Raw genomic sequence first — 288,019 nt, 5'->3', positions numbered from 1 at the left:
AGAAGCAGTGTGGCTCTGGGGAAAGAGCCCGGGGTTTGTAGTCAGAGGTCGTGGGTTCAAATGTCGACTCTGCTAATTCTCAGGTTGACTTTGGGCAGGTCACTTCACTTCTCTGGGCCTCAGTTCCCTCATCTGTAAAATGGGGATGAAGACTGAGCCCCACGTGGGACAACATGATCACCCTGTATCTTCCCCAGCGCTTAGAACAGCGCTTTGCACAAAGTAAGCGCTTAACAAATGCCATTATTGTTATTATTATATTGTTATAATGTACTCTCCCAAGCGCTTAGTACAATTTATTGCACACAGTAAGCACTCAATAAATACGACTCAAAAACTATTGTTATTATTATTCCCAGAAGCAGCATGGCATGATGGATAGAGCCCGGGCCTGGGAGTCAGAAGGACCTGGCTTCATTCAATCAATCAATCAATCGTATTTATTTATTCATTCATTCACTCGTATTTATTGAGTGCTTACTGTGTGCAGAGCACTGTACTAAGCGTTTGGGAAAGTACAAATCGGCAACAGATAGGGGCGGTCCCTACTCAACAACGGATTTACAGTCTAATCCAGTCTAATTAGTCTAATCTAATGCTCCTGAGAAGCAGTGTGGCTCTGGTTAAAGAGACCAGGGTTTGTAGTCACAGGTTGTGGGTTCAAATCTCGGCTCTGCTAATTCTCAGCTGTGACTTTGGGCAAGTCACTTCACTTCTCTGGGCCTCAGTTCCCTCATCTGTAAAATGGGGATGAAGACTGGGAGCCCCCCCCCCCCGCCCCACCCCCGTGGGACAATCTGATCACCTTGTAACTTCCCTAACGCTTTGAACAGTTATTCGTACATAGAACAGTGCTTAATACACGCCGTTATTATTATAATCCTAGCTCCGCCACGTGCCTGCTGTGTGACCTACAGGTCATGGGTTCAAATCCCGGCTCCGCCGCTTGTAAGGTGTGAGACTTCGGGCGAGTCACTTCACTTCTCTGTGCCTCTGTTCCCTCATCTGTAAAATGGGGATGAAGACTGTGAGCCCCACGTGGGACAACCCGATCACCTTGTATCTTCCCCAGTGCTTAGAACATTCATTCATTCATTCAATCCTATTTATTGAGCGCTTACTATGTGCAGAGCACTGTACTAAGCGCTTGGGAAGTACAAGTTGGCAACATCTAGAGATGGTCCCTACCCAACATTCATTCAGTGCTTTGCACAAAGTAAGAGCTTAACAAATGCCATCATTGTTATTATTATATTGTTACACTGTACTCTCCCAAGCGCTTAGTACAGTTTATTGCGCACAGTAAGCACTCAATAAATACAATAAATACGACTGAATAACTATTGTTACTATTATTCCCAGAAGCAGCATGGCGTAATGGATAGAGCCAGGGCCTGGGAGTCAGAAGGACCTGGCTTCATTCAATCAATCAATCAATCAATCAATCAATCAATTGTATATATTTAGTCATTCATTCACTCATATTTATTGAGTGCTTACTGTATGCAGAGCACTGTACTAAGCACTTGGGAAGTACAAATCGGCAACAGATAGGGGCGGTCCCTACTCAACAACGGGCTCACAGTCTAATCCTGTGTAATTAGTCTAATCTAATGCTTCTGAGAAGCAGTGTGGCTCTGGGGAAAGAGCCCAGGGTTTGTAGTCAGAGGTCGTGGGTTCAAATCTTCTCTCTGCCAACTGTCAGCTGTGTGACTTTGGGCAAGTAACTTCACTTTTCTGGGCCTCAGTTCCCTCATCTGTAAAATGGGGATGAAGACTGTGAGTCGTCGTCCCCGCCCCGCCCAAGTGGAACATCCTGATTACCTTGTAACCTCCCTAAGGCTTTGAACAGTTATTTGCACATAGTACAGCGCTTAATAAATGCCATTATTATTATAATCCTGGCCCCACCACGTGTCTGCTGTATGACCTAGAGGTCATGGGTTCAAATCTGCCTCCGCCGCTTGCCAGCTGTGTGACTTTGGGCATTTCACTTCACTTCCCTGGGCCTCAGTTCCCTCCTCTGTAAAATAGGGATGAAGACAGCCCCCTGTGGAACAACTGGATCACCTTGTATCCTCCCCAGCACTTAGAACAGTGCTTTGCACAAAGTAAGCGCTTAACAAATGTCGTTATTGGCATTATTATATTGTTATACTGTACTCTCCCAGGTGCTTAGTACAGTTTATTGCACACAGTAAGCACTCAATAAATACGACTCAATAACTATTGTTATTATTATTCCCAGAAGCAGCATGGCATAATGGATAGAGCCTGGGCCTGGGAGTCAGAAGGACCTGGCTTCATTCAATCAATCAATCAATCGTATTTATTTATTCATTCGTTCACTTGTATTTATTGAGCGCTTACTGTGTGCATAGCACTGTACTAAGCCCTTGGGAAGTACAAATTGGCAACAGATAGGGGCGGTCCCTACTCAACAATGGACTCACAGTCTAATCCTGCCTAATTAGTCTAATTTAATGCTTCTGAGAAGCAGTGTGGCTCTGGGGAAAGAGCCCGGGGTTTGTAGTCAGAGGTCGTGGGTTCAAATCTTCTCTCTGCCAATTGTCAGCTATGTGAGTTTGGGCAAGTCACTTCACTTCTCTGGGCCTCAGTTCTCTCATCTGTAAAACGGGGATGAAGACTGTGAGCCCCGCCATGGGACAACCTGATCACCTTGTAACCTCCCTAATACTTTGAACAGTTATTTGTACATAGAACAGCACTTAATAAATGCCATTATTATTATTATAATCCTGGCCCCACCACGTGTCTGCTGTGTGACCTAGAGGTCATGGGTTCAAATACCGCCTCTGCCGCTTGTCAGCTGTGTAACTTGGGGATGTCACTTCACTTCTCTGGGCCTCAGTTCCCTCCTCTGCAAAATGGGGATGAAGACTGAGCCCCCCGTGGGACAACCGGATCACCTTGTATCCTCCCCAGCGTTTAGAAGAGTACTTTGCACAAAGTAAGCGCTTAACAAATGCAATCATTGTTATTATTATATTGTTACACTGTACTGTCCCAAGCGCTTAGTACAGTTTATTGCACACAGTAAGCACTCAATAAATACGACTGAATAACTTTGTTATTATTATTCCCAGAAGCAGCATGGCATAATGGATAGAGCCCGGGCCTGGGAGTCAGAAGGACCTGGCTTCGTTCAATCAATCAATCAATCAATCGTATTTATTTATTCATTCATTCACTCGTATTTATTGAGCGCTTACTGTGTGCAGAGCACTGTACTAAGCACTTGGGAAGTACAAATCGGCAACAAATCGGGTGGTCCCTACTCAACAACTGGCTCACAGTCTAATCCTGTATAATTAGTCTAATCTAATGCTTCTGAGAAGCAGTGTGGCTCTGGGGAAAGAGCCCGGGGGTTTGTAGTCAGAGGTTGTAGGTTCAAATCTCATCTCTGCCAATTGTCAGCTGTGTGACTTTGGGCATGTCACTTCACTTCCCTGGGCCTCAGTTCCCTCATCTGTAAAATGGAGATGAAGACTGGGAGCCCCGCCCCCCCCCCCCCCCCCCCCCGCCGTGGGACAACCTGATCACCTTGTAACCTCCCTAACGCTTTGAACAGTTATTTGCACATAGTACAGCGCTTAATAAATGCCATTATCATTATAATCCTGGCCCCACCACGGGTCTGCTGTGTGACCTAGAGGTCATGGGTTCAAATCCTGACTCCGCCGCTTGTCAGCTGTGTGACTTTGGGCATGGCACTTCACCTCTCTGGGCCTCAGATCCCTCCTCTGCAAAATGGGGATGAAGACTGAGGCCCCCGTGGGACAACAGGATCACCTTGTATCCTCCCCAGCACTTAGAACAGTGCTTTGCACAAAGTGAGTGCTTAACAAATGCCATTATTATTTTTATTAAACTGTTATACTGTACTCTCCCAAGCGCTTAGAACAGTTTATTGCACACAGTAAGCACTCAATAAATACACCTCAATAACTGTTGTTATTATTATTCCCAGAAGCAGCATGGCATAATGGATAGAGCCCAGGCCTGGGAGTCAGAAGGACCTGGCTTCATTCAATCAATCAATCAATCGTATTTATTTATTCATTCACTCATATTTATTGAATGCTTACTGAGTGAAGAGCACTGTACTAAGCGCTTGGGAAGTACAAATCGGCAACAGATAGGTGCGTTCCCTACTCAACAACGGGCTCACAGTCTAATCCCGTCTAATTAATCTAATCCAATGCTACTAAGAAGCAGTGTGGCTCTGGGGAAAGAGCCCGGGGTTTGTAGTCAGAGGTTGTGGGTTCAAATCTCGGCTCTGCTAATTCTCAGCTGTGACTTTGGGCAAGTCACTTCACTTCTCTGGGCCTCAGTTCCCTCATCTGTAAAATGGGGATGAAGACTGTGAGCCCCCCCCTCCCCCCCACCCGTGGGACAACCAGATCACCTTGTATCCTCCCCAGTGCTTAGAACAGTGCTTTGCACAAAGTAAGCGCTTAACAAATGCCATTATTGTTATTATTATATTGTTATACTGTACTCTCCCAAGCTCTTAGTAGTTTATTGCACACGAACAGCGCTTTGCACAAAGTAAGCGCTTAACAAATGCCGTTATTGTTATTATTATACTGTTATACTGTACTCTCCCAAGCGCTTAGTACAGTTCATTGCACACAGTAAGCACTCAAAAAATACAACTCAATAACTAACATTATTATTATTCCCAGAAGCAGCATTGCATAATGGATAGAGCACGGGCCTGGGAGTCAGAAGGACCTGGCTTCATTCAATCAATCAATCAATCGTATTTATTTATTCATTCATTCACTTGTATTTATTGAGCGCTTATTGTGTGCAGAGCACTGTACTAAGCGTTTGGGAAGTACACATCGGCAACAGATAGGGGCGGTCCCTACTCCACAATGGGCTCAAAGTCTGATCCTGTCTAATTAGTCTAATCTAATGCTTCTGAGAAGCAGTGTGGCTCTGGGGAAAGAGCCTGGGGTTTGTAGTCAGAAGTCATGGGTTCAAATCTCATCTCTGCCAATTGTCAGATGTGTGACTTTGGGCAAGTCAGTTCACTTCCCTGGGCATCAGTTCCCTCATCTATAAAATGGGGATGAAGACCGTGAGCCCCCCATGGGACAACCTGATCACCTTGTAAGCTCCCTAACGCTTTGAACAGTTATTTGCACATAGTACAGCGCTTAATAAATGCCAATATTATTATAATCCTGGCTTCGCCACATGTCTGCAGTGTGACCTAGAAGTCATGGGTTCAAATCCCGGCTCCGCCGCTTGTCAGTTGTGTGACTTTGGGCATGTCACTTCACTTCTCTGGGCCTCAGTTCCCTCCTCTGGAATATGGGGATGAAGACTAAGCCCCCCGTGGGACAACCGGATCACCTTGTATCCTCCTCAGCGCTTAGAACAGTGCTTTGCACAAAGTAAGTGCTTAACAAATGCCACTATTATTATTATTAATAAACTGTTATACTGTACTCTCCCAAGCGCTTAGTACAGTTTATTGTACACAGTAAGCACTCAATAAATATGACTCAATAACTATCGTTACTATTATTCCCAGAAGCAGCATGGCATAATGGATAGAGCCCGGGCCTGGGAGTCAGAAGGACCTGGCTTCATTCAATCAATCAATCAATCGTATATATTTATTCATTCATTCACTCGTATTTATTGAGCGCTTACTGTGTGCAGAGCACTGTACTAAACGCTTGGGAAGTACAAATCAGCAACAGATAGGGGCGGTCCCCACTCAACAAAGGGGTCACAGTCTAATCCCGTCTAATTAGCCTAATCTAATGCTTCTGAGAAGCAGTGTGGCTCTGGGGAAAGAGCCCGGGGTTTGTAGTCAGAGGTCGTGGGTTCAAATGTCATCTCTGCTAATTCTCAGCTGTGGCTTTGGGCAAGTCACTTCACTTCTCTGGGTCTCAGTTCCCTCATCTGTAAAATGGGAATGAAGACTGTGAACCCTTCCCCCGTGGGACAACCTGATCACCTTGTAACCTCCCTAACGCTTTGAACAGTTATTTGTACATAGTACAGCGCTTAATAAATGCCATTATTATTATAATCCTGGCTCCGCCAAGTGTCTGCTGTGTGACCTAGAGGTCATGGGTTCAAATCCCGGCTCCCCCGCTTGTAAGGTGTGAGACTTCGGGCAAGTCACTTCACTTCTCTGTGCCTCTGTTCCCTCATCTGTAAAATGGGGATGAAGACTGTGAGCCCCACGTGGGACAACCTGATCAACTTGTATCTTACCTAGCACTTAGAACATTCATTCATTCATTCAATCGTATTTACTGAGCGCTTACTATGTGAAGAGCACTGTACCAAGCACTTGGGAAGTACAAGTTGGCAACATCTAGAGACGGTCCCTACCCAACATTCATTCAGTGCTTTGCATAAAGTAAGAGCTTAACAAATGCCATCATTCTTATTATTATATTGTTACACTGTACTCTCCAAAGCGCTTAGTACAGTTTATTGCACACAGTAAGCACTCAATAAATACAATAAATACGACTCAATAACTATTGTTATTATTATTCCCAGAAGCAGCATGGCATAATGGATAGAGCCCGGGCCTGGGAGTCAGAAGGACCTGGCTTCGTTCAATCAGTCAATCAATCGTATTTATTTATTCATTCATTCACTCGTATTTATTGAGCGCTTACTGTGTGCAGAGCACTGTACTAAGCGCTTGGGAAGTACAAATGGGCAACAGATAGTTGCGGTCCCTACTCAACAACGGGCTCACAGTCTAATCCCGTCTAATTAGTCTAATCTAATGCTTCTGAGAAGCAGTGTAGCTCTGGGGAAAGAGCCCGGGGTTTGTAGTCAGAGGTTGTAGGTTCAAATCTCATCTCTGCCAATTGTCAGCTGTGTGACTTTGGGCAAATCACTTCATTTCTCTGGGCCTCAGTTCCCTCATCTGTAAAATGGGGATGAAGACTGTGAGCCCCCCATGGGACAACCTGATCACCTTGTAACCTCCCAAATGCTTTGAACAGTTATTTGCACATAGTACAGCGCTTAATAAATGCCATTATTATTATAATGCTGGCCCCACCACGGGTCTGCTGTGTGACCTAGAGGTCATGGGTTCAAATCCTGACTCCGCCGCTTGTCAGCTGTGTGACTTTGGGCATGTCACTTCACTTCTCTGGGCCCCAGTTCCCTACTCTGCAAAATGGGGATGAAGACTGAGCCCCCTGTGGGAAAACCGGATCACCTAGTATCCTCCCCAGTGCTTAGAACAGTGCTTTGCACAAAGTAAGCGCTTAACAAATGCTATCATTGTTATTATTATATTGTTATACTGTACTCTCCCAAACACTTAGTACAGTTTATTGCACACAGTAAGCATTCAATAAATACGACTCAATAACTATCGTTATTATTATTCCCAGAAGCAGCATGGCAGAATGGATAGAGCCCGGGCCTGGGAGTCAGAAGGACCTGGCTTCATTCAATCAACCAATCAATCGTATTTATTTATTCATTCATTCACTTTTATTTATTGAGTGCTTACTGTGTGCAGAGCACTGTACTAAGCGCTTGGGAAGTACAAATCTGCAACAGATAGGGGCAGTCCGTACTCAACAACGGGCTTACAGTCTAATCCCGTCGAATTAATCTAATCTAATGCTACTGAGAAGCAGTGGGGCTCTGGGGAAGGAGCCCGGGATTTGTAGTCAGAGGTTGTGGGTTCAAATCTCGTCTCTGCCAATTGTCAGCTGTGTGACTTTGGGCAAGTCACTTCACTTCTCTGGGCCTCAGTTCCCTCATCTGTAAAATGGGAATGAAGACTGTGAGCCCCCCCACCGTGGGACAACCTGATCACCTTGTAACCTCCCTAAAGCTTTGAACAGTTATTTGTACATAGTACAGCGCTTAATAAATGCCATTATCATTATAATCCTGGCTCTGCCACATCTCTGCTGTGTGACCTAGAGGTCATGGGTTCAAATCCCGCCTCCACAGTTTGTCAGCTGTGTGACTTTGGGCATGTCACTTCACTTCTCTGGGCCTCAGTTCTGTCCTCTGCAAAATGGGGATGAAGACTGAGCCCCCCCCCCGTGGGACAACCTGATCACCTTGTAACCTCCCTAACACTTTGAACAGTTATTTGCATATAGTACAGTGCTTAATAAATGCCATTATCATTACAATCCTGGCCCCACCACGTGTCTGCTGTGTGACCTAGAGGTCATGGGTTCAAATCCTGCCTCTGCCGCTTGTCAGCTGTGTGACTTTGGGCATGTCACTTCACTTCTCTGGGCCTCAGTTCCCTCCTCTGCAAAATGGGGATGAAGACTGAGCCCCCCGTGGGACAACCGGATCACCCTGTATCCTCCCCAGCGCTTAGAACAGTGCTTTGCACTAAATAAGCGCTTAACAAATGCCATTATTGTTATTATTATATTGTTATACTGTACTCTCCCAAGCGCTTAGTACAGTTTATTGCACACAGTAAGCACTCAATAAATACGACTCAATAACTAACATTATTATTATTCCCAGGAGCAGCATGGCAGAATGGATAGAGCCCGGGCCTGGGAGTCAGAAGGACCTGGCTTCATTCATTCATTCAATCAATCAATCGTATTTATTTATTCATTTATTCACTCGTATTTATTGAGCGCTTACGGTGTGCAGAGCACTCTACTAAGCGCTTGGGAAGTACAAATCGGCAACAGATAGGGGCGGTCCCTACTCAACAAGCGGCTCACAGTCTAATCCCGTCTAATTAGTCTAATTTAATGCTTCTGAGAAGCAGTGTAGCTCTGGGGAAAGAGCCCAGGGTTTGTAGTCAGAGGTCGTGGGTTCAAATCTCGTTCTGCTAATTGTCAGCTGTGTGACTTTGGGCAAGTCACTTCACTTCTCTGCACCTCAGTTCCCTCATCTGTAAAATGGGGATGAAGACTGACTGTGAGCCTCCCCCCCAATGGGACCACCTGATCACCTTGTAACCTCCCTAGCACTTTAAACAGTTATTCGTACATAGAACAGTGCTTAATACACGCCGTTATTATTATAATCCTAGCTCCGCCACGTGCCTGCTGTGTGACCTACAGGTCATGGGTTCAAATCCCGGCTCCGCCGCTTGTAAGGTGTGAGACTTCGGGCGAGTCACTTCACTTCTCTGTGCCTCTGTTCCCTCATCTGTAAAATGGGGATGAAGACTGTGAGCCCCACGTGGGACAACCCGATCACCTTGTATCTTCCCCAGTGCTTAGAACATTCATTCATTCATTCAATCCTATTTATTGAGCGCTTACTATGTGCAGAGCACTGTACTAAGCGCTTGGGAAGTACAAGTTGGCAACATCTAGAGATGGTCCCTACCCAACATTCATTCAGTGCTTTGCACAAAGTAAGAGCTTAACAAATGCCATCACTGTTATTATTATATTGTTATACTGTACTCTCCGAAGCGCTTAGTACAGTTTATTGCACACAGTAAGCACTCAATAAATACAATAAATACGACTCAATAACTATTGTTATTGTTATTCCCAGAAGCGGCATGGCATAATGGATAGAGCCCGGGCCTGGGAGTCAGAAGGACCTGGCTTCATTCAATCAATCAATCGTATTTATTTATTCATTCATTCACTTGTATTTATTGAGTGCTTACTGTGTGTAGAGCACTGTACTAAGCGCTTGGGAAGTACAACTCGGCAACAGATAGGGGCGGTCCCAACTCAACAACGGGCTCACAGTCTAATCCCGTCTAATTAGTCTAATGCTTCTGAGAAGGAGTGTGGCTCTGGGGAAAGAGCCCGGGGTTTGTAGTCAGAGGTCGTGGGTTCAAATCTCATCTCTGCCAATTGTCAGCTGTGTAACTTTGGGCAAGTCACTTCACTTCCCTGGGCCTCAGTTCCCTCATCTGTAAAATGGGGATGAAGACTGTGAGCCCCCCAAGGGACAACCTGATCACCTTATAACCTCCCTAACGCTTTGAACAGTTATTTGAACATAGTACAGCGCTTAATAAATGCCATTATTATTATAATCCTGGCTCCCCCACGAGTCTGCTGTGTGACCTAGAGGTCATGGGTTCAAATCCCGACTCCCCCGCTTGTCAGCTGTGTGACTTTGGGCATGTCACTTCACTTCTCGGGGCCTCAGTTCCCTCCTCTGCAAAATGGGGATGAAGACTGAGCCCCCCCATGGGACAAACGGATCACCCTGTATCCCCCCCAGCGCTTAGAACAGCGCTTTGCACAAAGTAAGCGCTTAACACATGCCATTATTGTTATTATTATATTGTTATACTGTACTCTCCCAAGCACTTAGTACAGTTTATTGCACACAGTAAGTATTCAATAAATACGACTCAATAACCATTGTTATTATTATTCCCAGAAGCAGCATGGCATAATGGATAGAGCCCGGGCCTGGGAGTCAGAAGGACCTGGCTTCATTCAATCAATCAACCAATCAATCGTATTTATTTATTTATTCATTCATTCACTCGTATTTATTGAGCGCTTACTGTGTGCAAAGCACTGTACTAAGCGCTTGGGAAGTACAAATCGGCAACTGATAGGGGCGGTCCCCACTCAACAATTGGCTCACAGTCTAATCCCGTGTAATGAGTCTAATGCTTCTGAGAAGCAGTGTGGCTCTGGTGAAGGAGCCCGGCGTTTGTAGTCAGAGGTTGTGGGTTCAAATCTCGTCTCTGCCAATTGTCAGCTGTGTGACTTTGGGCAAGTCGCTTCACTTCCCTGGGCCTCAATTCCCTCATCTGTAAAATGGAGATGAAGACTGGGAGCCCCCGCCTCCCCCACCTTGGGACAGCCTGATCACCTTGTAACCTCCCTAACGCTTTGAACAGTTATTTGCACATAGTACATTGCTTAATAAATGCCATTATCATTATAATTCTGGCCCCACCACGTGTCTGCTGTGTGACCCAGAGGTCATGGGTTCAAATCCCAGCTCCGCCGCTTGTCAGCTGTGTGACTTTGGGCATGTCACTTCACTTCTCTGGGCCTCAGTTCCCTCCTCTGCAAAATGGGGATGAAGACTGAGCCCCCCGTGGGACAACCGGATCACCTTGTATCCTCCCCAGCACTTAGAACAGCACTTTGCACAAAGTAAACGCTTAACAAATGCCATTATTAATATTATTATTATTAAACTGTTACACTGTACTCTCCCAAGCGCTTAGTACAGTTTATTGCACACAGTAAGCACTCAAAAAATACGACTCAATAACTATCGTTATTATTATTCCCAGAAGCAGCATGGCAGAATGGATAGAGCCTGGGCCTGGGAGTCAGAAGGACCTGGCTTCATTCAATCAATCGATCAATCATATTAATTTATTCATTCATTCACTCGTATTTATTGAGTGCCTACTGTGTGCAGAGCATTGTACTAAGCACTTGGGAAGTACAAATCGGCAACAGATAGTTGCGGTCCCTACTCAACAACGGGCTCACAGTCTAATCCCGCCTAATTAATCTAATGCTACTGAGAAGCAGTGTGGCTCTGGGGAAAGAGCCTGGGGTTTGTAGTCAGAGGTCGTGGGTTCCAATCTCAGCTCTGCCAATTCTCAGCTGTGACTTTGGGCAAGTCACTTCACTTCTCTGGGCCTCAGTTCCCTCATCTGTAAAATGGGGGAGAAGACTGGGAGCCCCCGCCCCCCCCCCACCTTGGGACAACCTGATCACCTTGTAACCTCCCTAATGCTTTGAACAGTTATTTGCACATAGTACAGCGCTTAATAAATGTCATTATTAGTATAACCCTGGCTCCGCCACTTGTGTGCTGTGTGACCTAGAGGTCATGGGATCAAATCCCGGCACTGCCGCTTGTCAGCTGTGTGACTTTGGGCATGTCACTTCACTTCTCTGGGCCTCCGTTCCCTTCTCTGGAAAATAGGGATGAAGACAAAGATCCCCGAGGGACAACCGGATCACCTTGTATCCTCCCCAGCACTTAGAACAGCGCTTTGCACAAAGTAAGCACTTAACAAATGCCATCATTGTTATTATATTGTTATACTGTACTCTCCCAAGCGCTTAGTACAGTTTATTGCACACAGTAAGCACTCAATAAATATGACTCAATAACTATCGTTATTATTATTCCCAGAAGCAGTATGGCATCATGGATAGAGCCCGGGCCTGGGAGTCAGAAGGACCTGGCTTCATTCAATCAATCAATTAATCAATCAATCAATCGTATTTACTTATTCATTCATTCACTCGTATTTATTGAGTGCTTACTGTGTGCAGAGCACTGTACTAAGCGCTTGGGAAAGTACAAATTGGCAACAGATAGGGGCGGTCCCTACTCAACAACGGATTTACAGTCTAATTCAGTCTAATTAGTCTAATCTAATGCTACTAGGAAGCAGTGTGGCTCTGGGGAAAGCGCCCGAGGTTTGTAGTCAGAGGTCATGGGTTCAAATGTCATGTCTGCCAATTGTCAGCTGTGTGACTTTGGGCAAATCACTTCACTTCCCTGGGCCTCAGTTCCCTTATCTGTAAAATGGGGATGAAGACTGTGCCACCCGCCACCCCCCGTGGGACAACCTGATCACCTTGTAACCTCCCTAATGCTTTGAACAGTTATTTGCACATAGTACAGTGCTTAATAAATGCCATTATTATTATAATCCTGGCTCTGCCACGTGTCTGCTGTGTGACCTAGGGGTCATAGAATCAAATCCCGGCTCTGCCGCTTGTCAGCTGTGTGACTTTGGGCATGTCCCTTCAGTTCTCTGGGCCTCAGTTCCCTCCTCTGAAAAATGGGGATGAAGACTGAGCCCCCCGTGGGACAACCGGATCACCTTGTATCCTCCCCAGCGCTTAGAACAGTGCTTTGCACAAAGTAAGCGCTTAACAAATGCCATTATTCTTATTATATTTTTATACTGTACTCTCCAAAGCGCTTAGTACAGTTTATTGCACACGACAGCGCTTTGCACAAAGTGCTTAACAAATTTCGTTATTTTTATTATTATACTGTTATACTGTACTCTCCCAATCGCTTAGTACAGTTTATTGCACACAGTAAGCACTCAAAAAATACAACTCAATAACTGTTGTTATTATTATTCCCAGAAGCAGCATGGCATAATGGATAGAGCCCGGGCCTGGGAGTCAGAAGGACCTGGCTTCATTCATTCAATCAATCAATCATATTTATTTATTCATTCATTCACTCGTATGTATTGAGCGCTTACTGTGTGTAGAGCACTGTACTAAGCGCTTGGGAAGTACAAATCGGCAACAGATAGGTGCGTTCCCTACTCAACAACGGGCACACATTCTAATCCCAACTAATTAGTCTAATCTAATGCTACTGAGAAGCAGTGTGGCTCTGGGGAAAGAGCCCGGGGTTTGTAGTCAGAGGTCGTGGGTTCAAATCTCATCTCTGACAATTGTCAGCTGTGACTCCCAGGCCCGGGCTCTATCCATTATGCCATGCCGCTTCTGGGAAGAATAATAATGATGGTTATTGAGTCGTATTTATTGGGTGCTTACTGTGTGCAATAAACTGTACTAAGCGCTTGGGAGAGTACAGTATAACAATATAATAATAACAATGATGGCATTTGTTAAGCGCTTACTTTGTGCAAAGCACTGTTCTAAGCGCTGTTAGCATAATCCTGGCTCTGCCACGAGTCTACTGGGTGACCTAGAGGTCATGGGTTCAAATCCCGCCTCCGCCGCTTGTCAGCTATGTGACTTTGGGCATGTCACTTCACTTCTCTGGGCCTCCGTTCCCTTCTCTGGAAAATAGGGATGAAGACTATACCACCCGTGGGACAACCGGATCACCCTGTATCCTCCCCAGTGCTTAGAACAGTGCTTTGCACAAAGTAAGCGCTTAACAAATGCCATTATTGTTATTATTATATTGTTATACTGTATTCTACCAAGCACTTAGTACAGTTTATTGCACACAGTAAGCACTCAATAAATACGACTCAATAACTAACATTATTATTATTCCCAGGAGCAGCATGGCAGAATGGATAGAGCCCGGGCCTGGGAGTCAGAAGGACCTGGCTTCATTCATTCATTCAATCAATCAATCGTATTTATTTATTCATTTATTCACTCGTATTTATTGAGCGCTTACGGTGTGCAGAGCACTGTACTAAGCACTTGGGAAGTACAAATCGGCAACAGATAGGGGCGGTCCCTACCCAACAACGGGTTTACAGTCTAATCCCGTGTAATGAGTATAATCTAATGCTTCTGAGAAGCAGTGTGGCTCTGGGGAAGGAGCCCGGGGTTTGTAGTCAGAGGTTGTGGGTTCAAATCTCATCTCTGCCAATTGTCAGCTGTGTCACTTTGGGCAAGTCACTTCACTTCCCTGGGCCTCAGTTCCCTCATCTGTAAAATGGGGATGAAGACTGAGCACCCCGTGGGACAACCGGATCACCTTGTATCCTCCCCAGCACTTAGAACAGGGCTTTGCACAAAGTAAGCGCTTAACAAATGCCATTATTATTATTATTAAATTGTTATACTGTACTCTCCCAAGCGCTTAGTACAGTTTATTGCACACAGTAAGCACTCAATAAATACGACTCAATAACTATCGCTATTATTATTCCCAGAAGCAGCATGGCATAATGGATAGAGCCCGGGCCTGGGAGTCAGAAGGACCTGGCTTCATTCAATCAATCGATCAATCATATTAATTTATTCATTCATTCTCTCGTATTTATTGAGCGCTTACTGTGTGCACAGCAGTGTACTAAGCGCTTGGGAAGTACAAATCGGCAACAGATAGTTGCGGTCCCTACTCAACAACGGGCTCACAGTCTAATCCCGCCTAATTAATCTAATGCTACTGAGAAGCAGTGTGGCTCTGGGGAAAGAGCCTGGGGTTTGTAGTCAGAGGTCGTGGGTTCCAATCTCAGCTCTGCCAATTCTCAGCTGTGACTTTGGGCAAGTCACTTCACTTCTCTGGGCCTCAGTTCCCTCATCTGTAAAATGGGGATGAAGACTGGGAGCCCCCGCCCCCCCCCCACCTTGGGACAACCTGATCACCTTGTAACCTCCCTAACGCTTTGAACAGTTATTTCCACATAGTACAGCGCTTAATAAATGTCATTATTAGTATAACCCTGGCTCCGCCACGTGTGTGCTGTGTGACCTAGAGGTCATGGGATCAAATCCCGGCACTGCCGCTTGTCAGCTGTGTGACTTTGGGCATGTCACTTCACTTCTCGGGGCCTCCGTTCCCTCCTCTGGAAAATAGGGATGAAGACTAAGACCCCCGTGGGACAACCGGATCACCTTGTATCCTCCCCAGCGCTTAGAACAGCGCTTTGCACAAAGTAAGCGCTTAACAAATGCCATCATTGTTATTATTATATTGTTATACTGTACTCTCCCAAGCGCTTAGTACAGTTTATTGCACACAGTAAGCACTCAATAAATACGACAATAACTATCGTTATTATTATTCCCAGAAGCAGTATGGCATCATGGATAGAGCCCGGGCCTGGGAGTCAGAAGGACCTGGCTTCATTCAATCAATCAATCAATCAATCAATCGTATTTACTTATTCATTCATTCACTCGTATTTATTGAGTGCTTACTGTGTGTTGAGCACTGTACTAAGCACTTGGGAAAGTACAAATCGGCAACAGATAGGGGCGGTCCCTACTCAACAATGGATTTACAGTCTAATCCAGTCTAATTAGTCTAATCTAATGCTACTAGGAAGCAGTGTGGCTCTGGGGAAAGCGCCCGGGGTTTGTAGTCAGAGGTCGTGGGTTCAAATGTCATGTCTGCCAATTGTCAGATGTGTGACTTTGGGCAAATCACTTCACTTCCCTGGGCCTCAGTTCCCTTATCTGTAAAATGGGGATGAAGACTGTGCCCCCCGCAGCCCCCCCGTGGGACAACCTGATCACCTTGTAATCAATCAATCAATCAATCGTATTTATTGAGCGCTTACTATGTGCAGAGCACTGTACTAAGCGCTTGGGAAGTACAAATTGGCATCACATAGAGACAGTCCCTACCCTACAGTGGGCTCACAGTCTAAAAGGGGGAGACAGAGAACAGAACCAAACATACCAACAAAATAAAATAAGTAGGATAGAAATGTACAAGTAAAATAAATAAATAAATAAATAGAGTAATAAATATGTACAACCATATATCCATATATACAGGTGCTGTGGGGAAGGGAAGGAGGTAAGACGGGGGGATGGAGGGGGGGACGAGGGGGAGAGAAAAGAAGGGGCTCAGTCTGGGAAGGCCTCCTGGAGGAGGTGAGCTCTCAGCAGGGCCTTGAAGGGAGGAAGAGAGCTAGCTTGGCGGATGGGCAGAGGGAGGGCATTCCAGGCCCGGGGGATGACATGGGCCGGGGGTCGATGGCGGGACAGGTGAGAGCGAGGTACAGTGAGGAGATTAGCAGTGGAGGAGCGGAGGGTGCGGGCTGGGCAGTAGAAGGAGAGAAGGGAGGTGAGGTAGGAGGGGGCGAGGTGATGGACAGCCTTGAAGCCCAGGGTGAGGAGTTTCTGCTTGATGCGCAGATTGTCAGATTGTAACCTCCCTAACGCTTTGAACAGTTATTTGCACATAGTACAGCGTTTAATAAATGCCATTATTAGTATAATCCTGGCTTTGCCACGTGTCTGCTGTGTGACCCCCTCCTCCTTCCCTCACCCCCAACGATCTGGCCTCCTACTTCATTAACAAAATTAAATCCATCAGGTCCGACCTCCCCAAAGTCTCTTCCCCCCTTTCTCCAACCCCCCGGCTCTCAACATTCTCTGCTACTCTCCCATCCTTCCCAGCGGTATCCTCAGAGGAACTCTCCTCCCTCCTCTCAAGTGCTACTCCGGCCACCTGTGCTTCTGACCCCATTCCCTCTCATCTTATGAAATCTCTCGCTCCATCCCTTCTCCCCTCCTTAACTTCCATCTTCAACCGCTCACTCTCCACTGGTTCCTTCCCCTCTGCCTTCAAACATGCCCATGTCTCTCCCATCCTAAAAAAACCCTCTCTTGACCCCACCTCACCTTCTAGTTATCGTCCCATATCCCTCCTACCATTCCTTTCCAAACTCCTTGAACGAGTTGTCTACACGCGCTGCCTAGAATTCCTCAACAACAACTCTCTCCTCGACCCCCTCCAGTCTGGCTTCCGTCCCCTTCATTCCACGGAAACTGCGCTCTCAAAGGTCACCAATGACCTCCTGCTTGCCAAATCCAACGGCTCATACTCTGTCCTAATCCTCCTCGACCTCTCAGCTGCCTTTGACACTGTGGACCACCCCCTTCTCCTCAACACGTTATCTGACCTTGGCTTCACAGACTCCGTCCTCTCCTGGTTCTCCTCTTATCTCTCCGGTCGTTCTTTCTCAGTCTCTTTTGCAGGCTCCTCCTCCCCCTCCCATCCTCTTACTGTGGGAGTTCCCCAAGGTTCAGTGCTTGGTCCCCTTCTGTTCTCAATCTACACTCACTCCCTTGGTGACCTCATTCGCTCCCACGGCTTCAACTATCACCTCTACGCGGATGACACCCAGATCTACATCTCTGCCCCTGCTCTCTCCCCCTCCCTCCAGGCTCGCATCTCCTCCTGCCTTCAGGACATCTCCATCTGGATGTCCGCCCGCCACCTAAAGCTCAACATGTCGAAGACTGAGCTCCTTGTCTTCCCTCCCAAACCTTGTCCTCTCCCTGACTTTCCCATCTCTGTTGACGGCACTACCATCCTTCCCGTCTCACAAGCCCGCAACCTTGGTGTCATCCTCGACTCTGCTCTCTCATTCACCCCTCACATCCAAGCCGTCACCAAAACCTGCCGGTCTCAGCTCCGCAACATTGCCAAGATCCGCCCTTTCCTCTCCATCCAAACCGCTACCCTGCTAATTCAAGCTCTCATCCTATCCCGTCTGGACTACTGCACTAGCCTTCTCTCTGATCTCCCATCCTCGTGTCTCTCTCCACTTCAATCCATACTTCATGCTGCTGCCCGGATTATCTTTGTCCAGAAACGCTCTGGACATATCACTCCCCTCCTCAAAAACCTCCAATGGCTACCGATCAATCTGCGCATCAGGCAGAAACTCCTCACCCTGGGCTTCAAGGCTCTCCATCACCTCGCCCCCTCCTACCTCACCTCCCTTCTCTCCTTCTACTGCCCAGCCCGCACCCTCCGCTCCTCCACCACTAATCTCCTCACTGTACCTCGCTCTCGCCTGTCCCGCCATCGACCCCCGGCCCACGTCATCCCCCGGGCCTGGAATGCCCTCCCTCTGCCCATCCGCCAAGCTAGCTCTCTTCCTCCCTTCAAGGCCCTCCTGAGAGCTCACCTCCTCCAGGAGGCCTTCCCAGATTGAGCCCCTTCTTTCCTCTCCCCCTCGTCCCCCTCTCCATCCCCCCGCCTTACCGCCTTCCCCTCCCCACAGCACCTGTATATATGTATATATGGTTGTACATATTTATTACTCTGTTTATTTATTTATTTATTTATTTTACTTGTACATTTCTATCCTACTTATTTTATTTTGTTGGTATGTTTGGTTCTGTTCTCTGTCTCCCCCTTTTAGACTGTGAGCCCACTATCGGGTAGGGACTGTCTCTATGTGATGCCAATTTGTGCTTCCCAAGCGCTTAGTACAGTGCTCTGCACATAGTAAGCGCTCAATAAATACGATTGATTGATTGATTGATTGATTGACCTAGAGGTCATGGGATCAAATCCCGGCTCTGCCGCTTATCAGCTGTGTGATTTTGGGCACGTCACTTCAGTTCTCTGGGCCTCAGTTCCCTCCTCCGAAAAATGGGGAGGAAGACTGAGCCCCCCGTGGGACAACCAGATCACCTTGTATCCTCCCCAGCGCTTGGAAAAGCGCTTTGCACAAAGTAAGCGCTTAACAAATGCCATTATTATTATTATATTGTTATACTGTACTCTCCCAAGCGCTTAGTACAGTTTATTGCACACAGTAAGCACTCAATAAATATGACTCAATAACTATCGTTACTATTATTCCCAGAAGCAGCATGGCATAATGGATAGAGCCTGGGTCTGGGAGTCAGAAGGACCTGGCTTCATTCAATCAATCAATCAATCCTATTTATTTAGTCATTCATTCACTCGTATTTATTGAGCGCTTACTGTGTGCAGAGCACTGTACTAAGTGCTTGGGAAGTACAAATCGGCAACAGATAGGGTGGTCTCTACCCAACAAGGGGCTCACAGTCGAATCCCATCTAACTAGTCTAATCTAATGCTTCTGAGAAGCAGTGTGGCTCTGGGGAAAGAGCCCGGGGTTTGTAGTCAGAGGTCGTGGGTTCAAATTTCGTCTCTGCCAATTGTCAGCTGTGTGACTTTGGGCAAGTCAGTTCACTTCTCTCGGCCTCAGTTCCCTCATCTGTAAAATGGGGATGAAGACTGAGCCCCCCGTGGGACAACCGGATCACCTTGTATCCTTCCCAGCGCTTAGAACAGCGCTTTGCACAAAGTAGGCACTTAACAAATGCCATCATTGTTATTATTATATTGTTATACTGTACTCTCCCAAGCGCTTAGTACAGTTCATTGTCCATGAACAGCGCTTTGCACAAAGTAAGCGCTTAACAGATGCCATCATTGTTATTATTATATTGTCATTCTGTACTCTCCCAAGCGCTTAGTACAGTTTATTGCACACAGTAAGCACTCAATAAATATGACACAATAACTATCGTTATTATTATTCCCAGAAGCAGCATGGCATAATGGATAGAGCCCGGGCCTGGGAGTCAGAAGGACCTGGCTTCATTCAATCAATCAATCGTATTTATTTATTCATTCATTCACTCGTATTTATTGAGTGCTTACTGTGTGCAGAGCACTGTACTAAGCGCTTGGGAAAGTACAAATCGGCAACAGATGGGGCAGTCTCTACTCAACAACGGATTTACAGTCTAATCCAGTCTAATTAGTCTAATCTAATGCTACTAGGAAGCAGTGTGGCTCTGGGGAAAGCACCCGGGGTTTGTAGTCAGAGGTCATGGGTTCAAATCTCATCTCTGCCAATTGTCAGCTGTGTGACTTTGGGCAAATCACTTCACTTCCCTGAGCCTCAGTTCCCTTATCTGTAAAATGGGGATGAAGACTGTGCCCGCCCCCCCCCCCCCCCCGTCCCCCGTGGGACAACCTGATCACCTTGTAACCTCCCTAATGCTTTGAACAATTATTTGAACATAGTATAGCGCTTAATAAATGCCATTATTATTATAATCCTGGCTCCACCACCTGTCTGCTGTGTGACCTAGAGGTCATGGGTTCAAATCATAGCTCCACCGCCTGTCAGCTGTGTGACTTTGGGCATGTCACGTCACTTCTCTGGGCCTCAGTTCCCTCCTCTGCAAAATGGGGATGAAGACTGAGCCCCCCGTGGGACAACCGGATCACCTTGTATCCTCCCCAGTGCTTAGACCAGTGCTTTGCACAAAGTAAACGCTTAACACTTGCTGTTATTGTTATTATTATATTATTATACTGTACTCTCCCAAGCACTTAGTACAGTTTATTGCACACAGTAAGCACTCAATAAATACGACTCAATAACTATTGTTATTATTATTCCCAGAAGCAGCATGGCATAATGGATAGAGCCCGGGCCTGGGAGTCAGAAGGACCTGGCTTCATTCGGTCAATCAATCAATCAATCAATCGTATTTATTTATACATTCATTCATTCACTCGTATTTATTGAGCGCTTACTGTGTTCAGAGCACTGTACTAAGCGCTTGGGCAGTACAAATCGGCAACAGATAGGGGCGGTCCCTACTCAACAACGGGCTTACAGTCTAATTCCGTGTAATGAGTCTAATCTAATGCTTCTGAGAAGCAGTGTGGCTCTGGGGAAGGAGTCCGGGGTATGTAGTCAGAGGTCGTGGGTTCAAATCTCATCTCTGCCAATTGTCAGCTGTGTGACTTTGGGCAAGTCACTTCACTTCCCTGGGCCTCAGTTCCCTCATCTGTAAAATGGAGATGAAGACTGGGAGCCCCTGCCCCCTCCCCCCCGTGGGACAGCCTGATCACCTTGTAACCTCCCTAATCAATCAATCAATCGTATTTATTGAGCGCTTACTGTGTTCAGAGCACTGTACTAAGCACTTGGGAAGTACAAGCTGGCAACATAGAGAGACGGTCCCTACCCAACAGTGCGCTCACAGTCTAGAAGGGGGAGACAGAGAACAAAACCAAACATACTAACAAAATAAAATAAATAGGATAGGTACAAGTAAAATAAATAGAGTAATAAATATGTACAAACATATATACATATATACAGGTGCTGTGGGGAAGGGAAGGAGGTAAGGCGGGGGGATGGAGAGGGGGACGAGGGGGAGAGGAAGGAAGGGGCTCAGTCTGGGAAGGCCTCCTGGAGGAGGTGAGCTCTCAGTAGGGCCTTGAAGGGAGGAGGAGAGCTAGCTTGGCGGATGGGCAGAGGGAGGGCATTCCAGGCCCGGGGGAGGACGTGGGCCGGGGGTTGATGGCGGGACAGGAAGCCTGAGTAGGTGCGAATGAGGTTGTCGTTAATGTAACTTGGTGCTAACAAGGGCCTTTTTCCCGGGATGCGGGGGGGGGGGGGAGTCAGTCAGGACAGGACCGGGAAGGGGGGTTGGGGGGCACTATAAGGAAGCTAAAGCTTTGAATAGTTATTTGCACATAGTACAGCGCTTAATAAATGCCATTATTATTATAATCCTGGCTCCGCCACACCTCTACTGTTTGACCTAGAGGTCATGGGTTCAAATCCCGCCTCCGCCGTTTGTCAGCTGTGTGACTTTGGGCATGTCACTTCACTTCTCTGGGCCTCAGTTCCCTCCTCTGAAAAATGGGGATGAAGACTGAGCCCCCCGTGGGCCAACGGGATCACCTTGTATCTTCCCCAGCACTTAGAACATTGCTTTGCACAAAGTAAGCGCTTAACAAATGCCATTATTATTAAACTGTTATTCTGTACTCTCCCAAGCGCTTAGTACAGTTTATTGCACACAGTAAGCACTCAATAAATACGACTCAATAACTCTTGTTATTATTATTCCCAGAAGCAGCATGGCATAATGGATAGAGCCTGGGCCTGGGAGTCAGAAGGACCTGGCTTCATTCAATCAATCGATCAATCATATTTATTTATTCATTCATTCAGTCGTATTTATTGAGTGCTTACTGTGTGCAGAGCACTGTACTAAGCGCTTGGGAAGTACAAATCGACAACTGATAGGTGCGTTCCCTACTCAACAAAGGGCTCACAGTCTAATCCTGTATAATTAGTCTAATCTAATGCTACTGAGAAGCAGTGTGGCTCTGGGGAAAGAGCCCAGGGTTTGTAGTCAGAGGTTGTGGGTTCAAATCTCGGCTCTGCTAATTCTCAGCTGTGACTTTGGGCAAGTCACTTCACTTCTCTGGGCCTCAATTCCCTCATCTGTAAAATGGGGATGAAGACTGTGAGCCCCCCACCTTGGGACAACCTGATCACCTTGTAACCTCCCTAACGCTTTGAACAGTTATTTGCACATAGTACAGCGCTTAATAAATGCCATTATTAGTATAATCCTGGCTCTGCCACGTGTCTGCTATGTGACCTAGAGGTCATGGAATCAAATCCGCCGCTTGTCAGCTGTGTGACTTTGGGTATGTCACTTCACTTCTCAGGTCCTCAGTTCCCTCCTCTGAAAAATGAGGATGAAGACTGAGCCCCCCGTGGGACAACCAGATCACCTTGTATCCTCCCCAGTGCTTAGAACAGTGCTTTGCACAAAGTAAGCGCTTAACAAATGCCATTATTGTTATTATTATATTGGTATACTGTACTCTCCCAAGCGCTTAGTACAGTTTATTGCACACAAACAGCGCTTTGCACAAAGTAAACCCTTAGAAAATGCCATTACTGTTATTATTATATTGTTATACTGTACTCTCCCAAGCGCTTAGTACAGTTTATTGCACACAGTAAGCACTCAATAAATACGACTCAATAACTATCGTTATTATTATTCCCAGGAGCAGCATGGCATGATGGATAGAGCCCGGGCCTGGGAGTCAGAAGGACCTGGCTTCATTCAATCAATCAACCAATCAATCAATCAGTCAATCGTATTTATTTATTCATTCATTCACTTGTATTTATTGAGCACTTACTGTGTGAAGAGCACTGTACTAAGCGCTTGGGAAGTACACATCAGCAACAGGTAGGGGCGGTCCCTACTCAACAATGGGCTCAAAGTCTGATCCTGTCTAATTAGTCTAATCTAATGCTTCTGAGAAGCAGTGTGGCTCTGGGGAAAGAGCCCGGGGTTTGTAGTCAGAGGTCATGGGTTCAAATCTCGTCTCTGCCAATTGTCAGATGTGTGACTTTGGGCAACTCACTTCACTTCCCTGGGCATCAGTTCCCTCACCTACAAAATGGGGATGAAGACTGTGAGCCCCCCCACCGTGGGACAACCTGATCACCTTGTAACCTCCCTAACACTTTGAAAAGTTATTTGCACACAGTACAGCGCTTAATAAATGCCAATATTATTATAATCCTGGCTCTGCCACGTGTCTGCTGTGTGACCTAGAAGTCATGGGTTCAAATCCCGGCTCCACTGCTTGTCAACTGTGTGACTTTGGGCATGTCACTTCACTTCTCTGTGCCTCAGTTAAGGCCCCCGTGGGACAACCGGATCACCCCGTATCCTCCCCAGCGCTTAGAACAGTGCTTTGCACAAAGTAAGTGCTTAACGAATGCCATTATTATTATTATTAAACTGTTATACTGTACTCTCCCAAACGCTTAGTACAGTTTATTGAACACAGTAAGCACTCAATAAATACGACAATAACTACCATTATTATTATTCCCAGAAGCAGCATGGCATAATGGATAGAGCCCGGGTCTGGGAGTCAGAAGGACCTGACTTCATTCAATCAATCAATCAATCGTATTTATTTATTCATTCATTCACTTGTATTTATTGAGCACTTACTGTGTGCACAGCACTGTACTAAGCGCTTGGGAAGTACAAATCGGCATCAGATAGGGGCGGTCCCTACTCATCAAGGGGCTCACAGTCTAATCCTGTCTAATTAGTCTAACCTAATGCTTCTGAGAAGCAGTGTGGCTCTGGGAACAGAGCCCAGGGTTCGTAGTCAGAGGTCGTGGGTTCAAATCTCAGCTCTGCTATTTCTCAGCTGTGACTTTGGGCAAGTCACTTCACTTCTCTGGGCCTCAGTTCCCTCATCTGTAAAATGGGGATGAAGACTGTGAGCCCCCCCGTGGGACAACCTGATCACCTTGTAACCTCCCTAATGCTTTGAATAGTTATTTGTACATAGTACAGCGCTTAATAAATGCCGTTATTATTATAATACTGGCTCCGCCACGTGTCTGCTGTGTGACCTAAAGGTCATGGGTTCAAATCCCGGCTCTGCCGCTTGTAAGGTGTGAGACTTCGGGCGAGTCACTTCACTTCTCTGTGCCTCTGTTCCCTCATCTGTAAAATGGGGACGAGGACCGTGAGCCCCACGTGGGACAACCTGATCACCTTGTATCTTCCCCAGTGCTTAGAACATTCATTCAATCGTATTTACTGAGCGCTTACTATGTGCAGAGCACTGTACTAAGTGCTTGGGAAGTACAAGTTGGCAACATCTAGAGACGGTCCCTACCCAACATTCATTCAGTGCTTTGCACAAGGTAAGAGCTTAACAAATGCCATCATTGTTATTATTATATTGTTATACTGTACTCTCCCAAGCGCTTAGTACAGTTTATTGCACACAGTAAGCACTCAATCAATACAATACGACTCAATAACTATTGTTATTATTATTCCCAGAAGCAGCATGGCATAATGGATAGAGCCTGGGCCTGGGAGTCAGAAGGACCTGGCTTCATTCATTCGACCAGTCAATCAATCGTATTTATTCATTCATTCACTCGTATTTATTGAGAGCTTACTGTGTGCAGAGCACTGCACTAAGCGCTTGGGAAAGTACAAATCGGCAACAGATGGGGTGGTCCCTACTCAACAACGGGCTCACAGTCTAATCCCGTCTAATTAGTCTAATCTAATGCTTCTGAGAAGCAGTGTGGCTCTGGGGAAAGGGGGTTTGTAGGCAGAGGTTGTGGGTTCAAATCTCGGCTCTGCTAATTCTCAGCTGTGACTTTGGGCAAGTCACTTCACTTCTCTGGGCCTCAGTTCCCTCATCTGTAAAATGGGTATGAATACTGTGAGTCCCCTGTGGGACAACCTGATTACCGTGTAACCTCCCTAACGCTTTAAACAGTTATTTGCACATAGTACAGCGCTTCATAAATGCCATTATTATTATAATCCCGGCTCCACCACGTGTCTGCTGTGTGACCTAGAGGTCATGGGTTCAAATCCCAGCTCCGCAGCTTGTCAGCTGTGTGACTTTGAGCATGTCTATTTATTTATTTATTTTATTTGTACACATTTATTCTAATTAATTTATTTTGTTAATATGTTTTGTTTTGTTCTCCGTCTCCCCCTTCTAGACCGTGAGCCCACCGTTGGGTAGGGACCGTCTCTATACGTTGCCAGCTTGGGCTTCCCAAGCGCTTAGTACAGTGCTCTGCACGTAGTAAGCGCTCAATAAATACGATTGAATGAATGAAATGAATGAATATCACTTCACTTCTCTGGGCCCCAGTCCCCTCCTCTGCAAAATGGGGATGAAGACTCAGCCCCGCCGTGGGACAACCGGATCACCTTGTATCCTCCCCAGCGCCTAGAACAGTGCTTTGCACATAGTAAGCGCTTAATAAATGCCATCATTATTACTATTATTATTATTATTATTATTTACTTCCCCGGGCCTCAGTTCGCTCCTCTGCAACATGGGGCTGTGAGCCGGACCGTTACCGCGTCCGACGCGATCCGCATGGCTTCAACTCGGCGCTCAGTCCAGTGCCCGGCACGTAGTAGACGCCCGTCCCCTCCGGGGACTTAGCGGCCCCCCATTGGCTGGAGGCCGGCGGGGGAGGCGGGGCTCTCCGCCGCTGACTCGCTCCCCATTGGCTGGAGGCGGGAGGGAGAGGCGGGAGTCCCGCCGCCATTGGTCGCTGCAACCGTCGCTCTTCCGCCGTCCCGCCCCCTTCGGCGAGCGCCTTCCCCCAGAGGGACCGTCCCCTCTCGGCCGCGCGGGGGCGCGCTTCCCTCCCTCCCGCTCGGCGCCGGCCCCGCGCCATTCGAAGCAGCGGGGCTCCGCGGAAGGAGCCCGGGGCTTGGGAGTCCGAGGTCATGGGTTCGAATCCCGCCTCCCCCACATGTCTGCTGTGTGATCTTGGGCGAGTCACTTCACTTCTCTGAGCCTCAGGTCCCTCCGCTGGGAAATGGGGATGATGACTGTGACCCCCACGGGGGGACAACTGATCCCCTTGTATCCCCCCCCCACCACCAGCGGTTAGAACAGTGCTTGGCGCATAGTAAGCGCTCAGGCAGTGTGGCTCAGTGGAAAGAGCCCGGTCATGGGTTCGAATCCCGACTCCGCCACTTGTCAGCTCTGTGACCTTGGGTAAGTCTCTGGGCACTTCTCTGGGCCTCAGTTCCCTCATCCGTAAAATGGGGACTAAGACGGTGAGCCCCACGTGGGACAACCTTGATCACCTTGTTCCGCCCCCCGGCCCCAGCGGTTAGAACAGTGCTTGGCACATAGTGAGCGCTTAACAAATGCCATTATTAGTAGTAGTAGCGGTACCTCTCCCGGCCCCGCCCCCCGCTCTGAACCTGGCCCCGCCCCTCGCATCTGGCCCCGCCCACCGCACGGCTCCTGGCCCCGCCCACTGCCCTGAGCCTGGCCCCGCCCCCACAGCCCCCCGCTCCGCTCCAGGCCCCGCCCACCGCCCTGCTCCTGACCCCGCCCCCGATCTGCTCCTGGCCCCGCCCACCGCTCTGACCCCCGGGCCGCCCCTCGCTTCTGGCCCCGCCCACCGCTCTGAGCCTGGCCCCGCCCCCACAGCCCCCCTGCTCTGCTCCAGGCCCCGCCCACGGCTCTGAGCCTGGTCCCGCCCCTCGCTTCTGGCCCCGCCCCCCGCCGTGCTCCCAGCCCCGTCCCTACAGGCCCCGCCCCCAGCTCTGCTACTGGCCCCGCCCCTGCAGGCCCCGCCCCCCTCTGCTCCAGGCCCCTCACACCGCTCGGAGCCCGGCCCCGCCCCTCGCTTCTGGCCCCGCCCACAGCTCTGTTCCTAGCCCCGCCTCCCGCTCTGAACCAGGCCCCGCCCACATGCACCGCCCACCGCTCCGAGCCTGGCCCCGCCCCTCGCTTCTGGCCCCGCCCACAGCTTTGGCCCGCCCACCGTTTCTCCCCCCCACTGCTCCGGCCCTGGCCCCTCCCAGCCCCGCCCACCGCCCGTGGCCCCGCCCACTGCCCTGAGCCTGGCCCCGCCCATCGCTCCTGGCCCCGCCCACCCCTCCGAGCCCGGCCCCGCCCCCTACAGGCCCCGCCCCCCGCTCCGCTCCCGGCCCCGCCCCCCCGGCGGTGCTGAAGGGACAGCTCCCCGCCGGACCCCGCCTTCATTCATTCATTCCTCCCTCCCGTCATTCATTCATTCATTCATATTTATTGAGCGCTTCCTGTGTGCAGAGCACCGCACTAAGCGCTTGGCAGAGTACAAGTCGGCAACAGATGGAGGCGGTCCCCACGCGACAACGGGCTCACAGGCTACAAGGGGGAGGCAAACAACAAAACAAAACACGTGGGCGGGAGTCAAAATCCTCAGAACCAACAGAATTACTGCTAGATGCACAGCCTTCCCTTCCCCACAGCACCTATATATATATGTTTGTACATATTTATTACTCTATTTTACTTGTACATATCTATTCTATTTATTTTATTTTGTTAGTATGTTTGGTTTTGTTCTCTGTCTCCCCCTTTTAGACCGTGAGCCCACTGTTGGGTAGGGACTGTCTCCCTATGTTGCCAACTTGGACTTCCCAAGCGCTTAGTACAGTGCTCTGCACACAGTAAGTGCTCAATAAATACGATTGATGATGATGATGAACAAAATAAATAGAATAGTAAATATGTACAGTAAAAGAGTACTGAATCTGTACAAATATACACAAGTGCTGTGGGGAGGGGAAGGAGGTAATAATAATAATGATGATGGCATTTATTAAGCGCTTACTATGTGCAAAGCACTGTTCTAAGCGCTGGGGAGGTTACAAAGTGATCGGGTTGTCCCACGGGGGGCTCACAGTCTGAAACGCTTACTACAGGGCTCTGCACACAGAAAGCGCTGAATAAACACACTTGAATGAATAATCCCCATTTTACAGATGAGGTAACCGAGGCCCAGAGAAGTTAAGTGACTTGCCCAAAGTCACACAGCTGACAATTGGCGGAGCAGGGATTTGAAACCATGACCTCTGACTCCAAAGCCCGGGCTCTTGCCACTGAGCCACGCTGCTTCTCGTGGCGGGGGGGGGGGGGGAGGGGGAGGAGGAGAGGAAAAAGGGGGCTCAGTCTGGGAAGGCCTCCCGGAGGAGGTGAGCTCTCAGTAGGGCTTTGAAGGGAGGAAGAGAGCTAGCTTGGCGGATGGGCAGAGGGAGGGCATTCCGGGCCAGGGGGTCGACGGTGGGACAGGGACAGGCGAGAACGAGGCACGGTGAGGAGGTTAGCGGCAGAGGAGCGGAGGGTGCGGGCTGGGCTGGAGAAGGAGAGGAAGAAATGAAAAGTGGCTTTTTGTTCTAAATACTGTACATTCTTCTGAGGAAGCAGTGAAACCCATAAAGATGTCTGTTCTGAGTTTATTTCATGCCAAAGCTTTGGTCCAGGTGAATCGCTGCAGAGCTGATGGTCCTGACATGCAGAGTGGAATGACAATTGGGCGAGTATACAAAAATCTCTGAAATAACTGAGGAAAACGATCCTTTTGTCGCGTGATTTTATATTTAATTCAGAGTCTCGTGCATACTGTAGATTACCTCTACGTGGCCTTAGAGGGAAAAACAAGTACATTATTTTAAAAAGATGTTGGTAAAGTAGAAAGGTGTTTGAAAAGAAGTGCAGTATTTGCTTACCAAGGTAACATGGTCTCGTGATTTTTGATTGATTGAACTAAAAATGGCTAATGGGAATAGAATACTTCATTTCTGAAGTATTACCCACCGTGTCATGGACAGATACTAAAGACAAGAAAGTTACGTTGTTGTTGTCTTATGCTGCCGAGTCGTCTCCGACCCCCAAGGATGCCATGGACGCATCTCTCCTAGAACGCCCCACCTCCACCTACAATTGTTCTGGAAGTGGATCCATCCATAGAGTGTTCTCGGTAAAAATCTGGAAGTGGTTTACCGTTGCCTCCTTCCGCACGGGAAACTTGAGTCTCCGTCCTCGACTCTCTCCCGTGCCTCCGCTGCCCAGTGCGGGTGAGATTTGACTTGTAGCAGATTGCCTTCCACTCGCTGGCCACTGCCCAAGCTAGGAATGGAACGGTTGACTCTCCCTCGCTTAGTCCAGACTGGGAGACTCTCCAGGTGCGGCCCTGAGAGGGGAAGAAAATTATACTGATATTCATTATTCATGTTGACTCGTCGCTTCTGAAATGCCCCGTAGCTTTGATGATTCATAAAGATGGCTAAGATTCAGCCGTACTACCAGATTCTGTTCTGCAAACAGCGTTAAAGAAAGTAAATCGAAGGATTATGTCACCCGCAAACATTTTATATGAGCATGTAGTATCTTTACTATCAACAAAGACGTATTAAAGAAAATGAATATATGTATCAATCAGTGATTAGTATCTTTGAGTGTTTTTTCTGTGCAGAGCACTTTGTACTTCCCAAGTCCGACCTGTACTTCCCAAGCGCTTAGTACAGTGCACTGCACACAGTAAGCGCTCAATAAATATGACTGACTGAATGAGAGTACAGTAAATAGGCATGATCCCTGCCCTATCTTACAATCTAGCAGGGTACACGGTCATTAAAATGAATTACAGGTAGGGTAAGGAACTGACTACACAGATGTATACCAAGAGTAATCAATCAATCATATTTATTGAGCGCTTACTGTGTGCAGAGCACCGTACTAAGCGCTTGGGAAGTACAAGTTGGCAACATATTGAGACAGTCCCTACCCAACAGTGGGCTCACAGTCTATAAGGGGATGCGTATGTGCTGCGGACTCCTAAGTGGTTAAGGAGTAAGGACTCAGGTGCAAGAGCAACACAGTAGAGGGGGAAATAGGGTTAGCGGGGAATGTGAAATTAGTCAGGAGTTTTTTTTGAAGAAAATGTAAAATCCTTCTCTCTTAAATCCAGGGCAAGCGGTAACTAATACACACTTTTGTGCCTTCAAGGTAAAATTTCACTATGTCGCGGCTGAAATGTTTCACATTCTGTTAGGGATATATGATAAGTTTGCATCTTGCTAAAACAATGCTCGTTTCCGGGCGGGTTCACTATTCCGAAAAGCCTCATTTCCTTCACGGAGCCACTATTACTGCTGGATCGTGAGACGGAGTGGCAGGTTTGCAAATGGAGACAAGCCGTGCATTGGACACAGCGAGGCTTAGTAAGGAAGCAGCGTGGATTAGTGGAAAGAGCACAGGCTTGGGAGTCGGAGGATTTGGGTTCTAATTCCAGCCCTGCCACTTGTCTGCTCTGTGACCTTGGGCAAGTCACTTAACTTCTCTGTGCTTCAGTTACCTCATCAGTAAAATGAGGATTAAGACTGTGAGCCCCACGTGGGACAACCCAGTTATCTTGTATCTACCCCAGGGCTTAAAACAGTGCTTGGACATAGTAAGTGCTTAACAAATACCATCATCATCATCATCATCATCATCATCATCATCATCGGACCAACCCATTTGTGTACTCAACAATCTATCTCTAAGAGCTAACAGTGCAACAGGGTTTGTTGGTTTTGCTTTGGGCTTTTCAGCCACACTGGTATACTTAGTTAGGGTCTTACCCTCAGTAATGTAATCTACCAAACCACAGGACGTTAGCTGAAAAAACATATGCTATAAAGAAACTGAAATTGGAACATCGGGCAAACTGCTAAAGTTATAGTCTACTCAATCAATCAATCAGTCAATAGTATTTACCTAGGGCTTATTCAGATCATGTTCTGTTGTCATATGGTCTAAAATCCACCATTCTCCAAACTATTCTCTGCTTGGGCCCAAGGAGTATGAATTTCTGATAATTATGGTATTTATTCAGCACTTACTATAAGCCAAGCACTGTACTAACCACTGGGGCAGATATGAGATAATCAGAATGGAGGGGGTCCCGCTTCCATATGGGGCTCAAAGATTAAGTAGGAAGGAGTAGAATTTAATTCCCATTTTACAGTTGAGGAAATAGAGGCAAAGAGAAGTTAAGTGACTTGCCCAAGGTCACCCAGAAGGCAAGTGGCAGAGCTGGGATTAGAAAATATGTGCTCTGAGACTCAGACCTGTGCGCTCTCTACTAGTCCCTACTGCTTCCCAATCTCAGCAATCTCAGTTTATCCTCACACTATACCTGGGAGAGAGGGGCAGAGCTGGGGGGGTTAGCATACCAACTTTACAGCTGGGGAAACTGAGGTCCAGAGAGGCTAAGTGACTTGCCTGAGGTCACACAGTGGACTAGAAGCAGCAGTGGGATTCAAACCAGCACTCTTGACTCCCATGCTGATGAGTTATAAGGAAGGCAAGGGAGCTCCTAGCTCCCTTGCCTTTTTTTTTTGGTAATATCCGTGAGAAGCCTCATGGCTTAGTGGAAAGAGCCCGGGCTTGAGAGTCGGAGGTCGTGGGTTCTAATCCCGGCTCCGCCACTTGTCAACTGTATGACTTTGGGCAAATCACAACTTCTCTGTGGCTCAGTTACCTCATCTGTAAAATGGGGATTAAGACTGTGAACCCCACGTGGGACAACCTGATTACCTTATATCTCCCCCCCAGTGCTTAGAACAGTGTTTGGCACATGGTAACAAATACTATCACTATTATTATTGAGCACTTGTTATGTTCCAGGCACTTTTACTAAACGCTGGGGTACATACAACCTAATCAGGTTGGACACAGTCCACGTCCCACATGGGGTTCACAGTCTTAATCCCCATTTGAAAGATGAGGTAACTTAGGCCCGGAGAAGTGAAGTGACCCCTCCGAGCAGGCCCAGAGAAGTGAAGTGACCCGTCCTAGGTCACGCAGCAGGCAAGGCGGTGAGCCGGGATTAGAACCCAGGACCTTCTGACTCACAGGCCTGGGCTCTATCCACTAGGCCACACTGCTTCCCTCGCCGCCTGAGCCTGGAGAACCCCACCATGAGAAAGCTTTTGCTGTATGCCTTGCTGCTGCCGTCAAAAGGTCCCGATTTGGCGGCTCCATCTTTCCGCTCACCTCCTCGTGCGAGGTGAGGCGGGGCAGACGGGGGAGGCCGAGAGGTCCTCCATTGGCCAAGCGCTTAGTACAGCGCTCTGCAGTGGCCAGAGCGTGAGCCTGGGAGTGAGAAGGTCCTGAGTTCTAATCCCCGCTCCACCACCTGTCTGCTGTCTGTCACATCATAAAGTGGGTGTCTGTGACTGACTCTCAACCAAGTACCCCACATGGCTCAGCCCCCAGATTTCACCTTACGCCCCATTAATGGCCCGCTGCCCTCTTTGATGAGGGAAGTGGGAAGGACATCGGTCCCACCATCTCGGGGAAGGACAGCCGCGTGGACACCTCTAAGAGGAGCCATGCTGCTGTCACCTCTGAAGATCCTTCGGGACCTCCTCCTGTCCCGCTGCTTCCCAAGGTGACGGGCTTGCCACGTTTACCATCCCAAGACGACCGCTGGAGAGGGGATTTCCGTTTCCTGATGTGGTGGCGCTGACATCCTTAGGCTTCTCGAACCATTCCACAGGGCTTCCCGTCAGTCACCACAAACGACCTGGTTCTCATCAGTGTCGTCTCCATGGTGACAGGGAGGCCTGTGCTGCTGTGCCGATGGTAAGGATGCTAGAAGCCAGTAGACTCCACCTTAGGGACGCCTGCCAGGGATTATTGGAAGCGTTCGACCTCCCAACTTGGCTCGTTTCCTGGGTATCCTCCGGGCGGTGGCAATGACTCCGATTTTATTCTCTCACCCTGAGGGTCAAATCCACAGTTACCTACTCCTAGGGGGGCCAAGAAGATGAAGCAAGGACTCAGTCCCCTCACCATCCCAACTGTCTTATAATAATAATGATGGCATTTGTTAAGCGCTTACTATGTGCTTACTATGTGCCAAGCGCTGTTGCCAACTTGTACTTCCCAAGTACTTTGCACAGTGCTCTGCACACAGTAAGCGCTCAATAAATACGATTGATTGATTGGAGGGGTATAAGGTAATCAGGTTGTCCTACGTGGGACTTACAGCCTTAATCCCCATTTTACAGATGAGGTAACTGAAGCATAGAGAAGTTAAGTGACTTGTCCAAAGTCACACAGCTGACAAGTGGCGGAACCGGGATTAGAACCCATGACCTCTGACTCCCAAGCCTGGGCTCTTTCCATTGAGCCACGCTGCAGGACTCAACTAACATATTAACTGACCAGAATAAGATACAGCTTTCCAAGACACTGAATGATAATAGTTATAATAATAATACAAAAAATAGTATTTACTAAGTGCTTCCTATATGCCAAGCACCGTCTTAAGTACTGGGGTAGGTACACGATAAATCACGTCATTTAAGAGTCCCTGTCCCTCATGGGGCTCAGAGTCTAAGAGGGAGGGAGAATAATAATAATAATAATAATAATAATGATAATAATGATGGCATTTGTTAAGCGCTTACTATGTGCAAAGCACAGTTCTAAGCGCTGGGGGGGATGCAAGATGATCAGGTTGTCCCACGTGGGGCTCGCAGTCTTAATCCCCATTTTACAGATGAGGTAACTGAGGCGCAGAGAAGTTAAGTGACTTGCCCAAGGTCACACAGCAGACACGTGGAGGAGCTGGGATCCCCATTTTACAGAGGAGGAAACTGAGCTATGAAGTTAAGGGACCGTGTCCTAGGTCACATAGCAGGTGGCATAGCTAGGACCGGAACTAAAGTCGGTGATTTTTCCATTAAACCATGTTGGTTCTTTTTGAGGGAACCTGAGGAAAAGTTACAGGAAAAGTTACTTGCTAAGAAAAGAGAAAATCAGGACATAGAGACAAGGCCTTACCGCTTGGGAAAATTTTGTGGGAATTTTTAAAGAAGATTTTATGATTCCACGATGCTGAGGCTTCAAAGCCCTACTGTGAGAAGCAGCGTGGCTTAGCGGCAAGAGCCCGGGCTTGGGAGTCAGAGGTTGTGGGTTCTAATTCCGGTTCCGCCAACTGTCTGCTGTGTGACCTTGGGCAAGCCACTTTAACTTCTCTGTGCCTCAGTTCCCTCATCTGTAAAATGGGGACTAAGACTGTGAGCACCTCGAGGGGCAACCTAATTACCTTGTATCTACCCCAGTGCTTAGAACGGTGCTTGGCACATAGCACACTTAACAGATCCTGTAATTATTATTATGATTATTATTACTGAAGGCTCCCGTCCTCTAAAAGGCCTTCCCAGACTAGGCCCCCTCAACTTTTCCTCAGCTCCTCCTCCCCTCCCCATTACCCCAACTCGCTCCCTTTCTCTACCCCCCTCCCCGCCCCACAGCACTTGTGTATATGTCCAGATTTATAATTCTATTATAAATAAATAGAATATAAATAATATTCTATTAGAATAATATATAATATTATTTATAAATATATAAATAATAGAATAAATAAATTCTATTTATTTATATTAATGATGTGTATATATCTATAATTCTATTAATTTGTATTGATGCTATTGATGCCTGTTTACTTGCTTTGATGTCTGCTCCCCCCTCCTAGACCGTAAGACTGTAGTGGGCAGGGATCGCCTCTCTTTATTGCTGAATTGTACTTTCCAAGTGCTTAGTACAGTGCTCAATAAGCGCTCAATAAATACAATCGAATGAATGGATAGTTTTGAAAATTGGAAGTAGAATTAAAAAGACTGTACGTTTGTTTCTGTACAGTTCTCTCCCGCTCAACTCAAGGTAAGACCTGTATTTGTTGATCTTGCGGGAGCACCTAGATATTGGGCTAAATTACACCCTACTTCTTGATTTCGAATTGTTTTGGTGGAAGCCTAAGAAAGATGTTTTAAGCAGGCACACCTTTCCTTGGTCCCCAGGACATTCAGAGTAGAGTATCAAAGAGCTAGGAAGGGGAATTTTACCAATCATTCAATCAATGCTATTTTACTGAAAGCGCTTACTATGTGCAGAACATCTGATCATAGCATTGGCACTAACGAAGAATTAATAGCAAGAACAGGAAAAGGGTGAAAAATCTCCCTCTCCAGCCTCAAACCTTTCCTCCACCCTTCATTTCCCTAATCTTTCCATTTCCTCGGGCTCCAAGAGCCCGGGCTCTTGCCGCTAAGCCAAGTAGGGCTTTGAAGCCTCAGCATCGTGGAATCATAAAATCTTCTTTAAAAATTCCCATAAAATTTTCCCAAGTGGTAAGGCCTTGTCTCTATGTCCTGATTTTCTCTTTTCTTAACAAGTAACTTTTCCTCTGGTTCCCTCAGAAATTGTGAAGGCAATTTCTATTTTATAAAATTAAAAACTCTCACACCGCTAATGCCTACAAAATTTTTACGGCATTTGTTAAACACTTACTATGGGCCAGACACCATACTAAGCTCTGAGTAGATACCAGCTAACTTCACTGTGCCTCTGTTACCTCATCTGTAAAATGGGAATTAAGACTATGAGCCCATGTGGGCCATGGACTGTGTCCAACCTGATTATCCTGTACCTACCCCAGCGCTTAATATAGTGCTGACACATAGTAAGTGCTTAAAGAATACCCTAAAATACACAAAAAACATCTGGCAGAACCTCACTGTGTAGGCTTTGTACATTCAACATTTGACAGTTTGCTTGAATATTCCCACAATATTCTGGAAATTCACATACAATTCTGAGCCATTTTGGTAAAAAGGGGGCATCATATTTGGGTTCAAAAACCAATCCTTTATAGCACTGTTCCTCAGAGAAAATTGGTTCCTACTTAACAACCAATCGACTTAAGATGAAGTTTTCAGGCACCCAAAACAGATGCCAAGGTGCACTTGATGCCCCATGCACTTCACTGGCCCACATTATAACATGATGTGGAGTCGGAGGTCACGGGTTCTAATCCCGGCTCCACCGTTTGTCTGCTGGGTGACCTTGGGCAAGCCACTTAGCTTCTCTGTGCCCCAGTTCCCTCATCTGTAAAATAGGGATTAAGACTGTGAGCCCACGTGGGACGGCCTGATTACCTTGTATCTACCCCAGCATCTTAGAACAGTGCTTGGCATTATAGTAAACGCTTAACAAATACCGTCATTATTATTATGATGATGATGTCATCCCGACTCTGCCACATGTCAGCTGTGTGATCTTGGGCAGGTCACTTAACTTCTCTGGGCCTCAGTTCCCTTATCTGTAAAATGGGGATTAAGACTGTGAGCCCATGTGGGACGGCCTGATTACCTTGTATCTACCTCAGCGCTTAGAACAGTGCTTGGCATATAGTAAATGCTTAACAAATACCGTCATTATTATTATTATGATGTCATCCCGACTGCCACGTGTCAGCTGTGTGACCTTGGGCAAGTCACTTAACTTCTCTGGGCCTCAGTTACCTCATCTGCAAAATGGGGATTAAGACTGTGAGCCCACGTGGGATGGCCTGATTACCTTGTATCTACCTCACCGCTTAGAACAGTGCCTGGCATATAGTAAATGCTTAACAAATACCGTCATTATTATTATTATGATGTCATCCCGACTGCCACGTGTCAGCTGTGTGACCTTGGGCAAGTCACTTAACTTCTCTGGGCCTCAGTTACCTCATCTGCAAAATGGGGGTTAAGACTGTGAGCCCATGTGGGACGGCCTGATTACCTTGTATCTACCTCAGCGCTTAGAACAGTGCTTGGCATATAGTAAATGCTTCACAAATACCGTCATTATTATTATGATGATGTCATCCCGACTCTGCCACATGTCAGCTGTGTGACCTTGGGCAAGTCACTTAACTTCTCTGGGCCTCAGTTACCTCATCTGCAAAATGGGGATTAAGACTGTGAGCCCCACGTGGGACAACCTGATCACCCTGTATCCTCCCCAGCGCTTAGAACAGTGCTTTGCATATAGTGAGCGCTTAACAAATGCCAATTATTATTATAAGGACATCATTTTTGCAGAAGTCTACTTTATTCTACCTGAACCTAGAAAGTTTCTCTGGGGTATTTTGACCTCCTCCAATTGTTCCAGGGCCAATGCATTCCCTTCCCAGAGTCAGAAGAACCTGGGTTCTAATCCCGGCTCCGTCACTCGTCTGCTGTGTGACCTTGAGCAAGTCTTACCTCCTTCCCTTCCCCACAGCACCTGTATATATGTATATATGTTTGTACATATTTATTACTCTATTTATTTATTTATTTTACTTGTACATATCTATTCCATTTATTTTATTTTGTTAGTATGTTTGGTTTTGTTCTCTGTCTCCCCCTTTTAGACTGTGAGCCCACTGTTGGGTAGGGACTGTCTCTATATGTTGCCAATTTGTACTTCCCAAGCGCTTAGTACAGTGCTCTGCACATAGTAAGCGCTCAATAAATACGATTGATGATGATGATGATGAATTATGATTATTATTACCCAACTGAAGCTTGGTACATAGTAAGCACTTAACAAATACCGTTATTATTACTATTACATGGTGGTTATTACCTAATTATGATTATTATTACCCGATGGAAGCTTGGTACGTAGTAAGCACTTAACAAATACCGTTATTATTACTATTACCTGGTGGTTATTACCTAATTATGATTATTATCACCCGATTGAAGCTTGGTACGCAGTAAGCACTTAACAAATACCGTTATTATTACTATTATCTGGTGGTTATTACCTAATTATGATTATTATTACCCGATTGAAGCTTGGCACGTAGTAAGCGCTTAACAAATACCATTCTTCTTCTTATTACCTGGTGGGTATTACCTAATTATGATTATTATTACCCGATGGAAGCTTGGCACATAGTAAGCGCTGAAGAAATATCATTATTATTACCTGATGATCATTATTACCCGATTGGAGCTTGGCACTTAGTAAGCGCTTAACAAATAGCATCATTATTATTATTACCTGGTGATTATTACCTAATTATGATTATTATTACCCGACTGAAGCTTGGTATGTAGTAAGCGCTTAACAGATACCACTATTATTACTATTATCTGGTGGTTATTACCTAACTATGATTATTATTACCCGACTGAAGCTTGGTACGTAGTAAGTGCTTAACAGATACCATTATTATTACTATTATCTGGTGGTTATTACCTAACTATGATTATTATTACCAGATTGAAGCTTGGCACGTAGTAAGCGCTTAACAAATACCGTTCTTCTTCTTATTACCTGGTGGTTATGACCTAATTATGATGATTATTACCCGATTGAAGCTTGGTACGTAGTAAGCGCTTAGCAGATACCGTTATTATTACTATTATCTTGTGGTTATGACCTAATTATGATTATTATTACCAGATTGAAGCTTGGCACGTAGTAAGCGCTTAACAAATACCGTTCTTCTTCTTATTACCTGGTGGTTATGACCTATTTATGATGATTATTACCCGATGGAAGCTTGGCACGTAGTAAGCGCTGAAGAAGTATCATTATTATTACCTGATGATCATTATTACCTGATTGGAGCTTGGCACTTAGTAAGCACTTAACAAATAGCATCATTATTATTATTACCTGATTGAAGCTTGGTACGTAGTAAGCGCTTAGCAGATACCGTTATTATTACTATTACCTGGTGGTTATTACCTAATTATGATTATTATTACCCGATTGAAGCTTGGTACATAGTAAGTGCTTAACAAATACCGTTATTATTATTATTATTACCTGGTGGTTATTTCCTAATTATGATCATTATTACCTGATTGAAGCTTGGTACGTAGTAAGCGCTTAACAAATACCGTTATTATTACTATTATCTGGTGGTTATTACCTAATTATGATGATTATTACCCGATGGAAGCTTGGCACGTAGTAAGCGCTTAAGAAATACCGTTATTATTACTATTATCTGGTGGTTATGACCTAATTATGATTATTATTACCCGATTGAAGCTTGGCACGTAGTAAGCACTTAAATACCATTCTTCTTCTTATTACCTGGTGGTTATTACCTAATTACGATTATTATTACCCAACTGAAGCTTGGTACGTAGTAAGTGCTTAAGAAATACTGTTATTATTACTATTACCTGGTGGTTATTACCTAATTATGATTATTATTACCAGATTGAAGCTTGGCACGTAGTAAGCGCTTAACAAATACCGTTCTTCTTCTTATTACCTGGTGGTTATGACCTAATTATGATTATCACCCGATTGAAGCTTGGTACGTAGTAAGCGCTTAACAGATACCGCTATTATTACTATTATCTGGTGGTTATGACCTAATTATGATTATTATTACCCGACTGAAGCTTGGTATGTAGTAAGCGCTTAACAAATACCGTTCTTCTTCTTATTACCTGGTGGTTATGACCTAATTATGATTATTATTACCCGATGGAAGCTTGGTACGTAGTAAGCGCTTAACGAATACCATGCTACCTAATACCTAATACCTAATAAATGCCATTCTACCTACCTAAATACCTAATAACCAGGTTATTAGGTAATAACCTGGTGGTTATGACCTAATTATGATGAACTATTACCCGATGGAAGCTTGGCACGTAGTAAGCGCTTAGCAAATCCCGTTACTCTTATGATTACCCGATCGAGCGCTTAGTGCAGTGCTCTGCACATAGTAAGCGCTCAATAAATACGACTGATTGATTGTTACGGCCTAATCATTACGCTGATCATCAATCGTATTTATTGAGCGCTTCCTATGTGCAGAGCACTGTACTAAGCGCTGATTATCGCCCGACTGCAGCTTGGCCCGCAGTCAGCGCTGAACAAATCCCCTCCTTATTGTACTTACTGCAACTTGTCCTTCCCAAGCGCTTAGCACAGTGCTCTGCCCACAGTAAGCGCCCAATAAATACGACTGATTGACTGATCAATCGCAGCAGCGTAGAAGAGAAGCAGCGTGGCTCGGTGGAAAGAGAGTCCGAGGTCATGGGTTCAAATCCCGACTCCGCCACTAGTCAGCTGTGTGACTTTGGGCAAGTCACTTCACTTCTCTGGGCCTCAGCTCCCTCATCTGTAAAATGGGGATGAAGACAGCGAGCCCCACGGGGGACAACCTGATCACCCTGTAAACTCCCCTGCGCTTAGAACAGCGCTTGGCACATAGTAAGCGCTTAATAAATGCCATTATTATTATTATTATTATTATTATTATTATTTATTATTACCTGATTGAAGCCGGGGCAGGTGGAAGCAGAAAGACGTATGGAATCCCTGGGATACAAGGCGCTCCACGCACTTCCATCGTCGGGAATGATTAGGGATGCTGGAAGAGGCGGGCGTTGCCCCGGGCAACGCGGATGCTCTGAGGGAAAGGGGGGAAAAAAGGACGCGGCCCCTTTAAAGAGACGGTCCCCTCCCACCCGCCCGCTCGCTCGCCCGCCTCAGCGCGCACGCGCGCCCCCCTCAGGGAGTCACGTGGCGCAGAGCAACGGCCCCCCCCGAGGAGCTAAGTTTGTCGGCGGCGGCGGGCGCGACCATCAGGGCCAGCCCGCAGGGGGGGCCGGGGCAGAGGGAGCCCGGTGGATCCCCGGCTCGGCCGCGACGTCCGCCCTCGGCTTCCCCGTGAAGTGTCTCGGGACTTATTGGGTCTTCCCCTTCCAGGGCCTGCAAGGAGCCGCCGGGCGGGGGAGGGCAGAAGGGCCGGACCAACCGCGCCCCCCCCCGCCGCGGCCGGACCGCGTGGAACCGTCTGGCGCGCGGCCGCTCGGGGGCCGCCCGCGCGCTCCAAATCTCGCGCCGTCTCGCGAGAGGATAAGTTGAGGGGAACATGGCGACGTCTAATCTGCTAAAGGTAAGGGACGGCCGACCGCCTTTCTCCCTCAACTCCTCCTCCTTCTTCTTCTCCTTCTTTTCCTTCTTCTCCTTCCTTTCCTCCCCGTTGGCGTCCCAGGGCTCCTGCTCGGACACATCAGGGCGGGGGGGATGGGGCTGCTGTTCCTGAGGGGGCCCGGCTTCTTCTTCTTCTTCATCATCATCATCATCGTCGTCGTCGTCATGGTGGTATTTGTGAGGCGCTGACTAGGTGCCAGATGTGCCAAGCGCTGGGGGAGACACAAGAGAATAATAACAAGGACTTCTAGACTGTGAGCCCACTGTTGGGTAGGGACTGTCTCTAGATGTTGCCAATGTGCATTGTAAATGCAAGTAAAATAAATACATATTTATTTATTACTTTATTTATTTATTTATTTTACCTGTACATATCTATTCTCTTTATTTTATTTTGTTGGTGTGTTTGGTTTTGTTCTCTGTCTCCCCCTTTTAGACTGTGAGCCCACTGTTGGGTAGGGACTGTCTCTATATCTTGCCAATGTGTATTGTAAATACAAGTAAAATAAATACATATTTATTTATTACTTTATTTATTTATTTATTTTACCTGTACATATCTATTCTCTTTATTTTATTTTGTTGGTGTGTTTGGTTTTGTTCTCTGTCTACCCCTTTTAGACTGTGAGCCCACTGTTGGGTAGGGACTGTCTCTAGATGTTGCCAATGTGTATTGTAAATACAAGTAAAATAAATACATATTTATTTATTACTCTATTTATTTATTTATTTTACCTGTACATATCTATTCTCTTTATTTTATTTTGTTAGTGTGTTTGGTTTTGTTCTCTGTCTCCCCCTTTTAGACTGTGAGCCCACTGTTGGGTAGGGACTGTCTCTATATGTTGCCAATGTGTATTGTAAATACAAGTAAAATAAATACATATTTATTTATTACTCTATTTATTTATTTATTTATTTATTTACTTTACCTGTACATATCTATTCTCTTTATTTTATTTTGTTGGTGTGTTTGGTTTTGTTCTCTGTCTCCCCCTTTTAGACTGTGAGCCCACTGTTGGGTAGGGACTGTCTCTAGATGTTGCCAATGTGTATTGTAAATACAAGTAAAATAAATACATATTTATTTATTACTCTATTTATTTATTTATTTACTTTACCTGTATATATCTATTCTCTTTATTTTATTTTGTTAGTGTGTTTGGTTTTGTTCTCTGTCTCCCCCTTTTAGACTGTGAGCCCACTGTTGGGTAGGGACTGTCTCTAGATGTTGCCAATGTGTATTGTAAATACAAGTAAAATAAATACATATTTATTTATTACTTTATTTATTTATTTATTTTACCTGTACATATCTATTCTCTTTATTTTATTTTGTTAGTGTGTTTGGTTTTGTTCTCTGTCTCCCCCTTTTAGACTGTGAGCCCACTGTTGGGTAGGGACTGTCTCTAGATGTTGCCAATGTGTATTGTAAATACAAGTAAAATAAATACATATTTATTTATTACTCTATTTATTTATTTATTTATTTACTTTACCTGTACATATCTATTCTCTTTATTTTATTTTGTTAGTGTGTTTGGTTTTGTTCTCTGTCTCCCCCTTTTAGACTGTGAGCCCACTGTTGGGTAGGGACTGTCTCTATATGTTGCCAATGTGCATTGTAAATACAAGTAAAATAAATACATATTTATTTATTACTTTATTTATTTATTTATTTTACCTGTACATATCTATTCTCTTTATTTTATTTTGTTAGTGTGTTTGGTTTTGTTCTCTGTCTCCCCCTTTTAGACTGTGAGCCCACTGTTGGGTAGGGACTGTCTCTAGATGTTGCCAATGTGTATTGTAAATACAAGTAAAATAAATACATATTTATTTATTACTTTATTTATTTATTTATTTTACCTGTACATATCTATTCTCTTTATTTTATTTTGTTAGTGTGTTTGGTTTTGTTCTCTGTCTCCCCCTTTTAGACTGTGAGCCCACTGTTGGGTAGGGACTGTCTCTATATGTTGCCAATGTGTATTGTAAATACAAGTAAAATAAATACATATTTATTTATTACTCTATTTATTTATTTATTTACTTTACCTGTACATATCTATTCTATTTATTTTATTTTGTTAGTGTGTTTGGTTTTGTTCCCTGTCTCCCCCTTTTAGACTGTGAGCCCACTGTTGGGTAGGGACTGTCTCTAGATGTTGCCAATGTGTATTGTAAGTACAAGTAAAATAAATACATATTTATTTATTACTTTATTTATTTATTTTACCTGTACATATCTATTCTCTTTATTTTATTTTGTTAGTGTGTTTGGTTTTGTTCTCTGTCTCCCCCTTTTAGACTGAGCCCACTGTTGGGTAGGGACTGTCTCTAGATGTTGCCAATGTGTATTGTAAATACAAGTAAAATAAATACATATTTATTTATTACTCTATTTATTTATTTATTTATTTATTTTACCTGTACATATCTATTCTCCTTATTTTATTTTGTTAGTGTGTTTGGTTTTGTTCTCTGTCTCCCCCTTTTAGACTGTGAGCCCACTGTTGGGTAGGGACTGTCTCTAGATGTTGCCAATGTGTATTGTAAATACAAGTAAAATAAATACATATTTATTTATTACTCTATTTATTTATTTATTTATTTACTTTACCTGTACATATCTATTCTCTTTATTTTATTTTGTTAGTGTGTTTGGTTTTGTTCTCTGTCTCCCCCTTTTAGACTGTGAGCCCACTGTTGGGTAGGGACTGTCTCTATATGTTGCCAATGTGTATTGTAAATACAAGTAAAATAAATACATATCTATTTATTACTCTATTTATTTATTTATTTATTTTACCTGTACATATCTATTCTACTTATTTTATTTTGTTAGTGTGTTTGGTTTTGTTCTCTGTCTCCCCCTTTTAGACTGTGAGCCCACTGTTGGGTAGGGACTGTCTCTAGATGTTGCCAATGTGTATTGTAAATACAAGTAAAATAAATACATATTTATTTATTACTCTATTTATTTATTTATTTATTTACTTTACCTGTACATATCTATTCTCTTTATTTTATTTTGTTAGTGTGTTTGGTTTTGTTCTCTGTCTCCCCCTTTTAGACTGTGAGCCCACTGTTGGGTAGGGACTGTCTCTAGATGTTGCCAACGTGTACTTCCCAAGCGCTTAGTCCAGTGCTCTGCACACAGTAAGCGCTCAATAAATACGATTGATGATGATGAGGATGACTTACCTCCTTCCCTTCCCCACAGCACCTGGATCTATCAATCAATCAATCGTATTTATTGAGCGCTTACTGTGTGCAGAGCGCTGTGCTAAGCGCTTGGGAAGTGAGAGACGGGCCCTACCCACCAGTGGGCTCACAGTCTAGAAGGGGGAGGCAGAGAACAAGACCGCACGTATTAACAAAATAGAATAAATAGAATAGAATGTAAATAGAATATAAATAGAGTATATAATAATAGTAATAGTAATGGTATTTATTAAGAATAAATAGAATAGAATGTAAATAGAATATAAGTAAATAGAATATATTATAATAATAATAATGGTATTTATTAAGAATAAATAGAAGAATAAGTAGAATATAAATAGAATATAAGTAAATAGAATAAATAATAATAATAATGGTATTTATTAAGAATAAATAGAATATAAATAGAATATAAGTAAATAGAATATGTAATAATAATAATAATGGTATTTATTAAGCGCTTACTACATGCCAAGCACTGTTCTAAGCGCTGGGGAGGTTCCAAGGTGATCAGGTTGTCCCACGCGAGCCCGCTGTTGGGTAGGGGCCGTCTCTATGTGTACTTCCCAAGCGCTTAGTACAGTGCTCTGCACACAGTAAGCGCTCAATAAATACGATTGATTGTTATGTCTGTACATATTTATTACCCTATTTATTTATTTTACTTGTACATATCTATTCTATTTTGTTTTGTTCTCCGTCTCCCCCTTTTAGACTGTGAGCCCACTGTTGGGTAGGGACCGTCTCTATATGTTGCCAACGTGTGCTTCCCAAGTGCTTAGTACAGTGCTCTGCACACAGTAAGCGCTCAATAAATACGATTGATTGATATGTCTGTACATATTTATTACTCTATGTATTTATTTATTTTACTTGCACATATCTATTCTACTTATTTTATTTTGTTAGTCTGGTTTTGTTCTCTGTCTCCCCCTTTTAGACTGTGAGCCCACCGTTGGGTAGGGACCGTCTCTATGTGTTGCCGACTTGGACTTCCCAAGCGCCTAGTACAGTGCTGTGCACACAGTAAGCTCTCAATAAATACGATTGATTGATGTGTCTGTACATATTTACTACCCTATTTATTTATTTTACTTGTACATATCTATTCTATTTATTTTATTTTGTTAGTCTGTTTGGTTTTGTTCTCTGTCTCCCCCTTTTATACTGTTAGCCCACTGTTGGGTAGGGACCGTCTCTATGTGTTGCCGACTTGGATTTCCCAAGTGCCTAGGACGGTGCTCTGCACACAGTAAGCGCTCAATAAATACGATTGATTGATTGATATGTCTGTACATATTTATTACCCTATTTATTTATTTTACTTGTACATATTTATTTTATTTATTTTGTTAGTCTGGTTTTGTTCTCTGTCTCTCCTTTTAAGACTGTGAGCCCACTGTTGGGTAGGGACCGTGTCTATATGTTGCCATCTTGTACTTCCCAAGCGCTTAGGACAGTGCTCTGCACACAGTAAGCGCTCAATAAATACGATTGATTAAGCGCTTACTATGTGCCAAGCACTGTTCTAAGCGCGGGATAGATACAAGGTAGTCGTCATAATAATGGCGATGGTATTTGCTAAGCGCCTTCTATGTGCCAAGCACTGTTCTAAGCGCTGGGGAGATACAAGGTAGTCATCATCATAATAATGGTGATGGTACTTGTTAAGCACCTTCTATGTGCCAAGCACTGTTCCAAGCACTGGGGAGATACAAGGTAATCATCGTCATAATAATGGTAATGGTATTTGTTAAGCGCCTTCTATGTGCCAAGCACTATTCTAAGCGTTGGGGAGATACAAGGTAATCATCATCATAATAGTGATGGTATCTGTTAAGCGCCTTCTATGTGCCAAGCACTGTTCTAAACGCTGGGGAGGTACAAGGTGATCATCATAGTAATGATAGTGATGGTATTTGTTAAGCGCCTTCTATGTGCCAAGCACTGTTCTAAACGCTGGGGAGCTACAGGGTAGTCATCATCATCATAATAATGGTGGTGGTATTTGTTAAGCGCCTTCTATGTGCCAAGCACTGTTCTAAGCGCTGGGGAGATACAAGGTAGTCGTCATAATAATGGCGATGGTACTCGTTAAGCACCTTCTATGTGCCAAGCACTGTTCTAAGCGCTGGGGAGATACAAGGTAATCATCGTCATAATAATGGTGATGGTATTTGTTAAGCGCCTTCTATGTGCCAAGCACTGTTCTAAACGCTGGGGAGATACAAGGTAATCATCATCATAATAATAGTGATGGTATTTGTTAAGCGCCTTCTATGTGCCAAGCACCGTTCTAAGCGCTGGGGGAGATACAAGGGAATAATAATAATAATAATGATGGTATTTGTTAAGTGCTTACTATGTGCCAAGCACTTTTCCAAGCGCTGGGGGAGACACAAGAGAATAATAACAGTGATAGTGTTAGGCACTTACTATGTGCCAAGCACTGTTCTAAGCACTGGGGAGATACAAGGTAATCATCATAATAATGGTGATGGTATTTAAGCGCCTCCTATGTGCCAAGCACTGTTCTAAACACTGGGGAGATACAAGCTAATCATCATCATCATAATAGCGATAGTATTTGTTAAGCACCTTCTATGTGCCAAGCGCTGTTCTAAACGCTGGGGAGATACAAGGTAATCATCATCATAATAATGGTGATGGTATTTGTTAAGCGCCTTCTATGTGCCAAGCACTGTTCTAAGCACTGGGGGAAATACAAGGTAATAATAATAGTAATAATGGTGGTGTTAAGCGCTTACTATGTGCCAAGCACTGTTCTAAGCACTGGGGGAGATACAAGGTAATAGTAATAATGATAATGATGGTGTTTGTTAAGCGCTTACTATGTGCTAAGCACTGTTCTAAGCACAGGGGAGATACAGGGTAGCATAATAATGATAGCAATGGTATTTGTTAAGCGCCTTCTATGTGCCAAGCACTGTTCTAAGCGCTGGGGGAGATACGAGGTAATAATGATAGTAATAATGATGGTGTTTAAGTGCTTACTATGTGACAAGCACTTTTCTAAGCACTGGGGGAGATACAAGGTAATGATAATAATAATAACGATGGTGTTTAAGTGCTTACTATGTGCCAAGCACTGTTCTAAACTCTGGGGAGATACAAGGTAATCGTAATAATAATAATAATGATGGTATTTGTTAAGCGCCTTCTATGTGCCAAGCACTGTTCTAAGCGCTGGGGGAGATACAAGGTGGTAATAATAATGGTATTTGTTAAGCACTTACTGTGTGCCAAGCACTGTTCTAAGCTGCTGGGGGAGATACAAGGTAATAATAATAATAATGATGGTATTTGTTAAGCGCTTACTATGTGCCAAGCACTGTTCTAAGTGCGGGGGGAGATACAAGGTAATATAATAATAATAGTAATAATAATTATGATGGTATTTGTTAAGCGCTTACTATGTGCCAAGCACTGTTGTAAGCACTGGGGGAGATACAAGGTGGTAATAATAATGGTATTTGTTAAGCACTTACTATGTGCCAAGCACTGTTCTAAGCTGCTGGGGGAGATACAGTGTAGTAATAATAATAATAATAATAATGATGATGGTATTTGTTAAGCACTTCCTGTGTGCCAAGCACTGTTCTAAGCGCTGGGGGAGATACAAGGTAATATAATAATAATAATAATAATAATAATGGTATTTGTTAAGCGCTTGCTATGTGCCAAGCACTGTTCTAAGCGCTGGGGGGGATACACGACTGAGCCCCCTTTTTCCTCTCCTCCTCCCCATCCCCCCCCACCCTACCTCCTTCCCCTCCCCACAGCACTTGTATATATGTTTGTACAGATTTATTACTCTATTTTACTTGTACATATTTACTGTTCTATTTATTTTGTTAATGATGTGCATTTAGCTTTAATTCTGTTTGTTCTGATGACTTGACACCTGTCCACATGTTTTGTTTTGTTGTCTGTCTCCCCCTTCTAGACTGTGAGCCCATTGTTGGGTAGGGACCTTCTGTGTATGTTTCCGACTTGTACTTCCCCAGCGCTTAGTACAGTGCTCTGCTCACAGGAAGCGCTCAATAAATACGATTGAATGAATGAGTGAATACGAGATAAGCAGTGTGTCTCAGTGGAAAGAACCCGGGCTTTGGAGTCAGAGGTCGTGGGTTCAAATCCCGGCTCTGCCAATTGTCAGCCATGTGACTTTGGGTAAGTCACTTCACTTCTCAGTGCCTCAGTTCCCTCATCTGTAAAATGGGGTTTAAGACTGTGAGCCCCCAGTGGGACAACCTGATCACCTTGTAACTTCCCCAGCGCTTAGAACGGTATGTTGCACATAGTAAGCACTTAATAAATGCCATCATTATTATTATTATTATTATAATCAGATTGTCCCACATGGGGCTCACAGTCTTCATCCCCATTTGGCAGATGAGGGAACTGAGGCACAGAGAAGTGAAGTGACTTGCCCGCAGTCACACAGCAGATATGTGTCGTCGTCATCGTAATAATCACAGCAATCATTCGGGTATTGGTGAGGCGCTTATTGGGGGCTGGCCACTGGAGTAATAATAGTAATAATTCGGGTATTTGTGAAGCGCCTACTGGGTGCCGGCCACTGTAATATTAATAACAATCAATGTGGTATTTGGGAAGCGTTTCCTGGGTGCCGGGCACTGTAATAATAATAATAATGATAGTGTGTGTTAAGCGCTTACCAAGTATTTGTGAGCCCCCCCCGTGGGACAACCTAAACACTCTGTAACCTCCCCAGCACTTAGAACAGTGCTTTGCACATAGTAAGCGCTTAATAAATGCCATTATTATTATTATTATTATTGCTATGTGCCAAGCACTGGGGTAGATTCAAGGTAATCAGGTTGTCCTCCGTGGGGCTCACAGGCTTCACCCCCATTTTCCAGATGAGGTCACTGAGGGCCAGAGAAGTGAAGTGACTTGCCCAGGGTCACCCAGCAGACGAGTGGCGGAGGCGGGATTAGAACCCACAACCTCTGACTCCCAAGCCTGGGCTCTTGCCGCTAAGCCCCCCTTCTAGACGGGAGCCCGTTGTTGGGTAGGGACCATCTCTGTATGTTGCCAGTTTGTACTTCCCAAGCGCTTAGTACAGTGCTCTGCACACAGTAAGTGCTCAATAAATATGACTGGGTGACTGAATGAATATAAGGGGTGGCTACAGACAAATAGTGTTGGTCGCAGTCCCTGTCCCCCATGGGGCTTATATCCCTAATTTCCAGACGAGGTCCCTGAGGCCCAGAGAAGTGAAGGGATTTGCCCAAGGTCCCCCAGCAGACAAGTGGCAGAGCCGGGATTAGAACCCATGACCTTCCGACTCTCAGGCCCGGGCTCTAGCCACTCCTCCGCCTTGCCGCCTCTCCCCACCCCTGCCCGAGTTTGGCTTTCGGGTCCCCATTTCACGGCCCCGACCCCAGCTCGTTACTTTAGAGGTCCTCCTCTTTCCATTTTCTTTTTTCTAACCACCTTTAGGCAGGTACAGTATTCACTTTCCAAATCTCCTTTTTCTGGGGTGGGAGCGGAGGGGCGACCAGCGGCAGGTCTCGCCGTGGAGTTAGCTAATTTAGGTTTATGATGATGGGGGTTGAAACTTTTTAATTTTGTAATTCGTGGTAACTCCCATCTGTTGCTACCTATCTCAAAATTATGGTATACCCAGCATAATGGAAGCAGCGTGGCTCAGTGGAAAGAGCCCGGGCTTTGGAGTCAGAGGTCATGGGTTCAAATCCCGGCTCCGCCACACGTTTGCTGTGTGACCTTGGGCAAGTCACTTAACTTTTCTGAGCCTCAGTTACCTCATCTGTAAAATGGGGATTAAGACTGTGAGCCCCATGTGGGACAACCTGATCACCTTGTATGCCCCCACATCGCTTAGAACAGTGCTTTGCACATAGTAAGCGCTTAACAAATGCCATCATCATCATCATCATAATGACTAATTGGTTAAAACTAGCAGCAAGATTTCTTTTATCACAACATTCAGTATTCACATTTTGTCATCAACCTGCATAGGTGACTGTTTCCTTGTTCTCCAATTTAAAATTTGTGGTCATAGTCAGTATTCTACCTGTTGACCATTAATGAAACTTTATCCTTCAACTGGTGTTTTTTTTTAGGGAAGTAGATTAGGCCAATGTTATATCAAGTCACCATTACATTCATTCATACATTCAATCGTATTTATCGAGCGCTTACTGTGTGCAGAGCACTGTACTAAGCACTTAGAAAGTACAATTCAGCAACAGATAGAGACAATCCCTATCCAACAACACTTACTGTAGTTTAGATCCCCCTGATGTAATTATCATCATGCAGAGAATGGGAAGGACACAGTTTGAACTGTAAAAAGATGCTCCATGGTCATCAAAACTTGAATTACTTTTTAGGTGGAGATTATTTACTTTTAGAGTAAGTACTTCAGTGTCCCGAAGATCTTTTCTAACGCACGTCAGATCTTTTCAAAAGGTGTAATATGAAAGTTTGCAAGAGTGGAAAACGAGGGTTGAAGTTCAAAGTTTTTCTAGAGGTGAACAACTCCATGTTGTAGTTTTAATTTGGTAGTATTTTCTGTCTTCGATCAAAGGCCTTTAAATTCTGGGATGTCATAGCAAAAGAGTTCAGTAAATTGATCAGTCTTCTATCTAATTGAATAAATATTTGAAGGATTTGAGGGAAAGCAAGACAGATCTTATTTGTGTTCTGGAAAGGATGCCAGATCGGCATCAGTCTCCCTAGTAACATGGGGTTTTGGTAGGAATGGGAAAGAAGTCACGGTAAGTGACATTTGAGTTTAGAGGATATGTCATAGCAAAGCTTCAGTTTTCCAAACTAATGGCACAGGGGAGGACCAGGACAGACAGTCAAGGATGCAGATAATTCATAGTCACAAAAATCACCTCTGACAGACGTGCATACAAACACATGTGTATGTGTATGAACATGGTCATCTCATATATCAGCACAGTCTACCTGGAGCTCGCAAGTTATCTATGCCTTTTAAGCCTATATCTTTCTAAGAAATATTGAGTTTTCTTTTCCTCTGTGATTTTTCTTTGCCTGTCAGTAGCCTCAGGAAACTCACAAAGGCAGCGTTCCTAGTGAAAGAAGAATGGGCCTGGGAGTCGAGTTCTTCTGTAGGACCTTGGGCAAATCATTTACCTTCTCAGAGCCTCAGTTTCCTCATGTGTAAAATGGGGATGAAATAGATTATTAATGCCCTGTGGGACAGGGACCATGTCTGATCTGATAGCCTTGAAGCTACCCCAGGCTTAGATAGTAAGAGTTCAATTATAAATGGCAGGATTGTTATTTTTTTTAAATCACCGAGTGGTGCTGTCCTCTGGAGGGAAAGTCTTTAGTAAATACCCGATTGACTGCAAAGAGAAGGCGGGGAGTGACAGTTCTTGATAGGTTTAGCCTTCCTGTATTTTGCTGGGTGAAAATGGGCTCAGTGATTTGCCGGCCTGCCCTGTCCCCACACTCTCTGTAATAGATGTTTTTCTCAGCTTCGTGTTTGATGTGGACAGCTGAGCCCTGAGGGAGATAGATTGGTGGTAAAAATGCACCGCATTCCATAGTCATAAAACCTCAGACAAGGGTTATGCTGCGGTCACTTTGGCTGTAAATGGGTTTTGTTAGAAAATTCCTGACTGCCCTTTGCAGAGGTACTACATCCTTGCCTGTTTCCTCACTTGTTGCATCCACCATCCCAGTGGGAAGATAACTGACAGGGATGAGAGAGAGTGAGTAGGGCTACAGAAACCATCTTCACAAAGGATAATTCCTTCGTAATGTTCTCGGTCCCAAAGTCTGCCGGACTGGACCGAGGCTCATCTCTTGTTTACGCTGGGCTGTTTCTGATGGTGGTGGTGTCATTCATTCAGTCGCTGGGGTGTGAGGGTTTACTCTGTGCAGAACACTATAGTAAGCACTTTGGAGAGTTCAGTACAACAGAGTTGGTAGACACGTTCCCTGCCCACTAGGAGCTTTTCTCCAGAGGATAAGAGGCCCGATGAATCACAGCTGATGTCATAATTCACAAACGGTGTGGTCCTGGTATTGTTTTATGTTGTTGTATGTCTGACTAGAGAAGTGGGATAGTCATCAATGAACAATTCAATATTGATAGTATTAGGCGCTTTCTTTGTGCCAAGAACTGTGCTAGGTGTGGAGTAGATAGGACTGGACCCAGTCCCTATAGTATTTTATCCCTATTTTGCACATGAGGAAACTGAGGCTCAGAGAAGGTAAGTGATTCATTCCAGGTCGTACAGCGGGGATGTGGCAGAGCTGGGGCCAGAACTGAATGCCGTGCTCTTTCCTCTAGGGCACGCTGGGTCTTCATTATTGACAAGCACACGGTAATTGGGAGAGCACAAGAGTAGATAATAACTACAAATGGATATGTCAGTAAGCACAGCAAGCAAAATCTTAAGGGTTACCAGATCAGCATGGCCTAGTGGCCAGGCCACAGGCCTGGGAGTCCAACTGGTCATAGCTTCTAATCCCAGCTCTGCCACTTGTCTGCTGTGTGACCTGGGGTGAGTCACTTCACTTCTCTGTGCCTCAATCCCCTCACCTGTAAAACGGGGGTGAAGACTGCGAACCCCATGCGGGACAAGGGACTGCGTCCAATCTTCTTTGCCTGTATCATCCCCAGCACTTAGTCCAGTGCCTGGCACATAGTAAGCACATCACCGAGACCACCATTATTGTTATTAGAACATGCTGAGTTAGCTGGAAGGACCGCTTGGCTAGGAAGGTAAGAGAGCGTAATCGGAAGACACCTCATGAAGGTAAGGGGCGGGACGGGAATGACACAATTAATCTGTTCGAGGTAGGAAAAGTAAAAGTGAGGAGATGGAAGAAGAGAAGGGCACGAACTCAACTGTAGTGGAAGAATAGAGGACAGTTAAGGTGAGGGAGCTAGCTGGAGGAGAGCCTTGATGCCAGTAGTTGAGAATTTTTGTTATTTGCAAGAGGGAATGAGGACCCTTTGGAGACTAATGGAGAGGAGAGGGGTGGGATTCCAGAAAAACAATTATGTGGTTAGATTGAAGGGGGAGAGGCCCAGGTATCCATCTGGGAGATGTATACCAGGCATTGGTGTTGAGTGGAAAGGGCAGAGCCAGAAGATGTTGAGGAAGTCGTGGCAGGATTTCGAATGAGTGGAGAGTAAATGGAAAAAGAGGAGGCATGGATTGCCTTCTTGCAAGCTTGTGGCACAGGGAAGGTGGCGGTGTGGGTGACAGGTTAAAAAAAGGTAGGGCTCGGAGTCAGCAGAGAAGGGAAGATGAATTCAGTTTTAAATATTCTAAGGTCAAGGTACTGTTGGGTGTCCAAGTAGAGATGAAGCCAAGAGGCGAGCAAGTGCAATGTGCTAGTTGGAGCCAAGTGCTCTGGTGAGCTCCCTGTTTAGATGAGTGCAGTGGGGAAAGAGAAGAGGACTGGAATTGAGTCTCCAGGGTAACGAGAGGAGCCTGCCTACAAAGGACATTTATTTTCTGATCCTTTAAGCATCCTGTTGCCCCGTCCGAGACAGAATATTCGGCTGGATTGGATGCCAGAGAGCCATCGTCAGTTCGAGTACTTGGGTGAGCTCATGGTGGAGCTTTAAGGGGGTGTGGTGTTCAGGGACGGAGCTTTTAGGAAGTGGGTTCCAAGGTTGGAATTCCTCCCCGGACTCTAGTGGGAAACTCAGAAAATTCACGGCTGACCCCTGCATCTGGTTAAGGTCAGTCTTAATTCCCATTTTACAGATGAGGTAGCTGAGGCACAGAGAAGTTAAATGACTTGCCCAAAGTCACACAGCTGACAGTTGGCGGAGCTGGGAATTGAACCCATGACCTCCGACTCCAAAGCCCATGCTCTTTCCACTGAGCCAGGCTGCTTCTCATTAACAAATTAACTGCCTCATTGTGGCTAGAAAGTAATCCACTGGGAATTAATTAGATTGTAATCTTGTGGGTAAGGATCATGCCCTCTGAGTCTGTTGTTCTTTCCCGAGTGTTTAACAGTGTTGTGCACACAGTGGGTGCTTGATAAGTACTGTTGACTGATTGAAGTATGGATGATTTAGATTAGTAGTTACACTGTTTTTCCACAATCAAGTTTAGCTGTTTTCTCAAAATTCCCTTTCTCATTCTTTCTCTTCACCTTCTTTCTGGCTTTTCTTTATTACCCTTCTCTCCACCCTTCCTCTTGCCTTCCTATGACATCTTTTTAAACTTCCTCTCCTTCAGAGAATGTAAGTAGCAGAGAAAAATGTCCTGCTTTCCTGAAGTCCAAATGCCATCTTTAATTATTGTAATAATCATTTTTTTGTATTGAGTGCTTACTGTGTGTACAGCGCCATAATAAACACTTGGAGTGTACAATATAATATAGTTACTACAAGACCACAGAGTAGTAATAAGGCCAGTGAAAATCTTTCTTTTGGATTCAGTCTGATTTCCAGTGATAGTTATTTTGCAGCTGAAGACTTTTGCCTGGAAACAAAAGACTGCCAGTTTGAGTCTAAGCATTGTTTATCCTGAGGTTTTATGGACTAGAATAAAGACATTGAAGTTTTCCTTTTCTGATCTATGCTGCAGCAATAACAGAACAATTTAATTACTGTTTTTATTAATAATAAACAACCTAACTTTGTAAATATTTTAATTATAACGATGGCATAAAATTGGGTGACTAATAGAGACCAAATTCATTTTCATAACTCGATACATATAATTAAGCCAGTCTCCCTTGCACCTGGATATCTTAAAATAAATTAGGGAATACAGAAAGTATCAACTGAAGTAAGTGTAAAGGAAACATTGAAGATGATTTCCTGTTCAGCTAGTAATTATAAAGGAAGTTGCTTTTAAATGACCGTATTGTAAGAAAAAGTGATTTGTCAATGAATTGGGCTTCAGACCATTTTGACGTTCAGGTAGTATCCTGTTCCACTGTCGAGTCCTTGAACTCCACCTTGAGGAAATCAGGCAGTGAGGAAAGATCGCACAGCACTGGGATTATGTTTACTCCCACTAAGGAGGAGGTGGATGGCTTGGATCTGGCATTTGGTCAGGGTTTCTGATCTTTTTTGGTCCCATGTTCCAGGTTCAGTGCCCTTTAGAGCTCTTAAACTTGTGCTAGGATGAGCATTCCTCAACCCCTCTCAATGTGTTAAATAACCCTCCTTGATATTCTCTTGTTGACACACATGTAATGATTTATTTGCTTTCCAGATTGTTGTCTTCCCAATTCTAAGTGAAGCTTTCCTCCCGAAACTTGGAAATAGTCAATCAGTGTCAGTGTCTTTTCTATTGAGCGCTTACTGTGTGCAGAACAATGTGCCAAAGTGCTTGGGAAAATACAGTATAACAGAGTTGGTAGACATGTTCCCTGCTACAGCGAGCTTACGAATTTAGAGGAGACACTACCATTTCCCATTTTCCAAGATTTACCTTAAAATGCTTTTTTACCACTTCCAGAGCTCTCTTCTGTCTAATGTCAGCTTTTCCTCCAGAACATCTTTAAAATCTATTCCATTCTTTTTGTCTTTATAGCAGAAGACATTGAGCCCCATGATCCAGTCCCCCGGTTTGCTTTGAATGGTATTTGTTAAGCGCTTACTATGTGCCCGACGTACTGAACTCTGGGGTAGATTCAAGGTTATAAGACTCGATTCCAGGTGGGACTTAAATTCTTAATCCTCATTTTACAGATGAGGTAACCAAGGCCCACAGAATCTAAGTGACTTTGTCCAAAGTCATCCAGCAGACAAACGGCAGAGCTGGGTTTAGAACCCAGGTCCTTTGACTCTCAGGCCTGTATGCTTTCTTAGCCATTTTTCTGCCCAACTCCCCTTATTTGACTTTTTCCCTTGAATCATTACAGAAGACTAAAACCGAAATACTTCTCTTTGCTGCTTTGACTGGTAGCAGTCACCATATTACCTGTCCTTTCAATGTACAGGCGTACTCCATCGAATAGCATTATATAGCCCATAAAAATGCTGATGGATCATAAATGGCTGTACTGCGGGGTATGCTTTCCTGTAGTCTTACGTGGTCCCAGTTGGAATTTCATTCATTCAGTTGTATTTACTGAGTGCTTACTGTGTGCAGAGCGCTGTACTAAGCATTTGGAAAGTACAATTCGGCAACAAATCCTACCCAACAGCGGGCTCACAGTCTATACCGAGGGAGACAACAAAACAAAATAGGCATCAGTAGCATACATTGGGGTGCGGGGAGTGGTTTTTTAAAGTGGAGAGGAAGGGTGTGAGATCTGATCAGTGGGATAGATGTTTGAAAGACACTCACACCCACTGTAGAAATTGCTGGTATCTTCAAGAACAGCCAGAGAGTTAGGAACCAAAACGAGTGCAATAGGGAAATGTCAATCCATCAATCAGTTGTATTTCTTGAGCATATACTGTGTGCTGTGTAACCCTGGACAAGTCAATTAACTTCTCTGTGCCTCAGTTTCCTCACCTGTAAAATGGATTTTAAATACATGTTCTCGCTCCCCCTTAGACCGTGAGGCAGGGACTGTAATCTGATTATTCCGTCCATTCTAGAACCTCTGGAACTTATGACCATCCCACTTCATACAATATAAAAAAGGCTAAAAAAAAGTTAATAGTGATGATGATGATGATAAATGATAAAAATTAATGGTTTCCTAGGACTTGGGGAAGAGGATTTTGGGGGTTGAATTAGAGCAAGTAGCTTTTGTGTGATGGTTTTCGGACCTGTAGAGATGGTCTTGTACAAACAATTATTAGTTTGGTAAGAAAGTGGGGGGCTGTGTTCTTTGATTTGTGCTTCGATTTGTACAGTAGAACACCTGGAAATTTGAATGAGTGGTTAAACAGCCTTGTGCCTGTATTTCTGATAGACTAGCAAAGGTCTTTGAAGAGCGTCAGTGGCATTTTAGCTTTTCTCTGACTCTTTCTGTGCCCCGGCCCGGTGCTTGCATCTTGGCCGTTTTGTGTAGCCTTTTGTCCTTTCTGGTATAATCTCTCTCCTCCCTTCTTGACTTGCTTCTTCTGAGTTTCTCTGTGTTCCTTATTTCTTTTCTCTTTCCTCTCCCTCTCTCCCTTTATCTGCTCCTTAAGCACTCCTCTGCTAGTTTTTCTCCGTCTGAAGCTGATTCAAATATCTCTTCCTGCCTCCTTTTGTTCCCCTCTCCTGGAACCTCTCTTCTTTTTTTCATTTTATTAACGGTATTTGGTAAGCGCTTACTATGTGCCAGGCACTCTTCTAAGTTCTGGGGTAGATACAAGGTAATCAGTTAGGCGCAGTCCATGCCCCACATAAGGCTCTCAGTCTTAATCCCCATTTTACAGATGAGGTAAATGAGGCACAGAGAAGTGAAGTGACACTTGCCCACCGTCACCCAGCGTGGCGGAGCCAGGATTAGAACCCAGGTTCTTCTATTTCCAATGCCTCTGTTCTCTCCACTAGGCCACACTGCTTCTTCCCCTGCCCTTCTGTTTGTCCTTCTCTGTTTTCTGCTTCATCCTGTCTTTTCTCTCTTCCTGTCCCTTTTTTCCTTCCTTTCTGCCACTGTCAGTTCCTCCTGTCTCCCACTCGACTTCTGAGCTGCTTTTCAAGGACTTGCTCCCTCAAATTCTGGCATCCTGTGAACGGACAGTGGCTGTTTTTGGTGTAGACACTAGTGACTGCATCTAGCCGAGGCTCCACTACTACTGGGTTCCAGTTTCTTGCTGTTTGAAGCTGCGTTAGTAACTCCCTCCCTCTCCCCGCCACCTGCCTCCTCCCTGACCCCATAAATGTGCAGCTTAGAGGCTGTGCCCAGATTTCTTGGACAGAAACTGAAAGCTATTATTATTCGAGCTAGGTTTTGTGCTTTTAGTTGCAGGGGTCATCAATCCTTACTAAATGGAGCTCTCTTAGCTCCTATCCTATGGAGTGCATTACTTTTCGGTGTTATTTTTCTCATGCCAAAAATGTCGTTGGTCGTCGTTGAAACACATTCTCGTTCCAAGCGGCTTTTTAATAGGATTAATTTTACGTGAAGTGCTTTATTTTCTTGGACATGTGTGCATCTCCTTTTTAAAACATATTTTTAAAGTGTTTGAATTTCAGCCAGGGTGGCAAAATCTGCCTTCCTCTGCATGTAGCTACTTTTTTTTAGTCATGTGAAATGAAACTCATTGGGAGTGTTGTTTCTCAGTTATTTAGTGCCCCAAAGTTTTGACGTTTTGAGATGAGTCCAAAATCATACCCACTTGACACAAGCATATTAATTACAAAAATACTGAGGACATTAATATAGCATTATCTCCACCACCACTCTGCCCTTTCCGCACATCACAGTATAGTCCAGTTAACATTGTAGTGTCACCATTTGACATTTCAGATCCCTCTTCTGTGGCACAGGGTTTTTTCATTGCCTACTGAAAAAATGAGTAGCTTCTATCTTTTAACAGGCATATGTTTCTTATCTGTTCTGAAAAGAAAAAGTTAAAGCAATCAAGGAATAAACAAATATATACAAAACATTTTTTTACCATTTTGGGATTCATTTTGTTTCACTTTGAACTCCAGATTTCTTGAGGCTTCTTTCTGTTCTTTAATTATTTTGGCTATAACTTTGCTAAAAACATTTTTTCTTCAGTGTGCTAACCCTCCTTTTCTCTATTTCACTTGATGTTTTTGTAAGGTAATACCTTATTTGGGCTCAAACTTTCTCCATATGGTGTTTGATTAAATCAGGAAAACTCAGAATTAAAATCAGTCAATCATATCTGAGTGCTTACTGTGTGCACAGCACTGAACAAAGTGCTTGGGAGACTGTAACACAACAGTATAACAGATACAAACCCAGTGCTTAGAACAGTGCCTTGCACATAGTAAGTGCTTAACAAATGCCATCATTATTATTATACATTCCCTGCCCACAATGAGTTTACGGTCTAGAGGGGGAGAAACACATTAATATAAATAAATTACAGATATGTGCTGGGGGAGCATGGGCGTAGGAGTGGGAGAAGAGGAAATGAGGGAAGGTCTCTTGGAGGAGCTGTGCCTTCAATAAGGCTTCGAAGAGGGGGAGAGTCATTGTTGGTTTTGAAGCGGGAGGGATTATAGGCCACAGGTAGGATGTGGGGAGAGGTCGGCAGTGAGATAGATGAGGTCAAGGTACAGGTATAACGACTAGATTGGCATTAGAGGAGGAAAAGTGTGCAGGTATAGTAGGAGATTAGCCGGGTGAAGTAGGAGGGGCTGAGGTGATTGAGTGCTTTAAAGCTGATGGTAAGGAGTTTCTGTGTGAGGCAGAGGTGGATGCACACTGGAGGTTCTTGAGGAGTGAGGAAACATGGACTGAATATTATTATAGAAAAATGAAATATGGACTGGAGTGGGGAGAGGCAGGGAGGTCAGCAAGGAAGCTGATTCAGTAATCAAGGCGGGATAGGATAAATGCCGGGATTTATGTGGCAGCAGCTTGGATGGAGAGGAAAGGGCAGATTTTAGCCATGTTGTGAAGGTTGAACCCACATTATTTAGTGGTAGATTGAATATGTTGGTTGAATGAGAGAGGAGTCAAGAATAACACCAAGGCTGTGGACTTGTGAGACAGGAAGGGTGGTGGTGCCGTCTACAGTGTTGGGAAGGTCAAGGGGAGGACAGGGTTTGGGTGGGAAGATAAAGAAATTTTTTTTTAGACATAGTTTTCAGGTGACGGGAGAATATCCAAGTAGGGATGTCTTGAAGGCAGGCGGAAATGCGAAACTGCAGAGAGGGAGAGAGATCAAGCCTGTAGACGTAGATGTGGGAATCATCTGCATAGAGGTGGTTGCACATAAGTATATCACAGCATATAGGTATACATCTGTAACTTATTTATGTATATCCATGTGTGTCTCCCCCTCTAGACTGTGAGCTTGTTGTGGGCAGGGAATGTGTCAGTTGTATTATACTCTCCCAAGCACTTAGTACAGTGCTTTGCATACAGTAAGCACTCAATAAATACGATTGAATGAAAGTTGAAACCATGTGAGCAAATGATTTCTCCAAGGGAGTGGGTGTAGATGGAGAATAGAAGGGGACCAAAACTGAACCTTGAGAGACACCCAAAGTTAGGGGGTGGGAGACAGAGGCGGAGCCCACGAAGGAGACTGAGAATGAGCAGCCCAAGAGATAAGGAGATCAGGAGAGGGCAGTCAGCGAAGCCAAGGCTGGATAATGTTTCCAGGAGAATGGGGCGGTCGACAATGTCAAAGGCAGCTGAGAGATTGAGGATTAGGATGAAGTAGAGGCCATTTGATTTGGCATGAAGGAGATCGTTTGTGACCTTTGAAAGGGAATGGCCTCTTCCTAGCCCAAAGCACACCTGTAGCCTCTAGACTCAGTAGCAGGGGGAGTGAAATTCTGAGGGCCTTACTTACCTAGGCGGATACAGATTTTTACCCTCACAGTATAGTAGCTCTGAAGCGCTGCCTTGGGAATAGAATAGGTAGAAGGTGGAGTGTGGTATTAAGAACTGTTAAAACCAGGTGGGTTGGGACGTTTGGAGGTGTTTGAAGAGCCACCCTCCCACCCCAGTGGGAAGAAAGAATCAGTTGGCCATCCCTGACACTCTGGCTGGGCTGCAAAAATTGAGGCTGAGGCCCCTGTTGCACGCTTGAAGCTCTGCCCAAGTGGGGAATCTCCAGAAGAGGGCACCTACCTCAGTCTTCATAATAATAATAATAATAATAATAATAATAATAACATTTATTAAGTGCTTACTATGTGCAACGTACCGTTCTAAGTGCTGGGGAGGTTACAAGGTGATCAGGTTGTCCCACGGGGGGCTCACAGTCTTAATTCCCATTTTACAGATGAGGTAACTAAGGCACAGAGAAGTGAAGTGACTTGCCCAAAGTCACACAGCTGACATTTGGCAGAGCCGGGACTTGAACCCACGACCTCTGACTCCAAAGCCCGGGCTCTTTCCACTGAGCCACGCCGCTTCCATGACCGGGGGTGTTGGGGTCGTGAAGGGTGATGCTTCAGTCCCCTCTCTTCCCCCATCTCCTTTTAGGTGCTAGCTTCTGTTGATTGATTGACTGATTGATTTTGTGATCACTGTGAAGTCACACCCAACTACTAAAGTCAGAAGGGACAGAAAATGGAGTTGCCTGGAATTTCTGCTGCTTGGGTCAGACCATCAGAGGGAGAGTGGCTATGAAATTCATTGCGAGCCTTCCATGTGCTTCCCAAATGCTCCTTCTTCATTCCCCACTCGAGACTGTAAGCTCATTGTGGGCAGGGAATGTGACTGTTTACTGTTGCGTCATGCTCCCCCAAGTACAGTGCTCTGCACACGGTAAGCGCTCAATAAATACGATTGAATTGAATGAATGAATTCCCACTCCCACAGAAACACATTTCTTCACACAGGGCCCTGCCAGTAGATTTTGTGATCTAAACCTATTCCATCATACAACCTCATCCTCTGTCAACATGGTGTGGTGTGGGGGGGCTGGAAGAAAAAACAAATGAGAAGCTGGACGCAAGCTTCCTCCAAGCTCCTAACAATTCTGCGGAGAGGAATGTGTCCCAGCCTGGGGATATTCTGTTGGGACTGAAAGAATAGGAGTAGAATTCCGCTTTGGTCCCTTGAACAGGATGAAACTGCCAAAAAGAATTGTGTTTTACTCTTTCAGAGAAAGCAGGCAATCTTAAATTTTGAACCTGGGTTGAAAAGACCAAACCAAGAAACAGCTTGTCTTAATTGACTTAGATTCGATCTTACTTGACCTGCATGTAAATTAAGCTGCTCTTTCTTGCTCTATTTTTGTCAAGAATAAAGGTTCACTTCAGTTTGAAGACAAATGGGATTTCATGCGCCCCATTGTTCTGAAGCTTCTACGCCAGGAATCTGTCACTAAACAGCAGTGGTTTGATCTGTTTTCGTAAGTACTCTTCTAATTCTAATTTTGGGAAATGAAAATTCTTCCATGGAATTGTTTAGGTAGAAATTTAAGTGTTCACAGATGTAGAGAAATGATGGACTTACCCATTAAAACTAAGTATAAAGAAAACTCAGGTCAGGTTCTAGTAGAAGTAGTAACAGTATTTACTAAACGCTTACTCTGTGCAGAGCATTGTACTAAGTGTTGGGAGAAAATACACAGGTGGGAATTAAACATAGTCCGTGTCCCTTGTGGGGCTGACAATCTAGCCTCCCATTACTGCTGTGCGAAATATTTTAACAACTTTTTACGTAACTAATATGATAGCATAGCTTCTAGAAATAAATATATTGCTTTTCCCCTATGTGGTTATACACGCAGTTGTTTGGGAGAAAAACGCAAACACATTTTAAGGGGAGTAATGCTTGATTCAGATAATTCAGAGGCTTCTATCTTTCTAAGCACTTACCTACCTTGTGGCTTTTTAAAAAAAAAAATTGTCTCCTGACCTTGTGTCATGAAGTATTTTCATTTTTTGTGGATTCTACATAACTGTTCAAACATTGACAGATTTCATTGCCAATATGACTTCTATTTTGGGAATAGTGTTTCTGTAACTTGACAGTATTTCCTGTGTTAGTATAGTTAGCTCCGGGAGTTTATTTAAATTTGGTAACGTGTGTGTGTGTGTGTGTGTGTTTTGTTTTTTTTTTTTTTTCCCTAGGGACGTCCATGCAGTTTGCCTGTGGGATGATAAAGGCCCAGCAAAAATTCATCAGGCTTTGAAAGAAGACATCCTCGATTTTATTAAACAAGCACAAGCAGTGAGTTCTCCTCCTTTAGTTTTATAGCCTGCTTAGAAATTAAGGTGTGAACGTTTCAAGCACTTTCTGAATTTTTCAAAGGAGTTTTGAAAGTACATATCAGTAAACTCGGAATTTTTCCAGCTCAGCCTCCAGCCCAAATGACATATCCGATTCTCAGGATGGGGCTTGGTTCAGACATTCAGCTGCCCTGAAATTGGGCCCAAATAGCCACCTCCCGCATCCTACATGGTGCCGTGACATCACACTGTTCTCAAAGCAAAATCACCTGCGACCTTTTGCAGAAGAGCGTTTCTCTTCCTCCACTTTGCTGCAGGCCCTCAACTCAACTCCGAGACCCTGATTTAAACTCTGCTAATGGATCACTCCTTGTCTACTATGTCTAGAGAAGCAGCGTGGCTCCGTGGAAAGAGCTCGGGCTTGGGAGTCAGAGGTCATGGTTCTAATCCCGGCTCCCCCAAGTGTCTGCTGTGTGACCTTGGGCAAGTCACTTAACTTCTCTGAGCCTCAGTTACCTCATCTGTAAAATGGGGATTAAGACTGTGAACCCCCCGTGGGACAACGTGATCACCTTGTACCCTCCCCAGCGCTTAGAACAGTGCTTCGCACATAGTAAGTGCTCAACAAATGTCATTATTATTATTATTACTGCCACCTTTGAGAGAAACCACACAGTTGCTATCTTAAAAGGGCAGTTATGTGGCCAGTTTGAAACTACGTAGCCCCACCCCCCCAACTGGGCAGTGCCCTGAAGCAATAGCTTATCTAATAATAATAATAATTAATAATAATTGTGGTATATGTTAAGCACTTAATATGTGCCAAGCACTGTAGCAAGTGCTGGGGTAGATAGAAGATAATCAGGACCCTATAGGGCTCACATTCTAACTTAGGAGGGAGCACAGGTATTGAATACCCATTTTTCACATGAGGGAACAGACATAGAGAAGTTATGTGACTTGCCCAAGGTCACACAGCAGGCATGTGGCAGAGCTAGGATTAGAACCCAGGCCCATGCTTTTTTCCACTAGGCCACATTACTTCCCTATTTTACTTAATCTGAAGCTCACGAGTGGAGCCAAGCTGAAAAATTTCCAGACTCCCCTAAGAGATTCTTGGAAGTCCTTAGTGATTAATAATTACGATATTAAGAGCTTCGTATATGGCAAGCACCGCTCAAGCACTGGGCTTGATACCAGTTGACCAGATTAGATTCAGTGTCTGTCTCAACTGGGGCTCCCAGTCTAAGTAGGAGGGAGCAGGTATTTAATCCCCGTTTTACAGATGAGGAAACTGAGACCATTTCCTTGACTGGGTGTCTCGTTGTCCAGGACTCACTTCACAGGGAGTGGGCATAATAGACCTGTAGCAGATCTGAAGGGGGTGTCACTGTGTGTGGTAGGGAGTGAGCGTCAGAGTTGGGTGGTGGCACATCTGAACTGAAAATCGCCCGACTTCCACTGCACAGGGAACCCTGCTCCACGCTGCAATTCTCGCAGTAAAGCCTGTGTTAGAGTGGTTTGCTAGTTATACTGCCATTCCCCAGAGAGGCGGAGCATCGAAAACACTCCAACAGCAGCACATTCTGGTTCAAACACCTTTATTCTCTAGACCGTAAGTTCTTGGCGGCCAGAAAACCTGTCAACCAACTCCGTAATAATAATAATAATAATGATGGCATTTATTAAGCGCTTACGGTGTGCAAAGCACTGTTCTAAGCGCTGGGGAGGTTACAAGGTGATCAGGTTGTCTCGCAGGGGGCTCACAGTCTTCATCCCCATTTTCCAGATGAGGGAACTGAGGCCCAGAGAAGTGAAGCGACTTGCCCGGAGTCACACAGCTGACAAGTGGTGGAGCTGGGATTTGAACCCACGACCTCTGACTCCAAAGCCCGGGCTCTTTCCACTGAGCCACGCTGCCCCGTACTCTCCCAAGGTTTATTCTCGCTCCCTTCCGGAAGGTCTCAACGCATATTCTCGGGTCCAGGGCGTGGAGCGTGTGTCACCTTCAAATCCGGGCTTTTAATTCTTTGTCCATTTACCCACTTCCTTCCCTAACTGACACAGTAGGGCCCTCAGCTTTCCCCCAGCAAGTCACACTGACGCGATTCCTCCGAGGACTTAAATGTTTGTCTCCCCCCAGACTGTAAGATTGTTATGGGCTGGGAATGTGTCCGTTTACTGTTGTATTGTGCTCTCCCAAGCGCTTTAATATAGTGCGTGCTCAATACAGTTGACTAACCTACTGACTTCCACTGGTTGCTAGGTCAGTAAGCCAGTCAGTGGTCCCTGCTGTCAGAGTCCACTGCTCCTCCGAACCACCGTCTTGGGCTCGCTGTCACGTTTGGCCGTGGTCCAGGACGCGGGCGGAGGTGAGGCGCTGGAGTCGAATCCAGTCCTGACTCCAGAGCGTTAGGGGTCAGAGCCCGGCGATCACCGCGACGGGGCTGGGCAACCAGGATGTTGGGTGTAGGCGGAGAATGGAGTGTATCCATGGGAGACACCGTAGCCATAAAGCGTTTTGCGCTTCGTCGGTTGCTCCAAAAACATCATCACTAACCATCTTTAAAGCCCATTTTATCGAGCGTTTCCAAATGTTTTCAGTCAGGTTGTTCATTTCTTGGCTGCTGAGATGTATTCGTATTCGATTTGGGGTGTTCTGATTTTCAGAGAGTCCTGAGCCATCAAGATGATACAGCTTTGCTAAAAGCGTATATTGTAGAGTGGCGAAAATTCTTTACGCAGTGTGATATTTTGCCCAAGCCGTTCTGTCAACTAGAGATCACTTTAATGGGCAAACAAGGCAGTAACAAGAAATCGAACGTAGAAGACAGTATTGTTAGAAAGGTAAGTAAAGTGGATTTATTGCTTGCTTAATATCGTTTGGAATGGGTATTCCGTTTGGAAGGAAACTAAACTTCTAGGCTATATCATCTACTTAAAATTGATATTTGTCTTGTACTGGTGCAGTTCTCTTCCCTCACCAGCTCTATCCTGTGTATTGCACAGATTTGCTCTTCACCTCCTTCTTTTCCCCTCTTCCTTTTTCTCATATGCCCAAGTAACTTGCCTATTTTATGAGCAGTAGTTTTTCCCGGCCTCTACCTCTTAGTCCATTCTGATCTTTCTCCTATTTCTGGGATGCCTCTCTTTCTTCCTGAAATACCACTCCATTTGCTTTCTGCTGAGTACCTTCCTGTATGCTGAGCCACTTTTTCATCTTCTTAATAATAATAATAATTGTATTTGTTAAGCGGTTTCTATATTCCAGGCACTGTACTAAGCGTGGGGGGTGGATGCAAGCAGTTGGGTTGGACACAGTCCCCGTCCCACATGGGGCTCAGTCTCAATCCCCATCAGGCAGGCGAGGTAACTGAGGCACAGAGAAGTGAAGTGACTTGCCCAGGGTCACACAGCAGACAAGTGGCAAAGCCAGGATTAGAACCCATGACCTTCTGACTCCAAGGCCTGTGGTCTCTTCACTACGCCATGTGTCTGCTCTTTAATTGCATCAACCATTCTTTTTGCTTCTCTTCTCATGCAGAAATAGCTGCTTTCCTCAGACTTCCACTGGACTTCCTCTTCCCCCATCCACACATGATGCTTCCCACCTTATCATTTTCACCCTTAACCTAACAGATGAGTTTCTTTAAAACTTTCTAATGAGCTTGCTTCCATCTTCAATTCTGTGGTCTTTTTTTCTCTTCACCCTTTCTGTCAACTTTGACCCTCCAATCCGACATAGTGAGCACTTACTGTGTGCAGGGCACTGTACTGAACACTTGAGAGTACAGTACAGTTGAAGACAACTTTTAAAATAGTGTTTTAGTGTGGCCGCGCCTTTCAAAATTTGGGGAATAATAGGGACAGTTTGATCTGATTGTTATTGTATCAACCCCAGAATGTGGCCCAGTGTTTGGCACATGGTAAGCACTTAACAAATGCCACAGTCTTTTTTTTTTAATATTGTTTCTTTTAAATGAAAGGCTCCTGGGTAAATGAGAACATAGTATAATAGATGGAGTGAATTTTTTGAAGAAAACACTTATCTTGATGATTTTGTTAATGGACACACCAAAAATGATTGAATGACCTCATTTGAAAATCATGCCAGTTTAATATCCCCCTCATTCTCCAATCCCTCCCTGTTTTCTTGGCTATGTTTCTCTCCCCTCTCCTCCCCTCTTCCTAGTGTGTGATTCCTCCTTAGCATTTCTTCTGGAAAGGTTTCTTTTCTTATTGCTTACTAACTCATCTTCCAGAGAGGTTCTGATGAGAGAAGAGGATCAAAGCATGTGTGGCCTTGGGCGAGCCACTTCACTTCTCTGTGCCTCAGTTACCTCATCCGTAAAATGGGGATGAAGACTGTGAGCCCTATGCGGGACAGGGAATGTGTCCAGCCCATTTTGCTTGTATCCACCCTAGCGCTCAGTGCAGTGCCTGGTACAGAGTAAGCACTTAACCAATACCATAATTACCATTATTTACTATTATTATTACTTTCTGAGTGCTCTAAGTCTGTACCCTGACTTTTAAATTCACATATGTGCATGCAATTACAGTGGTGAATTTTGTACTTCATTTTTGAAGGCTAATAGCCATGAAGCAGTTTAGCCTGATGGAAAGAGCAGGTCCTAGGACTCAGGGGGCTTGTGTTTCAGTCCCGACTCTGCCACTTGCCTGCCGTGACGTTGGACAAGTCACCTACATCTCTGGGTCTGTTTCCTCATCTGAAAAATAGGAATTCAGTACCTGTTCTCTCTCTTAATTAGACATTAAATCCCAGGTTGGAAGGAGGGACAGTGTCAAACCCAATTGTATTGAATCTACCCCAGTGCGTAGTGCAGTGCTTGGTACATGGAAGCACTTAACAAGTATTAAAAAAAAATAGTAATATTTTTATCAGGCTTTTGCTTTAGCCACACTTTTTTTTGAGTCCGGAATGCTTCAGAGGCCACATACGTGGATCTATTTTCATCCCATGTTAAAAATGGAAAAAGACTACAGCGTACCTGCCATCTATGATAACTGACTCAGGAGTAATTAAGAATTGAGCAAGGAACCTTATAGTTGTTAGACAGGAAAGGCAAATATCACTGTTTTTAGCATGCTCTGTATTATGTTCTTAGTTTAATCAGAGCTGATTTGTGAAGTTGACTTCCAAAATTATTAAGACGCTGGTGAAACCTTGGAAAAATATTCCAAACATTATAGACTTGAAGTGGACCTAAACAATGACTGATTGTTAAATAATTCCTTGATTTGCCTTTTGGAAATTTTCACTAATTTCTATTACTTTGCTGCGGTGCAGTGCCCATTTATCCTTGATATCTTTGCTTTCTTTTTGTTGTTGTGTTTGTTTTTTGTTTTTTGTTTTTTTTTTTTTTGTTACGTAGCTCATGCTAGATACGTGGAATGAGTCAATCTTTTCAAATATAAAGAATAGACTCCAGGACAGTGCAATGAAGCTGGTCCATGCTGAAAGATTAGGAGAAGCTTTTGATTCTCAGCTGGTGATCGGAGTAAGAGAATCATATGGTATGTTTTAAACTGTATGGTTTTGACAGTGTCCTTTTCAGTTTAGACACAGAGAGAGTGTGAGATTTTGCACAAGAGTATTATCGCAGGTAATGTCGAAATTATTCTCCAGCGTCCTCGTGGTGCTGGAACAGTGGTTCTGCTTCTCGATGTGACTCTGGTGCCCTGGGAAATCACCTGAATTTTGCTGGTGGCCACCAACAAAATAGAGGAGAATAAATATTCCCACATAATTTCAGATTGAAGGATTTTGTCCATTTCCTTGTATACCTTGAACTTAAAAACAGTGGCCATTGTCAGGCTAACTTTAAAAAGATGTGGCCCTAAAAGATAATGGCCTACTGGCTGACAGAGAGCCCAAGGCACGATATCCTTTAAGAAACGGCGTGTCTCAGTGGAAAGAGCACAGGCTTGGGAGTGAAAGGTCATGGGTTCTAATCCTGCCTCTGCCACTTGTCAGCTGTGTGACTTTGGGCAAGTCACTTAACTTCTCTGTGCCTCAGTTCCCTCATCTGTATAATGGGGATTAAGACTGGGAGCCCCATGTGGGACAACCTGATTACCTTGTATCTCCCCCAGCGCTTAGAACAGTGCTTGGCACATAGTAAGTGCTTATCAAATGCCATCATTATTATTATTATTATTTCAGAGACTTTGTCAGAGCTCTGATGGAGTTTGTGATCTCTGAATTTGCATTTATAATTCTCAGTTCTTCCTCACTGCTGGTCATCTGAATCTCCTTTTTAAGTATCAGTATTCAATGAACGCAGAGTAGAGGAGGCCACAGAATGCCATGTGGAACAATTCATTAATAAGATTTTTTAAGCCCCCCACCCCCTTTTTAGTTTGGGACTCACAGGCTTCATAGCATTCAGAATTTAGAATGCATCTAAAAGCTGTTTTGGTTCATGAGTACAGCAACAATTTTATTTTTGTTTTTCAGTTAACCTTTGTTCTAATCCTGAAGATAAGCTTCAAATTTATCGGGATAATTTTGAAAAAGCGTATCTGGATTCGACAGAGAGATTTTACAGAACACAAGCGCCTTCTTATTTGCAACAAAACGGTGTACAGAACTATATGAAATATGTAAGTCAAAATATGAGGTGTAAAGTATTTGAGGGTTTTTTTTCTTGCACTGGTTCTTAAAACGATTTTCATTTTGCTTCTGGACAGGCAGATGCTAAATTAAAAGAAGAAGAAAAGAGAGCATTACGATATTTAGAAACAAGGCGGGAATGTAACTCTGTTGAAGCAGTAAGTATTTTTGTATTTGTATTATTAGTTGGTTTCCTTAAAGTGGTGTGGTATGCTAGATGTTTTATTATTTTGTGTTCTGTAGAACAACGTAATCACAAGAAATAGGTTTCCTTTTTACCAACTCTTTAAGTACTACTTTATAATCCTAGGAAAATTTCCCAAAATACTCTGGAATGGTGATTTAAAGTATTTATGATCCAGAAACCTTAAGTGCTCAATACTTTTGTCTTCCTTTTAAAATAACTGACTTGAAATGGTCTTTTTTTCCCACTTGAGTTCAGTTGTAGCTGAAGCAGTTTTAGTTTAATTTGATTTAGGCACAGGAATTTTGGGAAATTACATCTATCAATTTTTGGTTTAGCTCTAATTGAATTGAACTTGAACTTCTAAGTAAAGATCCAGTTTCATTTTAAGAACAACATGCTTAGTTGGGTTTTTCCCTTTGGTTCAACTCCTCATCATCGCTAGAAAAATGCCTGATCATGGGAACCATTTGCAGTTAGAACCCTATGGCTATGTATACATAGGAAAAGTAAAATGGAGACTTGAATATTTATTGATGACCCCCCCACCCCCCCAAAAAAAAACCCCTGCCACCAAAAAAAAGGTTTTGACTGCTTGGAGGAGGCAGTTGTTCAACTCTGTTTCACTGTACTATTGAATTTGAAGTAATTAATGCAGGCTCAAGAAATGAAATAAAAGCTCTCCTTGGAAATTTGGCAGTATTTCCTGTACCTGTTGTATAAAAGAAATTCTAGGACTACATAATTCCAGGACTGGGGGGCTCACAGTCTTCATCCCCATTTTACAGATGAGGTAACTGAGGCCCAGAGAAGTGAAGTGACTTGCCCAAAGTCACTTAGCAGACAAGTGATTAGAACCCAGGTCCTTCTGACTTACAGGCCTGTGCTCTATCCACTAGGCCATGCTGCTTCTCTCATTCATTGGTTTACTAAAGAGCAATTCTGTTTTCAGTCCCCTGACAGACTTTAACAAGATTTTTGTTCAGTCTAAAGTGTATACTTTCCTTGCTTTTCTTTGAATGCTCTCTTCGAAAATATCTCAGTCATTGGTATATATTGAGTGCTTACTGTGTGCATTGACCTTTACCAAGCCCTTGCGGCGCTTAGCACAGTGCCGGTGCTTAGGACAGCACTTGGCACATAGTAAGCGCTTAACAAATACCATCATTATTGTAAAAGAGTCACAGATCTGGTCCCCGGACCTACGATCTAGTGGGGGAGACAGACATTAAAATGAATGACCATATCTAACTTCTTTCTCGTATTATAATTGTAGCTTAGGTCCTTTCCGTTCTCAGAGGAGTGAAAAGGTCCTGCCCTGTAGACGGAGAGGTTGATATTGTTCTTTGTCAATTTCCAAGAAACGGTGGAGCACTGTAAAGGCTCATCCAGGGGAAAGAGTGTGAGCCTGGGTGTCAGGTGACCGTAGCTCGAGTCCCAATTCTGTTACCTGCCTCAATCAAGTCACTTAATTCTGAGCTTCAGTTTCCTCCGATGTAAAGCGGGGGGGAAATAATGCCTATCCTTCCCTAGTAATAATAGTATTTATTGTGTGCTGTGGGAAGAGCACTGTACTAAGCGCTGGCAAATAATAGGTGGGAATTAGACAAAGTCCCTGTCCGTTGAGGGGCCCACCATCCAACATTATAAGCTGGGAAAAAGGGCTGTAATGAAGCACATCATAGACGTGCTGTGAAGCCAGAATGAGATATGAAAACTTGGGAAAAAGAACAACTACAAATATAGGTATTATTATTGCTATTACACCTTGATTGCTGGGGCTCTATGTTGGCATTTTGGCCCCAGAGAAATGGTAAGTATATTGTCAAGAGATTAATCTGGTATCAATAGATTCCTCCTCTAGACTGTAAGCTCCTGTGGGCAAGGAACTTGCCTATCATCTCTGCTGTATTATTTTCTCCCAAGCACCTAGTAGAGTGCTCAGCATAGTAAATGGTCAATGCATCCCTTTGGTTGAATAGGAGGACCTGTGGCAATGCAGTGAGAGATGCACAGTTAAAAAGATTCCTGACAGACCAAACTCTATCTATCCGCAGATTAATCCATCCATCCATTAACAGTAGTTAATTGATCTGGGTTAGGGGAGAGTTGTTTTTTGTTAAGGGAAGAAGCAGGCAGTGGGATGTTTCTATTAGCTCTTTATTGGAAGACCTCCTTGGTCCAAGTAAGGACCAGGGACTCAAAGCACAAAAGTCACCATCGGACAAAGAGCGTAGTGATGTGAACAGTGCTTTACACGCAGTGAGCACTCAATAAATACAACTCATTGAATGAATTTAAGGATTTCCCATGCATAGTTAATCTGGATTCAGACAGCCTCGATTTTAAAAAGATTCGAAGGGGACAATTTGGGGGCTACACTCAAAGGAGAGGTGGAAGCGAGGAGAAAGGGTTGGAAGCAGGACAATGTTAAAAGAATAAGTCCCGGGCCCTGGTACCAGCTTGAAGGATTTCAAAGTGGATGCCTTTTCTTCCTGGTTCCTGGGTACATGCGCACCCAGCCTCTCTTTTCCCTCACTTTCCCCCCTTTTCCTTCACTCTGTTCTTTTCTGCTTTTCCCTCACGCTCCTCTTTTCTGCTTTTCCCTCGCTCTCCTCTTTTCTGCTTTTCCCTCACGCTCTCCTCTTTTCTGCTTTTCCCTCACGCTCTCCTCTTTTCTGCTTTTCCCTCACTCTCTCCTGTTTTCTGCTTTTCCCTCACTCTCTCCTCTTTTCTGCTTTTCCCTCGCTCTCCTCTTTTCTGCTCTTCCCTCGCTCTCCTCTTTTCTGCTCTTCCCTCGCTCTCCTCTTTTCTGCTCTTCCCTCGCTCTGCTCTTTTCTGCTCTTCCCTCGCTCTCCCCTTTTCTGCTTTTCCCTCGCTCTCTCCTCTTTTCTGTTTTCCCTGCACTCTCTCCTCTTTTCTGCTTTCCCCTCACTCTCTCCTCTTTTCTGCTTTCCCCTCACTCTCTCCTCTTTTCTGCTTTCCCCTCACTCCCTCCTCTTTTCTGCTTTCCTTTCACTTTCTTCTCTCTCCTCCCCCATTCTCTTCACTCTGAGAAGTGAAGTCTTTCCAGTCTTTTCAGATCCCCTCACCCTCTCCTTGTGCAGCTTCTCTTCTGGTGTTAAGGAGGGCAGAGAACTTCCCTGAGGTTATCCCTGCAGACTTTGCAGGACTGGGAGGAGGGGAAGGAGTAGGATCCTGGGCCAAAGAACATGATCTTCAGCCTTCCTCCTTCCCTAGCTGGGGGGAAAGGAGAAATCGTGGGCCTGGGGCTTGGGCCGGCTGAAGAGGTGCTGAGCAGATGGGAGCAACCAAGGTGGGTGGGAATTCCCTTCCCTCTGGCTGATGTGAAGAGCAGAAAGCCCTTTCCTGGACAGCTCGGGGTGAGGATTGCCCAGTAAAAGCAGTGTGAATCATGGCCCCGGGAGACATCAAGGCAGGAGAGTTATTGCTGGGACAGGTGCTCCTGGGGCAGCTACCTGTTGCTGACTTCCTCTTCAGCCTCTCCCTCAATCAGTGATATTTATTGAGCGCTTAGTGTGTGCAGAGCACTGCACTAAGTGCTTGGGAGAGTTCGATAACCCTTTATATTTGTCTTTCTCTCTTCCTTTTCTCCTCTTCCCTCCTTCATCCCTTCTTCTTTTCCCTTCCTTCCTCATTCTCCCCCTTCTGTCCTTGCCCTTCTCCTTGCTTGCCCTTCACTCTGGCAGCAACAGCAGTTGCTATGAAGCAGCTACAATGCAGTATGAAGTAATGATGTCACATGTCAGCCAGACAGTCATAAATCGTAGGGCTCTTTGCACACCAACTGCTCCCTGTAAGGGTTTTCTAATTCGTGACCAGAGTTCTCCCGAGGAAGAGATGTTACAGTTGAGGTCTGTTGACATCAGGGCAGTTCAGTGTACTGAACACTGAGATAAAGCATCAGAACAGTTTTGTCACATACTTTTAAAGGAGTTCTGTTGGCTTGGATAGTTCGTAAGTTTATCCACTTTGGTTTTTTCAGAAGTGACAGCACCCCGAAATCATGATCTGTTGTGGAGCATTTACTTTCAGAGAACCCAGGTTTGCTGAATCTCAACTTTTGAGGATGCTTGGTTTTTCACAGTTCCTGAGAAGAGATTTGTTTTGACTTGTGAGATGGCATAGGCTGTGTAATCCTTATAACGAGCTCATTTTTAATGTGTTTCAGCTAATGGAATGTTGCGTAAATGCTCTGGTGACATCCTTTAAAGAGACGATTTTAGCAGAGTGCCAAGGCATGATCAAACGAAATGAAACAGAAAGTAAGTGAAAAGTCAAAGAAGACTCATAATCTCAGGTGCCAGCACCTTAGACATAAATCAGTTGCTTCATCACTTGCATTATATAGGTTTCTGGATTCCATACCGAAATGAAAAGGTTTTGAAAAAATCTAAAACATCAGTCACAGATTTGCCTCATATTAATCAGATTACAAGAAAAAAATTGGCCTTAAAGTCTCCTGTAATCCTTTGGCATAATCTTCTAATCTGCAAGTTCAGAAATGGAAAATTTTGTAGTGTATTTGTCAGTCTGGGTGCAACTTTTCATCTCAGAACAGGCCTGATTATCCAGTCTGATGCATGGCTAACTCCAGTGAGACCTTATTTTGCATTTAACCGTATTTTTCTGGGTTGCAGGGTGACCATTGAACTATATCGTATAGGGACATTTTAAACCAATTTTTCAACCATAAACTACTGTATAAAAACAACCGTGTAATTTAAACTCCTTTTTGAATTTGGTCTCTTGCTGAATTGTTTCCTCAGGCTTTTTGTAAAAATGTTTTAGAATTCCTTATATTTTTAAATTATTTTTGGTGTGAAATAAAACCCAAATCCATGTAACAGATCCTTTTTTTAAAAAAAAAGTCCACATTGCATTACACACGGCAAATTTGATGATAGTCCATGCTGCATTGATTAGAAAATAGATCTGTAAAATAAAGCCCAAGAACAGAGGCATAAGCACATTCGTAACATTTAAAATGTCCCTAGCTTCCATAGTGTTTTACTGGTTGATTCTTATAAACATTTTCACTTCTCTGTACTGCTTTTTCTCCCTTCAAAAGAGGTATGCTATATTTCTACTTATAGGGCTGTTTGAAGCACTGTGAATCTACTCCTTTTTAGTTAAAAAATATTTTGAGCTTCTTTGAGAAACATTTTGTAGGTTTCTAGGTATTTAAAGATCCTGGAATAGATTTACCAAGTGACATATAATCTTATTATGGGTAGCTCTTCAGAAGATGCCGGGTGAATGCATTCTTTCCAGTGGATGACTGAGTTTCATGCCTTTATTCTTTCTTTAGAGCTGCATTTAATGTTTTCACTGATGGACAAAGTTCCCAATGGAATAGAGCCAATGTTAAAAGACTTAGAGGAACATATTGTTAGTGCTGGCCTAGCAGATATGGTAGCAGCTGCTGAAACTATTACTACTGTAAGTTCCCCAAAATGAAGTTAATATTAAAAAATGGCAGTCTAGTAACATTATTATGTAAAATAAACATCAGTAATGTTATTACTCAAATATTATTTCCTAAATGTATTTTCTTTATAACACTTAAAGACTACTTTTGTTTTTATTTGGAAACAAAATTGTTTTGATTTAAAGAAATTTTCACTGACGTATTTAAGCCTATGTATTTTGCTTATTCATACATTCAAATCTAATGACTTAGATGAATCTTTTTATTGAGAAAAAATCTAACTATAATATGTTTCATTACTAGGATTCTGAGAAGTATGTAGAACAATTACTTACACTATTTAATCGATTTAGTAAACTTGTTAAAGAGGCATTTCAAGATGATCCACGTTTTCTGACTGCAAGAGATAAGGTATATATTTTTTCTCTTATTTGGCTAAATGACATAATCTCCCTGCTTAATAAAACAACTGGTATCATTTTGATAAGTAACGTTAGCTGTCAGAAAATCTAGAAACCCAGGATGGTGGCTGATTAAAATTCCACGATGGAACTGATTGGAAATAGTATCCATTGGAATCATATGTATCGGAAAAATGGAATTTCTGTATAAAATAGTCATGTAATTACTGTAGATTAATATTTTCCTATGCTTGGCAAAGTTTGATGGCATTGGACAGCAGTGTCCCAGATATTTTATGTAGATTCATTCATTCATTCAATCGTATTTATTGAGCGCTTACTGTGTGCAGAGTACTGTACTGTTCCCAAATACTGTACTAGGTGCTTGGGAAGTGCAAGTTGGCAACATATAGATCATATGTAGATCGTATGTTCAGTTTGTATTAAAATGATGACTGGAAGTATTCAAGTTATTGCCCATCCTTTCTGTTTTATTTTGGTATTGTATATTATATTCCCATTGCTCACCTTGATAAGCAGTAGTATTTATTGCATGCCCACTGGTTCGATGCCAGGCACTAAGTGCTTGGGAAGAACAAAACAAAGAAGTGACACATTCTCTTCCCATTGGGAGCATAACTCTAATGAGAGACCCCAACAAAAAATATTTACAAATAGTCAGTATAAAGAACTGAATAAGTGTATATATGAAAATGCCAACGAGGTGTAAATCAATTCAGAAGTGATAGAGATGACCGAAGGGATTTATACGACTTGGGATGCTGGGATTTGGACTGTCAGATTTAAGGAGAGAGGGACTTCCAAGTGAGGAAATCCACAGTTAGCAGCTTAGTTGGGGAGGAACAGAGTGTGAGTTAAGGAACAGTGGGCGAAGAAAGTAGAAAGGTAAAGTGAGGCAAGCTAATGGAGAGCTCAGAAACCAATTGTGGGGCATTTTTAGTTGATGTGGAGGGTCACAGGAAGCCAGTGGCCAGGAGAGATGTGGGCTGAGTGACGTCTCAAGAAGGTAAATGGAGCAGCAGCCTCTAGTATAGATCGGCGGAGACAGGCTGAGTCCTCTAGACTGTAAGCTCATTGTGGGCAGGGAGTGCATCTGTTTGTTGTCATATTGCACTCTCCCAAGCGCTTAGTTCAGTGCTCTGCACACAGTAAGCGCTCAGTTAATGAGATTGAGTGATCGACTGACAGACCAAAAGACCGGCGAGGGGGCTGCTGTCATAATTTGGCTGGTATATGACCAGAGTTTGTACCAGGGAGGTAGGTGATCCCCAGCTGTTTTTGAAACCTTAAGCCTGTCACCCCAGGTGGCTCCAAAGGTCTGTTGGAGACCTGTATATATGTTTACACGTATTTATTACTCTATTTATTTTACTTGTACATATTTATTCTATTTATTTTATTTTGTTAATATGTTTTGTTTTGTTCTTGTCTCCCCCTTCTAGACTGTGAGCCCACTGTTGGGTAGGGACCGTCTCTATATGTTGCCAACTTGTACTTCCCAAGCGCTTAGTACAGTGCTCTGCACACAGTAAGTGCTCAATAAATACAACTGATTGATTGATTGGAGAGCCTTGCCTTTTGGCCCTTCTCCAGCTCCTTTAGGACTAGAATATCAAAATTCTCAGACCCTTCTCCAGCTCCTTTAATACTAGAATATCCAAATTTCCCAGACCTTCTAATTGCACTAGGCTTGGAGGGAGTGGATAGTGGCTTCCCTCTTCTTTTACTCAAGTTACAAGCTGAACTTTCCCTTGAACTGTATCAATCTGCACATGTTTGGAGGGGAGCTAGGACTTTCCAAGAGTTCTGAATTTTAACATCACTTCAGATCAGGTTCTGGGGAACTTTTGTAAACTATGCCAATGGACCTTTTAAATCCTATTCCACCTTTTTGATTTATGGTCTTAGTTTTGAAAGAAACATTCTCTATTTACTGTCTATAATCTCAGTGTTGGAAAGTTTTGTCATATCCCATGTTTTAAACTTTTGTTTCCAGGCCTATAAAGCAGTTGTGAATGATGCCACAATATTTAAACTTGAGTTGCCACTGAAGCAGAAAGGGTAAGACATTTTAGTGAGGTAAACTGCATTCTGTCCAGATTGTTTTGACTTTTAGGTAGTGCCCCAATCCCTGAGCAAAGAAAATACTGAACCCTGAAAATTGCCTTCTGTAAACTTAGCCACTTGGACTGTTTGAGAACCTAAGATCACAGAATGGTTGATCTTGTGAAAAAGGAGGAAAATGTAATACGGCTTTCACGAAGCCTTCTCTAAGTGAGAGGTGACTCCTATCTAAACCCATAATTCTCATTACTTCTTTCACTACTCCACGAAATCACTGAATTTTTCTAGTGTAACTTGCCTTGTTTATATACTCAAATTTTTGGTTTGAACCAATGTACAGTAAAATGGTTTGGGGTGGGTTTTTTTTTTTTTTCATTTTTATGCATCCTTTTCAGTCAATCCATGTGAAATTGACTTCATCAGTAAACATGCAGGGAGCAGCAAACTCACCTTGTATTGCTCATTTTTCAGCATGTAGCTGAAAAATAAGGGTGAAGAGGTGTAGGGAAGACAGAGGTAAATTGGGATCTCGCCACTGCTGCTGTTGCTCCTCCCTTCCCACCTCTCTTTTCACCTGCATCCATCGCTACAGGCATTCTCAGAGCCCTGGAGTGTGACGGTGGCCAGGCTGGACCAGAACGCTCTCTCTGGCCTTCGTCAGCGAGGCATGATTACTCAGGATCTAGAAGAGTCCCTTGTCTCTGGCTAGAACTGGAAACTCACAACTGCAGTGGGAGGGATAGCGGCTAGGCCGCTGAGCAGGGACGCTTATAAAGGCCCTCACGCCTTCTAAACTCGGGATGCTGCCCAACATTCCTGCACAGTCCTAGCAAGAGCCACAGCAAACATTCCCCTGCCTATACAAATAGAGGGTCACTGTGGCTCTTGGAGAGTGTGGCAAGCCAGAGGAGCTGGGCATGCCCAAGGTGTGACTATGTAGATGGCTTCAGATCGCTTGGGAGAACAACCGTTTTATGCTCCCGATCATTTTGCCAGGAACCATTCTCTCGGTTTTTGGATCATCCCTCCCTTGAGATTGCTGTTTTGGGACGTATTTCAGTAAAGAGTGAGATGAGATTGTTTACTCAGTCATTGATTTTCTTAGTCTGTTTGGCTAGCAGGGCAGAAGTCAGTTTTTCTATGGTCCACTTAGGTAAATCCATGCAAATGGTATTCTCTGAATGCCTGTGAATGGATTGCTCAATTTGCATCAACTTTTTTTATTTTGCATTTAGGGTGGGTTTAAAAACACAACCCGAGTCAAAGTGCCCTGAGCTACTTGCCAATTACTGTGACATGTTGCTAAGAAAAACACCACTAAGCAAGAAACTGACCTCTGAGGAAATCGAAGCAAAGCTTAAAGAAGTGGTATGTGCATTTCTCTGAACTTTTAATTTCTCATGTAGTTTATTTTGAAGCATTTCCAATGCCTGACATTATCTGCTAACATTCATAAAGAGTTCACAGCCGACTTTAACTATAAATGCTACTTCAACCTTCAGTGAGAGCTGGATAATAATTGTGGTATTTGTTAAGCACTTACTGTGTGCCAAATACTGTGCTCACCAATGGGGTATCTGCAGTACAAGCTGGTCAGGCACAGTCCTTGTGCCACATGGGTTCACAGTCTAAAGGGAAAGGAGAACAGGCATTTATTTATTCTTCATTTTATGTGTGAGGAAACTGAAGCACAGAAAAGTAATTTGCCCAAGGTCACACCACAGGCAGGTGCTGAGATTAGGAATTGGGTTTCCCGAGTCCCAATCCCGTGCCCTTTCCAGTAGGGCAAGTTAATTTTTTCCTTTTGAGTTTGCAGGGCAGTGAGAGTATGAAGTCATTTTTATTCTGCTTTCTCCCTATCTTGGTTCTTCCTACTGTGGCCTGTTCTCCTCTGGCTTCAATGGAGAAAGGAAAAGGTAGTGATACTGAGAAGCAGAGTTAGAGGATAGTAAGAGAGGGCTCCCTGAAGAGAAGTTTTTTAGGGTGAGGAATAAGCTGCAGATAACTACCTTCACCGTCACTTCACTTCATTTGGCCTTGCCGCTATCAACGTGTTGCCGGAAAGTGGTCCGGTGGAGAAAAATAAGACGTAGGCCAGAAAAGACACAAGAACAGGGATAGACAGTGGTGGATTAAGATGGTGAAAGAATCAAGGAAGGGGGTAACAGAGCTAGAGGAGGAAGAATTATGGCTTTCTGCTTCAGACATGAGGAACTTTTATTTGGAATTTTAGAAAAGTGCTTTTCACTCCCTAGTTGTGTAAGTCCAAATCGAATGTATCAATTTTTGAAATGGAAGGCTAATATTGATTATTTTTTAAGTGCCCAATTTTGAAGTACCACTGCTTGAGATGCGTTTAATGCCGTGGGGACCCTTTTAATTGGGCCAACCTTTAGCTGCAAATGATAACAGGTATTTTTAAAGGGGAATAAGGAGACATACAGAGAACTAAATGAGAAAACTGAAGAAATATATCGATGCTGAAAAGTGTCTGTTTTCCCCACACAGCTACTGGTACTTAAATATGTGCAAAACAAAGACGTATTCATGCGCTATCACAAAGCTCATTTAACAAGACGACTGATATTAGACATCTCTGCCGATAGCGAAATTGAAGAAAATATGGTGGAGTGGCTAAGAGTGAGTACCAAAATCCCTTCTTCAGTTTTTTTTCCATTTCTGGTATGTGGTGTATTGTGTGAGAACATAGTAAATAACTAACTGAAGGGCTCAATCACATGATGAGTTGAGGGGAACAGAGTGGAATTTGTGGAGATAGAGTAACAGGAGAGTTGGCTGAAGAGAGCCAGCAGTAGGAAGGGCAGGAGAGGCCAATTCATTCTCTCTTTCTCTTTTTCTCTCTTTTTCTCTTGTTCTCTCTTTCTCTTTTTCTCTCTCTTCCTCTCTCTCTCCCCCCCACCCCTCTCCTCTCCTCTCCTTTTTTTCTCTCTCCTCTCTTTTTCCTCTCTTTCCTTTCTCTCCCCCCACCCTTTCCCCCTTTTTCTCTCTCCTTCCCACTTCTCTCTATCTCCTCCCCTCCTCTGTCTTTCCCCTTCTCTTCTCTTTCTCTCCCTCTCCTTGGACAAAATTTAATCTTGAAGGTGTCTTCAAAGGGAATGAGACTATAAAAAAAATTCAACTGCACCATAGGAAAAAGTCAGCAGGCTGATAAATAATAATGATTATGGTATTTAAATGCTTACTATGTGTAAAGCACTGTACTAAGCACTGGGGTTCCAGGTCTAATTAGGAGGGAGAATGGGTATTTAATCCCCATTCTACAGATGCGGAAACTGGAGTACATAGAAGTTACATAATGATGGTGGTATTTAAGCACTTCCTGTAAACTAAGCATTGGGATTGAAACAAAATAATCAATTTAGACAGTGGTCCCTGCCCCACTTAGGGCTCACAGTCTAAGTACGAGAGAGAACAGGTATTGAATTTCTGTTTTACGATGAGGAAACTGAGGCACAGAGAAGTTAAGTGACTTGCCCAAAGTTTCAGAGCGGGCAAGTGGTAGAGTCAGGTTTAGAATCCAGCTCATATGACTCCCTCCAACTCCCAGGCCCGTGATCTGTCTTTCTTCTAGGCCAGCTATACTGTTTCCCTGATCCTCAGGGAATTCAGGTCCTCTGATCATTTTAAACTTCTGTTTCCAGAACTGTGTTTTTGTGTGGGTATGTGTTATGTATGTGAGAGAGATTTTTTTTTTTCCTGTCACCATAGGAAGTAGGTATGCCTGCCGACTATGTAAATAAACTTGCAAGGATGTTCCAGGACATTAAAGTGTCTGAAGATTTGAACCAAGCTTTTAAGGAAATGCACAAAAATAATAAGTTGGCATTACCAGGTACTGTTTTGTTTTTTATTGACGGAAAGAAGAATTAATATGCCGAAGCATCGATAGTTAATTTCGTCATTAAGTATACCAAAATTCGTATGTATACTTCCACAGTTGTCTACTCTACAAGAGGCTTGTGTAAATCAAAGTTCACTTGCTTTCTGATTCCCTCTTTTCTCAAGCGGATTCGGTGAATATTAAAATACTCAATGCTGGTGCCTGGTCCAGAAGTTCCGAGAAAGTATTTGTATCGCTTCCCACCGAGCTGGAAGATTTGATCCCTGAGGTGGAAGAATTTTACAAAAAAAATCACAGTGGCAGAAAACTGCACTGGCACCATCTCATGTCAAATGGAATTGTAAGTAGATTTAAAGTTAAATTTCCATTAAACACAATTTCTGTATGCCTCAATTTTTCCTCTTTGAAAACATCTTGATTTTTCGCTCGACTATTTCCAGATAACATTTAAGAATGAAGTTGGTCAATACGATTTGGAGGTAACAACGTTTCAGCTGGCCGTGTTATTTGCCTGGAACCAAAGACCCAGAGAGAAGATCAGCTTTGAAAATCTTAAACTTGCAACAGAACTCCCCGATGCAGAACTTAGAAGGACTTTATGGGTATTGTTTTCTTTGTCAAAAATACCTTAACTTCCACGGAGTGAACTTGACATTTATCTCATTTTTAATGTTTTAACCTGGTTAGACTTAGCAAAGGTGGCCTCACCTGAACATATGGCCAAGGAAATGTTGAAAACATACTCAAATAGTAAAATCGGGAGTCCTTTTCCAAGGACCTTTTAGGAAAGCAATTCCCTTCCTTGTTGAAAGCCTATGGAGTCAAAAATTTCTCCCTTCTATCTTATAATAAAAATAATAACAGTAATGGCATTTGTTAAGCGCTTACTATGTGCCAAGCACTGTTCTAAGCACTGGGGGGTAACAAGGTAACCAGGTTGTCGCACGTGGGGCTCACAGTCTTCATCCCCATGTTACAGATGAGGTAACTGAGGCACAGGGAAATTAAGGGACTTGCCCAAAGTCACCCAGCTGACAAGTGGCAGAGCCGGGATTCGAACCCATGACCTCTGACTCCCAAACGCGGGCTCTTTCCACTGCGCTACGCTGTTTCTCTATTGCTGAGGTGTAAGCCAGGGTGCTTTTTGGCTTCCGTTGCCTTGACTTTCAGTGGAGAGAGAGATGACTAGTTTTGTCCTGGCGACTGGGCTTCCTAGCATCTTTTTTTCCTATATTTGTAATTATCTTTTGATCTCATAGAAGATGTTAGTGACAGGGAAATTGACATATAGGTAGAGGTGTGTGTGTGTGTGTGTGTGTGTGTGTGTGTGTGTGTGTGTGTGTGTGTGAGAATTAGGAACACGTACTGCACACATGAAGACTAGCCTTTATCCAACTATCAAGTGCTTAGTACAGTGCTCTGCACACAGTAAGCGCTCAATAAATACGATTGATTGATTGATTGATCAAGTCTGCAGTACTTCCGTGTTTTTGCCTCCTCACCTACTGATTCTTATAAAACACCTGCTTAAACGTTTGATTGCAGGCTGCCAGACTGGTCAATCTGCACCATTTTTTTCTAAAATGGTATTTGAATGTTCCCTGTGTATCCAACATTGTTCTAAGTGCAGGGATGGATACAAGTTAAGCGGGTTGGGCACAGTTCCGATCCCGCATCAGGAGAAGGGGTATTTCATCCCCATTTTCAGTTGAAGAAACCGAGGCCCAGAGAAGTGAAGTGACTTGCTCAAGGTCATACAGCAAGCAGTTGGCAGAGCCAGGATTAGAACCCAGGTCCTTTGACTTCCAGGACCGTGCTCTTTCCACTAACACTCTTTCTCAGTTGACTCGGTTTTTAAGGGAGGTACAGCAGAACGTGAGGATTTGTTTCTTTGTGTCATTAAAGTGTTTCCTCTACTGTCCTTGCTTTTGGTTTCCCAATTTCAGCTCCTACTCCACAGTTGTCCTCCGTTCTCTTCTCCCGTACCTCCTGGGGCAGCCTCAGTGCTAGGAGACTGACTTCATTCTAGGCCTTTAGCGGTCTGGAAGCCTGTCTTGCCATTTAATGCTGAACGTAATCCTCGAGTGATCATGATAGAATTTTTTTTTTTTTTATGGTATCCATGCCAGGCATTGTACTAAGCCGGGAGAAGTACCCAGGGCCTCCTGACTCCCAATAATAATAATAATAATGGCATTTGTTAAGCGCTTACTATGTGCAAAGCACTGTACCGAGTGCTGGGGAGATTACAAGGAGATCAGGTTGTCCCACGGGGGGCTCACAGTCTTAATCCCCATTTTACAGATGAGGGAACTGAGTCCCAGAGAAGTGAAGTGACTTGCCCAAAGTCACACAGCTGACAGTTGGCAGAGCCGGGATTCGAACCCATGACCCCTGACTCCGAAGCCCGGGCTCTTTCCACTGAGCCACGCTGCTTCTCTAGCCCGTATTCTGTCCACTAAACCAAGGTGAAGTGCTTCAGAGGTCATTGCTCCCATGCCACTCTAGCCTGCAGCCAAATTGGGATTCTGGAAACAGTCCATCAGAGATGTACTTCAGTTCCCAATTCAGAACTGAATTGGATTCAGTTGAATTGGATTGAATTCAAGATCCTCCGGCTAAGATCTTGCCCGCAGAGGAGGGAAAAATAATGAGATGTTTTAACTGCCGCAGTCGTGATCTTTCTTCACAAAAGTGTCTTCTTATTATTAGTTTTTTAACAGTATTTGTTAAGCGCTTACTATGTGCCAGGCATTTTTTATAAGCATCGGGGTAGATACAAAGAAGTCAGTAAATGTCGCACGTGGGGCTCACGATCTCATTCCCCGTTTCACAGATGAGGTGACAGAGGCACAGGGAAGTGAAGTGACTTGCCCAAGGTCACACAGCAGAGAAGTGGCGGAGCCAGGTTCTTCTGACTCTCAGGCCTGTGCTCTATCCAGTAGACCCCACTGCTTCCCGATTTGTGATGCCACGTAATATCTAGGATGAGGATACCAACTAAATAATAATAATAATAATAATGGCATTTATTAAGCGCTTACTATGTGCAAAGCACTGTTCTAAGCGCTGGGGAGGGTGCAAGGTGATAAGGCTGTCCCACGGGGGGATCACATTCTTCATCCCCATTTTACAGATGAGGAAACTGGGGCCCAGAGAAGTTAAGTGACTGCCCAAAGTCACACAGCTGACAAGTGGCAGAGCCGGGATTCGAACCCGTGACCCCTGACTCCAAAGCCCGGGCTCTTTCCACTGAGCCACGCTGCTTCTAAAAATAGTGACTTCTGTGCAAAATTGGGATAGAGTGCTTAGTCCGGTGCTGCCCACAAATGCCCAATAAATAGTACTGATTGATAGAAGTTTTTAGTGGACACTAGTGAAATGAAAAACAAATACTAGGTCTTGAATTATGGTAACTAGCCTTGGAATGTGTTTGAGAAATCTGTATTGTGTATTAACCAACTCTTTTGAAAAAGCATCACTCGTATGTTTTTTTATAAATCACAGTTCTTAAAAATTACTTGATATTTCAAATGAAGGTTTGAACAGTTTTTCCTTTTAAGTAGCTTCTACTCATCATAATATTTTTAGTAGTCTTTAAATGAGCCTAACCTTTCCCTTTCCTTATAGTCTCTTGTAGCTTTTCCAAAGCTGAAACGACAAGTTTTATTATACGAACCTCAAGTCAACTCACCCAAAGATTTTACGGAAGGAACGTTGTTCTGTGTTAATCAAGAATTCAGTTTAATGTAAGCCTTTATCTTACGTGTTGTAAAACTTGAAAAAAAAATTCAGTACTTATTTCTTGTGTAAGAATTTCTTCATATTATCCCAGGTGTTTTCAGCATCGTAGGCATATGTGAAATGGACATCATTTTCTCCTCCTAGCAAATTCTACGAGGAGATTGAAGTAATTATTTTCCTTGGTGATCCCTTTGGGATCCATTAAAGTAAAAGGTCTCAGGGTCTTTCCCGGGCTGGCCCCGGCCAACCTCCTGAACCCCGAAAGGATGATTTGGGCCTTTTTGAAGCCCAACATGGGTCTCCTTAACCCTGGTTTTGGAGTTTTCGAGTTAGAAAACGTAGTTGCGGTTGACTGGGGCTCTCCTAGGCATGTGCAGCTATTATTGGTAGACAAGCAGCATGGCCTAGTGGCTAGACCACAGGCTTGGGAATCAGAAGGTCATGGGTTCTAATCCTACTCCACCACTTGTCTGCTGTGTGACTTTGGGCAAGTGATTCACTTCTCTGTGCCTCAGTTCCCTCATCGGGGAATGGGGAATGAGACTGTGAGCCCTAGGTGGGGCAGGGACTGCATCCAACCCGATGATCTACCCCAGCGCTTAGAACAGTGTCTGGCACATAATAAATACCATAGTTATTAATTATTGTTATTACTAACATTTGTCGTGCACCTGCTTTGGTGTAGCACTGTACTAAGTACTTGGTAATGCGCAAGGAAGAAATAAATTGAAGCGGGTCCCCGATCACAAGGAACTTACAAGTAGGTGGGGAAACTAACATTAAAACTAATAGATAAGATGCTACAGTCCCTTTTTCCTCTCTCCCACTTCTCCCTACAGCCCCCAATCCAATAAGAGAACAATCTTCAATGCTCTAAAAATTTTCTAAGGAAGTACTTTACTCCAGGGGAGGAGTTGGGCGGCATTCCTTAGAGGAAGGGCCAAGTCCCTGAAACTCCTAATGACCCCACCCTGATCACGAATGGCTCATGTCATACTATAATAATGGCATTTATTATTTTTTATTATTAACGATCTATATGTATTCCTTACTAATGGGGTTAATGGAATTAAGCCCTTATTATGTGCTGGAGTGGTAGAGACAAGCTAATCAGGTTGGACACAGTCCATATCGCACATGGAGGCTCACTGGCTTAATCCCCATTTTATCTCGATTGGTAACTGAGGCACAGAGAGGTTGTTACTTGCCCAGGGTCACAGAGCAGACAAGCGGCAGAGTCAGGATTAGACTCCAGTTCCCTGTCACCCCCAGGGCTGTAATCTATCCACTGGTCCCTGCTGCTTCTCAGTTTCTCAGGTTATCGGTTTGGACACACGGAGCTCACAGTGTAAGTGTGTGGGGGAACAGATATCAGATCCCCATTTTACATCGAAGGAAACTGAGGCTCAGAGAAAGTAAATGACTTGTCCGAGGTCACCCACAGCCGAGCAGCAGAGCTGGGATTAGAATCCAGATCCTCCGGTTCTCAGGCCCTGCTCTTTCCACTAGGCCACGGTGCTTCTTGCTCTCTCCGCTCATCTACCCTCTGCTTTAGCAGGTAGGTGGGGAGACCGAGGTTAATGCCACTGTCCGATCAGTGAATCACTGGTATTTATCGAGTGCCTACTGTGTGCAGAGCATTGTACTAAGCGTTTGAGAGAGTCCAGTTCACTGTTCCCTGCCCTCAGTGAGCTTAAAGTCTAGAAGGAGCTAGACTTAAATCTTTCAGTCACGAGTGTTTAATTGAATACTGAGGTATCCTGTGTGCCGAGCCCTGGATTTAGCACCGGGCGGGGGGATACGGTATGATTTGTAGACGTGATTCCCTGCCCTCAAGTTTACAATCCAGTGGGTGAAACAGACAGTAAAATAGACTACAGATTGGAGGGCGAGGTAGAATGTAAAGATATGTACAGAGTATTATGGTGGAGTGTATGTCCAAGCGTTTAGGCAACACAGTAATAGAGAATGCTCCGGAGAGCTGAGACCAAGGCCCCCAGATAGCCTGGCTCTGTGACTGCTTGGACTCCACTAGATTGTAAGCTTCTTGAGAGTGGGGATCGTGTCTTCCAACTCTGTGGTACTCGCTCAGTCAGTCAATCAATGATACTTAATGAGCATTTACCGTACGCAGAGCACTGTACTAAAGTGCTTAATACAGTGTGCTCTTCATACAGTTCGTGCTCAAATGCCACCGACTGATGGGTTGATACAACTCCCGGCTCACGTTCCTAAGGAACCCCCGGAAACAGTGCTCAGAAGGATGCACGTCTCAGCCTCATTTCTCTCGCCTAGGCTCAGCATGGCCAAGTGGATAGAGCACGGGCTCGGGAGTCAGAAGGACCAGGGTTCTAATCCTGGCCCCACCCCTAGTGTGACCTTGGGCAAGTCACTTCACTTCTGTGCCTCAGTTACCTCAGCTGTGAAATGGGGATGAAGACTGTGAGCCCCATGTGAGACAGGGACTGTGTCCAACAGGACAACCTTGTATCTACCCCGGAGCTGAGTACAGTGGCTGGCACATAGTAAGCGCTCAACAAATGCCATTTAAAAAAAAAAATAGCTCAGAACCAAACCTGGTTGCATTGGCCGAGGACCAGATTCGGCCCTGGATCGTGGATTTATGCCCCAAGCAAAGCTCCAGAAGTCAGCGTACTATAGAGCCTGTGATAAAAGAGAGTTTGTTTCGGGCTTCTCGTTTAAATTTAGTTTGTTCACTTGATTAAATGTGGAAGACGTTCAAATTCTTTTATCTCCACTTTGTTGACAAGTGGATAGTGCATTTTTTTTAACTTATTATTTGCCTTTCTGACGTATGTCTTGGCTTATTTGTAGAGGATATCATGGGAAAAGCTCTTGGGTGACTGCTATGAATAAACATTTTGAAAATGGGAATTAACATTCGTTTCAAAAATGATCTTGTATGTGCCTTTTAAAGTCATCCTGATATAAAGCTTATAGTGTTTTTTATCTTCTTTATATGTGTATAACTTGCAGAAAAAATGCAAAAGTTCAGAAAAGGGGTAAGATCAACTTGATCGGGCGGTTGCAACTCACCACAGAAAGAATGAGAGAAGAGGAGAATGAAGGAATAGTTCAATTAAGAATATTAAGAACCCAGGTATGTCATCGGTTTAAAGCTTTGCTATTTCCCCTAACTCCTAGCCAAAAATCTCCATGAAATCTTCCTGAACTAAGGAAGACTGGAGTTTTGAAATTCAGACCCAGTCCAAGTTCTTTGGAGAAGAATAGACTCCCACACAGCAGCTACTTCAGCGATGGCACATCTGTCTCGGAGCTGAAGAGCACTTTTAGGTACCTGTCAAATTCATTCCTGTCAATGGCCTGCTTACCTGATTTTATAGATGGAAAGGTGCTGTCTTGTTGGAACGAGGAGTCGGGGGAGGAAAGGGAGGGATGGAGAGAGGGAAGGATTACCTGGCCCCAGCAGTGACCCGGGAGAGGGAACTCCTGAGCATGAGTCTCGCTAATCCCCGGCTTCTTCATCCTCTGAATCCTGGCTTGGGAGCGGAGGAATCAGAGGCCATTCCCATTTCCTTGCCCCAGGCAGAAGCGGGGATTTGGATGAGCAGAACTATGGGCCCCTTCGTGTCCAACTGAAGCTGAGGTAGAGAGGAATAGGTGCTAAAGGATTGAAGTCACCCATCCAGGGCAGGTGTGTGCACACACATTATAACGTCGGAGCTGTGTTTCTAAGGCCTGCTGGTCTTAGAAACCTGTATATATGTTTGTACATATTTATTACTCTATTTTACCTGTACATATCTATTCTATTTTATTTTGTTAGTATGTTTGGTTTTGTTCTCTGTCTCCCGCCTTTTAGACTGTGAGCGCACTGTTGGGTAGGGACTGTCTCTATATGTTGCCAACTTGTACTTCCCAAGAGCTTAGTACAGTGCTCTGCACACAGTAAGCGCTCAGTAAATACGATTGATTGATTGATTGTGAGCCGGGCGCAGTGTATAACTCTCAGGGGTGTCATTTTTTCCCAGCACTCAGTGCAGTGCTTTGCACACAGGAAGCATTTAGTAAGTACCATCACTTCCACCCCCCATCGAATAGCCGAGTGCCCGTGCAGGCCGTCTTTGCCATCTGGGGGAGTGGGCCCCACTGGTTGGCCGTGTGGTGAATTTGAATGCTCTTGGGCATAGGCTGACCGACGCCAGACAACGATAATAAACTGGACTGACTTGGGGATGCAATATTTACTAGACTATTTTGATCTAAGGGGAAGTGGAAAAAAGATTTCCAGTTGTAAGGAGCATACCCGCCCTCTACACAACTTGTATTTGTGAACCTTCGTCCCGGGTAGATCACTTAAGTACGCTGATAACGTCGTTTTCATTTCGGATGGCTGATCAGACTGCTTTATCGCCACTGGGGGTAAAAAAATGGAATTATACAGTCCTTTGTATAATCCTCTCGCACCCTTTAAGCATTTAGTGTCCATCTCACCGTCAGCCACCCAGGACTTCTGGACATACCTGTAAATTATTTTTTTACCACGTCTCCCTCTCTAGACGGTAAACTTGTTGTGGGCAGGGAATGCTCACAGTTGTATTCTCCCAGGCACGTAGGACAGTGCTCTGGTACACAGTGAGTGCTCAGTAGATACCACTGGCTGACTGCTTGAACCCTTTTAAGCGCTCATTCTTTTTTGCTTTTTCTAGGAAGCTATCATCCAAATAATGAAAATGAGAAAGAAAATTACTAATGCTCAGCTTCAGACTGAACTGGTAGAAATTTTGAAAAATATGTTCTTGCCACAGAAGAAAATGATAAAAGAGCAAATCGAATGGCTTATAGAGCACAAATATATCAGAAGAGATGAGTCAGATATCAACACCTTCATATACATGGCATAACTTTGAAGACTGTGGAAAATGTTGAGAACCCAAATTGATGAGTACTTGGACAGACAGATACCACAGTTTGTGCCGGAGAAAGACTCCTTTGGACTTTCATTACATCAATATTAAAATCCCTGCCTTACCTGACAACAGAACTGTTTTTTGCCAATCTCATCATCTAGCATGATGGCATTTCCTTCATGTTGCACATTTTTAACAGCATGCCGTTTTGTGGGGAAATTTGCATTCATGAAGAGCCCATTGTAAGCTTTTTAAAGTAGATCTGATTTACACCCACTAGGAGGAACAACAATTTGGGAGGGATTGTTGGGGATTTTTTTTTTGTGTTTTCTTTTTTTAAAAAAAAAAAATAAAACAGTACTTGCACAAGGAAAGATCTTTAAATATTCATGCACTGAGGAACTGCTGTTAGTTTTATTAAAAACTGCAATTAGAACTAGAATTAGCACTTTCAGTTTGTTTTGATCAACAGAGTAATGTACTGTCTACCTTTTGGTGAGCTGTAATGTCTTAACATTGGTGGAGACAGGTACATCCCAGTTGAGAAGTTTTGTATTTGTTACAGTAACAACTTGTTGGCTCAAGCAGTGCTTCAATATAGTAACTGGATTTTAATAATGACACACAAACGATGTAAAATATTTCCAACTAGCCGGAAATCAATGTTTTATTTGTTTGCTGTAAGTGGTATGGATACGTAGGATCGTAACTGGCCAAATAACTTAACCGTCCCTTTTGTTGAAGCTTTCTTAAGTACTGCTTCGTTATTCAGTTGTTTTTTTTTTAAAGACTTGCTTAGGTGGCAGGGTTGGCTGTAGCAAAAAGAACAATTATTAGGTGTATTCTGTAGCACATTCAATGTTCGTGCTCCAGATTTTCACAGAGATACCTAAAAATCTAAATGCATTGAAAATAATGCTTACCTTCCCAAGCGAAAACGCCACATGTTTTTAAGGTGATCCCTCTCATGTTAGTTTTCATTCTACAGTGGGGTTAGTGGTATTTGGAGCCATTAGGTTTGAAGATTGATTATCCAAGACCCCTGCCCTCTCCCCCACCAAAGTCAATTTTTTTTTTTAATGGATGCCATTTTGAAGTGGGAAAGGTAAAAGCTTGAAAAGAGACCTGCAGAAGCATAGGAAAAATTGTTTCAACTTTAGTGTGAGCAGCGAACATGCCGAATATGTATAAGTACACCTTTTAAAACATTCAGATAACCTGTTACCTTGGTCCTTTTAGTCAACACAAAGGAGCAGCTTCAGTAAGTACTGTGCTAGTTTGGGCTGAGGATGTGAGTGACAGAGAGAAATTTAAGTCCCCACGGGGGCAAGAAAATTCAAGCTCGATATTTTTTCTTTATTGGTGCGATTTTCAAGTAGTAATAGTATTACGGATGGTATTTATTGAGCGCCTACTGGGTATGATGCACTTTATTAAGCGCTTCAGAAAGTACAACCCAAAAGGCACTTAAAATCTCCGGCATTGTACTGATTTGCACGTACTGTGGGATGTAATACGCGAACGAAAAATGTTCCAAAACGATACGGTTTTTGAAGAAGGGGTTAGAAAATGGCATGGCTCTGCACAATCGATTGAGAAAGGGACAGTATTATATTTTGAGGCTAAGCAGGCAGCAGTGGCTCCTAGGGAGACAGAGGGCCAAGAAGCTTTTTCAGTCACCTGCTCAAAGAAAGGGAAATACAGTCAAGCAGTCGAAAACGTGATTCATTTTTGTGCTAGATATGTACCTGGTTGTGATGTGCAGTGGCAACTGGAAACTTTGCTTAAACCTATAAAGCATTGCAATTTCACCTTTAAGGTAGCACGGAAGAGTCCACGAGATTAGCCCTAGAATGTTGTTCTGAATCAAACTCTAATTTGTGCTCAATTTTTTTTCCTAGCCATAAAAATGCCAACAATGGAGAAAATTGGAAATTTAGAATAATAAACTGCCAACATACTGGAGACCTTTTTGTACGTATTTGGTATCTTCCTTTGAGTTGTAAGGCTGGAATCTGAAACAAGTAAGGTAAATTGGAGTAGACCGTTTTAAATGCTGAAGGCATTTCTACCACGAAGTCTTTAGCACAATTTTTATATTTTAATATTTTCTGTCATTTTAACTGAAGATTGAAGGCCACTGTTGTGTTAGCCCATCTGGGCAAGCTCCATTACTCTAAGCCCAGAGCAAAGTTTATATTAAATTTTGTGAAATTTGATTTTATAGTTGGTTATTTGTATTTTTCACCTATAAACAGCAAATACTGTAAAAATGATAGTTTCCTTTGTTTCCCCAGTATGTCCAACATTTCATAGCCAACAGTTTATCCAAAAAACCATCAAAAATGTTTATGGAAACCACTATGTTTGACAAGGTGCCTGTGACATAGTTACAATTTCTTGTGGAAACGAGCTATATTTAAACAAACCTGAAAAAAATTACACCAGCAGTTTGCTAAAGATGCAGAATACCGTTTCAACATTACTTCATCCGGTCAGTTTCACCAATATGCACTTAAGTGATTTCTTGGCAGAGGCAGATATTGGAGAGAAAAATGTTACCTGAAGGAAGATGCTAGGCAGATGGGGAGAGAGAGAGGAGGAAAAAAAAAGGTTCTTTACTTGCAATATGGCAACAATGCACTTTTGAGGCTAAAATATTAGCTTTGAATATCTCCAAAGACCTAGCTTAAAGAGGTGCTGCACCTGAAATTATAAACTTTTGTTGCCACACACGATGCCAGAGTGAATGGTTGCGGAGTAATATTTGCCAAGTCAAAATACAAGGCAAATTGTGAATCACATTTCTAGTGAGTTTTCAGTCAATAAAAAGGTTAAATCTTTTCTGTCCCAATAATTTAACAAAGACTTGAATTTTTAATTCTGAAGTCTTCCATTTTGTGCGTTCCACTGGCGGTGTCCCTGGTTTCTGTTTAATTCGTTATCTCTTGCACTTGTTTTGAGCATAAAGGTTAAAATTTCAAAAATGAAACATAAGTCCACTTTATTTTCACCTTAAATGGAACGAGAAGTACCTGGGTGATCAGAAAGCATTTCTACTCTATTTGCATTAGGACACCATTGGTCTTCTAAAACGCAAATTTTAACAGTTCAATTGGGCAAAAGATTCGCTAGTTTTACAGAAAGATTGCTATCTTAAACTGAAACTGCGTTTTCTATTTTCACGTGAACGATCGGGATGCTCTCTTTGTAAATTCTTCCAAGGTCATATTTGTGAAATCGACAGTACGGTGTATCTGATAGGAAAGCTTTCCTATCAGACACACTGTATGTAGTCTGGAGTGTTGGACAAACCTGAGTTCCTAGGATGTAATCTAGCTAAGTCTGGTATTTACAGTTTTGAATGTGTGCCACCTCATACCGAGATGAGAATGCTGTTGGAATGGTAACAGTTTCTGTATGGCGGTCCAGCCGAACTATTTTGATGTACTGCTTCATTTTTGAATTTTATTTTTTAAGTTGTATAATTTATTTTCTTGCAAAATAAAAATGTAATATAAAAAAGACTATTCCTCTTATCCAAGAAGTTTTGGTGCCCTCCTATGAAACACTTTTTAAAACCTGAATAAAAGTTCTTGTGATAGGTATGTTGTTATATCATGTACACACTCTGTCTCTCTCTCTGTCTCTCTGTCTTTCTCTCTCTCTTCTTTGACTAGACATTCCACTTAACATTGCCCCAGAAAACCACACTAATTTGGTAACATTGAACCCTCCAGGTGTGAATTCCCCAGTCTTCACTCCTTCGCCTTCATCCATTGTCTTGTCCTTACAGTAGTCTTATAGTAATCGTAATGATGGTATTCATTAAACACTATGTAGCAAGAACTATGTTAAGCACTGCAGTTAGTGCAAGGTAATCACGTTGAATACAGTTTCTTGTCTTACATGGGGCTCACAGTCTTAGTAGGGTGAACAGTCCAGCGCTTAGGACAATGCTTGGCATATAGGAAGCACTTAGATACCATAATTATTATTATAGGGCAATCTCCTGTCTCTTGGGCCACTGTTCTTTGGCTCGCTGGGGCAATCTCCTGTCTCTTGGGCCACTGTTCTTTGACTTGCTTACCCCATCCCCTCTGAAGGGAGAGCACTTGCTCCCAGTATTCTTCCCACCCACTTCCTCCACTCACATGCTGACTCCTCCTCCTCTGCTTTCAAGTCCGCTCAAATCTCTCTTTTTTTTAAAAGGGTCATCTCCGAATCTCCCCACTCCCATTTTTGTTCAAACTCTCTGGGTCGGCTGCATGTACCGTCCTCCCTCTCTTTCCTCTTCCTCCTCCTCCAGCTCCCTTCTTATCCCACCGCAATCTGGTTTTCGCTCCATTGAGGCAGTATGGACTCTCCAAGGTCGCCAATGACGTCCAATTTGCTGAATGTCAAGGGTTTTACTGTAGAACAGGCCCGGGCCTAGGCTCCTTGAACAACATGGGTGGCGTTCTCACCCAAGAGAGAGGGAGGCTCCCCCAAGCCCCTGCCCTTCGCTCGTGAGAAGCAACGTGGTCTAGCGGACAGAGCACGGGTTTGGGGTTCAGAGGATGTGGGTCCTAATCCTGGCTCCGCCACACGTCTGCTGTGTGACCTTGGGCAAGTCACTTCTCTATGCCTCAGTTACCTCATCTGTAAAATGGCGATTAAGACTGTGAGCCTCATGTGTCCAACTTGATTAGCTTGTATCTATCCCAGCACTTAGTGCCTGGTATGTAAGTACCACAATTATTATAATAATTATTCTAATCCTCTATGGACCTGTGACATGGTTGATTTCTCCCTTTGTCTACAAGGACTTCTCTTCTGGTTTTGACACAGTTCTGGTTCTTCTTCCTCATTGGCTCTCAGATGCTTTCACTGGTTCTTTTTATGCCTTTAGTCCCTTCTACGGGTGCCCCTCAAAGCTCTGTTCCGAATTCCCTACTCTTCCCACTGGTCCATGTCCCACACGTGGCTCGGTCTTAATCCTCATTTTACAGATGAGGTGATCGAGACCCAGAGAAGTTAAGTAACTTGTCCAAGGATACACAGGAGATAAGTGACAAAATCAGCATTAGAACTCAGGTCCTTCTGAATCCCAAGCCTGTTCTCTATCCACCAGACTACACTTCTTTAATTTGGGGAATCAAAGCAGCGGACAGGATTGCTGAAAAGTTAACAGTGTGGCTCTGTGGAAAGAGCCCGGGCTTTGGAGTAAGAGGTCATGGGTTCAAATTCCAGCTCCGCCACTTGTCAGCTGTGTGACTTTGGGCAAGTCACACAACTTCTCTGGACCTCTGTTACCTCAGGCCCAGAGAATGGTGTTATTTGTTAAGGGCTTCCAGGCACTTAACAAATGCCATTATTATTATTATTATCATCATCATTATCAGATTGTACCACGTGGGGCTCACAGTCTTCATCCCCATTTTATAGAGGAGGGAACTGAGGCCCAGAGAATTACAGTAGTAATAACTACGGTATTTGTTAAGCGCTTACTATGTGCAAAGCACTGTTCTAAGCGCTGGGGAGGTTACAAGGTGATGAGGTTGTCCCGTGGGGGTCTCCCAATCTTCATGGAGAAGCAGCGTGGCTCAGTGGAAAGAGGACGGGCTTTGGAGTCAGAGGTCAGGGGTTCAAATCCTGGCTCCGCCAATTGTCAGCCATGTGACTTTGGGCCAGTCACTTCTCTGGGCCTCAGTTGCCTCATCTGTAAAATGGGGATTAAGACTGTGAGCCCCTCGTGGGACAACCTGATCACCTTGTAACCTCCCCAGTGCTTAGGACAGTGCTTTGCACATAGTAAGCACTTAGTAAATGCCATTATTATTATTATTATCCCCATTTTCCAGATGAGGCCCAGAGAAGTGAAGTGACTTGCCCAAAGTCACCCAGCTGACAGTTGGAGGAGCCGGGATTAGAACCCATGACCTCTGACTCCCAAGCCCGGGCTCTTTCCACTGAGCCACTGCTGCTTCTGCACCCCATAATCCCTCACTACATAGCCGGTGGTGTTGGCTGTAGCAAGATGACCTCTTCTAAACTGTGAGCCCGCTGTTGGGTAGGGACCGTCTCTATATGTTGCCAACTTCTACCTCCCAAGCACTTAGTACAGTGCTCTGCACACAGTAAGCGCTCAATAAATACGATTGAATGAATGAATATGTATATATGTTTGTACATATTTATTACTCTATTTTACTTGCACATATTTATTCTATTTATTTTCTTTTGTTAATATGTTTTGATTTGTTGTCTGTCTCCCCCTTCTAGACTGTGAGCCCACTGTTGCGTAGGGACTGTCTCTATATGTTTCCAACTTGTACTTCCCAAGCGCTTAGTACAATGAATGAATATGTATATATGTTTGCACATATTTATTATTCAATTTTACTTGTACATATTTATTCTATTTATTTTATTTTGTTAATATGTTTTGTTTTGTTGTCTGTCTCCCCCTTCTAGACTGTAAGACCGCTGTTGGGTTGGGACTGTATATGTTGCTAACTTGTACTTCCCAAGTGCTTAGTCCAGTGCTCTGCACACAGTAAGCGCTCAATAAATATGATTGAATGAATGCATAAGTATATATGTTTGTACATATTTATTACTCTATTTTACTTGTACATATTCTATTTATTTTATTTTGTTAATATGTTTTGTTGTCTGTCTCCCCCTTCTAGACTGTGACCCCACTGTTGAGGAGGGACCGTCTCTATATATTGCCAACTTGGACTTCCCAAGCGCTTAGTCCGGTGCTCTGCACCCAGTAAGCGCTCAATAAATGCGATTGAATGAATGAATATGTATATATGTTTGTACATATTTAGTACTCTATTTTACTTGTACATATTCTATTTATTTTATTTTGTTAATATGTTTTGTTTTGTTGTTTGTCTCCCCATACTAGACTGTGACCCCACTGTTGAGGAGAGACCGTCTCTATATGTTGCCAACTTGGACTTCCCAAGCGCTTAGTCCAGTGCTCCGCACCCAGTAAGCACTCAATAAATGCGATTGAATGAATGAATATGTATATATGTTTGTACATATTTAGTACTCTATTTTACTTGTACATATTCTATTTATTTTATTTTGTTAATATGTTTTGTTTTGTTGTTTGTCTCCCCATACTAGACTGTGAGCCCGCTGTTGGGGAGGGACCGTCTCTAGATAGTGCCAACTTGGACTTCCCAAGCGCTTAGTCCAGTGCTCCGCACATAGTAAGCGCTCAATAAATACGATTGAATGAATGCATATGTATATATGTTTGTACATATTTATGACTCTATTTTACTTGTCCATATTCTATTTTATTTCGTTGATCTGTTTTGTTGTCTGTCTCCCCCTTCTAGACTGTGAGCCCACTGTTGGGGAGGGACCGTCTCTAGATGTTGCCAACTTGGACTTCCGAAGCGCTTAGTCCAGTGCTCCGCACCTAGTAAGCGCTCAATAAATACGATTGAATGAATGAATGAATCAATCGTACTTATTGAGCGCTTACTGTGTGAATGAATGTATGAATGAATGAATGAATAGCAGGCCTGAGGGAGGTGAGGCGGGCCGACCCCTTCCCTCAGGCGCGCGCCGACGGAGTGACGTCACCGACCCGCCCCCCCCGGCGGCCAGCCAATGGCCTGAGGCGAAGCGGGTTCTCGCCACCCTATTGGCGGAGGCGCTAGGGGGAGGTGGCGGACGGAGACGAACCGGTTGGTGGGGCTGCGTTTTCCCGCTCCCGCGGTGCGCATGCGCGCGGCCGTCGTCGTCGTCGTCGTCGTCGTCGTCGTCGTGTGGGCTGACAGGACTGGGGCGAGCCATGGCGGCCGTGCGCTGTGGAGGAGGAGGAGGAGGAGGAGTCGTCCTGTCGCTGTCCCGGCGCCTGCTGCGGGTGAGGGCCGCGCCTCCACCCCGAGGGACCCGCCATGGGGACCGAATGGCCCCTCATCCCGGCCCGCAGGAGCGGAACGGGGGGCCCGGGGGGAAACTGAGGGGCTCCGCTCCTTTCCCCCTCGGGGTGTGAGGGGCCACGCCCATCTCCCTCCCTGCGGCCTCCTCCACGCCCAGGGGGAAAGGAGCGGGGCTTTACCACAGTGCTCTGCACACAGTAAGCGCTCAATAATAACACTAATGATGGCGTTTATTAAGCGCTTACCATGTGCCAAGCACTGTTCTAAGCGCTGGGGAGGTTCCAAGGTGATCAGGTTGTCCCACAGGGGGCTCACAGTCTTCATCCCCATTTTACAGATGAGGTAACTGAGGCCCAGAGGATAATAATAATAATAATGATGGCATTTATTAAGCGCTTGCTATGTGCTAAGCACTGTTCTAAGAGCTGGGCACAGTCTTCATCTCCATTTTACAGATGAGGTAACTCAGGCCCAGAGGATAATAATAATAATACTAATGATGGCGTTTATTAAGCGCTTACTATGTGCCAAGCACTGTTCTAAGCGCCGGGGAGGTTCCAAGGTGATCAGGTTGACCCACGGTGGGGTCACAGTCTCCATTTTACAGATGAGGTAACTCAGGCCCAGAGGATAATAATAATAATGGCATTTATTAAGCGCTTGCTATGTGCAAAGCACTGTTCTAAGCCCTGGGGAGGATACAAGGTGATCAGGTTGTCCCACGGGGGGCTCACAGTCTTCATCCCCATTTTGCAGATGAGGTAACTCAGGCCCAGAGGATAATAATAATGATCACACAGTAAGCGCTCAGTAAATACGATTGATTGATTGTTTAATAATAATAATGGCATTTATTAAGCGCTTGCTATGTGCCAAGCACTGTTCTAAGCACTAGGGAAGGTTCCAAGGTGATCAGGTTGTTCCACGGGGGGCTCACAGTCTTCATCTCCATTTTACAGATGAGGGAACTGAGGCCCAGAGAATAATAATAATAATGGCATTTATTAAGCACTTACTATGTGCCAAGCACTGTTCTAAGCACTGGGGATGTTCCAAGGTGATCAGGTTGTCCCACAGGGGGCTCACAGTGTTCATCCCCATTTTACAGATGAGGTAACTCAGGCCCAGAGAATAATAATAATAATGGCATTTATTAAGCACTTACTATGTGCCAAGCACTGTTCTAAGTGCCAGGGAGGTTCCAAGGTGATCAGGTTGTCCCACGGCGGGCTCACAGTCTTCATCCCCATTTTACAGATGAGGTAACTCAGGCCCAGAGAATAATAATAATAATAATAGTGGTATTTATTAAGCGCTTACTATGTGCAAAGCACTGTTCTAAGTGCCGGGGAGGTTCCAAGGTGATCAGGTTGACCCACGGTGGGGTCACAGTCTCCATTTTACAGATGAGGTAGCTCAGGCCCAGAGGATAATAATAATAATGGCATTTATTAAGCGCTTGCTATGTGCAAAGCACCGTTCTAAGCCCTGGGGAGGATACAAGGTGATCAAGTTGTCCCACGGGGGGCTCACAGTCTTCATCCCCATTTTACAGATGAGGTAACTCAGGCCCAGAGGATAATAATAATGATCACACAGTAAGCGCTCAGTAAATACGGTTGATTGATTGTTTAATAATAATAATGGCATTTATTAAGCGCTTGCTATGTGCCAAGCACTGTTCTAAGCGCTGGGGAGGTTCCAAGGTGATCAGGTTGTCCCACGGGGGGTTCACAGTCTTCATCTCCATTTTACAGATGAGGTAACTCAGGCCCAGAGAATAGTAATAATAATCACACAGTAAGCACTCAATAAATACGATTGATTGTTTAATAATAATAATGGCATTTATTAAGCACTTACTATGTGCCAAGCACTGTTCTAAGCGCCGGGGAGGCTCACAGTCTTCATCCCCATTTTACAGATGAGGTAACTGAGGCCCAGAGAATAATAATACTAATGATGGCATTTATTAAAAGCTTATTATGTGCCAAGCACTGTTCTAAGCGCTGGGGAGGTTCCAAGGTGATCAGGTTGACCCACGGGGGGGGCTCACAGTCTTCATCCCCATTTTACAGATGAGGTAACTCAGGCCCAGAGAATAATAATAATAATAATGGCATTTATTAAGCGCTTACTATGTGCCAAGCACTGTTCTAAGCGCCGGGGAGGTTCCAAGGTGATCAGGTTGTCCCACGGGGGGCTCACAGTCTTCATCCCCATTTTACAGATGAGGTAACTCAGGCCCAGAGAATAATAATAATAATCACAGAGTAAGCGCTCAGTAAATACGATTGATTGATTGTTTAATAATAATAATGGCATTTATTAAGCGCTTACTATGTCCCAAGCCCTGTTCTAAGCGCTGGGGAAGGTTCCAAGGTGATCAGGTTGTCCCACGGGGGGCTCACAGTCTTCATCTCCATTTTACAGATGAGGGAACTCAGGCCCAGAGAATAATAATACTAATGATGGCATTTATTCAAAGCTTACTATGTGCCAAGCACTGTTCTAAGCGCTGGGGTGGTTCCAAGGTGATCAGGTTGACCCACGGGGGGGCTCACAGTCTTCATCCCCATTTTACAGATGAGGTAACTCAGGCCCAGAGGACAATAATAATAATGGCATTTATTAAGCGCTTGCTATGTGCCAAGCACTGTTCTAAGTGCCAGGGAGGTTCTAAGGTGATCAGGTTGTCCCACAGGGGGCTCACTGTCTTCATCCCCATTTTACAGATGAGGTAACTGAGGCCCAGAGAATAATAATAATAATAATAATGGTGGTATTGATTAAGCACTTACTATGTGCAAAGCACTGTTCTAAGTGCCGGGGAGGTTCCAAGGTGATCAGGTTGTCCCACGGGGGGGCTCACAGTCTTAGTCCCCATTTTACAGATGAGGTAACTGAATCACAGAGAAGTTAAGTGACTTGCCCAAAGTCACACAGCTGACAATTCCATGAGATGGTGAGGATAACAACAATAATAATAATAATAATGGCATTTATTAAGCGCTTACTATGTGCAAAGCACTGTTCTAAGCAGTGGGGAGGTTCCAAGGTGATCAGGTTGTCCCACAGGGGGCTCACAGTCTTCATCTCCATTTTAGAGATGAGGTAACTCAGGCCCAGAGAATAATAATAATAATAATAATGGCATTTATTAAGCGCTTACTATGTGCAAAGCACTGTTCTAAGCGCTGGGGAGGTTCCAAGGTGATCAGGTTGTCCCACGGGAGGCTCACAGTCTTAGTCCCCATTTTACAGATGAGGTAACTGAATCACAGAGAAGTTAAGTGACTTGCCCAAAGTCACACAGCTGACAATTCCGTGAGATGGTGAGGATAACAATAATAATAATAACAATGGCATTTATTAAGCGCTTACTATGTGCCAAGCACTGTTCTAAGCGCTGGGGATGTTCCAAGGTGATCAGGTTGTCCCACGGGGGGCTCACAGTCTTCATCTCCATTTTACAGATGAGGTAACTCAGGCCCAGAGAATAATAAAAATAATGGCATTTATTAAGCACTTACTATGTGCCAAGTACTGTTCTAAGCGCCGGGGACGTTCCAAGGTGTTCAGGTTGTCCCACGGGGGGGCTCACAGTCTTCATCCCCATTTTACAGATGCGGGAACTCAGGCCCAGAGAATAATACTAATAATAGTGGCATTTATTAAGTGCTTACTATGTGCAAAGCACTGTTCTAAGTGCTGGGGAGGTTCCAAGGTGATCAGGTTGTCCCACGGGGGGCTCACAGTCTTCATCGCCATTTTCCAGGTGAGTGGGGAGTCCGATCAAATCGTAGTTTTTCTGCTGGAAAGTGATAGGTGGTATTCAATCAGTTGTGTTTATTGAGCACTTACAGCAAAGAGCACTGTATTAAGTGCTAGGGAGAGTACAATACAAGAGAGTTGATAGAAACTATCCGTCCTAAAAGATCTTATTTTTGTCACTTGGTGGTGATGAATGAATGGATGTGAAAGGTCAGGCTCTCCTTTTTTTTTCCCATGAAGCCTTAGTTTAGAAACAAAATTCTCTTACCATTAAAATCTGCACAGATTTGCCAGTCCCTCCCACCCCAAAACTCACCATATCCATCTACCCAATGCGTTCCACCCAGTTGCACCCACATTCCCTGTTTAAGATGGCTTTTTGGCTGTGTGAATCTAATTTTTTATTACCTTCGTTGATAGTTATCCAGCGTTTTGGGGCTCTGTGCCCTCCTCTGCCTGCAGCTATGGTGACTGGAATTTAGGATTTGCTCTCAGGCTCCCTAGAATGAGGGGGAAATAAGACTTGAAGCTGGAAAAACCCCAAATGGTGGGTGTGTTGACAAGGGTAATCAGGACAGATTCTGGTGATGAAATACTTATTTGACTCCAGGAACACATGCCCTACCCACTGTGGGTAGGGACTGTCTCTATATGTTGCCAATTTGTACTTCCCAAGCGCTTAGTACAGTGCTCTGCACATAGTAAGCGCTCAATAAATACGATTGATGATGATGATGATGCCCTGTCCTCATGAGTCTTTCCCCACTAGTGCATGATCATCACTGAGGATTAGATTTAGCCTAGACTTCAGAGGAATCCTTGCAAAAACACCTTATTTAATAGTTTCCTCCAAAAGAGGAAACAATTAAACAATCGACAGACAGGAAACCGAGACCGTCTTTACCGGAAATTGCCAGATAATTCAAGCCTAACAAATATATTGTGCTCTGATTATTTCTGGATATTTCAAGCACTTTCTGCCTCTGTCTGAAAAAAGATACATTTTGTAGATTTCACTTATCTGGATGATTTACTTGGTTAAACTGTATCTGCCGTTCGCCTGATCCCTTGACCTGCAGGGTCGCCACAGTAGGAACACTGGAATCGGCTCATATTGTGAGGCAGTTAGGGCATAGGATGCCAATTAATCAATCAATCAATCGTATTTATTGAGCGCTTACTGTATGTCCTGGAAAACACTGCAAGCTGAGTGACTTTTGAGTGAGAAGGAGAAGCCCTGCCTGGCAGAGTTGAGAGTACAGTGTATTTAAGCGAGAATACATGAAAGATCTGGGAATTGCTATCGAAGGTTAACAAAATATTTAACCGCTCTCGCCTTGCCAATGAAAGTAGCCAGGTGAAGCACTTAGCTCTAGCTCCCTTTGCCACCGGGACTTCAGGGCCTAATCAGATATGGAGATCTGTCTGTTCCCCTGAAACAGTGTCCTAGACTCCCCAAGCCATGGGGGTACTGACTCCTTAACATCTGCCTTCGTGTCTTATTGATTTACTAATTCATCCTTATTTTTTAGTCCAACCTCCGAGTCCCAGTTGGTTTCATTTAATGGAAGGCCAAATTCTCCATCGGACCATATCAGATTTAGTTGTGGAACACTTTTATGGTCTCGGATTGCCAACAATTATCTCTTTGTATAGTGGTTTTGACCATATCATTCTTTGAAGTCACTGCCCCAAAAAGGAAGAAACTTAAGACAACCGAGGAATTTTACCACTTCTAGGACTTTTTTTCCCCTTATAGTTAACATAGTTGAGGAAATTTATGTTGGCTGAGTAGCGTAATCTCAATCTGTAAATTCAGTTATAATGTATCATTTTCTCTAATATGTATTTTCCTGGCTGAGTAGATTTTTTTTTTTGATCTGGCTTCCAACAAAATTATATTGTTGTCCTTACCTTAATTAATGACTAACTACAATGGAAAAAGTAAAAATTTTAAGTTTTTTTTAAGAAAAATCTTTCTGTGGATTTTCATAATCTTTTATGCAAAACTATAAAAACTTTATTTTCTTGTATATAAAAAAAGAAACGCCGTGTTGGCCAACACAATTTGGTCTAGAAATATGGGACATAGTTCAGCAGTGTTGACTATGATAGTAGTCTAGAGGCCAAAGTTCAGAAGACTAGTAGGTTATTTTAAATAATCAAGGTTTGTCAACATTGCCACTTAAGCATTGTACACTTTCACCATTAGTTGCATAACTATGTAGGTGAGGGGTGAATGTCTCATATTTTTCTGAAATGTACTTTGATGAGTGGCTTTTTTATTGTGCATTGTAACCTTCCTAATTTCTCACCACAGGTCTTGACATATGCACACCGGCATTATACATCGCAAAGCACCTTGAATGTAAGTGTAAAATTCCAAGTTAAAGCACATAATTTACAATTACACTCTATAAGGGCTAATTAAAACTTTATAAAATCGTTGGAGTAGGTAATTTCCGCGTCAGTAGGTATATTTTGTAGACATTCTAAGAATCTCTAGCCAATCAAGAATTGGATCGAATGTCAAATGGATTTTTTAAATTTTTAAACTCCGAGATTTATAGATTAGGTTGTATCACTACTGTGGTGTCAGGTGTTTCGTATAGCCAGGTAAATAATAGGTGGTTATTTACAATTCTTTGAAAAACGCTTGTTTTTTAGAACATTACTTTTGTTCTTTAAGCATTCTGGAAGAAAATATTTTAGATAACTTTTTTTCAAAATCTGGTCTTTACACTAGGAAGTGGTCATAGTAAGCGCCTCAAGGACACCGATCGGCTCTTTTCTAGGATGCCTATCCTCACTTCCAGCTACTAAACTTGGCTCCATTGCGATTCAAGGAGCAATTGAAAAAGCAGGTGGGTAGTTTTCCTTTTCATTTTTTGTTCCAGGAGCTGTTATAGCAATTATATTGTCTTTAATCAGGAAATATTGGTTATAGCGTGGCTATTAAGAACTTGGTTGTACACTGATCTTAGAGTCCGATCACTAGTGATGTTTGGAGGTGCATTCCTTTGGGGTTTCTGAAGTAACGAGTTTAAAGAGGCCTAAGGCCTCGGTAAACATTGAGTCAAATTAGAAAGAAAGGCAAAGATACCAAACTAACATTTGTCTTGATGATTAGAACTAACATAAACAAAGAACCTGTTCTGTGGGCAAAATCCTGTGGTCAGTAGCAACAAATGTATGATGACAGATTGTCAGTAGGGAGATTGCGAGACTTTTCATTTAAAATGGCAATTTTTGAAAATGGTTAGCATACCCAGGGTGTTTTAGCTTAATATTGAGCACATGGTTTATTTGGAAAATTTGAGTGTAGGAAAGGAAAGCTGAGATGTTGGCAAACCATTTGTATCCTTCTGAGGAATCTTTTTTTCTGCCTAGTGCTATCATCTGGGAGAATGGTGTGAGAAGATCTTTAACTCTCTGGTACACATAATTACTTCTTACTTGTTGCCTGACCATCCCAACTGAGTCATTATCATTATCACTTACTGTGTGCAGAGCAATGTACTAAAACCTCTCAGGAAAGTTCAGTGAAACAGAGTTGATGCGATCCCTGCCCACAAAGTACTCCCAGTACAGAGGGTCACTGTCTAATTTGATTTCTCAAGAAAGGCCCTGTTAAGAAGAGGTTGTTTTGCCTAGCAGGCCTTGGATTGAAGCATAAATATATATTCTTGCAGGAAAAGATGAGTTCACTATGTTTCGCATAGCAGTCTTTCAGTTTTTTGGATAGATATAGGAGGTGGGTTTTAGCTGACTTAGCATCCACATCCCTTGCTACAACTCCTACCACAGTAGTGTATCGGGGATGTTTCAAATACTTAGACCAGGGTGGTGAGAAAGACGCAGATTCGGAACATGTCGAGGAGGAAAAATTGTCAGGATTTAGCAAGACACTAAATCTGAGTGTTGAAAGAGATGAAGGAGACAAGGATAATACCAAGGTTGCAGGCTTCCAAGACAGGGACAATGGTGAAATTGACTTTGGGAGGATAGGTGGGAGAGTGGATTGGGGAGGGAAGATGAGTCTAATTATAGAAATAATGAATTTAAGGTATCCACGTGGAGATAATGAGGTGACGAGGGGTCAAGGCTAGTGAGATAGATTTGGGAGTCATCTTTTAGAGGTCATAGCTTAAGCCTTGGCAGTGTATGAGCCCTCCAACAGAACGATTGTAATCTGAGCAGAGTAGGGGGATCCAGAATAGCTTTGAAGGTCTTCCCACACTATTAGGGGGTAAGGGGTATAGGAGTCAGTGAAGAAAAAGACCAAAAAGGAATGGCTAGAGCTGTAGAAGAGGACCAAGAGAGAACTTTGTGTCAACAGGCTGTCCAGCTGTGGTTTTATCAGCAAAAGAGAGTTATCAAAGAAGGAAAAAATAGAGCAGAGCTGATTAGATTCAACTAGGAGAAGGTCATTGGTGATCTTGGAGTGTGAAATCCCAATGGAGTGAAGGGTGGGGACCAAGTTATAGTGCATCCAAGAAGCCAGTTGGAGGAGAGAAAGTAGAGGTAGCGGGTATAAAACCCATCCAGGAATTTGGATAAGGATGGGGCCGTAGCTAGAGTATGCAGAGGGATCCAGGGGAAGACTGTTTTTGAACAGAGGGGAGGCGAGCATGTTTGAGGGTACAGAAGAAGGCGTCTTCAGAGAAGAGTGAGTGTTTGAAAGTGGCTGTTGGGAGACACAGAGGGTAGGAGCAGATGTTTTTATAAGGAGAGGGGATGGGGTCAGAGGAATTGGATAGAGAAGATGATAAATTTTAAAAGCAGGCGTGAGCCCTCCTCTTGGAAGCTGGGTAAATGAATGGGTAAATGACTTTGTTCTCAGCCTATGCCAGAATGTGTTTTCACTATAGGTTTTGTAATAAACTGGTCGAATTAGGAAAGGTTCTTCCAACAACAATTCAGCTTTCTGGAGTCAGTGTGATGTGATGTTCGGTTGTGCCCAGGGTTTCAGTGTTGGGACAAGGAGAGAGTACTGCATTATAGTACTTGCTACATTATATGCAGTCTCTGGGTCGTAGAAGAATTTGGGGTATGAAATTCCTAAGAACTGCGGCGCCTTGGGTTTCCAAATAATGATCAATAGACTTGAAAACAAAAGTTAAAAGCATTAATAAATAGACCTTCTATTTTATACTCCTGGGAGCTTTATTTGAACAGAAAAATTGTCCTCAAGGACCACCAGTAAGTATTAACTGAACTGAATGCAATATTGACAATTGGTGATTGATCCCGACTGCCATTTTAGGGATACCAAAAGAAGAAGTGAAAGAAGCTTATATGGGAAATGTCATCCAAGGAGGACAAGGACAAGCCCCAACCAGGCAAGCGGTGCTGGGTGCAGGTATCGCTAGTACTTGGTTATTACTGCGGGACTTGCGATAAGATAATCTACCGTGTAAATGATGATATGTAATAGCGTTTGCATCAGAAACGTTGCCGGTAGGCTAATGTGATCTGTGCTCTCCTAATAAAATTAGTAATTGAGGGAGACGTTGGGGTGTGGGTAGATTTTTAAATCCTCTTTGAAGATGGCCTTTGAATACAATCACTATCTGGGGTCTGATATGTTTGGAAAATGTACATGTGTAGGTTTGACAACTACTTAGGTTTTTGGAGTGAAGATGGAAAAAGTAACTAAGTTGTTAAGGAGAGTGTCTTGATTGCTTCTGTCCTAGGTTTACCAATTGGTACCCCTTGCACTACTGTCAACAAAGTTTGTGCTTCAGGAATGAAATCTATTATGATGGCATCTCAGAATCTTATGTGTGGACACCAGGTGAGGGGAATGAGTTTCTTTTAGCAGTGAATACCGTGTTAATCATAGGATTTTAAAAAATGACCTAAATGTGTGTACAAAGTTTAAATTGTTTCATTAAAAAAAAAAAAAAAAGGCAGCCTGACTTTGTAGCCAAAACCACAGTGGTATTGCATCAGATTCCATCTGACTGGATAGGCCAGCCCAAATGAAACTCTTGGGCAAGGAGGAGAAAATCATTATGGTGCACTATGTCTGCTCTTACTCAGATGGACTATATTTTTCCTGAAGGTTTCGTCAGTTCATCTTGAATTGGGGTCTCAAGATCCAATACGTGTGTCTTTACTACATGTTTTGCATAAAATCGTATCGGGGAATGTTATTTCCATGATGCATGTCTATCTGAATATGATGTGATGTTGGAAGAAATGGATGTATGTGACATCAAGGTTTCACTATTCTAGGGTTTTTCAAGAGAACTGACTGTGGATAGGATTTTATATTGTGGTATCTGTCCAGCATTTTGTGTCAAGTGCTGTACTAAGCACTGGGGACGATACAAGATAATCAGATCAGACACGGTCCCTTTCCCACATGGGGCTCAGAGTCTAACTTCCTTACTGTGGTTGAAATCAGGTATCTTTTTTCACTCGTACAGGCCAGTGAGGTTTCAGTCCTCTCACTTCTTCTGAATGAAAGGGTTTACATTTGTATTTTTAATTTTTGTTTTCATATTGTTACGGTTTCTCTGCTTCTGTTTTTTTTTTGGGTGGGAGGGGGGAGAGTAGTGATTGAGAGGAATTAATTTGCCTGCAGCCATTATGTACATTTACTTGCGGTGTTTTTTGGTTGTGCAGGATGTGATGATTGCGGGTGGCATGGAGAGCATGTCTAATGTTCCGTATGTCATGAGCAGAGGATCCACACCTTACGGAGGAGTAAAACTTGAAGATTTGATTGTGAAAGATGGATTAACTGATGTCTACAACAAAATTCACATGGTAAATGCTGACGTTAATGGGGGCGAGGGACATGTAGATCATCAGAAGGTTGGTAACGGACTTCAGTTTCTGTGTAGGAAAACAGTGCTCTAGCCTAAGACGTTAGTACATGGTTATACATTATGGTATAGAAGAACAAGCCTTCGTACTTTTTGTTTCAGGGCAGTGCACTTGAAGAAAACGTGTTTCTCTGTAACAAAATGATATGAGCCTAGGAAATTTGGGGGACATTACTGAGTGCAGAATTGAAAACTGTACTAGAGGAACAGGAGGTTCGTGTCGAGCGAGCGACCTGGGTATGCGACGCTTTTCTTGGTACAGGTGGTCGCAGCCGAGTTGCAGGTCGGGTGATTAGTGTTTCTACTCAGGTACGTTTGGGTGGCGTACAGAAGAGACAGCAGTGATAACTTGCCGTTTTGCAGATAAATTCAAATCCCAGTCCTCTAAAACTTAACGAAAACAGAAAGAAAGCAAATGGACTATGTATCCTGGGTGGAAACTTTAAAAATTGAGAGGACATAATAGTTCTGCAGCCTGGGAATGTTATTATTTCAAATTTGGGCTGGGCGGAAAGTTAGACCATTTTATTCCCCACGTGTAGGGCTCTATCTTGAGCAATTGTGAGTGTACCTTTAACGTTTTGTTATGATACCTGAGGAAATAAGATGAGCTCTTTTCTTTCAAAATAATTTTTATTAGGGTAACTGTGCGGAAAACACCGCTAAGAAGCTTAATATTTCCCGAGAAGAACAGGATGCTTATGCCATAAGCTCTTACACAAGGAGCAAAGCAGCATGGGAAGCAGGAACCTTTAAAGATGAAATTGTTCCTGTCACTATAACCCAAAAAGGTAAAAGCGTAATCTATTGCAAATCTGTCTTTAAGGGTAGATGCCATTTGAGATTTCCATCCAATTTGATCCCAGGAATGAGATATTAGGATTAACGTTGGAAAAAAGATTTGCTAATTGAGTGGATTTATTTTCCAATTCATTGTTATGCTAATAATTCTTTTATATCTTAACTAATAAATACATTGGTACTTTTAGCTTATTTAGTCACTCTTGTTGAAATTTTTCTGATATAATAATAATAATAATGATGGCATTTGTTAAGCGCTTACTATGTGCAAAGCACTGTTCCAAGCGCTGGGGGGATACAGGGTGATCAGGTTGTCCCACGTGGAGCTCACAGTTGTAATCCCCATTTTACAGATGAGGCAACTGAGGCTCAGAGAAGTGAAGTGATTTGCCCAAGGTCACACAGCAGACATGTGGCGGAGCCGGGATTCGAACCCATGACCTCGGACTCCAAAGCCCGGGCTCTTTCCATTGAGCCATGCTGCTTCTCGATGTGTGACCTTTATTTGAGGAAAGAGATGGGCTTGTGACCTTTAACTTTTGTTTTAAGATGTTATATATAAATGAATGAAATGTACCTAATTTCACATAACTGAACTACCCAACTCCAATAAAGTCAAAATGTAATCGAAGTACATTATTCAAAGTTGATTCATTCAATCGTATTTATTGAGCACTTTCTGTGCACAGAGCACTGTACTAAGCACTTGGGAAGTACAAGCCTGCAACATATAGAGACAGTCCCTACCCAACAGCGGGTTCACAGTCTAGAATTTGATGTCATTTGTGGTAGACATTCAGTGTAATTTTACATTTAAAATGCAAATTCAGTTATTAAACTTTTGCAGAACATTATCACAACGTAAACCTGGTAACCAAAATTAGTTGAATTCAGGCATCTTTGTAAATTAGAATAAGTTACAGGATGTACTGTTAGGTGGGGATTTCCGGTAGGTCGAAGAACACGATATTTCTTGTTTTGTTTATGTAATCGTCATTTATAGGAAAACCAGATGTGGTTGTGAAAGAGGATGAAGAATATAAACGTGTTGATTTTACCAAGGTTCCAACACTGAAAACTGTTTTCCAAAAAGAAAATGGTAAGTATTTTTTTTTTAAATTAAGCATCTTATTTCAAATTTATTTCTATGAATTGAATACCTCAGCTGCAAGTTGGCTCCTGAGGCAATTGTCTCCCTCCCCTTTGGCAGTCAGCCCTGAAGCAGTGGTGTGTTGGTGACCCTCTTGGACCAATATCCTGATGATACAGAACATCTAACTTTCTTCCCCCTTCAGATAACCCATCGGGAACCAGTCCTGCATGAATATGTCTAAATCTGTCTTGAATCCATTGCTGGCAGATCTTCCTAAAGTAACAAATTCCATGTGTTGGTTTAAAAAAGCCTTTTCTCTTATTTGTCTTCATTCAATCATATTTACTGAGCGCTTACTGTGTGCAGAGCACTCAAGCTTTAATAGGTGACTTCTGCTTGTGGGATTTGGTGGACAACAGTGCTATGTTGGACCTGTCCCTGTGCTTCTTAATTTTTTTAAAAAAATCTTTTTTTTTTTTGAGTTTCGTCTCATGGAAACTGCTTCCTTTCTCTCATCATCTTAGCTGTCCTTCTTGGTCCCTCTTTCAGCTCTTGTGTCCTTTTCGTGATAGAATTACCTGAACATGATGCAGAATCCCAGCCCATAGTTTTATATACTATTAAACTTACTCTTTTGTCTTCTTCCTAGAGTCTTAACTGCCAACGCCAGGAATGTTACTGGCCTTCTTGGTTGTTGGCACACCTTGGGCTATTTGATTAAGGGAACCATCAACAGTGACTCCAAGATCTTTCTTTAGTCAGGATAAAGATCAGAGAAATGACGCATCCTGATTAATCATCCTGTCCTGCCCAGTTTAGTTCACAACTCCCGGTTGTAGCTCTCATTTATCTTTCCCTTGTACTTTTACACTTTTCCATTTGGTAAAGTAGCCTTTCATCCCTACCCTTTGCTTTATCTATTAGGCAGCTGCTAATCCCCTGATCAGTTGGTTTTGGGGGTGGATCCTTGTCAAAAGCCTTTTGAAAATCTAAGTATAGAGTAACAACTATGACGATGGAATGTTTCCCCTTGCAGATCATCTTGACTAGTCTTTGGTGGCCACTGGGGAGGGTATATTGCCTCTCTCCACTGATGTCTCAGGGCTTTTAGGGTTTTTTTTTTTGTTTTTTTATGGTTTTTGTTAAGCGCTTACCATGTTCCAGGCCCTGTACTAAGCATTGGGTAGGTGGAAAGTAAAAGACCTGCCACTGAGGCAGAACTCCATCTTAGATCCATTGACTCTGTCAACACACCCTTTAGTTCAAATTTTTTAGGCAGCAGTGAGCTGCTCGAGGAGGGCACATACCGTTGGGATACTTCCTGCCCCAGCTGCTGACTTTGACTGTTGGGTGAGATAAGGAAAGGATAAAAATATGGAGTATCCTAAGACTTGCTTACCTCTAAGAGCTCCCCTGCTTACTTCTCTTAGCAGGGGAGAGGAGACCTTAAGGGAAGCACTCTGTGTTCTTTCTCCATTCTGCAGTTGCTGAAATCAAGACTTCACTTGCTTCTTGATCAAACAAGAGTTGGAGTCTGTTTACTTCCACAGGTAGATACACGTTAATCAGGTTGGACACAGTCCTTGTCCCAAGTGGGACTCACAGTCTCAATCCCCATTTTTCAGATGAGGTCACAGAGGTAGAGAGAAGTACAGTGACCTGCCCGTGGTCACCTGGCAGACAAGTGGTGGAGCGGGACTTTTAAATTCTCTGGCTTCCAAGCCTGTACTCTTTCCACGGGCCTTACAGTTTCCTTCCAAATAAGGTTTCCTTTGAATTAAAGCATGCAGGCACACCTTGCTATTCTGATACAATGCCAAGTGAGGTGTTTTTCCTTCAACAGCTCTGAAGAAGGAAGGTTAACATTTACTCTGATCAGCAAACAGTCTTCTACTGAGTGGTACGGTTTTCTGTGTTGCAGGGCTCTTCTGTGATTATACAGAGCTTCTTACCTATACTTTCTGCTCCGACTCAGACTGGAATTTCAAAGTTCTGACTGCGTTGTTCCCCGTTTTTCCCCTCTTTCCCCTTAACGGTCTTAGCAAAGAATCACAGAAGGTTATCGGGGCAGGGCTTTCCCTTAGAAATCACATACCCTTTCCCCACTCAACACTTGCTGGTGTTAATAATGCTACCGATCTGCCAGGCGTAGCCATGAGGTTCATGGTCTGTGCTTCCCAGAATCATCTCAGAGTCCTGCTGAGTATGTGACAGATTCACACTCTAGTCAGAAGTTTGGGAACTTCCTCACTTAATTTCTTCAGAATTCTCACATGGTATTGCCCAGCTTATTATTTTTTTTCCTCCTTACTTTTTCCTCATGGATCTGGTGTAAAACACGAGTGGCTACCACAATCCAGTCAAATTCCTAGAACTACTACCCACATTGCGATGGAACCTTATTAATAACAAGAAGCAAAAAACTCATTGATCAGTTGCCAGCCTCCTCTTGAATCCTGTTTTATGCCAACGCTGATTCCTTAGAGTTTTCTGCTTTTGATATATTTGAAGAAATTTATATTAACTGGCAGCTCTTGCAAAGTGTTGCTTCTAGTCCTTTTAGGCGCACGGATTTTCTCTCTGCCTCAGTTGGGCTGTACGGCTTTGTCCATTTTTGCAGGTCTTTACCGACTCTTTTGCCAATTCACCTTGTGTGGTTATTATTGGCCTGCCTGTTTTAATTCAGGCTTCCGATCCAGGAGCTTGGAACAATCGGTAGGCTGCAGTGGTCCTTCTTGGGAGGCTATTTCATCGGCTCTCTTGGATATTGAAGAAGCATATTCATTCAAACGGATCATCTTAGCAACCGTGCTTACCCTCACATGAGGCGGGATCCCTGATAGTTGAGGATTATTGCTTCTTAATATCTGGCTCCAAGGGCATTCCCCTCCACCCCTGGGGAGAGGGGAAAGGGAGACCTGTCTCCCTCCACCGCTCTGCTGAGGTAGCGGAGAGTAGGATCACCTAGGCTGTGGACCCATGGGCTGGAAACCCATGGCTCTGTTATCAGGCCGAGGGGGAGGAGAGCAGGGCAAAGCATAGCACTGTCACTCATTCTTGAGCACAAATGGAGCTATTTAAGAGCCAACTTGCACACGTAGGCGCCAAACGAAGGAAGGGGCGTATTCCATTTGGAGTGGGGTAAACCTCCGGACCGCTGAGTCTCAGCCGGCCGACGCGATATCGAACTTTCATTTCTCTCAGGAACCGTAACTGCCGCCAATGCAAGCACCCTGAATGATGGAGCAGCTGCTGTGGTTCTTATGACTGCAGAAGCAGCCAGGAGGCTTAATGTCAAGCCCCTGGCAAGAATAGCAGGTAAGAAACATCCTGGGCATGCTAATTCCACCGCCAGTATTGGTATAGAATCCCCAGATCTTTCCAAACTCCTCACAGAGGTGGTCTAGTTTACAGTGCTGTCACAGGACTGAAAAGAGGAAGATTGGAAGGGCCCGTGATTTGATCCTTTCCCCCCCCAATTCCTGTCAGGGCTTTGGTGGTCTTCCAAGGAGTCCTCCTGGGCAGGAGACACCGAGCTGAGTAGGCTAAGCAGTACAGCATTTTGTTAGTATGTTTGGTTTTGTTCTCTGTCTCCCCCTTTTAGACTGTGAGCCCACTGTTGGGTAGGGCCTGTCTCTATATGTTGCCAATTTGTACTTCCCAAGCGCTTAGTACAGTGCTCTGCACATAGTAAGCGCTCAATAAATACGATTGATGATGATGATGATACAGCAGCCCTGAAGTGAATGTCTGTATCTGAAGTCATCACTTTCTCCAATCGGTCCATTGTATTTGTTAAGCGCTTACTATGTGCCAAGTACTGTTTGGGGTAGATACGAGGTATTCACGTTGTCCCCCGTGGGGCTCACAGTCTTAATCCCCATTTTACAGATGAGGGAACTGAGGCACAGAGAAGTTAAGTGACTTGCCCGAGGTCGCACAGCAGACAGTAGGCAGAGCTGGGGTTAGGACCCATGACCTCTGACTCCCAAGCCGGGCTCTTTCCACTAAGCCACGCTGCTTCTTGTACTTTACTAAGCACATGGGAGAGTACGATACACTAGAGGTGGCAGACGCATTCCTTGCCCACAGGGAGTTTATAGCCTAGAAGAAGTTTTATAGCCTAGAAGGAGAAGTTTTGCAGGTTAGTGTTAGCCCTGGTTTACCAGATTCTTGAGCATTAAAGTTTATGAGCCAATACCTGTGGGGTACCAGGCAGAGTTTAACAGGAGCAGGAGACATTCCCAAACCTCAAGGAGCTTCAGTTTGGGGGCTGACAACATTCCAGCCTTTCATTTCTGAGATTAATGACAGGAAGAGGAGGGCAGCCAGCCATGACTCTACCCCCAGGCTATAGGTGCCTGGACACGAAGCGGTCAAATGGTCATTAAACCCTGGTCAAATGGTCATTAAACCCTTCTCAGTCTTCTCCTGTCTGATCAGTACTTTCATTCATTGGGTATAGGCTGATGGGTGAACCCTGCCCCCCTTTTTTTTGTTTTCTTAACCCCAGCTAAATTGGACCAGCATGCCAGTACCCTCCGGCCAGACACAGGTCAGCCATCAGTCACGGCCCTGACCCACACTGTGGCTAGCCCTCGAACAGGAGGAGACTTTCTTTATGGGTTTGGGTTGGTGGCTTGAGAGTAAAGGGGCATACATAGCAGGGGGTGGCAGAACAGCAGAGAGGGGAGAGGAAGGGTGCAGTGCCATCCTGGACCTTATCACGGCATTCTTCAGGTGGCAATTGTGGCCTCATTTTTCACCGACGCATATTTGCTTTCTGCAGCTACTTGGGAAGCCCAGCACAAAGAGGCCGGGGGTTAGGGCTGGGCATCTAATCCCAGCTCCGCTGCTTGTCTGCTCTGAAACTTGGGCAAGTCACTTAACTCCTCACACTCTTTCCCTTCCTGCAGAATGGAGATTAAATACCCATTCCCCATCTCTGTTTCTGCCCGCCTAATCTTGCACCCAGCTCGATGTTTAATATAGTGTTTGGCATCTAAGCACTTAACCACAATTATCATTGTTATTAGTACCCAACGTTTAGAGGTGCAAGTATCTAACCCGAGACTCATCTGAGATCTTTCATAATTTTAAGTAAAAGTACGTAATCTTGTTGGCTTTAGAATATGGGTGAAGAGTTTATTAGTGTTAGTCTACTGTACACTCCCAAGTGTTTACTACACTGCTGTGTACCCAGTAAGTTCTCCAATTCCATTAATTTTAACAGCTCTCCCCAAGGGAAAAAAAAAACTACAAAACTTAAGTGATCCCTCTGAAAGGATCCAACTCTCAGACACCCAATATTTGTAAGGTAAAGAGCCAGGATTGCAGGGAGCATTCACTAAATTCATTTTCACTTTTAGCATTTGCAGATGCTGCCGTGGCACCGATTGACTTTCCGATTGCGCCAGCTTATGCTGTCCCAAAGGTAAGAACAACGGGGAGGGCCTTTTCAAAAGACAAGTACATTGCTAATTGGAGGTAATGCACTGAAAAGCTCCCTCCTCCCCCAATCTAACTTGGTAGGACTGGGCAAGGCATCTTCACCAATCCGGTTGTGAAGTGGAAGAGTTGCCATCCATCCGTTTCACACAGGCTAGGTTTAAGAGGGAGATTCGACTTTGCCGAAGAACGTGTGTCCGATGCTCTTAGCCCTTCCCTTAACCCCTAGAGGTTAAGGTATATTGGGAATGGCATAATCCTCAATGATTGTTAAGTTAAAACAAGTTAGGAACAATTCACAAACAACCCTACAATAGGGAGTGGATTGAAGAGGTTAATTTAGTGGTTTTTAAAGTATTCAAGGCTGGAGTGTTTCCTGTGATGCTGGATTTCCTTTAAGCGGGTTAGATCTCATACTTTACAGTACTTGCCCCACTTCCAAATCTGGGCCATTATTTGGGAAGACCAAAAGCCATAACCATCCATGGCTTTTATTTGCTCATGCCACCTCACCGTCTGCTTTTCTGAGTACGATGGGCCCATCTCACATGGACATTTGCATTAATCACCGGTGCCTGGCTAGCAGTAGCTCAATTTCGGGACTAAAATATCCCTGGAACTCACTCTGGAAAATGGACACTGCCGTCATCCGTTATTTGTTCTCTGATTAGAGGCACTCCTACTTGTTAAAGAGGAGCCCTGCAAAATGCTTACGTTCTTTATCCTGTTCTATTTTTAAAGTCACCTGAAGCATCGCCCAAACGAGTAACAAAACCACAACCTCAGAACCAAGATTATCTTTTCATCCCCGGCCATGCAAACCCTAGTTCTCGCATTTTTTTTAACCCCCCAGGCAAGCTGGCAGGGTCAGTATTAGAAATGTATTTGTTGTGTTTTTTAAATATTAAGCCACTAACTGATCCAACTTGAAAAACAACCTTATGGAGGTTAAGATGTTAATCTCAAGGCATTGCATTGAAAAAGTGAGTAGGAAGGCCTCTCGCTGTCTTTGAAATCCTCTTAAAACTGCTAACCTTTTCCCAAGTTATCTATGCGATAGGTGAAGGGGCTAATTCTTAATCGTACTTCAAGAGGCTTACAATTTTCAGTCATTAAAGGACCACAGATCCACACGTATAGCATTTAATTTGCAACTAGCCCCAATCTAGTTCTGTCCTACCCTAATTCTGGTCACTGGTGCTGTTATAAGCAAAGTCATCATCTGGAAGACCTCTTGGAGACATTCACTTGGCTCAATCGTTTCAGTTGCCTCCAACTTGACAATTGGAATCACGCATTAATGAGAAGCAATTGATTGTAGGGCAGGATACAAATGTTTCTCAGGGTGACTTATTTTAAGGACCTAATTTTGACTGTGAAACAGAGGCCATAGGGTGAGCGGGTGAGAGATGAGACATATGCTTAAGACAAGGGTATTACTTTACAGTTGCTAAAATAATCATCAGTAGTATTTATTGAGCGCTTACTATGTGCAGAGCACTGTACTAAGCACTTGGGAAGTACAAATTGGCAACATATAGAGACAGTCCCTACCCAACAGTGGGCTCACAGTCTAAAATGAGTTGAACAGAGTATAAGAGTATAAGAGACGCTCAGGGCAGCCATACTTAACTTTGCACTTCAAACACTGAGTCCAATTTGAAATCCCCAGAGAAGCATCCTGGCCTAGTGGGTAGAAAACGGGCCTGGCAGCCAGAAGGACCTGGGTTCTAATCCCAGTTCCTCCACCTGTCTGTGCCTCAGTTACTTCATCTGTAAAATGGGGATTAAGACTGTGAGTCCTGCGTGGGACAGGGACTGTATCCAAACTGACTAGCTTGTGTCTACCCCAGCGCTTAGTATAGTGCTTGACACATACCATTAAAAACAAACAAAAAAAAAACCTGCCGGCAAATGAATTGTAGCCAGCAGTGTAAACCTACCCACCAAGCCAAATGCTAACTTGTTCCGGATGAAAAATGAGAACGGTATTTCTGACTTTGCCGTTTTCAGAGATTCGACCCTAACAACCCTGTTCTGTATCTAGATTCTTAAAGATGCAGGTTTGAAAAAGGAAGACATTACCATGTGGGAAGTAAATGAAGCCTTCAGTTTAGTTGCTCTAGCAAATATTAAGATGCTGGAAATTGATCCCCAGAAAGTGAACATCAACGGAGGAGCTGTGTCATTGGGACACCCAATTGGGTAGGTAAAAGACTCACGTTCTGTAACTTAAGCGCGCCCGAGTCCGTAGCCTTCAGACAAAAGCTACAGGAAGGTGCCGTGTGAGTGTTTTTTAAAAGCACAGAGTGTTTCTCCCCTGTTGCCAGGTAATTATGTTCCTCTTGAGTGTTTAGAAATACTCTTTAAAAGGCATCGACTCCGCAAAACTCAACACTTTTCTTAATTTCTAATTGTAGAATGTCGGGAGCAAGACTGGTGGTTCACATGGCCCACGCGTTGAAGAAAGGACAATACGGTCTCGCGGGAATTTGCAATGGTGGAGGAGGCGCTTCGGCAATACTGATTCAGAAGCTGTAGGTTGGGTGGCGATTCAAGCCTTCAATTTATACGATCAGAACGGTCTGACGTGCTCTGCTTAAGGGTCTGATAAGGACACAAGCTAGGTTATTTTATCCTTTAAATCCAGTTAAGCAGCCTTCATTTGGCATTTAATAATACTCAGTGGTTTTTTTTTTAACAGAAAACAAATCATTAAGGCTTTCTGCTGATTGTGTAGGGTGTGAATAAACTCGTAATTTGACTTATTTGAAGACGACAACTTCCTTTCTAAACCTGCAGCTGGTTGAGGAAAGGCCCTTGCCCTGTCTGGCTGGAAGCCGGAGGAGTTGGGATGTCTATCCTGGGGAAGGGAGGGCAAAGAACAAAACCTGTGAAGATGAGGCTGAATATTCAAAATGAAGTTGCTGTTCCTTTTTTTTCTTCCCCTTGGGCAAAACTCAATCAACATTCGGTCTTGAGAAAGCTAGCGGGAAGGAGGGCAGTTAATTTAGAAGGCAAGCAAGACCCTCCTCACCCCTTCCCTAAGCAAAATCATTGCTCAGGAGTTGTTTTAAAGCACTTAATGTAGAAAATAGTTCTGAGTCCTGTCTAACTCTTAAGGGCATTCACCACTTTGGGAAACTGAACCGGGATTTCGTCTCGTAGATTCTAATTTACACTAGGCACCTGACATCCACCCCAAGCCACAGCAAGAAAGGCACTTACCTATGTGATGAAAAAGGGAAGATGAGCCATAGCAACTGCCACAAATTCACATTAGTATCCCTGTGACATATTCATGACCAGAGGAACTACTTTGAATCTCAAAGTTTTAGCCTTATAAGTAGCTACTACAAGGAAACATTACTTTTGACAGCAAGGATATGAATTGTCTTGCACATGAGTTCTTGTGACGACCGGATGATTGCTTGTTCAGCACGTGAATTAGATGTCGGGGAACAGGGGTGCAAAAGCAGGTAGTAGTTAAATAGCAGATAATTTGTTTCCCAGATTTCTAAAGGAGTTATAATGTTGAAGGCAGACCACTGGGAAAGGCTTCACACTTCAGAAATTAACCAAAATATTTATTCAAACCTAACTGCAAGGTGTTACTGAATGAGAAATATATATATTTATATATATAAGCTGCTGCATATTTGGTTTAGAACAAATCCTCATATACCACTTCAACACTGCCACACTATACAGATTTCTTACAAGAAGGTAAAATGGTATGCAGTTAGTTGCAGAAATGAAAGAACACGTGTAAAAAAAAAAAAGGGAAAAGCAGTGCCAGTGACAAGTTCTCAAACGGTGTACCCCTCTGAGATTTTAGAGAAAATGGGGCCTGGGGCAAATTTAAGGCTTGGGCAGTAAAATCACTTTCAGGATAAAGTGAAATGAAAGCCCTAAATAGAGTCCATTTTATGCCACAAAGACTTTGAGGCATAATAAATCAGATTTTTTTTTCTCCTGGAGTCTTTTTGTTCTGGACCTGGTTTGGGCTCCTCAACCCGATAGGGCTTCATGCTTGGAAAGAACAGGTAAGTGATCTCTCATCCACCCTTCTCTTTAGCGTCTTGGAACGGCAGCCACAACACCTTCATTACTGTGGAAGTTTTGACGGACCTAGCGGAGCCAGTTTTGGGGAAAACATTAAAATTCAAAAGCAAAAACAGATTCCCATTTTTAGATTTTATCATTTAGAGGGATGTGGTTCTCTAGAAGAAAATAGTAGTAAATCTTCCCCTAACTCTCAATAATGGGGTAGCATTATATAGTCTCAACACTTATTAAAAAGGCCTTGTTGAATTAGTGCAATTTCAAAAATCCCACTTTCCCACCCCCACACGCATGCAGGAAAAATATGTACACATTTAGGAAAGAACAACAAAAACATCAATGTTTCTATGGCTTGGCAGTCACCATTCAGGATTGTGTAGAAACCTTCAACACCTAATATCCCCACCCCGGATTTAAACACTTATTTTAAACATTTTAAACATGTTCCTGTATCTAGTGGATCACAAGGCCTTTCTGATTGCTCCACCGGCTGGTTTTCCCCCCCTTTAATTACAAGTTTAACCTTTACTGGGGTGAGCAGGGTACAGACTGCGAAAAATTAGAGAAGCAGTGTGGCCTAGTGGAAAGAGCACAGGCCTGGGAAGCAGAAGACCTGGGTTCTAACCTTGACGCGGCCACTTGTCTGCTGTGTGACCTCAGATAAGTTACTTAACTTTGCTGTGCTCAGGCTTCCACGTCTGTAAAAAGGGAATTAAATCCTACTCTCACCTACTTAGCCGGTGAGCCCCATGTGAGACGGATTCTGTCCAACCTGCTTATCTTGTATCTATCCCAGTGCTTAGAACAGTGCTTGGCACAAAGCCAGCCCTTAACAAGTACCATTAAAAAATAAAAAATAACTTTCCCCCAGGACACTGTAACCTATTAGCAAACCACCACCAGTTAAGAGGTTTATCTGTATTACGGCTGGATTTTTTTAAATGGTTACTGGCTCTCTTAAATGGTTTTTTCTTCAGAATTTCTGACTTTATCAGCAAAATCGTCCCCCCGAACCCCACAGAATGATGATCAAAACTTCTCTAGATAAGTAGATCCAGAAGTCGGCAGGAACAGCAGGCAATTCCAAACGTAGGCCGTTAAGAATATTTGGTTGACTGCAACTCAATTTCGGTACCATTCACACTATATTTACAAGACGCAATTGTCATAGCTGTACATTTTGCAAATAATGGCTTTACACTTCTGCAAGTGCTTTTTTCCAAAATAAAAATAGACTAAATCAATTCTATTTACAAACTAGCAAGCTGCTTTGGAAACAGCTTAGTGGGGCTATAAAGTGAAACTTCAGTGCACTGAAAGTGCATTTCACACTTCAGGATTCTGTTCATTTCCTTTTCCCTAGCACAACGGTCTCTGGTTTTAAATAGTTACAGTTCTCGGGACTGAGTTCGGCGTTCTTATTCGTCGTAATGCAAAGATAGCAAAAACTTGTCCACATCCATTCCGGCTGGAAAGGAATTTGGTAGCTTCTTTTTCTGTCAAGAAACAACAACAGCAAAGAAGCCACGTTAATTAAACGTCCTTAATAGGTCCCCACGCATTTGGTTTACCTTGCGGTTTCCCCAGTGCTTAGCCCAATGTGAAGCGCATAGTAAACGCTTAGTAAATACCACCTAGCAGCGCCAACAAGTCGAAACCACAATAGGAGTCTGCTGGGAGATGACAGTAATCTGCTAATCAGCCCAGCCTATGTCTGTCAGTGGAGGGATGAAGACTTCTCTGAAGCGGAAGGTGGTGACACTAAGAGGAAGACTCCAAAATTATTATTATCATTAATAATAATAATTCTGGTACTTGTTAAGCGCTATGTGTTAAGCAGCGTTCTAAACATTGTGGTATATACAGCTTAATTACGGTGGACACAGTTTCTGTCCCCCGTGGGGCTCACGCTCTTAATCCCCATTTTACAGATGAGGTAACAGACCCAGAGAATCAATCAATCGTATTTATTGAGCGCTTACCGTGTGCAGAGCACTGGACTAAGCGCTTGGGAAGTACAAGTTGGCAACGTATAGAGACAGTCCCTACCCAACAGCAGGCTCAGTGTCAGGCCCAAGGTCACACAACAGACATGTGGTGGAGCCGGGATTAGAACCCAGGTCCCCTTCTGACTCCCAAACCCGTGCCCTAACTCCTGAATCACGCCGCTTCTCCAGTGAGAAGCGAGAATTTTTCCGAGTCCACGAATAAATACAAAAACACCAAAAGCGTGCAAAGCCTGTCAGTCCCATTCCACTCTTTTCAGCCACCCGTGCCCCCACAGATTAGGTTTGCTGTCAAAAGAATCTCTGAACTCGTTTTTAGCATCAGTCTGCCTTCTTTCTAGAACCTTCTATTAAAGTATCTGTGCCTTTACACCAACCATTTATTGGTGAACACAGAGTATTTAATGCACAAGAATTTTAACGCTCATTTGGTGGTAAATAATTGCATTCTAATTTAGATGGAGCAGCGTTCTGCAACATCACTCAAGCCTTCGTTTGGGAAAATCTAAAGACTTCCTTCTTCAAATCCCACATAAGCTCCAAGACACTGATGGGTTAGAACCCATATCACTGCACAACTCAGGATCCATATTCTAAATTTTGCCCAACGGTGACTCCCTCGGTGACTTTCTGCATCAATTCCTCCATTTACACACAACGCCACGGGATTACGGGAGAACATCCGAAAAGGCCAGAACGCAGCCCGACGCCTTGTTCTCCGCAAGGGTGGAAATCCGTAGCGACGGCCGCGAGAAGCAGCAACGGGCGTCGAGAAAGTAGGAAGGCAGAGAGGTGAGGATCAAAGGAAGGGAAGGTGCAACCGGGTGGCGGGAACAGGGGCACGGAAGGAGGGAGGAAGGGGGAGGACTCGGAAGGCCACAGGGAGAGAAACTGGAGGGCAGAGGAGGATTCTAGGGGATGGGTGTTGGAGGAGAGGGGTAAGAGAGGCAGTTTTGGAGGAACTGGGTTGGAGGCGGTGGTGGTGACAGAAACAGACCAGAGGGGTTGAAAAGGGTGTGGAAGAGGCGGAGATTGGGAGAGGAAATGAGATGAGCGCTTAGTACGGTGCTCTGCACACAGTAAGCGCTCAATAAATACGACTGATGATGAGATGAGGCCCTCGGGGAGTTGTGGTGCGAAAAAGGAACAGACCTAGAAGGGGGAGATAACGAAGAAGTCTGGGAAAGAGAGAATTCACAGGGATGAGAAAAATACAACCCAAGTGAAGAAAAGGGAGATCCCAGACGGGGTGTAAAGAAGGCCTGCTGGTGGTGGGCGGGGAGGAGAGAACGGTGGAATAAAGGAAGGGGCAAGGTGGGGAGAGACAAACTGGGCAGGGGATGTGTCTACCAACTCTTTTATACTGTACTCTCCCCCAGGCGTGTGGCACAGGTGCTCTGCACACAGTGAAGTGCTCGATAAATACGACTGATTTTATCTCGGCCGCTCGGCGACCCCCCCACTCCGCCCCCAAGTGACATCAGGGTCCGAAACGGGGGCGGTTTTGAGGAGCGGAAGCGGGTGACGTATTTTGGGGGTGGGGGTTTGGACTTCCATGACGAAGGCCGGCCAGCAGAGCCCCTCTGCAGACTTAGTTTGAGCCCCAGCCCTCCAGGGGCAGGGGGGAAGGAGGAGGGCACAGCTTGGGGTGCCCCCGGCCCTGCCCCTCTAGCCAATCCCCACCTGGCTGATGAGCGAACCCATCAGGGCCCTCTGCTGCACTGCCACTTTGCGCTGAATTACCGGACGGCTTGAGCCTACGACACAGAATCTCCTAACTCATCTGCAAACCGCCCTTCTTGTCCTCGGGAGGTGAACGTGAATAATAATAATAATAATAATGATGGCATTTATTAAGCGCTTACTATGTGCAAAGCACTGTTTGAAGCGCTGGGGAGGTTCCAAGGTGATCAGGTTGTCCCACGGGGGGCTCACGGTCTTAATCCCCATTTTACAGACGAGGTCACTGAGGCCCAGAGAAGTTAAGTGACTTGCCCAAAGTCACCCAGCTGACAACTGGTGGAGCCGGGATTTGAACCCATGACCTCTGGCTCCAAAGCGACCGATACCAAACGTGGGCCCCGGAGGACCACCACTCTGAAAGAGGAAGGGCACGGTCGCGAGACTGTAAGCTGGTGGCGGGCAGGGAACGCGTCCGTTACGCTGACGTGTGGTTGTCTCCCAAGCGCTCAGCAGGGCGACCCGCACAGAGTGACCGCTCAAATTACCTCGCCCGACCGACACTGAAGGATCCGGGCACCTTACCTTCATTTTCTTCTTCTTCACCGGCGTCGTGGAGCTCTGAAGATTTTTCCCGGGAGGACGGGAATTCCTCTCCCGCTCCTCCAGGTCTTCCAGTTTCCTTTTTTTAGCCGTCCCCCGGGAAGAGCGAAACTGCTGGGTGTTGTCCTTGAGAGGGGTGGTGCCGCCAGTCCTCGCGATGGCAGCCCGGGAGAGGATCATCAGGGTGTGGGCGGCCATGTTGACGCTGTTCTCGCTGCCCGTTTCGCTGGCCGGGCTGCAGGCGGGCAGGTCCGGGGTGGCGGGCGGGATCATGACCTTGGGCGTGCCGCCGCCGCTCTCTTCGCCGGGACCGCGCCGGCCGCTCGGAGTCCTGCCGCCGTCCGCGGCCTCGTCGGCGGGCTTTTCCCCCGGGGTCCGGGGCCCGGGGAGCTCCCCGTTCTCCCCCGGCCGGCCGCCCACCGGGCTGGGCCACTGCCCGTCCCGCGGCGCCTCCCCAGCGGGTTTGGACGGAGGGTGGGCCGAGCCGGCGTTCTTCCCGCCGGCGGGCGGCCCGGGCTTCTTGGCCGGCTCCGGCCCCCCGGCCGCGGCTTTCTCCCCCCGCGGGCCGCCCGTCTGCTGCCCGTTGGACAGCTTGGGGGCCTCCTGGTTCTTCGGTCTCTCCACGTCCCGCCGCAGTTCGTTCTCCTTATTGGCCGTCGTCTTGTGGAAGGAGTCGGGCGGGAGTCCCGCGAGCGAAGCCTTCTTCTCCGGCTGGGCTTCTTTCCCGGCCGCGCCCCTCGCGCCGGCCGAGTCGGCTTTAGGCGCCGCTTTGGGCGCCAGAGGCTTCTCTCTCTCCTTCCTGCCGGCGTTCCCGGGAGGGGCTCTGCCGGGAGCCGCGGCCGGCGGATCCGGGGGGCCGGGGGGCCCTTCGCTCCTCTCCCTGCTCTGGGACGGCGCTCGGCCCCGAGGGCCCGGCGGGCTCCCCCCCGGGGCGGTCCCGGCGCCGTCGAAGCAAAGGACGCGTCGGTGACTTTGGTTCTGTTTGGCGGCCGGAGCCGGGCCGTCGGGCGGGGGCGGGACCGTGCCGTCCTCCGCTTTCCTTCCGGGTTCGGCGCCCCAGCTCTTGTCGGAAATCCCGCTTCTGCAGAGAGCGAGGGAAAAATATTTCAACCGAGCCAAATCACTTCGTGCTCCAAAACGTACGGCACGCCCATTCTGCTCACCTTTGGGCACGGAAACCGGGCGGCCGGCTCGAAGAATCTCCCAGAACGGATGTTAGCTTCCCAGGAACTGGAATGAAAGTAAAAGAAATGGAAACGCTTGGAAGTTGATGACCCCCGTGCCCCGGAGCGGATAGAGCCAGAAGCTCAGAAGGTCACGGGTTCTAATCCCGGCTCTGCCACTTGTCTGCTGTGTGACTTTGTGAAGTCACTTCTCTTCTCTGGGCCTCAGTTCCCTCATCTGTAAAATGGGGATTGAGACTGTGAACACCACGAGGTACAGAGACTGTGTTCGACCCAATTTGCTTGTATACATCCCAGGGCTTAGTACAGTGCCTGGCACTGTACTACTAGGGATCAGTCAATCAATCAATCGTATTTATTGAGCGCTTACTGTGTGCAGAGCACTGTACTAAGCGTTTGGGAAGTACAAATTGGCAACATATAGAGACAGTCCCTACCCAACAGTGGGCTCACAGTCTAAAAGGGGGAGACAGAGAACAAAACCAAACATACTAACAAAATAAAATAAATAGAATAGATATGTAGATATATAGATATCGGGAGGAGAGAGAGAAGGAAGTTGCATGGAAGGAGAATGGAAGACGGCACCAAGGGACTGTGAGCTCCTTGTGGGCAGGGATCAGTTTTACATTGTACTTTCCCAAGTGCATTGTAGGGTGCTCTACACACAGTAAGCATTCAACAGATATCATTCAGTGACTGATTGATTAAAAGGGTTAGGAACAACATGAAGGTGGACAGAGAGAGAGAGAGAGAGAGACAAACACACACACCCTGAGATATCACGAAAGAAAAGACTGTAGGTGCAGCTTAGGGAAAGAAAATACGTTTATACAATCATTAACGGGATTCCAGGAAAATGGAGTCAGATGTCCATGGAAAAAAAATCACGTACCGGTATTGGGCTTGTGCCTTCCTCCTTGGTTCTTCTGAGATTTCGGAGGGAGAGGGAGTTTAGGTACACTTCTGTTGCACAGAGGAGCAGCTATGGGCATATGCAAGACCTGCGGAGGGAGGAGGGGAAAGGCATCTAATTCCACCCACTCCGAAGAGTTCCTCCGCCTCATTTTACAGCCCCGCCGAACCCCCAGGACGCTTTACCTGTCGGGGAGGGGCCGGAAAGGTATTTCCGCTCTGTCCCACTACGGATACGGGGATCATGCCCACCATTCCCTGAAGAACAGGTTGGACTGGAGACGCAATTATGATAGCGGACCCTAAAACGGAAATTTCCACAAGAAATACAGAACCTTTAGTGAGAACAAATGCGGTCTTAATCATGCCTTCCATGTTACTTCTGCTGACCGCTGCTTCCACTTCAGCTCTTGCAACCTACCTTCCACTTGGAAGCAAACTGAGGATGGCCAAAGTTCAATGGATCTGAACGACATAAAGAGGCATGCTGGAGGACGGGTATTGTGTCTACCAACTCTAGTAAGTTGGACTCTCCCAAGAACTCAGTACAATGCTCTGCATCATCTTTAATGGTACTTCCTGAGCCCTTACTGTGTGCAGAGCACTGTAGTAAGCGCTTGAGAAGCAGCGTGATTTAATGGCAAGAGCCCAGGCTTGGGAGTCAGAGGTCATGGGTTCTAATCCCGGCTCTGCCACTTAGCAGCTGTTTGCCTTTGGAAGTCACTGAACTTTTAGACTGTGAGCCCACTCTTTTAGACCGTGAGCCCACTCTTTCAGACTGTGAGCCCACTGTTGGGTAGGGACTGTCTCTATATGTTGCCAATTTGTACTTCCCAAGCGCTTAGTACGGTGCTCTGCACATAGTAAGCGCTCAATAAATATGACTGATGATGATGATGAACTTCTCTGGGCCTCGGTTATCTCATCTGTAAAATGGGGATTCAGATCGTGAGCCCCACGTGGGATAACCTGATTGCCTTCTCTCCTCTTGCTTGCCTTCTGACCACTATTAGTACAGTGCTCTGCACATAGTAAGCGCTCAATAAATACGACTGATGATGATGATGAACTTCTCTGGGCCTCGGTTATCTCATCTGTAAAACGGGGATTAAGATCGTGAGCCCCACGTGGGATAACCTGATTGCCTTCTCTCCTCTTGCTTGCCTTCTGACCACCATCGAGTGGCCCCGACTCAGGATATAAACAGGGAAGAATGGAGATTTAAAAAAAAAAAAAATCAACTCATCTGAGTTGCCTTATTAGCAATCAGTTAATTGTATTTATTGAGCGCTTACTGTGCGCAGAGCACGGTAGTAAACGCCGGGGAGAGTACAAAAGAACAATATAAAAGACACATTCCCTGCCCACAATGAGCTTACACTATAGACGGAGAGAATAATGGTAATAATGGTATTTGTTAAGCACTTACTATGTGCCAAGCACTGTTCTAAGTGTTGGGGTGGATACAAGGTCATCGGGTTGTCCCATGTGGGGCTCACAGTCTTAATCCCCATTTTCCAGATAAGGGAACTGAGGCATAGAGAAGATGAGTGGCTTGCCCAAATTCGGGCAGTAGACAAGTGGCGGAGCCGGGATTAGAACCCACGACCTCTGACTCCCAAGGCCGGGCTCTTTCACTAAACCACGCTGAAGGTGACACTGCTGGCTCGGAGGAGGTGCGGAGTGTTACCTGTGCTTTTTAAAAAAATCGAGATACCCTGCCTCACGTTAGAAGCGGCGTGGCTCTGTGGAAAGAGCCCGGGCTTGGGAGTCAGAGGTCATGGGTTCTAATCCCAGCTCCGCCGCTTGTCAGCTGTGTGACCCTGGGCAAGGCACTTCACTTCTCTGGGCCTGTTACCTCACCTGAAAAATGGGGATGAAGGCTGTGAGCCTCACGTGGGACAACCTGATTACCTTGTATCTGCCCCAGTGCTTAGAACAGTGTTTGGCACATAGTAAGCGCTTAACAAATACCACCATTATTATTATTTTTTAATCAAAGTTTCAGTCCCGCCATTGAAAAGAACAGACACACTGCAGACCAAGAGCTGCTCCGGAAGGCAAGCGGACGCGCAAACGGGCGGTTACCTTGCGAAAAGTTGGGGGAGACGGCCTGGTTCATGGCATACACGCCGCCCGATCTCGGGGGGGTCTGTAACGGCTGCGGAGGGGGCGGCTGGGAGGCCAGCGGAGCCGAGCCGCCGGGCAAGACGACCACATTGGACTGAGCTGCGGCGGTTCCCAGGGCGGACGGATCGGTCACGCAGGTGGCTATCAGGATGTTACTTGAGCGGGCAAAAGCGGCGCCGGTGGGCGGCATCAGCTGGATGAACCCCCCGTCTTTGGACGCGCCGGGGGGCACGGCGGCCGCCAACAGGCCGCCCTCTTCGTCCTGCGCGTTGCCTCCCGTCGAGTCCTGGGGTTTGAGCCCCACCAGGCTCCGCTCGACTGAGGCCGGGTTCTCGCCCTCGGCCACGACGGCGGCGCCTGGGGCCCCTCCGGGAGCCGGGCCCTCGGCTGCCTCGGGATGCGGGACTGCTGGCGACTTGGACGGAGAGGACAGGATTATGGTGGGCAGGTTTTCTCCGCTGATGCTGGAAACCGCGTTGTTCAGTTCCGTGTCCGCCGAAACGAACGGGTCATCGCTGATGATGATCTTGAGAGATACTATGCTCGATGGGTCCACCACCTCAGACCCATCGCGGCAAGAAACCCCACCACCGCTCTGCGAGTCAGGATTGGGCTCTCCCGTTGATTCCGAAGGTTTCTCGGCAGCGGGCATTCCTTCGATCTCTCGACACCCGCCGCCGCTTTCCCCCGGAGAGAGGAAACCGGCCCCCGCCTCTTGAACCGAAGCTAGAGCTTCCTGTGACTCCATGATGGCTTTTTCCGAGCTTGGCGATCCAGGCGACAGAGTCGCGTTCTCGACGGCCCGGGGGAGGCCAGAAGACGCCCCGGAAGACGGCTGCTCCTCAGAGGTAGCTGACTCTCTCAGCTCCAGCTCTATCTTCCGTTGGCCCGGAATGGCTAAAAGAGTACTTTCAACAGAAACGGGTAAGGCCTCGCCCCGCTCCGAAGAGCCGTTCGGGCAACCCGCCCGCTGGGCCGGAGCCGCGGACAAGACACTGAGAGTTTCCATTTGATCCCGTTCGATTTCATTTACCGTCGGTGACTTGGAACCGGGGAAAGTAGTCTCCAGTCTCGCCGCGTCACCCGGGCTCCCATTTCTGGATGGTTTTTCAGTCAATAAACCATTCTGCGATAAGCGGAGAGCCCTTAACCGAACGTCTGTTGCGTTCCCGTCGTTTGCGATCCCTCCGCCGGGTAAAACCAAAGGCACGGAAGGAGGCCCCGACGCATCGGACTGTAGTCCCGGAACGTCTGGAGCGCCGGGAGGCGACGAGGCCTTTTCACTTTCGACGGCCATCTGGTTTCCGAACAATTCCACACAAGGCTCGTTATACTCGGGACCGGAGTCTGGTCTCTGCGTGGAGTCATTCAGAGGAGGCACGGGATCAAAGGTGATCGACAGGCCGCATCTCTGGTCTAGAGCTGAAAGGCAGGAGGAGGCGGCTTTGAAGGCCTCTTCTTTTTGGATGCTCGAGTCCAGAGGGACAGGCTGCCCCTGGGTTCCCGGCCGAAGACGGTCATCACTGCTGCCGTTTTTCAAGGCACACGACGCTTCTCCAGGTTGATACTCTGGGCAGAATCGGGGCTCTCCAGAATGGTTACCTGTAAAAACAACACCTTTGCTTAAGGACGGCAACAGGTTAAAGAGATGTACTTTCATTCATTCATTCATTCAATCGTATTTATTGAGCGCTTACTGTGTGCACAGCACTGTACTAAGCTCTTGGGAAGTACATGTTGGCAACATATAGAGACGGTCCCTACCCATCAGCGGGCTCACAGTCTAGAAGGGGGAGACAGACAACAAAACATATAAACAAAATAAAATAAGATAATTCTATTTATTCTGACAGTTTTGACACCTGTCTCCATAATAATAATAATAATAATAATAATAAATGATGGCATTTGTTAAGTGCTTATTATGTGCAAAGCACTGTTCTAAGTGCTGGGGAGGTATTAAGGTGATCAGATTGTCCCATGAGGGGTTCACAGGCTTAATCCCCATTTTACAGATGAGGTAACTGAGGCACGGAGAAGTTAAATGACTTGCCCAAAGTCACACAGTTGACAACTGGCGGAGCTGGGATTTGAACCCATGGCCTATTTATTTATTACTCTATTTATTTAGCTTGTACATATCTATTCTATTTATTTTATTTTGTTAGTATGTTTGGTTTTGTTCTGTCTCCCCTTTTAGACTGTGAGCCTACTGTTGGGTAGGGACCGTCTCCACATGTTGCTGATTTGTACTTCCCAAGCGCTTAGTACAGTGCTGTGCACACAGTAAGCGCTCAATAAATACGATTGAAGAAGAAGAAGAAGTAGAATATGTACAAATTCTGTATTGAAGGTACTAAGAAACGGAAGGTGCCCTTGTAAATAAAAGTATCCATATAAAGTATCCATACAAACTGAAATTAGTAGTGCAGTCCCAGTGGGCTGAAATTATTCTGTTGCACATCATTTGGACTATATCAATCCAACGTTCTAGGAAGAAATGAATACATCTAGAACCACTGTACTGTTCCATAGTGAGAAAGCTTTCCATACAAAACGGAGTGGTTGACAGCTGGCTTCAATAGTGGGTGGTTTTGGGCCTTTCTCCTTCATTGTCATGTTGAGCCTTGTCTACTGTTGGGTCCTTAGGGGACAACACCACTTTTCCATTCATTCAGTTGTATTTATTGAGTGCTTACTATGTGCAGAGCACTATATTAAGCACTTAGGAGAATACAATGCAATAATAAACTGACGTGCCCTGCCCCTATCTCCCCTGGAGATGGACAGTCCCATGCCAGGGCCAGTGGGAGGGACTCTTCCCACCTTAGCAGGGGGATAATTGAGTCATCAGCTTCCCGATGTACTTGCCCGATGAAGCGTCTGTAGAGTGAAGACAAGACAAATTTCTGCGTTCTCCTCCCACGATAACCTTGACAACATTGCTCCTCATTGGTTTTTATCTGAAAAGCAAGGTCTGAGGGCCCTTTTCTGCTCGTCTTTTGTAAACTAAAGACACAGATTTTAAAAATACCTATCTGGAGAGTATCTGAGAAGCAGCGTGGCTTAGCGGGCAGAACACAGGCCTAGGAGTCAGAAGCCCCTGGGTTCTGATCCTGGTTCCACCACCTGTCCGCTGTGTGACCGTGGGCACGTCACTTCACTTCTCTGTGCCTCAGTTACCTCATCTGTAAAATGGGGATTGAGACTGTGAGCCCCATGAGGGACACGGACTGTGTCCAACCTGACGATCTTATATCTACCCAGGACTTAGTATGCACTTAAATGCCATGGGAAAAAAAAAAAATTAAGGACTTTGCTTAACAGCAGTCATTACTCAACACTCCACAAAAACGAAAGGGAACCGTGGACTTATATAATACATTCAATATACTACCACGCAGAATTATATCTGAGGGCCCATCATCATAAAATTAATAATGATAATGATGGCATTTGTTAAGTAACAAGCCCTGTTCTAAGCGCTAGGATAGATGCAAGCTAATCAGGTTGGACACGGTCCCTGTCCCACACGGGGCTCACAGTTTTAATCCCCATTTTACAGCTGAGGTAACTGAGGCACAGGGAGGTTGAGCGACCTGCCAGAGGTCACACAGCAGGCAACTAGCAGAGTCAGGGTTAGAACCCAGATCCCGACTCCCAGGCCGGTGCTTTATCTGCTAGAACACATTGCCCCAAATGAGATGTCAACCCAGAAGTGCGGAGGGCTCAGTCTGTGCAAAGGGCGTATTATTTTAGAGGCCACATGACATTTTAAGCTCCTTGTGGCTCAGTGGAAAGAGGACGGGCTTGGGAGTCAGAGGTCATGGGTTCAAATCCCGGCTCCGCCACTTGTCCGCTGTGTGACTGCGGGCAAGTCACTTAACTTCTCTGGGCCTCAGTTACCTCTTCTGTAAAATGGGGATGAAGACGGTGAGCCCCCGCCGTGGGACAACCTGATCACCTTGTATCCTCCCCAGCGCTTAGAACAGTGCTCTGCGCATAGTAAGCGCTTAACGAATGCCATCATTATTATCGAGGAGTATGTCTTTTGCTTCTGTTGTACTTCACAATCTAATGTGGAAGACAAATCAGGATGACAAGTTTACAGTTTGGTAAGAGTGGCAGGGCATTAATAAAAATCCTGGCCATAAGTAATTATTACAGAAGGTGAAACCCGAATGCTGAGGTGACTGACAGGATTGTATGATAGTTCGTTTCCTCTAAAACTAACCCACCCCTTCCCCTCCACCACCAAAACCGAAAAAACCTCTCTAGTCAGTTTTTCACCTCCTCCCAGAAACGATTCGCTAAGATATTAATTCAGATTCCTTTTTCTATTCTGGAATAAAATGGTGGACTCTCTTTTAAAGGCTTCCAATGAAAATTCCTGTTGAAATTGTAAACGACAGAAATCCTTTTCAAACGGCAAGACGCGGACAAGGCATCAGAGTTTCCTGCCCTTTAGCGGGTGACCTTAAAGATGAGGGTTGGTGAGGTGAGATCTGGAGGGAGAAGAACATTTCCTTCAACTTTACGGCAATGTCCTCCACTTGTGGCCAAAAGGCTATTTCTCGGGGAAGTCGATGGCAGAAATCAGCCATCCAATGTTCCTTAATTAGCACACAAATTTCTGAATTAAATACACATCCTGCTTTGGGTCACTGAAAAGGACGGTAAGAGCTGGGGACTGAGTTTAATCGAATGCTCACCGGTCTCTTCGGTTTCAAAGGAGCCTTCCACCACTATGGCAGTTTCGTCTGCTAAGAGAATACTACTGCCAGGACCTGGTGACAGAGTTTTATTATTCTTGGTTTTACCTGTTGCAAGACAATTAGAAGGCAGATTTAACCATTCGATCTTTCTTATTAAACAAAATTACACGCGAGCTATAGAAATGACCGGAAGGAAGAGTAAAATGCCGCTGATATTAGAATCGTAGAAAAACCAATGACCAATGTTTGATGGTCACAAAAAACAAGGTTTAATACTACTTCTACTAATAATGATAATTGTGGTATCTGTTGCATGCTTACTCCGTGCCAATCAGTCGTATTTACTGAGTGCTTATTGTGTGCACAGCACTGTACTAAGCGCTTGGGAGAGAACAATACACCAGAGTTGGTGGTTCCCTGCCTACGAAGAGCTTACGGTCTAGAAGGGAGACAGACGTTAATACGAACAAATTACGGATCTGTACATAAGTGCTGTGGGGCTGAGGGAGGGGTGAATAAAGGGAGCAAATTCAAGTGCAAGGATGATGTAAAAGGGAGCGGGAGAAGAGGAAATGAGGACTTAGTTGGGGAAGGCCTCTTGGAGGAGATTTCTGTGCCGTCGAGTGATCGGCTGTCGGATACGAAGAGGGAGAACATTCCAGGCCACAGGCAGGATGTGGGCGCAAGAGATAAGATTGAGGTAAAGCACCGCTGACAGGCGGTAAGAAGTTTCTGTTTGATGTGGAGGTGGATGGGCAACCGCTGCAAATTCTTGAGCAGTGGGGAAACGTGGACTGAACGTTTTAGTAGAAAATTGATCTGGAGAGCAGAATGAGGTATGGACTGGAGTGGGGAGAGGCAAGGAGGGCGGCAGAGAGGCTGATGCAGTCATCAAAGCGAGATAGGATTAACGCAGGTGGCGGTTTGGATGTTGTGAAGGTTGAACCGACAGAATTTAATGATAGACTTACTATGTGGGTCGAATGAGAGAGAGCAGTCAAGGATAACGCCAAGGCGATAGGCTTGGGAGACAGGGAGGATTGTGATGCTGTCTACTGTGACAGGAAAGTCGGAAAGGATGGGGTTTGGGTGAGCATATGTAGAGTTCTGCTTCGGACAGGTTAAGTTTTAGGTGTCGGCGGGGCTGCAGGGAAGGAGAAAGATCAGGCCAGGAGATGTAGATTTGGGAATCATCCGCATAGAGACAGCAGTTGAAGCCATGCCACGCACTGTACTAAGAACCGGGGGGGGGGCTACGACATAATTAGGTTGAACAGCCTCTGTCCCGCATGGGACTCACAACTTAAATAGCAGGGAGAACAGGTACTGGTTGTTCATTTCAGAGATACGGAAGCTGCAGCCCAGAGAAGCTATGTAACTTGCCCCAGGTCACACAGCATGTGAGTGGCAGATCGGGGCCTAGATCCCAGGTCCGCTAACTCTCAGGCCCCTGCTCTTTCCACCAGGTCACCTGAGTTCTTTGGTTATCTTCTCTCACTCGGCCCCTGGTGCCATCTTTCCCGAAAGGTGGACTGCTGGGGAATACCGGGAACTGATCCCAGGTTTGGAAATTGGCTCTGCCCACCCCGAAGGGCCTAACCTGGGCAGCACCCGCCCAGAGAGATCCAGAAGTAATCAGTCAATCAAGGATATTTGATAATTCAGCACTGTGAAGCCCACGGGGGACATGGACTGTGTCCAACCTGATTATCTTGAAGCTACTCCAGCGCTTAGTACAGTCCCAGGCACAAAGTAAGGGCTTAACAGATACCATTTAAAAATATATATATTTTTTTGAAAGATAGATTCCAGTTGCTCTGTCAGATTGCTTTCAAACTACTGATCTGCTTGATCCTGCCAAAATACTCACGGCCACAATGAGGTATCACAACCCGAGTAATGCCAAAAGTCAGCAAAGATTTCCTTCCACAGCCAAAGCACTTGGAAGTAAAAAGTTACCACCAAAGTGACTAAATAGTGTCCAAGAAAAACCGGGAACTTACTCCAGATTCTCAGGAATGCAATTAGGGTCTAAAAAGATGACAAAAATTGCCACTTTGGGGAAGACAGTAACGGCTATGGATATCTCTAGTCTTTTCAATCGAACCTCAGCTCTCACTCAGAGAAATAATTCAACTGCCAGAAGTTCTGTACTTGCCATAATCAAATAGATCATAGAGGTCTTGAAATGCAGGGTCTGACTCTGTATGCTCCAAGATGTCCCTTATGGCTTCTTCCGACATATGGATTTCACTCTGCGAAAGGAAGTCGAAAGTCAAACACGCCTCGTTTACCATAATGCGGTACTAAGTGAGAAATGCCAATATACAGTGAATGTTCCATTTCAATTTTCTTCTCAAAAAACACAGTTCATCTCGCGAGGACCGAAAAGTGAAAGTATGAAACCAACTGAGAGGAGTCTACTAAAAATAACCAGAGTGTACTCAGATGGCCTATAACGTGGTAATCGTGTTCAGGAAGGAACCTCCACATTGTTGAGCTATTGTGTTACAAGGTCACACCTTGACCAGTGCTATCCTCATGAGCATAACCAATTCTTCAAATGCTACATCTACTTCATGCACCACGGGTAAGCGTGTTTCCTAGAAAGAAGTTCTATCTAAATTATGTAATGGGAACTGGCTGTATATAATTTTAAATCAGTGCTATCAGAAAACATGACGGTGACTGCTGGGTTCAGAGGCATCTTGGTCCCTCTCTCTTACAGACTGAGTTTAGTTCTGCTCGGCATCTTCTTTTAAATTAAAAAAAATGTTCTTTTTTAAATCCACCAGTACATCTACTTGCCCCACTGGCTATTTGCCTGACCTTGCCACCCTCTGTTTCAACGTTTACCATGGGAAGAGGTAATTGGGCCCTGGGGAAGTGCAGAAGAAGAGCGAAACACTAAACATGTGGAATCAAGTCAATGGACCTCGATGTGCAGCCTGAAAAGAGGCAGCAGAACCGTCCCAGAAAGGAGCATCCACAGGCAGCCAAACAAGTACCGTTTTTTAAGGTTGTTTTCAGCTCAATTCTGCTTTCCCCTTTACACACACACACACACACACACACACACACACACACACACCCACCCAAAAAACAAACACCACTGATCCAAACAAAACCCAAAACTGACTATGATTAAAAAAAAAATAGCCATTCTCCCTCCTATTTGAGACTGTGAATCCCTTGCAGGGCAGGGACTGTGTCTGACCCAATTAGCGTGTATCTATCCCAGTGCTTTAGACAGTGTTTGACACACAGTAAGTGCTTAACAAATACCGTAAGAAAAAAAGGAGAGGCAAAAATTACAGGACACGTTTATGGTCCAAGTTTTTTAAATATTTTAGAAATGAATTTTGCTTACACAAATACAATTTTAAAAGAGTGTCTAGTACTCACCTATTGGTAAACACCAACGATTTTTTTTTAATGGTATTTGTTAAGCACTTAGTCTCAGGCACTCTACTAAGCACTGTGGTAGACACAAGATAATTGGGTTGGACACAGTCCGTGTCCCACTTGGGGCTCGCAATCAATCCCCATTTTACAGATGAGGGAACTGAAGCCCAGAAGTGAAATGACTTGCTCAAGGTCACACAGCAGACAAGTGGCCACGCTGGCATTAGAACCCAGGTCCTTCAGACTTCCAGGCCTGTGATCTATTCCACTAGGCCACGCTGCTTCTCCATCCGCCCCGCGCCACGGCCAGCCTCAAAAACCTGGCTACTGGAAGTAGCCACTGACCACTGAAAGTAGCTCTATTATCGTGGGGAATCCTTTAAGAGATCTACACGCAACTCTGTCAGGCTCTGCAGAATCGGCTCTGATAGGACAGACGAGCCTTACGGCTAAGGAAATCTCACACCGTGGTTTCCTTCCGTACTATCCTGTCTCCCCTCACCCCTTTCCCATCCAAGGACCTCACGAGGAGCTGAGGTTGTGGTGGGATGACGGCGGGAGGAGAGAGAAGGGAGCAGGTGGGTCGGACCAAGCCGGCGCCTCACCAATCTACCTGAAATCCCAGGATTTCATCTATCGAGGCCTCTTGTTCCGTCGGGCTGTTATCCGTCTGTTTGGGTGCTTGGGTGATACTTCCATCGCTGAAACAGAGGGAGATATTTAGGGCGGATCTCAAAGCTGGGGCAAAATGCCGCCGGACGGTTCCAATCAAGATTTTACCTTATCAAGAATTTGTTGATATTTTCTGCAAGCTTTTCCTGAAGGGATTTGTTGCTCAGTATTTTCTCTCTGGCATTTTCAATGACCATTTGCTGCGGAAGAAAAACGATTAAGCTGGTAATTAACAGTTCAAATAGAAGAAAGTTTTAAGTCACCTCAAGAGGTAAATGACTACCTCAATACTTTTCAGGGAGACAAAAATGAAAAAAAGCATGGAAGCTGCGTGGCCTAGTGGAAAGGACACTCGAGGAAATTTCCAGCAGTGGTTCTAAAGGACACAATAACCTATATTCCAAATGAAAATAATTTGGGCCACCAGTAGTATGAATTGAACAACTCCTGAACTTCCCGTGAAGCACCTTACTACGCATTTGGGCTACGACAATAATAATGATAATAATAATAGTGATGGCATTTGTTAAGCGCTTACTATGTGCAAAGCACTGTTCTAAGCGCTGGGACAATCAAAGAGATACGTTCCCCCCTTCTCGAGGAACTCACAATCTAACGGGGAAGACAGACAGAGAAGTTATTTATGGTTAGTATTCTCAGCGCGGCTGAACGGGAAGTTGTTCGAGTTTGTCAAGATGAAATAGCCAAGTAATTGAATGCACATATGAGAATCCAAGTTTAATTATACATAACTGCTGAGTACTTATTGAGAGCTCAGAGTGTGAAGTGTACTGAGCACTTGGGGGAAGCACAGTCCAACAGAGTCACATAAAATATGTGACCATCACGGGTGGGTACGGGGAACTATTCTGTGAAAACTTCCTGAAGAAGATGGGATTTTAACAGAGTTGTGGTTTTGGCAGGTTTAGAGGAGGAAGGAATTTCGGGGTGGTGGAACCACAGGAGGAAGGGGAGAACGGTCAAAGGGTGCAGCGAGGAACAGATACAACATGAGCTTCAGAGGAACGCAGAGAGCAAGACAGGGAGGAGCAGGTAGAGAGGTTATTTAGGACAAGAAGAGTTGGTGGAGTTTCACTGGATGTGGAGGGAAATGGGAAGACATTGAAGGCCTTTGGGGAGTGGAATGAGGGTGGGCCAAGTGTTTGGAAGGGAGGATGATTCACATACAGCATGCAAAATAGATTGGAAGAGAAGAGTCTGGCGGCAGGGAAAGCAGCAAGAAGACTGGTACAGTAGTCTAACTGGGCTAGGGCATGAGTTTTGTCCAGTGTGGTAATTGGGTGGAAAGGAAAGGAGATGAATAATGATTGTGGTGCTTTTTAATTTACTCTGTGCCAAGTACTGTACTAAGATTTGCAGGGCAGAAATCAAAATAACCAGGTGGGACACAGTCCCTATCCCACACGGGGCTCACAATCTGGGGAGAGGGGAAGGACAGGCAGTTCTTCATCTCCATGTTACAGGTGAGGAAACTGAGGAACAGATAAATGATTTTTTTTATGGCATCTGTTAGTCGTTTACTGTGTGTCAAACACTGCTCTAAACGCTGGGTTAGTTACATCAGACAGTCCCTGCCCCACATGGGGTTCACAGTCTAAGTAGGAGGAAGAACAGGAATTTAATCCCCATTTTACAGTTGAGCATGCAGAGGCACAGAGGTTATGTGACCTGCCCAAGGTCACACAGCAAGCGGAGCCGGGATTAGAGCCTAGGTTCTCGGTCTCCCAGGCCCACGCTCTTTTCACTAGGTCGTGCTGTTTCTCAGAGCCGAGAAATGGGAAGAACCGGTAAGATTTAGCAGTTGAAGGAAGGTGAAAACTGAAGGACGCCGAGAAGTCAACCACGCCACCAAAGTAGAGGGCTTTAGTGACCGAAGACTGTAATATCGTTGTAAGCTCCTTGTGGGCAGGGATCATGTCTACCAACTCTCTTGTACTGTGCTTCCCCCGAGTGCTCAGTACACTTCACACTCGGAGCTCTCAATAAGTACCACTGCCTGATTGAGGGAGGATGGTGGCGCATTATTGCCAGACACATGAAAGTTAGGAGAAAGCATTTAAGAGGGGACCAAGTAGTTCAAGTTTTGAGTTTGAAATGGCGGAGGGATGTCCTAGTGGAGAGGACCTGGAGGCAAGGATAAATGCAGGATTTTTTTACATCAGATGAGGGGTGGAAGTGGATCTGGGAGCCATTCACGAAGAGGTGGTACCTAAAGTCCTTGTCAGCTTCACGACTGGGGTTAAAGCTCAAATTATCCTATCCCAAGATGATAGCTGTTTGGATGGAAAAGAAGGGGTGGGTCTGAGAAACCGTATTTAGCGAAAGACTGAATGCAGCAATAAGTAATGCCTCTAATCCCTCTTTATTTGGTAAGAATGCAGAGCAGCAAAGAATATTAACAGGGATTACGTCCTCTTACAGTGACTAGCACGTTTTTGATAGTGCCAGAGGCAACTAGAATTGTGCTTTGCATCCAATAGGTGCTCAACAAGTACTTAATGAGGTCAATAATTAAAACTGATTTTCTCTATTATTCTAGTCTTGATTGTACCCTTAAAGGAAAAATCATCGACAGGCTTTTCATTTTTGTTTTTAAGAGTTCACTTACTTTTTCTACTGTAAACGTATTGGAGTCCTGAAAATTTCGAATAGTCGAATGAGGTCCAGACAACACAATGCTTTTCCTCTGGGATTCGCTGAAACATTTCAGAGAGAGATTTGTCTTTTAGTGATGAGGCGTTCCAAAGTGCATGAAATAGCAAAGTCACAGTTGGTGGTGTAAATGATAAAACAGCCGTGAAAATGGGCTCTGGCGCTGTGGGAGTCAAAAACGAGAACCGGGGACGAGACAGAAACCATCTTCTTTAAAGGGAGAGTAAAGATATGGGATATGGGGTCCAAATCTGAAGACAAAGTCTGGGTATTTAGTGCTGCAGGCTTTAGAGATAGAGATCAGGATTTCATACTAGCTAGCAGGGAGAGCATCAGCAGTGATTTGCCAGGGTCGCGGAGGGCATGGCGATTTTTACGACGCCACTCCAAAGACAGCCAACGACTGGGTGGCACTTGCCTGAGAGTGTGGGTACTTTATTTGAGGGGTAAAGAATTAGAAACAGCTTATTTTCCAAAGCAGTCTTTTTTACCTTTTCCGTCTTCCGGGAGACAGCAGACTGGCGTTAATTTTCCGGTCTTGGGGTCCAGGAACTACAATTTGTAGAGATTCTCCGGCTTGGAAGGGGCGAAGATAAAAATATTAAAGGAGTGTGGTATAACATTTTTAAGATCCTAAGAGAACAGAGTAGCTAGGTAAACAACTTGAGCTCTTCGGAAGAAGAACGGAACTCCAAAATACATAATTATTCTATCTTCTGCCGTAGTGGAGGGCTGCAGAGATGAAAGAACAGCGAGCACAACAACAATAATGATAATATAACTGAGATTAATAATGGCATGTGTTGCCCACTTACTCTGTGATGAGCGGGGTAGTAAGTAATGGGGTAGAAACAAGATGATGAGGTCAGACACAGCCCCTGTCCCACATGGGGCCCCCACTCTAAATAAATAGCAGAGGTATGTATTAAGCATTTACTCTGAGTGGGCTTTGTACTAAGCGCTGGGAAAGAATATACGGGTGGAAATCGGACTACGTCCCTGGCCCTTGAGGTTCTCGCCATCTAAGACGGGGAAGGAAGAAAAAGTATTTCATCCTCATTTTACAGAAGAGGAATCTGAGGCCCAGAGATTAAGTGATTTGGCCAAGCCATATAGAAGGCAAGTGGCAGAACCAGGAGTAGAATCCAGGTCTCCTGACTCTTGGGCCCGGGCTCTTTCCACTAGGTCATGCTGCTTCCCAACTAAATCTCATTTCCTATCTCAGTCTCTGCTCATTCATTCAATTGTATTTATTGAGCGTTTACTGTGTGCAGAGCACTGTACTAAGCGCTAAAGCTCCCCCATCTTCATCCCTGTTCATGGCCTTCCCACTGGCTACAATTCCCCTCGCTATTTATTTTACTTGTACATATCTATCCTATTTATTTTATTTTGTTAGTATGTTTGGTTTTGTTCTCTGTCTCCCCCTTTTAGACTGTGAGCCCACTGTTGGGTAGGGACTGTCTCTATATGTTGCCAATTTGTACTTCCCAAGTGCTTAGTACAGTGCTCTGCACATAGTAAGCGCTCAATAAATACAATTGATGATGATGATGATGGCCAATCTGCTAGACCGCATCCCTTGCTAGCTCCCCAAGTTTCCGGCAGCTCAGAGCTGCTGGGGGGAAATTCAGAAACCAAACTTCTCCCACTCCAACTTTCCCTTCCCTTCTATACAACTTCGCCCTCTTTTGCTCTAAAATTCCCCCTCCCTAGATTGCCAAACCCCACTACCAACTATCCCAAATCATCAACCAACCTGATTTGCGTGTATTCAGTCCAGCGCTTAGTACAGTGCCTGGCACATAGTAAGCGCTTAACAAATACCATTATTATTATCAACTACCTCCTGAAGCCCCCAAAGCTCCTCCCTCTGCTCTCATAACCTCACTGGTTCTTTTACTGGCAAAATAGAAAATCTGGTTTCAGCTTGGTTTTTCCTCATCCTCTAATTCTAGAGCTGGTACCTCAAAATCCTGTTACAGTCATGACTCGCTAGAATTTGTTTCCTGGGCAACCAGTCTAATCCCAGCATACGCTTCTTGTCCTAATCCCAGTTATTTCCTTTGCTACCCTTACTCCGTATTGGAATTTATAATGGGAATGGAACTTTAGCCTGCATGCAAATAAAAATAGCCACATATTTTGCTTTTAAAACTTTATTGAAGAGATTCTCACTGCAACTAGCGCCCAGCTTTATTTAGAAGACAAAATATTTACCAAAATGCACAAATTATTTTAGAAAACGGTGTCAACAAAATGTGTTGATCTATATAAAATCTGCATATCCCTAACTGTATCTGGCATGCTCAAAACAGCTTCACATACCCCACTCCAGGAGAACTCAAGATGGCTCCTGCTGTAATTAAATCCTTCACTCTTATTTTCTTTAAAACCACAGTAAGATGTTCGTTGGGTCTGTTCATTTCAATGACTACTCCATTTATGACAGAACGTCCTGGAACCTCAATCTTGTTATAGTATCATGCACAGCCTGGTCCTTGAGAACAACCCTTGGCATGCGAGCTCTGAGGAAACACTTGTTATTATACTCTCCCACCCTATTCATCTCTTGGTCACTTGGTTCTTGAGATAAATAGGTTCTATTCTATTTCATAAATAGGTTCTATTCTATTTCTTTCAACAAGATGCACAGAATCAGAGCAAAATAGAAACGTTTGTTCCAGCAACTTGCCTTCAGATACAAAATAATAAAACTATCCTTGACGGAGAGTTGCCTACTCTTTCCTTCGAGCTAACCAACGATAGAGATTTCACAAACCCTCAGCCGCTAAAGCCCATTTTTCACCCTGATAGTAATGAAGCTCTTCCTGAGGATCAGAGGGAAAAATCTCCCTTGCTTTATTTAAACTAGTTTCGTCCCCTTAAGAACTGTCTGCATAACTGAAGACACTGTCATCCACAGCCTTCTCTTATTTAAGCCAACAACCTCAATTCCTCTAACTGTTTCTCCCAAAATGTATCGTCCAACGCTTTCATCATCTACGTCAATCTGTCTCTGGACTCTTTTCCCATTTTCTACAGCATTAAAAAAAAAAAAATGACCCAAACTGGACACTTAAAGTAATAAGTCTGTTTTGTTGGCCAAATTGAATCTTGCTGGCTTCTCTCCATAAGCCTCTTCTTGATGCCAACCTGAGACTTTGTCTTAAATGGCCCCGTATTTTTGCTAGTGCTTACGACGTCTGCTTTGTACGCCGTGCTTTATTTTCAATCTTGCAGGTCGCAGCCCCGAAAAGCTACCGTTCCTGATAAAAGCTCTAGTCGTATCACAGCTAGGCCATTCTATCTCCCTCCTTGGTCTCCCTGCCTTTCCCCGCTCCAACCTTCAACACATGCTGCTGTAGGAATCATCTTGAAATGTCATTCAAAACATCCCTCTGCTCTTCAAACCCTTCCGGCAGCGCCCGGGATCCCTGTACATCAAGCAGAAATTCCTTACAACTGGTTTCCAGGCGCTCAACCTGCTTCTCCTCAGCTTGCTTTCTTTGTACTTCCAGAGTTAACATCTGACGGTACCTCACTCCTGATTATAACCATTAATCTACACCCTGCTTACCTGACTGCTGTGGATGTTTTTCCGTGGCCCGTGTAAACTCTCTGGGGTCAGGGAACATATCCCTCTGTTTTGGGCTAGTGGGTGCTCAATAAATGCCACGTCCCCTACCACGCAGTCAACGAGGACGCAAACACAAAAACAGCACCCTCTTTTTCTGTGCACAATTCAGCTGACACTGTGGCAAATGTCACCACCGAGGGCATCTTAAGAGTACAGAGATCAACGTGGGATGCACAATTTTAACTTACTGCTTATACTGCTGTCCTGAGAATGGTTGACAAACACAAAACTTTGTCTCAGCTGTGGTGCCGTCTGAGTAGATTGTCTGATAACTTGCGTTGTTGCCAAGTGGGAAGAAGCGTGCGGTACTCCCTGGGGAGCGATGGGCAACGATTCGGAACTCGAAGAGGCCGCCTGAGACGCAATCTTCCTCTGCCGCTTGATTTCTGCGATTCCACTTCGTGTACGGGCTGCAGAAAACGGAAAGTAGGAAAATGAGGCTCACCTTTAATGATGACTCCGAAATAGGTACAAGATATCCTCCCACTACGTTTTGTACGGCATTTGTTAAGCCCCTGCATCCTCTCCCTGCATAAGAATATACCTACTCAATCCCTAACAGGAAATGAGCAAGCATACGCAAATTAAAATAAGAGTTCTGTACCATTATTTTAGTTTACCATGCCTACCTCTTTGATTAGCAGCAAATCCGGCAGAAGTCTGCATGCTCCTATAGAATAAAACAATCAACGTGAAATGTTTATTTCACAGTCAAACCTAGTTTTCACATGGGTTCAAAAATGACAGTCGGAGAAGGAATCAACCACACATTTTCGGTGAGAGGAACTGGGCATCACTTGGGGGCAAAGAGTTGACTTGGCGGTCAATTTTAAGTCACAAATTTTACTGCAATCCAAGTCAGCGGACTACAATGAGCCTGATTTTGGCCTGGGGGAAAAAAAAATGAAAACTACAAAAATTATAGTCTTTTTCAGGTGGTTTCAAGACCAGTATTAACCACAGCTCTTCACCCCACTACAAATGTCAGTTTCATGTCACTTGGTAAGAATTATGTTCACTTTAACTACAACTGTTCCCATTTGTATTTAGATTTATGTGCATCCTTATTAATGATATAATAATGATGGTATTTGTTCATTCATTTATTCAATCGTATTTATTGAGCACTTACTGTGTGCAGAGCACTGTACTAAGCACTTGGGAAGTAAAAGTCAGCAACGTATGGAGACTACCCAATAATGGGCTCACAGTCTAGTGCTTACTATGTGCCAAGCACTGTTCTAAGTACTGGGGGAGATACAAGGGGATCAGGTTGTTCCACGTAGGGCTCACAGTCTTAACCCCCATTTTCCAGATGAGGTAACCGAGGCCCACAGAAGTTAAGTGACTTGCCCAAAGTCACACAGCTGACAAGTGGCAGAGGCGGGATTAGAACCCACGACTTTTGACTCCCAAGCCCGGGCTCTTTCCACTAAGCCACGCTGCTAATTATTACCTGACTTGAGAAAGTGTGTAGTCTTTTTATCAACCAGTATTAAGCACAGCTCTACACCCCACTACTAATGTCACATGGTAAGAATTAGGTTAAATTTAACTCCAATTGTTCCCATTTGTATTTAGATTTAGGGAATTCTTAAGCACATTTTGACCGCGTGCATCCTTATTACCTGATCTGAGAAAGCGTATAGTCTAGTTTCTTCCACAGAGATGACATCATTGCTGGAACTTCATTTGTTGTTTCTAAAACACCGAGAAAACAACTGCCACTTTAACCTGTAGTGGAAAACTTAAATCTGAATTGACAATCACGGACACACAAATCAAGAAGGCAAACTTCTATAACCCCTTTCTCCAAAACACAAATCAAGAAGGCAAACTTCTATAACCCCTTTCTCCAAACAGCAACATTACTTAAGTTGGGAAATTAAGAAAAGAAATCGTCTCGCTGCAGGATAGAAAAAGCCACAGTAAATTTACAACGGCTCCAGGTACTGGCTACCCTCCTCCCCAGAGAAATTTAAATATCCTTCGATCAGTAAAACCCCTTTGTAAGTTTCCTACACACCATCATGTCAGTTCCATTTTAATAATTCACTGCAAATAGTTTCAAACTTCAAGGACACAACTCACCCGAGGTCCTCAAACAGAGTTCCAGGACAAGGCTTCTCCCTCAGCACTTGGTGGCTAGAGGGGGGTGTGTGTTAAATCAATCAATCAATCAATCGTATTTATTGAGCGCTAACTGTGTGCAGAGCACTGTACTAAGCGCTTGGGAAGTACAAGTTGGCAACATATAGAGACAGTCCCTACCCAACAGTGGGATCACAGTCTAAAAGGGAGTCTTTTGGCCTAGAGCTCTCCGGGAATTGTAGTCTCGGGCAGGGTGTAGGAGCGTGGCAATTTGGAGCTACGCTAAACGTCTCGGCTCCAAACCCCAGAAGTTTGGGGTGTGTTCGAAAACCAAGTTAGAGAAGGGGTCCCGAAACCCTGCTGGGTCACCTGGGCCCCTGAGACGCCCAGCCCGGCTGCTCCGTGGCATTTCCCCCTCTGATCCGGAGAGATGGTTGGACTTTGCCTCTAGATTCCAGGCAAATGCCCCTAAAACTTCCAAGGTGATGTGTATTTCATTATTAATTGCCTCTAGGGATATGCCACTTCCTCCCAGGGTAGCTTAGTCTCCCTAATGATCAATTTTCGGTAGCTAGATTCCTGTAACTGAGGGGTCAGTAAGTCATGCTAGTTGCTCAAAGATCCTGGAATTATGCTGGGGTAATTCCCTTGTATCAAATTCACGCTTTTCTTTGCCCAAAAACCCATGAACCAAGAGAATAAGTATTATATGGCTGCACCCTGGAACATTTCTTTGAAAACTACCACTTTGGAAACTAGAGGACACCTCCTAATAAACAATTAGGATGTAAGTTTCAGTACAGCGGTTTTATTATTATTTTTCTAACCCCGATGGTGAACACTTTCCAACTATCAGGTTTCACTGTAACGACTGCAACTAGCTCAGGGACTATGGTAGGTTCCCTTCCAGTGCTTAGTGCAATGCTCTGCACACAGTAAGCACTTAATAAATACTATTACTAAAGACACATGGATTACATTGTTGTGTCAACTAGATCTTTGGCAAGGTATAGAATTAAGAGTTCAGATGACGTTATAGTTTAGGCTTCAGAAGTCGGCGCTCCATCAGCATTGCTAACCTCAACTTGAAGAAACCCCTCTTCAGAAATCTACGTCCTACTCACTCTGCTGCCCAGCATATCAACTTGGAAAAATCCAGCCCGTTCCTAACATCTGGCCGACCAGGACTAAGGTTCTTCTCTGATTAAGCTTGCTTCCGTTCTAATTGAGCCTTGTAGAGTAACTATGCAGGTACTTCCTTGAAAGGATTTAAAATTCTCGCGGCATCAAGACATATGAAATAAACGCCGTTAAGCCAAAACTCAAATCTGAACTTCAACTCCTACCTTTCGCTTTCATGGCTACGTACTCGTTCAGAATTGTCGTCAAGTTTTTTCCAAAGAGGGACTGCAAGGGAAAAAAAAAACGGAAATGAACGTCACAGGACCGGCAGAACCGGTCTCTCGGCTCTGGACCGTTCACCTGGTAGCGTTATCCTTCGTTCGGAAGACGAGGCTACCAACAGTGAGCATCGCTCAGATGCCAGAGGTCAACAGGAGAAAGATACTGCCCTGCCAGCAATCAATCAATCATATTTATTGAGCGCTTACTGTGTGCAGAGCACTGTACTAAGCGCTTGGGAATTACAAGTTGGCAATATATAGAGACAGTCCCTACCCAACAGTGGGCTCACAGTCTAAACTCCAGCAGCAGGACAAGAGCTGGAGTTAATTCTGCTGGAGTGATTATAGTCTGTCTGTGCCCAGTTACCAATACTATCAGGAGGAACAGAAGCTCTTTGAGATTGCACCAGCAATTAATGGCATTGATTGAGTGCTTATTATGCACAGAGTACTGTTTTAAGTGTTCAGGAGAGTTCGCTGCCACAGAGTTGGTAGATATAGTTCCCTGCCCACAACAGGCTTACAGTCTAGTGGGGGAGGCAATCATTACCACGCTTATAGAGACGAACGGCAAACAACCCCATGCCCTCACCCATCTGGCAGGACATCGTCGAGTTTGATACTCAGATGGGTTTGTTGCGGTTTAGAGGGAAGGTGAAGAGAATGGAGTTTTCCATTTTCTTTTGGAAACCAAGGGAAAAGCAAGAACAGAAAAACAAATAAAATAACAAAGACAGATTTTTTTTTTTTTTTTTGAAGTTGGCGCTTGCACAAGGAGCTAGACCGGAGCTGGAAGACAGCATGAGCATCAGAGCAGGTAAGGGCAGTGGAACATCACCCGATTTTTGCTTCCGAGGAGATCTGAAGGTCTGATCCCAGCGATCATCTGACCACGAGACCAGCCCATCAGCTTCGATGGGGAGGAACTGCTCCCAAAGGAGGAGGAACCAGATCCCATCTTCCCCCGGCCTCGCCCAGCACTGTAATGGAGCCTCCAAAGGAGACAGGTAATAAAAATGGTATTTGTCATGTGTGCCAAGCAATGTTCTAAACACCGGGGTAGATGCTAGGTAACCAGGTTGGACAGAGTCCCTGTCCTACGGTGGCTAACAGTCTTAATCCCCACTTTACAGATGAGGTAACAGGCGCAGAGAAGTGAAGTGACTTGTCCGAGGTCACACAGCACACAAGTGGCAGAGCCAGTATTGGCTACCTAACCCTACGTCTCAATACACTCATCTGCAACTAGAAGCACTACAAAAAGGTTAAGGGGGGGGGGAGTTAAAAAGGAGTTCTTTTTTTGATGACTAACAGTGGATTTCATTCATCCATATTATTTCTGTCTTCAGTTACTCTGTGTTGACTCTATGCCTTAATCTAGTTGACACTGATCGAATTCCCTACGAAGGACAAAATAAGAATGAGAAAATACCAATAAAAGAGGGAATATATGTAATATTTATCGACCTCTCTGGTGGGAAGGTGCAATTTGAATCCATTTTTAAAAAATATGTTATAGGACCTGACATTCTTTACATTGACAACACCTCAAAGCAAAGCAAAGTTCACGTTTTTAACTTCTGATAAAGTGCGTTGAAGAGTTTATTCCAATGGAATACTATATTCTGATAAAGTGCATTGAAGAGTTTATTCCAATGGAATACTGTATTCCTAGACCAAGGGACAAAAATCACATTTTAAATTCTACACACATTTTGAATTACTTACACATATTCCACCACACTACAGTCCTCAAAAACAGGGATAATATCATGACTGGCTGAAATCACAGAGTACATTTCCTCACAGACTTAAAAGGCTTAAATTGGGCTCAGTTCCCAAGGCTCTGGAAAAATATGATTTCCCTCCACGCGCAATATGGACAAAAGAAAGAAATGACACATTCTCTGCCCAAAAGAGCTTATATTCTAATATATTACTACTGAAAGAGCACCCAAATCAGTCACATCAAATTTGAAATGATATAGAATTGGAAATTATAAAAAAAACTGTGAGATGCAGAGGCAAAGCTGAAAAACAACAATAGGCTCTAATACCTCCAAAGCCCTCCTCCAAAATAAAAAACGCATACCTACAATCTAAAGGATGGTTTCAGCGTGAGTGAAGCGTGGAGAGGATTCCTGGGCTTATAAATGCTGTTATATTTGTCTTCTCCATCACAGTATTTGCTCCTTATGGGAAAGGAGCCCGTTGCTTGCTTGTTTGGTCCTTCCCAAGTGCTTAGCACAATGCATCCCTCATAGTGGGTGCTCAATAAATGCTATTACTAGTACTGACCACATATCAACTCACTGTGGGCAGGGAATGTGAACGTTTACTGTTATACTGTACCCTCCCAAGGGCTTAGCACAGTGCTCTGCACACAGTAAGCGCTCAATCAATATGACTGACTGATGTCAACTGTATTAATAATAATAATAACAATGATGGTATTTGTTAAGCGGTTACTATGTGCAAAGCGCTGTTCTAAGCGCTGGGGAGGTTACAAGGCGATCAGGCTGTCCCACGGGGGGCTCACAGTTTTAATCCCCATGTTACAGATGAGGTAACTGAGGCACAGAGAAGCTAAGTGACTTGCCCAAAGTCACACAGCTGACAGGTGGCGGAGCCGGAATTTGAACCCATGACCTCTGACTCCGAAGCCCGGGCTCTTTCCACTGAGCCACCTCATCGGCAATACTTTCAGTTGGGACACTTTAAGGCATTTAAGGACAATTAGGTACACAACACATACAAACGCATACAAGGGCGCAAAACACAATTAAGCATCCTTCTAAAAAGGGCTTTTCAAAAAGCAAAAAAAAAAAAACCACTCGGTTTTGGATGTGTCTGGGGAGAGGTAGCACACTCACCAATAAACAGGCGGGAATAAAACCTTCGTCCGTACAGTGTTCCGCATATTCTTTCAAATCCGAGCTTTCCAAGATGAATGCTTGGCAAGTGGAGATGAGGTTTTCTTGCTGTAAATAGCCTGAATCAGAGAAAGCACATTTTATACATCTCGGTTGTGCTCCCGCCCGTTGTTCTGTGGGCAAGTCGCAGTTAAATTAAAATAAAAATTTTAATTTTAATAGAAATAAGGACGCACTATTCATAGAAAAGCTGAAGATGATGTGATAACCGCACAACTTATACAAAAGCTCTGCCGGGTTATTTTTAGTGTCTAGACCTTTCGTACAAACCATCCCGTGGCTATTTGAGACTCTTTGGAAAACATTTCAACTCTGTATGCTCTTCTGGGACCACGGGGTTTCATTTTAAGTTTAGGGGTGTTCTACAGAGTAAGTGCACCAATCATCATCATCATCAATCGTATTTACTGAGCACCAATCGACACTGTTGTCCACCCCCTTTTCCTAGAAACGACATCCAACCTCGGCTTCACCGATACTGTTCTCTTCTGGTTCTCCGAGTTTTTTTTCTCTCTCTCCCTCCCTCTCCCTGCTCATTCTCAGTCTCCTTTGTGGGCTCCTCCTCTTCCTTCCACCCCCTAACCGTGGGAGTCCCTCGAGGCTCAGTTCTGGGTCCCCTTCTATTCGCCATCTCCACCCACTCCCTTGGAGAACTCATTCACGCCCCTGGTTTCAACTACCATCTCTATGGGAAGCAGCGTGGCTCGGTGGAAAGAGCCCGGGCTTTGGAGTCAGAGGCCATGGGTTCAAATCCCAGCTCTGCCAATTGTCAGCTGTGTGACCTTGGGCAAGTCACTGAGCTTCTCTGTGCCTCAGTGACCTCATCTGTAAAATGGGGATTAAGACTGTGAGTCCCACACGGGACAATCTGATCACCTTGTATCCTCCCCAGCGCTTAGAACAGTGCTTTGCACATAGTAAGCGCTTAACAAATGCCATTATTATTATTATTATTATGGGGATGATTACCAAAGCTTCACCTCCAGCCCTGACCTCTCTCCTCTGCAGTGCCATATTTCTTCCCGCCGTCAGAATATCTACAATCGGATGTCCCCACTGACACCTCAAATTTAACACATCCAAACGCCTCATATTCCCATCCAAACCCTAACGTCTCATATTCCCATCATCATCATCATCAATCGTATTTATTGAGCACTTACTATGTGCAGAGCACTGTACTAAGCGCTTGGGAAGTACAAATTGGCAACATATAGAGACAGTCCCTACCCAACAGTGGGCTCACAGTCTAAAAGGGGGAGACAGAACAAAACCAAACATACCAACAAAATAAAACAAATAGGATAGATATGTACAAGTAAAATAAATAAATAGAGTAATAAATATGTACAACCATATATACATATATACAGGTGCTGTGGGGAAGGGAAGGAGGTAAAATGGGGGGATGACAATCATTCATTCACTCAGTCTTATGTATTGAGCGCTTACTGTGGGCAGAGCACCGTACTAAGCGCATGGAAAGTAAAACAGTAATTATGGTATTTTAATTAAGCAATGTGGTATGGTATTAAGTAATTATGGAGAAGCAGCGTGGTTCCCATCCAAACCCTGTCCCGCCTCTGCCTTTCCCATCACTGTAGACAGCACCATCACCGCCCCTGTCTCACAAGCCCACAAACTTGGCTTAATCCTTGACTCATCTCTCTCATTTAACCCATATATTCAATCTACCACCAAATCCTGTCGGCTCACCCTTCACAACACTGCTTGATTAATACTACTACTAATAATAATGGCATTTATTAAGCACTTACTATGTGCCAAGCACTGTGGTGGTTAAAGGGGATCAGGTTGTCCCACGTGGGGCTCACAGTCTTCACCCCCGTTTTACAGACGAGGGAACTGAGGCCCAGAGAAGTGAAGCGACTTGCCCACAGCCACACAGCCAACAATTGGCGGAGCCGGGATTTGAACCCATGACCTCTGACTCCAAAGCCCGGGATCTTTCCACTGAGTCACGCTGCTTCTCCGATTAATGTGCTAGCAGTCTGGACGGAGGCGAAAGGGTAGATTTTAGCACTGATCCTACCCTGCCGTGATTATGGCATCAGCCTCCTCATTGACTGCCCTGCCTCTTGTCTCTTCCCAGTCCATTCCGTACTTCGCTATGCTGCCTGGATCATTTTTCTACAAAAACGTTCAGTCCAAGTTTCCCCACTGCTCAAGAACCTCCACCTCTGCAGTGAACAGAAACTCCTTACCTCCACACCTCCTCCAAGAGGCCTTCCCTGACTGACCCTCATTTCCTCTTCTCCCGCTCCCTTCTGCACTGCCCTGATTTGCTCCTTTTCATCCCTCCCCCATTCCCACAGGATTTATGTACATAGCTGTCTTATCCCTCTCTCTCTCTCAAACTCATTGTGGGAAGAGAACACACTTACCAACTATTATATTGTACTCTTCCAACCACTCAATACAGTGCTCTGCACATAGTAAGCACTCAATAAACACGACCGATGGATCGATTGGGAGAGTACAATATAAGAGCTGGCAAACATGTTTCCTGCCAACCCAGACCTTTTCATACTTCACATCAAGGTTTACCTAAGACATACGTGCAATTTCATTTTTACGAGTCCTCATTAAAAAGAAAACTGGTGTTTTTCAATCTGAAGTGTTTAACGAGGAATACATTGGGAGGGGTGGATAGTTTCAGACACTTACAGAAAGGAGGTGGTTGGGAAGAGAATATGAAGGCAAAATCCAGACTTGGCCCAAACCGGGGCAGAGAGACATGGCATAAATCAGGCTGCCCAAATGATGACGTGGGAAAACCTCAGCCATGAGAAAAATGCATCTTACTGCCCAAAGATATGGGAATATTTTGAATTTTAAAAAATGGAATAAAAGGCGTCTCCTTGGGACTGAGGGGATGGCTAGAAAGAACTTGTAGAGAAAGGCTCAACTCCTCTTGGGAAATGGAACAATAACGGGCAATGAAAGTACTAACGAACAAAGAGTTCAGTCATCTGCCTCAGATTTGGAAGAGACCTTCATTTACGGTAAACCACAGTTGCCAGGGACTAGAGATAGCTAGTTTTTACGGCATAAAAATATCACCATGGCTGTCTTGCTCTTAAAGACGAACCCTAAGCCTCTAGAAAGCAAGAGAGGAAATTCCTCAGGAAAAGCCTTGCCTCTTCCCTTTTGCCTGAACCACAGCTGAGAGAATTGGCCAATTTTCCAGGATGTTCTGATTGCAAGGACGGTTTAGCTAGACGTTACAGTTTTTCCTTTACTGTGTGTTTTAACAGCGAGGATTTATGTTGTATTGTGTCTCATTCAACTAACCCATCTCACTACTAGTTGTGATTTTCTTCTTATTCTTGCCCTTGAAACACTAAAATGTTGAGCAATGATTACTGGGTCTAATTTCTCACTGGATTCCAGTTTGCAAACGCATTCCGGAAGTACTGAAATTTTAGAAATGGCTTAAAGGAAGCTGTTTCCAGCGTATAAAATGGTGAAGACAGACACAGTGGGCCTAAATGTAACTCCTCATGACAGGAGGAGGATAATTAAGGGGACTCTGAGAATAGAAAACAGACATGGGACAAAGTAAACAATGGGCTTAAACTTGAGAAGGCAGGTGGGGAATAAAGCCTTACAGCTGCTATCTGCAAAAAAGCAGAAAAGCTGGAAGGATTAAGTGGTAACTGTCCAGATGATGGCTGACCAGGGCTCAGGCTCGGTGGGATAGAAGAAAAGGGAAGAAACAACAGGTCAGAGGCCACAAAAGCACAATTTAGCAACTGTTTATCCACTCTAGTGCTAAACACTGGATGGTAAAGAATCTTAAATGGGTTTTGCAGTTTATCGTATAGTAACCCTCCCCCCAAAACCCCCCAAAAACCATCACCTAATTTGGTGAATTTTGGCTGCTTCTTGCGTTTACTGTTTTGCTTCCAAGGCAAAAAAAAAACCCCAATCACTATATAAAGCAAAACTACTTTATACATAAATGTTAAGGCAACTGATCGGGAAGGAGGGGAATTTTTTGCAGGGTTCCAGGGGACGGAGGGGTGGATTTTGGTGGGGTGGGGGCTCCAGAGAGGCAGGCAAAAAAACAACGTGAGCAACAGGTCAGAGATGGGAGATATGAGGAAGCTCTGCCTGATCAGATTATCTTGAATTTACCCCTGCTAGGGACCGAGTAATCACTTAACTGCCATAATTAAAAACTAAAAAGGCTTGCTTGGGAGGAGTAAAGAGCAATCGATCCGTCTGGTATTTACTGAATGCGGGGCACTGTACTACGTGCTTGGGAGAGTACGGTACAATAGAGGAACTGGGATGTAGCTAGCAAAGAGCTAGATGAGGTGAGACGTGGCCGACTGGAGAATCTTAAAGCTAGCGTGTAAGAATACGATGATGATGATGATGATGATAAACAGGCAGCAAATGATAAACGGTCACGGGTGGCTACAGAGCCAGATGCAAGCACCCTTTTCTGAATACCATCTGATCTGTTTTGCATTTCTTTATTTATAAGCTGCTGCTTTTATCACTTAAACCCCCCCATCTTACCTCCTTCCCTTCCCCACAGCACCTGTATATGTTTGTACATATTTATTACTCTATTTATTTATTTATTTTACTTGTCCATATCTATTCTATTTATTTTATTTTGTTAGTATGTTTGATTTTGTTCTCTGTCTCCCCCTTTTAGACTGTGAGCCCACTGTTGGGTAGGGACTGTCTCTATATGTTGCCGACTTGTACTTCCCAAGCACTTAGTACAGTGCTCTGCACACAGTAAGCGCTCAATAAATACGATTGATTGATTGATTATAATTCCTCCGATGTTGGTGACATGACTAGTATTTAAGCACGGGTGTGCCAAGCGCTGTGAGCGATTACATGTTTACAAAACTGGGCAGGGCCGCTGGTTCTCAAGGGACCGCAGTCTAAGGCTTCAGGGCGAAAGGGAATCGGAGGAGAACCGAGAAGGAAGGAAAAAAGAAATTCAGCGATAAGAACACACAATTAACTGAGAGAGGAGGACAGGGGTGAGTACAAAAATAAAGCAAAATACAAGCCACCGGGCGCCGAAGCCAGAGGAGCAGAGTTTCAGGCTTCCCGTGGCTTCAGAGTCCAACTGGCCCAGTCACAGCCACTGTATCCACTCTGGCTAGGGCCTTCCTGGCATTCCACGTTTCTGGGAGGTGGCACATGCCGTCCTTCCCGCCGGGATGATCCGCGGACGGGAATGGGGACAACAGGCCACTGGCACAATAGCTCGGCTACCTGGTGGATCGCAAGGCTCAGGTGCGCGCTAAGGCTGCTCCTCTGGATTAAGCCCCGTCTACCGCCTCTAGGCTTGCTGAAGCATTTTAAATACCCGGTGCTGCATTCGCGGAGAAACCGAGGATTCGATTTCCTCCTGTTGATCCCATCTAGGGTGCATTACGTAGGGCCTTGGAAGTTCATTTGGCATTTAGGAGAAATTTCATTTCTGGACTATCGAGAGGTGTCACACTAGAAAAAGAGGCCTGTGGGTGGGCGAGTGTGACACTGAAAGATAAAACTAGGAGCCACAGCCTTGAGACACACAGACGCTCCTTTGTACAGTCGTATTCACTGCGTGCAGCAACTAGCACCGTTTTCTTTTTTTGTCTACTTTTACCACAGTCTTCTCAGAGTTTTGGCTCAAAAAGAACCTCTTCTTTCTTAACTAAAAGAACCTCTTCTTTCTTAACTGCAACACACGGATCAGCACGGAGCACTGCGACCAACTGCCTTCTGGCTTTCACTTGCTATGCCATATCGTCTGAGGTTTCACTTTATTGCCATCCCTAAAACAGTTCCTCGATTCTTTTGGTTTTTGACACCCAACTTCAGCTCACCATTGTTTAGGTATCTGATTGTCTGACATCTCGGTTTGCCCCTTCCTGCTGAATAAAGGCCTCCAAGTGACCACGATGGAATTATTCAAGAAGTCGGATGTGGTGTCCATGGTGCAGCTTCCCACAGGATAATAATTACGGTTTTCCCTCTTGATTGGATTTAGCGTGGACTGTATGTACAGAAGTCAGGACCAGATAATGCTCAACCACTTCCACATCTACTGAGCACAAAATGTCATCACCGGGTAACTCACCAACAAAATCCTACCAAGTGAACTATTCTAAGGATGTTTCTTTGCTCAACTACCAGTAAAAAAGCAACAACTATCTGCAGTTGGAGTAGAGCCCACTGGGAATCAACTCGGTTGGGAATTGTCACAGACTCCAAGTATTTGAATCAGGTAGTGGTCAAATCAATCAATCGTATTTATTGAGCGCTTACTGTGTGCAGAGCACTGTACTAAGCAATTGGGAAGTCAAAGTCAGGGTTAATGGTTAAACTGGAGAGGTCAAAGGTTTGCACAGGTCATTTCAAATATGATATAATATAAAAGTGTAATTACTAACCAGCAGAAATACAACTATAAAATCAGGACTGAATGATTTTAGTGCTCTGCACACAGTGAGCACTCAATAATAATGATGATGGCATTAGTTAAGCGCTTACTATGTGCCAAGCACCGTCCTAAGCGCTTGTGAAGGACAACTCGGCAACAGATAGAGACGGTTCCTACCCAACAACTGGCTCACGGTCTAGAAGGGGGAGACACACAACAAAACCCAACATCGTTCATTCGATCGTATTTATTGAGCGCTTCTTGTGTGCAGAGCACTGTACTAAGCGCTTGGGAAGTCCAACTCGGCAACTTATAGAGACGGTCCCTCCCCAACAACGGGCTCACGGTCTAGAAGGGGGAGACAGACGACAAAACAAGTAGACAGGAGCCTAAATCATCAGAATAAATAGAATTAAAGCTCTATGCACAGCCTTAATAAAACAGGGGCTGCGCCCAACCGGATTGGCCCTGCCCCGGCGCTTAGTACAAGGTTTGGCACCCGGTAGGTGTCCAATAAATACGATCCAATGAATGAATGAACAAGCGGATGATTGTCTCTCTCTGCAGAGTGGCTCCGTGGCCAGAGCCCGGGCTTGGGAGTCAGAGGTCGTGGGTTCTAATCCCGCCACCGCCACTTGTCGGCTGTGGGACTTTGGGCGAGTCACTCCACTTCTCTGGGCCTCAGTTACCTCATCTGGAAAAATGGGGATGAAGACTGTGAGCCCCACGTGGGCCATCCTGATCACCTTGTGTCTACTCCGGCGCTTAGAACAGTGCTTTGCACATAGTAAGGGCTTAAGAAATACCATTATTATTGTTATTACGGCTCAGTAGAAAGAGCACGGGCTGTGGAGTTGGTTGATGTTGGGTCACGGGTTCTAATCCCGGCCTCGCCACTTGTCAGCTGGGTGACTTTGGGAGAGTCACTTCACTGGGCCTCAGTTCCCTCCTCTGGAAAATGGGGATGAGGACTGTGAGCCCCCGCCCCGTGGGACAACCTGATGCCCTTGTATCTACCCCAGTGCTTAGAACAGTGCTTGGCACATAGTAAGTGCTTAACAAATGCCATCATTATTATTATTTGCACATAGTAAGTGCTTAATAAATACCATGATTATTATTTCCATATAGTAAGTGCTTAATGAATGCCATTATTATTTGCATATGGTAAGTGCTTAATGAATGTCATTACTATTTGCATATAGTAAGTGCTTATAAATGCATTATTGTTTGCATATAGTAAGCACATTATTATTTGTATATGGTAAGTGCTTAACGAATGTCATTACTATTTGCATATAGTAAGTGCTTATAAATGCATTATAGTTTGCATATAGTAAGCACTTAATAAATGCCATTATTATTTGCATATGGTAAGCGTTTAATGAATGCCATTACTATTTGCATATAGTAAGCACTTATAAATGCCATTATTATTATTATTTGCATACAGTAAGTGCTTGATAAATGCCATTATTATTATTATTTGCATATGGTAAGTGCTTAATAAATGCCATTATTATTATTATTTGCTTATAGTAAGCGTTTAATAAATGCTATTATCATTATTATTATTTGCATATAGTAATTGCTTAATAAATGCCATTATTATTGTTATTAGCATATAGTAAGTGCTTAATAAATGCCATTGTCATTACTATTATTTGCATATAGTAAGTGCTTAATAAATATCATCATTATTATTTGCATACAGTAAGCACTTCATAAATGTCATTATTATTATTTGCATACAGTAAGCGCTTAATAAATGTCACTGTTATTATTATTTGCATACAGTAAGTGCTTAATAAATACCATCATTCTTATTTGCATACAGTAAGTGCTTAATAAATACCATCATTCTTATTTGCATACAGTAAGCACTTAATAAGTATCATCATTCTTATTTCAATCGTATTTGTTGAGCGCTTACTGTGTGCAGATCACTGTACTAGGCGCTTGGGAAGTACAAGTTGGCAACATATAGAGACAGCCCCTACCCAACAGTGGGCTCACAGTCTAGAAAACACATAGTAAGCAGTTAATAAATGCCGGTATTATTATTATTATTTTCATATAGTAAGCCCTTAGTAAATGTCATCATTATTATTTGCATCTAGTAAGCGCTTAATAAATGCCAGTAGTGTTATTATTTGCATACAGCAAATGCTTAATAAATGCCATTATTATTGTTATTAGCATATAGTAAGCGCTTAATGAATGCCGTTATCATGATTGTTATCTGCATCTAGTAAGCGCTTAATAAATGCCAGTACTGTTATTATTTGCATCTAGTAAGCGCTTAGTAAATGTCATTATTATCATTTGCACATAGCAAGCACTTAACAAGTGCCATCATTATTGTTATTAGCATATTGTAAGCACTTAATGAATGCCATTATCATGACTTATTTGCATCTAGTAAGTGCTTAATAAATGCCAGTACTGTTATTATGTGCATCTAGTAAGCGCTTAGTAAATGTCATTATTATCATTTGCACATAGCAAGCGCTTAACAAGTGCCATCATTATTGTTATTAGCATATAGTAAGCGCTTAATGAATGCCGTTATCATGATTGTTATTTGCATCTACTAAGCGCTTAATAAATGTCATTATAATCATTTGCACATAGCAAGCGCTTAACAAGTGCCATCATTACTATTAGCATATAGTAAGCGCTTAATGAATGCCATTATCATGATTGTTATTTGCATCTACTAAGCGCTTAATAAATGCCAGTACTGTTATTATTTGCATCTAGTAAGCGCTTAGTAAATGTCATTATTATCATTTGCACATAGCAAGCGCTTAACAAATGCCATCATTATTGTTATGAGCATATTGTAAGCGCTTAATGAATGCCGTTATCATGATTGTTACCTGTATCTAGTAAGCGCTTAATAAATGCCAGTACTGTTATTATTTGCATCTAGTAAGCGCTTTGCAAATGTCATTATCATCATTTGCACATAGCAAGCGCTTAACAAGTGCCATCATTATTGTTATTAGCATATAGTAAGCGCTTAATGAATGCCATTATCATGATTGTTATCTACATCTAGTAAGCGCTTAATAAATGCCAGCACTGTTATTATTTGCATCTAGTAAGCGCTTAGTAAATGTCATTATTATCATTTGCACATAGCAAGCGCTTAACAAGTGCCATCATTATTGTTATTAGCATATAGTAAGCGCTTAATGAATGCCGTTATCATGATTGTTATCTGCATCTAGTAAGCGCTTAATAAATGCCAGTACTGTTATTATGTGCATCTAGTAAGCGCTTAGTAAAATTATCATTTGCACATAGCAAGCGCTTAACAAGTGCCAACGTTATTGTTATGAGCATATTGTAAGCGCTTAATGAATGCCGTTATCATGATTATCTGCATCTAGTAAGCGCTTAATAAATGCCAGTACTGTTATTATGTGCATATAGTAAGCGCTCAGTAAATGTCATTATTATCATTTGCACATAGCAAGCGCTTAACAAACGCCATCATTATTGTTATTAGCATATTGTAAGCACTTAATGAATGCCATTATCATGACTTATTTGCATCTAGTAAGCGCTTAATAAATGCCAGTACTGTTATTATGTGCATATAGTAAGCGCTCAGTAAATGTCATTATTATCATTTGCACATAGCAAGCGCTTAGCAAGTGCCATCATTATTGTTATGAGCATATTGTAAGCGCTTAATGAATGCCGTTATCATGATTGTTATCTGCATCTAGTAAGCGCTTAATAAATGCCAGTACTGTTATTATTTGCATATAGTAAGCGCTTAGTAAATGTCATTATTATTTGCACATAGCAAGCGCTTAACAAGTGCCATCATTATTGTTATTAGCATATTGTAAGCGCTTAATGAATGCCGTTATCATGATTGTTATCCGCATCTAGTAAGCGCTTAATAACGACCATCCGTAGTGTTATTATTAGAGAAGCAGCGCGGCTCAGTGGAAAGAGCCCGGGCTTTGGAGTCAGAGGTCATGGGTTCAAATCCCGGCTCCGCCAATTGTCAGCTGTGTGACTCTGGGCAAGTCACTTCACTTCTCTGGGCCTCAGTTCCCTCATCTGTAAAATGGGGGTGAAGACTGTGAGCCCCCCGTGGGACAGCCTGATCACCTTGGAACCTCCCCAGCGCTTAGAACAGTGCTTTGCACATAGTAAGCGCTTAATAAATGCTATTATTATTATTTATTATTATTATTGTTGTTAAGAAAAGCCGTACGGCGCTATGGGAGGGGCTGGCCGGAAGGGGGCGCTGCGGGCGCTGAAGGCGGGGCTGGCCGCCAGGGGGCGCTGAGGGCGCTGCAGGCGGGGCTGGCCGCAAGGGGGCGCTGAGGGCGCTGCAGGCGGGGCTGGCCGCAAGGGGGCGCTGCGGGCGGGCGGACTGGAGGGCGCGGCTGGGCTCGACTCGGTCCCCCCCCCCCCGGTCCCCCGCCGCTCACCCAGCACCAGGCGGGCCACGTCGGACGGCAGCAGCATGATGGCACCGGGGGCCGAGGATCAGGCTCCACAACGGCATCGCCCGACGCCTGAGGAGGAGGACGAGGACCGAAGAGGAGGGAGGCCGCCCCGTCCCTCCCGGGCCTCCGCCGTCCAATAGGCGGCCCGCACGGAGAAAGGCGCCGAACGTCGTCACTTCCGCCCCCGGCTTCGGGGAGGGCGGAGCCTGCGCACGGCGTCGCCGCGGGGCCGCCGATGGACGGCCTGGGTGCGGGCGCGCATGCGCGGCGGCGTTAACCACCCGCCCCCCGCCCGACCTGCGTGTGGGTGGGTGGGGGTGCGCGGGCGCGCATGCGCCGCGGCGTTACCCCACCCTCCCCCGCCCGAACTGTGGGTGGGGGCGCGCATGCGCGGCGGCGCTACCCCGCCCGACCTGTGGGTGCGGGTGTGAGCGCGTGCCGCGCGGGGGCGGGAGGGAGTGTGTCCAGGTGCGCATGCGCGACGCGGGGACCGGAAACGGAAATGAGGCGGCGCGAGGGGGGAGGTGCCAGCCGTCGTCGTCGCCTCAGCGACCCTGGGGGAGGGTAAGTGTCCTCCGGGCCCCGCCCCTTCTCCGCTGGCGGGGGGCGGGGGGGCCTTCGCCGAGTAATAATATTAATAATAATAGTAATTAGGGCTTTTATTAAGCGCTTATTATGTGCCAAGCACTGTTCCAAGCGCTAGGGAGGTTACGAGGTGATCGGGTTGCCCCACGTGGGGCTCCCAGTCTTCATCCCCATTTTACAGGTGAGGGAACTGAGGCCCAGAGAAGTTCAGTGGCCCGCCCAGGGTCACACAGCAGCGCACCTCTTCATCCCCGTTTAACCGATCAGGGAACTGAGGCCCAGAGAAGTTATATGGCCCGCCCAGGGTCACACAGCAGCTCACATCTTCATCCCCTTTTTACCGATGAGGGAACTGAGGCTCTGAGAAGATGGTAAGAATTAGTAATAATAATAGTGGTATCAATAATGATGACATTTGCTAAGTGCTTACTGTGTGCAAAGCACTGTTCTAAGCGCTGGCGAGGTTACAAGGTGATCAGGTTGCCCCACGTGGGGCTCCCAGTCTTCATCCCCATTTTACAGGTGAGGGAACTGAGGCCCAGAGAAGTTAAATGAATCGCCCAGAGTCACACAGCAGCGCACCTCTTCATCCCCGTTTTACCGATGAGGGAACTGAGGCCCAGAGAAGTTAAATGGCCCGCCCAGGGTCACACAGCGGCTCACCTCTTCATCCCCGTTTTACCGATGAGGGAACTGAGGCCCAGAGAAGTTAAGTGGCCCGCCCAGGGTCACACAGCGGCTCGCATTTTCATCCCCGTTTTACCGACGAGGGAACTGAGGCCCTGAGAAGATAGTAAGAATTAGTAATAACAATAGTGGTATTAATAATGATGACATTTGCTAAGCGCTTACTGTGTGCAAAGCACTGTTCTAAGCGCTGGGGGAGATACAAGGTGATCAGGTTGCCCCACGTGGGGCTCCCGGTCTTCATCCCTGTTTTACCGATGAGGGAACTGAGGCCCAGAGAAGTTAAATGGCCCGTCCAGGGTCACACAGCAGCTCACATCTCCATCCCCGTTTTACCGATGAGGGAGCTGAGGCACAGAGAAGTTAAATGGGTCGCCCAGGGTCACACAGCAGCGCACCTCTTCATCCCCGTTTTACCGATGAGGGATCTGAGGCCCTGAGAAGTTAGTAATAAGAATTAATACTAATAATAGTGCTATTAATAATGATGACATTTGCTAAGCGCTTACTGTGTGCAAAGCACTGTTCTAAGCGCTGGCGAGGTTACAAGGTGATCGGGTTGCCCCACGTGGGGCTCCCAGTCTTCATCCCCATTTTACAGGTGAGGGAACTGAGGCCCAGAGAAGTTAAATGGCTCGCCCAGGGTCACACAGCGGCTCACATCCTCATCCCCGTTTTACCGATGAGGGAACTGAGGCACAGAGAAGTTAAATGGGTCGCCCAGGGTCACACAGCGGCTCACCTCTTCATCCCCGTTTTACCGATGAGGGAACTGAGGCCCAGAGAAGTTAAATGGCTCGCCCAGGGTCACACAGCAGCTCACATCTTCATCCCCTTTTTACCGATGAGGGAACTGAGGCTCTGAGAAGATAGTAAGAATTAGTAATAACAATAGTGGTATTAATAATGATGACATTTGCTAAGTGCTTACTGTGTGCAAAGCACTGTTCTAAGCGCTGGCGAGGTTACAAGGTGATCAGGTTGCCCCACGTGGGGCTCCCAGTCTTCATCCCCATTTTACCGATGAGGGAACTGAGGCCCAGAGAAGTTAAATGAATCGCCCAGAGTCACACAGCAGCGCACCTCTTCATCCCCGTTTTACCGATGAGGGAATTGAGGCCCAGAGAAGTTAAATGGCCCGCCCAGGGTCACACAGCGGCTCACATCTTCATCCCCGTTTAACCGATGAGGGAACTGAGGCCCAGAGAAGTTAAATGGCTCGCCCAGGGTCACACAGTGGCTCACATCTTCATCCCCGTTTTACCGATGAGGGACCTGAGGCCCTGAGAAGTTAGTAATAAGAATTAATACTAATAATAGTGGTATTAATAATGATGATATTTGCTAAGCGCTTACTGTGTGCAAAGCACTGTTCTAAGCGCTGGGGGAGATACAAGGTGATCAGGTTGCCCCACGTGGGGCTCCCAGTCTTCATTCCCATTTTACAGATGAGGGAACTGAGGCCCAGAGAAGTTAAATGGCTCTCCCAGGGTCACACAGCGGCTCACATCTTCATCCCCGTTTTACCGATGAGGGAACTGAGGCCCTGAGAAGTTAGTAACAAGAATTAATAATAACAATAGTAGTATTAATAATGATGACATTTGCTAAGCGCTTACTGTGTGCAAAGCACTGTTCTAAGCACTGGGGGAGATACAAGGTGATCAGGTTGCCCCACGTGGTGCTCTCAGTCTTCATCCCCATTTTACAGATGAGGGAACTGAGGCACAGAGAACTTAGTAATAAGAATTAATAATAATAATATTGATATTAATGATAATAATGATGGCATTTGCTAGGCGCTTATTATGTGTTAAGCGCTGGGGTAGATACAAGGTGATCAGGTTGCCCCACGTGGGGCTCCCAGTCTTCATACCCAGTTTACAGATGAGGGAACTGAGGCACAGAGAACTTAGTAATAAGAATTAATAATAATAATATTGGTATTAATTATAATAATGATGGCATTTGCTAGGCGCTTACTGTGTGTTAAGCGCTGGAGTAGATACAAGGTGATCAGGTTGCCCCACGTGGGGCTCACATCTTAATTCCCATTTTACCGATGAAGGAACTGAGGCCCAGAGAAGTTAGGAATAAGAATTAATAATGATAAATTTGGTATTAATGATGATGATGGCATTTGCTAAGCGCTTACTATGTGTTAAGCGCTGTTCTAAGCGCTGGGGTAGATACAAGGTCATCGGATTCATTCATTCATTGAATCGTATTTATTGAGCGCTTACTGGGTGCAGAGCACTGTACTAAGCGTTTGGGAAGTACAAGTTGGCAACATATAGAGATGGTCCCTACCCAACAATGGGCTCACAGTCTAGAAGGGGGAGACAAGACAACAAAACAACACATATTAAAATAAATAGAATAAACCTGGACAAATAAAATAGAGTAATAAATGTGTACAAACATATATACATATATACAGCTGCTGTGGGAAGGGGAAGGAGGTAAGGCGGGGGGAGGGAGAGAGAGGAGGGGGAGCCCCACGTGGGGCTCCCAGTCTTCATCCCCATTTTACAGATGAGGGAACTGAGGCACAGAGAAGTTAATAATAAGAATTAATAATGATAATATTGGTATTAATGATAATGATGGTGGCATTTGCTAAGCTCTTACTGTGTGTTAAGTGCTGTTCTAAGCTCTGGGGGAGATGCAACATCATCAGGCTGCCCCACATGGGGCTCCCAGTCTTCATCCCCATTTTACAGATGAGGGAATTGAGGCACAGAGAAGTTTGTAATAAGAATTAATAATAATAATATTGTTATTAATGGTAATAATGGTGGCATTTGCTAGGTGCTTACTGTGTGTTAAGCGCTGGGGTAGATACAAGGTGATCAGGTTGCCCCACGTGGGGCTCCCAGTCTTCATCCCCATTTTACAGATGAGGGAACTGAGGCACAGGGAAGTTAGTAATAAGAATTAATAATAATAATATTGGTATTAATGATAATGGTGATGGCATTTGCTATGTGCTTACTATATGTTAAGCACCGTTCTAAGCGCTGGGGTAGATACAAGGCGATCAGGTTGCCCCACGTGGGGCTCCCAGTATTCATCCCCGTTTTACCGATGAGGGAACTGAGGCACAGAGAAGTTAGTAATAAGAATTAATAATAATAATATTGGTATTAATGATAATGATGATGGCATTTGCTATGTGCTTACTATGTGTTAAGCACCATTCTAAGCGCTGGGGTAGATACAAGGCGATCAGGTTGCCCCACGTGGGGCTCACATCTTAATCCCCATCTTACAGATGAGGGAACTGAGGCCCAGAGAAGTTAGTAGTAAGAATTAATAATAATAATATTGGTATTAATGATAATAACAATGGCATTTGCTAAGCACTTACTATGTGTTAAGCACCGTTCTAAGCGCTGGGGTAGATACAAGGCGATCAGGTTGCCCCACGTGGGGCTCACATCTTAATCCCCATCTTACAGATGAGGGAACTGAGGCCCAGAGAAGTTAGTAGTAAGAATTAATAGTAATGATATTGGTATTAATCACGATAATGACATTTGCTAAGTGCTTACTGTGTGCAAAGCACTGGACTGAGTCCCCAGACTGAGCCCCCTCCTTCCTCTCCCCCTCCTCCCCCTCGCCCTGAAATGAGTATATTCCTGAGGAGGAAGAGGAGACGGGTCAGAGCGCAACGAAATAGTAGAGGCAAATTCTCCCTGGGGGGGTGGTGAGCTGATTTCTTGAAAGTTTCCTGAGTGACTGTTGTTTGCAGCACTTTGGAGCGGGCGATGTGAGAGACGCCCGTCTCAAGCGCTCTCACATTTCTTTTTCTTCCCATCTCCTTCCCTCCTCCTCCTCCAGACTAATGAAATCGACACAAAGTAGGAATTCAAGAAATATTCTTGAGGGCATCCAGAGTCTTCATTGCTTGTTCCCGTTTCGTTTTTGTGGACTTGAAGTGCTCGCTACACGCCAGGCGCTGTACTGAACGCCAGGGTGGATGCAGTGAGGTCAGGCAGAGGCCCTGTCCCCCACGGGGCTCCCAGCCGTACCCCCCCATTTTACAGAGGAGGGAGCGGAGATCCAGAGAAGTGAAGTGACTTGCCCGAGGACCCGTAGCAGGTAAGCAATAAGCAGATGTTGTTGTGAGCGCTGAGAAATCGTCATGACCGAACTCCTTAAAATCAGCCTATTTCCTGAGAGCTTGCGTAAATCTGTAAAGTCAGCTATTTACTGAGCGCGCCTGAATCCGTAAGATCCTCCTGTTTGCTGACCGCTTTCGGAAAGCGTCCTATTTACTGAGCGCTCGTAAATCCCTAAAACCGTAATGACTGCGCACTTTCGGAACTTTTTAAAATCAGCCCATTTACCGAGCGGTCTCGTAAATCCCGAAAATCAGCCTGTTTGCTGGACGCTTTCATAAATCCGTCAAATCGTCCTGTTTACTGAGCGCTCTCGTAAATGTTTTGTTGTCTGTCTCCCCCTTCTAGACGGTGAGCCCGTTGTTGGGTAGGGACCGTCTCTATATGTTGCCGACTTGTACTTCCCAAGCGCTTAGTACAGTGCTCTGCACACAGTAAGCGCTCAATAAATGTGATTGAGTGAATGAATAAGGGGCGGAGCCGGGATAAAACCCAGGCCCACTGATTCCCAGGCCCGGGTTCTTTCCACTCGGCCCCGCTGCTTCTCTACTCCCATGTCGATCATCAACAGTGACATCTTTTAGAGTTCTCCGTTCAACACAGTACAACCCTTGTCATGCTTTTGAAAAAAAGTATTGGCCTGATAATAATAATCTTCTTTTTTTTCTTATTCACAGATTGTATACTGAAAACTTGAATCATGAGTCTTGCACTCAATGACCTGCTTCTTTGCTGCCGTCAACTCGAAAATGACAGAGCCACAGAACGGAGGGTGAGTTATTTCAGCGTATCCTCGCGTGAAGCGTCTGAAGGATAATCAGTTTAGTCTATCCTAGTGCGACACGCGGGTGCGTATAATAAACCCCAGTTTGAATGTGTTTTCAGAAAGAAGTTGAGAAATTCAAGCGGCTGATTCGTGATCGTCTCACAGTCCAGTGCCTGGATCGGAATTCTGATTCCAGACAAGGAAAACAGTTGAATTGGGATGCCATTTTTAGGTAGTATATTTTAACTTCTTTTGTTGGTTTCTGTTCTGCATCTTCCAAGTGCTTAATACAGTGCTCTGACTGAGGCCCTTCCTTCCTCTTCCCCTTCCCCTCGTCCCCCTCTCCATCCCCCCCATCTTACCTCCTTCCCTTCCCCACAGCACCTGTATATATGTATATATGGTTGTACATATTTCTCTCTTTATTTATTTATTTATTTTACTTGTACATATCTATTCTATTTATTTTATTTTGTTAGTATGTTTAGTTTTGTTCTCTTTCTCCCCCTTTTAGACTGTGAGCCCACTGTTGGGTAGGGACTGTATATGTTGCCAATTTGTACTTCCCAAGCGCTTAGTACAGTGCTGTGCACATAGTAAGCGCTCAATAAATACGATTGATGATGATGATGCTCTGCACACAGTAAGCACTCATTACCTGGGGCAGTGATTTTTAGAGGAAACGTTGCCGTAGCTCTTTTTGTGACTGAAGCATTTTGAAGCCTCCCTGCCCTGCTCTCTACTTTTCTCCACTCTTTCTGCTCAATTTCTCCCAACTAGGCTTCCTCCTTCTCTAATATTTCCCCCAAGTGCTTAATACAGTGGTCTGCAATCAATCAATCAATCAATCATATTTATTGAGCGCTTACTGTGTGCAGAGCACTGTACTAAGCACTTGGGAAGTCCAAGTTGGCAACATATAGAGACAGTCCCTACCCAACAGTGGGCTCACAGTCGAAAAGGGGGAGACGGAGGACAAAACCAAACATACTAACAAAATAAAATAAATAGAATAGATATGTACAAGTAAAATAAATATGTACAAACATATATACAGGTCTGCACACAGTAATCAGTCAGTGTACCATATAATAGAGTTGGTTCCCTGTCCACAATGAGTTTACGTTCTAGAGGGGGAGACGGAGAACAAAACCAAACATACTAACAAAAAATAAATAGAATAGATATGTACAAGTAAAATGAATAAATAGAGTAATAAATATGTACAAACATATATACAGGTCTGCACACAGTAATCAGTCAGTGTACCATATAATAGAGTTGGTTCCCTGTCCACAATGAGTTTACGTTCTAGAGGGGGAGACGGAGAACAAAACCAAACATACTAACAAAATAAAATAAATAGAATAGATATGTACAAGTAAAATAAATAAATAGAGTAATAAATATGGACAAACATATGTACAGGTCTGCACACAGTAATCAGTCAGTGTACCATATAATAGAGTTGGTTCCCTGGCCACAATGAGTTTACGTTCTAGAGGAGGAGACGGACATTAATATAAAATCGTAGATGTAGTAATATATTATATGGTAGTATATGTAAGTAGAAAGTATATGTAAATAGTAATCGTGATCATTGTGATATTTGTTAAAGCAAGTACTGTGTACCAAGCTCGAATAGACACAAGATCATCATCAATCGTATTTATTGAGCGCTTACTGTGTGCAGAGCACTGTAGTAAGCGCTTGGGAAGTACAAGTACAAGATGATCAGGTCTGACATTCATTCATTCTTTCAGTCGTACTTATTGAACGCTATGTGCAAAGCACTGTACTAAGCGCTTGGAAAGTGCAATTCGGCAACAGATAGAGGCAATCCCTATCCAACAACAGGCTGACAGGCTAGAAGGAGGGAGAGCAGGTATTGAATCTTGATTTTGCAGACGAGGAAACTGAGGTCCAGAACAATTTAGTGACTGGCCCAAGATCACACAGCAGGCCAGTGGCAGAGCTGTGATTAGAAGCCCAAATCCCCTGACTTCGAAGCCCGTGCTCTTTCTTACAAGGCCGCACCGTTTCTTCCCGACCAACCTATTTATTTATTACTCTATTTATTTATTTATTTATTTATTTATTTATTTATTTATTTATTTATTTGCTTACTTATTTATTTTACTTGTACATATCTATTCTATTTATTTTATTTTGTCAGTATGTTTGGTTTTGTTCTCTGTCTCCCCCTTCTAGACTGTGAGCCCACTGTTGGGTAGGGACTGTCTCTATATGTTGCCAACTTGTACTTCCCAAGCACTTAGTACAGTGCTCTGCACACAGTAAGCGCTCAATAAATACGATTGATGATGATGATGATGATGATGACCGACCTTTCTGCAGTTTGCAGTCCCCAATGCCTCCTTCCCTCGCCGTCCCCACCCTGCACCAGGAAAGCCTGGGGAAGCAGTGTTGCCTAGTGGATAGAGCATGTGCCTGGGAGTCAGGACCTGAGTTCTAATCCTGGCTCTGCCACTTGTCTGCTGTGTGACCTTGGGCAAGTCCCTTCGCTTAGAGAAGCAGCGTGACTCAGTGGAAAGAGCACGAGCTTTGGAGCCGGGGTCGTGGGTTCAAATCCCGGCTCCGCCAGTTGTCAGCTGTTTGACTTTGGGCAAGTCACTTAACTTCTCTGGGCCTCAGTTACCTCATCTGTAAAATGGGGATTAAAACTGTGAGCCCCCCGTGGGACAACCTGATCACCTTGTAACGTCTCCAGTGCTTAGAACAGTGCTTTGCACATAGTAAGCGCTTAATAAATGCCATTATTATTATTATTCACTTCACTTTACTGGGCCTCAGTGACCATATCTGTAAAATGGGGATTGAGACTGTGAACCCTGTGTGGGACAGAGATTGTGTCCAACCTGATACCTTGTATCTACCCAGCGCTTAGTATAGTGTCTGGCACATAATAAGCGCTTAATGAATACCATTTAAAAAAAACCACTTCACTTGTAATTCTGGTTTCACCAGTTGTCTGCTGTGTCACATCTTATTTTTGCCTCAGTTTCCTCATCTGCAAAATGGGGATTAAATACCTGTGCTTCTTCCTACTTAGAATGTGAGTCCCATGTGGGACCTGTTGATCTTGTACTTACCCCAGCACTTAGTACAGTGCTTGACACATAGTAAGCTCCTAGCAAATATCACAATCATCATTGTTATTATTATCCTCATTATTACGCCTCTGGCTTTGAGGAGTCTGTGAAAAGAACTAATACACACCCAGATCCTTTTGTTGATATCTGTTTAATTTGTTCGTATTTTATTAGGGGTACATGTTTATATGGATCATGTTCTCAACTGTAACTGTTGAGTTTTTAATCATTTTACATTTAAAGTCCTTTTTTTGGTTCTTGGAAATGCATTAATATGCTTTACCTGATTTCTTATGGGCAGTTGAATTTCACCTAGCACTCATTCACTTAATATTATTTTCGTGGAGCCAATTTAAGAGTGCTAGTCAAGTTTTGCAAGAGTGAAAGATCACCTGTGTTTCACGGGGCTGATAAATGATCGATAAAGGAATCATCTCCGTTGTTGGGTAAGGACCGTCTCGGCGACATATAGAGACGGTCCCTACCCAACAACGGAGATGATTAAGCGCTCAGTAAATACGATTGAATGAATGAATGAATCCAGAATGCGTAGTTCAGTGATGTGCCTCTGAAAATAGTTTTGAATTCTTGCAGGTTTTTACAAAAGTATATCCAGAAAGAAACAGAATGTCTTAGGACTGCCAAACCCAATGTATCTTCCTCAACACAAGCCACCCGACAGAAAAAGATGCAAGAAATCAGCAGTTTGGTCAAGTACTTCATCAGATGTGCAAATAAAAGTTAGTAATCATATTATGACCGTCTAAAGAATGGCTGAATTCATTACGACAGGAAGTCGTCGACTTCCAACATTTCGAGTTGACGAGTGGTTCTTACATTTCCAAATTTCAATCAGTCAGTGATATTTCTTGTGTGATGACTGTGTACAGAGCACTGTAATAAGCGCTTGGAGTGGACACTAAAGTAGAGTTGGTTGACACAATCCCTGCCCTTAGGAGGCCTAACATCCTCAACTCCGCAGCACTTTTATCCATATTTATAAATTATAAATTAAATATGATAAATGATTTATTTATATCAATGCCTAGCTCCCCTCTAGACCGTAAGCTCATTGCGAGCAGGGCACACATCTGCTAAACGTTGCATTGTACTCTCCCAAGTGCTTAATACAGTGCTCTGCACATAGTAAAAAAATCAGAAAATATGATTGATGATGATGAGTTCTAATCCTGGCTCTGTTGTCTGCTGTGTGACCTTGGGCAAGTCGCTTCACTTCTCTGGGCCTCAGTTACCTCATCTGTAAAATGGGGATTGAGACTGTGAGCCCTAAGTGGGACAGGGATTGTGTCCAACCCGATTTGCTTGTATCCACCCCAGCGCTTAGTACAGTGCCTGGCTCATAGCGCTTAACAAATACCGCAATCATTGTTATTATCATTATTATTATTATTCTGTTTCAGGTTTATACCTGTCATCTCTACTGCCCAAACTCCAGGGGCCTGGGCAATGGATGGTTTGTTTTCTTTATACTAGCTCCTCATGCTTGATTTTTTTCATTCCTTTCTTCAAAGGAGCCCCCAGGTTAAAATGTCAAGAACTCCTAAATTACGTCATGGATACAATAAAGGATTCGTCCAATAGTGCTGTATACGGAGCGGACTGTAGCACTATTCTGCTCAAGGAGATTCTTTCTGTGAGGAAATATTGGTGTGAAATTTCAGCTCCTCAGTGGGCAGGTAAGCGGGGTTTCATCAGGCTGTTCCTAAAGGATCTGTATAAGAAGCAGAAAGACATCGGTATAAGCCTTCTAATTGAGGGCACGAATTTTGCCCTTGGCAAAATTCCTCAGAAGAAAATGATTCCCGCATTTTCCCAACGTTTGAGTGACTTTGCGGTGTGCCGCATACCATGGCCCAGCCCCAGTAGTGGTGTATATAATCAGTCACCTGTCACTCCTTAAGGAAGACTCCATCGCTCGTGAAATACATTTGCAAACTAAATAACAGTTACTAGAAAGTGCCGATTCTCCCCTTCAAATAGTAAAGCGGTAATGCTGCTTTTTTTGCTCTTATAACCTGTTACTCATTTTGAAATTCGTTACAGAATTATCGACCCTCTACTTCAGATTGTACCTCAAACCGTCCAAAGATATTAACAGAGTTGTGGTGGCCAGAATAATTCATACGGTGACCAGAGGATGCTGTTCCCAGACTGATGGATTAAATTCCAAGCTTTTTGACTTATTTTCCAGAGCCATGCAGTGCGCAAGGTAATCTCTAGAATGGTTTTTACCCTCTTAAATGATCAGCTGCAGGTAACAGGATGGTACTTTGCGGCGGAGGTAACCAAATGTATCCCCAAACTCGAAAATGTAGAGACGGCATAGTGTGAATTCTCTGTACATACCTTCGGTAAGCGTCTCTCCCTATTCTTGAGAGGAAGGGAAACTTAATGCCTGACCTTGTCTGCTTCACAAAAAATGGCATAAGGATAAAATGGGGTAATATGTGAAAAAACACTCAGGTAATGCAAAGTAGAATCACTAGCGTTAGAACGGCACAGAATGGGACCGTTTTTTGACAGCAGTTTTAAATGAGAAAAATAGGGTTAGCTATCATTCCGCCATTCAGTCGTATTTATTGAGCACCTTCTGTGTTCAAAGCAGTGTACCAAGCTCACGGCTTTGTGGTCAGATCCCTTTCACGCAGAGGCAGTCACTGCATTTTTCCTTTATGGTTCCCCCAACCTGAGGTTCCGTGGTTCACCTCTTTCAGAGTGTAAATTGAATTGCGTATCTGCCCCCAAAGTGATTTTACTTTCAAACAGAGCATATTGGTTGGCTTCTGTTGCAGGCAGGAGAAGAGCTTTGCGGGTATGAATTATATTCTAGCAGCTCTTAATATCTTCCTCAAAATCTTTGCGGTGAACTCTCGCTTGCGGATTTGCAAATTGGGAGAAGAAATCCTGCCAGTCGTGCTTTATATCTGGACTCAAAACAGGCCAAATGATTCCCTGAAGGAAATAATTATGGAGTTATTTCAACTGCAAGTTCATATCCATCATCCCAAAGGAGCCAAAACCCAGGAAAAAGGTATTCAGGAATCATTTCCTGTCAGTCTCCACTTTAAATTTTAGCAGTTGTGGAAAGCATTAGCTCTAATAGGCAACATTGTTTCCTGTCAGGATGTAAACGTTTCTCTGAACCATTGGCAATATTCCTGGCTGCCACCAAATTTGGGTGGATTGTGCAGCCTTGGGTGTTAAATTCACAACTTTAAACAGATGCCAAAAAATCCAATTACAACTTTCCTTCAAATATCCCTATTTAAATTTCAATCAATCGGTAGTTCTTACTCTGTGAAGAGCAGTGTACTGAGCGCTTAGGAGCGTACAGTGCCACAGAATGTGCATTTCCTTCCCCCAAGGAGCTTACAGGTTAGAGGGGAAGCCAGATTTTAATAAATTGTGACAGATATTTATGGACATCTCCATAATCACTATATATATATAGAAAGGGTTGGTTTTGTGACTATCTACTGATTTCAAATTTATATATGTACCAAATGGCTTTATGACCATCAGCCATTTTGAGGCCTTCATTGAAAATGCGTACATTTTAGATGTCAGGAATAGAACCCAATCTAAACTGCTGTTTATGTTTTTGCAAAAATCAGGTGCTTGCGATTCATCCAAATGGCAGAGTATCTTGTACAACTTGTACGATTTGTTGGTTAGTGAGATAAGTCAAATAGGAAGCCGAGGAAAGTATTCTTCTGGATCTCGCAACATTGCTGTGAAAGAGAACCTGATTGAATTAATGGCAGATATTTGTCACCAGGTAATAGCATGCGGTGTTCATTGGAATTATTATGCTCTTATCGTCCTGGGTCACAAGAGGAAAAATTGGGCATGCAGAGGTGAGGAATGTCAGAGGCCTTTGCCTGTACGTCCCTAGACTTTAGAAGGGGTATTCCGTAGTGCATAACTGTCACTTGATTCTTCCAAGCGACCTTGGGCCACATTTGATGACAAAGACTGAGTTGGATGACGCGCTGGTCTGGTCCAGCGTTTGCCTTCTGTTGTCCTTAACCGGAGGTATGCTATGAAACGAGCCGCAGTTATCTTTCCTTCTTTCTCAGGGAGAAAAGACTGACTCATTAATCAGCACTCAATCAGTGGCACTTACTGAGCGCCTACCATGTGCAGAGCACGGCATTAAGTGCTTGGGGGACTTAGTATATATATATAATATATATATATATATATATATATATATAATATATATATATATAATATATAAGCAGACACATTCCCTGCCCACAACGAGGGTACAGTCTAAAACAAGACCTTATTCGCTTCAACGTTTCCTTGTGAAACTTCTACTTGGCTGAAGCCAAGGACCTGTAAAGTAATGTGAACCCCAGAAAAATGTTTATCGATCGTACAGTCACAGTTTTGCCCTAGCAGATAGAGCATGGGCCTGGCAATCAGAAGGACCTGGGTTCTAATCCCAGCTCTGCCACTTGTCTGCTGCGTGACCTTGGGCAAGTCACTTAACTTCTCTGTTCTTCTGTTACCTCAGCTGTAAAATGAGGATTAATGCTGTGAGCACCACGTGGGATGTGGACTGTGTCCAAACTGATAAACTGTAATTCCCCAAGCACTTAGAGCAGTGCTTGGCACATCGTTCTAAGTGCTTAACAAATACTATTATTATTATCATCATTATTATTGTCATTCAATAATAATTCAATTCAGTGGAAGACAGTGCTATTTCACTATTAACTTATATTCACAATTTCAAACCAGTCAAATTTATTGAGTGCCAACTCCGTGGAGAGCACTGTTCTAAGTGCTTGGGAGACTACAATAGAACAGAGTTACATACATTTCCTGCCCAAAGAAGCTTATAGTGTAGATTTTTTTCCAAATAAAAATCTGTTTTGATATTTTGGAGTGTTCAAATGCTATTTTCAGGATAGTCATGTACTTGGCATAGTTTTTTACTATAGTTTTTTTTCTTTAAGCCCAAAGATTTGGTTTTCTTTCCATTAGAGAAAAATCGTTTTTTTTTCCTCTTTTTGACCATAAAATTGTTTTTCCAAGGGAAAATTGCTTAACAGAGAAGGCTATTGCTACACGTAAACTAGCACTCAATTAAAATGTTGGTTTAGTGAAAAAAGTGATGAACAAAGTAGTTTCTCATAGGAAATAATGTGAAGTGCATTCGGCCAAGCATTATAAATATGTCAAAAAAGTGATAAAATATGGTTATATGATCAAATAGCAGTCAGTACATACCAACGTGAAAGACTTTGTGTATCCTTCTTAGTTTTCAAAGCAACATCTTGCACGCCTGATTTTGCAAAATGGCACTTTGTGCAAACACACTAGAAATGTCATTTTCTAAGTGGTTCTACCATTATATCTGTTAAATTGAACTGGGCAGTAATCACTCTATCAGTCAGAATACTTCACATGGAGGGCAAGGTTTACTTAAGCCAAAGTAAACTTTGCTGCCTTCCTGATAGTAATGCCATTATTCCAATTCAGTAATGCTGTAATACAAGAGTCCTGGTTGTCATAGAGATTGCTGTATTTTACTTGTGCATTTTGTTTGTTTTCAAAGGTCTTTAATGAAGATACCAGAGTCCTGGAGATTTCTCAGCCCTGTGCTACAAATTCGAAAGAATTTTCCAATGGTGGCACACCATGTAAAAGAAGAAAGATAGAACTAAGCTGGGAAGTAATTAAAGATCACCTTCAGAAAGCCCAGAATGATTTTGATCTTGTGCCTTGGTAAAATTCCTGAACTTTTTTCATGTATTCCTAGAAGATTTTAATCTGAATTGAAGATTCAATGTACTGTATTTAGTGGACAAAATATACTTAATCAATCAATCAATCGTATTTATTGAGCGCTTACTGTGTCTAAAAGGGGGAGACAGAGAACAAAACCAAACATACTAAGAAAATAAAATAAATAGATATGTAAATAAATAGAATAGATATGTAGTACTTCTAGACTGTGAGCCCACTGTTGGGTAGGGACTGTCTCTATATGTTGCCAACTTGTACTTCCCAAGCGCTTAGTACAGTGCTCTGCACACAGTAAGTGCTCAATAAATACGATTGATTGATTGATTGGTGCCAGCTAATGAAGTCCTTGGTTGTGGTGTGGCCCTGAGCTTGAAAACAGCTTTTAAGTCAATCTTTTTTTTTTTTTTTAACCCCCAAGGTTACAGATTGCAGCCAAATTAATAGCAAAATATCCTTCCAGCCTACCTGCCTGTGAGCTAGCTCCTTTACTGATGATCCTCCACCAGCTGTTACCTCAGCGACGTGGAGAACGCACACCGTACGTGCTGAGGTGTCTGATAGAAGTCGCCGCGTGTCAAGGGAAGAAACCAACCCTGGAAAGCTCGCAAACGGCAGATCTGCAGAAACTCTGGATCAAAATTTGGTCCATTACCTTTCGCAGCATCAGCTCTCAAGAAATAGAAACCGAAAGCTTTGGCTTACTTGGAACCATAATTCGAGGCGGCTTGATTGAAACCGACCGAGAACTCTGGAAAATATTTACAGGATCTGCCTGCAGGCCCTCGTGGTAAGAAAAGAGTGAAGCAAAGAACTTATTTCGCTATCTAATAGCGGTAGTTTTATTTTCCGGCAGTCAATCAGTGGTATTTACCGAGCGCTTGTTGTGTGCAGAACACTGTACTAAGTGCTTAGGGTACAAGTGAGTTGGTGACACGTTCCCGCCCAGAACGAGCTTACAGCTTATTTATCCCGGGATAAATATTGTGGTGCTCTACACGGGGCTTGAAAAAGGGTTTCCTTCTGAAAGAATCTGCATTTGTTGGAGAAAAATTTGGATTCCCAATGAGAAGCAGCATGGCCTTCTGGAAAGAGCACAGGCCTGGAAATCAGAAGGACTTAGGTTCTAGTCCCGGCTCTGCCACTTGTCTGCTGTGTGACCTTGGGCAAGTCACGTCACTTCTCGGGGCCTTTTACCTCATCTATAAAGTGGGGATTGGAACTGTGAGACCCACAAGGGATAGGGACGGCGTCCAACCCGATTATCTTCCCGCACCCCTCTGCTTAGTACAGAGCCTGGCACATAATAGGCGCTTAACAAATACCATAAAAAAGGAGACTATGGCCCTCAGAGAGACTTTAACATTTTTTTCCAATGGTTTTATACCTGTTTTACCAAACCTGGAATTCACTAACCTTCACTCAAATAGCAGTCAGACAATCCTCCAATTTTCTGTGCCACTTTGAACCGGGGCATCATTCTCATTTGCATTACCCTGTCATTTTTGCCTTAGAGACCCTGATTTAGGCCGTTTCAGCTGTCGCCGTAGATAATGGGGTCAGAACCAAGAAACACCTACTATTAATTTTGGTTACCAATGTGTCGCTTTTCTTTACTACTTTACTTTTTAAATGTAGTCCAAGACTGGTCCTCATTACCTGTCATTTCTTCTGTTGAAGTCCTGCAGTATCCTGTCTGACATTAGCTCTGAGTACTTGCGGGGTTCCAGAAGCGGTGAAAGTAGGAATGGAGCAGAGCGCTTGTGAAGTAAATAGAAGTTACACATTAAAAGAGGCAATAATGAAGTGGCTACTGTGTCATCCATTGGAGAATGAAATGGAGGAAAGTGCAGAGCTTCCTCCAGTTCTCTGCAGGTAATTTCTTTTCTTTTCTTTTTTTTTTTTTTTAAGGATACTTGGGACCTTCCCTGATGATGCCTGAGAAAATTCCATTGATTTTTAGGTGTTTCCTAAGATGCATATAATGGAACCCCTGTTAATGATGTAATTTTATGTACTTGTATCTGTCATTTTATATATTTGTACTGATGTCTGTCTTCCCCCCTCTAGACTGCAAGCTCATTTTGGTCAGGGAATGTGACTGCTTATTGTTGAATTATACTCTCCCAAGTACTTAGAACAGTGCACTGCACACAGTAAGTGCTCAATAAATGCACTTGAATGAATGAATGAATAATATAATAATAATGATGGTATTTGTTAAGCGCTTACTATGTTCTAAGCACTGGGGTGGTTGGACACAGCCCCTTGTCCCACTTGGGTTTTGCAGTTTCAGTCCCCATTTTCCAGATGTGGTAACTGAAGCCCAGAGGTCACACAGCAGACAAGTGGCGGAGCTGGATTAGAACCCATGACCTTCTGCCTCCTAAACCCGGGCTCTAGCCACTAAGCCATGCTACTTCTACAGCCTCATGTTTCTACTTTGTAGTTTTTCTCTTTCATGTCTTCACCCATTTAGCCAGATAGAGCATTCTCAATTAGCGGGCAAGTCTTGGTAGTGTCCTGGCTTTCACTTCAGGTAGCACTTTTGGTGAGAGTTTGTGATTTAAATTAAATTGAGAAGCATCGTGGCCGAGTGGATAGAGCACGGGCTTGGAAGTCCGAAGGACCTGGGTTCTAATCCCGGCTCCGTCACTTGTCTGCTGTGAAATCTTGGGCAAGTCACTTCACTTCCCTGGGCCCTCTGTAAAATGGGGATTAAGCCTGCGAGCCCCATGTGAGACATGGACTTTATTCAATCTCATTTGCTTTCATCTGCTTCAGCGCTTAGTACAGTGCCTGGCACATAGTAAGTACATTCATTCAATCGTATTTATTGAGCGCTTACTGTGTGCAGAGCACTGTACTAAGCGCTTGGGAAGTACAAGTCGGCAACATATAGAGACGTTTCCTACCCAGCAGCGAGCTCACGGTCTAGAAGTCACACTCCAAATACCATAAAAAAAAAAAGATCAACACTTGGTATTTTTTAAGTCCTCTCCTCACCATCAGTAGAAGCAGTGTGGCATAGGGAAAGAGCTCAGCTCGGGAGTTAGAGGTCGTGGGTTCTAATCCCAGCCCCGCCTCTTGTCTGCTGTGTGACTTGGGGCAAGTCTCAATGACCTCATCTGTAAAATGGGGATTAAGGCAGTGAGGCCCTCGTGGGACAACCTGATTACCAGCTATCTACCCCAGCACTTAGAACAGTGCTTGGCATGAAGTAAGCACTTAATAAATACCATAGTTATTGTTATTATATGACAAACAGATGAAGATCTAGGGATCGGAGTACATCCTGATCGGGGAATTCTGTTCTTCCTATCGCCCGCCTTCCCGTCAGCTCTCCCAGTCTCTTGGGGCTTTGTAGGAGTGGGTGGGACAGTGAGGTATTGGGGGAAGAAGAAGCCACCATGGCAGATTCTCATCCCTGCAAGCCACTGTCACTTTGGAGCTGCGTGAACAGGGTGCAGAATATGTGCAGAAAGATGCACGTGGTGCATTTACCCAAAGTGGGTCTTCCCAACACGTTGCTGGAGTGGCACCAATGGCGTTTTTCTCCCCACTGCTAAAACAGAAACGGTCCTTAGAAATCGGCCGCAGAAACCGCCGAAATTGAGTCATTTGAAAGTCTTTACCAGCTGTTCAATGAAATGGGCACCTTTCCTTTTCTTTCTCAGTGACTTCCCTCATCTAGTTCTGGAGAAAATCCTCGTGAGCCTCACTATGAAGAATTGTAAAGCCGCAATGGAGTTTTTCCAGAAGGTTCCTCAGTGGTACGTTCATTTTAGGAGCTTATATGTTGTTGTTAATAATAATAATAATAGCATTTATTAAGTGCTTCCTATGTGCAATACGCTGTTCTCAGCACTGGGGAGGTTACAAGGTGATCAGGTTGTCCCACGGGGGGCTCAGTCTTAATCCCCATTTTACAGATGAGGTCACTGAGGCCCAGAGACGTTAAGTGACTTGCCCAGAGTTACCCAGCTGACAGTTGGCGGAGCCGGGATTTGAACCCATGACCTCTGACTCCAAAGCCCGGGCTCTTTTCCACTGAGCCACACTGCTTCTCGCTGTTGTTGGAAACAGAATCGTAGTAGCAAAGGTATTGTGGACAGCAAACTAATAGTCATAGTCGGTAATAGAAATTATTTGGTTAAAATGCCTACCCATGTGAAGAACTGTCTCGTACACACTTTTGTTGAGTCTCAAATTTTTCGTCAGCCTTACCCAATCCCTCCTTAGTGTCATAACATTAGATGACAGTGGAGGAGCTGATAAAGTTAAGCATGCACACCCTAAGTTCAGTTCCCATCCTGAGAAGCAGTGTGGCTTAGTGGTCAGAGCATGGGGCTGGGGGTCAGAAGGACCTGGGTTCTAATCCCAGCCCTGCCACATCTGCTGTGTGACCTTGGGCAAGTCCCTTCACTTCTCTGGGTCTCAATTGCCTCATCTGTAAAATGGGGATTAAGAGTGTGAGCCCCATGTGGGACAGGGACTCTGTCCAACCTACCCCACCACTTAGAACAGTGCTTGGCACATAGTAGGCGTTTAACAAGTACCATGATTAATTAGGTTGCCTTCAGTTTGTATTAAAACGTTGACTAGCGCACAGTCGGGTTTCTTACGGGGCCTACCTTTTTCTTTCAGGCTTGGGCCTGTATGTAATACTAATTTATACTGCAGTGCTAAAGGATTTTTAAGAGAAAAATCCCAATTAAGTAGGAAGCTGCCTTCAGGAAAATCTAGTAGAGTAGACTTTGAACTACTTTACTTCTCTCTACATCTTCATAACTCACTGTTTAATCCACCTTCTCTATGAAGTCTGTCCAAAGCGGATGGGAAATTATCCCACGTTGTAAGTATAATATTCCCAAATGAGGGTCATAGGAATGAAAAAAAATCATAAGATGTTCATGTAGTTATTCTGGTAGTACTAATGCCTAACGTAGTGTAGGGTCTTGAGATGTATTAAATCTATGAGAATTCTGTTCAGTATGTTTGCCAAATGTGATGTTTTTGCAAATATAGTAGGCGTTTAACAAGTACCATGATTAATTAGGTACTGAGAGTTGCCTTCAGTTTGTATTAAAATGTTGACTAGCCCACAGTCTGGTTTCTTACGGGGCCTACCTTTTTCTTTCAGGCTTGGGCCTGTATGTAATACTGATTTATACTGCAGTGCTAAAGGATTTTTAAGAGAAAAATCCCAATTAAGTAGGAAGCTGCCTTCAGGAAAATCTAGTAGAGTAGACTTTGAACTACTTTACTTCCCTCTACATCTTCATAACTCACTGTTTAATCCACCTTCTCTATGAAGTCTGTTAAAAGCAGATGGGAAATTATCCCACGTTGTAAGTATAATATTCCCAAATGAGGGTCATAGGAATGAAAAAAAATCATAAGATGTTCATGTAGTTATTCTGGTAGTACTAATGCCTAACATAGTGTAGGGTCTTGAGATGTATTAAATCTATGAGAATTCTGTTCAGTATGTTTGCCAAATGTGATGTTTTTGCAAATATAGTAGGCGTTTAACAAGTACCATGATTAATTAGGTACTGAGAGTTGCCTTCAGTTTGTATTAAAATGTTGACTAGCCCACAGTCTGGTTTCTTACGGGGCCTACCTTTTTCTTTCAGGCTTGGGCCTGTATGTAATACTAATTTATACTGCAGTGCTAAAGGATTTTTAAGAGAAAAATCCCAATTAAGTAGGAAGCTGCCTTCAGGAAAATCTAGTAGAGTAGACTTTGAACTACTTTACTTCTCTCTACATCTTCATAACTCACTGTTTAATCCACCTTCTCTATGAAGTCTGTTCAAAGCGGATGGGAAATTATCCCATGTTGTAAGTATAATATTCCCAAATGAGGGTCATAGGAATGAAAAAAAATCATAAAAAGATGTTCACGTAGTTATTCTGGTAGTACTAGTGCCTAACATAGTGTAGAGTCTTGAGATGTACCATTCAGTATGTTTGCCAAATGTGATGTTTTGGCAAATATAACAGATGGCAGGAAATGTCTGTGAAGTGAATTTTTTGAAGTGCTGATAAATATTTCTTGGTCTTTACCTCTGGAAATGAAAGGATACCATACTTTTCCTCAGTTATTATAAACGGAATGATCAGTTCTTGAATAATTCAGATTGCATCTTAGAATTGTAACACTTTTTTTTTTTGTTATGCATCACTGGTTTAAGATGTCCATATAATAAGGATCTCCTCATTTTTTCTTAAAGTAAGCAGCACCTGAAAGGCAGAGGAGAGACTACTTTTTCTGAAACTGAAGAACTGTACCTTCAAACAACCTTCGATCAGATGGATTTTTGTACCAGCATCATGAAGAATGTTCCAGAGGAAACCCAAACCAATGCAGGTCTTTCTGTCAACCAGAATCTGCGAGAAACGCTAGAACACTGTCTCCTTGGAATAGCGGAACAGCTTCTAAGTGGTTACTCCTCAGAGGTTGGTTTTAAATCAGTACCTAAACCTGCATCTGTGTATTTTTATCAAGAAATGCTTCTTTTCTGGACCAGGATGTCCTATTTATAATTTACTCTATACTCTCCCTTAAACAAACTCAGTTTATAATTTATTTTCAGATTTTCCATAAAAACTGCTGAACAATTGTGAATTTATTACACTCCAGGAGTTTTTGATAGCCACTGAAATAATGCTATTTTGTGTCATTCTCTCCTGACCCAAAGCACGACTTTTTTTGATTTGCTAGAACAGTGCTTTGCGGGTAAAGTTTTGATACATTTAATTCCTTGTTGGCGCTCTTGAATATAAAACCAGAGTCTGTGAAACCAATAAAAGTCTGAAATACAATAATTCTGGTACTTGTTAAGCGCTTACTATGTGTCAAGCACTGTTCCTAACTGGGGTAAATCCAAGTTAATCAGGTTGGACACAGTCCCTGTCTCTCATGGGGCGCTCAGTCCCAATCCCCCATTTTCCAGGTGAGGTAACTGAGGCTCAGAGAAGCGAAGTGACTTGCCCGTGGTCACGCAGCAGACGAGTGGCAGAGCCGAGATTCAAACCCATGGCCTTTTGTCTCCCAGGCTTGTGCTTATAAAACCAGAGCCTGTGAAACCAATGAAACTATGTTCCGACTGGGAAAATAGTCACTCCTTTAAGGCTTCCCGGTGAGTTGAAACTGGATCCTGTTCTTAACTATTCCAAACAGATGATCATCAGGGAAGCAGCGTGCCTGAGTAGATCATTGTGGATAGAGCACAGGTCTGGGAATCAGAAGGACCTGGGTTCTAACCCCGGCTCTGCCATTTGTCTGCTGTGTGACCTGTTTGAGCAAGTTACTTCATTTTTCTGGGCCTCAGTTACCTCATCTGTAAAATGGGGATTCAGATTGTGAGCCTCGTATGGGACAGGGTTGGTCTCCAACCTGATTATTTTGTACCTACTCCAGTGCTTAGGACAGTGCTTGGCACATACGAGGTGCTTAAGTACTGTAATTATTATTATTATTATTATTATTCAAATCACAGGAAAGGAAGTCTGAAGCTTTTTATGTTTATTAAAATGGCGTTCAGGGAAAAATGTTCAAGTGATTTTCTAGGTCACAGGAATGATTTTTGAAAAACCACAAAGTCAAGCTCCACGAGAGTGCACCTCTTTTCACCCTGCATACAGTAAGCCCTCTGGAAATACCATTGATTGACTGAGTGCTGCCTCTTTCCTGGCAACCCACTTTGTTCTCAGCTACTTGATAAAATCAAGAATTTGCCAGGCCTTAGTCCTGGCCATTGTCACGTCAGAAAAAGGCTGTAAAAATTATTCTGCATCATCATTTTCATTGAAAAAAAAATAAATCAGCACTGAAACCATCGTTCTCAATCCCAGAAAAGAATACAAAGGATAGGAATCCAGGGAGCATATTGTTTTACCACAAACTGCATTATCTAACTTTGGATTGCACTGTGTACACTGTATTTATACGTGTGTTTGCTTGTTTTTTTCCAGACGACAACTTCAGAAACTCTTGTTCGATGTTCCCGGCTCTTGGTGGGTGTCCTAGGTTGCTATTGCTATGCCGGTGCATTTGCCGAAGAAGCGGCGTTTACCTCAGAGTTGTTCCAGAAAGCCAAGGTAGAAGAATATTTGAACTGTTGGAAACATCAAATCTAATGGGGAACTCAACTTCTGGAAAATTCTAATGCTTTTAAGGCGTGCTGTATGTAGGAAGCACTGACCTAAGTCCTGCTTAATTCAGGATGAACTATGTCACAAGTGACCTATTTTTGTGAGAAAGTTGAAGGTATTTAAAGGGGAAAATACTTTAAATGGAGAAAGAGAGTAGGGAATAAAGTCACCTAAAAATATAATTTTGTATTTTATTTTCATTCATTCATTCAGTCGTATGTATTGAGCGCTTACTGTGTGCACAGCACTGTACTTAGCGCTTGGGAAGTACAAGTCGGTAACGTATAGAGACGGTCCCTACCCAACAACGGGCTCACAGTCTAGGAGGGGGAGACAGACAACAAAACAAAACATGTAGACAGGTGTCAAAATCGTCAGAACAAATAGAATTAAAGCTATATGCAAAGCTGTATTTATTTCCAAATAAAATCGTAATATTTAGTATTGCCTCTGGGCTATCGATTTTATTTTTCTAGTTAACCAGAGGCCAAGAACTGTTTAACTGTTACATAAGGCGAATTTGTTTATATCATCATTTTTCCCTGGGAAGGCACCAACCTCACAAGTATCCCTATCCTATTTTTCTGCCCGAGTCCTGAGAGAGTCCATGAATTGGACGAGAGGGCTGGGCTATGTATTTTTTTCCTTTTCGTTACCTCCCTTATTTGGTAGAAGAGTATAAAAGCTTGTCATGGTCATTGGTTTTCCTTTTCAGCTAGCAAATACAGTTATAGGAGCAGTCATCTTCATTGCAAAAACGTGTTGCATTAGGTTGAAAAAATCCTCCCCCATGCTGTAGAATTATTCCTGAAAGGGTTTCTGCGTTGGACTTGTTCCTTTTCTGTTTATGCAGTCGTTAATGCAGTGTGCTGGAGAAAGCATCGCTTTTTTTAAAAGTAAGGTAAATGAAGATTCTAGGATCGCTCCTCTGAGGACTATGATACTGCTGTGCACAAACTGCTTGTGTAACTGCACCAAGGTAGGATATTTAGATTTCTGTCTTGTTTGCTCATCTTGGAAGTTAGGGACAAGATTTGTATTGCTTTCCTATTCTGTTTCCTTTTTATTTCCTATTATTTCCCCAGTTTCAGTTGAAACTTCAATATGAAATTCAGCTCCCAAATTTGAAGCTTGATAGAATGGAAATAAATATCTTCTCTCTTTATAACTTTATAGCTTGTCTAATATGGCAGCACCGTACAGATCAATTAGTGGCATGTATCGATCAGTCAGTGGTATTTATTGAACACTTAGCGTGGAAGTAGGACACAAATACCAGCTCGATCCAGATAAATGCTGTTGGCAATTTTATTGGAAGATAGCTCCCAAAAGCAGCTGAAACTGGCCCGTTTATTCATAGGAAAGAGAGTTTGGTGCTGTGTGATAAATCATTTATATTGATTAAAGCTGCGATTTCAAGGCCAGCGCTATGTTACGGTGTTTTGCAAATATATCTACCGTGCTGAAATTGATTTTATGTTAAAATGTTGCTTTCTATCACATGAGAATATTGATACCCAGTCAGCGCTGCAATTTTTTGTTCCGAATAGGGATCCCAACCGCCTGAGGAAAGCTGTGGTTTGGTTCGGGTGGAAGGCTGTGGCCATCTTCTCTGTGGTTCATGGTGCTACATTCTCAAAAACCACAAATAGGACTGTTGGGATCATTATTTTTAAAGTGACTTGAGTTCTGTGGAGAGAGATTCTGTATAGCTGAGGAAAATGATAATTTGTTTAAAAGGGGTTTCTGGACAAAAGGGTCAAAATACTAATATTGTGGCAAGATGCCTTACCCGTAATATTGCGCTCTGAGACATATTCTTGATTTTGTGGCAAGTACCATTTAAAAACTAAGAAGGGAAAGGATGCTATAATTCACCTATCATTCTTTTTTCTAGAACAACCCAAATAAGATGGTATCGGGCTTTTTTTTACGTTTATTAACATCCAAGCTGATGAATGACATGGCTGACATCTGTAAAAATCTAGTAAGTATGATTCTGAGTATTCTTTTGGTTTTAAAACAAATGAGAAATTAAAGGTAATGTATATTCATTATGAAAACCACACCATTGACATTTTCCTTGAGCTCATATTTTGCATTTTTTCCTGGAAGCAGGCAATCATTTACTGCTTTTCTAACATGTTTGGAAGCTGCTGTTTCTTAACTTCCCTTCCTCATCCCCAATAAAGGTTCTTTGGCTGACTAACTTCTTAAAATCCGTCCCACAGCATTTTGTGCCCTTTCCCTCCTGTCCTCTGGAGCTGAAATGGAAACAGCTGTTGTGTCATTGTGCACTTTGGGTGCTTAAAGTCTCCTTTCATCTCCCTCTTTTTCCAGCGCCACCCCCCCCCCCCCAAAAAAAACCCAACCAAAACTAAAAATCCCTTTCATTCAACCTTTCCTCACAGGTTTTATTTTCTAGTCTATTTTTTTATTGCTTTAATCTAGGGCCTCTCTGGATTTTCCATACTTTGCTCAAACCATAATCTCATCTATAGTTATTAAGTGTATCACTTGCAGAACACTCTATCAGGCCTCGGGGAACATGGAATTAAACTAGAATATTCGGTCCCTGTCCTTGAGGAGGTTTCTATTTAATAGTCTTGGAGCCTAAAATTGTACGCTGGAGTAGTGCTGAGCCCATTGGGAAGATTATCTCACAGCTACTGCATTTTATACTTCTGTTTATGTACCAGTATCATATTTCCCTTTTAAACTCAGCACTGCATTGCAGATTTATTTTTAGCGTAGGCTGCACAGTAACTTCTCTCTCTCAGTTCTCACCAAAGTTGAATTTTTACCTTTTTGGGGGGTGAAAGTTGTAGTCTGTCTTACAGCGAATTATCCATAGGGTACTTTTGAGTCTCAAATTCTGCATTTTAGCGAGGTCATTTCTAATTACATCACCTATCCATTTAGCTTGTGGTTGTGGCTAATTTAAAAGGCTTTTCATTGTTGTGTCATTTAAACCATCGTTAAAAATATTAAATAATACCAGATCCAGACCAAACCCTTTGGTATAGCCCTTCATTCATTTAGTAGTATTTATTGAGCGCTTACTGTGTGTAAAATACCTATTTATTGAGCGCTTACTGTGTGTAAAATACCACTTGATTTGTGTCCTAGGCTTATACTGAACTGAAACTGTTCTCTGAGTATTGCAACTCCTTGTTGTAAAATTTAAACATTTTACAAAACAGGAATCATATAAAATCCTTCTGAAGATACCCGCAAATTGAATAGGGAGTAGTCTAGAGACAGGATACTAGGTTCTCCTGAGAAACACTTGCTTCATGACAGTCTAGTAGACAAGTGGATGTATAAAGTCCCCTGGGATGAACAGTACTCAAACCTTGAATAAATTAAAGGCAATCATGAATAATATTTGTGTCTGGCACATAGTAAGTGCTTTATAAATACTATGATAATCATATTGTCTTCATCTAGAATATTGGAAAAGAGTTTCAAATTTAACACAATTCAAAGGCTGGGAAAGATAAATAGACGGGAGGTTGAAGCAGCGTAGCTCAACGGAAAGAGCATGGGCTTTGGAGTCGGAGGTCATGGGTTCAAGTCCCAGATCCACCAATTGTCAGCTGTGTGACTTTGGGCAAGTCACTTAACTTCTCTGTGCCTCAGTTACCTCATCCGTAAAACGGGGATTAAGACTGTGAGCCCCCCGTGGGACAACCTGATCACCTTGTAACCTCCCCAGCACTTAGAACAGTGCTTTGCACATAGCGCTTAATAAATGCCATTATTATTATTCATTCATTCATTCAATCGTATTTATTGAGCGCTTACTGTGTGCAGAGCACTGTACTAAGTGCTTGGGAAGTCCAAGTTGGCAACATATAGAGTCGGTCCCTACCCAGCAACGGGCTCACAGTCTAGGAGGGGGAGACGGACAATGAAACAAAGTATGTTAACAAGATAAAATAAATAGAATAGTAAAATATCTGATGACCTTGAATGTCCCCAGTGCCCAGGCACACAGTATGAGCTTCCGTTCGATTACAGTTATTAATAATAATGATGGTATTTGTGAAATGCTTACTATGTGCCAAGAAAATGGTGTAGGGATCATAGCCATTAAAGTGAATGAATCAGCAATATATTGCTGTTATTAAAAAGCCAACATGGTAGTGGGCCATATCAATGGGAGTATTACAAGCAAGAATCAAGAAATAACCCCCTCTATTACACATCAACCATTATTAATTAAAGTGCTTTGCACATAGTAAGCGCTTAACAAAAGCCATTATTATTATTAATAACCAGTCCCTTTTTGGTGGTTTGGGGTGCCCCATTACCATCACCTCTCTTCTAAAAGAATCTGTAGAAATTGGAGCGATCCAAAGAAGAGCAGAAAAAATGGTTAAAGTTTTGGAAAATACGCCCTCTGCGAAGAGATGAAAGGAGTAAGGGTTTTTTAACCTACAGAAGAGGTCTTCCTTTATTTGAGTTACCGATGTCTGCCACAAAACTTGTGTTAAAAACTTTTCAAATAAAAGTGTTCCCTTTTTTTGCCTTCTTTTCTAACCCTCCTCTTGTTGTGACAGCCTTTAGTCTTTGCTTGTACTCTTTCTGCTCTTAGATTCCTTACTTTCCCCTCATTTCTCCCTAAATTTTCCCATGGCTTCCTTATTTGTTGATCTTGCTTCTTATTGCCGTCCCAATCCTAGTGCGTTTAATATGTTTCCTTTAAATAGTTTGATCTCGTTGATCTTGCTTGTTATTGATGTCCCGATCTAGTGCATTTAATATTTGTTTCCTTTAAAGGTTTTTTTTTTCTTTAAAAGCCTCATTTTACTCTTTTTGGATGACCCCCTGGATGGCCTTGAAAGTCTTCTGACCATCCTACTCCCTTTTGATGATACAATAAAATCTCCTGCCCTTTTCTACATCCTCTTGGCCCCTAAATCTACCTCACTAACCCCAACGTCTCGTCTGCTGTGTATTTCTACCATCCCCTGCTTGCAGGGCGTCTCCATATGAATGTTATGCTGGCACCTCGAACTCAACTTGCCTTATCCTAAGCTTTTCATCTTCCAGATGAAGCCTACTCCTCTTTCACCGTCCCATCTCTATCAGTAGCACCGCTGTTTTCCTTGCCCCTGAAACTTGCTACCTTCGTGTCATCCTTGTCTCCTCCCGGTCCTGCCTGCAGCTGTTAGATCCCTGCCATTTCCTCCTCCTTTAAATTTCCCACCTCTGCCCCTTCCTCACCGTCACAAAGAGCGAACACCCTTGTCCTTGGTGTTTCCAAATCATGCTTAGACCCTATCGACCTCACTGGTCTGGCTGCCTCCAGCCGCTCCCCATTTCAGTCTATAAAGTCTGCTGCCCAGATCGTCTTTCCAAAAGGTTACTTGACACCCATTTCTCCACTCCTCCCATTTCCCCTTGCATCCAGTAAAAATTTCTCAGATTTCAAGCCCCTCCACCAGCTCTCCCCATCTTAAATATCAGCCCTCTTCATCTTTGACTTCCTTGTTTGCACTCCTCATCTTTTCCCAAGCTCATCTCCTACCTGAACTTCATGTTCAACTCTCCTACCCCCAACCCCTTGCTCAGATCGGTCCCCCACCCTCCAATCCACCAGACCGTTGCTCTCCCCATCTTTAAAGCCCCCCTGAAATCCCACCTTCCACCAAAATTCCCCGATCAATTCATAGGACCCCAAAGTGCATAAACTTAGCATCCATCCTTAGCACTTACATATTTTATTTCTGTTCTTAGTACTTAGGTCTTTATGAGTATTCAGTTATAAATTCAACCAATTCATCTTGACATATTCATGGTACAAACTTGTATTTTTTTTTTATCTTCCTGCCCCCACTATTTGATTGTAAGTCTCTTGAGCTTTGCACGTAGTAAGCACGAGGACAGGAAATGTATGTCTTGCTGTTGTTCTAAGCTCCCAGTAAATTCCACTGACTCGTGCTTGTTTCTGTTCTTCAAAGGCATCTTTTATTAAAAGATTAAGCGAAGTTGGGGAAGTAGAACTAATAGAAGATGAAATTGATGAGAATATAATGGAGGTGGGGGATCAGTCATCCATGGACCTTTTTGATGATCCCGATGTCTCTGATATTAATGATGCTAATGAAGCGGGAGATGTACAAAATGTAATTGGTAGGTGAAGATTAATGTTTGGGTGTTTTTTTCATGTATACTATGAATGAGAGTTACTCTATTTTACTTGTACATATCTATTCTATTTATTTTGTTAGTATGTTTGGTTTTGTTCTCTGTCTCCCCCTTTTAGACTGTGAGCCCACTGTTGAGTAGGGACTGTCTCTATATGTTGCCAACTTGTACTTCCCAAGTGCTTAATACAGTGCTCTGCACACAGTAAGTGCTCAATAAATACGATTGATGATGATGATGATGATGAGAGGCTGAGAGTGAATAATTTTCTTTAAGAAATAAAACTTTTATTTTAATATAAATCTTTCTCAGCCCGTCATACACTGGAGTTCCCTCTTCTAAATTATTTTTTTTGTGGTACTTGTTAGGTGCTTACTATGAGTTGAGCACTATTCTAAGTGCTGGGATAGATACAAGTTTATCAGGTTGGGCAGTCCCTTTTTCAGAGGTGGCTCACAGTCTGGTCATCCTTTGAATTTGAATAAGCTTGGAATTGGTAGATTTTGAAAGAACCAAAGATCCATCATTTATTCTATTTTTAGGTATGTTTCTCTTAGTATCACCATATACGCCGCCAACTATTCTGGGATTTTAGCTAATGGGAGAATATTTCCTCCATTAAAATGTACCTGCAGCCTCAACCTGCTGAACTGTAAACTCCTTGAGGACAGGGATCACGTCTTCTAAATTTGTTGCACGATTTCAAGCGCTTACTGTACATAAAAACAATGTCGGTATTTGTTAAGCGCTTACAATGTGCCAAGCACAGTTCTGAGCGCTGGGGTAGATACAGGGTAATCGGGTTGTCCCACGTGGGGCTCACAGTCTTAATCCCCATTTTACAGATGAAGGAACTGAGGCATGGAGAAGTGAAGTGACTTGCCCCAAGTCACACAGCTGACACGTGAGGGAGCCGGGATTAGAGCCCATGACCTCTGACTCCCAAGCCTGGGCTCTTACCACTGAGCCACACTGCGATAATGCTAGTAACTGTGGTGTTTGTGAAGCATTTACTGTGCGGTACTAAGCGCTGAGGTAGATACAAGCAAATCAGGTTGGACCCAATCTCAATCGCCATTTTCCAGATGAGGTAACTGAGGCCCAGAGAAGTGAAGTGACTTGTCCAAGGTCACACAGCAGACACGTGGCAGAGCCCGGGATTAGAACCCAAGACCCAAGCTCGTGCTCTATCCACTATCCCATCCTGCTTTTCTTAGGCATTCCGTTAAATACTGCTGGATGATCGCAGATGTTCTTTTCAGGTGCCTTGAGCCCTCTGGCTGAAGAACATCTGACAAAGCAAGATTTACTTCTCCTGGATATGCTGAAATTTTTGTGCATGTGTGTAACTACAGCCCAGAACTATACAGTATCTTTTAGAGTAACTGACATACGGAGAAAACTGTTAATGTTAATTGACACGAGTACACTTGACACATCTAAATCCCTTCACCTTCACATGGTAAGTAAGGACTTTTGGGAAACTCCTCGGTGTCTCTTTATGTCGCTTTATTGTCGGGACTGCTGTTCGGTGGTGGATGGTAGACTGGTTCGTTTTGTGGAAATAGATACGGAATCCTTCCGTTATTTGAAATCGCCTCCTTGAGAAATAATCCGCGGGGTGATCTTAAATTGCACCATTGCTTTTAACTCACCTTGGCCGATCCTGAACCATTGGGCAGGGTCTTCTTGTCACCTAGTGCTTTCCCCAGGTGTTTACATTGATATATACGTAGTGCCTGGGAGGTGACATGTAGACACGGACCCCGTTTCATGTAGCTCCCGTTAATTGTGCAATTCCACGTCGTTGAGTCGGGGATTGGATTTGGCGCCTTCCTCTTGCTGCTTTCCTTTGACGAAAAGGGAGGTCCCAAAACGCTAAGGATATCATGGCAAATAATGTGATCTATACAGACATCCAGAACTGTCCTCGTACAGACGCTCGCTCTATATCGGCAACAAACCTGTAAGCGTAACTCATCTGTTTCCTTGTACGTTAGTATTTGCTGCTTTTAAAAGAACTCTCGGTTGAAGAATGTCCACTCCCCATGGAAGACGTTGTTGAACTTCTTAAACCCCTTTCGTAAGGAACCATATTTTTTTCAATCTATTTTAATTTGAAAGCCGGTTGCCATCTGTGGTGCCGATTTACAGTTTTTTTCACTTTTTTCTCCCATCCCAGCAATGTGTGTTCTCTGTATCGTCGAGACCAAGAAGTTTGTGCAGCAGTTTTGAAGCCCCTTCTTCCGATAGTTGCCAATCTTGGACAGACCAGTGCAGATCTTGAAAACACCAGGGAAGCCCGCGGACAGTTCCTAACCGTGATTGGGGCATTTTGGTAGGCGTTACCTGTTTGTTGATTGCCTATGTTTTGAGACTGTAACTCTACAACTGCAAAGGGAAGCCATTTATTATTATTATTAATCATAATAATGATAGTTCATTCATTCAGTAGTGTTTATTGGGTGTTTTCTGTGTGCAGAGCGCTGTACTAAGCACTTGGAAAGTACAGTTCAGCAACAGAGACAATCCCTACCGAACAACGGGTTCACAGTCTAGAAGCGGGGAGACAGACATTAAAACAAGTAAACAGGAAGTAAATAATAATAATGGTGATGGTATTTGTTAAGCGCTTACTATGAGCCAAGCACCGTCCTAAGCGCTGGGGGAGATAGCCAGGTAGCTAACAAGGTAGCCAGGTTGCCCCAGGTGGGGCTCAGTCGTAATCCCCATTTTCCAGTTGAGGTAACTGAGGCATAGAGAAGTGAAGTGGCTTGCCCAAGGTCACACAGCATACAAGTGGCGAAGCCGGGATTAGAATCCTTGTCCTCTGACTCCCAAGCCCGGGTTCTTTCCACTAAGCCATGCTGAAAGCAGAGGAAGATTCCCTTGTGTGTTTCTCTCCTTATTCATTTGAAATGCTTTTATATAAATTTCCGTTGAAAAAATCGAGAGCACTGCACTGGAAGAAAAATAGCTCAAGCGTGCTTTTTCACCGATCCATCTTTCAATTTAGACTGTAAGCACCCCTCTAGAATAGAAGTTCATTGTAGGCAGGGTACATGTCTACCATCTCTATTGTATTGTAGTGTCCCACGTGCCCAGTAAGCACTCAAATATCGATTGATTAGTTGTTTTGAGAATTTTTTTTTCCCAGCTAAATAGCAGCAACCATTTTGCCTGTGCAGTGGCCAAAAAATGGCCTAATTTTCCACAATTGATATTTCTGTCCTCCCAATCTCTTCCATAGTGGGGCCCCAGTGTATTTAAAGTGTAATCTCTGGAATTTCTATTTCCGAGACTGCTGAGAGGCAGTGGGGCTTAGTGGAAAGAGCCCACCCTTGGGAGCCAGAGGACGTGGGTTCTAATCCCAGCCCTGCCACTTGTCTGCTGTGTGACCTTGGGCAAGTCACTTAGCTTCTCTGTGCCTCAGTTACCTCATCTGAAAAACGGGGATTAAGACTGTGAGCTCCCTGTGGATACCTTGTATCTACCCCAGCGCTTAGAACAGTGCTTGGCACATAGCGCTTAACAAATATCCTATTAGTAATACTTATTATTATTTTCATGGCTGAGTGACAGGGAAGATTGGCAGGTAGTTCACGTCCCAATTTCCATCTGGTGGGGCTTAAAAGTTTCCAAATCTATAGAGTTCCTGCAACTCCGTTGTTTATTTCACCCCAGGCTCGAGAATAACTTCCACTTCCCACATTTTGAACCTGTACCAGGGTTGTACTTAAACCACCAAGCACTGTTAACCCACCTCCAGATGTCAGGATCGCTATCATTTATGCGTTAGCACAGGAATGGGGCCAAGCCACTCGGAGCAGGTTGGGCGAAACATGTTTTCATCCCTGAGAAAATGGGCAAAGATGAATGAGGTCCTCTGTAAGAGCAAGCCTTTTCTCAGTTCTATTAGCCCAAGTGTATTTTTTCTAAAGGAAAGACTTAACAGTTTTCAGAGAGTGCATACAGTAGGAAGTCACTTCTTCAAACGATGGTTGTATAAATCAGCTGACCACGGCAAGGCTGGTAGGGATAAATGAAAGAAGTGTTCAAGAGGCCAAACACAATTTGGTGTGTAAGTGATGTAAATTGGGTTTGGTCTGTTCGCTTCTCTAAATTTCCAGTGAGCCGAACTTGATTTGGTTCCATTTGGGTCATATAATATTTATTATAGTGTGTTAAAGGAACTCCTTTTCATTTCCATTAGGCAACTGAAGACTTTGGGATAAGTCAGGAAATCATTGTTGGCATAAAGGAAAATCTCATTTGACTGGGAAAGATTATTTAGTGACAACCAAGAAGTTGTACAAATTACCATTAAAAATCCTTCAATCTAGATCATTTTTCCAACTTTGTTCTTGTCTAATGCTAAAATTATTTTTTTTGTTGTTTTAGGCACCTCACAAAGGAAGGGAAATGCACATCTCTCGTAAGAGTGGCGCTACTAAACTGCTTAAAAACCCTGCTTGAGGTGAGTTGTGTATTTCAGTGTTATCGTTGCACTCGGAGATTGTGCTCAAGTACTGCTAAAACATTTCCACTGATTAATTTATTTTCTTTCAAGTGTATATGCTGTACTAATGGAACCCAAATATTTAACTTTGAATTGTTTGGTGATATTTTTTTTTCTTTTTAAAGGCCGATCCTTATTCAGAGTGGGCTGTTCTCAGTGTAATGGGTAAAGACTTATCCGTGACTGAAGTTTTTCCCCAGTTTCTTGCTGATAGCCACCATCAAGTTCGCATGCTTGCTGCCAAGTCAATAAACAGGTAAGGCATAATATTTGTAAAGTTTGTGGATCCTACCTGTGTAGTGAGAAATGAGTCAGTCAAGCAGTGGTATTTATTGAGCACTTTCTAAGTGCAGAGCATTGTACTAAGTGCTTGGGAGAGTACAACAGAATTGGTAGACACATTTGCTGCCCATAACGAGATTAAGATGAGAGAACTAAGTAAGTGCAGTACTAGCCACACGAGAAGTAAAAGAATTTCAAGTTTGAGCTCCATCTTGCAAATTCCAAAGACTCCTACCTCATCCAAATCCTCCTCAACCTTTCTGCTGCCCTTGACACTTCTTCTGGAAGCATTATCCAACTTTGGCTTCACCGACATCGTCCCCTCCTGCTTCTCCTATCTGACCGCTTCTTTTCAATCTCTTTCATTGACTCTTCCACTGCCACCTCCTCTCTTAACTGTAAGAAACCCTCAAGGTTCAGTCCTGTGCCCCCTTCTATTTTCCATGTACACCCACTCCCTCGGAGAACTCATTCAGTCCCATAGCTTCAATTACCATAATAATAATGATGGTATTTGTTAAGTGCTTACTACGTGCCAAGCATTGTTCGGAGCTCTGGGGTAGATACAGGGTAATCCGGTTGTCCCATGTGGGGCTCACAGTCTTAATCCCCATTTTACAGATGAGGTAACTGAGGCACAGAGAAGTGAAGTGACTTGCCCAGAGTTTAGGATTAGGAAAGCTTTTCAAATGAATATATTCATTCATTCAGTCGTATTTATTGAGCGCTTACTGTGTGTAGAGCACTGTACTAATTCGGCAACAGATAAAGACAATCCCTACCCAACAATGGGCTCACAGTCTAGAAGGGGGGACAGACAACAAAACAAGTAGACAGGCGTCAATACCATCAAAATAGATAAATAGAATTGTAGATCTATACACATCATTAATAAAGTAAATAGAACACTCTAGCAACCAGATTAGGACTTGAGTCTGGAAAGACGAAGACTTAGAGGAGATTTCTCTGAAGCCTGCAGAATTACTAAGTTTGATAGAATTATAGATCTATACACATCATTAATAAAATCAATACAACATTCTAGCAACCAGATTAGGACGTGAATCTGGAAAGACGAAGACTTAGAGGAGATTTCTCTGAAGCCTGCAAAATTATTAAGTTTGTGGGCAGTTTGACTACAGAATGGTCATTCCTTAAACCCTATAACAATAGAACTGGTAAACATTCAATGAAGCCTGAAGGTGGTAGAATTGAAACAAGCCAAAGATATTTTTTTTTTTAATGAAGTAGTAAGCATTTGAGATTCATTGCCATAGAAGTTTGCAGGGACAGAAAATATCAACAAGCTCATGAAGGGTTTGGATACATTCATGGACTAATGATCCATAATGAAATACCAGAGGGATATTTTTTCTAGCCCTTTGTAAACAAGGTGGGATCGTAGGAAGTTTTCTTATTGAGATTGATGGCCATAAAGTGTTACTGAATCCAGATTTGCCTCCTTGGCCGAGAAAGGCATCCAAATCCGATGGTTTGATTTTACTTTTTAGGAGCGTGTTCATCTAGGGTGCAGTGGGCACCAAATGAATGGGGAAGTTAACACACGATTGAAATAGATGACAGTCAGAGTATAGAAATCTGTGTGTGGAAGTACATGGCAGAAAGAGGAATTAGTTACCTCTCCAGGGTATAAATAGAGGGATGGAGTGGGGAATAGTTGGAGACTAGGGAAGTGTGGTAAGTTTGGAGTGACTTATTCAAGTCACACAAGCAAGTGATATTGCAGGTGATACTTAGGATGAAGGGAATCAACTACAGGGTCTTCAGGCCATCCTGAACATAATATTAATAGTAATAATAATTATGGTATTAGTTAAGCGCTTACTACGTGCCAAACACTGTTCGAAGCTCTGGGATAGTTACAAGGTAGGCTGGACCCAGACCCTGTCCCACATGAGGCTCCCAGTCTCCATCCCCATTTTACAGATGAGGTAACTGAAACCCAGAGAAGTTAAGTGACTTGCCCAGGCCACACAGATGACAAGCGGCGGAGCCGGGATTAGAACCCACGATCTCTGACTCCCAAGCCACTAGGCCATTCTGTTTCCCCCTGTCATTGTGCCCCCACTTCATTAAGAATGCATGATTGCTCTACTGTATTGTTAGAGGATTAGGGAATGTTCAATTTATAGCACGGTCCTTTTTGGAAGAAACAACTGGTACATGTTCGTGGGACCCTGGGTGGGACCCCGTGAATTTTTCCTTAAAATGGAGTTTGGTGAAAGCACAGGCTCAGTGTTTTGAGATCACTGGGTGTGCTTAAACTGTCTTGTCGCTGCTTTAGGTTATTCCAGGATCTTCGAAAAACAAATTCTTCTGGGCCATCGAAAGCGCTTCCCTTGAAGTTCCAGCAGACTGCTTTTGAAAATGCGTACCTGAAAGTTCAAGAAGGAATGAAAGAAATGGTAATCTTGGAATTCATTAAACTTGCTCATTTCTGGGTGGGACTCAGAATCTAATTCATTTGCAGTGGGATGGCAAATAATATCACTTGATATTAAACAACTTAGTATTTATGCAGCGTACTGTATAATGATAGGTATCTGAAGGGCTGAACAGAATGGGCAGAAGTTATCCAGATGGATATTTTTTTTTTCTGCCCACTCAAGACGTCAGTCCTATTTTCCTGCCCACAAAAGGGACCTTCTCGGTCTGCGGGGAGCTTACTGTCACAGTCAATATGATATTTTTAAAAAAAGTAAGATAATTCTCTTTTGACCCTGTTAATGCCACTTCGATCATTAAGCCCGAATAACTAATAATTTTTAGTTTCACTTCCCATGGTGACGGCGATTCATTTTTGTGTAACTTCAATCAATCAATCAATCGTATTTATTGAGCGCTTACTGTGTGCAGAGCACTGTACTAAGTGCTTGGGAAGTTCAAGTTGGCAACATATAGAGACAGTCCCTACCCAACAGTGGGCTCACAGTCTAAAAGGGGGAGACAGAGAACAAAACCAAACATACTAACAAAATAAATAGAATAGATATGTACAGGTAAAATAAATAAATAGAGTAATAAATATGTACAAACATATATACATATATACAGGAGCTGTGGGGAAGGGAAGGAGGTAAGATGGGGGGATGGAGAGGGGGAGCACCAGTTTTCCATCGTGTGCTTGTCATCTCCTGTCCCCTGAACTTTCAGAAACAAATCACATCTCTCCACCATAGGAAAAAAACTGTCGCCCCATTTGTTTTAAGATTCATTTCAGACTTTGATGAGGATTTTGAAGAGTCTTGCAAAAAAATCTTGCATCGTAACTGCCGACATTGCTAATATAAATGGCATTTAATGGATAAACTTCTATTAAGTGGAATGTTTTCTTTTTCACAAAGAAAGTAAATTTTTAGACTTAGTGGAATATTAATTGGTACTGTTGAGCACATAAAGAGTTGCGGCACATTATCAAGGGAGAATCGTAGACTAAGAAATTCTCCTTTTTAGACCACACTTTGTGCGTTTTAGGTTTGTTTGAACTTTTGTGATACCTGGAAGTCTTTTTCCTTTGTGCTCACCCGTGTATATCCCCTCTGTACCGCGCTTGAGTTCTAATGTAGAAGAGGATTTCATTTCTGGCTGCGTTTGTTAAATGTGCTGAATTTTCTCCCAGAGCAGCAGTTTCTAAGCTCCCAAACTCTCACCCTCGATGAGACCTTTATGACTGCTTAAGGAAGACGCCATCTCAGGTTAATCCTTCTTTCTGTAGCAGTGCAAAATATTCGACGGTGAGCCCCGTGTGGGGCAGGGACTGTGTCCAACTTTTATCTCCCCCAGTAAATCGGGTTGGTTGGAGTCCCTGTCCTGCATGGGGCTCCCAGTCTTCATTCCCATTTTACAGAGGAGGGTAACTGAGGCACAGAGAAGTGAAGCGACGTGCCCGGTGTCACTCAGCCGAGGAATGGCAGAGCTGTAACCATTACGCCACACTGCTTCTCTACTGCTACATCTACTAATAATCGGTGATATTCCAGAAGTCTGCTTCCGAACACCATTAGCCGATTGGTAACGTTCAAAGGATGTGCTTACCGTGATCTGCCATATTGAAAGCATTCTTTGGTTTCTCCCGATAAAGCCTCCTGGTGCCGTTTGTCCCGAGGAGCTCCAGGATGAGCGTTGTAATCGGAAAGCCGCCTTACTGACACTGATAGCCATGATTTTATACTGTAGCCCCGTATGTGAGAAACAGGCTCTATTTGCCATGTGCCAGTCTGTGAAAGAAAACGGACTAGACCCGCAGCTTATAAAAAAGGTAAGTGATAAGTGGAATTCCTTTTTAAATATAAAGTGCAAGTATGCCAGAACATCTTTTTTTAAAATGGGTCAGTTTTTGGTACTATCAGTATACAGTTAATTTTAATTTTCTATTTTCATTATAATATTTTGGGTAAAGATGACTAATTAAAGTAGAGGCTTTCTAGTTCACGGTATAAGGCATGATTAAAGTGTTAACATTTGCATAGTGTTGCTATTATTTTCAACAATGTAAACTATTAAAAAAAGCAAGCTTGAATATAGTAGAAATTCTCATTTCATATAGCTGTTGTAAATTTGAATGCATAGACTTTCTCATGAGCAATTCAACAAGTGATAGTCTTTCCAATACGCCACCTAAGATGTATTATCTCTGACCGCTCTTTTAAAATATGGCTTATTTTTGGATTGCCCAGGTTTTGGAGAGAGTGTCTGAAAGTTTTGGGTATCAGCGTTTAGAAGACTTCATGACTTCTCATTTAGACTATCTGGTGATGGAGTGGCTGAAATTACAAGATACCGGCTACAGTTTATCATCTTTTCCTTTCATTTTATTAAACTACAAAAATCTTGAGGAGTTCTACAGGTATATTTTTAATTTTTTTTTAATAAAATCTGAGTTGCCTAGGTCGTGTGAGGTTCAAAATCATTTTCCTTTGGTTAATGGATCCTAGTTTAATAGCCTGTAAGCTCCTCATGGGCAGGAAACATGTCTACCAACTCTGCTATATTGTACAAGTTATTCCCCAATTCACTGTAGGCTTTTTGAGGGCAGTAATTTTGCTTTTTCTCTGGATCCAATTGGAACAGAGTTGTCGAGACACAAAGGGCACTTTCAAAGTAATGTTGGCATCTCCCTTAACTCTTCTGTATTTGTTTCCCCATTTGTAAAATATGGTCAGCTTATTTCTTATGAAATACTGACTTTGAACGTTAAATTGTCGTGAGATTTTTGGAAGGCCATCTTTTGTAATCCTTTATTTGTATTTGATCATTTGCAGGTCTTGTTATGAGGTTTTAATTCCCCATCTTGTAATTAGAAGTCAGTTTGATGATGTGAAGTCTATTGCCGATGAGATTCAAAAGGATTGGAAAAGTCTCCTGACAGATTGCTTTCCCAAGATCCTCGTAAACATTCTCCCCTATTTTGTCTACGAAGACGTGGGAGACCCGGACATATCACAAAAAAGAGCTGTAGCTTCTAAAGTCTACGATATGCTTAAAGATGAAAACTTCTTAGGAAAACAGGTGTGGTTAGATTTTTGCCCACGTGTGTTTGTGTGTAAATAATCCATTTAACATTCAGAGAGCCAGGTTACTTTGCAGCTTTTGCACAGACTCCTAATATAATTTTAAATTCTGTTAAGGGTAGCTCAAGGAATGCATGGAAGGAATTTGGCTTGCCTCTCCTTGCTCCCCTTTCTTTCCTAAATGATATCATCAACCACTTACTCTGTGATGGCTCCTTCCCCTCCCCAAGTTTGTCTCCCCTGTGCTGATAAAAATCTTGTTTCTGCACTGTCCAATCTTACGCCATCTCCCTGCTCCCATTCCCCACCAGACTCCATGAACTGCTGCCACCACTTCCTCATCTCCAAGTCCAACCTGGAGCTCCTGCAGTCTGGTTTCCACCGCCATCCTGCCACTGTGATCGCCCTCTCCTCTCTCATTCTAAACTGGCCTCCTCCTTTTCAAAACTAATGGTCGCTCACTAATCTTCCCCTGACCTCTTTGAAAGAGTCGATCACTCCGTTCTGTTTTTCCTAACGTAATTCCCTTTCGATTCTCCTACTTCAGTGCCTGCTTCTTTTGCTACACTCTCACTGGTTCCTCTTCTGCCTCTTGCCCCTCTGCCTCTTGCCCCTTCACTGGGGTTTTTTACTCTGTTGGGGGTTTCTTACTCTTCACAGTTTACACTCCCTCTCTCGGGGAGCTCATCTGCTCCTATGGTTTCAGCTACCACTTCTGGGTGGATGACACCTACATCTCTCTCACTAGTCCCAATCTTTCACCTCCTCTGCAACCTTGCATGTCCTTTAAAATTCCTGACATCCCCTCATGAGTCTTCCTCTAGCACCTTCGATTCGCTGCGTCAAACTTGTGTTCTCTCTCAGATACTCTCTTCTGCCTAACCATCACCATCCTCTCCGCCTCCATCACCCACCATCTTCTAGTCATTTGGGTTTTTCTGCCACATTTTCCCGATCTGCGGATCTGCCTCTTCTTCTCCAACATTAAATGACTACCGTCATTGTCCAGGTGCTTGTCACATGTCAGCCTGCTCGCTGGCCTTTACCCTCTACAGTCCAAACTTCATTCGGCCACTGGATCTTTTTTATAAAGCGTAGTTCAGCCCCGTTCCTCAAAGGTATTCAATTGTTACCCGCGCCTCTTTTCATCCAGCAGATCATTGTCCCACTCTACACCTCAGCTCGCCTTCTGTTTCTCAAAAGCTAACCGTTTCATTGTGCCTCATTCTCAACTCTCCCTATTCCGATTCCTTGCTCACCTCCTCCCTCCCTTCCTCTTCAGAACCACCCAAACCACTCTCCTGAAATTCTACCTCCTTTAAGGAGACTTTCTGTAGCTCATTTTTGTTCTCCGCCAATCATATCCTCCTAATTACTGTCAGTCAATTAATGGCATTTATTGAGCACTTACTATGTGCAGAGCACTCGTAGACTTAGGCGTGATCCCTGCCCCCAGGGAGATTGCATTCTAGTGGGAGAGAAAGATGCTGAAATAAAGGAGTAAGTAGGAGGAAGCGAAGTAGCAATATAAAGATACGTACATAAGTGCTATGCGGGGAGGGGGTGAAGTGTTTGTGTGGCATGGAATTGTTGAAGTAGCAGTTGGGAGCTGGAGTTATTGAGTGGACAAATGAGAGATGGATCAGGGGTTAGTAATTTATGCATCCTTGGTTATTTAGAGCCCTGGAGACTTATATACTGTACTATTTAAGCACTGGCATATTCCCAAACTCCTCTTTTCATCCACTGCTTCCTCTATATTAAAATTATTTTGTGCAGCCTCCTTTGTTAGACTGTCAGGGAACCCTGAAAATGCTCTCAAGACTCAATACAGTGCTCAGCAACAATACTATTATTTGGCTATCTTACACTAGAATTCAAATACTGTAAGCCAAGCCAAGAAAAAGAAAAGGTCTGTGGGTAACATTGTATAAAAGCAATTGAAAGACTGATCGCCTCGTTTCTTAGGACTCAAAACATCGACGTCTTCCTTTTATGTCCTAGCAGATTGACCATTTACTTAACAGCAACTTGCCTGAGATCGTGGTGGAGCTGTTGATGACGTTACACGAGCCAGCTGGCACAGAAATGGGTCAAAGCACCAGCCTTTCTCAGTTTTCAGGGTATGAGAATTTCAAACCCCCACATTAATCTCTTTGATTCTTTCAAAATCGCCTTCAATTTTGTTAACGTTGGGTAATATAATGAATCACTAGTGCCGGGTGTGGTTGTTTTGAATATACCAGTACGGACTGGGAAAGTTATTGGGATTATTCAACTTTAGTCCATTGATTTTATTTTGTAGCAATTTGAAATGATTGAAAAAATTGTGTATTTCTGATGCTTATTTTCCCTTTGTCCAGTCAGTATCTGGGGGGATAGAGTTCACTACTTCACCACAGGTACTTTTACCTTAAAAAATGATCGCTGCAATATTCTTTACCATTCTTTTAGTGACCTGGATCCTGCTCCTAACCCTCCTCATTTTCCGTCTCATGTGATCAAAGCCACTCTGACTTATATCAGCAATTGCCATAAAACCAAGTTATCAAGCATTTTATCCATTCTGTCAAAAACTCCTGTAAGTATAACCTACCAGGGAAACAGCTGGAGACAGTGTTTCCTCTCTGTTAGAAATTCAAGCACTGTTGAGTTAAATGTTTGAAAGAAGTCTAAATATGAAAAAGATGTAAGAATGGAAAGGTTATGGAAAGGGTATTTAGGGGGACTAAATGCCTTTAGTAGAATATAGTGAAGCTATACAGTCACATAAACCATCCCACTTAGTTTTGTGTCTTTATATTTTGGCTGTGAATTCCAAAGAGAGTATAGTTGCATAATTTGTCACCCTGCACACAATTTTTGAAATATTTTTATTGTTTATTAGAAGGTCAGAATTGAAGTGACAAAACATTTGGAGCTAGATTGCTAAAGGACTTTATTTTAAGGTTTGATGAAAAAAAATCTTGTCTTTGGTATGACATCCATCAATCTGTATCTTGATTCTTTTGCAGATATAGACTCGAGTAATTTTTGCGTTGCAGTATCTGATTGTGGAGGATTTTGTTTAATGTACATATTCATTTTCCAGGAGTCTTTTCAGAAAATCCTCTTTGCCATTTGCAAACAAGCAGCAGAAACCAATAACATTTATAAAAAACACAGAATTCTTAAAATATATCATCTGTTTGTGGGCCTGTTACTTAAAGAGATAAAAAGTGGCTTAGGAGGAGCGTGGGCTTTTGTTCTGCGAGATGTAATTTATACCCTGATCCATCATCTCAACAATAGGTAGGAGTTTCGATCATAGTTGGCTAATGTTTTAACAGTGCATCTTCATCCACCCTTCCCTCTTGTCGTGAGTGTTTATGTACTGATATATGTATGTTTGTACATATTTATTACTTTATTTATTTTACTTGTACATATCTATTCTATTTATTTTATTTTGTTAATATGTTTGGCTTTGTTCTCTGTCTCCCCCTTCTAGACTGTGAGCCCACTGTTGGGTAGGGACTGTCTCTATATGTTGCCAACTTGTACTTCCCAAGCGCTTAGTACAGTGCTCTGCACACAGTAAGCGCTCAATAAATACGATTGATTGATTGATAGTTACTCTCCCAGGACTTTTGGAACTTGTGTTATGATTGCTGAATCTTTTGAGCTGCCTTGATAAGTATCTCTGACAGTTTTACAGATCAGATTTTAAGACGTTTCAACAGGGGTTTAATAATGGGTCTAGTAATACATTTTAAGTCTTAGATTAGCCAGGACAGTCTGAGCCTGAGAAATATATACTCTACTATTTAAGCACTGGCATATTCCCAAACTCCTCTTTTCATCCACTACTTCCTCTATATTTAAATTATTTTGTGCAGCCTCCTTTGTTAGACTGTCAGGGAATCCTGAAAATGCTCTCAAGACTCACTACAGTGCTCAGCAACAATACTATTGATTATTTGGCTATCTTACATTAGATTACATTTCTCCACAATGTGTGTTTTTTTGTGTGAATTAGGTCTTCCCGTTTCACGGACGCCTCATCACGCAGTTTCTGTCTTTGCTGTGACCTGCTAAATTGTGTTTGCCGAGCAACAGTGACTTACTGTAAGGACGCCTTGGAAAGCCACCTTCACGTTATTGTCGGCACCCTCATACCTCTAGTGGGTGGCCAGTTGGAAGTTCAGGAGCAGGTACATTTTTTTAGGTTCAGTTAAAAACATCACCCGAAGATGAACAACCGATCATAAGGAGCCGTGTGTCACAAGGGTATGCTTGTTTAGAGATAATGCACACAATTGGGAAATGATTTTGAGTTCGAGTTTTTTTAAACTTGGGATCAAATAGTACAGTTTGCATTTGATTTGGGGGTTTTTTTCTTCTTTCAATCTCGGGGATTGAAGTCTTCAGTCTTTGGGATCCCCGGAAGAGAATGGGGAGATACAACGCCGGTGCCACTGCCCCCCAGGTGGAGACAACGGAGGAAGATGCTGATAGGGAAGCGTAGTGTGAAATAGTAATAATGATAGTATTTGTTAAGCACTTACTGTGTGCCAAGCACTGTTCTAAGTTACGATAGATACAAGGTAATCAGGTTGTCTGACTTGGGGGGTCACAGTCTTAATCCCCAGTTTACAGATGAGGAAACTGAGGCACAGAGAATAATAATAATAATGATGGTATTTGTTAAGCGCTTACTATGTGCAAAGCACTGTTCTAAGCACTGGGGGGATACAAGGTGATCGGGTTGTCCCACATGGGGCTCCGTCTTCACCCCCAGTTTACAGATGAGGGAACTGAGGCCCAGAGAAGCAAAGCGACTTGCCCGCAGTCACACAGCTGACAATAATAATAATAATAATGATGGTATTTGTTAAGTGCTTACTATGTGCTAGGCACTCTTCTAAGCGCTGGGGGGATAGAAGGTGATCGGGTTGTCCCACATGGGGCTCAGTCTTCATCCCCATTTTAAAGATGAGGGAACTGAGGCCCAGAGAAGCAAAGCGACTTGCCCACAGCCGACAGTGAGTTAAGTGACTTGCCCAAAGTCACACAGCTGACAAGTGGCAGAGCTGGAATTAGAACCCACAACCTCTGACTCTGGAGCCCGTGCTCTTTCCGCTAAGCCACGCTGCTTCTGTTGTCAGCGTGGCTCTCCTCTGCCCTCATTTCATTTACTCCGTCTCTCCCCTCCAAAGCCTTACTGAAGGCACACCTCTTCCGAGAGGCCTTCCCCGATTTAGCTCTCCTTTCCGCTTCCCCCACTCCCTTCTGCGTCGCCCTGATGAGCTCCCTTTATTCATCCCGCCTCCCAGCCCCACAGCACTTAGGTATGTATCTGTAATTTATTTATTTCTATTAATGGTCTTTCTCCCCCTCCGGATCGTTAAGGTCATTGTGGGCAGGGAATGTGTCGTGTTTTTCATTGTACGCTCCCAAGCACTTAGTACAGTGCTCTGCACACAGAAAGTGCTCAGTAAATGCAATTGAATGAATTTCCATGCTGTGGGTAGGTGAGAATGTGGATGGCGTCTTGTCCCCACCCAAACCCATCTTCTAACCAGAGCTTTGTTCTTGCTTTATTAGGCTGTTCTCGTAGGCCTCTAATTAAGACTCTGGTTTACTCCATTTTCAATTTCGTTGTATTTTCAGGTCTTGGGCTTATTGAAGTATCTGGTAATAGATAACAAGGATAACGAACACCTGTACCAAACAATTAGGCTTTTGGATCCTTTTCCCGACAGCGCAGTCTTTAAGGACTTGCGACTGACTCAGCAGAAGATCAAGTACAGTAGGGGACCGTTTTCACTTTTGGAGGTAAAGAAGTTCAGCTTTAAAGTGTATTGTACATAAACAGTTTTGAAGTCTGATTGAGCTAGGGGTGGTAAAGAAATTCAGCTTTAAAGTGTATTGTACATAAACAGTTTTGAAGTCGGATTGAGCTAGGGGTGGTAAAGAAATTCAGCTTTAAAGTGTATTGTACATAAACAGTTTTGAAGTGGGATTGAGTTAGGGGTGGTGTTTTCTTAAATTAGTTCACTTCTTTTTAACTGCCTGCAGAGATTTTTAATAGCCTTCAGAAGGCCGGAGTAACCTGTGGGGAATCCTAGTTCCTGCCTCCCTCCAGAGTTCAAAGAGTATCCCATTCTTTTAAAATCAGTTTTCTAGTTGAGACTAACTTTTCGAAAGCTATTATAGCACCACATCCCTTCCATGTGTACAGTATCACGTCATTCACTTAGCACCTGCAGGTTTTCTTTCTGACCTTTTGAGGGATATCAAGAAAGTAGAATGTGTTATTACGGTTAGAGAGCTAAACCTAAGTGGGGGTTCCAAGCCATGAATAAAATTGTATCCTTTAGAATAAAGGATTTTTGGTCAAATGCCATACTTATCTCCATTTCCCTGGAGCCGCGAGATAAATATGGAAACGTTAACATATAAATCCATCACCAACCATTCCACTAAGGAAATACTTTTCCTATCTCCCACTCAGCACTTATGCTGTCAAAGCCACCTGCCGTGCTTCTGTACATTTTAATTTACGTATTATTCTCCCCCCCTTGTGAATTATTTGGAGCCTGCCTTTCCTTTCAGATTGTAAATTCGTAGAGGGTGGAGATCATGTCTTCATGTATTTTACTCTCCCAAGCCCTTAGTTCAGTGCTTTGCGTGCAGTGTTCATTTAATAAATACTGTCGATTGATTCAGATGAAAATGGAAAAGTGATCCGTAACAAAGACTGCACAGTGGTTTTTTGGAATTGCAGAAAGTAGAAAGTAGACATGCCACGAGACGTTATTTTTTATGCTGCCATGAAGAGTTGTTTCAGTAATGATCGGTGTAACATGGGGTTTTAATTGATTGTTTCTCTCTCTTTCCTCTCCTTTGTTATTGTCAAATACACTGCTTTTGGCAGCTCATCTTCTGGGCAAATAAAATCCTCCTATTTTGAAAATTGTTTTTATAGTATCTTTTGTTTTTAGACACCTTATAATTTAATCTATTTATGTATATGTGCCTGCCAACTCTGCTGTACTGTACTCTCCAAAGTGCATAGTACAGTGCTCTTGCACACAGTAAGGGCTCAATAAATACCATTATTGATTGTTGGTTGATGTATATGTGTTGATGTACATTACGTTAAAAAAAATTCGATCTCCCCTTTCTAGGAAATTAACCACTTCTTGTCGGTAAGTGTCTGTGATTCACTGCCGTTGACTAGGCTTGAAGGATTAAATGATCTTCGAAAAAAATTGGAACAACATAAGGATCAGATGAAGGACCTTATTAAAGAGTCTCAGGGTATCCATTTTAGATGACATTTTATTTCTTTTGTTTTCACTGTGCTGACGGTGTGGCGGAAAGTCTTGCATGGGATAACTTCTTTGTACGATAATAAGCAAAGCCAAAATTTAAATATTTTGCGTAATTTGCACGGCTCCAGATGAGAGCGGTACAAAGAGATGGCTGCAGGTTTCTCTAGAAGCCTCCATCCATGCCAAGTCTGGGGAGATGATGAGGCTAGAAAGAGCTAGACTGTAAGCTCACTGTGGGCAGGGAGTGCCTGTTCTTTGTATTTTTGTACTCTCCCAAGCGCTTAGTACAGTGCTTTGCGCATGGTAAGCGCTTAATAAATACGATTGAACGGTCGAATGAGAGTGACAAGGAGAGGAATTGAAGTGCTGCAAGGAGGAACTTGGACAATGGAAGAATGGAGTGGGAGACTGGAATGGGGAGAAGACAAGGAGTGGAATTTAGTACTAACTATTCCACTACTAACAAAATAAAATAAATGGAATAGATATGTACAAGTAAAATAAATACATAAATAGAGTAATAAATATGTACAAACATATATACATATATACAGGTGCTGTGGGGAAGGGAAGGAGGTAAGATGGGATGGAGAGGAAGGAAGGGGCTCAGTCTGGGAAGGCCTTCTGGGAAGGGAAAACCATTACAATTTTGCCGAAATGAAAAACTGCACCATTTTCATAAACTCTGTACCACTAATCATCGTGTTTCACGTTTAAACTTGCTAAGAAAACTTTTCTTGCATACTGCAGTATGAGTAACCTAAAAAAGGACCAGCGTTATATGGCATAAACCGTTCCTATTTTGCTAGTCACTAAATTCAGCGTGGGGATTAAAAGAAGCTCAGAATAGTTACCGGATCCTATGTATTCCGGAGTCGAAAGCCTGGGTTTCTTTTGTAAATGTCTTCCTGTTGATTTCCGTCCATTTATTGCTTGTGTATATGCACACGTATTCTAAATTACCATAATAATCTGTGATGTTAATATAAATCTTTTTCTCTGTAATGCTAGAAAACCCGTATGGTGGTGTTATGGTGAAGCTTGTTGGGAGTTTGCTGCAGCTAGCCAAGATGGGGGTAAACCACACTGGTGAAAGACAAGTTTTAGGTAAGTACTTCAACACTGTGAATGTCTGTGGCATTCACCATCTCCATTTCCTAGACTTACTACGTTAGGTAATTTAGAGTTTTATATTGCATTTTGCTTAATTGTCCACTTCATATAACCCTTTGAAGTAGATTTTTATTGTTATTGCTATTACTAGTATTCATATTTGCCCCATCCTCCCGCCAGCACTTACATACATGTCTTTAAATTTTGCATTGCTGTTTATTTGCGTATTTGCAAATGCTACATTATTGGAAGAAACTGCTTATATGAGTGCATTTACAACAGATGACTAGCGCAGTGTGAGTTTTTCTGAGTGTGGGGTTTTGCAAAAACACAACATGCACAGTATGCTCCCTATAGACTGTAAGCTCCTTCTGGGCAGGAACATGTCTGCTGACATGTATTTACATCTATATTATTTATATTAATACTTATATTCATTATAATTATTTATATTAATTTATGTCTCTTGTAGTTTATAAACTTGTAGGCAGGGAGTGTGTTTACCAACTCTGTTGTACTCTTCCAATGCTTAGTCCAGCGCTCTGCACCAAGTAAGCGCTCGGGAAACATTGTTTACATGATTGATGATGATGCTAATTTTGCATAAGCACATATAACTTGTGAAGCCCTGGGAAGACTGTAAGCTCGTTGTGGGCAGGGAATGTGTCGATCTGTTGTTGTACTGTATTTTCCCAAGCGCTTAATAGAGCCCTGCACGCAGTAAATACTCAGTAAATACGAGCGAATGAGAAACAGGAAGAAATCAGTTCTTCCTGGTCCCTTGGAACTCTGCAATTCCCTGAAAATTTAATTGTGTTCCACTTAAGGTGTGCCGCAAGTGGAAACACCACATGCTGAACCCTTCTTAAGCCTTCACCTGTATATATGTATATATGTTTGTACATATTTATTACTCTATTTATTTATGTATTTTACTTGTACATATCTATTCTATTTATTTTATTTTGTTAATATGTTTGGTTTTGTTCTCTGTCTCCCCCTTCTAGACTGTGAGCCCACTGTCTAGAGAGTGGAGAGTTCCCTAATTCCTAAAATACATTCAAGCCAAAATGCCAGGGAGAACACGTGTTATAGCAGAACTGAGTGTCAGTCATTTATTCAGCTATTTCACCCTGACGTATCTGTACTTACTTGCTGCTACATCCTCCTGTTCGTATTATTTGAAAATAATATGTGTCTGCCTGTCTCCCCCATTAGATTGAGGGCAGGGAATGTCGGTTTTGCCTCTTTTGAACTCTCCTAAATTCTTGGTTCAGTGCTCTTCACCTTGCAGGTGCTCTAGAAATACAACTGGATAATTAAAATATATGAAAGTGCTTTGAGCTCCAAGGAAGAAGGCCACTATGAGGTTGAGTTGTTGTTAATTGTGAATGTTTACTGCCTTGGTTAAACTTTCCATTTAAATATATGTGTCTTTTGGGTCCGAAAAATGAGGCTCGGTCTGAAGGAGAGAAAATAAGCACTCAACAGATAACACTTTCTGCTTCAAACTAAATGAGGACATTTTCAGTGGGCAGTGTACTGTTTTTTTAGGATATTCTCCCTGACAGAAGTACAGATTTTTCCTGTCATAGAAATCCAGCTGTTTCCTGTCTTATGGAATATAGAAAAGCCGAATTATATTTCCCGTGCTAGGGGAAAATGCTGCTGTTATTCTGTAGAATGACTGGATTAATGTCAAAGACACAAAAATGAATTTTGCTTTTCTAGAGGCTGTCGGAAGCTGCTTGGGAGAAGTGGGTCCTATGGATTTCTCCACCATAGCTCTCCAGCATAGAAAAGATGCATCTTATTCTAAAGCACTTGATTTATTTGAAAATAAAGAACTTCAATGGGCTTTCGTGATGTTGACTCTTCTAAATAACACTCTGGTAGAAGACAGGTGAGTTACAGCAATCTCTTTGAGTATAGGGAGTATATATTTGCGTATATATATACACATTTGTCTGTTAAACCAACACTGTTGCCAGCATTATTTGGGAAATAAATCCACAATCCTTTTCAGCCTGTAAGGGAGAGATATTAAAATGCCCTAATGTCTCACTGCTTCCAGGTTCAAATTAGTCACAGTTTTATTAGGTCAATAATATTTCACAGGGCTCTTCCAATGCAAAAATAAAAGGCCCTTCCAACTCTGTTGTTAAAGCCATTGAACAGCCCCTCACCCTAAAGATCTGGAGAGAGTAGGAGAGTACAAGGGATTTTAGAAATAAGTGTGGTGGTTGTAATCACAGTTAGGGGTGGATTTTAGGTTGTGTTGTATCACCAGCATTCTCAATTCACATTTATTTGTTGCTGCATATGCGCATGTGAAGTAAAATCTTTCTCCTCAGCTGGCATCAAGGGCACCTCTTTGAACTTCAGTCTGGTGGCAGTGCCATATTTTGCCAGAGTGCCCAAAGGATTGTTGATGTCTAATACCGAGGCCTACTAAGAAATGGGATTGATGAGAAACAACCAAAAGTTAACACCAAAAAGTTCCCTGAGAACACACTGGCAACTCTAGCAGTTCAGATTGTTTTGTGAGGCACAGGAAAATGGGGATTATTCCGCAGACCCAGGAAATCATCTCTCATAGAACATGTACATTGCTGAGGAAATGCACCCAAGCTTTACTGTGAGAGCTATGTTCAAACCCCTAAGGAAATGGCTCTAGGAAAACTATTCTATTGTGCCTGAAACCAAAAGTATCACTTACAATGCAGTTGATAACCATCTTGCTGGAGCTGAGATGTGCTTACTACAAAGATGATGTTTCCAAGGCCTGAAAACTGTCATCCGGCTGCCTGCAGATAGATAGTCCTTCAAATTCAGGGAAGGGGAGAAGCACTAAGAGAACTTTAAAGTCAAATTAAAAAAAAAAAATGAAAATGCAAAATAAATCCTACATCTTGGGAAACCTGGCTCCAGGATCTGCAACCCCAGGAGACGCTAGCTCTGAAATCTCAAGCCACCAAAGAGGGCAGAAAAAAATGTGGAACTAGCTTTTTTCCATGCTAATGTTTCTCTGAATTGCACCAATTGCATCTTCTGGGGCTTAGACTTATACAAATGGATATTTGGCCTAGTTGGGAATGGTGATTTTTGTCCATAGCATATTGATGATGCTGATAAAACAAGATGATAGTGATTTCAAAGGGTGGCCTGAAAAGTTATTTCTTATTGCTGTTATCTTTAAATTTCATTACTCTGGGAACCTAGAAAGCAGATTGTATGGGAAGCTGAGGAGTTACAGCAAACCCTGTTCCACAGTTAATGGCCTTATGCTTTCATAGGCTTTTTGTTCATATAACAGATTTGTATGACTGCAAATTGCCTGTCCAGGAATTTTCCAGAAATGCATGTTTATACTGTATTTTCTGAGCAATTTGTGTGTATAATATATGTTGAGGAGTAAAGTAGATGTTATAAGTCGTGTGGTTGTGTTTTCATTTCAGCGTCAGTGTACGATCAGCCGCCGTCGCCTGTTTAAAGAATATTTTGGCCACAAAAACGGGACATGAGTTTTGGGAGGTTTACAAGAATACGGCTGACCCTATGCTAATGTATCTACAACCTTTCAGAGCATCCAGGAAAAGGGTAAATGGCTTCTTTTTTTCTACACATGGGAATGCAAACGAACTTTGTTGGTTTGAATTCAAAGATAGGGCAATATCTCTGATATTAAATTTAGCCTTTCAGTCAGCTCACTATTTCTCCAGTGCCCCCTACCCAACTCTGTTTAGCTACAGGGCTAGGGCCCTTGTGAAGCCCAGTTGGACTGTTTTAAGTAGCACACCTCTGATGAATTGCTGTCCAGGCCTGGGAGAACTGGTGAGTTCTTTTTTTGAACAGCCAAGACGGGCTATAGACTATCTCTGTGTGGTATTGTCTGACTCGCCCTTACTAGCCCTGTTTCCCAACTGGTTGGCCACCGTCGCGAGACACCTCTGTTGGGCAAGCAAGTCCTTATTTCCATGACCAAACCCTGCTTCTGGGTTTTAGTCCTGGCTCTTGCAAGAAGGAGAAAGTCTGCTAAGGCTGAGCCATCTTGGCTGAAGCTTTCTGACTGAAGAACCACTTGGGTCCCCCCATGAGGTAGCAGAAATTTTGCCCAGTGGAAATTTGAAAGATAGCTAATGATAATTATGGTACTTGTTAAACACTTACTGTGTGCTAAGCACTGTTCTAAGTGCTGGGGTAGATACAAGTTAATCAGGTCGGACAAAGTCCCTGGCTCAAATCATCATCAATCGTATTTATTGAGCGCTTTCTATGTGCAGAGCACTGTACTAAGTGCTTGGGAAGTACAAATTGGCAACATATAGAGACAGTCCCTACCCAACAGTGGGCTCACAGTCTAAAAGAGTGGGCTTATCCCCATTTTGTAGATGAGGGAACTGAGGCGCAGAGAAGTGAAGTGACTTCCCCAGGGTCACACAGCAGACATGTGGCGGAGCCAGGATTAGAACCCAGGTCCTTCTTGACACCCAGGCCAATGCTGTATCCACTAAACCACGTCGCTTCTCAGGCTAGTGAAGGCGACAAAGACCTCAGGAGCACCCAAGTTACGGCACTGCATCCGCCCTATGTTCCGGTCACTGCCTGTCAAGATATTAAAAAAAAAAAACTTGGAATATACCTGTAATGTCCCTGCCTGCCTACATTCTCTTTGGACTCTTGTCTTTCCATTGGGAATGTTTCTGGAAGGAACGACGGAGCGCCAGGGATGCTGTGCAAATCGCTATAACGACCATCGGTTCCTTCCCGCAGGATTTTGGTGCCAAAGTCTGAGAACCAAAGTTCATCCCTTTGTTTTGTTCTCCATCTCCCCCTTCTAGACTGTGAGCCCACTGTTGGGTAGGGACCGTCTCTATATGTTGCCAAATTGGACTTCCCAAGCGCTTAGTACAGTGCTCTGCACACAGTAAGCACTCAATAAATACGATTGATTGATCCTTCATTCCGAAAAGAAGACTCCATCGTCACCATATCCATAACTGATTAATTCATCCCAGTTCCTTTGGGCCGTGAGTAGGAGCAAATAAACATCTGGATTTTTTTTTTTTTTACCTGCTAGTTTTTGGAAGTACCCAGAATCGAAAGGGAGAATCCTTGGGAAAGCCTAGATGATTTAAGCTTGTGGATTCCTCAAAATGGAAATCACGAACATTGGATCAGAGTGCTTACCTGCACTCTCTTGGACAGCGGAGGAGTAACGAGCGAAGTTCTTCAGTTATTAAAGCCAATGTGTGAAGTGAGTGGTGTCTAATACCGTCGTCAAAACTCTTCCTTTATTTCCCTCTCTATCCATTACCTTTTCCTCTGTTGGCTCTCTTTTGAAGTAATTCCCTTACTTCAGTGGTCTCCTACTGAATGCCTCTGGGTTCATAGGTTTATATAGGATTTTATTCCAAATTATGCAGCTCTGTGTTCTTTATAACATATATAGAGAGAGAGCCTCTCCTGGGAGTGGTTCTGAATTTATTAAATCCTTAGCAGTGAGGGAAAAAAGCCCCAGTAGCATGTATTGAGTACCCACTTATGGTTAGTATTGTTTTTAGTGGTATTTGCTAAACGTTTATACTATGTCAAACACTGTTCTAAGCACTGGGACAGTTACAAGTTAATTAGGTTGCATGTAATTCCTGTCCCATAGTCTAGGTAGGAGGGAGTTGGATTTAATCCCCATTTTACAGGTGGAGAAACCTGAGGTCCAGAGAAGTTCAGTGACTTGCCCAAGGTCACACAGCAAGCCCTGGGAAGAACCAGGATTAGAAACCAGGTCCTCTGACCCCGAGGCCTGTGCTTTTTCCACTTGGAGAAGTATTGGAGAAGTACAGAAGTACAGAATAGTGAAGAGGCATGTTCCCTGCCCACAAGGAGCTTACCTTCTAATGGGAGAAGACAAGCATGTAGAGCATTCGTATAGATACCTGCAGATTTGTATGTTTGAATGCTAAGGGGGATGTGTGTGAATAAAAGTTCAGAAAAGTGTGAGACTTAGATAAGGCGATGAATATAGCTCAGGGTGCTGGAATTGAGGTAGGGAGTGTCCTAGTGACAATACTGATTTCCAGGCATGTTTTAATACCATTTATTATTTCGTGCCTTGCGCTTGCATTAGAATTTTTTCGCTTCTCCGCTTTCCCAAGCTAACAACATATATCCCGTTAGTCATTTATACGGGCCACAAGCCAGTAGCAAAGATTGAGAATGTTAGGCAAGAAATGTTATTTTCCCCTGACCTTTGTATGTTTGTGTATTCTAGGTGAAAACAGACTTCTGTCAGAATGTGTTACCCTACTTGATTCATGACATTTTGCTGCAAGATGCAAATAAATCGTGGCGAAATCTCTTGTCTACACATATCCAAGGATTCTTTACTCATTTTTTCAAATATTCCACGCAGTCTAGCCGATCAGCCACCCCTGCAAATTTAGATTCAGGTACTGATAAGTTCTGTGTGAGTTTTCAGGGAATTATTGCAATTAGAGTAATGGTATTTGAGTTCCTAATTGGGTTTGGTGCAGTGTATGTAGCGTGGGCTTCCAAAGTACAGAACAAAGAATTTCCACTTTCTCTGCCTACAAGGTGTTTCTCCGCCGAGGAGGGAGACCAAATTCAAATACATTGCAAATAGAGTAATTATTGAACCTACAGTTGAACAGACATATATGTACGAGAATGTGGAGCATGTATATAATAAATAGATGCTTAAATTCTAGAATTGGCTGGTGGGTTTATCAATAGTGGTATTTCATCAGCAGCATCATCAATCGTATTTATTGAGCGCTTACTGTGTGCAGAGCACTGTACTAAGCGCTTGGGAAGTACAAGTTGGCAACACATAGAGACAGTCCCTACCCAACAGTGGGCTCACAGTCTAAAAGGGGGAGACAGAGAACAAAACCAAACATACTAACAAAATAAAATAAATAGAATAGATATGTACAAGTAAAATAAATAAATAAATAGAGTAACAAATATGTACAAACATATATACAGGTATTTATTGAGTGCTAGCCGTGTGCAGAGCACTAGTAAAGCACTAAGCGTGGTGGCAATTCACTGAGGTTACTAGGATTATAAAATTGATGAATTCACTTTTATTATGATAGCTGGCTATACGCCCATTCATTTTCCGTCATTAGTAAAATGTACTTCAAATAGCATTTTCAAAGTTCATTTGAGCGGAACTACTATCGAAGTGTGATCACTAGCAACTTCATTATTATATGGCATTGATTCCTACTCAACATGGCTCAAGTGTTCTTGCTCAAGGAAAACAAGTATTTCTCATTTTATCCACAGTAATAACATTTAATGTGAGTAATATGGAATGCATTTACCTAACTAGGTCAATTTCATCAACAAATTAAAGAACAAAAATGACGCGGTCCGTTAGCTACCGAGAACCCTTTTGTAACAAAACGGTTCTGTGCCTCTTCTCTCCTTCCGCTGTCCTAATAGAAGTGAAATATGCACGCAGCTCCCTTATTGATTTTAAGTGGCTGCAAAGTGACAATTCAGGGAGTGTCTTTTTCCCAGCAGATCTCGGAGAGGGTAGGTTTGCACTCTCCCAGACCCAAAGGGAAGAGTTAAGCTGAAAATTTTTCACTTGAAATTTACGTCTGATAAAAAATAAAAGAAAGCCCATAGATCGTATTTTGCTTCCAGAACCAGAACTCCTGGTCCGAGCGCGCTTGGATAAAAAATCTCGGCGGACAATGCTTGCTATTGTGGACTACATGAGAAGACAGAGGCGGTAATTTGGGGTTTTGGGGTTTTTTTTCTTTGCCTTGCTGTGTTTTAAATGCTCTGGTTTGGAACAGTGGCATAATTTTTAGCTTCTCCGAAGATTGTCCTCCTTTGTCCTTCTTTAAGATTGATGGGTCTGCCCTTTAGATACCTCACTCTGCTTGGGTTTTCGAACTGAGGGAGGCTACTGCTTTTGTTTTCTGATATCTAATCACAGGGGAAGAGAGTTTCCTTGCTCAGGAAGGGGCTTGGAATAGGAGATGGGAGCAAAATTAAAAAATAAAACTTATTATTATTTTTTTAATCAAGGTGCTTCGCTTTACTCCTACATTAACCATTTCTTTGGTCCCGCTAAGGAAGTTTTATCCTTAGAGGGGAGTCTCCAGTTCAGTTGGGTGAAGGAGTATTTCTAAGTATTATAATAAAATGATCCACTCTCATTAAGTTTCTATAGTAAGCTCTTCAAATTGTTAATGATTCTCTGCTGAGCTATGACTTGGATATTTCAAACTGTTGTATTTCAGGTGAGCTCTACAGTCCAGAGGATTTGGGAGTATGAAATGTGCCATTGTTGGCATTATAATTGGTAATGCAAGTTGTTTAGAGGCCAACAGAAGTTGTTCAGAGGCTAATCACAGACGTCTACCTAGCTAGCTGGATCTCTACCCAGAGGGCCTATCACTGTAATAATGGATTATCTTTATGTGGGTGTTCAAGAAATGGTCCAGTGACTCCCACTTAATTTTTCCTCAGACCTCATTCAAGGACAGCGTTCGACGACACTTCCTGGCTGGAGTTGAATTATCTTGAGGTGGCCATGGTGGCCCAGTCGTGTGCAGCTCACTTCACGGCGTTACTCTACGCAGAAATCTACGCTGATAAGAAAAACTTGGATGACCAGCAGAAAAGGTAGAGGAATTTAGAATTTGGGGTTCTCCACACCTCTTCTAAAGCAGGCTTAATTTACGTCAGTGAAATGGATAGCATTGCAACATATACATATATATTTCACAATTCTATTCATTATATATGTATATATGTTTGTACATATTTTTTTACTCTATTTAATTTATTTGTACATATCTATTCTATTTTATTTTGTTAGTATGTTTGGTTTTGTTCTCTGTCTCCCCCTTTTAGACTGTGAGCCCACTGTTGGGTAGGGACTGTCTCTATATGTTGCCAATTTGTACTTCCCAAACGCTTAGTACAGTGCTCTGCACATAGTAAGCGATCAATAAATACGATTGATGGTGATTTTATATATATACACATACATATATATGTATATGTATGTGTATATATATATATATATATATATATATGTAAATAAATCGTATGTGTGTGAAAGGACGGGAGATTGCTTCAATTTTCAAATAGAAATTTTTCTGTTTGCAAAAACTAGACAGAAAGGCATGTTGCCTTGGAGAATGGAGAATTCTTGACTTTAGTTGTGATGTGGCATCATTAGCTAAGTTTAAAGTCCCACTGAAGCAATCAACCATTTGTATTGAGCACTTAGCGTGTGCAGAGCACTGTACTAAGTACTTGGAAGAGTACAGTTGGTCAACACATTCCCTACCTATAAAAAGCTTACAATCTAGAGGAGAAGGTTGCAGGCTGGCTTGTAGTAAGAAGTCTGAGAGGTAAAGTAGGAAGGATTTGAGTACTCTAGAGTCAGCGGTGAGGAGTTTCTATGTGATGCGGAGGTGGATGGGCATCCACTGGAGGTTCTTGAGGAGTGGGGAAACTTAGATTGAATGGTTTTGTGGAAGAGCGATCCAGGCAGCAGAGTGAAATATGGACTGAAGAGGGGAGATACAAGAGGCAGGAAGGATGAGGCAGTAATCAAGATGGGATAGAAGAGGTGCCCGGATCAACGTGGAAGCAGTTTGGATGGAGAGGAAAGAGCGCATTTCAGTGGTGTTCCCGAAGTTGAACCGACAGGATTTAGTGGCAGATTGAATATGTGGGTTGAATGAGAGAGATGAGTCAGGGATAATGCAATGGTTACGGGTTTGTGAGACAGGGAGGATGGCGGGGCCGTCTACGGGGATGGGAAAGTCAGGGAGGGCAGGGTTTGGGCGGGAAGCTTTGGACTTGTTTTGGACGTGTTACGTTTGAGAAGTCGGCGGGAATCCAGGTAGAAGCAGCGTGGCTCAGTGGAAAGAGCATGGGCTTTGGAGTCAGAGGTCACGGGTTCGAATCCCAACTCCGCCACATGTCTGCTGTGTGATCTTGGGCAAGTCACTTAACTTCTCTGGGCCTCAGTTTCCTCATCTGTAAAATGGGGATTAAGACTGTGAGCCCCACATGGGACAACCTGATCACCCTGTCTCCTCCCCAGCGCTTAGAACAGTGCTTTGCACATAGTAAGCGCTTAACAAATGCCAATTGTTATTATTATTATTTCCATAACGCTTTAAAATGAAGTGAAGTTTTCTCTCAGTTCATCCTCATCATCTCAGTACGTGAATAGTTGAGAGAAGCAACCTGGTTTAGCGGCAAGAGCACGTGCTTGGGAGTCAGAAGACATTGGTTCTAATCCCGGCCCCGCCTTTTGTCTGCTGTGTGACCTTGGGCAAGCCACTTAACTTCTCTGTGCCTCGGCTACCTCATCCGTAAAATGGGGATTAAGACTGTGAGCCCCACGTGGGACAACCTGATCACCTTGGTTCTACCCCAGCACTTAGAACAGTGCTTTGCACATAGTAAGTGCTTAACAAATACCATAATTATTATTATTATTATTGAATTAGCTGGAGAGGCAAAGTGTTTATGGCCTTTCTGACCCATCATCTTTTCTTGATTCCACATTTGGCAATTTTTCCAAGGTTTAGCTTCTTGTTCTTCAAATGTGGATGTTACTCAAGACTGTAAGTTCGTTGTGGGCAGGGAATATGTCCACTTATTGTTATACTGTGCTCTCCCAAGCACTTAGTAGAGAGCTCTGCACACAATAAGGGCTCAATAAATACAATTGAATTGAATACTAATACATCTTTAGCTTTTCGGTCTTGGACCGTTAACCAGTTGACAAAGACTTTGTCATAAATACATCAAGGGCAGGAAGCATGTACTTTTCTTGATGTGGTGTGAATGCATGGTTCAGTATCGGAGCATAACAGAGAAGTTTGGTATGTAAATTGTTTTATAATCAAATTGTCTAGCTTAATATTGGCTATCAAAGATTTAATTAGGTTTCTACAGCACTCAAAGCACAGGGTCTTGTTCTGTCAAAAGATCGCGTATTTCATAGAACATGAGGCAAAAAATTAACCCCTCTCCGAGGTGTGTTCCCTTGTACTAAACAGCTTTCTTTCTCTTTTTTTAAAAGAACTGCTTTCCCCGCGAGCCGAAGTCCAATGTTTGAAGAAGGAAGCCAAAATACCACGATTTCCAGTTTGAGTGAGAAAAGTAGAGAAGAAACTGGAATAAGTTTACAGGTGAAACAGCCTAACCTGATTCCTAATATGAAGCAATGAGCATGGGATAAAGTTAGATTTTACGCCCTGTGTGGAATAGTGGACTGTTGGATCATCATCATCGTCATCAATCGTATTTATTGAGCGCTTACTGTGTGCAGAGCACTGTACTAAGCGCTTGGGAAGTACCAGTTGGCAACATATAGAGACAGTCCCTACCCCAGCACCTAGTAAGAACCATAATTATGAGGAGTAACTAGAGGAGAGGAAGACCACACACGAGATACTCGACGTGAGTTTCAGTATGTAATTTTGCTAAAGCGAGAGGGAAAGGCAGAACGATTAGCCCGGTTGGGCGGATGTGGTAGACACCCAGCTCCAATTCTTCATGGGGTCATGTGCTTATATAACCCCATATTAAGAAAAACGAATGTTGTAGCTGGTGCCCCATACTTGACACTGCTCCCAGGCCCCCAGACAATTCTTCCAGTACCATTGTGCTTTGTCGGTAGAATGCCCTCCAATCCTGCCGTCACATTCAATCCGAAACACACACGTTGTGAAAAACTTGTGTCCTGGCAGAACTGAGGGCAGAGTGATTAATTCCTAACACTGGAACTCACAACTTAGAGGCTGCCAACACCCTCTTAACTGGTACAACCGCAACATTTTCTCTGCTATGACAAGTTGGCATAAGGAATATTTTCCTGAATTGTTTCAACTTTTCTATTGGGATTTCACCTGTAATGTGGGAATTTGTCCAGATAGCTGTCTACCTACACGTAGCCTATACACATATCATTGTGCAATTTTGGTTCCTGATTTCTGAATGGAATTTCCGTGTCTGTTTTCTTGCCGTTTTGTGGTGTGATGTGTTAGGATCTCCTCATGGAAATATATAGAAGTATAGGAGAGCCTGATAGCCTTTATGGCTGTGGTGGAGGGAAGATGTTGCAGCCCCTGGCAAGGTAAACCTTTCTGATATTTTTAACGTTACTTCTAACCTCTACGAAAGATATCCCATGTGCCGTCCCCTTTTTCTGTGTTTAAGTTGCTAATTAGTCTCATCTTTTACGTCCTTTAAGAGTTCAGTCGTAAACAGTGCATGAATGAGCAATGGTCCTGATTTAAGATTGGCTTGACTTGCTCCAATTTATAGTTTGTTATTTAGGATTAGTCAGTAATCCCGATGACCAGTGTTAATCTTATGGGTGAGCATCCTCTTGGACTTTTCATATGGCACCAGCTCCGTGAGCTCAGGCGTGGGGAGGAAAGAGTTCTTGTCTCCTTCTCCGAGTAATCTCAGTCCCTTATGTTTATGCTTTCCTTCTCCAAACACTTTCAGATGTTTTCAAGAGAAGTAGAATAATGGCCAAACTTTCCTTTCCAATTCTGTCCCTTCCAAGGCTCCGATGATTCCCGTTTCCTTCCCCCTGTACCCTTGCTGAGACAAGACTGCTTTCAAAATCTACCCCGCCATCTAGACCCCTGACCTTTTCACCTTCTAAAATCATTAATCAAACTCCCCTGACTACTTTTTCACCTCTCACGCCCTAATGGTTCCTTCCCCTCTGCCTTCAAACTCCCCCAAGTGTCCCCTTTCCTAAAAAAGCGGGCAAAAAACTTACCTTGACCACCTTGCTCCACCAAGCTTTGGTCCCGTCTCCCTCCCCCGACTCTTATCCAAACTCCTCGGACAGGTTCTCTGCCTCCGTTTCCTCATCAATTGTATTTATTGAGCGCTTACTGTGTGCAGAGCACTGTACTAAGCGCTTTCCTCTCCTCAGACTCCCTTGACGACCCCGTACCATCCATTTTCTGAAGCCCTCTTCACTTCACTGAAACGGCCTGCTCCAGGATTACCAGTGACACTAATCCTCCTTTACCCTTTTGGCTACTATCTACACCGTGGGCCATACTCTCGGTTTTGCCGCCGTGGCTCTCTCTCTGTTCTCCTCTGTCTCCCCCTGAGAGGAAGGATTGTGAGAGATCAGTTACCTTTATAATAAATACAATTAGGAGCCAATTAGACAAGGCCACAACCGACTACAGTTATATAAACGTACACACAGGTATTCAACGATTAAAGCGGTGGGGTCAGGTGAGATGGGGAAAGAGTGAGACCGACCAGGGGCCTCGGAATAACCCGATTTGAGGACGTACCTTCATCATCATCATCAATCGTATTTATTGAGCGCTTACTGTGTGCAGAGCACTGTACTAAGTGCTTGGGAAGTACAAATTGGCAACATATAGAGACAGTCCCTACCCAACAGTGGGCTCACAGTCTAAAAGGGGGAGACAGAGAACAAAACCAAACATACTAACAAAATAAAATAAATAGAATAGATATGTACAAATAAAATAAATAAATAAATAGAGTTAAAAATATGTACAAACATATATATAATATATATATATACCTTGTCGACAGAAGACTGTCGGAGCGTTTTCCCAAGAGGCTGTTGTTGGTGGGCCGTGGCACTGCATTGTGAATTGGTTGCTCTCCTAAAATAAATTGTTTTTAAATCATAGGATAAGAACTTATGAGCATGAGGCAATGTGGGGAAAAGCTCTCGTAACGTACGATCTCGAGACAACGCTCTCCCCATGTACCCGCCAGGCAGGAATAATAGAGGTGAATTTCTGTTGCTTCTCTCTTTCTCTCTCTCTCTCTCTCTCTCGCTGTGTGTCTCTCTCATCAAGCTGTCACCAACAGACTGTTGTGCTCTTTATGGCTTCTCTACGTCACTAGGCCGTGACGCTTACAATTCCGTCATCTACGCATTCAATAGCTGCCAACAGCGGGAACAAGAGTATTTAAAAAATTGGAATGTGTGTTTTGAAAGTAACTTTTATATCACCTCTTCCACTGGGCTAATCTCTGTCCACTTCCTTCTCGTTCTCCCCCGCCACACAGGCCCTACAGAATTCTGGACTGTGCCATACACTCTCTACATACTTAAAGGGGTTGGACAATGAAAATGCAGAGTGGTGTGCCCAACTCCACGAGCTTCGTTGTCAGGCAGCTTGGAGGAACATGCAGTGGGATCTCTCTATCCCCAGCAAGTAAGAAACTCCCCGGTTTTTGCCCCACAAATTCAGGCATTGGATGATAGCCTGCTTTTTGGTGTGTGGGGAAAGCCAATTATAACGTTCTTCGGATTGTTCTGACAGAACTTTTAAGTACATAGACCCAAAACCGGTAAGAAGCAACGAAACGGGGCTTGCATTCCCTTCCTCTTCTTGACTGTAATCAATGAAGAAAAGGTAGAGTTAATAAACTGAATTTAGGATGTGCCATGAAAGTCAGCACTTGAATGCTGTTAGTCTGGGAGGCGAAGGGCAACCAAAAGAAGGAATTATGTTAAAATGCATCCTCTTCCCCTCTCCCTAGCCATCGAAGCCTAGACACTTAAATTTGATGTACTTTTTTTTCCCCTTTAATGGTATTTATTAGGCACTTACTGTGTGCCAGGCACTGTTCTAAGAGCCGGGGAAGATCCAAGTCTTATCAGGCTGGTCACAGTCCCTGTTTCACATCGGACTCACAGTCTCAATCCCCATTTTACAGATGAGGTGAGGCCCAGAGAAGTGAAATGACTTGCCCAAGGTCTCACAGCAGACAAGTGGCAGAGTCCGGATTAGAACCCATGACCTTCGGCCTCCCAGGCCCGGTCTCTATTAGGCCATGCTGCTTCAGTGGCTTCAGTTGCTCTCAGGGAGCATAAAAATAATTTTCCTTTTTTTTACTCCTGGGAATATTGTGTTTACTTTTCAGGTATTTCAGGTAATTAATTGTGCCCTCCGGCAAAATTTTGTCAGAATTTGGTTGAAATTTTGATTCTGTCCTCAGGTTGGCAAACTAAAAACTGATCGAAGAGAACAAAATGCACATACTGACTGAGAAATCATAGTCCTTTCTGTGTTTGGCCACCAAATACCATAGAGGATATGTGAGCCCTTCTTCTAGACCGTGATCCCGTTGTTGGATAGGGACCGTCTCTATATGTGGCCGACTTGTACTTCCCAAGCGCTTAGTACGGTGCTCTGCACACAGCAAGCGCTCAATAAATATGACAATGAATGAATGTGGGACCTGTGATCAGAAATCCTAACAATTAAATAATAGTCTTGGGCAATTTAATTCGAAGGATATTAAGTTTACGCAATCAATGAGTCGTATTTACGGAGCACTCGCTGTGTGCAGAGCACTGCATTAAGCACTTGTCTGGCTTATGCCATCGAGTCGACTTTGACCCATAGCGATGCCATGGACACATCCACCTCCACCTGCAGTCGTTCTGGTAGTGGATCCACAGAGTTTTCCTGGTAAAAAATCTGGAAGCGGTTTTCCATTGCCTCCTTCCGCACGGGAAACTCGAGTCTCCGCCCTCGGCTCTGTCCCGTGCCGCTGCTGCCCAGCCCGGGTGAGATTTGACTTGTAGCAGATTGCCTTCCACGCCAGGAATGGAATGGATAGGCCTCTGATGGACTCGCCTGTAGTCGAGACTGTTAGGGTACCGGCAACTTTCTAAGCGCAACCCCGAGAGGAGATTAAGCACTTGGGCAAGTATAATACAGCAGAGTTGGTAGACACTCCTTGACCAGCTCACAGTCTCGAGGGGGCCGGGTAATTGAGTGCTTTAAACAGCATAACAATATTTTACTGGCAGATAGAATTTTGCTGCAGGATTCCCTAAGGTGTTATAAATGCAAATTAACCCCTCTCTTTTTTTCTTTTCAAAAATCTTAAGAAAGGAGATAGAAGAACCTGGCTACCATGAATCTCTGTACCAGGCTTTGCAGTCTCTAAGGGATAATGAGTTCTCCGCCTTCTCGCAAACCCTCAAGTATGCCAGGTAAGAAGGAAATGCCTGCATTCTCTTTTCTTATATTTCCTGTTTCCTGTTGGATCCTGTTGAGCAAAAGAGAATCGATGGCGAACCGGGATCCCTGGGTTCGTAGGGGCCAGGGAAGTGCAGTAGTGTCTTCCAGTGATCATTGTGCATGACTACATTTTGTAAATTAATCGAGGAAGACATTCTGTGTGATGGAAGTCCTTTGATCTCAGTTTGTTTACGATGTTTCTCTCCAGCTAGGCCCCAAGATATATTGGGGAGTCTTCTATTGCTATTGAAATTATTTCACATACGGGCCTTGCATCTTAAAACGGGATTTTTAAAAAGCACTGGACATTTTTCTGCTCTATGACCAGGGTGAAGGAGGTGGAAGAGTTGTGTAAAGGGAGCCTGGAATCCGTATATTCCCTCTACCCCGCACTCAGTAGATTGCAGGCTATTGGAGAGTTGGAAAAAATCGGACAACTTTTTCTCAGGTATGTCCAGATCCATTTGACATCTTTCAAAAGTATCCAAAATGCATAGTATTACCATCTCCTTGTAATGGATTTTTATGTTAGATTACTTCTAATATACCTAATATAAAATTACTTCTGACATACGTACCGTTACCGTTAGCTCAGTGTGGACAGGGGATGTGTCTGCCAACTCTGTTATATTGTACTCTCCCAACATCTTAGCACAGTGCTCTGCACACAGTGCGCATTCAATAAGTATAGTTGCTTTCATCAGTTGTATTTATGGAGCACTTACCATGTGCTTTTGGAAGAGTCCAGTACAGCAGTGTTAGCAATCACATTCCCTGCCCACAACAAGCTCACAGTCTAGAGGAGGAGACAAATATTAAATAAATAAATGACGGATACGTACGTAGGTTCTGTGGGGCTGAGGGAGAGGTGAATACCGTCTTGCAAGGCAGGAAGGATGGTAGTGCTGTCGACAGTGATGGGGAAATTATGGGGAGGACAGGGTTTGGGCGGGAAGATAGAGAGTTGTGTTTCGGACATGTTACAGTTGGAGGGGAGAGGAGGACATCCAAAGAGAGGTGTCTTGAAGGCAGAGGAAATGTGAGACCGGCACAGGGGAGTTTTGACTTGTAGCATATGGCCTTCCACTCACTAGCCACTGGCCAAGCTAGGAATGGGATGGACAGGCCTCTGCTTGACTCTCCCTCACGTAGCCGGGACTGGTAGAGGACTGGAAACGCTCCAGGTGCCACCCTGAGAGAGGAGCACTTTTGTACACATCCATAATTTCTTATAATGTCTGTCTCCTCCCCCTCTTGTGGGCAGGGAATGTGTCTACCAACTTGGTCGTGTCATACTCTCCCAAGCGCTTAGTAATTAATAATGGTATTTGTTAGGCTCTTCCTATGTGCAAAGCACTGTTCTAAGGTTTGCACATAGTAAGCGCCTAACGAATACCATTATTAATTACTAAGTACTTAGTACTTAGTACAGCACTCAGCACCAGTGATTGATTGGTTGATCGATTACCATAGGTGGGAGGCTTGACTCTTTTAAGGCCAGTCGATCATCTAGGCCATTCTGTTTTATTTGGGGCGCGTCGCTCGAGATCTCACGGACTCTGTGGTTTCAGATCTGACCCCGATAAACGGCTCTCCGAAGTGTATTTGAAGTGGCAGAGACAGTCCCAACTCCTCAAGGACAGTGACTTTGGTTTTCAGGAGCCCATCATGGCTCTGCGAACAGTCATCCTGGAGATCCTGATAGAAAAGGAAACGGAGCATTCCCAGAGAGAATGTGTTAAGGGCATTCTCACAAAACATCTAGTGGAACTCTCCACGCTGGCGCGGACTGCCAGGAACACCCAGGTAATTTTTTTAGCATTTTTTTAAGATACCTCTTTGCCACTTCATTTCTCAGTTATGACCCGTTTCGTCTTAGTTCTTGAGAAAGCCTTTCAAGCTATCCTAAAATTGTGGGAATCACTAACTCCTAGAACAATACTCTTTTTAGGTGCTCTCCAGTCACCTTGATCCAGGTCCTGGTGTTATCTAGCGAATTGTTTTCCTGGGTATTATTGACCTGCCTAGTGGTTAGCCGGGGATTCCAGTTTCTGTGGCAGGTGCCCCAATTAAGTCAATTAAGCATATTATTGAGCACTTAAACTGTGCTAAGTGTTTGGGAGAGTACAATATAACAGAGTTGGTAGACATATTCCCTGCCCACAATGAGCTTACAGTCCAGAGGACAGTCTAGCATTGGAATCAAAAGATCCTCTCGCATTTTTACAAAATAACAATGAAGTAGAAAAGGTTGCGGTTGTAGCACAGAAAGAAGCGTGAATTTTGAAACCTGCCATATGCTGTCTGTCCTCAGGTCTAAATTGGGTAGTGAATTTAGTGTGACTGAATCTGCGTATTTGCCACTCTATTTTACTCTCTCCCTCTCTCTTTCACACCCTTTCACACTCTCTGTCCTTATTCCTTTCTCTCCTTTTCTTTTTCTTCCCTCTTTTCCCCGTCACTTCCTCCTTCTCCTTTTTCCTCTCCCTCCTACCGTGATTGAGGTTGGAAAAGGATCTAGCAATTAAAGAAACGAAACTTAGCATGTTTAAATTGCAAAATTTCAGCGCTCTAGAAATGGGTAGAGTCTTGAACCTTTAGCCTGCATACAGCTTAAACTGCTGTTGGATTCCAAGGGAATTTACTGACGAACAACTGCAGATTCTTTTTGAAGTTAGTGAGTATGGGGACGAGCCAGGCTTTGGGTTCATTCCATTCAGAAATTTTAATTCATGCCGGGGTACCTTGTTACCAAAAACATTTTGATTGTCAGCCTGAAAATCCTAGAGTTCCTTCCTTAAAGTTGTGGGGCTTTTTATTTAATAGTAAGAAGGCCGGGGAAGGTCATTTTTGAAAAGGAAGGGGATATTGATAAGGGAGCAATTAAACTTATTGAAACAGCTCATTCTTATGGATGTCACTGTTTAATTTCAGCTTCCCGAAAGAGCAGTGTATCAAATCAAACAGTACAATTCAGCTAGATGCGAAGCCTCTGAATGGCAGCTAGAGGAAGCTCAAGTTTTCTGGGCTAAAAAAGAGCAGAGTCTTGCACTGAATATTCTAAAACAGATGATCAAGAAGCTGGATTCAAATTGGTCAGAGGTTGGTTGCTTCTTGTATTGACTTTGAAGACTGGGATAGGGTTTTATTGTTGGTAAGAAAAGGGAAATCAATCCATCAATCAATCGTATTTATTGAGAGCTTACTGTGTGCAGAGCACTGTACTAAGCGCTTGGGAAGTCCAAGTTGGCAACATCTAGAGACAGTCCCTACCCAACTGTGGGCTCACAGTCTAGAAGGGGGAGACAGAGAACAAAACCAAACATATTAACAAAATAAAATAAATAGAATAGACATGTTCTAGTTGAACACTCAGCAAAAAGTAATTGGTCTCAAATATGAATCTCTGGAGAGCAGTGGATAGGAAATTTCATCTCAAAATATTGATTAGAAAGCTGTTCAAAAACAGTACTAGTATGGTAGATTCTTTTACCCCATATTTTAAAACATCTGAAATTTTTTTAACTAATATTAAATGCAAAGGAATAATAATAATGGCATTCATTAAGCGCTTACTATGTGCAAAGCACTGTTCTCAGCGCTGGGGGATACAAGGTGATCAGGTTGTCCCACGGGGGGCTCACAGTCAATCCCCATTTTACAGATGAGGGAACTGAGGCACAGAGAAGTAAAGTGGCTTGCCCAAAGTCACACAGCTGACAATCGGTGGAGGCGGGATTTGAACCCATGACCAGCGACTCCAAAGCCCAGGCTCTTTCCACTGAGCCACGCTGCTTCTCGATGAGCAATACTGATGAGCAATATTAGTTCTTCTGTGGCCATAATTGTGTGTTTTTGATGAGTTCTGGAGCTATAAATTAGAAGCAGCAACGACATTTTAATTTCCCAACATTCTCCAGTACCTAGCCTCTGAAAAGCTCAAGAACTTTAGGGACCGTCAAGCACTAAACGGTTGAAAACTTGAACAAAGCAGGGTAGAAAAGAGAATAAACAAAGGTAGAAAGGGGAAAGAAGGAAGAGAAGGGAATGGAAGGCAACGCAACCACAGTGGACCAGATTGTCACCAATTGGCGTGTGTGGCCTTCAAGGAACAGCTTGAATGGCAACCCTGTAGCAGTGCGGGGGACGTGGGGAGTCGTGGGTTAAGTGTGGGAAGGATGTTGGGAAGCAACGCGGCGTAGTGGAAAGAGCCTGGATTTGGGAGTCGGTCCGCACCAAGTCAAAAGAGCGAAAGAAGACCAACTGCAGCCCTCCCCCAGCTTTTCAGTGGAAAGAGCCCGGGCTTTGGAGGCAGAAGTCATGGGTTCGAATCCCGGCTCTGCCAGTTGTCAGCTGTGTGACTTTGGGCAAGTCACTTCACTTCCCTGGGCCTCAGTTCCCTCATCTGGAAAATGGGGATTAAGACCGTGAGCCCCCCGTGGGACAACCTGATCACCTTGTAACTTCCGCAGCGCTTAGAACAGTGCTTTGCACATAGTAAGCGCTTAATAAATGCCATCATTATTATTTTCACACTTCTGGACACAGCTGGGAGGGGGAGGAGAACCACCTGACGATGACAAGAATAATAATAATTATAATAATAATGGTATTTGTTAAGCGCTTACTATGTGCGAAGCACTGTTCTAAGCGCTGGGGAGGTTACGAGGTGATCCGGTTGTCCCACGGGGGGCTCACAGTTTTAATCCCCATTTTACAGATGAGGGAACTGAGGCACTGAGAAGTGAAGTGACTTGCCCAACGTCACACAGCTGGCAGTTGGCGGAGCCAGGATTTGAACCCATGACCTCTGACTCCAAAGCCCAGGCGCTTTCCCCTGAGCCACACTGCTTCTCAAACGGCTTCCTCCCTCCAGTCAGGATCCTGATAGGGTGCAGAGCCATTTATAGTTGCCGCTGTTTTTACTGACTCTTTCTGGACCTACTGGGATCTAAGACTCTGTACATTATAGTTTTTTTATATATTCAGTCAATCAGTGGCATTTATTGAGCGCTTACTACGTTCAGAGCACTGCACTAAGCACTTGAGAGAGCCGAAGGGAGTTAGTAGACCCGTTTCCCCGCTCATAACGATCTTACCGTTTAGAAGACCTATTATATAATAGGAAAGCAGCATGACCTAGTGAAAAGAGAACGGGCTGGTAGTTAAAAGACGTTGTTCTAATCCTATTCCACCATGTACCTGCTCTGTGACCTTGGGTAAGTCACTGAACTTCTCTGTGCCTCAGTTCCTTCCTCTGAAAATTGGAGATTCCATTGCTGGTCTCCCTCCTACTTAGAAAGTGAGCCTCATGCGGGATTTGATTATCTTGTGTCTGCCCAGTGCTTGTAGTCCAGTGCTTGGCAAATAGCAAGTGCTTAAATATCATTTTTAAAGCAAGTCTAGTGCTTGGCATTCATTCATTCAATCGTATTGAGCGCTTACTGTGTGCAAAGCACTGTAGTAAACGCTTGGGAAGTACAAGTCGGCAACATATAGAGACGGTCCCTACGCAACAATGGGCTCACAGTCTAGAAGCAGGAGACAGACAACAAAACAAAACATGTAGACCGGTTTGGCACATAGCACTTAATAAATAGCATTATTATTATTATTGCTATCATTATTAAGTGACCTGTTATCAAAGAGTGGTGATTGAGATGGGAGGGGGGATTTTTTAAGCCTTTTATTTTGTACCAAGTATCCTTTTGTTGAAAAACTAATCCTCCTTTTTCCTACGTGAAGAACGATCCACGCCTACAATTAATACACACAGAGTGTTTGAGAGTCTGTGGCAACTGGTTAGCAGAAACATGCTTGGAAAGCCCGACAGTTATCTTGAAGAAATATTTAGAAAAGGTGAGACTTTTTAAACAATCTTTGAGTCATTCTTTGTTCATATATGTATATTTGAAGGGAGAAAAAAATCTAAGTATTTTTGTAATTTTTTCCCAGCACTTAATAAACACTATTAATACTTCCAACAGAAAGCACTTGATAAATACTATACCACTGCTATATTTTAGTACCGAACTACTTTTATATACCCATTCTACACTGTCCCCAAGATAGAGAAATGCTGTCTTTGTGTGAAAGTAGAAAATGAAGCAGAAAATGTGAATCCAGTAAGGGAATGTGTCTGTTTAATTGTTATATTGTACTCTCCCAAGTGCTTTAGAACAGTGCTTTGCACACAGAAGGTGCTCAATAAATAAGAATGAATGAATGAAAGAATAATCTCCTCCTTCTACCCCACCTTTCTTCCCGGTGCAGGAAAAGAAATATAAGAAAATAACAAATGGAAGTCTGAATTTTTAAAGTGGAAAATGATTGTGTCATAGTGTATGGCAGTAGTTGGGTTTTGGGGCATAGCTCTGTGCAATTCCCTATTACTTCTGCATTGCATTTGGGAACAATCAGGAAAATACCGTGTTTGGGTATTTGCAGAGTACAAAAGCAGCAAAAAAAAAAACCCGGTATTGAAAATACCATATCCTCATATTTATTGAGCATTTACTGTGTGCAGAGCACTGTACTAAGCACTTGGGAGAGTCCAGCAGAACCAGATTGCCTTGCACTTGGAATCAGAAGAAAATTTTCACCCAGTCGATGTTATTACGCTCACACATTTGACATGTTCAGCTAAGAGATCATCTGCTCTATCTGCCTTTCCTTTCAGGCGGTGGAAATTGCCGGGCGTCGTGACGGAGGCAGCAGCGATGAGTTCAAGAGTGGAAAGCGAAAGGCTTTTCTCTCGTTGGCCCGTTTCTCGGATACTCAGTACCAGAGAATTGAGAACTACATGAACTCCTCAGAATTTGAGAACAAGCAAGCTCTGTTGAAGAAAGCCAAAGAAGAAGTGGGCCTCATAAAGGAGCACAGGGTTCAGACGAGCAGGTAACTTGAACGAAGGCCTCTAGCTCTGGCTAAGTAACAAACAGAGATCAATCAATCAATCAATCGTGTTTATTGAGCGCTTACTGTGTGCAGAGCACTGTACCAAGCGCTTGGGAAGTACAAGTTGGCAACATATAGAGACGGTCCCTTCCCAACAGTGGGCTCACAGTCTAGAAGGGGGAGACAGAGAACAAAACCAAACATATTAACAAAATAAAATAAATAGAATAGATATGTTGAAGTAAAATAAATAAGTAAATAAATAGAGTAATAAATATGTACAAACATATACATATATACAGGTGCTGTGGGGAAGGGAAGGAGGTAAGACGGGTGGGGGGAGGGCGAGAGATCACTGTATATGTACTGGGCAAGCGAGAGAATCCAGCTGGGCTAGTGAGTTCAGGCTGTAGTACTTTAACTGACATAATTCATTAGTCACCTAGCTAAGAACCTTTACTGGATGAGAACAAGGGGAAAGCAACATTGGTGAAATAAAAATGATAATTGTGGTGATGGTGAAACTCTTACTAAGTACACTCTTTGCTCACCCAAGCCTCAGCCCCAAAACACTTAGGTACATATTGGTCATTTAATTATATTCACGTCTGACTCCCCTTCTTAGACCGTAAGCTCCTTGTGGGTAGGGGACTCGTCTACCGACTCTGTTGTTTTGTACTTTCCCAATCTCTCAGTACAGTGCTCTGCACACAGTAACCTCTCAGTAGATAAGATGGAGTGACAGATTGCCAAATACTACACTAAATGGTGGGCTGGGTACAGAATAATCAATGAACCGAGGCCCTGTCCTCACATGGGGCTCACAGTCTAAGGGAATGTGAGAACAGGTATTTCACCTCCATTTTACAGCTGAGAAAACTACGGCAAAGAAAAGTTAGGCGACCTTCTCAAGGTCTCACCGCGGGCAAGCGGCGGAGCCAGGATTAGAACCCGGGGCCTTGTCCTTTCCGCTAGGCCCTGCCGCTGCAGAGAACCTCTTGTCGTCAAGAGTTGGTCTGAAGAACTTTTGAAGAATAGTAGTATCAGAGTGTCAGGAGGATTTGTAGAATGTCCCGAAGCATTTTTTCAGATGATGCTGCCGACAGTGAGACTTGTGACTTTGACGGGGCAGGGCAAGCTTTAATCGCATCACTGCTACATAGCAACAAGCCCTTGATGCTGTTTCTGGGAGCACTCAAAAGATGGCTTTCACAGATAATCAATCAGTGTATTCATTGAGCGTCTAATGTGTGTGTGTGCACCGAGGGGAAGGGAAAAAGGGAACAAATCGAAATCGAAGTGCAAGGGTGATGCAGAAGGGAGTGGGCGGAGAGGAAATGAGGGTTTTGTCGGGGAAGGCCCCTTGGAGGAGATGTACTTTTGATACGGTTCTGAAGGTGGGGAGTGTGAACGCGTGTCTGAGGGAGGGTGTTGCTGGGTGTGGCGGGAGCTCTGTAAATGAGTCGGATTTTCCATTTTTCTAATCCTCCGACACCAGGTACACCGTGAAGGTTCAGCGGGAGCTGGAGCTGGATGAGTGTGCAATCCGTGCCCTGAAGGAGGATCGGAAACGTTTCCTCTGTAAAGCAGTTGAGAACTACATTAGCTGTCTGTTAAGTGGAGAAGAGCATGACATGTGGATATTCCGCCTCTGTTCCCTCTGGCTGGAAAACTCCGGAGTGTCCGAAGTCAATGTCATGATGAAGGTAAGGCCGTCTAAGGGAGTCTTTTTGAAACACCCACTAAGTGAGCCACGGTTTTCACATATCCGTTCAAAACGTTATCTTGCAGTATTCCCTGGATACATTAGTTACTTTTGAAACACCCACGAAGTGAGCCACGGTTTTCACATATCCATTCAAAACATTATCTTGCAGTCTTTCCTGATACATTAGTTTAGGCGCGGACTTTATTAGAAGGATAACATGTTTGAAGACTTCCTCTAGAGTATAAGCTCCTTCTCTAGACTGCCCTAGAGAAGCTTGCAAGGTCCATCACTGGCCTGCTGTGTGACCGTAGGCAAGTCATTTAACTTCTCCCTGCCTCCGTTTCCTCACTGGGAAATGGGGATTAAGTGTCTGGTCTCTTTCCTCCCCCGCCCCCTCAACTGCGAGCCTCATGTGGGGCAGAAACTGTGTCCCAATCTGATTGTTTTGTGCCTACCACAGCGCTTGGCACATATGCAGTTAAACTCCATAATTATCATTATTAAAGAGGACCTTAGCAGACTTTGACAATCCAATCCATCCCTGTAAAGTCCCGAAACAGATGACGAATTCATGGTGTTTCCACCACCGGCTAGCATCTGGGGACTCAAAGGTCTTGCGTCAGTTTTCAAGAAAGTGGATGAAGAAGTAGGAATAGTGGTATTTTTGAGCCCCTATTGGGTGCAGACACTGTACTGAACGCTTGGAGAAGAACAATGGAATTTATGAAGAAGATTGAAGAAGGCGCGCCTAATGGAGAGAAAAGTTCAGAGGTGTGTGGGAAGGGTCAGAAGGAGTTAGCCTACTGAAGGACCCTCTAAATGCAACCAGAAATGGACGGATTCTTCACTCGCGGAAAAACCACCCCCTGAAAGCAGATCAGTTACACCCCCGCAGTCTTCCGCATAGCCTCAGTCATTTTACTATTCCTCATTTAGTTAACGTAGCGGTTATATTTTGAATTGCTTTACAAAGCTTGAACGATGCTAAATAATGTCTAGCAGTATATCTATTGCATGTAAAGGAGTTTTGTATTAGTTTTCTGGGGTTCGATGGGAGGAGACATTTTCCACGCTACTGCCATTCTTGAGATGTCATTTTTAAAGAAAATAAGCCCACTTTATTGTGAGATAGGTCTGTAATCTATTTGTGACAGAGTGTGTGTGTGTGTGTGTGTGTGTGTGTGTGTGAGAGAGAGAGAGAGAAATTAAAAATTAAAATTTTTAATTTTCATTAAAAATTATAGATGGTAGTTAATATTTAGGTGCAGGTGTATCATTAATGCAGGTTGTTTTACAAGTCCTAAATTTCTCATTACTCCAGAAAAGTGGCTCAAAGATTCCGTCATACAAGTTTCTGCCTCTTATGTACCAGTTGGCTGCTAGAATGGGAACCAAGATGACAGGAGGACTTGGGTTCCATGAAGTTCTGAATAATGTAAGCCCAAGTATTTTCCTTTGTAATCACTCCACAGAAATAAGTCCCTTATTAACGTTAAGTGGATCGCATAGATCGTGCCATCCTTTGGAGTAATTTGACTTTGGCATGGGATCGGAATAATGGGGCACCCTTCTGGAGATGGTTTAATGGGTTACCTTCAACTGTATATGATTGTATATATATGTATATATATAGGTATGTATATATATGATTGAAAGTACTGGGAACCAGTTATTCAGATTATCATGTGCCTAGGAACTAAAGTAATCTTACCTTCCTCTTGCTGTAACCTTTTTGTTAGATGTTATGATTGAAATTACTGGGAACCAGTTATTCAGATTATCATGTGCCTAGGAACTAAAGTAATCTTAGCTTCCTCTTGCTGTAACCTTTTTGTTAGATGTTATGATTGAAAGTACTGGGAACCAGTTATTCGGATTATCATGTGCCTAGGAACTAAAGTAATCTTAGCTTCCTCTTGCTGTAACCTTTTTGTTAGATGTTATTGTACTATGCCTGTCCCTGGAGTAACACTTCTTTCCGTTTTTTGACAGCTCATTGCTCGAATTTCCCTAGATCATCCTCATCATACTTTGTTTATTATACTGGCCCTGGCAAACGCAAACAAAGACGACCTTTTGCAAAGTGCAGAGGGAGCAAAGAGAAGCAAAATCTCTAAAAATGTCCCGAAACAAATCTCCCTGCTTGACATGGTAGGTGGGTTTTTCATTTTCCTGTTTGGTTTTGAGATTGTTTTCATCGGTCTCCCCAAATCCTGCCGGGTTAAGTCTCGGGAGAATCGAGACCTCTGGTAAAGATATGTACTTGAAATTAAAGGTAGCATGGAATTTAATTTTCCTAATTGTTAAAACTCAATAAAATATTTATTTTATTTTGTTAGTATGTTTGGTTTAGTTCTCTGTCTCCCCCTTTTAGACTGTGAGCCCACTGTTGGGTAGGGACTGTATATGTTGCCAATTTGTACTTCCCAAGCGCTTAGTACAGTGCTGTGCACATAGTAAGCGCTCAATAAATACGATTGATGATGATGATGATTCTTGAAAGCTTAATGTATAAGCTTCTTCCTCATCAACATGGGAAGCGGTCCTTGTGAGCCTGGGACGTGTTTATCGACCCTGTCGTATCGTACTCTCCCAAGCGCTTAGCACAGGGCTCTGCGCAAATTAAGCACTCAATAAATATCACTGACGGATTATCTAGTCGGGATTCAGTGTCATTTCAGTTTGAAGTGTAATTCCACCGGAGGGCTCGCTTTGATCTGCTTTATTGAATGTCCTCTTTGTACCTGGGTTTGAAGTTTCAACCTGTATGTGAAGTTTCAAGATGGGCATCTGTCTACTAAGTCCTCGTTTACCTAGCAGACTGTTTTCATTTTGTAATTTGCAGGATCGAATGGAGGCTGCCAACAGCATCATAAATATCATAAGGAGTAGTCGAGCTCACATGGTCAGAGGCGTTGAGGCCCTGTGCGACGCTTATATTACCTTAGCAAATGTGGATGCCACGGAGTGGAAAGCTCAGAGAAGTATGTGTCTGAAAGAGCCCTGAGAACCATCAATCGTATTTATTGAGCGCTTACTATGTGCAGAGCACTGTACTAAGCACTTGGGAAGTACAAATTGGCAACACATAGAGACAGTCCCTACCCAACAGTGGGCTCACAGTCTAAAAGGGGGACTGTACCACACGTTAATAGAGTCCGAGCCCTTGAATGTATACGGAACACTTTCTGAAATGAGCACGGCGGGCGTTCGTTTGCCCCTGTCCTGTCCCTTTCGGTGGTGGTGCTGGGACAAAGCTCAGAGAGAAGACTGAGAGAAGCAGCGTGGCTCAGTGGAAAGAGCCCGGGCTCTGGAGTCAGAGGTCATGGGTTCAAATCCCGGCTCCGCCGTTTGTCAGCTGTGTGACTTTGGGCAAGTCACTTCTCTGGGCCTCAGTTCCCTCATCTGTAAAATGGGGATTAATGTGAGCCCCCCGTGGGACAACCTGAGCACCTTGTAACCTCCACAGCGCTTAGAACAGTGCTTTGCACGTAGTAAGTGCTTAATAAATGCCATTATTATTATTATCATTATTAAAGCTGAAAGAGTAGCAGCACATCAGCGGTTATTAGATTCAGCCCCTCTTTCCTCCTCTTCTACTCCCTTCCGCCCTGACTTGCTCCCTTTGTTCTTCCGCTGGCTCAGCCCCACATCACTTCCGTACATATCTATCGTTTATCGGCTAAGCCCCACCACAGTTATGTGCGTACCCGTAATTAATTTATTTCTATTAATGTCTGTCTCCCCCCCGCCCCCACCCCCCGAGATTGTGAGCTCATTGTGGGCAGGGACTGTGTCTGTTTACTGTTGTACTGTACTCTACCAAGCGCTCAGTACAGTGCTCTGCACCCAGTAGGCGCTCAATCAATGCAAATGAATGAATGAATTTGTGTGACGTGTAGCACTGGAAGCTTAACTCAGGGTGGGAACCACAGAACGGTCCTTTGTTGGGATCCGATTGGTCCTGTGGGTCTCACCAGTCCAGTGGCTGGGTTAGATTGGGTCTAGAGTCAGTCTTTATAGGATTGGGGTGAATTCAGATTTACTGTCTTCCTTCTTCTTTTTTCCCGTGGGGCTATTTTTGGCTCCCCGAAATATTGGGGCTGGGGTGAGACGGCATTTGTCTTCAGATGGGGGAGGAGGAGGCCGGTCTGACCCCCGCCCCCAGGTCAAACTCGGGCCGGACAGTTTGGGCCCAGCTGCATGTTCCGATCTGGCTAATATCCAGGCCGGTGGCAGTCCCTGCGATCCTGGGTCTGGCAGAGGCTGGGAGCAACCTATTGGGAAGGACCAGGAAAGTGGAGTTCCCTCAGGCCTCTTTTCCACAGAACTCACCTCAAAACATCCTTTTCCTTGCACGCAGAAGGCATCCGTATCCCGGCTGACCAGCCAATCACAAAACTAAAGAATCTGAAAGATGTGGTTGTCCCCACCATGGAAATTAAGGTAAGGAAAGCCAAGCGAAGTCTGTGCTTCACATTCTGTCTGACTTGTTTCATTCATTCAATAGTATTTATTGCGCGCTTACCGTGTGCAGAGCACTGTACTAAGCACTTGGGAAGTACAAGTTCCGAGCCTTCAAGTATCTCCAGTCATAGAGAAGCAGTGTGGCTCAGTGGAACGAGCACAGGCTTTGGAGTCAGAGGTCATGGGTTCAAATCCCGGCTCTGCCGATTGTCAGCTGTGTGACTTTGGGCAAGTCACTTAACTTCTCTGTGCCTCAGTTACCTCATCTGTAAAATGGGGATTAAGACTGTGAGCCCCACGTGGGACAACCTGATCACCTTGTAACCTCCCAACGCTTAGAACAGTTTTTTGCACATAGTAAGCGCTTAATAAATGCCATCATTATTATTATTATTATTATTATTATTTCCTTCCTTAAAATCGGTGACCTTCCTCCCGGTTTAGGAAGATCAGACAGGATTCTAGGAGAGGAAAGTTCAGGCTTTTATCACAATGGGTGAAATTCAAGGTTATGGCAAACAAAACCAACCACTCCACAGCTTATTTCTAACTTTATAAGGCTAAAATTTCAGTGAGCTTTGACTTTCACTCAGGCTTTGACTTTCACTCAGGCTTTGACTTTCACTCAGACAGTAAGAAGTCACCTCGTCACCTCCTTGGGAACCTTTGTGCACTGCTTAAAATCAGTTTCCAGAATTTTATGCATTTTAAGTAGTTGCAGTTCCTTAGTCATGCTAACGAAGGAACATAGCTAAGAGCATTACAGTCAATTTACAGAGATGTGATAATTACGCTTCTCTATTCCTTGGGAACTGCATAAAGAAAACACAAGTTACGGTAGAAGTGACTGTAATAGTTACCTCTCTCTACTTCAGGGGTGTTGTGAAGACATTAAATGAGGTATTAAATGTCACAGTATACCGGGGAGAGATTTTTACAAATTTCAAGTGTAATCGTTATTGATATTGAGGTGAGAAATGCTTGTACATTTTATCTGGGTGGAAAGTGTAGCAAGCAACTGCTGTCTAACTTCAAGCAGTATAACAGCATGCTTCTCTTTGAGTGTTGAACTGAAATATTCTTCTGGTAACTCCTACCTGCAGTTCTGAACGTGGGGTGGGTACTGCATTTCTTCCCCCGCATTAGGGAAGATTTGTGTGGTTGTTTATAGTCCTCAGCCCGTCAGACAGCCACCTACACCCATCGTTTTCCTCCATCATTGTGCCCCACTGATTCAGGCGGGCTCGTGTTGGCAGAACAACCGTCTCTCATCCCGCCTTCGCCTTCTAGCCAAAATGTGAAGTAAACCACATATTATGCCAGAACTGAGGGTGATTTATCCCCTAGGAAATGGTGCTTTTTTTTTTTTTTTGACCTTGAAGCAGCATGGCTTAGTGGACAGAGCATGGGCCTGGGTTCTAATCCTGGCTCTTCCACTTATCTATTGTGTGCCAACTTGTACTTCCCAAGCGCTTAGTACAGTGCTCTGCACACAGTAAGCACTTAATAAATACGATTGTGACTCTGGGCAAGTCACTTGATTTCTCTGTGCCTCCGTTACCTCATCTATAAAATGAGGATTGAGACTGTGAGCTTCACGTGAGACTATGAGCTCCACGTGAGCTCTGTCCAACCCGATTTGCTTGTATCCACCCCAGTGCGTAGTACGAGGCCTGGCAGATAATAAAACGCTTAACCAGTACCACTATTACTATGATTATTTCTAGGTGGACCCAACCGGGAAGTATGAAAATCTGGTGACTATTTACTCGTTTAAGCCAGAATTCCGTCTGGCAGGAGGCCTGAATCTGCCTAAAATAATAGATTGCGTGGGCTCAGATGGCAAGGAAAGGAGGCAGCTTGTCAAGGTAAGCTCGGTGTTGTAGTCAAGCTTTGGTGACTTGTTGTTGAGCTTTCAATTCCTTTGTTTTGGTTCTTTTGTTTTGGTTCTTTTTTTCCATTTCATTGGTTGTCCAGTTTTTACGTGGTCGGGGAAAAGGATCATTTGACAGGAAAATCGTTTTTAAATTGAAAATAGACACCATCGGATGACAATTTCCCCAAGGTCTTCCCTTCCTTCCCAACTTCTTTCTACTGCACATCCACTTTCTCCTCCTCAGCTTTTCTTAAGAGGAAATCCCATCCCCTCTATCTTCTTAAAAACCCTTGCTCTCTACTTTTTTCCTTTCTCTCCTGTCATATGTGTATGTAATGGAGCAACGTGGCCTAGTGGCTAGAGCTTAGGTGCTTAGTAAATACCATTGTTTGGACACAAATAACCTCCACAGAGATAAATCCAGTAAGCCCTACCTCTACTTTCTGGGATTTCAGGATCCTAGAGGAATAAAGAGGACTGTCTCTTTGTGTTTTCTTCCTTTCCATTGGAGACGTTGCTCTGTAGTAGCGTAATCGTATGATTATTTTCAAGGGTCGGGATGACCTGAGACAAGATGCTGTAATGCAGCAGGTTTTCCAGATGTGTAATACGCTACTCCAGCGAAACACTGAAACCAGAAAGAGAAAACTGACTATCTGTACTTATAAGGTAAGTAACTATTTATTTCGCTGCTTCTTCACGGAGGCATAGAGGAAACTGGTAGTTTTATTGTTTTGCCATTCTGCTTTTTGGCTTTCTCCTTTAAAGCAAGTCCTAATGTATATTCCAGTTTGCTAAGTGCTTAGGTTGCCAATGACCTCTTTTCTCTCACAAAGAAAGTATTGTGTAGAATGAAGCCAGGATGTTTAGCCTGAAACGCGTTGATTCTGTGAGCTATCCTTGGTTGGCCATCGCATTAAGGAGATATTTTCAATGTTCCCATTTGGCTGTGCAGAATTAAGATTATAATTGTACTAGATAAAAGAATAAGCAGAATCACATTCTGAACAACTCGGAAATTTACCTGAAATTCAGGCCAGAAATGTTCCAGATCACTGATTGGGGTGACTTCATGATACTGAGAATGAGGAGTTTCTTTATGTAAATGACCTGGGTCAGCTTTTTGAATCTTCATCTACCTAATTCTTTGCCAAAATTAGTCCCCCCCAAATTTTAAGTGTTTTGCTGACAGTACACTGCACATAGTGCTCTGCACATAGTAAGCGCTCAATAAATACGATTGATTGATTGACAGGTGCTTCTAGAATTATATTTGTACGCATTTCAGTCTGATGGTCGTCTGCAGCTGGTACAAAGCTGTTCCCATCCAACAATAATGGCCCGCAAAAAATATGCTCATTTTCATGTAGCGCAGTTTAAAAATAATCCCATTATTAGCTCCAGCTTCGATCTCTAGTCCTGCAATTTCTTGTAAATGTCCATCTGCAGGGAAATGGTAACAGCAATCAAGAAGCTCTGAAACTGCAGCTGAACTAAAATATATTGTTCCAATGAGGCTTCCTGCTTGCTGACTGTAAGCTCATTCATTCAATCTTATTTATTGAGCGCTTACTGTAAGCCCGTTGTGGGCAGGGAATGCGTCTGGCTTTGGGGTGTATTGCACTCTCCCAAGTGCTTAGTACAGTGCTCTGCGCACAGTAAGGCCTCAATAAATATGATAGAATGAATAAATGCTAAAAGGAACTTCTCACCCAGCTGAGCCACAGAAACTGGGGGCGGCAAAGTAAATCCGTAGAGAGCCTCAATGGAAATCAAATAATGAAATAAAAATGCTCCCAGATTTTGTTGGATTGAGTTGGGCCGCGGAAGCTCCCGGGAGGCCCTGAGACGCCCTTAATGGTGTTCCTTCGGCTCCTTTAGGTGGTTCCCCTTTCTCAACGAAGCGGGGTCCTGGAGTGGTGCACGGGGACCGTGCCCATTGGCGAATTCCTGGTCAACAGTGAAAACGGCGCCCATAAGAGGTATAGGCCGAAGGACTTCAGTGCTCTACAGTGCCAGCAGAAAATGATGGTAAGTAGTAATCGGGCGATTCGCCTTGTCAAATGTCTCGCTCGGGTCGTAGGACTACTGTACTTCAGGCTATGAGTGTCCCGTCTGAAAACACTGAGGGAAGGAAGGCAATGGGTGGCAGTGATCAGATCCCCCCTAGACTGTAAGAGCGTTGTGGGCAGGGAACATGGCTGCTGATTCTGCTGTATTGTACCCTCTCCAAACACTCAGGACAGTGCTCTGCACTTAGTCACGCACCTTATAAATCCATCGGTCCAATGGCAACCTTTTACTCGGTGTTGTCTCCACCGTCCTGGTGATGTCTGCTCTCTGAGGACGTCTGCTCACAGGCTAATTAATTTTTTCTTCTTTTCGGCATAATAATAATAATGATAATAATGATGGCATTTATTAAGCGCTGACTATGTGCAAAGCACTGTTCTAAGCGCTGGGGGGGATACAAGGTGATCAGGTTGTCCCATGTGGGGCTCACATTCTTAATCCCCATTTTACAGATGAGGTAACTGAGGCTCAGAGAAGTTAAGTGACGTGCCCAAGGTCACACAGCAAACATGGGGTGGAGCTGGGATTCGAACCCATGACCTCTGACTCCAAAGCCCGAGCTCTTTCCACTGAGCCACGCTGCTTCTCCCAATGCTTCGGCATGTCTCAACCGTGGTTTGGGGCCGCAGCTCTTCAGTTAATGAAGTTGGGACCCCCGTTGTCCCAGATCATAAACCTTACGTTGCCTTATTCATTCCACTCATTCAACAGTATCATCATCATCATCAATCGTATTTATTGAGCGCTTACTATGTGCAGAGCACTGTACTAAGCGCTTGGGAAGTACAAATTGGCAACATCTAGAGACAGTCCCTACCCAACAGTGGGCTCACAGTCTAAAAGGGGGAGACAGAGAACAAAACCAAACATACTAACAAAATAAAATAAATAGAATAGCTATGCACAAGCAAAATAAATAAATAAATAAATAAATAGAGTAATAAATATGTACAAGCATATATACATATATACAGGTACCTGTATCCAGGTATACAGGTATCTGAGCGCTTATCGGGTGCAGGGAGAGAGTACAGTACAACAGTAGACAGACACATTCCCTGCCCACAATGAGCTTACGACCTTATCCCACGTAGGAATGCCATAATTTTTTTCATCCTCATCAGGTTTCACGGGAACATTATAGATTGTGCGAGACTTGTATTTTCAAGAGAGTCTCTTTACGTTTAATGTGACACCACCTGCACTGCAATCAATCAATCCATCGTATTTATTGAGCGCTTACTGTGTGCAGAGCACTGTACTAAGCGCTTGGGAAGTACAAGTTGGCAACATATAGAGACAGTCCCTACCCAACAGTGGGCTCACAGTCTAAAAATCAATCAAATTCAACCACTGAGGGAGTGAATCTCGTGACCCCAAAGGATTTAGGAACATTTTTGGATCGCAATGATTTGATTGAGCTCCTGACGAAAGAAGCAGCCTTTTAATCATCTGTTATTTATTTCAAAGGACATACAGAAGAAATCCTTTGAAGAAAAATATGAGACCTTCCTGGAAGTCTGCAAGAATTTTCAGCCGGTGTTCCGCTACTTCTGCATGGAAAAGTTCCTGGATCCAGCTGTTTGGTTCGAGAGGAGACTGGCGTACACTCGCAGCGTGGCCACTTCATCGATCGGTGAGCAGCCGAACGCTTAGAACAGCGCCAGCGCTTAGAACGGTGCTTTGCACATAGTAAGCGCTTAATAATTCCATCATTATAAACAGAAACCGCTACGCTTGCGGGCAACCTTTGAGCTGGGAAACGGGGCTTTGGACAAACCAGGAGGGAGGCTGCCCCCGGAAACTGGATTATCAGATACTATTATCATTATTACTGTTGCTATTATTACCACTCCATACATTTTACTTAGGCCATGAGACCAATATTACAGCCTTGCACATTTCATTGTATTTATTGTATTTTTACTTGGGGGGAAGATGGCTATTACTATACTGAGCCTGCTGGTCTTATTTGGAGCGTTTAATCTAGCATCTAATATTTCGATGAGCTAATACCCATTTGGTGGTTTAGAATGTAGATATTTCTGAAGGGCTCAGTAATGTTTCCAGTAGGAAGATGTCCCAAATACTAGAATATCTGCTTTTATGGGACAGGTGTACTGAACACCTGTTGTTTTAAGAACCATAATATCGCCATAGTATTTTAGTTAGACTTCACCTGCTCCATGCTGATGATGTTTGCTTGAACTGTAAAAAAATATTGCCAGAAAAGTTTTATTTCTGAGAGAAAAAAGCAGAATTCTTCACGGATCTTGAATTACTTTCAGCTATAACTTGAGCTCAACAGTGTTTTGGTTTAACCCAATTCCAGTAAGATAGCAGTGAATTTGCCTGGCTAACCGTGAGCACTGGGAATAGTTTTGTTAAGCATGAACTAGATACTGAAAGGTTGCCTTTTGATCAAGTGAGAGTGAAAGAATTATAAATAGACTGAATGAATACTCTAAAACCAATAGGCATGGGGGACACATTTTTCACAAGATGTCTTTGGGATGAAACCCAAACTTCCCAAGCATTGATTAATTCAAAATTCAGCCAGTTGTTGCTGGTTTTGCCCATGAAGCATTTATTTTAAGAGCTTAAAAATAACTCCCCAGACTAATATTAGAATTAACTTTCCTTTTTTGTAATGGAGACTGCTTGGTCATGAGAATGAGAAAACTGCAGGTAGTTTGACAAATTGAATGCTGTCTGAACAGTGTCATCATGAGATTTTTTTCCCACCTTTCAGTTGGCTACATACTTGGACTTGGCGATCGTCATGTACAGAACATCCTGATAAATGAGCAGTCGGCAGAGCTGGTGCACATCGATTTAGGTCAGTAGTAAAGTATAGTCATCTTTATATTTTGTTTTATATTCATCCCCCTTGCTCCCACTAGCCGTAGATCATTTTGGGGTCCGTCTCCTCCCCGTAGACTGCAGATTCTCCGCAGGCAGGTTGCATGGGTCTCGCTTCTCCCGGGCACTTCAGTAAATACCACGGATGGACTGACAGACCGTAAACCATTTTGTAACCCTTTGTCCTGTCTTTGTTTTAGGAGTGGCTTTTGAGCAAGGCAAAATCCTTCCCACGCCAGAAACGGTGCCTTTCAGGCTAACCAGGGACATAGTAGACGGGATGGGTATCACAGGTGTGGAAGGGGTCTTCAGAAGGTAAGTGACCACACGTCTCGGGGAGGGGAGGATTTTATGCCTGCCGTACTTCGCCCTGTCAAATTGTACACATTTTTCCATCCGGGGTTCAGATCAAAAGTTGGCAATAACGAGGTTCGTAGCGAGGGAAAAGGTGAAGGTGAAAGGGAGAAAAGTCACGCTGGCCAGCGGAGGGGTGACTGTTAAAAGCTCCTCCTACCACCCAGGTGCCACTGTGTCAGAGACGAGACCGTGGCTCTCATCAGGGAACGGTCCGTTACACTGTCCTCTCCCAAGCGCTTAGTAAATACGACTGACGGACTGATCCGGAAATGGCAGTTCTTACCCTCTTAATTACACCCCGATCTTTGGTGCGTGGCAAGCAACTCGGATCTTGTCCTTGAGCTGAGGCCTGTGGGGGCTAAAAATGAGAAGAGTGTTGGATACGAATCACCGTGTTGTGATTTCTTTACAGTTTTTACAGGAAGGTAGGGGTAGCGTCTCCTAGAGTGGAGAGATTGAGTTGAATCGCTAGTAATTGTAGCAGATGATGTTGGCATTTTGCATTCATACCACCTCCTGAGGATGCGCCCGTGGCTCAGTGGAAAGAGCCCAGGCTTGGGAGTCAGAGGTCATGGGTTCTAATCCCAGCTCTGCCACTTGCCTGGGCAAGTCACAGGACTTCTCTAAGCCTCAGTTCCCTCATCTGTAAAATGGGGATGTAGACTGTGAGCCCCACATGGGCCCTTGTATCCCCCCCAGTGCTTAGAACAGTGCTTTGCACATAGTAAGCACTTAACATTATTATTATTACGTATTTCATAATCTATTATGAGGTCTATGTTTCTCAACGTCAAGGGACGACTGTGTTTTCCAAGTGAAGTATAAAACTAGCCAGATGCCTTCAGTCACTGCCACTTGTTATCAGTTACATTCCCCCTAATGGAAATACCTAATGGAGGGTTTTTCCAGCGTCTCCCTTCAGTTAACCTCAGGGCCCAAGCACAATAAAGTAATCCATTAAAATATTACGAACAGGTAGTAGAACCAGTACTGACCAGAAGAAAAGCTCCAGCGGATCAGTAGGAGTACGTACCTTCCCATCCGGGTGCGAAGATGGTTTCCGGAAAGCTAGGAAATGCTCCCCACCAGGGCCTCGGGTCTCAATCCCGTCCCACAGACACGTGTCCGCCCCAGATGGCCGCGGGAGACTCGGGGACTCCACTAGCAAGGGTGTACCCCTCGATTTTAATCACCGGGATATGCTGCGAAGGGAAAAATGTAGAAAACATTTTCGGTTTTCAAAGGGGGAAGCAAGCCTGTACCGACCCTTTTCTGTTTGTGTGCTGTAGATGCTGTGAGAAAACGATGGAGGTCATGAGGAACTCCCAGGAAACTCTGTTAACCATCGTAGAGGTAAATGGCCTCCGTTCTCTGTCGGGTGGGAGGGAAGTCGTGCGTCACTCCTCTGCCTCTTTCCTCACGGCGTTTTGGAGGTCGAGCCGGTCGGTAACGCGTACAGGCCTGAGGCCGGTTGCGTGGAGGGATGATGCTAATTTTTGACCAGTAAATATCCACGGCAGGGGGTAGTTTTGCTCCTCTAAACCTTTATGTGCACCTGGCAATTCCCACAGCCCTCCCTGCTCATCGTGCCCCGGCAGGGATGAGAGAGGGCGGAGCGGGACTGGGCAAACCACTCGCACTAGAATCGATTCCTTCGTGCCGGTCGTCGGGGCTGAGGCACCATCTAGAATTCTCAATGGGAGAGCCTGGTGTTGTCCTCACGGGGTGGAAACCAGCAGGTCTGCGATTGCACATTCATTAATAAATTCACATTCATTCATCATACGATTGATTGATTATGCCTCTCTTAGCTTGGGACAGAGAGGGAGGCTAAGAGCCTCTGCTTGCGAGCGCAGCCTCAGTCAGTGGTGTTCATTGAATGCTCACTGTGGGCAGAGCGCGGTAGCGTAAGTAGACGCGATCCCCGTCCTGCTGTGACTGTGCTGGTCTCTCGGCGGAAGCGTGATGCAACGGAAGTAGAGACCGCGGGGCCCAGTGGTTAAAGCCCGGGCCGCGGAGTCAGAAGGACCCGTGTTCGAATCCTGGGTCCGCCACCTGGCCGCCGTGACACCTTGGGCAAGTCATATCGCTTCTCTGGGCCTCAGTGACCTCGTCTGCAAAATGGGGCTCGACATCACGAGCCCCATCTGGGACACGGACCGAGTCCGACCAGGTTAGCAGCACTCAGAACGGTGGCTGGCACAGAATATGTCCTTAACGAATTGCATTAAAAAAAGAAAAATGATGGCATCAAAGGGAAAAGAGGAGAGGACCTCCTACCCAATGGCTGTCACGATTCTGGGTGCGTTTCAGAATGTCTGTACGTCAGACTGTGCTTCTACTGTAAGTAGATACCTCAGCTGTACCTAAAAAAACCTTAACAAATTAATACCCTCTCTTTGTTCAGGTCCTGCTCTACGATCCTCTCTTTGACTGGACCATGAACCCCTTGAAGGCTTTATATTTACAACAGAGGCCAGAAGATGAGACTGAGCTGAGCTCCACTTTGAATGTAGAGGACCAGGAATGGAATCGAAAACTCAGGTGAGGGGTCTCTATCTTAGAGCAGGGGGGGTGGTCTAGGAATCTCTGGCTTCAGAGCCCTGCCCGGAGGGGTGATGAGAGAGCCCGGAGCACTAAGCAAGGCAGTGTTGCTCTCTCCGTCCCCAGGACAGCTGGCTCTTGTCATTGTGTCTGTTTCTCTTGCTCCCTGTCGCTCCGTCGCCCCCTGAAACTCCCTTGCAACGTCCACCTTCCCTAACCTCAGTGACTTCACCAGCTATTTTGCTGGTAAAATTGAAACCAGTCATGGAGAACTTGAACTTGGCAAAGTCTCCCCATCACCTTACCGCTCTTTCTCCTTCCTGCTTGCTAAATTCACTACTTGTGCCTCTGACTCCCATCTCTTTCACTGATACTTTCCTCTTCTGGTTCTCCTCCCATGCAGTTTGCCGGCACCTCCTCTGCCTCATAGTCCCCTAAATCTCAATTTGGGGTCCCTTTCTATTCTCCGCTTAAACCCGCTCTCTTGGACAACTCAGATACTCCCGTGGCTTCACTACCACCCCTATGCAGGTGATTCTCCAATCTCTCCCTACTGCAGTCCATACTTCATTCTGTTACCCAGATCACTTTTGTAAAAAAAACATTCAGCCGACAGATCCTACTCCTCATAAACCTCCAGCGGTTGCCCAACGATCTCAAATAGAAACTCCTTACCCTTGGCTTTAAAGGCATTTAATCAGCTCCCCTCATTGAACTCCTACTCCAACCCATCCCAACACTTCAGTCCGGCAACCTGCTCACTGTACCTCCATCCCCTTGCCCATGTCCTCCTTCTGGTGTGGAACGCCCTCCCCCCCAAACATAACTGACAGACCACTGCTCTCCCCCTCTTCCAAGCCTTACTAAAATCACCCCTCTTCCAAGTGGCCTTCCCTGACTAACCCTCATTTCTCCAACTATTTGCCCTCCCTTTTGTCATCTATGCACTTGGGTCTGCAACCCTGAAGCACTTTCATTTATTTCCCCCGCTACATGGATAAGCTCCATGCGGGCTGGGATCACCTCTACCAAATCTATCTCTCCCAAGCGCTTAGTGCAGTGCTCTGCACACCATAAAATCTCAACAAATACCATTGATTGTTCCTTTCTTACCGCTACTTCGTACTTCCCCTCTGCCGTCAACCACGCTCCAGTCTCCCCTGAACTAAAAAACTTTTCTCTAGATCCCACAGTCTACACGTCCCTGCTTCTATGTGCCACTATTGCTTCAACTCCCACCTTGCTCCAGATGACTTCCAAATCTATCTTCCTCATCCCAACCTCTTCCCTTGAGACCTCTGCACTTGAATGTCCCCGCCGCCCCTCGTCTGTCGTCCGGCTTCCTCCTCAACATGTCCTGGGTCCACCCTTTCCTCTCCACCCATCCAGCCACCACCCTTGTTTTAAGTTTGTCAACTCCTAATTATATTAGACGGATCTAATAGAGTCTAATCAATCGTATTTATTGTGCACTTACTGTGTGCAGGGCACTGTGCCAAGCGTTCGGGAGAGTAAAATACAACAGAATTAGCAGACACGTTCCCTATCCGTAACGAGTGTTCGGTTTCTCTTTCTCCCATCTGCACCCCACTGCAGCCCAGATTATCTTCCCGAAAATGTAGTTCAGCTCCCATTTGTCCACTCCTCACAAACCTCCAGCAGCTGCTACCCGTCCCCCTCCACATCAGGGAGAAACTCCATACCTTTGGCCTCATGACTCTCCTCCAGCTTTCTCTCCATCGCTCTCTTCACCCCCTGCTTTCCAGCTGGCACTCTGTACCTTGATTTTAGCATAAGATTAGTAACAGCATTTAGTTAGCATCTACTAATTTAGACGCTCTAAACTGTGAGCCCGCTATTGGGTAGGGACCGTCTCTATATGTTGCCAACTTGTACTTCCCAAGCACCTAGTACAGTGTGTTGCACACAGTAAGCGCTCAATCAATCAATCGTATTGAGCGCTTACTGTGTGCAGAGCACTGTACTAAGCGCTTGGGAAGTACAAGTTGGCAACATATAGAGACAGTCCCTACCCAGCAGTGGGCTCACAGTCTAAAAGGGGGAGACAGAGAACAAAACCAAACATACTAACAAAATAAAATAAATAGAATAGATATGTACAAGTAAAATAAATAGAGTAGTAAATATGTGCAAATATATATACATATATACAGGTGCTGTGGGGAAGGGAAGGAGGTAAGATGGGGGGATGGAGAAGGGGACGAGGGGGAGAGGAAGGAAGGGGCTCAGTCTGGGAAGGCTTCCTGGAGGATTGAATGAATGAATGAATAGATCGGAAGCTCATCTGCTAATTCGGATGCATTGTACTCTCCCAAGCGCTTAATACAGTGCTCTGCACATAGTAAGCGCTCAGTAAATGCCACTGATTTAACCTAGCTTAGGGCCGTGGCGTTATTGACTCCCAAAGAAAAAAAAAAGAAAAAGTGAAAAAGCCGTGGCTGAAAAGACAGCTTCAATGAACAGGACGCGGTGTTTTCTCCCCTTCCCCAAAGTTGATGAAATGGCTTTTCCTCAGTTATAATAATAATAATAATGATGGCATTTATTAAGCGCTTACTATGTGCAAAGTTGTTTAATCTTCGGTTTCTCCCGCCAGTGGGGTCGACCAGAGTTTCAACAAGGTGGCCGAGCGGGTGCTGATGAGGCTGCAGGAGAAACTCAAAGGAGTGGAGGAGGGAACCGTGCTCAGCGTCGGGGGGCAGGTCAACCTGCTCATCCAGCAGGCTGTGGACCCCAAAAATCTCAGCCGCCTCTTCCCGGGCTGGAAGGCCTGGGTGTGAGTTCTGCCGCCCGACTGGGATTCCGAAGTACCACCGGTTTGGCGTCCACCTTTCGAGTCCTGCCGCCGTTCGGCCTTTCGGAAACATTGTCATTCAGCCTGCGGGCTGAGGTGGTCTTGCTGAGTGGCGTTTCGGCTTCACACGGCTGTAGAGCAGGTGAGTAGCCAGAACCCCAAGATGTGCTACTTATCACTGAAAAACGTGTATTCTCTTCAAGGCCAGGAAGGGCAATGGTAAAAAAAAAAAGAAAGAAAAAAAAGCTCCAGTTTACCTTTGCTTTAGATTGCCTCCTTTGAAGTAAATTCCCTCTCTTGATCCTGGTTCACAACATGATCAAGTTTTTTACTGAGCTCCTGTTTTTTACAACAGGAAAAAAGTAGGAATCAGATGATTGCATATTGATACTGCTTCTATTTTCCCCGCTGAATGCCTGTACATGTTCCACTGGACTTGAGCCAGCGGTTTACTTTGGATGAAGCACTTTGCTAAGTGGGGCGATAGTGACAAGAAACTTATTTTATCATCACAAGTGGCATTTATTAAGCGCTTGAGTTATCCTTTTTAAATACGCACAAAAGAGAAGAAGAGCTACTCAGTACTGGAACAGTGAGAGCCACATTCAAACCTAGAAGTGAAAAAAAATTGGGCCGAATCAGATTTTATGGGCCACCTACCTTACGAGGTTATTTTTGAACCAGGTTTTAACCGTAACTTATGTTGAAAGATAACAGAAAAGGTAATATTAGGGAGACATAATTGAACCATTATTACCAGCACTTCCTATATCAAATCGGGCTTATTTTACTCTTTTTCTGAACACGACTGACATTCCTCCTTTCTACGTATAACTGACTGTTGATAGCCATTGAGTCTGAAAGTTCTGAATTTGTATTCAAAAGAGTGTAGGAGCTAGAGATGACACATAGGAAATACAGGACTTCCCTTTAGAGAATGTAAAGAATGTAAATTTCCTTTTACCTCTGGCATTTTGTCACAAAAGCTGCTGAATTTGGGCCCCTCCATATTTCTAGCCCTACTTCTGCTGCTAGAAGATTAGTTGGAGCTGAAAGGGGGTTACTTTTTTGCTGACCAAGGCTTTGTCCATCATTTCCCTGCCAACTGGCCCTGGCAAAATTCACCCTAATTTCCCAAGAAGATGAGTTAATTTGTAGACCGAAATGTCTTCTGTTTCGCTTTGTTTTTTAAACATTGGCTGACAGGTGATTTTTAGACCTTAAATTAATTCTGCACTTTCTTCAGCGGCAAGCTGACCCAGTATGCATTTATTCTTTAGAGAGTCAAAGTCTTCATCAACCTAGTTCGCAACAGGTGACTTATTTTGTAGGTATTTCGGTCATTTCGTTTTGTATGCGTGTCACCATTTCAATGCGAGTCCTCTCTAATGAAACCTCTAGGCCAAACTGTTAAAGTGACCGGCTTTACGGGCGAGTATGAATTCCGGCTTTAGTAGGCAGGAAGTGGGATGGTTCTCTAAATTGTTTCGGCTGCTGCAACCGGGCTTTGGTGTCCCGTGGACCAGCTCGGGGTCTCAGAGCAGTGACGCGGGTGGTGACAGGAAAGGCGACAGGAGATGCCGAGGGCACGTACCCGATCACTCTCCCCTCACGACGGACGAGACCGAAAGCCGACGACGGACGAGACCGAAAGCCGGGCCCTGCTCGCTTACCACGCTGCTTCTTCGGTCGTTTCAGGATCGCTTCTGGCAAAGAAGTAGATCGGAGCCAGGGCCCGTTCAAGCTGCTTATGGACAGAAAACGGTTTAACTAGGAACCCCCGTGAGAATCAGGCACATTAAAAAGGCCTAGCCAGGTTTAAGATACGAAGAAACCGCAAGTCAGTTTCGTCTGGAGAGAATAATCATTCCCCTTTAAAAGACAACTGCAGGGAAATAAAAGAATCAGAAAAAAAAAAAAAGAATACAACTGATGGGAACATTAAATTTCCCAAGAGAGCTTAAGCTAAATTGGATCTGTTGGATAAGCTAATGCTAGCTAGTTAGAGGAAAACGTCCCGCTAGCTTTGAATGTAGGGATAAAGTGTATTTAGAATGATTTTGCTACGTAGGAATAGAACTGTATTTCATGAAATTTTTTTTATACTAGTTTTGGAACTCTCAATAAAGAATCCTTGTCCGGGTAGATGCTACCGGGCGCGGTGGAATGTGTGTGCTCCTTTATGTGTGTTTAGTGGATGACGGACAGATCAGCCTCGGTCTCGCCACGTCCAGCGAGGCTGGAGGCCGGCCCGACGAGGCTCGGCAGGAAAATGTGTTTGTCCTCAAGTGCTCAAAAAGGCTCTCCTCTACCGGAAGGCCACCTCTGAGGCACCCAGTCTACTCTCCCCTTCCTGTCTCATCTCCGTAATCTACCACAACGCAGCCCGCACAATTCGCTTCTCTGACACCCGCCTCTGAACCTCCATCTCGCCCTCCTTTTGGCCTGCAGCCCTCTCCCCCATCCTATCCGACAGACCACCACTCTCGCCTTCTTTAAAGCCCTCCAAAAATCACACGTCCACGAGGCCTTCCCCGACTAAACCCTCATTCCCCACCACCTGTGACTGTAAGCTCGTTGTGGACAGAGAGTGTGTCTGCTAATTATTGTATCGTACTCCCGCAAGTGCGTGTTCAGTAAGCGCTCAGTAAATACGATCGACTGACTCTCATCTTTATTTTCCGTGCATAGCCTTCTCCTCTGCCGTTTCTCCTGTCTGCAATTTATTTTAATGTCTGTAAACTCTTCCCACCAGCTTGTAAACTCCTTGAGGGTAGGGATTGTGTCTTTCAGCGCTGTTGCACTGCATTCTCCTGACCATTTGGTACAGCACTCTGGAGACAAAGTGCTCAATACATTCCATTCACTGAATGATTCTTCATCTTACGGCTCTTGCCCTGCCTCCCCGTTGCCGTCCAGATGGATTATATGCATCTACTTCCTCCAACTCCCTGCTTCCCCCCACTCCCCGAAACAGCCCTTACCAATGCCCTCCTTCTTGTCAAATATAACAGACTCTCCTCTGCCCAAATCAACGGTATTTAAACAAGTTACTGAGTGCAGAGCATCCCACCACATCCTCCTCGATCTCTCAGGTGGCTTATTTTCAACACTGTCTAACCTTGATTTTCCTGAGAATTCTCTCCCGTTTCCCTTTACTTTTTTTCCCATGGTATTTGTTAAGTGCTTACTATGTACGAGGCACTATCCTAAGTGCTGGGGTCGCTAAAAGCTAAACAGGTTGGACACGATCCCTGTCCTACATAGAGCTCAGTCTTAATCCCCATCCTCAGCTTCTTTCACCTCTCTGGCTGATCTTTCTCGTCCCTTTTTCCCCTCCCCTGCGTAACTGTGGGGGCTCCTCAGGGCCCATTCTTTGTCCTCTTCTCTTCTCCGGCTTAAACTATGTACCCTTCAACCGTGCGGCCGGCTCCTGTATGTTCCTTGCTGGTCCTTGCCTGTCTCCTTTTCTGCAATGTCACATTTCCTCTAGGACATCTTTGCAAGCTCAACATGACCCAAACGGAATCCTCCTCTCCTCTCCCCAGCCTTCTCCTCCACCTAACATCCTCCCCCTCATCAGCCTGTCACCAAACCTACACGTTCTTCCTTCGCACCATTTCCGCAAACCGCCCTTTCCGCTCCATCCGGACGGCCACCGTGCTGTCCAGGTGCTTCTGAGAAGCCGCGGGGCTCGGTGGAAAGGGCCCGGGGCTTTGGAGTCAGAGGTCATGGGTTCAAATCCCCGCTCAGCCAATTGTCAGCTGAGTGACTTTGGGCAAGTCACTTCTCTGCCTCAGTTACCTCATCTGTAAAATGGGGATTAAGACTGTGAGCCCCTGTGGGTCACCTTGTAACCTCCCCAGCGCTTAGAACGGTGCTTTGCACATAGTAAGCGCTTAATAAATGCCATTATTATTATTATAGCTCAACTTGATCATTCCAGTAGCGTCTTCCAATCTCAGTTTCTCTCCCTTCCTCTCAAATTTGTGAAGCACTTATGAGTCAGTCACTGTTCTAAGTGCTTGGGGTAGATAGAAGATAATCAGTTTGGGCACAGTCTGTGTCCCACATGGGGCTCACACTCTTCATCCCCATTTACAGATGAGGGACCCGAGGCCCAGAGAAGTGAAGTGCCTTGCCCACGGTCACACAGCAGACAAGGGGCAGGGGCAGGATTAGAACCCGGTTCCGTCTGACTCTCCCAGGCTACGCTGCTTCTCTCCGGTCTATCCCTCACTCTGCTGCCTGGATCACTCTTCTAAAATGTTGCTCTGCATACGTCTCTCTACTTTTGAAAAACCTCAAATGAAGAGCCATTCTTCTCTACATCAAGCCAAACTCCAGGCCGTTGGCTTTTAAGGTAGGGAAACCTCCCTCTTCCCTCCTGTCTATCCACTCCCTTCTCCCACTCCACTGTAGCTTACACCCTTTATTCCTCTCAAGATAATTACTGAGTCTTAGCCTTGTGTCTCCCATCTTCACCCTCTTTCTCACACCCTCTCCAGTCTGTCACTCTCGCCCCATTTTTATGAAGCCTCTCCCCAGTGAACGATTCCTACTCTCCCCACCACACTCCACATTTATTGAGGGCTTGGGAGAGTACACTATAACAGTTGGTAGACTCATTTCCCTCCCACAAGGATCTTACAGTCTGCGCTGGACCTCTCGAGTACTCGTCCTCCCCGAAAGCACTTAGAAACATGTCTCTTATCCCCTTTGGCTTCCCCCTCTTTCTCCTTCCCCCCCACCATCTGAGGTCCTCGATCGTGAAAGCCATTTACTGAACTCTTAGGTATCGAGCGCTCCGCAAAATAAGCGATTTAAAATACTGTGAATTGAAGTGCTTACTCTTTTGGTCCAGTGGAAAGGGCACCGCCGTGGGAATCCGAAGGCCCCCGTTCTTGTCTCAGCTCTAGGATTCCGCGTCTGCTGGGGCTCGGCCATCTGTGGCGATGACGGTTTTCGGTCAAAGATGTGCCGAGAATCATGAAGAAGAGCTGGCTAACGTGGGTGGCTACCGAGGCTGGGCTATGGATCTACAGTACGGCTTTATCTTGGCGGTCATGTTGGCTACCTGCTGTCTGTCATCGGCCCACCTGTTCCGGACATTTTGTGCCCCATAGGCGCAGAGAAGTGACTTACCCCAGGTGACGACAGATTATATCTTTTTTTAAAAAATAGTATTTGTTAAGTGCGTACTATATTTCCAGCACTAAGTACTGGGGTAAAGAAACGGCATGGACACAGCACAGGCCTGGGATTCAGAAGGACCTGGGTTCTAATCCCGGCTCTGCCCCTTATCTGCTGTGTGACCCTAGGCAAGTCACTTCACTTCCCTGGGCCTCAGTTACCTCATCTGGAAAATGGGGATTGAGATTGGGAGCCCCTTGTGGGACAGGGACTGCGTCCAATTTTCAGCTGTATTTATTGAGCGCTTACCGTGTGCAGAGAACTGTGTTAAGCGCTTGGGAAAGTTCAATACAACAAACTTGATAAGCTTGTATGTATCCCAGCGCTCAGTACAGGGCCTGGCACATAGTAAATGCATAATGAATATCATTTTTAAAAAAAGGGTAATCTGTTGTGTGATTTGGGGCATGTCACTTCTGTGGCTGTTTCCTCAACTGTAAAATGGGAACTCATTACCTGTTCTCCCTCCTGCCTGGACTGTCCAACCTGATTATTAGTCTTTATTCCAGTGCTTAATACCACTAGTAGACACTTAACAGGGGCCACAGCTATCAGTTGGACACTGTCCCTGTCCCACAGGGGGCTCGCAATTTAAGTAGGAGGGGAGAAGGGGGACGGTTTCACGGATGAGAAAACTAAGGCATACGAGAAGTGAAGTGACCTGCCCAAGACAAGGGGCAGAGCTGGGATCGGACCCAGGTAACGTGGCTTTCAGGCTTGTGCTCTTTCCCGTCCCCCTGTAGATGGGCTCTGAGGGGCCGGCAGGCTTTCAAGCCAACAGCCTCTTCCTAGGGGCGAACACAGAGGACGGGAACAAGAAAGTGAGCCACCATCAATGCCCTCATGGAGCAAAAAGACCGTGGGGACTTGCCCCAACAGGGAACGGAAGTTTCTCCAGGACCCAGGATCCTTCTCCAGGTGAGGACCTCCGGGCTGGTTTACCATTCGACCTGCACTTTGGGATAAACTTTAGGAGGCAACGGCAATAACTGTAACACGCTTCTCACCGACGCCGTATTAAAGCAACTTTATTCGGTACGAATAAATCCCCTGGGGAAAACTGGCGTCTGCTACCCATCCCTAAAATGGGCTCTGGAAAGAAAAATCTTTTAAGGGCGAGGGAAGGAATCTGGGGGCGTTCCGGCAGATCTGGGGTTCTCCTCTTAGATCTGTTCTCGAGACGTGATGAGTTTCAGCGTTGCCTTGCTGTCAAGGGGTATCTCCGTGAATCCGTACAGCTCTAACCTGAAATCTAAACAGATTTTCATCCATTAATCAGTGTTATCTGTTGAGAACTATGCCAAGCGCCGCACTAAGTGCTTAGGAAAGCACAACACTACAGACACAAATCCTGCGCACAAGGAGTTTACTTAATCGGAAAAAACTGTTAACTGTAAGGGGACTGTAGAGTGTGGGGGTGGCCAACCCACAGGAGCTGAAGAGCTGCGAAATAATCAATCAGTGGTACTGATTGAGCACTTACTGTGTGCAGACCGCTGTACTAAGCGCTTGGGATAGTACAATGTAGCTAGAGGGGCTCCCTGCCTATAAGGAGCTTGTGTCTACAACCAAAAACCAAATATGGCCAAGAGCCACAGATGAAAAAATACTTAATATTTCAGGAATAGTTAAGCAGGCAACCCTGCCCTGGCAGTGAGTGTGAGTGGGCAGGTGTTTCCATAGTGGAGGTGAATGGGCAGGCGTTCTTGTGGTAGTGATAGGGGGGTGATTAGTGGAGAGCAGGCATTAATAAGTGCTTAGTAAATACAATTACTACTGCTGCAGTTAAGTTAGAGAGCCAGGCAGCCTGGGTCATGATAAAAGAACCTTAAATTGGTGTCCTTGTGCCCTCCAAGTTATTCAGCTCGTAGCTTACAACAGTATAAACATTTCCCAATGGGGTCAATCTCCGAACAACTCAGTGAGTTGCCCTAGGTGAATCCATAAAGTTGACGTGCTTAACTTAAAACTGCAATGAAGCAATGGAAAGCAAATTACACTTTCACTAAGCTCGGAAAGACTACCTTCCCCAAAACGTGACTTTTTAAAAGTCCAGACCTCACAGAGTCCTACTCACGTTACTCAGAAGACACAGGACTCCCTTAGCGCAAGTTCTCCTGTGGTTTAAATTCCTTCTTTAAACGAGGCATTGGCAAGGTCCGAGCAGGAACAGCTTACCTTGAAAGGGAGCTGAAGAGCTGCTCGTGGCTAGTTTTTTCCAGTAGGTAATATACCTGAAAACACAAAATGCCCAGTCGGTAAAAATGAATGCTTTCGGCAGGTCCATCCACATTATCTGGGAGCGGGCACTTTCTTTAGCAAGAAAATCTTCCCTCAAAACAATGTCTTTTGAAACGCTTAATTTTACAACGCTGCTAAGATCAACTTTTCACAAGGTGGGAGGGGCTCTCAGTAAGCGCTGCTGAATAACTCAAGATTTATATGGTGAACAAGGTGATCTTTGGCCAGAAAATAAATGCTGCTAGAAATCTGGTGATTTTGAGAGGTCGATAGTACTGTTACTCTGCTAGGTGATATTAACAAAAATCCAGACGGCTGTGAAGCACGGGCCGGAAACATGCCCACACTGTTGCACTGTACTCTCCCAAGTGCTTAGGACAGTGTTCTGCACACAATAAGCACTTGGTAAATGCCACTGATGATGATGATCGAATAGAAGAATTAAAATTTCACAGAAACTTCTTGGATCAATCCCCTGACCTAATGGAAACTTTCTCCCATCCTTCTTGAAGTCCTGAGTTGAATTTTGCTAGGGCAAAGTACCTTATTTGAAAAAAAAAAAAAGTCCAGAGTATGTTTTCTGTTCAGGCAGTATATTTTCTGCAGACACTGTTCTCCATTTTCCTGGGTCGGTTGTAAACTCCTGATTGGGAGAATTGGGGGAGCTAAAAAAAGTTACCCTCCATTTATCTCAGAAACTTTCACACTCCCAACACTTACAATCAAATAATGGTCCTAATGAATTTTCAAAGGAAAAGCCTGAGAAAGCTAGCAGAACAGTGTCATGAAAACAGCCCAAGAAAAATGATCTTGATGAATTAAAAGTGAGTGCTTTTATCTACATCTGTTATTTTTTTCTTCAGAATTCAAATTAACAATAATAATAATAATGATGGTATTTGTTAAGCGCTTACTATGTGCAAATCACTGTTCTAAGCGCTGGAGCACTGTTCTAAGTGCTGGGTAGTATCTATCCATTAATTAATTACTGGTATTTATTAAATGCTTACTGTGTGCAGAGCATTGTAAGCAGTTGGGAGAGTACAGCACAATGTAGTTGGTAGCCACAATCCCTGTCCAAAAGGAAGAGTTTTACTAGCTTGTTAAATGGGCAGTCAAAGCCAATGCACAACGAGGGAGGCTTTAAGAAGATACCTGAGAAATAGGAGAGAGCTAAGAAATGCACCGGCTCACTGAAGCATTTCTTCCTGATGGCTAGCATAATAATAATTATTATTATTATGGTATTTGTTAAGCGCTTACCATACCTCAAGCACTGTTCTAAGCGCTGGGACAGTTACAAGGGTGTCCCACGTGGGGCTCCCAGTCTTAATCCCCATTTTCCAGATGAGGTAACTGAGGCACAGAGAAGTGGCTTGCCCAGGCATAGATGCTAAACTTCATCCTTGCTAAACTGCAGAGGTGATGGGAAACCAAAGTCGGAAATGTATCAAATTCAACTTAATGGTCATTCTCCAAAATATGAAAAAGATAATACGATTTCAAAAGGCACACACACACACACGTGTGTATATCTTTTGAAATTACATATATTTTATATCTGGGTGTGGCGGGGCGGGTATATGAATGGACCGTCAATCTTCATTTTGAAGCCTATACTGTATAGAAAATTTAAAAATCAGGATTTTAAATTTAAAAAGGATTGCTCGGGACCATCCTTCTCCCTTGCTGTGCCTCCCTTTTAGATTGGGAGCCCCAGGAGTGACAGGGACCGAGTCTGATTTGATGATCTTGTTTCTACTCCAGTACTTGTCATCTAGTGAGCGCTTAAAAATGCCATTATTATTACTTGCTCCCCAGGATGAACAGTCAACAGGCCCAATCCTGGGATTAAAGGGGAAACATCAGCACATTATGGCTAACTAAAAATTCATAATGATAATACCTTGGGTTTGCAATTGGCTTTTATAGTTCCAAAACCCTTTCGCATGACTGAATTTATCTGATTTTGTCCCCAGAGAATCCTGTGAAGTAGAGGGAGGCCGGGATGATCATCTCTATTTTACAAATGTACCCTTACCCTAGTCAGAGTAAATGCAAAGAACCCCCTCGTATCTGGAAGGACCGGGTCGGAACTACCCAGACCCAAAGTGAGGTGGAAGTGGGAAGAGAGAAAAGGAAGAGAAAGAATATTAGCGTAACACAGGGACTCTGAGGCTCACTCAACATCTGTATCAAAATCTATTTACTCATCAAAGTTGAGTGTGTTCGTCCATTTCAGGATTTCATCCACTTCCCATTCCATCACATTTTCCACGCCTTCCACTTCAATCGATTTTATTATTCCTTCGGTGGCCTTCTGAACTAAGATCTGGGTTTCAGAATCCACTTCCTTTGCCTTTAAGCTTCCTGCGTAATACCTATGGAAAGGAAAGGAATGAAAATTAAAAACCTTACCCATTAAGGGTAGCTATCTATAAGTAGTCCTAAAAACGGATACGCTTTAGGCCGAGTTTTCCACACTCGGCCCCCACGACGCTGTCGTCACAGATGCCCCACTGAAGACGCCGCTTCTCAGTGACAGTCACACACATGGAGGGAATCTCACGGCCAGCACAGTCACCTTTGAATTAAAGGATATTACGTGCTCTCTCAATACAGACAGTCTATCACTCATATATCTATGGAGACCCACTCCCAGAAACACATGGACACCTAATCCCATCAAGTACTCTTTGTGGCCCCACTTACGACAACTCTCTTGATTTTTTTAATTAATATGGATCAAGATGCATGGTAAACATCATGGTCCTGGGAGTCAAAGGACTTGGCTTCTAAGCCAGGCTCTACGGCTTACCTGCTGTGTGACCTTGGGCAAGCCACTGAGCTTCTCTGTGCCTCAGTTCAGCTCGTTGTGGGCAGGGAATGTGTCTTTCATCTGTACTCTCCCAAGCGCTTAATACAGTGCTCTGCACACAGTAAGCGCTCAAGTGTGACTGATTGATTCCCTCTCTTGCAAAATGGGGTTTCAATATCTGTTCTCATCATCATCAGTCGTATTTATTGAGCGCTTACTGTGTGCAGAGCACTGTACTAAGCGCTTGGGAAGTACAAGTTGGCAACATATAGAGACAGTCCCTACCCAACAGTGGGCTCACAGTCTAAAAGGGGGAGACATGTGGGAGCTGATTATCTTCCATCTACCCCAGTGCTTGGCACACAGAAAGCACTTAAACATCACAGTTATTATTATCATACATTATTATATACATGCCATACATATATATAATTGCATAAGCACATACATATATGCAGAGATAAATGAAGAGGAGAGAGGCCTGTCATCTAAGTCACCAAAAAGACCCCAGTGTTTCTGAATTCTAACGCTTCCGCGAGGTAGAAGATTCTGGATGAACACTACCAGAGCAGACACACACAAACCTAAGGTAAATCACTGAGCTATGGACACAGAAGAATCAAGACATCAAATGTCCGGTGCTCATATTCACTGTGTGGACAGAAAAAGGGGCTTGATTCTCTTGACATCCATAGCATTATGGATGACAGTCCTTCCGGTATGGTGAGAAGGAACTTTTTCTGTTTTTGTCTTCCATTAGACTTTAAAAGAGGCAAAAATATACTTTGTAGTGTTGCTGAAAGATGACTGAAATAATCAGTTAAAAAAAAAAAAACCCAGAGGATTTCAAGAAGTGAGATAATAATAATAATAATAATGGCATTTATTAAGCACTTGCTATGTGCAAAGCACCGTTCTAAGCACTGAGGAGGTTACAAGGTGACCAAGTTGCCTTATGGGGGGCTCACAGTCTTAATCCCCATTTTCCAGATGAGGTAACTGAGGCCCAGAGAAGTGAAGTGACTTGCCCAAACTCACACAGCTGACAATTGGCAGTGCTGGGATTTGAACCCATGACCTCTGACTCCAAAGCCCGGGCTCTTTCCACTGAGCCACGCTGCTTCTCGCGTGAAAATGAGATGTGCAACACAGAGTAAAAATCAAGGGGGAAAACTGACATCCTTGAATTTACATCTAGTGCTGATAGAATCAGTTTCACAAAGACTTAGAAGAACCAAAAGGAACTGAATTTGAAAATGATTTCACTCTCCTACTAGAGTCCGGTCACTTTAGACATCGGACTCTTTGACAAATAACGTCGCCCGATATTCCGGACACGCGATTTTCAGGAGCGATCCAAGGGTGTTTCTCTGGGAGGTGGGAGGAGGACCTCTGATCCTCCCCACCCGGCCCTGACTTGCTCTAGATCATCATCATCATCCTCAATCGTATTTATTGAGCGCTTACTATGTGCAGAGCACTGTACTAAGCGCTTGGGAAGTACAAATTGGCAACATCTGTCACTTTCTCTTCTCGGGTTCAGGTCAATCTGAACTCAGGCTCTGGATGTGGGTGGTGGGAGACGGGATGCTTAAAATAAAACACTCCCATAATCAAGGCACTCCCCCCGTTCCACATCAACCACAAACGGGGTCAGACCAACCGAAAGCAGGGGGGTTTGGGAGACAGTTGTTCACTAACGGCTGCTTCGAACATTTTGCTTTTAATCAAGAGGACCTTCGATACGATAGGGACGTCACTAAATTCATAAGTTTTACCGACGACAAACAGTTCCCCCACAAGGCGGTAGACACAGAAAAAGTCGCAGGTTATAAGAACCAAGTCTAAGCGCTGCATGGACTCACATGTGCTGCATCCATTTTATTTTTTTCAGTTTTCGCCTTTTCTCGACATCCTCTCTCCTCTTCAGTTTGGAGAAATGAAAGCTCACCTTCCTCTCGTTGTCGGCCAGGGTGAAGGGATCTGTGAACCTCCAGAACTGTTAACACACAGCGCAAGCTTTCAGTCTAGCAGTTGACGAAAGCTGGCACTATTAGCGCGGTGATACATTTCCTTCGACGGAAATAACCTCTTCTTACCCAGGACAGTTCAGAAAAGATGGGAGGGTAGGGGGGAGGAAGAGAGGCAAAACCACATTACTTTCCACTAGCTCTACACCGTATTTCCATTCCCCTCCAGACTAGAAGCTCGTTGTGGGCACAGAATGTGTCTACCGACTCTGCTTACAGCATGGCTCAGTGGAAAAAGCATGGGCTTTGGAGTCAGGGGTCACGGGTTTGAATTGTGTGACTTTGGGCAAGTCACTTCACTTCTCTGTGCCTCAGTTCCCTCCTCTGTAAAATGGGGATTAAGACTGTGAGCCCCCCGTGGGACAACCTGATCTCCTTGTAACCGCCCCAGCACTTAGAACAGTGCTTTGCACATAGTAAGCGCTTAATAAATGCCATCATTATTATTATTACCAAGGGTTTAGTAGAGTGCTCTGCACACAGAAGGCGTTCGATAAGCATCGATTGATTGATTAGCTTCCAGATAAGGGATACCTGAGAAGTGAGTGAGGGAATATCCTGGATCAATCATAAAGGTTGATGAGTAATGGCAGGTGGTTATTGGAGGGCAGGCAGTCCCTTGGTGGGAAAAACTGTAGTAATAATAATAATAATAATAATAATGGAGAAGTGAGTGAGGGAATATCCTGGGTCAATCATAAAGGTTGATGAGTAATAGCAGGTGGTTATTGCCAGCAGTCCCTTGGTGGGAAAAACTGTAATAATAATAATGATAATGGTATTTGTTAAGAGTTTACTATGTGCCAAGCACTGGGGTAGATACAAGGTAATCGGGTTGGACAAAGTCTCTGCCTTACATGGGGCTCCCAATCTTAATCCCCATTTTCCAGATGAGGTAACTGAGGCCCAGAGAAGTGAAGTGCCTTGCCTAAGGTCACACAGAAGACCCCCACCCTCTGACTCCCGAGCCAGTGATCTTCATGCTGCAGGCCATGCTGCTTCTCTTATTCTGACAAAGTTCCCTTCTTATGGGCAGGGAACATGTCCACAGTACTCTGCACACAGGAAGCACTCAAGAAATAATGATTATTATTATTATTATGGTATTTGTTAAGCATCTACTATGTACCGGGCACTGTACCAAGCGCTGATGTGGATACAAGCAACTCGGGTTGGACAAAGCCCCTGTCCCATGTGGGGCCACAGTCTCTATCCCCATTTTACAGATGAGGTAACTGGGGCAGAGAGAAGCGGAGTCGCTTGCTCCCGGCCACAAAGCAGGTATGTGGCAGAGCTGGGATTAGAACCCGGGTCCTCTGACTCTGAGGCCCATGCTCTACTAGGCCACACTGTTTGGGATCTTACCTCCTTCCCTTCCCCACAGCACCTGTATATATGTTTGTACATATTTATTACTCTATTTATTTTACTTGTACCTATCTATTCTATTTATTTTATTTTGTTAGTATGTTTGGTTTTGTTCTCTGTATCCCCCTTTTAGACTGTGAACCCACTGTTGGGTAGGGACTGTCTCTAGATGTTGCCAACTTGTACTTCCCAAGCGCTTAGTGCAGTGCTCTGCACACAGTAAGCGCTCAATAAATACAATTGATTGATTGTTTCCCATTTCGGTGTACCACCTTCTGTGATTACACTGAATGCGCACTGGCATAAACCGTTAGTATGGGCTCAACCTGGGTATATAATACTAATAATAATTGTATTCATTAAGCCCTTATTACGTGTCAAGCACTGTACCTTTAAGTCCTGAGGTAATCAATAATAATAATGAGGTGATCAAATGACAAGATAATCAGGTCCCACATGGGGCTCACGGTCTACGTAGCTGGAAGACCAGGAATTGAACCTCCATTTTGCAGACGAGGGAACTGAGTCACAGAGAAGTGAAGTGTCTTGCCCAAGGTCACACAGCAGACAAGTGGAGGCGCTGGGATTAGAACCCAGACCCTCTGACTGTCGGGCCTGTACTTTTTCCACTAGATCATGGAAAAGAAGGCAGCCTCTTGAAGTTCCCATGCCATCCAGAGTAACCACTGATCTAAGTTCCCTAGAAGACCAATTCTTATATAAGTGGTAAGGAGCCTATTTCTCAGTCCAGTTACAATCTGAAATAGGCAGCTTTAATCCAACAATGGTATTTATTCAACCAGTCAGTCAATCGAAGGAGGGGAGAGAGTGCGCTGCTCTAAGCACTTGGGAGAGAACAATACCACAGAGTTGGTGTGGACGTGGAGCTGATCCCAGCCCTGCCTCTTGTCTGCTGTGTGACGTTGGGCCAAGTCACTTCGCTTCTCCGGGCCTCAGTCGCCTCCTCCGTAAAATGGAGATTAAGTCTGCGAGCCCCATGTGGGACAGGGACTCTGTCTATCTGGGCACTTAGTACGGTGCCTGGCATATAGTAAGTGCTTGACAAGTCCCAAAAATAATAAATAAAGGCGCTTACAGCCTAGAGAGGAGGGACAGAGGACTCTCACGACCACGGCAGGCTAAATCTGTAGTCCGGACCCCGAAACGAAGATCGGGACGGAAAACGGGCCTTCGAAATGTCCGAGAGAAAAGTCTGATAGTTTCCGTCACTCACTCGGATGGAAAGGGGTCGCCAACCGTTGTTCTCTATTCTCTGGTACCAGCCGCGCTGACTGGCGTCCTCGAGGTTGCCATTCGGCTCCTTAGGCGCCGGCTGCTTTGCTGGACGCTTCGTGTAATCTCTGGGGCTGTGAGCACACAGGTCTACGATAGGCCGCTGAGTGAAGATTTTATAATATATAGTGGGGGGATATTTAACCTGTAGATTAAAAACAACTATTTTAATATCCAGTAACAACCTAATCACAAACAGAGCTTAGTACAGGCATACTTTACCTACAGGGAGGTTATGTCCCTTGAAAACGTGGTCGTACGTTTGACCAGTTGTACCTTGGGATACTTTTGCCCTTAGGCTTATATATATATATCTGTATATGTTGCCAACTTGTACTTCCCAAGCGCTTAGTACAGTGCTCTGCACACAGTAAGCGCTCAATAAATACGATTGATTGATTGATTACCATTTTGGGACGCACCCCAGTAAGACGGGAAGCCGCGTGGCGTAGTGGGAAGAGCCAGGGCCCGAAAATCAGAGGACCCCTGATCCGGCACGTGTCTGCTGTGTGACCTTGGGCAGGTCCCTTACCTGCTCTGGGCCTCGGTTCCCTCGCCTGCCAAATGGGGATTCGATAGCTGTTCTCCCTTCGACTTAGACTGTGAGCCCCGCATGGGACCTGCTAATCTGTACGTTCCTCGACGCTTGGTACAGTGACTTAATGACCACCAAAGTTATTACCAAAATAATATATTATATTATTATAATATTACCAAAGTAATAATAATAATGATGGCATTTATTAAGCGCTTACTATGTGCAAAGCACTGTTCTAACCGCTGAACAGTAGGGTTCTACCGTGCCCCAAGTCCCGCTCCACCACCTCCTCACCCTGATTTCCAGCGGCTGTTCTCTCTACTCAGTCATTCATTCAGTCATATTTTTGAGCACTTACTGTGTGCAGAGCACTGTACTAAGCGCTTGGGAAGTACAAGTCGGCAACATACAGAGATGGTCCCTATTCAACAACGGGCTCACAGTCTAGAAGGGGGAGACAGACAACGAAACAAAACATGGAGACAGGTGTCCAAACCGTCAGAATAAATAGAATTATAGCTGTGATAAGTCCCCAAGCGCGCTCCTTCAGGTCCCTTCTGGGACCAGCCTGCTATCTTAATAATAATAATAATAATAATGGCATTTGTTAAGCGCTTACTATGTGCAAAGCACTGTTCTAAGCACTGGTTGACGCCTACGCCACCTTCCTCCCTGCAACTTTGGCTGGGGCTGAAAGCCTGGGAAGGGGTCGGGGGACGGAGCGAGGAGAGAGAGGAAGACAAAGAGGGGGAGGAAGGGCGGGTGGTGTTAGATAGTGATGCCTGCTGCCACTGGGTTTAAAGTGCAAAAAGAAAAGAAAATCCATTCCAGTAATGGGGGCTGGACCGGAAAGGTTCATTCATTCATTCATTCATTCATTCAATCGTATTTATTGAGTGCTTACTGTGTGCAGAGCAAGCAGAGAGAACATGTGGAGGGCTGCCAGTGATAGCTGTATTAGGGAGTGAAAAAAACTAAAAGCCACACGTGAAAAGGCAGGGGAACAGATGGGGGTGAGGGGCAAGTTAGGAGGTGAAGAGGCAAGGCAGCATGGCCTAGTAGATAGTGCCCGGGCCTGGGAATCAGAAAGGCCTGGGTTCCAATCTCCGCTCCGCCACTGGTCTGCTGTGTGACCCCGGGCCGGTCACTTCACCTCTCTGTGCCCCAGTTACCTCAACTGCAAAATGGGGATTAAGACTGCGAGCCCCACGGAGGACAGGGACTGTGTCCGATCTGATTAGCCTGTATCTATCCCAGCGCTTAGAACAATCAATCAATCGTATTTATTGAGCGCTTACTGTGTGCAGAGCACTGTACTAAGCGCTTGGGAAGTACAAGTCGGATTCCAGCGCATAAAGACTTTGCGGCCAGTGCTTTGCACGTAGTAAGCGCTCAGCAGATACCATCGTTATTATTATTAAGGCAGGAAAACCACCAGGAACTAGGATGAGGTGGGGCGGGGAGGAACTTACTAACCTGTAGTGTTCAGTTGTAGCATCAAAGAAGACAGGTTGCAATCCTAGGTTGCCCTTTACCTCAAAGTATATAAAATATAACGTTCTTGGAGATCTGACTACCTTCTTTTCTTGTCCCTCCCAATTCCTTCATCTCTGTCTTCATTTGTGAAGTCCCAGTTCTTCTTCTTGGAAATAATTCATCCCTTTCCCCACAGATGTTCCCTCTTTCTCATAAAACCAAACGATCTTACTCTCCCGTTGCATCTTAGTTAGCTGGGTTGTGCCTCATTTTCCACTCTCCCTAGTCTCTCGGGGTTCCTTTCAAGTCAAAAGTATCTGGGAAAATGGGCAAGAAAATCTCTGGAGGAAAACTTGGGCTGAGTTATAGTTTGCAGTGATATCTAGCTTATGATAAATTCCAGGAACGCTCTTCCTCCAGGACAAACAGTCAATAGGCTTTTCCAGGAAGGACGCTAAATATATTCAGAAGGACACTTTGAAAACTATTATTAAAAATAGGCTAGAGAATTGATCCGGATCAAAAAAAAATAAAGTCCACAGTTCAATTATTGCTGGCATAATTGGAGACAGGTGAATGGGATGCAGATTGGCGAACCAGGCTACGGCTTTGGGCTACAGGCCCGCAGTGTTGGGGCTACAGTGGGGATGGGTGAGTCACTGTGCTAAGTGGCCACAGCGGAATAAAAATCCTGTTGGTTTCTGACCATGACCTTTGGTAAAGTGTGTCTTTAGAAGGATTGTCCGGCACAAGGTACACTTGCACAGACTCTAGACTATATGTAGACCCTGTAGCCTGTAAGCTTCTTGTGGGCAAGGAACGTGTCTACCAACTCTGTCATACTGTATTCTCTCAAGTGCTTATTACAGTACTCTACCTAAGGTAAGCGCTCAGTAAATACCATCGAGGGACTGACTGGCAGGCTGCATCTCAGGCCCCGATTCCCTTACTGTTCTAGGCGCTAGGGTAGACACAAGCTGATCAGTTTGGACACGGTCCATCTCCCGTGTGTGACCTCACAGTCTTAAACCTCATTTGACAGGGGCAATAACAGCAGCGCAGAGAGCTGAAGTGACTTGCCCAGGGTCAAAGCAGACAAGTGGCAGGGGCGGGATGAGGACCCAGGTCCTTCTGACTCTCAGGCCTGGGCTCTATCATCATCATCCTCATCATCGATCGTATTTATTGAGCGCTTACTGTGTGCAGAGCACTGTACTAAGCGCTTGGGAAGTACAAATTGGCAGCATATAGAGACAGTCCCTACCCAACAGTGGGCTCACAGTCTAAAAAGGGGAGCCTCTATCCGCTAGGCCAGGCTGCTTCTCACCCTTTGGTATGGCCGGTTCCGGACCAACCCTCTAAAAAACCGAGGAATCCGATACTTACTCCCCCAAGTCTGAACCGAATGTTAATTCCAGCGGCAGCGTCGAGAAGCTCTGCCTGTAAGGCAATAATAAAATGTGTTGATAAAAGTAAAAGTAGTACATTTGGCATATTTGGAAAATGATCAGTAGGGTAATGTGAAACCTTGTGCAAGTCCTCATTCACAAATCCTCACTGAAACCCTATGCGACAGATGATACAGCCTGATCATCACTTATTAGTCAGACCCTGAACTGAGCACTGGGTCAGCTACAGGGTTGTCAGATCTCATGTGGGGCTCACAGTCAATCAATCAATCGTATTTATTGAGCGCTTACTGTGTGCAGAGCACTGTGCTAAGAGCTTGGGAAGTACAAGTTGGCAACATACAGAGCCAGTCCCTACGAATCCCCATCTTGCAGATGAGCGAACTGAGGCACACAGAGAAATTAAGGGAGTTGCCCAAGGTCACACAGTTGACAAATGGAAGAGCCAAGATTAGAACCCAGGTCCTCTGAATCCCAGGTTTTTGCTGTTCCCACTAGGGAACTCAGAAGAGAGGCTTCTCTAAACTGCAAGTTCATCTCTAGACTGTAAGCTCCCTGTGGGCAGGGAATGTGTCTACCAGCTCTGTTACAGTTTACTCTTCCAGGCACTTAATATAGTGTTCTGCACACAGTGACTGCTCAAAAAATGTCACTGATTGATAGAATCAGTCACAAATCCTGTCCCTCAAGGGGTTCACAGGCCTAAAATTATTTTCTTTGTCCGTCTTCATCCCTTTACCAAGAAAACTCTCTAGGTCCGCTAACCAGAACGGCTTTAGGACGGAAGATGGGCCGTTCTGAAGAGGGTGCGGCCATGGAGTCGCTGGGGGTCGGAAACGACTCGACGGCATTTGAAGAAGGATCCCTTCGCTACAGGGACTAAAATCACTCATCTCTTTCTCCTGCTCCTTTTGGCCCATATTTCCTAGGTAGTCGTTTTACAGTCGAGACAGGCCGTCCCTGTCTCGATTTCCCGGGACTCTCGCTAGTGCTCTGATCCCAGTAAGCACTCAATAGATACCACTGATTAACTGATTGATCTCTAGATGCTTTCCTCCAGAAAGGGAGTCAAGGAAGGAGGCCAACTTAGCTCCTCTGGTAGAACGCAGGGACAGTCTGCATGGAGCAGGCGCTCAACAAATACTGTTGACTGACATAATGTACAGGAAGTTAGAGAATACGCATCCATTCATTCAGTTGTATTGTGAGCCCCACGTGGGACAACCTGATCACCTTGTATCCCCCCCCCCAGCAATTAGAACAGAACATAATAATAATAATAATAAATTATTATTTATTGAGCATGGCTCATGGCAGGCGCAGGCTCACTGCAGACGCAGACTCTGCTCAACTTCATTACTAGTCCTCCCCAGGGACCCTTCTTTTAATAATAATAATGATGGCATTTATTAAGCGCTTACTATGTGCAAAGCAGTTCTAAGCACTGGGGAGTGATCAGGTTGTCCCACGTGGGGCTCACAGTCTTAATCCCCATTTTCCAGATGCGGTAACTGAGGCACAGAGAAGTTGTGACTTGCCCAAAGTGACAAAGCTGACAGTTGGCAGAGTCTGGATTTGAACCCATGACGTTAGCCTCCAAAGCCCGGGCTGTTTCCACTGAGCCATGCTGCTTCTCGTGCTTCTCGCTGCTTCTTTTAGACTCCTGTGGCTTTAAAGCCAAACCAGGTAAGCGTGCTGCAACGATGTATGGGGAAAGCTACTTTTCCCTCTTAATGAATGTGCAAATGAAGACGCCACGATCCAATTTATTTTGGTTTTCCCCTGGAAATCAAGCCTTGGGGTTTCAGCTGTTTGTCGGGCCCTAAAAGTTACAGAAGTATCAATTAATCCGTTGCACTTCCTGAGTGCCTTTTAAGAGCAGAGAGCTGTACTAGGTCCTTGGAAAAGGGCAGTAGGCACCATTCCTGCCCTCAAGTTTTTCACAATCGGATGGAGAAGGTAGAGCAGAAAAAAAATGACTGGTAGGAGGAAAAGGACGATAGAATTATAGCTACTTGGCTGCTGTGACACCTTGGGCAAGGCACTTAACTTCTCTGTGCCTCTGTTACCTCATCTGTAAAATGGGGATGAAGACTGGGAGGCCCATATGTGGACAGAGATTGTGTCCAACCTGATTAACTTGTGTTTACCCCGCATTTAGTTCAGGTTCTGGTTCATAGTAAGTGCTTAGTGAAGACCATAAAAAAGAGAAACTGTACTCAAATAGACGTGGATATCAGCGTATTCTTATAAAACCTGGAGGCAAATGTCAACAAACAATGCTTTTACCTCTTTAGGATCAATACATCTCATTAGAAGACGGGGGTCCCCTTCTTTTCGCATCTTAAGTAGAATTTTGAAGTGCTGAAATACACATATATCCTAGAAGTTCAAACACAAGCGACCATCAAAATAACTTTTTCTTTTTTGCATTTCTGAACATTTTCATCCAACCTGGCATTTAACCCTGAGATTAAGGGCAGGGATGCATATGCATCAACTAATAGCCTCAAAATGCTCAAGCTGGTTTTTGTGGTTGCCACCCGGACTGGTTTCCAATCAATCAGTCAATCAATCAGTCGTATTCACTGAGCACTTACTGTGTACAGAGCACTGTACTAAGCGCTTGGGAGAGCACAACACAACAACGTTACAGACACGTTCCCTGTCAGCAATGTTTCCCCTGAATGTTCCGAGGCAAACTGAGTTCCACCGAACGCAGACCAAGCTTTGTCATCAAACTAGGGCATTGGGATTCTTCCAGTAATTGTAGGCAGAGAACGTGTCTACCAACTCTGTTGCATTGCACTCTCCCAAGCGCTTAGTACAGTGCTCTGCACACAGTAAGTGCTCAAATACGATTGTCGACATCAAGCTTAACTGAATCGTCTATACTGAATAGCCTATTATATTTGTAGAGTAGCAGCATGCCGTAGTGGATAGAGAGAGGCCTGGGTGCCAGAAGGACCTGAGTTCTAATCCCGTCTCCGCCACTTGTCTGCTGTGTGACCTTAGGCTAGTCACTTCACTTCTCTGTGCCTCAGTTGCCTCATCTGTAAAATGGGGATTAAGACTGTGAGCCCCACATGGGACAGGGACTGTGTCCAACCTGCTAATCTTGGGACAGTGCTTGGCACATGGTAAGTGCTTAACAAATACCATTACTAATTAATCTAATCTGCATTATCAAAGTTAACTTAGTACGGCCTCTAATTCTAAATTAAACAAAAAAGCCCAGGTTTAATTACATGAATAACTGTGAAACACCCAGTTTTATAAGCTACTCCCAAGGTAGCCTTCTTCCTTCCTAAATGATTTTTTTCAGCGTTCTGACTGTTAAGTGAAAACAAGTTTTTCTCCCAAGACATATTGTAGATGAGAGGGGAAAAAAAATGAGGGAAATAGTGAGAGAGTTTGAGAGGAACCAGGATAATTTTTTTTTAATGGTATTAAGTGGTTACTATCTGCAAGGCAATGAACTAAGCATTGAGATAGACACAAATTAGTCAGGTTAGATACAGTCCCACATGAGGCTCACAGTCTAAGAGGGAGAACAGATAATTAGGGTAAAGAACAAACTCTTCTTCATCTCTGCTTTAATATGACAAATAGCAAAAAGAGATTTCAAAGGCTTTCCTGGATGTAAATTAAAAAAAAATGACTTCTAGAACAATAAGAAATGCGAGTTATACCTACAAGGAAAGGTAGTTACAGTTTGTAAGCCTGAAAACTGGTCGTTGACAATCAAAGTATGTCTTGCTTGGAGAAATGATACAAGATGGAACCTAGTGAGGCTTTCCTCCCAGCCCCCCCAAAATCTTAGAAGACAGAAACTTTCTTCCACGTTGTAACTCTAACGCTTTCCTGAAAACAATTCAAAATTTTGTTCAAGGAAGCTTAAAAGTGGAGTAATTATATTTGCCATTGCTGATCTTGAGGAGGTAGAGCCATAAGACAATAGAAGAAAATACATGGGAAAATGCGAAGAGGGATGATTTGCTTCTCTGTCTGTTAACCGTTCATTTTCTCCACTGAACAAATTTGCTCCAGTTTTTAAAAAATTGACAATTATTATCCATATTTGAGAAACTACATAATTGGGTGTTTAATTCAAATTTACTTTGCATTCCAATGTAGTGTTTTGGGGCCTATAAATCATAGTTCAGATCTGGCAGAGGTATAAAACCTGGGCTGTGGGTGCAATAAAAGTAGCTTATTTCCCAAAGGAAGATGGAATTCTGTTTTACTCCTGAGCCGATGAGGATCCAAGTTTTCAAACCCGTTTTGTATCATGAAATGTAAACCACAGGATATCGAGATGCTCCAGAGTATCGAAAATGGAAGGCAAGGAGTATGAGAAACGAAGACAAATAGGCAGGTTTGTCATAAAACACGTTCAGAGCATTCTGCGGAGCCTCGACTCCAGATCTCCATGGCTACAAGAGCTTAATCATCACAACAGAACGTACCTTACCACACCCGACAGTCAGAACAGGCTCGACAACAGAGTTCTGGCTGCCTCGGCAGCCTGGACAAGATCTTACTTTCAGGTCAATGAACCCGAACAGGAATATCAATTGAGGGTGGTGTGGCAGGGAGATGGGAGCGGGGATGATTATCCCACCATCCCCAAAATTACAACTGTAGGGATAAAGTGATTTCGCGCCGATGCTTTCGGGAGAGGGCAAGGAGACAGAGATAGCTTGTCCCGCGCTTTGCGGCTGAATGGAGCCTGAGTGGATGAAGACTGTGAGCCCCACATGGGACAGGGACTGTGTCAACCAGATTTGCTATATCTACCCCAGCGCTTAGTACGGTGCCTGGCATACGTACTAAGCGCTTGGGAGAGTGCAGTGCAACAGAGTTGGTAGACGCATTCTCTGCCTACAATTATCGGAAGAATCCCGATGCCCTAGTTTGATGACAAAGCTTGGTCTGCGTTCGGTGGAACTCAGCACAATGGTGCGTCTGTCTACAGTGATGGAAAATCCAGGAATAGGACAGGATTTAGGTGGGAAAGTCCTTAACAAATACCAGAAAGGAAAAAAAAAAAAGACTCCCAGCCAATCCTCCACAGAGTCCATTTTGGCAGTGAGCCCCGGTTGGCCTCTTCCAGGGCCACAGGAAGCAGCAATTCCTTGTCCCTCACTTTCTTGCCTTGATAACAGTGGGATGTGTTAAGCACTCACCATGTATCAAACACTTCCCGGGTATCAGGCACTGCACGCTAAGCCCCGGATTAGGTGCACTTATAATTGGCTCAGCACAGTTCCTCGTCCCTCATCAGGCTCACTAGCTTAAGTAGGAGAGAGAACAGGTATTGAATCCCCATTTTGCAGATGAGGAAACTGAGGCTCAGAAAAGTTAAGTGGCTCGCCCAAGATCATACAGCCGTGAGGAGCTCGAACCTCGAACCCAGGCCTGGGCTCTGTCTAGGAGGTGGCAAGCCACCCTGCCTCACAGACTCATCTTGTGAGCCCAAAGGAAGGGACTTTGGTTGCCTGTCTATCTCTGTCTCTTCTTTCTGCGGCCCATGTCTGCCACTGTCACTATGCCCTCTGCGTCTCTCTCTTTCTCTGCTCTCTGGGTCTGTATGTCTCTCCCGTCTCCTCTGTTTTGTGTGCGTCTCTGTCTCCCTCTCTTTCTCGGCCTGTCTGCCTCTCTCCTCGTCCTCTCCTGGCTTGTCTCTGGCCGTCATCTGGGAGATCGGAGTCCTCTTTTCCTGGATTTTTAGGCCCCGCCCTCAGAAACTCCACCTCAAACTAAAAAGCGGTATCGATGAACGTGAAAAAGACTTGCTGGAACGAGCGGATGCAGACTCCTAACGGAAAAAACACTCCTTTTGCCAGACTCCTAACGGAAAAAACACTCCTTTTGCCATCCCGCGGCATGAATTTGTGCCTCGTTCTCGCCCGTCCCGCCGTCGACCCCCGGCCCACGTCCTCCCCCGGCCTGGAATGCCCTCCCTCCCAACATCCGCCAAGCTAGCTCTCTTCCTCCCTTCAAAGCCCTACTGAGAGCTCGCCTCCTCCAGGAGGCCTTCTCAGACTGAGCCCCCTCCTTCCTCTCATCATCATCATCAATCGTATTTATTGAGCGCTTACGGTGTGCATAGCACTGTACTAAGCGCTTGGGAAGTTGGCAACATATAGAGACAGTCCCTACCCAATAGTGGGCTCACAGTCTCCCCCTCCTCTCCCTCCCCATCCCCCCGCCTTACCTCCTTCCCCTCCCCACAGCACCTGTATATATGTATATATGTTTGTACATGTTTATTACTCTATTTATTTTACTTGTACATATTTATTCTATTTATTTTATTTGGTTTATATGTTTTATTTTGTTGTCTGTCTCCCCCTTCTAGACTGTGAGCCTGCTGTTGGTTAGGGATCGTCTCTATATGTTGCCAACTTGTACTTCCCAAGCGCTTAGTACAGTGCTCTGCACACAGTAAGTGCTCAATAAATACGATTGAATGAATGAACGAGAAAGTACATGTGAAGTGTTTCGAAAATGAACTTTGAAAACAAAATGAAAAGCATATGGAAACTTAGTCTCCCCCCTCCCCCCACCACCACTAAGAATTCTGGAAAAACACTCTGAGAAAAGATTCCGGTATTCACCGGAGCATTTGGATTTGCCAGAATTAGTTTTCCTTCTAAGATCCGGGAATGCAAGTTTGAAATTTGCAAAGCATATTTTATAATACTGAAATACCAGAAACAAGAGACATTTGGCTCTATGCAGTGTATTGTACCTTTTGAACCAGGATCTAACTTGACTACTGTTATCATTATTTATTAAGCGATGACTTTTGTGCCAAACCCTCAGCTAAATGCTGGGGCAGATGCCACCTCTGCTCCCTCATGGGGGTCACAGTCTAGAAGGAGGAGAGGGAGGGAAGGTATCTTATCTCCATTCTATAGATTAGAAAACTGAGGCACGGAGCGGTTAAGGGATTGGCCCCCAGAACAAGTGTGAAAGCTGCTGCTTTTCAATATTCCGTGGTTTTAAGAGCAAACATGGGAAACTCACAAGAAATCTTTTCCAGGATCTCTGAATTATTCTTGCGGCTTCATGCTGTCTCTCCTTTTCTACCTTCTTGAGGGTTTCCAAAACCTCACCGAGTCGCCTCACCGACATCTGAAATGCCAAAGGAGGAAGAGAGTGAGAGGAGGCAGATGGGAAGGGATGAGGGAAGAAAGGAGGGGGGAGAAAGAGATGGACAGAGGCAGACAGATAGCGAGACACAGACCTGTGGGGTAGCTCTACAGAGTTAAGGCTGGGCACCCAAGCCCCAAGGAAGAAATCGGGAGAAAAGATTATTTTAATAGGCCAAAAGTGTTTTCTGGAACAGCTAGTTATAAATATAAATAAAGAAATCAATCAATCGGGTTTGATTCTGAGACCAGTTCTGGTGCAATAGGCGTACAGAGACTATGAAGAAAGTTCCAGAGGTGATGTTAGGCATTTTAGGTCTGCAAACTATAGCGCTACAACTGGCAAATTAGATGACTAGGGACTTGCGTTTATTATCAGGGAACATATCTGTGAAAAGACAGTTTGTTTATACAAGGGGAACTCTTATTTTCTTATTTTAATATATCTTAAAATATATTCTTATTTTATTAAGCGCTTAGTACAGTGCTCTGCACATAGTAAGCGCTCAATAAATACGATTGATGATGATTTTCCCACCTAAATCCTGTCCTCTTCCTGGATTTTCCACCACTGTAGACCGAAGCACCCTTGTCCCCATCTGAGAGCCCACGACTTTGGCGTTACCCCTGACTCGTCTCTCTCATTCCACCTGCAAACTCAATCTGTCACTAAATCCCATGGGTTCCAGCTCCATGATATCGCTAAAACCCGCTCTTTCCTCTCCCTCCAAACTGCTACCACCCGCCGTGGGACAACCTGATTACCTTGTAACCTCCCCAGCGCTTAGAACAGCGCTTTGCACACAGTAAGCGCTTAATAAATGCCATCATTATTATTATTGCTATCAAGGCGGGATAGGATAACGGCATCGGCCTCCTTGCTGACCTCCCAGCCTCCAGTCTCTCCCCACTCCAGCCCATACTCCACTCTGCTGCCCGGATCATTTTTCTACCAAAAAAAAAAAGCCATTCAGGCCATGTTTCTCCACTCCTCAAGAATCTCCAGTGGTTGCCCATCCACCTCTACATCAAATAAAAACTCTTCATCTTTAAAGCCGTCAATCACCTTGCCCTCTCGCTACTCTCCTATTTCAACCCAGCCCGCACACTTCGCTCCTCCAATCTCTTCTATCTCACCACCATCTCATCGCCCCGCATCCTGCCCTCCCTCCTACCCTCCTTTCCGCCTCTCCCACTCCCTTTCGCATCCTCCCGACTTGATGGTTCTCCAAGTTTATGGCCATTATTTTGACTATTTCATTACCAGCGAATTTTTACCATCGAATGCCCAATCTTCCACTATACGAGACTTGTGCAGTCATGTTAAACAATTTCCCACTCGGGGAGAGGGAGGCTAAACCAGAAAAAGCCGTTCGGGTGGGTGTGGCTGGCAAGGAAAATGTTTAATAGAAAAGGAAACATAATAATTAATCTTCCTTGTCGCTTGTAATGAAACAGTCAAAATAATGGGCATCAACTTGGAGAATCCCTCTTAATTGCATACCTAACTCTTTTTAGGCTTAGAAAATCAGTTTGTATCCTGTCATATATTTTACTGTATCAGAAAAAGTTAACTTTTAGCATTGATACTTTTCTGAAGGAAAGAGTACTGAAATGCTCAGGTAAAAAGTTCGATTATTTTGATTCAAGAATGAATAAAATATCATTCTAGTGTCCTTGACGGTTTCTCCCTTTCCCTTCATTAAGCAGTAACTCGAGCTCTCCAAAAATCGATCTATCCGTATACTAGATTCTTTTGATTTCACAGCAGATAACTTTACATGAAAAAAATACAATAAACAACTGTAAACTGACACCCCAACCATAATTTATCAATCAATCATATTTATTGAGCGCTTACTGTGTGCAGAGCACTGTACTCTTAATTAATTAATTAATGCACAAATGGAAGTTGCCTTTTAGCCCCCTTAGGGGCAGGGACTGGGTCTAATTCATTCATTCTTTCAATCGTATTTATTGAGCACTTACTGTGTGCAGAGCCCTGGACTAAGCACTTGGAAAGTACAATTTGGCAATCTCAATTTATTAAGCAAGTGCTTGATCATCATCAATCGTATTTATTGAGCGCTTACTGTGTGCAGAGCACTGTACTAAGCGCTTGGGAAGTACAAATTGGCAACATACAGAGACAGTCCCTACCCAACAGTGGGCTCACAGTCTAAAAGGGGGAGACAGAGAACAAAACCAAACATACTAACAAAATAAAAGAAATAGAATAGATATGTACAAGTAAAATAATTAAATAAATAGAGTAATAAATATGTACAAACATATACACATATATACAGGTGCTGTGGGGAAGGGAAGGATAAATGCTATTACCATTATTACCATCTCTAAATGTCAGAGCAAGACAGAATTCTGGTTTTTATAATAGTAATTGTGCTATTTAAGCACTTTATATGTGCACTTAGCTATTCTAAGCACTGGGGTAGATACAAGGCAATCAGGTTGGACGCAGACCCTGTCCCACAGGAGGCTTATAGTCTTCATTTTACAGATGAGGTAACTGAGGCCCAGAGAAGTTAAGTGACTAGCCCAAGGTCACACAGCAGACAAGAGGTGGAGCTGGGATTTGCGGGCAGGGAATGTGTCTGTCTATTGTAAGTACTCCCTCAAGCGCTTAGTACAGTGTTCTGTGCCTAGTAAGCGCTCGATAAATACGATTGCATGAATGAACGATAACGTCCAACAACTTGTTGGACGGCCTGTGCTAGGTTTGCCAGCTTTTGTGCGTCTCTGAGGCTCTTGACTTAGATTTACTCTGGAGACCTGGGATCACATGAGGCGCAGGGTAATCTCTAAAAGACCCTCCCCTTAGGGGCAGCATGGCCTAGTGGGCTTGGGAGTCTCAGGACATGAGTTCTAATCCCCGCTTTGCCTCTTGCCTGCTGTGTGACCTTGGGCAATTCACTTCACTTCTCTGTGGCTCAGTTACCTCAGCTGTTAAATGGGGATTAAGACGGTGAGCCCCATGTGGGACAACCTGATCACCTTGTATCTCCCCCAGCACTTTGAACAGTGCTTGGCACCTAGTAAGTGCTTTAACAAATACCGTAATTATTAGTATTACTGAGGAGGACGCAGGCCTTGTTCTAAGAAGCCGCTTCAAAGCCGTTGAGAACGCTGGGGAGGCGGAGACTGTTCCCGGTCCCAAAGTTGCCGCACCAGAAGGCTTGCGAGGCCTCCCCTCCCTGACCTCCTCGGAGACCCCCTTCCTCTAAGGTAGCCCTCAACCCCTGTGCCCTGTTGCCCGGGAATTCAAAGATGCTAGTGGGGTTGCCACAAACTGGCAACCTCGTTCCTGATGGGAACCTGGGCCAATGGGCAAGATTGGGGAAATCCCGATTTCGCTTCTTTGTCCCATCACTCTTTGTCACAGCTCAAAAGACCTCTGGCCTGTACCACTGACATCCAGCATGGGAAGACCCAAAGTTTGCTGGTTCCACGATTTTTTAAAACCTAGTGCCGCCTGCACCCTGTCCCCCGCTCCAACCTTCCCCTCTCCCGTAGCCTGGATTTTTTTTTCTTTTTTCCCTTTTCTTTTTCCAACTTAGAAGTTAGCAGTTTTCCTCCGGCACCCACCCACTGCCCAAACAAGGGAAGTTGTGGAGGGTGAAAAAAGAAGTTTGGGAGGGAAACTCTGCATCTCCAACTGCACCTTCCCTAAACCTGTCCTAGTTCACCCCAGCCCTCTTGGCTTTGGGACTGGGAGACCGGGATTCTCATCCTAGCCCGTGGTCACTCAACTTTCCCGAGCCTCAATTTCCCCATCTGTACAATGGGGGTAAGATATCTGTTGTCCCCCCCCTTTTCACCGCTAGCCCAATACGCATGTATTGTATCAACCCAATTGCTTAGTACTGTGCTTAACGAAGGCCATTATTATTATTATTGTTATTATTTTGGGACAGGAGGGGGATAGCAGCAAGTAGGTTCAAAATTTTAAAGTTCAAAAATTAACTACATTGAGCTGGTTAGTTAGATTTTTCTATTCATAAATACTTGTACGCCTGTTTCCCCTTTCAATAATAATAATAATGTTGGTATTTGTTAAGCACTCACTTTTAGAGTGTAAGCTTCTTGTGGGCACCCAGTGTTTCACATTTTTCGTATTTTCCAAGCACTTAGTACACAAACCGGGTGTCTGGGAAGAACAAATGTCACTGCTACTTCCAGTAACATATAAAACCCATCGTTTCTGTGAATGTGGACAGGAAGCATCGGGGCCGGGAGACTGGAAAGAAACAGCAAGGTCTAAGACTGGGTGAGAAAGAAGAGGGAGGGAACTGAGAATGGACAAGAAAACAGTGGGAGCGGGACAAGAATGAGCAGAAAAATGATGTAAAGGAGACAAAAATCAAAGAAAGGTAAAAATCACTTGGCAGAAATACAGATCTTCTCAGATTCCATGTTTCACCTAATAATCGTATTCTAAAAGTCTTCAAATTTAAGCAATGTTAATGATCCTTTTTTAAAAAAAATTGGCAATAATTCATGAGGAGGAATATCATAAAAGCTCTCATCATCATCATCATCATCATCAATCGTATTTATTGAGCGCTTACTGTGTGCAGAGCACTGTACTAAGCGCTTGGGAAGTACAAGTTGGCAACATATAGAGACAGTCCCTACCCAACAGTGGGCTCACAGTCTAATCCACTTGTTGGCGTGTATGGCTGAAGAACTCAGGCTGTAGAGACTGCCAAACATAATAATAATAATGTTGGTATTTGTTAAGCGCTTACTATGTGCCAGGCACTGTTCTAAGCGCTGGGGTAGATACAAGATAACAAACAAACATCAATACAATCATCATCAATCACCATCGGTATTTATTGAGCATTTACTGCGTGCACAGCACTGTACTTAGCGCTTGGTACAGTTCAATACAACAAACAGGGGTGAGTGTCCACTTAACCGTCACGGGCCCCACATACACCAAACCCACCTCACTCACGTTGCCAAGACAATAAAATAATAATAATGGTATTTGTTAAGTGCTCACTGTGTGCAAAGCACTGTTCTAAGCGCTGGGAAGGTTACAAGGTGATCAGGTTGTCCCACGGGGGGCTCACAGTTTTAATCATCCCCGTTTTACTTGTACCTATCTATTCTATTTATTTTATTTTGTTAGTATGTTTGGTTTGGTTGTCTGTCTCCCCCTTCTAGACTGTGAGCCCACTGTTGGGTAGGGACTGTCTCTAGATGTTGCCAACTTGGACTTCCCAAGCGCTTACTACAGTGCTCTGCACACAGTAAGCGCTCAATAAATACAATTGATGATGATGATGATGATGACAGAGCAGGGGCCTGGGAGTCACAAGGTTTGCTGCCATTTGTCTGCTGCATAGGGACTCCATCCCCCCCATCTCACCTCCTTCCCTTCCCCACAGCACCTGTATATATGTATGTATGTTTGTACATATTTATTACTCTATTTATTTATGTATTTATTTTACTTGTACCTATCTATTCTATTTATTTTATTTTGTTAGTATGTTTGGTTTTGTTCTCTGTCTCCTCCTTTTAGACTGTGAGCCCACTGTTGGGTAGGGACTGTCTCTAGATGTTGCCAACTTGGACTTCCCAAGCGCTTAGTACAGTGCTCTGCACACAGTAAGCGCTCAATAAATACGATTGATGATGATGATGATGACAGAGCATGGGCCTGGGAGTCACAAGGTTTGCTGCCATTTGTCTGCTGCATAGGGACTCCATCTCCCCCATCTCACCTCCTTCCCTTCCCCACAGCACCTGTATATAAGTATGTATGTTTGTACATATTTATTACTCTATTTATTTATTTTACTTGTACATATCTATTCCATTTATTTTATTTTGTTAGTATGTTTGGTTTTGTTCTCTGTCTCCTCCTTTTAGACTGTGAGCCCACTGTTGGGTAGGGACTGTCTCTAGATGTTGCCAGCTTGTACTTCCCAAGCGCTTAGTACAGTGCTCTGCACACAGTAAGCGCTCAATAAATACGTTTGATGATGATGATGATGATGACAGAGCACGGGCCTGGGAGTCACAAGGTTTGCTGCCATTTGTCTGCTGCATAGGGACTCCATCCCCCCCATCTCACCTCCTTCCCTTCCCCACAGCACCTGTATATATGTATGTATATATGTATGTATGTATGTATGTACTGTGTGCTCTGCACACAGTAAGCGCTCAATAAATACGATTGATGATGTATGTTTGTACCTATTTATTACTCTACTTATTTATTTATTTTAATTGTACATATCTATTCTATTTTATTTTGTTAGTATGTTTGGTTCTGTTCTCCGTCTCCCCCTTCTAGACTGTGAGCCCACTGTTGGACAGGGACCGTCTCTATGTGTTGCCAACTTGGACTTCCCAAGCGCTTAGTCCAGTGCTCTGCACACAGTAAGCGCTCAATAAATGCGACTGACTGATTGATTAATCCCCATTTTCCAGATGAGGGAACTGAGGCCCAGAGACGTGAAGCGACTCGCCCAAAGTCACCCAGCTGACCGTTGGCGGAGGCGGGATTTGAACCCACGACCTCGGACTCCCAAGCCCGGGCTCCTTCCCACTGGGCCCCGCTGCTTCTCTGCTAATCCCCATGTTATTGGCTTGCCTTACTGTGCCTCCTGCGCTTCCAGATCCAAAGGCCAGGAGGAGGGGGGGAAAAGCGGACTGGAATGAGGAAGGGGGGGGAAGAGGAAAACCGCCAGGCTTGGGGCCAATTTGGGATTTCTCTTCTCCCGTCGGCCTCCTCACGGGGGGGGGGACGGCGTGGCCCGTTACCATGGTGACCGCCACTGACCGGAAATGACGGCGACTTCCGGTCTCCGCTCCGCGCGCATGCGCGTCGTCTCCCAGTCGGGCCTCGGCGCCGCGCCGAGCGGACCAGCCCAAGGGGGGAGGGGGGCGGGAAACCAATCATAATCATAAAAGTGGCGGAGGGAGGAAAGCAGATTGGAATGAGGAAGGGGGGAAAAGAGGAAAAGCGCCAGATTTGGGGCCAATTTGGGATTTCTCTTCTCCCGTCGGCCGCCTCGCGGGCAAACGTGGGTGGGTTTGGACGGCGTCGCCCGTTACCATGGTGATCGCCACCGACCGGAAGTGGCGGTGACTTCCGGCCGCCACCCCGCGCGCATGCGCGCCGTCTCCCACTTGGGCCTCGGCGCCGCGCCGAGCGGACCGCCCTCAGGGGGAGGGGCGCGGGAAGCCAGTCATAATCATAAAAGTGGCGGAGGGAGGAAGCAGACTGGAATGAGGAAGGGGGGAAGGAGGAAAAGCGCCAGACTTGGGACCAACTTGGGATTTCTCTTCTCCCGTCGGCCGCCTCACGGGGAAGCGGGGGGATGGGGACGGCGTCGCCCGTTACCATGGTGACCGTCACCGCCCGGAAGTGGCGGTGACTTCCGGCCGCCACCCCGCGCGCATGCGCGCCGTCTCCCAGTTGGGCCTCGGCGCCGCGCCGAGCGGACCAGCCCAAGGGGGAGGGGCGCGGGAAACCAATCATAATCATAAAAGTGGCGGAGGGAGGAAAGCAGGCTGGAATGAGGAAGGGGGGGAAAAGAGGAAAAGGGCCAGACTTGGGGCCAATTTGGGATTTCTCTTCTCCCGTCGGCCGCCTCACGGGGGGGACGGCGTCGCCCGTTACCATGGCGACCGCCACCGACCGGAAATGACGGTGCCTTCCGGTCGCAGCTCCGCGCGCATGCGCGTCCTCCCCCCCCCCGGCGCCTCAGCGAGCGGACCGCCCCAAGGGGGAGGGGCACGGGAAATCAATCATAATTATAAAAGTGGTACGTAATAATAATAATAATAATGACATTTATTGGAAGTTTACTATGTGCAAAGCACTGTTCTAAGGTTACAAGGTAATCAGGTCGTCCCACGTGGGGCTCACAGTCTTCCCCCCCATTTTACAGATGAGGGAACTGAGGCCCAGAGAAGTGAGGTGACTTGCCCAGGGTCACACAGCAGACGGCTATCAGAGCCGGGATTCGAACCCGTGACCCGCCTCCCAGGGCCATGCTATGCTGCTCTTAATAATAAAAATAATAATAATAGTAATAATAATAATAATGGCATTTGTTAGGCGCTTACTATGTGCAAAGCACTGTTCTAAGCGCTGGGGGGGATACAATGTGATCAAGTTGTCCCACGTCACAGTCTTAATTCCCATTTTTGCAGATGACGTAACTGAGGTTCAGAGAAGCGAAGTGACTTGCCCAAGGTCACACAGCAGACTGGTGGTGGAGCCAGGATTCGAACCCCTGACCTCTGACTCCAAAGCCCGGGCTCTTTCCACTGAGCCACGCGTGGACTACGCTCCTTCCATTAGGCCACACTGCCGCTGCCCTTCCTGCTCCCCTTCGGATCTGTCCCAAATTGAAGTGAGCGTAGAGAGGATCAGTAAAGGTGACGGAGTGTTGCTTAAAAACCTAAATGCCATTCTACTAGGCCACATTGCTTTCCTACATTTTTGTAAAGAAAATGTAAATTCCACCCCTTGCAAAACGAGGATGAAATTACTGTTCCCTTTCCCTTCAGGCTGGGAGCCCCAGGGCTGGGAATCTGGCCATTCTGTTCTGCCTGTATTTAATCAACCGCAGTGCCTGGTACAAATACCATAATTATGATTATTACTTGCCGAGCATTTTGGCTCATGTCGCTTGATTGTCCCCACCTCTTCCGCAGAGCCAGGTTACGGTGTAAAAAAAACCCCACAATCCTCAAACTCACAAAGGAGGGTTTTGTACGACTGTGAGATTAGGCGGTGAAATGGAAACATTAATAAAGTTGATTAGCAGGTGCCGTGCAAATCCTTTAAAATAACTTGCCTAATGGTTCAAAATAATTAATGCAACAAGTACTGAGAAGTACGTGCTGGGACATTCTAGAGCCCTTCCCTATCATCAGTCGTATTTATTGAGCGCTTACTGTGTGCAGGGCACTGTACTAAGCGCTTGGGAAGTACAAGTTGGCAACATATAGAGACAGTCCCTACCCAACAGTGGGCTCACAGTCTAAAAGGGGGAGACAGAGAACAAAACCAAACATACTAACAAAATAAAAATAAAATAAAATAAAATCAATGATATTTACCATATGCAATCAATCAATCGTATTTATTGAGCGCTTACTGTGTGCAGAGCACTGTACTAAGCGCTTGGGAAGTACAAGTTGGCAACATAGAGACAGTCCCTACCCAACAGTGGGCTCACAGTCTAAAAGGGGGAGACAGAGAACAAAACCAAACATACTAACAAAATAAAATAAAAGTAAAATAAAATCAATGATATTTACCATATGCAATCAATCAATCAATCGTATTTATTGAGCGCTTACTGTGTGTAGAGCACTGTACTAAGCGCTTGGGAAGTACAAGTTGGCAACATTTAGAGACAGCCCCTACCCAACAGTGGGCTCACAGTCTAAAAATGCAGAGCAGTGTATTAAGTGCTTGGAAGGATTCAGTGCTTTCCCAAGGCATTTCACTCAAATAAAAGTAATGATTTCAAATTAGGTGTTCACTGATCCCTGCAGGGTAATTTAAAATGACACACTGAGTTGCCTACATTCTTTTAAATTATGTATATTGTCAGCGAAATAAACTCATCTCATGTTTTTAAGTTAAAAACAGTTCTACTTACTGAATCCAACCCCACTGACCCAAGCGCTTAGCCCAGTGTTGCGCAAACAGTAAGGACTCACTAAGTCCTTGAGAAGCAGCGTGGCTCAGTGGAAAGAGCCCGGGCTTGGGACTCAGAGGTCTTGGGTTCAAATCCCGGCTCAGCTGTGTGACTTCGGGCAAGTCACTTCTCTGTGCCTCAGTTCCCTCATCTGTCAAATGGGGATGAAGACTGTGAGCCCCACATGGGACAACCTGATCACCTAGTATCCTGAACAGTGCTTGGCACATAGTAAGTGCTTAACAAATGCCATCATTATTATTATTGTTAAGACCCCCAAATATCAATCAATCATATTTTTTGCTTACCTACGGTAGGCTGTACTAAATGCTTGGAAGAGAACAACAGAGGTAGAAGACAAGAATTTCTGGTCCCAAGTTCATCCAGATAATAATAATAATAATAATTGTGGTATTCGTTAAGCACTTACTATGTGTTCAGGCACCGTACTAAGCACTGGAGTGGATACAAGCAAATTGGGTTGGACGCAGTCCCTTTCCCACGTGGGACTCACAGTCTCAATCCCCATTTTACTAAGCACTTAGTTCGGTCCTCTGCACACAGTAAGCGCTCAATAAATACGATTGAATGAATGAATGAATTTTACAGATGAGGATTTCAGAGGCACAGAGAAGGGAAGGGACTTGCCCAAGACCACCCAGCGGGCAAGTGGTGGAGCCGGGATTAGAACCCATGACCTTCTGGCTCCCAGGCCCGTGCTCTATCCACAGCAGAGCACTGTACTAAGCGCTTGGGAGAGTATGCTTGGCATACAGTGAATGCCCGCTGTTTCTAAATAGCGACACTACTTTGAATATTTGGGTGGCAGTTCTTACTTACATAATCTTGAATTCTCCTGGAGAGAGACGGAGAGCTAGAATTGTCCAGCTCAAAAAAATTAAAAACCTGATCCCATGAGCATTCCTTTAAGTGCCACTGGTATTTCTCATTTCAGAACCCGTTTTAATATGAAAGGAGAAGTTGGAGGATGCTTCTGGGGTGAATTTAAGGCTTTTCTCTTAAAGGCTTCTTCCTGTGGCAATGGCAGACGGAGAGAAGGTCTCGTGGCTGAGGTACAAGTTCCATTCCTTCACGTATTTCGGGTTTCAGGTTTCGGGAGGGGCAGGTCTTGAGACCCCCCCCCCAAAGCCGAACCTCACTTAAATCGATCAACCACTGGCATTTACGCTGCTTGCACTGTACTGAACACTTGCGAGAATACGATAAAACAGTTGATAGACACGTTCCCTACCCACCAGGAGCTTACAGTCTAGAGGGGGAGACCGACAGAGAAGCAGCGTCGTTCAATGGAAAGAGCACATGCTTTGGAGTCAGAGGTCATGGGTTCAATTCCCGGCTCCGCCAATTGTCAGCTGTGTGACTTCGGGCAAGTCACTTCACTTCTCTGGGCCTCAGTTCCCTTATCTGTAAAATGGGGATGAAGACCGTGAGCCCCACGTGGGACCACCTGATCACCTTGTAATCTCCCCAGCACTTAGAACAGTGCTTTGCACATAGTAAGCACTTAATAAATACCATATTAGCACATGAACATCCTCCTATAATAAATGCCATAAAAAAAGTACCAGAGAGCACTTGGAAAGAAACAGTGCCGTAGAGTTGGTAGTCATGATCAAAATCTAAAATTGCAGATCTAAAAATGCAGACCAGTGTATTAAGTGCTTGGAAGGATTCAGTGCTTTCCCCAGACATTTCACTCCAGGAACTGCAACGCTCCTAATCCAATTTGCACATTCCAATATAAATG

General features: G+C 44.1%; 5 protein-coding genes and 1 long non-coding RNA gene across 9 annotated transcripts; 3 read left to right on the top strand and 3 right to left on the bottom strand.

The window, feature by feature from the left end:
* Positions 1-28,750: 28,750 nt before the first annotated feature.
* Positions 28,751-40,587, bottom strand: LOC119941471. 2 transcript variants are annotated; one of them, XR_005455214.1, is made up of 3 exons: positions 40,437-40,587; positions 32,704-33,110; positions 28,751-29,503 (listed from the first exon to the last, which is right to left on the bottom strand). It is a non-coding gene; the product is annotated as an uncharacterized LOC119941471 (long non-coding RNA). The 2 variants fall into 2 exon arrangements; XR_005455215.1 differs by having other exon boundaries at positions 32,772-33,110; positions 40,437-40,580.
* Positions 40,588-40,912: 325 nt separating this feature from the next.
* CUL5 (cullin 5) lies at positions 40,913-93,870 on the top strand. Of its 3 annotated transcripts, XR_005455200.1 has the most exons (20): positions 40,914-41,062; positions 62,154-62,263; positions 62,988-63,087; positions 65,757-65,933; positions 68,483-68,624; positions 69,568-69,713; positions 69,801-69,881; positions 74,100-74,193; positions 75,240-75,370; positions 75,663-75,770; positions 77,778-77,842; positions 79,081-79,213; positions 80,354-80,485; positions 81,575-81,698; positions 81,872-82,047; positions 82,148-82,309; positions 85,338-85,456; positions 88,449-88,572; positions 90,143-90,585; positions 92,245-93,870. XR_005455200.1 is itself a non-coding variant. In XM_038761736.1 (19 exons), the coding sequence occupies exons 1-19, from the start codon at positions 41,039-41,041 to the stop codon at positions 92,248-92,250; spliced, it is 2,154 nt and encodes a 717-aa protein (XP_038617664.1). In that variant the 5' UTR covers positions 40,913-41,038; the 3' UTR covers positions 92,251-93,870. The 3 variants fall into 3 exon arrangements, 2 of the variants coding, with proteins under 2 accessions (XP_038617664.1, XP_038617663.1); XM_038761736.1 differs by lacking the exon at positions 90,143-90,585 and having other exon boundaries at positions 40,913-41,062; XM_038761735.1 differs by having other exon boundaries at positions 90,143-93,870.
* Positions 93,871-98,097: 4,227 nt separating this feature from the next.
* ACAT1 (acetyl-CoA acetyltransferase 1) lies at positions 98,098-118,961 on the top strand. The gene is made up of 12 exons (XM_038761529.1): positions 98,098-98,222; positions 104,336-104,383; positions 104,762-104,879; positions 107,282-107,377; positions 107,712-107,812; positions 108,649-108,792; positions 109,492-109,642; positions 110,656-110,751; positions 113,950-114,063; positions 116,115-116,179; positions 118,241-118,398; positions 118,614-118,961. The coding sequence occupies exons 1-12, from the start codon at positions 98,151-98,153 to the stop codon at positions 118,732-118,734; spliced, it is 1,284 nt and encodes a 427-aa protein (XP_038617457.1). The 5' UTR covers positions 98,098-98,150; the 3' UTR covers positions 118,735-118,961.
* A 2,474-nt stretch (positions 118,962-121,435) lies between these two features.
* Positions 121,436-161,309, bottom strand: LOC119941493 (protein NPAT). Its single transcript, XM_038761958.1, has 18 exons — positions 161,196-161,309; positions 150,249-150,367; positions 147,319-147,379; positions 145,510-145,582; positions 144,511-144,551; positions 144,070-144,291; positions 140,733-140,817; positions 140,198-140,285; positions 137,677-137,768; positions 137,510-137,597; positions 135,650-135,746; positions 133,489-133,596; positions 128,735-130,378; positions 126,833-126,948; positions 126,627-126,735; positions 125,711-125,777; positions 124,530-125,628; positions 121,436-121,754 (listed from the first exon to the last, which is right to left on the bottom strand). Exons 1-18 carry the CDS (start codon positions 161,230-161,232, stop codon positions 121,677-121,679), a joined length of 4,224 nt encoding a protein of 1,407 aa, XP_038617886.1. The 5' UTR covers positions 161,233-161,309; the 3' UTR covers positions 121,436-121,676.
* Positions 161,310-166,550: 5,241 nt separating this feature from the next.
* Positions 166,551-253,191, top strand: ATM (ATM serine/threonine kinase). The gene is made up of 63 exons (XM_038761547.1): positions 166,551-166,589; positions 167,287-167,381; positions 167,495-167,607; positions 171,083-171,228; positions 172,021-172,185; positions 172,553-172,718; positions 173,302-173,540; positions 174,124-174,287; positions 176,079-176,248; positions 176,688-177,056; positions 177,947-178,141; positions 179,944-180,039; positions 182,506-182,731; positions 184,250-184,375; positions 185,283-185,408; positions 186,327-186,416; positions 190,399-190,570; positions 191,848-192,047; positions 192,586-192,668; positions 192,768-192,923; positions 194,987-195,062; positions 195,230-195,360; positions 197,692-197,812; positions 199,489-199,665; positions 200,084-200,253; positions 200,669-200,915; positions 202,922-203,040; positions 203,372-203,498; positions 204,009-204,208; positions 204,936-205,110; positions 206,570-206,734; positions 208,090-208,222; positions 209,248-209,343; positions 211,081-211,252; positions 212,808-212,949; positions 214,430-214,606; positions 215,621-215,798; positions 217,030-217,117; positions 217,864-218,019; positions 220,448-220,556; positions 221,415-221,503; positions 223,071-223,173; positions 223,456-223,604; positions 225,293-225,397; positions 225,754-225,873; positions 226,997-227,231; positions 228,360-228,527; positions 231,171-231,284; positions 232,105-232,322; positions 233,821-234,028; positions 235,352-235,465; positions 236,023-236,181; positions 236,876-237,014; positions 238,394-238,476; positions 240,225-240,365; positions 240,926-241,042; positions 242,255-242,404; positions 243,917-244,082; positions 245,199-245,285; positions 245,509-245,623; positions 246,955-247,018; positions 248,073-248,209; positions 250,827-253,191. The coding sequence occupies exons 2-63, from the start codon at positions 167,310-167,312 to the stop codon at positions 251,008-251,010; spliced, it is 9,198 nt and encodes a 3,065-aa protein (XP_038617475.1). The 5' UTR covers positions 166,551-166,589; positions 167,287-167,309; the 3' UTR covers positions 251,011-253,191.
* Positions 253,192-257,229: 4,038 nt separating this feature from the next.
* Positions 257,230-283,855, bottom strand: C20H11orf65 (chromosome 20 C11orf65 homolog). Its single transcript, XM_038761928.1, has 9 exons — positions 283,371-283,855; positions 276,426-276,533; positions 271,680-271,772; positions 269,368-269,421; positions 265,909-266,112; positions 263,142-263,275; positions 260,669-260,839; positions 258,396-258,451; positions 257,230-257,469 (listed from the first exon to the last, which is right to left on the bottom strand). The coding sequence occupies exons 1-9, from the start codon at positions 283,494-283,496 to the stop codon at positions 257,381-257,383; spliced, it is 1,035 nt and encodes a 344-aa protein (XP_038617856.1). The 5' UTR covers positions 283,497-283,855; the 3' UTR covers positions 257,230-257,380.
* Between the last annotated feature and the right edge of the window lie 4,164 nt (positions 283,856-288,019).

Source organism: Tachyglossus aculeatus, chromosome 20 (genome assembly GCF_015852505.1).
Source record: "Tachyglossus aculeatus isolate mTacAcu1 chromosome 20, mTacAcu1.pri, whole genome shotgun sequence".
Classification (NCBI taxonomy): Eukaryota; Metazoa; Chordata; class Mammalia; order Monotremata; family Tachyglossidae; genus Tachyglossus; species Tachyglossus aculeatus.
The sequence above is the reverse complement of the archived record's forward strand: the minus strand, read 5'-3'. Positions and strand labels throughout refer to the sequence as shown.

Bases quoted from the DNA above. Each gene is read 5' to 3' on its own strand.
- CUL5 (XM_038761735.1), top strand. From the start codon at position 41,039: ATGGCGACGTCTAATCTGCTAAAG. The intron at 82,310-85,337 runs GTATTGTTTTCT...CTTTCCTTATAG, and splicing joins AACTTAGAAGGACTTTATGG to TCTCTTGTAGCTTTTCCAAA. The intron at 88,573-90,142 runs GTATGTCATCGG...TGCTTTTTCTAG, and splicing joins TAAGAATATTAAGAACCCAG to GAAGCTATCATCCAAATAAT.
- ACAT1 (XM_038761529.1), top strand. From the start codon at position 98,151: ATGGCGGCCGTGCGCTGTGGAGGAGGAGGAGGAGGAGGAGTCGTCCTG. The intron at 110,752-113,949 runs GTAAGTATTTTT...CATTTCTCTCAG, and splicing joins TGTTTTCCAAAAAGAAAATG to GAACCGTAACTGCCGCCAAT. The intron at 118,399-118,613 runs GTAGGTAAAAGA...TTCTAATTGTAG, and splicing joins TCATTGGGACACCCAATTGG to AATGTCGGGAGCAAGACTGG.
- LOC119941493 (XM_038761958.1), bottom strand. From the start codon at position 161,232: ATGCTGCTGCCGTCCGACGTGGCCCGCCTGGTGCTGG. The intron at 135,747-137,509 runs GTAGATTGGTGA...TTCCTTTCGCAG, and splicing joins ATGAAATCCTGGGATTTCAG to AGTGAAATCCATATGTCGGA. The intron at 130,379-133,488 runs GTGAGCATTCGA...TTGTTTTTACAG, and splicing joins CTTTGAAACCGAAGAGACCG to GTAACCATTCTGGAGAGCCC.
- ATM (XM_038761547.1), top strand. From the start codon at position 167,310: ATGAGTCTTGCACTCAATGACCTGCTTCTTTGCTGCCGTCAACTCGAA. The intron at 171,229-172,020 runs GTTAGTAATCAT...CTTTCTTCAAAG, and splicing joins CATCAGATGTGCAAATAAAA to GAGCCCCCAGGTTAAAATGT. The intron at 220,557-221,414 runs GTGAAACAGCCT...GTGATGTGTTAG, and splicing joins AAACTGGAATAAGTTTACAG to GATCTCCTCATGGAAATATA.
- C20H11orf65 (XM_038761928.1), bottom strand. From the start codon at position 283,496: ATGATTATGATTGGTTTCCCGCCCCCCTCCCCCCTTGGGCTGGTCCGC. The intron at 258,452-260,668 runs GTAAATAGATTT...TTGTGTTTTCAG, and splicing joins AACACACTCAACTTTGATGA to GTATATTACCTACTGGAAAA. The intron at 257,470-258,395 runs GTAAGCTGTTCC...AAATCTGTTTAG, and splicing joins CTCTTCAGCTCCCTTTCAAG to ATTTCAGGTTAGAGCTGTAC.